General features: G+C 40.2%; 3 protein-coding genes and 1 long non-coding RNA gene across 9 annotated transcripts; all 4 read left to right on the top strand.

Moving 5' to 3' along the window:
- Positions 1-10,406: 10,406 nt before the first annotated feature.
- LOC125691459 (uncharacterized) lies at positions 10,407-48,120 on the top strand. Of its 3 annotated transcripts, XR_007376141.1 has the most exons (4): positions 10,409-10,443; positions 46,521-46,621; positions 47,134-47,270; positions 47,503-48,120. It is a non-coding gene; the product is annotated as an uncharacterized LOC125691459 (long non-coding RNA). The 3 variants fall into 3 exon arrangements; XR_007376140.1 differs by lacking the exons at positions 46,521-46,621; positions 47,134-47,270; positions 47,503-48,120 and adding exons at positions 33,832-33,976; positions 35,529-36,472 and having other exon boundaries at positions 10,407-10,443; XR_007376139.1 differs by lacking the exon at positions 47,503-48,120 and having other exon boundaries at positions 47,134-47,480.
- A 10,298-nt stretch (positions 48,121-58,418) lies between these two features.
- MYO10 (myosin X) lies at positions 58,419-209,381 on the top strand. 2 transcript variants are annotated; one of them, XM_048940859.1, is made up of 41 exons: positions 58,419-58,615; positions 87,537-87,635; positions 120,653-120,811; positions 136,408-136,595; positions 141,463-141,597; positions 143,046-143,170; positions 144,040-144,053; positions 144,169-144,253; positions 144,910-145,013; positions 147,300-147,429; positions 148,156-148,274; positions 148,977-149,123; positions 149,295-149,395; positions 149,610-149,676; positions 150,862-150,954; positions 151,694-151,762; positions 151,939-152,021; positions 153,345-153,453; positions 156,550-156,630; positions 179,973-180,097; positions 180,250-180,364; positions 182,719-182,825; positions 183,817-184,026; positions 184,302-184,341; positions 184,743-185,645; positions 186,437-186,560; positions 187,802-188,045; positions 189,822-189,917; positions 193,266-193,359; positions 194,091-194,146; positions 197,029-197,171; positions 197,616-197,810; positions 198,873-199,030; positions 200,197-200,320; positions 202,024-202,321; positions 203,975-204,182; positions 204,799-204,935; positions 205,873-205,993; positions 206,637-207,089; positions 207,475-207,666; positions 207,951-209,381. In XM_048940859.1, the coding sequence occupies exons 1-41, from the start codon at positions 58,541-58,543 to the stop codon at positions 208,059-208,061; spliced, it is 6,237 nt and encodes a 2,078-aa protein (XP_048796816.1). In that variant the 5' UTR covers positions 58,419-58,540; the 3' UTR covers positions 208,062-209,381. The 2 variants fall into 2 exon arrangements, with proteins under 2 accessions (XP_048796816.1, XP_048796817.1); XM_048940860.1 differs by lacking the exon at positions 58,419-58,615 and adding an exon at positions 72,338-72,358.
- Positions 209,382-219,804: 10,423 nt separating this feature from the next.
- Positions 219,805-280,837, top strand: RETREG1 (reticulophagy regulator 1). 2 transcript variants are annotated; one of them, XM_048940861.1, is made up of 9 exons: positions 219,805-220,089; positions 229,408-229,514; positions 231,203-231,233; positions 268,368-268,494; positions 270,458-270,542; positions 271,082-271,219; positions 273,120-273,184; positions 274,089-274,215; positions 276,674-280,837. In XM_048940861.1, exons 1-9 carry the CDS (start codon positions 219,845-219,847, stop codon positions 277,183-277,185), a joined length of 1,437 nt encoding a protein of 478 aa, XP_048796818.1. In that variant the 5' UTR covers positions 219,805-219,844; the 3' UTR covers positions 277,186-280,837. The 2 variants fall into 2 exon arrangements, with proteins under 2 accessions (XP_048796818.1, XP_048796819.1); XM_048940862.1 differs by lacking the exons at positions 219,805-220,089; positions 229,408-229,514; positions 231,203-231,233 and adding an exon at positions 256,625-256,968.
- Positions 280,838-280,929: 92 nt separating this feature from the next.
- ZNF622 (zinc finger protein 622) lies at positions 280,930-287,866 on the top strand. 2 transcript variants are annotated; one of them, XM_048940865.1, is made up of 7 exons: positions 280,930-281,037; positions 282,619-283,235; positions 284,707-284,958; positions 285,591-285,753; positions 286,471-286,583; positions 286,693-286,836; positions 286,994-287,866. In XM_048940865.1, exons 1-7 carry the CDS (start codon positions 281,021-281,023, stop codon positions 287,119-287,121), a joined length of 1,434 nt encoding a protein of 477 aa, XP_048796822.1. In that variant the 5' UTR covers positions 280,930-281,020; the 3' UTR covers positions 287,122-287,866. The 2 variants fall into 2 exon arrangements, with proteins under 2 accessions (XP_048796822.1, XP_048796820.1); XM_048940863.1 differs by having other exon boundaries at positions 280,958-280,992.
- Positions 287,867-288,358: the final 492 nt, after the last annotated feature.

The following is a 288,358-nucleotide window of genomic DNA, read 5'->3' as shown; positions in this document are numbered from 1 at the left end:
CACTTGTTTGTTTGAAGAATGGTCATTTGGAGATTCTTTGTATAAATTAAATACACAAATTAGAATGTTAGTTCTTGCCACTGACAAACCGGAAATACAGCAACGCACAGTGTTAAACATTACAGTTCTTTGATCTATAGAAAAGCAAACATGAAACATATGTCTTCTAGCACTCCAAATAAAAAATTGAATAACAGGCATTCTTGGTAAATAACTTTGGGGGGAAAAAATGCCCAAGACAATATTCTGTGATACATCGTTCATTTTTTTGATCACAGAAGACAGAAGGAGTCTGGTCTTGGCTACAGTGAATTAATGAATGCAGAGGGTATGCTCCTGGTGTACTTATTGTAACACACCGGATGTTTGTGGGAACTTTAAAGATATCTTAATATTTCTGTGATTGAGCAAGCAGTTTAAATTATTTCCATTGCAATCCTCCCTGCAAATATACTCCTGTGTCTCTTGGGTACTGTGAAGTTTGCTTCATTAATATTTGTAAAGCACACGTGCATTTCTTGACAAAAACTGTACATACTATTTTATCTTCATTCTTTAGTATTGGGCACAACTACATAACACTAAGAGATTAAGACCTCGATTGCTGAACTCTTTCCCTTCCTTATTTGAAAGTGATGATACAATTATAATTTATTTTTAGTAATAAGATTGTATTTGGTTTAGCCTTGTTGGTTAGCCTTCTTTGTTCTAACAGCATAGTCTCATGAATTCATCCCCTTTTTGGGAAGTATGTGTATGAATTTATATAGCAGCACTGTCGGAAACAAGAATATGTTGCATCGTGAGAAGTCTACCAAATATGGAATAGGATTAGCTCAGTTGGAAGGAGCCTTCATAGATCAAGTCCAACTGACTGACCACTTCAGCACTAACCAAAAGTTAAGAAATATTAATTATAACCAGTTAGATATTGCTATATTATAACTTGTCCACACTTTCATTCCAGGTAGGCAGTTGTTAAGAGACAGCCACAACAACATCTGCTTTGCAATCCATCCCCTTAGTCCTCAGCTAGAGGCTTTCTACCACAGTTACCCTTAACAGCAATGGCCATAGTCTGGCCGCTCTCATACATACATGACAATACATTCACACACCCCTGCCCCATCCTGAACAGCAAACAGCCCTTCTTCCCAGCAATCAGCTGTGAGACTCATCCCACCAAGTCTCACTGATACTGATGGTATCAGAGCACTTGGAAAGAACAAAAGCTTCCACTTCATCCCATTTGTTCCCCATACTGTATGTATGTGTATGCTTGTAGGTTTGTTTGTATACAAGCATTTCTGATGTGCTCCTGAACCCTCAACACTCCCTGGGGCTGCACAGATACTCCCACTAGCCTTGCCATCCTCAAAGAGTACTGCATCATCCCTTGGCATAACTTCAGTGTTCCTCAGGTTAACTCCTTTTCCCTCTGACTCTAGAATAAAACTCTCTCTAGTGTTTCTCACCAGGCTATGAAATGCTTCCCCCACCAAATCAGGTGATTAGGCCCCAGCAGATTTTGTGATTATAAAACCCAAAATTCTAGTGGAGGCACCAGTCTTGCTGATTTTGATACTGCACCTGCTGTAAAGCCTCAGTTGATCTGACCTTGAAGTGGGAACTCTCATAGATGTCTCTCCTTCCAAATTTTCACATCCCTCATCTGTCACCCCCAGGGCCTCATATCTGTTTGACAGTGGAAGCTGAGAGGCAGATGGGTACTCCTTTAGGAGCTCTATGAAGTAACTGTGCCTCCTCATTGCTGTATATCTCCCAGAACATTGTTTAATGCACACTTTAGTAGTGGAGGCTGTTTTGGCTGCAGAGCCTTCCTGGAGAACAGAGCAGACCACAGCACATTCCCTTTGCACAGCACCATGGCAATAACTGGGAGTGATCACCCACAACCTTTTTATTGTTTGCATTTGCTTTTCTACCCCTCTATCCTTCTAAGGGGAGTGAAAGAACAGTGTGTTCTACCTGCAGATGTTAACTCGTTGTGCATGGAAGAGGTTTTAGATCCACTTAGATTCAAGCAATGGCATTAATTTCTTCTTGAGCACATTGATGAGAAATGCTTTGAGCTGGTTGGCTAAAGTTCAATCATTGTATAGACCACTATATTTTAAACTAATATAATTCTGCTGGTAGGCTGAAAAGAACAGCTCAAGTGATATTTCTTCCCCAACATTAGCAAAGTGGACGTTCTATAAAAATGACATAAAATAGAGAGGAATTCAAGTTAAGTTTGAGTCAGAGTCACTGCAGATGCTGCAAATGTTGGGAGTTCAGCATCCAAAGTTGGCATCATCTGTTTTCTCTGAGCCTGGGTGTATGGGTTAATGCCTGCATCTGAGAACTACACCAGCTTGGAGATCATTCCTCAACTTTTCCCTAAATCATTCATTTTTCTGACTTTGGATTCTGTGCATTTTACCACAGCTATGTTTTATCTCTCACTTGGTAGGTGTAGCGAAAATGCTGTCAGGGCTTCAGTCAGCGATTGAGCACCTGATGGGAAGGCAGAGCCAACTAAGAGGAGCTCAGCTGCATGCAGTGTGCCTGATGATCAGAAGTGGTGGAGCCAGGATCCACCCCTTCCCAGACCTCATTTAAGGGTTGGCAGAGAAGCAATGGCTTCTTGCTGGAGGTAAGCAGATTCTCTCTTTTGTTTCTGTGCCTACAGATGTTGCAATTGAGCAAGTCCTTACTTGCTGCAGCCTAGGACTTTGGCTCTCTGTTGTCGTTGCTGTGCTTTCCATTGTGTCACAATAGTCCAGCTCTTGCAGTCCTTATCCAGAATGCAGAAGAACAAATGTGTGAGATGGAAACTGCTGCAGGCACTGCACCATATGATCGTTCTCAGCAAGTGGCTCATACGCACTCACTTTCCTTCTCCCTTCAGATAAGGAGTGCTTTGTTAGTAATGCAGAATCACAGGCCACATATAAGCAGCTCCCATGGTATAGTGAGTCTACGGTGGTTTGGCAGGAGTGGGAGTTAGTGCCAAAGATGCTATGTGGCTCCAACCAATCTGTACCTTGGTCTGTGTCCAACAACCAACTGCTGTTGGAGAACATGAAGATTAGTGACTTTTTTCTTTCAAAGCTGTGGGTCATGGAAAGGAGGTCAGAGCCACCAGCTGCTTTGTGAGGTCCTAATCAGCAGAAAAGGAGCAACTGAAAGTAAGAGCTCAAGAAAGTTAGGGAGGGGTCTGAGTGGCAGCGGTGCCTCTCAGACGTGTTGGGAAAGCTGCCTGAGTCCCTCTGAGTCAGGAAATGTATTTTATGTTTGCTAGCAAAGTGAAGAAAGAGGCCTGATGCAGACTGTGTTTTTCTTTGTCCAGAGTCCTTTCACCTTACAGTAGTGGCAAGGGGTAAAAGCAGATATTTTGTTTTTATTTTCCCTTAGAAAAAATCAGATGCTTTTGTACAAACACTTGGTTTGGGCTGCTTTAACTCTCTACAGATGGGTGGTTGTGTCTTATGCCCCAAGAGAGCCATCCTGCCTTGCTTGGGCTCTGCAGTAGAACTGCATGGCTGAACTGCATTCCTCTGCCTGTTGTACTGTCCCAGCTTCACACCTCGTTTTGTCTTCCCAGCTTGCCTCCATTTCTCATCGCTGACAGGGAGGAATTAAGATCTCTTTTTCTGGCTGGTATCTGACATGCACTGTTGCCAAGAGAGAACAGCCTCTTTCAAACGGCGCTCATTCTTTACTCTATGAAACACAATGCTTAACTGATTTTGTAAACTCTGCTGCCCGCTGCTCCAAGTGTTATAGCAAACTGGAAAGCTTATAGTTCGCACTAAAAATTGGCAGGAAGAAAAATAAAACAGAGGTGTCGTTATTCTGAAGTTTTGAGCAGCTGGATGGTAAGAGCTGCCTGTGCTGACAGTATAGGCTCCAGCTCAGTAAAGAATGTTGCCAGCTATGTGAGGTGAAAGATGAGATGTCCTGCAAGGCAAAACAGGGAGACCTTCTCATCACAAGGATGTGCTTACATTTTAGCAAGTAGCAGATTCTATTAGAAGAAAGCTGAGATTGTAACTGGGAACAGGGTCTGATAAGAATCCCCCCTAAATATAGCAGCACTGCTAGGTGCAGACACAAACTGCTGTACCTGCATGAGGTACATGAAGTGCATGTACCTGGTTCATGCATGTACCTGCATGAAGGCTCTACAATCTGAAATCATGAACACTTCTTTTAAAATAGAAGTTGGTGGGGAGTTTTTAGCTAACTAAAGGCAAGATATTCATTAGTCTTGAGAGCAGGTGAAATACCCTTACCCCAAACCTTACTTTTTTTCCTGATCCTCTTCTCTAAGAGAAGTTGCATTCCAACTCTCATTTTCATTCTCAATGCAGTGACTGCATCCAGAGTTGAATCTCTTGACAATGGGTTTCTGTTACTGGTCTTTGAATGAGAATTTGTTAGAAAAAATTAGCTGCGTGGGTTGTTTCAAACAGAAAAATACAAAGATTATAAACCCCTGAAAAGGTTAACACACTTTGTTCCTTTATAGCAAATGCCCTGGTACTTTGAATTGATGATGGACCCCTCAGCATAGCACAGGCAGGTGAAAGATGCTGTTTGGCAGCAAGGTTAGGAAGCGACAACTACATGGATGTCATTATACTATTACATGGTATGTAAGCCTGTATAGCTATCTCAGTTTTTTCCTCTAGACTATTTCATTAAAACTGAATGAACAGAGAGGGAGAACTGACAGCAAGTTGTCAGTATTAGGAAGCACTGAAGAAATAATTGCATGAAGTGTTTCCCCTTTGATGAAAGCTTTAAAAAATGAATGGAGTTAAAAGACAAAGAGGGCATTAGTGTTCATAATTATCTTTTCTTGCTGTACTTGGCCCAAGTTGGGCATATTATTCAGTGTTGCATAGAAGTGAAATCGTTTGTCGTTTGCAGAAGATTTGTCCTTGTTCCTTAAATCTGTATCAATCTTGTTTGTACATTTGCAGTTATACACATTTATTTTAAAAGTAAATTCAATAAACCTTCATCCAGAGGGCTTACAGTGCTGCCAGGTTCTTTGTCCTTTCCTTTCAGATTTGAATCTATATTCCCTATGTTTGCTTGTATGTTTGCTTGGAGTCAACAGGATGCTGCATCATTACCCTTCCTGATGGCGGCTTCCTTTATTTTTCTGAAGGAGCCGTGATTGCTTCATGTCAGTTAGCTGCTGTGCCCATCTCCTAATATGTACCCTTTCTTTAACAATAAACTTAATGCCTCATATGACATCTTTTTCTATTTTAAAGTTGATAGAGACAGTGAAGTTACCAGCACAATATCTGTGTGAGGCTACAAAAACACTGGGAGCCATTAGCAGGATGGGAAGGGCACAGAGCTGCTCCATGTGAGGGTGAGAGTGGGCGTTAGGTAACGTTTATTTCATGTGAGGGTGGTCAGAATAGAAGCCTATGGAATAGGCTTCCTAGAGAAGTGGTTGATGCCCTGTGCCTGTCAGCATTCAAGAGACATTTGGACAGTGTCCTCAATAACATGCTTTAACTTTTGGTCTGCCCTGAAGTGGCCAGATCTGGGATCAGGGTTTATGAAGATCACTCACAACTAAACTAAACCATTCCATTCCTGAAAGAGAAAATACATATGGTGTTTTCTTACAATACTAATAAAGATAATAATTATTCTTGGCAAACATTCTTAATAGGACCATAAATACATCCCAAAAGTATACCATCAATATTTATGAATATACACAACAAAGTACAGAAATATTTTATTTCCCGATTTCATGCTGATTCAATACATTGCACTGGGATGACACAATATATTTTCTACTGCGTTTTGCTAGGGATGTAGTAATTAACATTTGGCTTGTCTTTTTTATTACAAAAAAAGTGGTTAAGTGCATGATAGTGCATGAGATTATTAATGACTACTGAGCTTTAAAACTGCGCACAGCACTGTTCACATTTGAAACACACACCAAATTCTTTATTTGTTCTGGTATTGTATGTATTCAGGTGCTGCTAGTTTTCCATACAGCTCTTACTTCAGCGAAGCTGTGTTCTCTTTCAGCTCTGTCCATGTAACCAAGTAGTCTAGCTTACCTTCCATAGGGGCTTGCTGAGAGGTGGTGACTCACTGCTCAGTCGGAGTCTCTAGAAATTGGGTCTGCTTCCACTTGCTCCTGTGCAGTGCAGAGTGAGAAGGTACGTCCTCATTTCTTCTCTTGAGTTTAAACAAAGGGCTTTTAAGTTAAATTTTTGACGTGTTTTTATTGCTTATTGAAAACAAAGAATTTCTTTAAAATAAGTGGTTAGACCATCAGGAGTTTGAAAATATATCTGAACAGCCAGCACACAGAGCAGGTGTTAAGATCCAGTACAGATGGCTTTGGCCTGCCATTTCTAACTGTTTTTAGATACTTAAATTTTGGTCTTGCTGTGTGAGCATGCACAAGAAGCAAGTTAGTGGCCACTGTAATGGAATGTGAGCGGAAAAGCGAAAACCTGCTTTCACCTGCCCTCATCCATACAGAACCTTTTCTGGGAGAGTGAACTAAAGTAATAACGTAATAAAACAGAGCAAATACCTGGAGCATAATGTCATTTCCCACATAATAAATGACTGCACCGTCTTCCAGTAGTTGAGACTGTGACTTCATGGCCACAGCAGAATAGAATTTGGATGCACAGAAATGAAGTGGGATTGAGAAATGGTTCTCTCTGCTTTCTGGGGAGGAACTCTCCCTGTGGTTTGCCACTTCCTATCTGGGAGAGATCCTCTGCTCCTTTCCTGCTGATTCAGTTGTTGTGAAGAAAATGTGACCTTCTTCTTGATGTTACTCTGTGTTGAAGAAATCCTAATAGCTTCCATTTTCTCCCTCCATTCCCTTGGGTGAATCAGATGGGAAAGAATAGCCAACACCCTTAAACTGGTTGTTATAATCAAATTTGCTGTGGTAAATGCTGTGAAATGCTTGGGCAGATCATCCTGGAAAACAACAATTTTCAGAATGCACTGGGAAAGTTGGACTTAATATATATTAATGAAAATAATTGTATAGAAACAGGAACACTTTCCAAATTCTTTCAAAAGGGAATGCAAATGTTTTGCTCTTTGGTTATTGGATTTTGAGCCCTCAGACTTAGGGAAGATATTCTTAGGCAGAAGCAACTCAGTGCTGTGGTCCTAAGAGCTTCACCAACACTGAATGTCTCTATACATCTTACCCTGTATCCTCCTGCTCCTGGCCCAGGACCCCTTTTCATTGCGGGCAGACCAGGCTGGAGCTATATCAGAGCAAGCATCAGTCTCTAGCCCTGCCTGTTAACTCCTCCATTCTGGAGTTCCGTTGCTCTTGCTGCTTCCTAGCACTTTCAAGTCAGGTCCTAAGGCTAAACAGCTTAGGGATGATATAGAAGTCATCCAGAAATCTAAAATACCAATAAAATGTGCAAACAAGCCTCACAGCCATGACCTTACTTGCTTAATAGAAAGTGATCTTTGTTCTGAAAGGACTCATGTTGTGTCCTTTACAAACAAATTCCTCATCTGAAGAATTTTGCTTAAGTCTTTCATTTTTAGCTATTTCTGTCTGACTAAAGGATTTTCCCAGTAGATTTGTGCACGCAATAATAATGTTCCAGGGGCTGTATCTTTTGCTCTGAGACAAACAAAATCATTCTGGATCAGGCTGGCTCTGTCCAGTAATACAATAATTCAGTACTCGCTGAACCAAGCAAGTAGTCTGGATGTTTGTTATGAACTGTTTGGATACTTCCTTTTGTTGTTTTGTTTTTTTTTTCCTAATGCTTGAAACTCCGCATTGAAATTCTCAAGTGTGACTTAATAGGAGAGATGATTTCTATCGAGTTTCCAGGCACAGAAGAGGCAGAGAGATTAATAATTCAAAGATTTCTGCTGCTTTTGGAATTTCAGAAGCCAGGTGCACTGTCCGATATTTTCCAAGAGGTCAAATGCATGTAGTTACTACCAATGAAAGATTTCAGATTTGGTTATTATGACAGCACTTTATACCAAGCGGGCAATAAAAACCTGACAGCTAATGAATATTTACAGTGTTGCGTTCAACTGGATTGTACTGCAGTATCTCTAGAATAGCTAGTTGTATACCCTAATAGTATGATCAAGGGCAGTTTTTCTCCACATTGTGGAACTACTCAGGAAAAGGAGCAGTCTAAGTTTGAGGTTCCATGGTGTCTGTCAAAGTCTTGCAAACTGTGTTGCTCCCAAATAAAAGAAAATTTTCATCACGTTTTCAGAGTAACTCTAAGGAAAGGTGGATGGATTGTTCTGGTAGGATGGGAATTCTTGCTCAGAAAAAAGAAGAATCTATTTTTCTTGGTTGTTGAGTCCTACAAGCTTACCTACAGCTGATTAGCTGAAACCAGATTTTTCTACTGAGGCTGAAAATTAGTACAGCAAATAGTATGCTTTCTCACAATCTGAAGCTTTTTCTTTTTTTTTAATAATGGTAACAGCGCAATTCTCCAACTTCAACGTAGTAGATAGAAAAAAAAATCATCTTAAGCTCACTTCATAATTGAAGATTTTAAATGGTATAAGATTCAGAATCCCAGAAACTGCCCAATGTTCTAATAAATATTAATCTGTTCTCTTCCTATAAGTAGGTGATGACTGTGGTTCTTGATCTCTTGCAGCAGGCACTGAGTTTTTCAGTGCGTTATCTATCTATCTATCTATATAAATGTCTCTTTTGTGGTGAGAGAGCTGGACTTGGTGACCTCGATAGTCCTGTATACATGTTGTGCTGAATTCCACAAATAAGTTACAGTGGAGAAGCTTCATGCATTTGGTTACAGTGTCTGAAAGCAGAGATTGGAATGTGAGAGAAAACAACCAAAAACAACGAAAAGCTTCTTCATAGAAGAAAGTGAAAAAGATGTTAAAGAAAATAACACTAAGTAGATAAAATGGTAGATAAACAGCAAGAATGCAAACAAAGGAAAAAAAAAAAAAAAAAAAAAAAGAAAATTGTCTTCTCTAGTTTTAGACTATGAAATTATGTACTCTCACTGCATTTTCTATTTCCTTGGCAGGCATTATGCAAATCTGTAACATATGGCAGGGGACTTATCGGATAACCAGCACTACCTGAACCCTGATGCTTCAGTGTGTAGTAGCATACAGATGTTCAAAACTCAAGATTTCCTGGAGCCTTCTGATTTATTATGCTATCCATTTCACTATAGTATATCGAAGGTGTCAGAAGCTAATCTAATTCTATTTTCTGTCACAAAAGAAAATTTCGAAGTGATGGAGAGCATTTTTGAGATTCTTTCTGTTTCTTTGAACATATTGGACCTCTTAAGGCTTAGAAGACCACTTAGGATCTTCTAAGCACTTAAATTTATTTGCATGTTTCTTCTTCCTCTTCTCTAAGACATGTAACCAAATCTGGAAACCGGGTTAGGGTTAGCCCAATGCCATGCCTAAACACATAAGCTCTGCTCTTAGCTGCGAATTTTGGTTAATGATAGGGCAAGGAACATTAAATTTTTGCAGCCATGGCTACAGCTGTGTTTAAAAAATTAATCTCTATATAACAAAGAGAATGAAGAATATAAATTTGAACTGTACGGTTGGTTTAGCTGTGGATGTACCTAAAGGGACAAAGTATGGAAGTGAAGATTATCAGTTTGGTCTGTTTTTTTAATCCGAGTCTAATTAAGCTAGATTTCTTGGAAGATTGGGGATTCTTGCAAGATTTCCAGTAATATGTGGGTTTTGGCTCAGGAGAACAGTCTTTCTATGGAAGTTTGAGAAGTAAATTTTAGTTGGAGCCAGAAGCATAGAATGCGATGAGATGTTTGCCAAAAGGGAATCAGAAAAGACTAAAATCTTTAAAATGTTTTTATGCAGAAAAATGATGATGGGACTTAAGCCACGAAGAAAATTTAAACTGGTTCTTATATTATCTAAACAAGTTTCCTTCCCTCTTGAAGAAGATGGTAGTGTCACTACTGCCTGTGTTGTGTTTTGAATTGGATCATTAAGTACTATTATAGTTCCAGTACAGCTGTTCAGTGTGAGTATTTTAAGTGAAGATTTTGAGAATAAATTTTTCTCTTCCATAACATAATTATATCTTCACTTCCTTGATATGCTTGCTTTTCTCTTGAGCTGTCTTGTATGTTCATTCATGAACACAACCATATCCTTACAGGTGTTAATAGGCCTTTGTATGGGAACTGCTGAATCACAGCCTGATTGATCACCTGAGGTGAGCAATGAGTCAGCCCTGGGAGCACAGGTGAAGACAATTCAGCTGTGCTGCTGGAAGGGGTGGAGCCTGGCTGCACCTCTCCTACACCCATTTAAGAGCTGGCTGCCAGGGGTGAAGGATCTCTTCTGGAGGTCCCTCCTCTGGAGTTTCACAGGGAGCCCAAGATACAGGTAAGCATTCTGTCTATTCTGTTTTGATATAATAACTGCTTAGCCAAACTCTCTGGTATATTTCATAATTATAGCATCTGTACATTCATTGATTATACAGCCTTCTTTTGGCTTTCTTGCACTATTCTTCCGGAAAAGGTCATGGCTTGTATCTTAGCTTATAATGCTCACTTTGGAAGGGAACTAATTCTCTGTAGAGTGGGACTCTATTGGTGTCATATTGTGGAGAACTTTCTTTGAGATTGCATCAAGGCCTCAGAAGTACTAACTTTTACAGTATTATTATTGAATGTTAGAAGTCTTCTGCTTTACTTGAAGTGATGGGGAGAAAAGTGTTCCTTCTCAGAACTTGGGGCACATCAACAGTACGGAGTGACTAAATCAGTTCAGTAGAAATACGGCACAGGGAGTCTTGGTCTTTCAAGGTAGCATTTTGCATAACTGATGGTTGTTGGGATTTTCAGCTTGAAATTTATCTTGGAAGGAAAACTTAGGCAAAAAAAAAATATTCTAAGCTGTATCAGTTTATTTAGTATCTTGGTTTTTAAGCTAAGGATAAGTATTTTCTTCTCTTGGTTATATGATATGTTATGCTCTGCTCTTCTGTATTTCTTTGACCACTAAATTAGAGTACTTTCAACTGTAAGATGAAATACATTTCTATCTGCTCTATCCAGTACGAGAGAAAGCATAAAATGTTCATTACAGCAAAGTTGTATCACTGGAAAATATTTTCCTGGTTTGGAATGGTGTTATAGCACATTGGCTGTGACTGATTGTGTAGTTTTCTTTTAAAAGTAAATATATGGTAAATCTATTTTGGCAAGGCCAAGTAGGTTTTAGCTACCTTTATTATCTATTAACTAGATAATTCTAGGTTTTGATTGTTTTATGAAAATAAAACAAAGGCCTAATGAAGTAGGGGCTTTCATTAAGCCAGTATTTGGGAGTTTTCCTTTAGTTACTAATGTTAGATAAAGGCAGGTAGATTAAATCAAATGACCGCTGACATCACAGATCACATGGAGTCATGCAGTTCCTTCTGTTGTTCTACCAGTTCAGGTCTACCATGACTTTTTCACTCCATAGTGACAAACTGTACTTCAATGTATTGTCTGCTAAAAGTGTGCTTTGTCTAGTTCCCTGAAAGAATAAGCCACAGATAATTACACTGTTCCCAGCCAACTGTGTCCCTGTTCTCTTTTCATTCTTTGTCAGGCTTCAACCAAACTTACTAGAGATGACCAAGATTATAACAACAATCAGAAAAGTGACTCGGGAGATTCTTCGTGGATACTTGCTTTATGTTTTTTGTTTCACTGTAGAAGATTAGAAACCTAATTCAAAAGAAAAGCTCAGAGCTAGGAGCTCAAGGAGCACACCTGTAAGAAATTAAACTTCTTTAGTGCTGGTTCTCACACCACTGGTTCTTAAGAAAGAACAAGCCAAGGGCTGATATTTGTTTTTGTTTTCTTCTTGAGTAAGATCAGAACTATTGAGAAACAAGCAACACAGCTAAGAGAAGTTTCTTGTCTTGCTAAGGAGAGCTAAGACCATCGTACTACTCACATTTATATTTTTAAATTCTTAATGAATAAAGATGTCTGGATTTTCATGAATTTGCACGTTACCTCAAAATTATGCATCCAGAGAGGTGAATTGTACATGCTTTGAGACTGAGACGTTTTCCTTCTCACAAAAACTATTTTCCTTCATTTTGTGACACGTTAATTTATGTATTCATGTAGTAGCAGAATTGCCAGGACAAAAGACTCTGCAGCCCTCCCCCAGGTTTTTTTTTTTTTTTTTCCCCATGCTATGCAAATTTTTTAATACTGGATTTAGCATGATAAATTCCCCTAATGGCTTTGACACAATCCTAACACAAAAATAGCTTTCATTACTGTGCAGTCCAATATAAACAGCCCTGGAAAACACCTTCCAGACTTCCAGCAGTCACTTGATATTCCCTTTGGACAACATTCTTGCTTTACTGGAGTTGCAGAGAATCTACGAATTCATCATTTACTTGTTTGAATCTTGCACTGTACCTTTAACCCTGCAAGTAATAATATTCCCTCTGCAAAGTGTGGTTACTGCTATAAACATGACTTAAGCATGCAAGATTTTCACTCCCCTCCTTCCCCCAGCACTATATAGTTTCTTACCCAGGCTATCCTGGATTTTTGTACAGTCTTGTCCTTATCTCTCTTAAATTAACAGGCCCTTCATTGATGTTGTAGTCCTAAACTAAGTGCGTATGCAAGCATTCTTGAACTGCATGTAAATTCAAGTTTTGATTCTGAAACAAAACAAGATCTTTTATGGAAATTTCATTCTTGGGAATAAATTTAAAAGTGGTTAGAGATCAAACATACAGATTGTTAGTCTCCTTTGTACAAGCTCTTTGCATGTTATGAATATTAAGACTTCCTCCCTTTCCATTTATTTCCTTTCTCCTGATGTCTTTCGTGGTGTTGAAGACCTACTGGAATTAATAAAAGAAAAGAAATAATGGTGAGAGAATCTGAAAATTTAAACTTTCATACCTTTTAAATGAAATATCTTCTGCTGCCACAAACTGGTCAGGTACCTTTTTCTTGTCTATGACTCAATCTGGAATTTATGTTTTAAGTATTTTTTTGTTGCAGTCTTGTTTCTGATCTGGCATTCTTTCTGTACGAGGGCTTTAAAAAGATGTAAAATTAACACAGTAAAATGAAGTGCTGAACTCGTACCGTTGAAAAACTGAGCTGTTACACAACCACATAAATCATATCTCAAGATGAAGACCAAAAATTACATTAGTCGAATTTACAATTTCTTGTTCATTATTATTTCACTGCTAAAAAGATTTGGATGAAGGTGTTGGAGTTGTTACTATCTTCTGAGGAAAATTATATTTTAACACAAAACCAGACAGAAATCGTCACAAGGTAATGATGTTGCATTTGAAATGATTTTTCCATAATGGAGGGACTATCTTTTAGTATATACCTTGTCTTAGGTACTGTGGCAAAGAACACCCATCTCCCTTTTGACTGTGTCTGATAGCATATGAGTAAAGTACTTCCTATCATGTTTGGTCTCAGTGCTGCCTAATTATCTGGAAACGCAGCTAGATAATTGCATTCTACAACTGCATAGGAGAATTTTCAATCCCATTTTAGGTGTATAGAAAGAGTGGATTATTTAACATCCTGAGTTTGTTGTTGGTTCCTATCACCACTCCTCAACAAAAAAGTAAACAAGCAAAAAAGCCACAAAGAGAGGTTGAAGAGGTGTTGGGTGGGGATATACAGGATTTTAGAAAACTGGGCATGTAGTGGGAAAAATTGCATGGCTGCTAGCTAGCTCTCGTTATAATTTCTGATAGGCTGGCTGCTATAAGGCTTGTTTAAATTCTAGAGTCTGTCACCTGTCCCCAGTTTAATAGTTAATATTTTACCTGCTGAAACATTAAGTCTAGGCTCTTGTGCTTTTAACTGCCCTTTCACTCCCTACTAGTCACTCCTGATTAAAAAAAATAAAAAAAAAAAGAAGCAAAACAAACAAACAAAAAACAGAACTAGGAGTCCCTGTTATAATTCAAAGCTAAAACCATCAACTGCAAACATTTTCTGCTGTGTCATTTTATTTGCTTGTTTTTAACATACAGTAGGAGCTGGTGAAGGAGTAATCACCAAAATACTTATCTAGATCTTAGGATATCTGAGAGAAATTTTTCTTTTTTTACTGCCTAGAAAGGCATTTTTGGAAGCCTGGTGAAGCCTTGGTAATTGATGGCCAGCAGAGATAAGAACTGTCCTTGCCCCAGATCTTCAGCTACATGGAGCCCCATTTAACCCCAAATCTATTGATAGAGGAATGACTTGTGAACAGCTATGGAGAATAAAGGAAAGTAATTGCAGTAGCCCAAGCTTTGACAGGCTGGACAAATATTTATTTGCACAATGCAGCCAACAAGCTGCAAATTGAGAACTAAATAGTTTAGCATTATGGAATAAAAGATAACTTCTTCAGTATCAAGATGAGTTTTGGTTTTGCTAACTATCTACATTTGTGTTTCTGTGAAACTGGTCAGTGCTTTTAAGAGATCACAAGGTAGCAGGGTCTTAATTCTCAGTGCTTTGATTTGGTAGCTGAAGTTAGTAAAAAGGTATAGGTAAAATTGGGACCTGATGGCAATTATGTACAGACAGGTTTGGATAAGCAGAAATATACTCTAAAAATGTAAGGGTTATGCAATTTCCAGCTTTGGCAGCTTTTTTTTTTTTTTTTGCTTAATTAGCAATGGTGGAAGGCTGAACATGAACTGTAGTTGTTACTGTGTTGTTTCCTCCTTGATGCGTTGAGATACCTTCATTCTTTGAGGAATGCTTTGTTCCTGTGTTTCTGTGGACTGAGAATTTCTCAAGGAAGAACAGGTCCTGTACTATCATATCTTTGGCATAAACTGTGTTGCTGTCTGTCATAGAGCAGCAAGACCATTTATGGCCAAAATCTTTATTGAGATAAAACCTTCAGAGGTAGCCAAGGCAAATCAATAGGGATGACAAATGTCATAGTGCGGGGCTTGATTGGACTGATAATCACTGTGTAGCTATAAAACGGCAAATACAGTGTAACAGTTTTTTTTCCCCTTCACCTTCTTCAGTTCCCTTCCCTGAAGCTGTCTTTTGATAAGAGTATTATATAAGTCTTATTCTTCTTTGTGAGCTGGGTCTCTGTGTTTCAGAAGCTCAGTTCCATGAGTCACTGCCAAATAGAGGGCTGCAAAGAGAACCTCATATTCCTGTATCGTGGTATGGCAGTCATTCTCAAACTGCACAAGTTAGAGCAGAAGTTACTCGGGAAAATATCTTCTTCTAAAACTTATAAAGTAAAATACAGGCCAACTAAGAAATATCAAATATAATTTATATTAAGTTGGTTGTGGGAGGGCTTTAAAGCTGCAGAAACCATGCTATCTATTTCTTATGGATTGAGTTGGAATGAGACTAGAGACTGTCACCCTTGATTGAACCTAACTGTGTGAACCTTTCCACCAACAGTGTTCAAATACTTGTTTTTTTTTTTCTTCAGCAATAATTAAAGTAACAGAGTAGGTCTGGGCTGTGGGAGCTCAGGAAGCCTCAGCTGCATCGTTTGTCAGTTCCCATTGCAGAAATTCTCACACAATCAGAGAAGTATTGGCTGGAACGGGCATCTGGAGGTAATTTACTCCAGCACTCTATTTAAAACAAGAGTTATCACTTTCACTGAATCACTACATCCATCACCAGCTATCACTGATTATCACCAAGAGTGGAGCTATGGCCTTGCTTAATTCAGTGTTGTAAGCATCCAGGGTAGGAGAGTCCAACCACTGTCTGCCTAGCTGATTTCAGCACTGCACTATTCTCTAGTGAAGAAATTCTTCCTAATTTTCAAGCTGAACCTTCCAAATCAAACCACATGTCCTTTGCCCCTTGTTATGAATGTTATCCAGAGAATTCTGACTTAGTTATCTTTGTACCTTACCTTCACATAGTCATAAATTGTTATTTGATCACCCTTTATTCTCCCCTTCATTATACAACAGCTCCCTTTGTTTTTTCTCAGAGTTCTTGAGCTCTGTGACTCTGGCCAATTTTATAGAACCCTGATAAACTCATCATATACACTTTTAAAAGGGATGTTAAAATGAAAAATCCCACACTAACTTGAAGTCAAGACTATGGATGGAACACTGGATAATATTAGTTCCCATTGACTCCTTGATCTACTTAAATTCTGCTTGCATTTGAAGCAAAGAGAGATCCTTCCCAAAAATGGACTGTTTTCTTGAGAATTCACACATAAACCTGTGGAAAGGGTATGTTGAATAGTAGCATCAGAGTAATGCTAGAATTGTTTATTGGAGGAAATACAGAAGTATATTATATTGCTATTATTTCCTTGTTGTAGAAACTGCGCATATGTGAATGGAACATAAGATGCTGTGTTTGCATGCTTCATAGAAAGTTTTTTAGTATCTTTAGCTGTTTCTGCTATCCTGCAGCTTGCCTGGGAAATGAAACCTTGTCCATGTGACTTTTTTGGTTGCTTCAAGAGATGTGCTACATCTGAATTCTGAGAGTTGATCCTAAGTTCTACTCCTGTGCATTGCAGATCATCTCTCCAATATGGACTGGATTCTGTGAACGTTGCAGGGAGGAAAAGGTGACTTATAATACTCAACAGATGGCTTCAGCCCACACTATACTCTTAGTAGAGGCATTTTCTCTGATGCTTTCTTACAGGCTGATCTACTTTAGCTACTCAGAAAACAGCTGTGATAGTTCTTAAACACTATTTACTGATTGAAACCATGTAATATTATTAGAAACCTTTGTAAGTACTATAAAAATAACAAAGTTGAATGATCTAGCATCTTTGTGTAACAGCTGGTATTCTAGTACAATTCACTGACCTATGTTTTTCAGCTGTAAATTGGGATTAAAAGAGGAAAAAAAAAATGAGTACAACAGTGGGAACTATTCCAAGAGTAGCGATAAAGATCTCCTTCCTTGTCTGGAATTGCCCTTTAAGCCCTAGACTCTTAATCAGCAGCAAAAGGAAGCAAAAGCTTCCTTCCCTGACTGGACCTGATTCCAACTAAGGTGTGAGAGTGTCTTTCACAAAATACTCCCATCACAATCTGTGTAAGAGCTGCCTTAAGGAAAAAAATACTGCCTTGGTCTTTGGCTTCCTTCAGTTGTTAGACCAAATAATAAGAGAGCAGCACCCTTTCTGATGGTCATTTCACTGAGATAAAGCAGCTTCAGCAGTGTGTGTTCTGCTTTGCCAGATATAGTTTTCTTCTTAAGATGATGACATTCATGCAGGTAATCTAGATTTAAAAAGTGAAATCTATTCATTTTTATAGGAAAATAGTCCAAGTGAAGTTTGGTTGGTTAATTTCTTGAAGCATCTGATTCATTGGGAAGTTTTCCAATATCAAATTTGCTAGAGAATTAGAAAAATTGCCCTACAATAGATTTCATATCATGTCATGAGATACACCAGAGTTTAATTTGATGAAAATCATATAAAAGACACAAACTTATAATTTCTTTGCTAAGGGCAAAGAATGAACAAAGAATGAGCTGAAAACTGAGGTATAACCATACCTCTCTAATGAGAAATAACCTTTGGCCTTCCCGATGCTAATGTAGCCCAAAGACAGAGAAGCATAATGAAGATGATGATGGTGTGAGGAACGATGTGTGTGGAATTGGTCTTCATGAAGGAAGTAGAGGAAGAATGACAAGAACTGAGATCAGATACAGCAGCAGAAGTTAGTCAGCTGTTAAGTTAGGACAGAAGATGTTATGTTTTGAGCGTGTAGGGTAGGAGGTTGCTTAAATACTCTTCTGAAAACAAAACAATTGAGTTAAAATGTATATAAGTGATCCAGGCTAAATGAATAAAGACTAGATGTTATCTGCTATGGCTTCTGCATATTAATATTCAGGGGAACTTTGCAGTGTCAGTGGAAAAAATTTGGAGGCTTTCAAAAAGTCTCTTTAACCACTTCTGTGAATCCTGCCTAGTGCTGACAACAGGTTTAGGTTAGCACTTGAGAAGTTTCATGAAGTCTCATATGGAGAATGTTTTAGTGGCTTATATAGGACAATCATTACTTGGGATATAATGAGATGGTCTGTAGATCTACATGAAGAGCTTTAAACACATAGCAAAAAGCTGTAATATTTAGCAGTTGCATTTTGAAAAATTTATTTAGGACTGTACATTGACCAAACAATTGCACAGAATAAGAGGTGCCCATATATCTGGTAAGACTGTAGTAAGTATTGATCCTGCTTTTTTTTTTTTCATCATTCACTCAGCTCAGAACTAGAGTCATGAATAGGTTTCCCTGGAGGAAAAATGCAGTTTTGTTTTGTTTGCTGTCTTTGCTACTTGTATGACCTTCTTTGGATTCTAATATCTGTCATGTGGAAGACAAAAGAGCTATAGTCTCTGATGTATGACCAGTGAGATAAGAACCGTAGTCATATCCATAAGAGCTGGAGAATGGAGTTATATCCTACTTCAAGTACTTCTATCTGGGGCACACTTGAATATTACACTGAATTCATTTGGCTGCTGAGTACCTCAGCCCTGCCTGTGAAGCCTCTTTTCCTGTTCAAGTTTGCTAGCTTTGATGTTCTTATCTATGGAACTTCTAAAAGGTAAAGTCTGCCCAGGAAAGTTCAACATCCGAGATTAAGTGTGAATGTAAGAACAGTAAAAATACCCTCTTTTTCATGGAACAGTTCCAGCGGTCTTCAGAGTAGCTATTTTTGTCTTGCAAATATGGGTGAAAGTGGTGGACTTGTTTGCACAGTCTGCGTTTTTGTTCCTGACAAATTCTTTTAGCTTGCAGTTGTTATTCAGGTTAAGTGCTGGTAAAAACACTTTATTTAAATATTAATTGGGTAGAGTCCAAAGAATACATTTCAAGCAGAAGAAGCTGACACTTTAAGATCCTGACCCAAATAAAATATTTAAATTGTGTTTGTCAGTGTAATATGGAAAGATTTTTAACTTTGCAGTGAAAACTCAGACAGAAAATGTATTCACATGATGGGAACAAATTTGGTATAACTGAGATGCTGATGTTCATTATTCAGGCCATGCCATGTACGATACTTTAGGCAGACTGCACTGTTCAGCATAAACAGAGTGCAGAAGTAAACCTTTTCACATCTGCTTGTGTTTGTCCTTCAGCTTTAAACCAATGGCCAAATTACAGAAATGGGGTGTTTGAAAGCTCTTTGGAGTCAATGAAGAAAATGCAATGAAATAATGAGTGAGCAGGGCAGTTTTCAGCAAGAAACAGAAGGTTTTATAGGTGGCTGTGGGATAGTTCTTATTTTTGGTTGTGCTTTTTGGGTCAGTAGGAAGGAGCCAAGATTAGAGTTCCAGTGGGCAACGAGTTCTGGTGAGTGCAGGAGAAATGCTGACAGTGAGGTTTACTTACACAAGTGGAATGTTTTGGTGTTAAAATCAAGGTTGGGCATATGGATACAGACATCACTAGGAAGGAATGTGAAATATTCAGATTGCTAGAGGTTATGAGAGAAATTAATAAAGGGCAATAATGTGATTGGTCATGTGTTTGCTCTCAAAGTATGTTTTCCCAAGACAGCGTTAGTCTGCATTATTCCTCCTTCCCATGGTGATGAGTGCCCATGATTATTTTGACTCTGCAATGTTCAGTGTGATGCAGGGCTTGATTCATAGCAAAAATAATCCACTGAGGGTTCTCGTGCCCATGTGTTCAGCTTTCATTCATTAGTTTTGGATTTGCAAGGCTTTTCAGGGGAGCAGAACAACATACAACAAAATGAAATGGAGGCTCCTCTGTTTGTCCATGCTTTTTGAAATTACCTTTCAGAACAAAACACCTATTTGCCACTTTCTGCATGGAAAATAATGGATCACACAGACATCACTGGATGTGATGGAGGGAGCTGGGAGAGATGGTTTATAGAGGTGGCAATGCAGCTCCTTGAATTCATTTTTAGTGACTTGATCCCAGGCTAAATAAAGAGGGTGTTCTTTATTATAGGCTTTTCTGGCACTGGAAAAGGGTTAGTTGGGTTCTACTGACAGTTCAGTAGGGTTTTATATAAGCTCCTATTTAGCAAATGCTCATCTTTGCTAAGTGCTACTGAGATTGAATTTCTTTTGAGTATATAAGAAAAGTTCTTTAAGTGTTAGCTTAATTAATGCTGTTGTTTCTATGTCTGATACCAGAGAAAAATACATCTGTTTCCATAAAAAATAAAGCAAATTAGATAAAAATAGAGGAGAAAATGAGAAAAAAAAAAAAAAAAAAAAAAAAAGAGGGAAGAATTGGGGAGTGACAGGGATCAGAGTGGGGTGAAAGAACAATAAAGGAAGGGACAAGAGAAGATGTGGATATGAGCAAGCATGCAAGAGTAGCTGCAAGGTAGTGCAGGAGAAAGAAGGCAGTAGGGAATGTGAGGAACTAGCAACAGAATTATGCTGCTGCTCTTTGTGAAATGTTTTGGCAACAGCCAAGTGTGTCTCCTCTGATGATCTGCCTGAACAGAGAAGAGCATTTGGCTGTGAAAGTCACTGAGGTCTGTGTGATGATATGAAAATTCCAGATCTGCTTATAGGTACTGCTAGGATTTTCATTTATAAGATTTGGAAAATGCTATTAAGAATACTGCACATAAATACTACTAAATCTGTAAAATCAAGCTGTCTTCAACCAATCCCAGAAATATTATTGTATCTACTATTTTAACATGATAATCTAATTTGGATACGTGATCATATTTTCTAAATAGAACATAACATAATTTTTTTCCCCCTTCCATGACTCCACAGGTTTTCTTAATGCAAGTTATACGTCAGTGACTTTCAGAGGTTTTCAATATATTGAGAACTATTAGTAGAACCTAATGTAGACATTCTAGGCATTTTTAGAAGGCTAACAATTTCTCCAACCATCATGTAAATCTGAGCCGAATTTTTCAATTTTTTTGTTTTTTGTACTAAAGACAAAGCTCTATTTTAATCACAAGACCAATGTTCTCTGTGTGAAATAAACTAGAATTCCTTCATTTTCCTCACAGGGTTCAACTTTGAAAAAGAGAAGTCTTAAATAAATCTCTCTTGTTAAAAAATGGTTCTTACAAAAGTTATTTTGATCTTTTCAAACTACCATGTCTTGCAGACACACCACAAGATCTGGACAGCTTGTAGGGATTTAGTAAAGTCCCAGCTTAAATAAGAGGTAAAGAATGCTTAATGTCTCAGCTTTCTGACAAATTACTGTATATTTTTAGTGGCTCCCTTTATTTTTACTAACTAAAATTGTGGTTGACGTGCTTCAAATAACATGTATAATATTAATAGAATTGTTTGTGTAGTTTAAAAATGACACCATAGTGTAAATGGCAAAAGGATATTGTTCTTAATTACATAAACTATTCTTTAGCTTGAAGGCTTACAATAGTTCTAATATTAGTCCACTGTGGAAATCACTTCTATAAATTTTCAGTACCTCTGACTTTCATCAGGCCAAAGTCCTTGAGTGGATCTTAATCGCATCACCCATTTTTAAGTGGTCTTGAGATACCTTTAGAAATTACTCCTTTAAAACCCACTGAGTCCTAACCTGTAATTCTTAATTCATTCCTGTGTAGACACAGACAATGTTGATCCTTAATGGCAACCTAAATATAAATTCATCATCCTTATAGATGTAGAAAGTCCATCCTCACCCTGCACCATCACCACTCATTTAGTGCAGAACTTCAGAAATGGGAAATATATGATAACTTGGTTAAACATAAAGGAAGGCACAGGTTGGTTACTGAAGGACAGCACACTGGAAGCCAGGCAGTTGTGCGTATCACCTTGTTGAATAAGGGTAAATAAGAAGCAGGTATAATTAATCAGCACCATCGGGAGATTGCAATGAAATGTCTTCTCATTTCAATAATTGTATCTGAATGAGGAAAAGAGAAATGTAATTAAACTGAGAGAATTTATTATCCTAAATGCAATTGTGCATGTCAACATAGATTTCAAGAAACAATGAGCAAAAAAATTCGAATGAATGCTAAATATTTCTTATTTAGAAATAAGAGAGGGAAACGTACCACAGAGGCTGTGGGACCAAATGGTGCTCATAGCGTTAAAAGAACACTGAGATGACAAGACCATTCCTGTGAAGCTAGATGACTTATTTACACAAGCTTCACCTATATTCTAAATTGTAGATTTGTGTTAGATTCCTTTAGATAGGGAGGGTATTTCTCAGAGAGTATATCTGATTTTGTGGTAGATATGGGCTTATGGATGTTGCCAATACAAATATTAACAGATTACCAGTGATGGACAGTAGCATGACATTTGTACCCCTATTTTTTTTTTTCTTACGAAGAAAACATTAAGCATGTGAATATTTGGGAATCTATGTGTGAAGATGCAGTGTGTCTGGTTGATACAGCCAGGTTTGTTTCCTTTGAAGATTCTTGGGAGTCCAAACAGCTTTGGATGACTATATGACAGGAAGTAAGTGACAGAAATAAAAGGCCAGTTGCAGCAATGGGGAGAGGTCACAGAAATCTAGGGGTGTTCATGCTCAAAATTGTGCTGCTGAAATAACTGGGAAGGGAAACAAGAGAGGATGAGCAGTCAAGTAAGATGATTTACTGAGGATATGATGTTCACTTTGTAAGGATGAAGACATACAAAAGATACTGTGAATACTAAAATCAATGTAAGTTAAAAGGGACTGTGTATTCTAAAGAAAAAATTATTCAGGGCTGATAATCGGACGAATCACTTTAAATCCCAGACCCTGACCTGTATGTGCAAGCTTGGAATATTTGAAGTAACAATCCTTTATGCTTGCCTGTTCTCACTCTTCACTGGCTTCTGTTGATTGCCACTACTGAAGAGAAATTATAAAGGAGTTTTGGCCTGAATAGGGTTTGCCCTGAGTATACTTTATTGTATGCTTTCCATTGTTCCTATTCTTGAAGGAGAAAATATACTGTTGTGATTAACCTCTCTTGTCTGGAGACTTAATTTAATAACCTGCACTGAATCAAATTTATCCTGTGGTTATAAAGGATATTCTTAAAATTACAAAATCATTCAGACAACTCTCTTTATTGTGGTCATGTTTGCCTGGGGCTTGAAACTGTGTCTAATGCTCTAAAATTCAAATTACATTCATTATTTAACTGTTGCATAATGATAATTGTTGCAAAAAATGTAATTCTTTAATCACAGATGAAATTAGATTGACCACATGGAGTCAGACTCTTCTATCTGATTCAGGATCTGCTTAAGAATATAAGCACGCATGCTGATTCATGCTAAAGGTCCATCTAACTTTTTGGCTGCGACGAAAAATAGCAGTGGATACCTGGGTAAAATTATACTAAGGCATAAGTGATGCTACCCTGAAGTAAACGCGTCTGTTCTATGCTAAAATTGTGATTATAAATTTGTCTGGGTCTTCCTGAATCTGTTTACAATTTTAGATAATATGCTGGTATGGAAATGTCTATACTATGCTTTCTAAGCTTGTATGTGGGGACAAGTGATCAGTAGGTGGGTTGACAACTGTCTGACTGGCAGAGCTCAGAGAGTTGTGATCAGGAGGAGAGTCTGGTTGAAGGTGCCTAACTATCAGAGTTCCTCAGGGGTTGGTACTAGTTCCAGTCTTTTTCATTATCTGCATCAGTGATATAGATGAAAGGATAGAGTCTACCCTCAGCAAGTTTGCTGATGATACAAAGCTGGGAGAAGTGGCTGACGCACTGGAAGGCTGTGCTACCATTCAACAAGACCTGAACCGACTGTATAGTTGGGGAGAGAGGAACCTGGTGAGGTTCAACAAGGGCAAATACAGAGTGCTACACCTGGGGAGAAATAACTGCATACATCAGTACAGGTTAGGGGCTGACCTGCTGGAGAGGAGCTCTGTAGAAAAGGACCTGGGTGTCCTGGTGGACAACAGGTTGGCCATGAGCCAGAAGTGTCCTTGTGGCCAAGAAATCAATGGTATCCTGCAGTGTATTAGAAAGAGTGTGGCCAACAGGTCAAAGGAGGTTATTTTTTCCTTTCTACTGTGTCCTGGTGAGGCCACATCTAGAGTACTGCGTCCTGTTCTGGGCTCCTCAGTTCAAGAGTGGTAGGGAGCTTGTAGAGAGAGTCTAGTGGAGGGCCACAAAGATGATGAGGGGCACGGAGTATCTCCTTTATGAGGAAAGGCTGAATGACTGACCTGGGCTGTTCAGTCTGGAGAAGAGAAGACTGAGAGGGGATCTCACCAATACTTTTAAATATCTAATGGGTAGGAATCAACTGGGTGGGGCCTGGGTCAGTGGTACCCAGCAAGAGAAAAGGGGATAATGGGCACAAAGTGGTACATAAGAAATTTCATACAAACATGTGGAAACTTCTTTATGATAAGGGTGATAGGCTATAGGAACAGGTTGCCCAGAGAGCTTGAGGAGTCTCTGTCTCTAGAAATATTTAAAACCTATCTGGACACTTTCCTGTGCAACTGTGTTTGTTGCTGATCACCAGACAAGATTTTCAGAAAGCTGTAATGCCTGATCTTGTTACTGAAATAGAAATAGTAGAAATTTTGAGTTCAGATCCTATAAAGTTGTGAATATGAATTTCTCTACATTTATCTGGAAGGTACTTCATCTACTCTATCATCACCCACTAAAGCTTGTAACATCTTTCAGTTCCTTTATTGTGCTGAACAACTTGCTTTATAAGGTAATGCTTTGTTTTATACTTCTTGTGGCCTTTCACAGTGACCTTTCCAAGAAGATCATGCATGTTGCGTTTAGAGCTCTGCTTTGTGTAAGTCTGCCATGACTCTGCTACTAACGCTATGTTTTCTTAGGGCACTCTGCCAGAGGTATTTCCTCTTTGAACATTGTGCTATCATACAATAAGTACACATGTAGTGTAAAACAGTGCCATTTATCACTGGTTTCATACTTTGTTTTTCTATAGCAGACCAGCAAATGCTCTGAAATACTTTCTTTGTGGGAACTTAGGGACTACATTGCTTATAGCTATGAAGCTTCTGATTGTTTTATTATGGAAGGAAAGCCTCCAATGGGAGTCTGTGATACTTCCCTCTGAAGTTAAATACTTTGAATAGCATTGCTGGGCAGATCCCTTCAGGATCACAATGTACTGAACTAGGTGCTGCTCAGTAGTGTACTTCTCATTGCTTTCCAACATGTCTTAGTGCGCCACAGTGAACTTCGCAAAGAAAGCAGTATGCAACATGTTCATTATTCCCCTTCAAGAACTCTTACGGTAGGTTAGTTTTTCCATCAGATGAAAATCAATGCTGGTGCAACTGTGGAATCAAATGGAGATTGGCAGCTAAGTTTGCATACAGTGGAAATATTGCTGTCTGTGGCTGGGACATCAGCCACTGTGTTGTTTTTGAAGTTAGCCTAAGTTTATCTAAACCAACACTACTACGGTCCTCATTTGCAACAATAGCACTCAGGTGATTTCTTGGTGTCAAATCAATCAAAAAAAATCTGGCTGAAAAAAGAGAAAATATCATTTTTATTCTACTGTGTTTTAACTTACTGCTAGATGAAAACATGCTACCGCAAAATGGTAGTAGAAGAGGTCTGGGAACACGTGGCTAGAAAACAAGGCATGTCTAGTAGTTCACAGTTTGTATATTCCTTTCTCAACACGCTTTTGACTATGATATCTGAGTGTTTTTACACTGGTACTTTTCTATCTCCTGCAATTAATTTTTAAATCAACAAAAGAATATTTCTTATTTTGTATATAGGTCATAGAACTAAGTCCTGCTAAATATTACTTTTCTAATCAAGTCATTTCTAAAATTTGCACATAAACAACTGGCAAATACTGTAGTCTCCCACCTGGAAAACTTATAATACATCATCAGCCTTGAAGGATTTTCCTCTGTACTACTCATGTTTGTGAGTAGTATGCAACATTCAATTTAATTACAAGGTGACTAGCCTTGCCATTTTGATGGTTGTGTCTTGTGAGAGGTATAGCTTGTAGGTAGAGGGAAAACAATTACACCTGTAGATACAGTATTTCCTTATCAGTGCTGATTTTTAAGGGAGAACAAAACAGGTCCACTTTGATTGTAAGGTGAGTTTGGTAGTGCCCAGAGTTGAAACATAGCGCCATCTGTTTGCTCTGTTTTTGTCTTTGTTGAACTTACTGAATTTGTCATAAGTAAGTCTGGAAAGTGTGGTTAGAAGAGCATTTAGATGATTCATGTTATGGTCACATTGTTTAGCCGCTTATTTTTAGAACTGAAGAACTTAAAAATTGCGCTCTTCTATACCTATAGCTTGGCCTTAATTTCCTTTGCTTTTCTAAACCCATCTGCTTCCTGTAAAGGATGGTGAATTTTCCACTTCGTAAGAATGTTGTTGATAACATGCTTTAACTGAATGCAAGGTACGAGATGCCACATGGACCCTCAACATGTGGGTTTCCTTGATAGGTCATGGTAAGGCGCAGCAGTAGGGCTCTTTCCCCCTTCTCATCTGGGAAGAGTGAATGAATGGCTGTATGGTGCTGAGCTGCTGCCAGGATTAAACAACAGCACCTGGAAAATGTATTCTTCTGCATGTTTTCCCAGTTCTAGCATTACTTCAGCTCCATGACATTTCTGACTGAAAGTAATTAGTGTCTCATGAAGTGTGCCTAGCACCACCACTTTTGAGTCATGGGTGTGTAAAGTTATACCACTTCCCTGCATAGTGGGGATGCCACTGTACTAGGCACTGTGCTAGAACTGCTGATGGTCTGATAAGAAGAAAATGAAGTTAGGAATGTTATCTCTCCTCTGAAGAGTCTGTACAGCCGCTTAACTTGATATCTAACATTTTTTTCATTTGCCATATGTGGTTTTAGAGTGAGGAATGTGAGGGGTGGTTAGGAAATCAAACAAGCCTGTATGGATTACAGATGCATTCATCCCTGGTGGTGACTGCAGGACCAGAACTTCTAGTCCTGAGCTTTGAAAACAGAATGAACAAAAATCAGTTACAGTAAAATCTGGGCAAACTCCAATTTTGTTTACTTTTTTCTTTAGTATCTGTTTAACAGAGGCCTTGCAGTGTCATCAAGAAATTTCAAGTATGCTTCAAGAATGCTAATTTGTGTAGGCTGTAATATACTGTAAAAACACAACATTCTGAAATTAAAATACAACATTTCTGTGTAAATAACATGAACAATTGAACTCACTTTGAAACTTGCCTCTGATTTGTGCTGTGAATTTCATCTCTGTGAGCTTCACCTCTGGGCACTGAACCATGGAAGCCTTTGTATGATAATGAACACTCTCTATCCAGTCTCTCCATCCCAGCATTTCTGAATAGGATCAAGATTCCTCTTGACCATACTGTTAACATCACTATAAGATGGGCCTTTTTTCCATGAGCCTCTACTTCCAAGATTCCTCAACTGTGTTTTTTTCCATCAACAGCAGCTTTTCCCAGCACTCATGAATTTTAGGTCAAATTTAGCACACAAACTTTGGTTAGGAGCACTTTTCTTCAAGATGCCGTGTATTAACGCTTCTAGCTAGTGTCAAAGTTTAGCTATTAAAGTACACAGCATTAAGTAACCCAGTAAAGGGTTTTTAATATTAGTGTTCTGTTATTCACATAAATATGTATGTTGTGGGTGTGATTTTTTTTTCAAGCTTGCCACAACAATTTTGGCTTTTGTTTTTTAGTAATGTTGTTTGATTTTTAGCCATGAAGTACAGGTCTTTTTTTACAACTTTCATAATGCCAGAATAAATATCCATATGAACTTTATCTCCAAATCTGAGGTCAGAAGAGTGGATGATGATTAGATTTATTTACACAGTACTCAGGACTTTCAAGGCTGAGCAAAGTACAATTATGTCTTTGTATGTCACTGGGTGCTTTGCAAAAATTCTGATGTATATTTGGTCAGGTCTTATATTGGAAATACTAACTCTGGCAAATTGTTGAAGACTTCCCAGTGAAATCTTTTAGAAGTTAAAGGGGTTAGAGTCTTAGAGGTTAAAGTTCATGGGGGAGAATGTGTACTTAACCATGTATATTGTGAAGTCAGAAAATTCTGTCAAGCACTTATCTATAATTTTTCTTGCCTTAAGAAGTTAAGGTTGAAATTACTCATTAGAGAACTTGTTTTACTAAAACTGACAGGATCAATTTTGTATATGGCATCGCTTGTGTCAGTCTTCACAACAACATACTCCATTTTTTTTCTCACTGAGTTATTGGATAATAGCCCTTACAAAAAGGACCTGGGGTGCTAGTGAATGGCAGGCTGGACATAAGCCATCAGTGTGCCCTCATAGCCTAGCAGGCCAACCATACCCTGGACTGCATCAAAAGATGCATGGCCAGCAGATCATGGGATGTGATCCTGCCCATCTGCTCTGTGCTGGTGAGACCTCACTTGGACTACTGCATCCAGATGCAGAGTCCTCAGTACAGGAGAGACATGGACCTGCAGGAGCACAGTCACAAAAGTGATCTGCAGAGTGGAACACTTGTATGTCTGACTCAGAGTGGAGCATAGAGGACACACAGAGTGTCCTCTTCTATGAAGACAGACTGAGAGAGCTAGGGCTGTTCAGATTGGAGAAGAGAAGGCTCTGGGGTGACCTGGTAGCAGCCTTTCAGTACCTAAAGGAGGACTACAGGAAAGAAGTTTACTGACTCATTAACATGGGCTGTTATAATGATAAGGGGAAATGGTCTCAAACTTAGAGAAGATTAAGGAAGAAATTTTTTACAGTGAGGATGATGAGGTGCTTGTACAGGTTGCCCACAGATGGTGGATTCATCATCCCTGGAGATATTCGAGTTCAGTCTGGGTAGGCCTCTGAGCAACATGATCTAGTTGTAGATGCCCCTGTTCATTGCAGGGGAGTTGAATTAGATGACCTTTAAGGGTGCTTTCCAATTAAAATGATTCTACAATGAAGGTACTATCAGTAATTTGCCACCTATTGACAGTATACTTGAGCTTACTTTTCATTAGGGAAGTTTATTCAAACTTCGTTAATATTACAGAGTTATTGTGAAAGCCATAAACCACTTTTTTAGATGCTAAGGAAGCATGAACTTTCTTGCTCTATTCTACTGTTCACTGAATGAGGATGGCACAGCAGGTTGAAGCAGTGCTCTCTTTTATCTTTCTCATTGAAGAAGTCTAAAAGAGAATGAGACGAATGTCTGCATTGTATCAAACAGTGGCTTAATGTCTTCATCATGAAATGGAGTATGGTGTAAGGAGTGCTGAGAGCTCAGTACATCAGCTTTGGTAGCGGTGTGATTCCTTTGAAATGACACTGATTGGAAGCAAAACAAGCACATTTCTTGGATATAAAGTTCCCTGGCTTTGAGCACAGAAATTCTCCAACACATCAGTACGATTGTACTGATGAATACAGTAGAGTACATAGGCACTATTCCATTGTATTCTTATATGCCCTAGTAGAACTTTTCTACAAAATACTAGGCACCTCAGTCCTAAGGAAAGGCAATTCCATTTGACTAAAGGCAAGGAAGTCAAAGATTGAATTTAATGCAGTTCCTTGCCAACTATAATAGAAGAACGACTTAACAGACATTTCCCATCTCTTTCACAGTAGAAGAAACCTGAGAAAATGCAAACTCCTTATCTGTGTTCTATAAAACTGCTTTAAATTGCTTACCATCATGTCCCACTAACAGATTTAAAGAGTCTCTAACTATTCACTCCTTTGAGAGTTTTGAGCCCTTCCATTGTGTAACACTTTTGGAGACGGGATGATCAGGTGAGGTTGCATCTCTGGTTTATGGGCAGCTGTATCTCTCTGGCACCATTTGCCCACTGCCTTTTACACAGGGTGTCCTGCCAGTAGCTTAGCATCTGGCACAGAATGTTGCTGTGTTGTCCTCAAAGGCCAACTGGTAGCCAGCTCCTCTTCCTGCAGTAATTTACAGAGCTGTAGGCAGGGGTACATCTGTAGAAATACCACATTATTCCTTGCAAAGAAGCGAAGTGGAGCCTTTCTTCCCAGCAGGTTTTCAGCTTGAGTTTCAGTGGAGAAAGCTCTGATGTTGCCTGCGATCAGCTCAGGCAGAAGTTTCTGAAGGAAAGAGGGAAGAAAGAGCAGAGGGGACGAACACAGGCCTGATGTAGTGATTGAAAAATAGCTCTGCTGTATCTTGCCTTTACACAACCAAGAAAGATGTGAATGTTCTAAACTTTATCTACCACTCAGTACAAAATTATATTTATCAACATGTTGTCTCTTTACTGATGTCATCCTAAATTTTCTGACATCCTTCTTTATTCTTTACTGTCACCTGAAAATGTCACTATCTCAGTTTCATTTTCTTCTTCGCCACATGCACAATGATAGTAACTATTATGACACTAAGTGTGGTGTTTGAGACTTTTGTTAGTTCTTTGTCATGATAGAAATTAACCATTTTTCATAATTTCACTTCTCTCCTAGGAACTTAGACCAAAAGCAATACTCTGATTTTCCTTTAATGATTGCTCAACTTCTCACTTGGCATTCATAGCGTTACACTGATAAGTTTAAAAGCTGTAGAGCTTGCGTATCTACTGCTTAACTCATTTCTCTGTTAGAAATGCACTGGAGTGAACAGTAGAAAGAGATGGCTTTCAAAATAGCTGAAGTTGAGAGAAAATTTTTGAAATAGTATTCAATTTTGCTGCACAAGATAAGGCACAGATTTCAAAAAATATTTTGAGTCAAAACATTTTCTTACAGCTTTCAAATCAGGGAGGAAGGAATTTAAATTACTGGGGAAAATAGTAGTGAAATATATGGTCATATTGGCTCTTCTCTGAGTATTACTTTTTGCCCACTGAATGTGTGAGCAAAACCCAATTCTTTGAAATTTTTCTCCCATAATATGGAAGCAGCTGACTTTTGGAAAGCTTACTATCTTTCTGAGCTGGCCCTATCACAGAAATGAACCATGGTTTGTATTTTTTTTTTAATGCCTGAAGACATAGTAGTCTTTAAGGAAGACTATTTGAGAACTGTGACATGAGTTATACGTAAGACTTGACCATTTGTCAATTTAGGTTTATCTTTGTTCTAAGTTTACTTTAAAAGCTCTCCTATAAGGTTAAAATATGAGTTTCTGTTGCTAAATTTAGAGATACTCTCTGATAGAAATATCAAACACTACACAGCATGAAGGAAGACTTAAGATTTCTTTGTACAGTATTCTTAGTATACAAGGAAAATAAGATGAAAGGGAGACAAAAAGAAGAAATGGAAGGAGGGAGAAACCTTAAATCATTTAGAGAATCACTGTATATTTGTTCCACAGGAAATTCATCTTAAGTGCTACCTAGAGTGGCTAGAGGTGAACATCCATGCTCACAGGAGCTTGGAGGAAGAAGCATGGAGAAACAGAGCTTGCCACAGTCCCAGTATTCCCTGGGCATGCCTTTTGCATCTCTGCTGGCCCTGCAGGTCTGGGCTTCCTCACTCTCTGAACCCTACCTGTAATGACAGAGGTGGATGCAAATTGGGCATTGCTGTTTTGGAGAAGGATGTGTTGAAAGAAATCTTGCAGTATGCCAGAGCTTCGCTTGGCTTTTTTTTTTTTTTTTCCAGACTCCCTGAAACTCATTGGGCAAGTCAGAGGATGGCAGAGCCTGGTGCTCCTGGGGCCCATGAACATCCCTGACACGTGCTGGAAGGGAACATGGCAGGACAAGCAGTCCTGGGGATTTCTGGAGAGCATAAGGGACAGTGTGACAGGGCCTGGCTGGGCCAACCAGAGTGTTGTGCTGAGAGATCTGCTGTCCCTGCCAAGGTGACACTGGTGAGCAAGATAGTGATCCATGTCAGCTGTGGCTGTAGTGATGATCCAAAGAGGAGAGAGGAAGGGAGCGGAGGGGAAAGAATAGCAGAACCCAGATATAGGCATCAGGAAAGCAGCTTGAGGACTGCTCGGGGAGCAGGTACTAGGATCATCCAGAGGCAGCTCTGAAAGGCAAAGGAAAGGAGGTGGACAACAGGTTGGCCGTGAGCCAGCAGTGTGCCCTTGTGGCCAAAAAGACCGACGGCATTCTGGGGCACATTAAAAAGAGCGTGTCCAGCAGGTCGAGGGAGGTGATCCTCCCATTTTAGTCTGCCCTGGTAAGCCCTCATCTGGAGTACTGTGTTCAGTTCTGGGCTCCCCAGTACAAAAAAGTCAGGGATCTCTTGGAAGGAGTCCAGCGGAGGGCCACAAAGATGGTGAAGGGCCTGGAGCATCTCTCCTATGAGGAAAGGCTGAGTGAACTGGGTCTGTTCAGCCTTGAGAAAAGAAGGCTGAGAGGGAGCCTGATCCAGGTCTATAAATATCTAAGGTGTAGGGGACAGAGTGGCAAGGCCAGACTCTTTTCAGCAGTGTATGGAGACAGGACAAGGGGAAACAGCCAGAAACTGGAGCATAGGCAGTTCTACACAAATGTGCACAAGAACTTCTTTATGGTGAGGGTGACAGAGCACTGGAACAGGCTGCCCAGGGAGGCTGTGGAGTCTCCTTCTCTGGGGATACATAGGACCTGACTGGACACCTACTTGTGTGACCTGATGTAGGGAACCTGCTTTGGCAGGGGGTTGGACTCGATGATCTCTGGAGGTCCCTTCCAACCCCTATGATCCTGTGATTCTGCAAGACAAGCATTTAGGTCTTTATGGACCATGTCCTGCAGGTGCAAGAAAGAGCCATCCCAGTACCCAGAAAAGCAAGCAGATGGGTCAGGAATCTGGATTGACTAAGCTGAGAATTACTGCCAAGGCATGCAGGAACGGGATTAGGAAACCCAAAGCCTTTGAATTTTAAAAATTGTTTGTATATCCCACATTCTAAAGACAGAACTTAACATGTTAAATATCAATAATATGTTGTCTGACGCTTTCTCACCTACATATCAATATGTAGTCCAAAATAAACATTTATGTAAGGGCAGATTTCACATGTATGTTTATCATGTGGCTGTTCTCTGGCTGAAACTTTTAATTCTTAAGGTCATGCAGGTCTTAGAGCTAATACTGTGTTAATCTTGTGATATTATCCAGGACAGGTGAAGCAACAGGTACAATCTAAAGATGTAACACTAGAACTAAAAAAAAATATTTTCAAATGAAATGTTATGTGTCTGTAAATACAGAGGAAGAACTTGAAAACATTAAAAAATATCTCTGGTAGAGTAGGAGGCTAAAAGAAAAAGGAGTCCAAAATGATCACTCAAGTCTTGAAAGATAATCTTATCACCTGGATTTTTAAGGATGAAAGTTTATGATGAATGGTTTGAGTTGTCTGGTACAAAGCTGGATTATATCAATGCACAAGCTCTCATTACTTGAAGGGGCATCTGCAGTAAAAGGAAAATTGCAAAGCTGAGGTATCCTTTTTAAAGGACCATTAAGAACTCTTGTTGAAACACCTTCCAGTTCTCTTGCTATTAAGCAACATATCATGTTTGTGGCTATGACTTAAATATAAAGAAGTTTCAAATATTTTTATGTTTTGCAACAGAAAGAAATCATTCCTTTCATCATAATTAAATAAACTTAAAAGTCCTACGGAATGCAGGGAAGCTTAGGATTCTTTTAAATACAAGGAAACTGACTCATGACACCATGTCCCAAGCCAAAGTCAGATGGGAATTCAACCGTATTACTGGGAATAGGAGATTGATAACTTAACTCCCAGTTCTGCACTGAAAATAAAGTTATCACTTGCTTCAAGAAAAGAATATATGAAAGAGTGCTTTGACACACAGGATGCTAATGATGTTAGACGATGATCTAAAAGAAGATGGCAGCGATTTGTTCAAGTGGTCCTCTGAACTGATGAAGTTGTGATGTGTCAGAGATTGAGAAAGCTAGACTTCGTCATCCTCCCCACTTCAGGCAGCGTTGCAGGAGGTAAACATTCCCCATCTTTTCGTCATTTATAACCACAGTTCTTGTAGAATTCAGTGACTAGTAGTACTGAGCTGATTCCGACTCAGCAGACATGATACATATTTTCTTCCCCCCTGCAGTTCCTTGCTGGCAAGCTTCACTCATATTTTGCATTGCAAGTTCTGTCTTTCATGTCTCCTAAATAAAACAGTGCCATGTCTGACATGTGCACAAGGGCTGGAAATGGAGCCCCTGATTTTTTTATGTTAATGATATGATGACCCTTGTTTTTCCAGCGAAATAAGGCTGCAATGTTTCTCCTGACTCACCTGTTTTGTACAATGTGTATCCCATCTTAAGTACTTCCTCTGCATTCCCTTTTTAAACGCCATCTGTTCTAAATGAAAACTGATTCGGGATGTTGTTTTTATAATCAGGTTCTCCAATAGTGGGTGTAGATCCTATCGTATATTTTTCTTTCACTTCTAAAAGGAAATTTCTTCAGGGTCCACCTGGAGAACAGCTGAATAGCAAACCGTTTTCCAAATACATTACTTCCTGCCCAGATTTCCCCACAGAAGTCCTTCAGACCTGCAGGACCCGTGTTCAAAAGCACAGTCCTTGTTTGCCCTGTCTCCCTGCTTGTCTTCCTCAAAAAGCAAGGCTAAACTAAAACCCACCACCTGAATGATGTAATAAATATTGCAGGATGTAGGCGAGAGAGGAAGTTCTTCAGACTTCTTTTCATGGCACCAGTGTGCTCACTGTAGGCAGTAGGACCTTGAGTAACATCAATCCATGATGATATTGCCCTACAAATGTTCCTGTGCCCACAGGTACAGTGAGAGCCATGTTTGAAATTCTGAGATCACACAGAGGTGGGCTGGGCAAACTAGAATTAAGTCACGTGTAAACTTTCAGCTCTTCCCTGCATTGTTTCTTCTGCAGGTGTCCAAAAAGACACAACCAAATTAATAGCAGTCACAATGCAGGAAACAAAATACAATTTTAAGCTAATTTTGTATTTGCCTAGATTTGAAGGCCTGGGAGCCAGATGAGCTTTTGGTGTGACTCCATATAGCCACAGGGCTGGAACTTTTGTTTTACCACAAAAATTTGTGTTTTAGAAGATATTTCCAATCCATGAAGCTGGTGAGGGAAGTTGTCCGAGAATAGCTAACCTGCCTTGGGTGGTCTGGGTGACTTAGAGTCCTTGCTCTCATGTCTTCATTGTCATGGGAACCTGTTACCCTCTGAGCTGGCTAATCTTGGAAGGAATAGAAATGGGAAGGATGATTCAGTTTCTCCCTTTGAAGCTTTTCTGTGTTAGAATTAAATATTTGCGCAAGCCCAGTTGTGAGGACTGTAACTTAGGATGGTGGAAGCTAAAATTCCACTCCTTTCTTCACAGAAGATTGTGAAAACAGTAGAAGTGAAACATTTCAACATAAGAGCCCAGGGAATTTCCCTCAGCATGGCCTGCAGTGTTGTAGTTAGGTGGCAGAGGTAAGATGAAGGAATAATATGTAACTGAGCCTACCTTACTGACTGATTCACTGTTATTTTCCATCAGTTTGAACAGAAAAATCCCATTCATCTCTATTGGATGTTAACTGCGTTGCTGTATAAAGATGATAGCCAGAGACTGATAGGACCAACCGAGATTAATAAGAGCTGGAGAAAAGGAGGTGTGCTGCTAAGAACAACTAGCAGAAGGCCATCCTGGCAGCTTTGCACCATCTACAGCAGCTATATTACTGTAAGGCGTTCCCTAAGAAGCCTGTAACTTCCCACCACTTCCAATAGTCTGTTAACATTGATTTGTTTATGTTGAAGGTTACTTGGAATTAACAGCAGCATAAATTTCCTTAAAATACAAATCTAAGACGGATTGGACCTAGCTCCTAATTTTAACAGAGATTTGCCACAGAACAGGAAGATATACATTATTCTATGCCTGGTAGTGAACAAATGCTGCTGGGCTAGCATTAGTCACAATGCTAGCCCAGCAGACTCAATCCAGGCAAACCTAGATAAAGAAAATCGACCTTGAAGTTCCTTATGAGCCATTTAAGTCTTCACGCAGACAGTATTCAAGTTTGACTATACGGTCACTTGTGTTGAAAGATGTTTGGCAGTCAGAGCATTCCAAGACATGCAAATACATCTGGGATATCTGGATCCAGGATAAATTGAAACACTTCATGACTTTTTACCTTTGTGTAGACCTGCTTACTCTTCAGTCCTTTATGCTTGACTGTACTTCGCATAAGGAAATGTGGGCACTAGTATAGGATAATCTTGAGAAACAGAATATGATAATGTGGAGAGCAACTTAGTAATTGAAAAGTAGTCATAATAAGACTACGTTCAGTTTAATTTCGCTTATGCCAAAAGAAAACAAGGTGATTGTGAGTCATTACCAGTGTGAACAGAGAAAAGAGAGGCTTTTGAGGTTCACAAGTCAGAGCCATTTTGGTTGCTAATTCTAACTTCCCTTGTAACTTAATTAAACTGTCTTGCATAAAACCATAATATCAGTAAATATGTTTATTTATCTGATCATAAGAGTAATATTTTATGTAGGTTTGGATAATTTTATGTTGTTAACAATACAATAAAAGAAGAGATTGTTAAGCTGTGTTTTGGCCTACCGTTACTTCCAAATCTCTGAAAATTAGTCTTTGAACTTAGGAAACACATAATGAGTCATAACACATAATAAGTCAGCTTCCTGCTGGCTTTGGAAATCTGGCTGGTTTTCGAAATAACATTCTACATTTTATATTTCAGCTCAGTTAATAACTAACTTTATGTATTCAGCATTGCTGTCATTATCTGTTGCTAAAACCTGTCAAGAAGCATCTTTTTTAAAAAATTATTCTTTATTTACCCAACATATCATGCATGTTTGAAAATTCACTTAAAAAACAAACAAACAAAAAAACATGTGTTTCTATAAGAGCTTACATTACAGGAGATGGATCCACCTGCAGTAGTTCCCTGATTAATGTTTCTGATTTTTCTCTTGTATGTATGGTTCACATGTTCACATTTTGCTAAAACAAATTACTCCTTTTTTTTCTTTTTTTTCTTTTTTTTTTTTTTTTGTGGTGAATGGTAATCTATTGGTGAATTGGTGAGTGGTGAATGTTTTTTTTTTCTTCATAGGCATCACAATCCAGGCACACTTTCAAGTGTTATAAACAATATTCATCTTACAGGTCTTACCGAAGCATTAAGTCTCTCACTTTGTAATCTTATTAATTAGCTAATTTTAGTAGGGTAGACTGAATGCCTATTCCCACTAGAGTTGTCCTCTGACTAAGGCATGAGTCCAGGATGCCTGCGTTACGTGTCCCTTTTTGCCAAATTACCCAACCTCTTTGTGTGTCACTTTTTCCTTAAAATGGGAACAACACATGGAGTACCGAAGCACATTTAATAATAGGAAAAGGCTTTGAGATCTTCTCATAAAAGATTCCCTGCATCCCTTCAGAAAATTATAAAGGTGAGACTTTATAGGATCTTCTCTGTGAGTAGTTTAGTTCCAAAAACAATGAAGAACTCCAGTCTCCTGCATAATGTGAATCAACTTCATTATGCTTTACAAACAGGGAAAAAATCCAACCCTGAAACTACTTAAATACGTTATTAGTTCTCATCAGGCTTATTATTATTAAAAGCTTTTTCTCTGTCTACAGAGATACAGCTGGAGATATAGAGATAACTGCCAGAGAATGGGAAAAGCAAAAAATTAGCCCAGACAGCCCCAGTGATGTGGTTGGGCTGTTTCCCACAGCTCAGAGTGCATCTTCACAATGGCACTGCAGCGTTCCTGCAGTTTTACCGCAAGCTGCTCACACATCTCCACACTGGTTCCTTCTGTCCTGCTGCTTGCGTGGGGCTTGCGGAAGTGGGAAAGAGCACTGGCTCCTTCTGCACCTGCCCTCAGTCCAGTCCATCGGGTTACGTTTAACATAAAATCCTAGCTAATTTGGGGGAGAATTTGTATTGAAGTTGCTGTACAAAATGCTTTGATGTGCTGTTTAGCCTGTGTTAGCTGAGAAAGTCAGCTTGACTTGTATACCACACCACTGAAAACTGTCTCATTATTCAAAGCAACGTTCTGATGTGTCAGTTCTAAACTGATATAAGTGTTTTAGAGTACCATTAAGCTTCAACAGAAGTTTTGAAGTCTTGAAGAAATAGAAGAAGCAGGAGGATACCAGCAAGTGTGTGTAATACCAAGATTAATGAGGAATGCAAAGTGTTGGTGAGTTTGATTGCTGACCTGGAGAATGAGAAGCAGAGCAAAAAAGCTGAATGAACAGTGGGGATGGAAGCTCCAAATCCAATATATTTGTCAAGATATGTTAATCATACCCTGCACAGAATACCCAAAGCATTTCTACATTTTAATTTCCCTCTGGGCCAAATCCCGCTGCTATTTTCATAGTAAAGAAAAAAAACTCTATTTCCCTGAATGGGAATATTACAATTGCTGCATTCTCATGGGGGAATAGGGAGAAGAATGCAGAAAGACAAATAGTGGTTATGCAAAGGGATGTAAATTTGGTGGTAATTCACTTTCCCATGTTTGGTGGGTTTTTTGTCTGTTTTTGTGTTTTTGCTTTTTTTTTTTTTTTTTTTTTTGTGGCCATTTGGTATCTAGTGAATATGATTCATACACTTACAGCTTTGGAAAAAATGGGAATATAATTATTAATTGTTAGAAAAACATTTTTTATTGTTTCTGAATTGATCTGTTCCCAAAACCAGAACTGCTTATTTAATATAATCATAGATTTTCAGTAAGAGGAAAAAAATTGATTTGAGAATTTTATCTTTTTAATAACATTATGCATGATGAATAATTCAGTCCATTTGCAAGAACTTTAAATGAATTTTGACCTCCCAAAAGTAAATTTAAATTTGCTCCTGGCGTGAATAAGAAAACAATTAAATTAATATCAAGAAAATCACATTCTGTAATTTAGAGTGGGATCTGGACTTTATTATCCCACACAGCAGATGGATGAGCTTCCTTAACCACCAAACTCTTGGCTTTTTTGGCACACCTTCATCATTTCCACTGACTTTATTCTGCTCAGAAATTTTAATTAAATACATTCCACTGTTCTTCTTTAGTGGATGTCTTACAAAAATCATTTTGTCCAAAGGAGAAAAAAAAAAAAAAAAAAGCACAGTGCCATTTTAAAGCTTCTGGCAGGCTTGTAATCATATGACTAGAACTATTGAAGTGAATCTCTGTTTTAATAACCTGGCGGGTACACCTTCCCTGGATTTTGCCTTTGACTGACTTGCATGGTATTCCTCATATCCCCATAGGAGGTCCTGTGCTGCTCAGCAGTGTTTCGAAAAGCAGCTCGAGGGATAGAAGGAACCTCCCACTGCTGGATCCAAAAATCTGCACTTTCCTGAGCAGACCTCAGAAGTAGAATAGCAATGCCATTAGGTATCTCTGGGCAAAATCTTGTTGTGTGTTTGTTTTTAGTGCAAAGCTCCTAGCAGTTCCTTGCACTTAACAGGAGCAACAAGAAGAATTAATACAATACTTGATCTTTTTGTTTAAGTGCTTAGCTATGGGGGTGACATCTGTATTCTAGAGGGATACTGGTAAGGGGTTCTTCCAAGAATTTTACATTAAATTTCAGAGTTACTTATGATTACTTCATGGACTTGGAAGAGCATGCGAATGTCCATGCTGAGCAAAGGCAGTCAGTGGTGGCCTGCTCAGAGTAGTCACATTGGGGATCTGAAAGAACCCTGCTCCTGACACCATAGAGCAGGATATAATTTTTGGAGACCAGGACCTCTGGGTCCAGAGGAGGGCCACAAAGATGATCAAAGGGTTGGAGCACCTCTTCTACAAAAGCAGGCTGAGGGACATGGGCTTGTTCAGCCCTCAACAGAGAATGCTTCATGGAAGCTTCGCTGCAGCTTGCAGTACATAACGGGAGTCATAAACAGGTAGGGAGTGATAGGACCAGGGGCAATGATTTTAAACTAAAAGAAGGGAAATTTATGTTAGATGTCAGGGAGAAGTTTTTTACTGAGAGGGCAGTGAGACGCTGGCACAGCTGCCCATAGAAGTTGTGGTGCCTCATCCTTGGAGGTGCTCAAGGCCAGGTTGTATGGGGCCCTGGGCAGCTGAGCTGGTGAGCGGCAGCCCTGCCCATGGCACGGGGTTGGGTCTGGCTGGGCTTTGAGCTCCCTTCAAATTCGAGCAAACCACCCTGTGATTCTATTGTATCCCTGTGAATGGTGGAAGCCCCAGCCTAGGGAAGCAGTAAGACAAAACTGCCCAGTGCCACCCCCTTCCCATTCATGAATACTTCACTCCAGCCCATATTATGATTTTAAGGGAGCAAAAGTAAAGGCAGAGTGTTGGAAGAGAACTTTTTCTTCCCCTTCTTAGTGGAAAACTTAGAAACAAACATTGCAAATATGCAAACAACCACTCCCACATTTCAGCCTCAGGTGGCTTGTAACCCCTATCCTTTTGTTTTAATTAAATGGACAGAATATATTTGGGCTGTACTGATGCATTCAGTTGATTTTAAACTCCGCATTGAAATTCTTATTTCAAAGTAGCAAGAATGCATTTGCCCTTGGGTATGAAAGCTGTTGCATCCTGTTGTAGTGGGAGATAAAATAGAGCAAAGAGATTGTCTTAAATACTTCTGAAACCCTTTGATTAATAACCTGATTTAGTTTTAAGGCTGACATGCCAAATTCTAACTTAAGGTCTGTTGCGAGGGATAGCTGACTGCAAAGGAGATTAATGGATGCCTGTGATCTGCTTGCTTCATTCTTCAGAGTCTTTAAGTTGAGAAATTGAAATTTGGAGGAATTTTCCAGATGTGGGCAGAAGGAAAGCAGACTCCTGCTTTCCCTGCAGTACTTTCACAGTGGCTTGAAAGGTTCTTACAGACTTCTGTGTTTGATTTATTATTTCATCTTCTGTATTTCACTTATTACTCTTGCTTGTGTACTTACCCAACTCTGTTTTCTTGCTTCGACAGTGACGGATCGTTGCCTGTCTTCTGAGTTAAACAACAGTTTTATTGCTTTAGAACTTGCAAGTGAAAAATAGTAAGTTTGACACATACAGAATCCTTGTATCAACAAATAAATAACAAGGTTGCTAGTTATTCAGAGAGCATCTGATGAATGCTTCAGTTTAGACAGCACAGGTGAACAATTTTTCCTCTGTACCATCTTTAGTACTTTAGTAATTGTATGTGGGAGAATTTATCTGGGATAGTTTAGAAGTTGACTGACTCTTTACTTCTTGATATTTCATAAATGCTGACACAGATACTCCTCAACTGCTCCAGAATCTCTTCTTAGGCTGATCACTAGCTCTGTTGGTTAGGGGGAAGGCAAGATGACTCCAAGTTTAATCCTGGAGAACGCTACAGTTGGTAGCCTCCTCAAAAACAACAAAAAAACAAAGCAGTGTAACTAATGCCAGGGGAGTGGGGAGAAAAATCTTACTGCATTTCCAACTGTAGTCTTATTATAAAGCCAAAAAACCAGCAATTGTGTTTGCTGATAATAGCAACAAGCTAAGTAATGTTAACAGATGCTGTTGTTCTGTTGCCTCTGCCTTTGTGAGAGCTCAGGGGGGGTGACTTCTCTCAAAAGGCTCTTGATAAAGAAGTTTGATTTATGTTTGAAATTTTTAAATATCCAAAAAATAAGTTGTGTATTGAAAATCAATACTTAGTGTAATTAAAATGGTTGGGCTCTTTTTTTCAGTGAGGTGAGCTGGCTCTTGTTTGAAAAGTGAATGTGATAGCTGGAAAATCTTGACAGATGGAGCTTGGCAGTGGTCAGCAGAGGGCTTTTAGCAACTTAGCAGCTTTATAGGTGTATTGAGGAGTTGGATAAACTCTTTTCAATATCTTATAAGCATTGTTTGTATGTAAGATGGACTGTTTATGTATTTTTCTGTGCTTCTTTCCCTTCTTTTTCCCCTGCCTTACAGGAAGTGCAGGGTTCTTGTCAGAATTCATACATCAGTAAACTTTAATGCAGGCTTTACCCCCTTTTGGGCTTCCCACCACAGACCTCCTAGATACCTTAAACCTGGTGGTTGCTTGCACTGCCATAAACATCTGGCAGAGCAGTCTGCTGAAGGCGAGCCTTTGCTATGTGATGACAAAATTAAGGGCTGCACAAATGGATAAAATTAAGGTTGCCTGGGTTACCTTCAGGCATTTCCTGCCTGTTCCTTGCTTAGCTCTGCAAACTTGTTGCTTGTTCATTTTGGTACAGTATCTGTATGTGTGTAAGCTTCAGGACTTTAACACCGCAAACAGAGCTGTGTGCTGAAGTGAGAGATCTTGTCACAGCCCCAAGGGTAATTCTCTTACCATTCTTCATGTGACAGCTTCCCAGCTGCTCTCACCAGGGATGAGAAGCTGGTGTGGTGTACTTGGGAGGCTCAGCATACTGTGACGCTTCAGATGTGTTTTGGAGCCTGACAGTTGTTTCTCCCTGTCTTTGCTTAGGTTGAGCTGAAGGAAAAGATTCTAGCTCTTAAACACTTGTTAGAGACACCTTTACAAAGGTAATCTTTACTCTGAGGATCCAGCAATGGATGTAGAGACACAGCACAGAAGGCCTGATCCTCCCACACATCCTTCTAAATCCTGTGGGATTCAAGCAGGTTGGGCAGCAGGCCAGGATAGCTTCTTAGTGAGTTGTCTAAGGTCAAGATGGAAATCACTGGGAAAATCAGAAGGAGAACTCAGGTACCCACAGCTCATGTTACACAGAAATTCTGCAAGATGCTGAGGCCTTCTTAAGGTCAAGCAGTTCACAAAGTGCAGTGTCTCTCTGCACCATGCATGTGTCATGCCAAATTTGACGAGTTGATGAGAATATTATGAACACCATATTGCATTAAAGAAAGGCTTAAATTTCTGCAGTCTCATGGAAAACAGTGTTATGAACCACACAAAAAGATCAAATTAATAGCTTTCATTCAAGACTTTCCTGATCTAGAGATCATATTTGTTATTTGTGTATATTTTTACACATATTTACAGTGTTTGAAATTGAAGATGACACGCAGGAAGAGGGCTGACAGATTTTTTCTAACATGCACATTTATAAAGGTGACTGTAATTCCTCTTTCATAGGCACTCCTGACACCGTCGCCACTTAGGGACTGTGATTTTGCCTTGTCTGTGTCAGTGTACAGTGCTTTTTAATAGATATGGCTTCCACATATTTATCAATTTCTTCTATTGGAAAGGTAGAGTTGATACTACAGTCAAGAAAAAATGAAGACATTATAGCACATGGCCATCTTAGGAGGAGTTTTACTATTGCATTTGGTGACTTGACTTTAGTTGGCTATGTAAATAGTTAGTTTAGGTTTTATATACTATACATCGAGAAAATCCTTTCCAAAAACCTAAATCATAATAATAATTTAAAAAAAAAAAAGGCAACAACTGTTTGTGTAAATGCAGGATACAAGTTAGACCGTGACTTTATATTCCTGTGACCAGTCATACACTGGAGGAAATAATTCACTGGAATTAGGTTACTCTCTTACGCCAGTTCGTCTTCTTCCTACTAAAAAAAAATCATCTGCAGATAAGCTGGTGGTGAAAAGAGAATGCCATCAGTACAGGGAAATTGCCTGAGCTGTGCTAATCCGCTTTGGCTAAGGGGGAATGTCCAGCAGGCTGTTTGTTATGTGGATGTTTACAGTCTCAACAAGTGCTTTCTATGAAAGGTTACTACTGCAAATCCAATGGATGTGGCTTCCACCTTAAAACGATGGTCTGCATGTTCTTTGAAGTGCTTTTCCACATCAGATTTCAAAATGAGGCCGAAGGTCTTCTGCTCTGCACAGGCCTTCTCTGCCGTTTAATCACTGCTAATCACACTGAAACATAGCTCGTGTCACGAGCATTCATTTCACTTTGTGAAATCCTGGACATGTGAGCACAGACTTTGATGGTGTGCAGTGTCTCTGCACTAATTGCGAGGGAATTCCAGGAGTAAATTTAATTTGTTCCCTGGCTATGATCATACACAGCTGTCATAGTTCTGCACCTGTATAATCTGCTTTCAAGAGCCAAATTCTACAAGTTTCAGCTTTTTGCAGCTCTGGATTTGGGGGCTTCATTGCTAGCCATTAGATTTATTTAACCCTTAGTAGCTATTAAATTTACTCAACCTTGTCAGCGTGGAAATGTGCAACATTTTCAGAAAGAAACACAAATTTTAAGTTGTGAGCACTGGGGAGGACAGACCAAGAAGCAGTTCACCCAGGTAAAAAGTATCTAAACGGTATCCTTTCATTTGTGGACATTTCATCAAAGTGCATGAGGGTGTTAAGTGATATGGTTGAGTCACACTGATATGACATGCAGAGTGCATTGTGTTTTGAGTCTGTTTGGCTGGCTAGCAGTGGGAGTCTTGGAGGAGCAATGGCTTGCTGGCACTGGGCTACACTTAGGAGCATACTGACAGGTGACACGTCCCTCTTGCACAGAGATTTTGGGCAGGAAAATACAAAATATATCATTCAAAAGGGCTGAACTTCAGAATGACTTGGCTTGTTTCCTCCTTTGAATAAGGCACAAATCTTCTGTCGCAGGGCTGTGGGTAACCAGAGTAGGACAGACAGTCAGTGCCTCCTAGGAATTTGCATCAGTATGAAAAAGAAGTGGCAGGGCACGAGATTTACCATGCCCCAGATATACCATTCCTGCACCCAGAAGGAAGCACAGCCTCATTCTCTGATAGGTTAAGCCAATCCTCTGACCTGTAAACTGGTCTGTGTCATGAGTTGTCATGAGTTGTCCTGTGTTTACTTTTCCTGATGTTTCTGCAAGGTGCAGTTCAAATAGTGATAAAATAAAATAAAGAATTGGATTCATGAGCCTTAGAAGTACAGCTCAGCCAGTGATTATAGCTGCCACTCAAAGCAAAGTTGCTCAGTATGACAGGATCTGAAGAAACATGAAAAGGAGAGAATGATGGGGCAGGATGAGTTGAGAGAAGGGAATCGAGGCAAGGAGGTGTAAAGGTATTAATGTTTCCTCACATACAGCTTGCATGTAAAATTACAAGTGAGGTGGAAGTTACAGATCTATAATTCCACTGGGATTTTAGTGGATCAGACTCCTGTGGTTTATGACATTACCTGAATCTTTTGATAGAAATGCAGCCCTATAATTCACAGCTGGTTGTAATTCATTCATAATATAAACCTGTCAAGAGCTTTCAGTGATACCATAAACTATAACAGCACTGTTCAAAATTTGAAATAAAGATTTTGACATTGTTTATAATTGGACAAGGAACTGACTTCTACTTATTTTTATAATTTATGAGGAAAATGAAAAGCTGTACTTACATGTTATGTGCATATGTCCAGTATATTCCTTTGATTGTGACTGTCATTTATTAAGAGATCATCCTGTGCTAATTGAGAAACTTCCTTTTTTTTTTTTTTTTTCTGGCATAGATTTGTGTGTTTCATACCATAGACTGTTGCATCTCAACTGTGCATCATGGTGTTTTGAAGCATCACATATATACATAGTCCAGCATGCTATGGTACTTATATATAACAAACATTAAAGATATCGGTCACGCTAGCTGTCATCCAGCAATAAGTAAAAGCAGTAAACAACTGCTCTGGGAATAGGCCAGTGGGTATTTTGTTTTCCCTGAGCTAAATCAATAACAGCTTGTTTGCTGTATGTCTTGTCATCTTCCCCAGAGTCAGTAGTGTGCTTTATTGACCTTAATAACTACTGTAATAAATCCAGTAGAAATGAAAAAAGCTCTGTTTTGTAATGAAAATCTGTAGCTTATCTGTCATGCTGTCCCATGTAAAGAGCTGTGTTCAGTCTGCCCTATTCCCCAGGACTCTGACATTAGATATACTGCAAGATTATTAACTACCACAGAGCTTTACGTGAAATTCATCTTAACAGTTTTTCTATGCAGTGGTATTTCCTCTAATCTCAGCTTTGATCTTTAATTGATTGAATTTTGTTCGCATCTGTCCAATATTTTTATGACTTCTTTAACTGAGTAGACATGATTACAGGAGTCAGCTTTCTGTGTAAGTAAAATTAATTGATTACAAATTATTGTGATCCGAGACCAGTTTCTCCATTCCTGTTGTGTAAGTTTTAGCCCAGGAATCAGCTCTAAAGTGTACGTTTTCCCTCACTGGCTAACAAAAGTACCTAAAGCCATTGATTTTCAGAGATCTTTTAAAGCCTAGTTTAAGTTCAGAAATATTTGGACTCTGAATCATTGGTGATAAGTATGGCAGTACTAGTATTATAAGGAGAACACTTAAGGGCTCTTTCAGAATTTATTGATTTATTGTCAGCATTTTCCCTATTTCATCCTGGTTTAGTAGAAACAGAGACCATCTGCTGAATTTATATAAGCTCTGTACTTAAACACATAGTAAAAATCCAGTGGTGTTTGACAGTCACTACTTGAGTCACCTATTCATGGCTTTAGACCTTGTTCTCTTTACCCTCAGTGTGGACTGTGATGTTCCTGACAAAGCATAGCTCTCTCAGGAAATACCAGATGCTTCCCAAGCTACGTGTGCTCATAAGCTACTGTCAAGACTACTGTCAGGTACTGACTCTTCGTGGCAGGATTCCAAGTCTAAAAAATGGATTATATTTGTGATTTGGATTGTACCTTTTTCAGTGAAAATGCCTTAAAAAATGCTTTATTTGGAAAGATCTTGATAACTAAACAAATGCTAGATTCTGAGTTAAGAAACAGTTTGCAGATATGAATTTCTCCATTGCATAATGTCAAGCTAAAGTCAGGGTAATTAGACATAATGTGCCCTTTTTGGTTCCTGTTTTATCATGGTAAGCATAAAGACTGACTGCAAAAGGTCCTGTGAGATTGCTGTGAGTTCTAATGCTGTTCTGTCAGCATTTCAAATTTTGTTACAGAGCAACGTATAGATAAGTCTAATGCTCAAGTCAAAGCAATTTGACAAAAAACTTTTACAAAATGAAGACAACAGTCCTTTTGTTGGCCTGTTTCTCAAGATGAGAATGCTTTAGTCTGCATGCTGTTTCCTGCTGCCAATATTTGTTGGAATATCAATTATGCCTTTGTGAATTTTTTAGGAGTAGTGTAAGACTGGAAGAAGGAAACCTCATGAATGGATCTGATGTAGTTTGGACAAAAGATGCTGGGGGAGGACTACAGAGGAAGAAGTGGTCAGTGTGAGCGTCCTGATCATGCCATCCATTGTATAGTCTGGGTAAATTAAGGTCACTCTGAAAGCATCTCCCATTCCTCCAAAACCAAAAAGAAACCCATTCTGAGTAAGAGTTTTAAAGCAGTGGAGAAGCTTTTTAGCTACAAGACTCCCTCAATTTGTACAGGCTATTAAGCCTTGTGTTGAAGATATGCTCTTACAGACTAATCCATTCCCTTGGTGTGCCAAGATAGCATTTCACTTTGCACTGAAACTGCACTGTTACGCTGCACAGGTAAAAACGCTGCTTGAAGAGCTGAAATGGGTGCAGAAGGATAGCAGAGTACATCCAGCATCCCACAGCGCAGTTCAAAACCTTTCCCTGCAAGGGTTCTGTAAGCTGCAGCCCAGAAAACGGGTGAAGTGAAGGACGGGGAAGTGAAATGAAAAACTTTTCCACATCTATGGAGCAGAGTGCACCAACTAGCAGTTACAGTGCGAGACTCAAGCAGCAGTTCCTGGGTTCCTTGGTTTTATCACTAACAGTAATTAGATGTTTCAGGCAAGGCCACTGGCACCCAATTCAGTTCAGTGAAGAGTGAGCACAAGCTCATCTTCATGCACCCGAGGGAACATGGCAAATAAGACACGTAATGTGGTGTGTGTGTCTGTGAGCCACTGCTCTGATTGCTCACTGAAGCATGTGCACAGGGCTCCCCAGCTTAGCCAGGTGACTCCAAACATCCAGCAGTAGTTTGGAAACCAGCAGCAACAAAAAGATAGAGGTGAACATGGGAGGAAAAAGAAGTAAACCATATGAGGGCCCATACAGTTTCCTAGCTAGTGAGCATCTTGAGGGAACATTTTACTGCATACATTACTAATTTGCTCTATAGAACCCTGCTCTTTTCAAACTGAGATAACATATTACAATACTGAAACATTTTTGTTTTCAAAGTTCAATTGTGTCCTTTTAGAATCACTTAGACTGTTGAAGAATGATTAACTGTTGCTTTACAGCCATGTGTAAAATTAAAAATACATATTTTCTGCATGGAAAAATGTATTTGAAGCTGGTTTGCTCTCTTACTGAGGTCAGGGCAAGTATTGGGAAAACAGAAAAGGAATACTTACTGGGGAATTCTGACAAGGAAAGTCCTTTATTGCCTTGTCATTCGCATTCACCAGGTATATAGCACAGCATGAGGGCAGAAGATGGCTCACAAATGCTGGTTCATTTCAAGAGTGTCACACAGTGGAAAGTTAGGAAGGTTCTGGCTGCTAGAAGTTCCCAGTAAACACCAAGCATAGTGGTATAAGGTGACTTTCAGTAGTAAATTTGAATTATTTATCTCTGTTCCCTAAGGGCATGTGCTTTCAAAACAGTAATCCTGCTACATGAGTACTAGGAAAACCTGGGTTTCTAATCAACCTAAAAAGCACAAGCATGAACACAGCATGAGGCAGGAGATGTGCAGCCATTTAATGTATCACTTCCTAGGAATTAAAAAATGATAGCTTGTTCTGCTTTTACAGAGCACCAGCTTAGGTTCTTTGCTACCCATCCTTCATGGGGTCATAGAATCATAGAATCCCTTGAATTAGAAGGGATCTTTAAAGGTCATCTAGTCCAGCTCCCCTGCAGTAAACAGAGACATCCACAGCTTTATCAGGTGCTCAGAGCCTGGTCTAGCCTGGCCTTGAGTATCTCCAGGGACAGGCCTTCCACATCTCTGGGCAACCTGTTCCAGTGCCTCACTACCTTTGTTGTTAAAGTCAGCTTGATCTGGAAGCTTCCTTATGTAAGGAAAACTTCCCTGATTCCAAAATTATTGGCTCAGAATGGGTCCCAAACCACAAGCACTTCAGTCATCGAATGAGTCAGTATCCTCTGAGGATGTTATTAATAGCAGGAAAGACAAAACACACAGCTTTAATTTAGCCCACATTTCAGGACACAACAACACCCAGCTTAGTCTTTTGATGTTGTTTTTCTTTTCATGTTTACTTTTTCCTGAGAAGGGGTTCACCTACTTTTCTGAAAACAAGAGGAAACCTTCTCCCATCACATGTAGCAAACATCTAGACAAAAGCAGATTCATTTAACCTTCAAAGCGAAACTGCTTATCTGTTTTCAACTCATAAAGTTTAGTTTTAGCCATGCATTTTTATTTTTAGTCCAGACAAAAAAATCCTTCAGGTTTGTTATCTTTTCCTTCAGAAAGGAAACTGAAGTTTGTTGCTGTGTTACCAACTTCAACTTTATAACTTAGCCTTGATCGGGCTTCAGAAACTGCCTCACTTTGACAAGGCAGAGCCATTCTGCCAAGTTACTGTTCACAAGCTGAATGGCTGCAGTACTTTACCTGTACACTGAGCAAGGGCTTGATTGACTTCCTGAAGGTTTTACTCTGGTAACGGGAAGAAGCAACACTGTTATCCTGTTCATCTTCAAGATGTCAGTGGGTTATTCTGCCAGGTCTTCCTTTAGATGATTTCCCTCCATCTCACCTGATTCAACTAGGATTGTCATGTGAGTATGTTGGCCATTGCTTCCTCTCTAAAAAGGTTTCCATTTGGTTTTGAAGCCCTTAAACTTGAAATTTTCAAGGTGGTGACGCACTGGAACAGGTTGCCCAAGGAGGCTGTGGATGCCCCATCCCTGGAAGCATTCAAGGCTAGACTGGATGTGGCTCTGGGCAGCCTGGCCTGGTGGTTGGCAACCCTGAACATAGCAGAGGGGTTGAAACCATTGTGGTCCTTTTCAACCCAGGCCATTCTAGGATTCCATGTTTCTATAAAACACAGTTTGTGCTGTGTAGAAGAAATAAGCTGTGTTGTAGAGCTTCTAGGAGACTTTGGGAAGCTTTTGAGTAAAAGTCTCTTCTAAAGACATAGGAATTTTCTAGCAGAAAAACTTACTGCTATAATAACTGAAGCAGAAAACCCACATACACCAACGTGCTGTGTTCAAACTTCTGCCCATAAGCACAACAAAATTTTCCATTTGTGGTTAGAAATAGACAAAATGAGGCCATTAGTCAGTATATTCCACTGTAACTGTAATTCCACCTATTTGTAGCAACTGGACAGGAGAGCCTGGTAGTCCACTTGACTGGATGTGCCATCACTGGTGTCACTGTTTTGAAAAAGAATTTGCAGAGTTCAAAATGCAAGTTATTTCCCTGTTTCCCTTTGAAAGCCCATTGGAATTAAGAGACTCAATACCACAAAATCATTTAAAAATATAGACTTTGCTACCTTGTTTGGCAGTGTAATGTTAGCAATTGTATCTGTAGAAATGTTTTCTACTTTATTTTTTTCTATTTCCAGTTTGCTACTGCATCCTGTGCAAATCCTGTAATTCATAGAGTAAGAAAAGAATGAGCCTTGCCACAGTTTTATGGGTGTTAGGGGAATGGTTCACAGTTGAGCAATCCAGATAAGGTTCAAGGGAAATAGAAGATACGCTGTCGTATATGTTTTAACGAGCCTGAAGCTAAACATCATGACAATGTCTTTCAGTCTATTAATTGTCATGTGTTGCAAGTAAACACAAACATCAAATACTGCTTCAGACAGACTGCATGCCAAGAATGTAGGTAGTGCTGTGCTTGCTTCCCAGCTTCTCTAACGTCTCAGGCTGAAGTGCGTAGTATCTCTGTACACAAAACAAAGGTTTTCCTATTTCTAAGTAGGGACATAAACTACCTCAACAGCCTTTGATTCTATTCTGGGGCAGCAAACTGATGTAAGCCAGGAATTTTGCTTTTGTTTGCACTAAAGGAATTGCGGGTTTATTTGATTGAATGCATCCAATAAATAAGCAAACCTGTAAAGTTACAATTCCACAGAAACACTTCCTAAAATTATCCATGGATAATATGCTAGAGCAAAACAAAAGTATTTGGGCAAAGAAAATAAGCTACCAAAAATGAATGTATCACATTAATGTAATGACAGAGGTTTTGAGAGGATTTCAAGCAAAATTTAGGTTATAAATGTAGCTAGAAAAAGATACAATGAGCAAATTTTATTTTATTATTAAATTCAAATCTCTTTTTAAGAACACCCCCTTCTACAATGTGTAGATCTGCAGCATTTTTAGTGTACTAGTAAGTCTGAATTGCTGTGATTTTAGCTTTGTCAAGGTTTGTGAGAAATAATGTCTGCTTTAAAATGAACATTGTTTTCTCTTGTGCTATGATAAGATTTCTTGATTTCAAATGCAGGAAGCAATCTGGGGTCAAGGGAGAGTATTCTACTTAGCATGGCAGATGCACAGAAAGAACTTCTGGCAGAAGAATATTGATGGATAGTATTAATTATCCTGCAGGCTGATCATGACTAAATATTTGAAAGGCATAAACATTCCCTAAAGCACAAGGGAAAGTGAAGGCTGTTCCTCAGGGCTCTCTGAAGCTGTGATCAGGTATGGAAAATAAACGTGAAGAGCAGTGCAGAGCACCCTTGTCTTTGTATCTCTCTTAGTTGCAACATTTGCTTGCAAAGTACACTTCTAAACCTACTCAGGGAGTACTTCATAATTAAAACTTTTTTCTGTCAAAGCTCTTCCAAGAAATCAAAACTAGAACCCAAGCCAAAATAAAATGCTTGAATCAGTTTCCCTGTCCCACTTGCTGCACTGACCCATGGTGGCACAATGGCCAAGCTGTACAAGCAAATAGTGCAGAGGAATAGGAGCGTATCCACAGGGTGAAATCATGCTGAGGACCCATTGTCTACACTAAGTGCATTCCAGGAGTCTGCATTTCACACTGGCTCTAATCTGGCCCTCTGTTCTGAATACCTTTTTTGTTGCTAGAAGAGTGTTTCTGGAGCATATCTTTTAGCTTAATTTCAGAGGGAAGCTGGCGTGCATGTTTTGGGACTGCTCCCCACCATGAATCTAAGCAGGAAAAGTGGGAGGGATCTGGTGTCAACCTACAGCGCTAAGGTAGGCTTACTCTTTGCACTTACTATGGCAGAGGGAGTAATAAGAAGTGGAGATAACGAATGGACACTATTTAAACGAACCTGACACCACAAGTGCAAAGGAAACCTCAGATTTATATTTGCTGATTGGACAACTGCAGTAGTGTATGTTATGATTGGCATTTGCTGCAGTTTGCTGCCTTTGCACCGAAGATTTTTCCTTCCATTGCACTTCCAGTAACAAGAAAAGTGTGGGTGTTCCTTGTTTGTCTCAGGAGAAATGTGGATGACCTACATTAAATTGCTAGAGGGAGTGTTTTAAAGCAACCTAGCTTGCTCAGCCCTGAAACAGCAAAAGGTGCCCTCATATTTCCCATGTCTGGGCTCTGCTTGGATGGAGGTAACCTTCAGAGAGGGGCAACAATATTTCACGCAGGTTTAGCTACTTGGTAAATAAACAGCTGCATAAGCTGTGACTGAGGCTTTTGAATCACAAGTTGCCATTAAACATATGGCTTTAAACAAGTTTCTTAGGAGAAGGCAAGGGAAATATACTTGTAAGCTGATTCTTAAGGAGATAAGAAAAACTTTGATTTTTTTTTTAAAACATTTTTCTTGTGTCTTCTTTGCATCTTTATCTCCTACCTGATTCCAACAGCTTTTGTCTTTCAATCCTCTCTTTTTCTTTCAGTAGATGCCTTTTTGGGATAAACAAATGCAAATGTACAATACACAGTGATATCTTCTGTAAAAACTGTATACCAAGCTGATGCACAGAATCAAAATGAATAGGTTGCAAGAAAGACTGTAAGGCAAGAAGTGCTGAACTGAGAGATGTTGGTGAGGAAGAAATACAGCAGTGACCTTAAATGGGACGAGTGAGATGAGGTCCATGAGGCTAGAACAGCAAAGAGGGACAGAAGCTGAATCTGGGGAATAGCCAGCCTCCGTGAATAGTAATACTGCCAGAAGTTCCCCAAGGGAAGCAACGTCTAGGAGAATTGTAGAGTTCAGGATCATAGAGGTCTAGAAAACTGTCCATCTCGTTATGTCTGTTACTAATGCACGATCTCTAAAGTAGAGATGGTGGAAAACTGTGTAAAACAATCCAAGCATGTTGTGGAGTGACAACACTAAACAAGCAAGCCAACAGAAGGGAGATAAAATCACTGGCAGGTCAACATGCACTTAATGCCTTTTGCCAGGCCCCAAACTGACAGTGTTAAATGGTTAAATGCATTGTTATATGGAAATCCAGCTCCAGGAAAACAAGGAATGAGCTTGTGATTTTGGCTATGTGTTCAGCTCAGAAGCACAGAAGGTACTGCATCCACGGTGTCTGTGACTGCTGCGGGACGTTTCCAGAGTTGTTATTTTTTTCTGATCCAGGACTTCCCCCAAATACTTGTGCTGAAACTACAGCCAGGGGAATTATGGTGTAAAAAAGGTCAAAGTGATGGAAGAAGCTGATGGAAGATCCGTAAAAAGGAGGGAGGCTGAAGCCAGGAAAATTTCTTCCAGCTTTTTTTGCTCATTCCTGTTGGAAGCTTGTTTACATAAAAAGGAAATGTTTAAATGACTCACTGTCACAGTAGCTATAAACGAAGCTGTTACAAAAATCTGCCAGCTTTTCACTTCTTATTTATTACTTCTAGATATTAATAACTGAAGTTCTTATATGAGCATGAATAATTAGTTTGATCCATTGCTTGGCACACCTAAGGGCTAGGTTTGTCCTGGCATGATATAGCTCCACATAACAGGACCTAACGCTTAAATTTTGAACAATCATAGAATTCTTAGAATTGGAAGGGACCTTTAAAGGTCATCTAATTCAGCTTCTCTGCAATGAACAGAGATATCCACAGGTAGATCAGGTCATTCAGTGCCAGGTCCAGCCTGGCCTTGAATGTCTTTAGGGATGGGGCATTCACCACATCTCAGGTCAACCTGTTCACCCTCGAGCCGCCCCCTGGGGCAGCCTCATCACCCTCACTGTAAAATACTTTTGCCTCTTATCTAACAAAAATCTCTGCTTTTTAAGTTTGAAAGCATTTTTCCATATCCTATCACTACAGACTCTGCTAGTTAGTCTGTCCCCTTCTTTCCTGTAGCCTCTCTTTAGGTACTGAAAGGCCGCTATCAGGTCACCTCACAGCCTTCTCTTCTCCAGGCTGAACAGCCTCAGCTTTTTCAAGCTGTCCTCATAGGAGAGGTGTTCCATCCCTTGGATCATTTTTGTGGCCCCTTTCTAGATGTGTCTAACAGATCCATGTTTCTCCTGTACTGAGTACTCCACATCTGGACATAGTAGTCCAGGTGAGGTCTCACCAACACAGAGCAGAGGGGCAGGATCACCTCCCTCACCCTGCTGGCCATACCTGTTTTGATGCAGCTCAGGATACAGTTGACTTTCTGGGCTGTGATGGCACATTGCTGGCTCATGTCCAGCTTGCTACCCACCAGAACCCCAGGTCCTTTTCAGCAGGGCTGTGCTCAATCCATTCATCCTCCAGCTTGTATTGGTAGTAGATGTTTCCTGAACCCGGGTCCACTTCAATTTGTTGAACATTGTGAGGTAGCATATCATGCTCCATGCTAGCAACTTGCATGTGCTTTGTCACCCACTACAGAAATATTGTCAAGACTAGACACTCCACTAGTGTCTTGCCTTTGAACTTTGAGATTTTTTTGGATAAGGTCAATGCCAAATATCTTGTATACCACAAGTCAGCTGAAATTTGACAGAAGCTCACAAGGGCAATAGCAGCCCTTGTGAAATAGTAAACAATAGTTAAAAGGCCTCCGTTATTTGGGTTAACCTTAAAGAATACGGGATTTGTATCAGCAATACAGACTATATGCAAAGCCACTCTGAGTATGCCATAAACAAAGACTCCAAAGGGAAAAATATGAGAGAACATTTTGGAGATAGGATTGAATAAAATGAGACCTTGAACTGGGAGCAAAGGAATGCAGTGGCTCTCTCTGGTGAGAAAACTTTAATTTAGGCTCCTTTTAATTAAGAAGACTGAATTAACAGACTCTATCACCATTTAATTATTCAACTGAAAACAATCTGCATGTCCCACTGAAGAGGGGCAGTGCTGTGGGGTAAGGTAGACAACCAAGCAAACAAGTGCCAATATAGGGAAAGGCAAGCTTCTCCAAAGAGCAGTGCAGAGGGAAAGCTTTTGTGCAATAAACCTGCCAGGCATGCTAAAGCTAAAATTCACTCTGTTCAGTTATACTACTGTGGAAAAAACAGCAGCTGCAAAACTAAAGTAAGCCAAGCAAGAACAAACTATCACATACATACAAAGAAAATACATCATCTTTTTTTTTTTTCTTTTTCTTTTTTTTTTTTTTTCTTTTTTTCTTTTAAGAAAAGGGAGGTTTATAAAGCTTTTTAGTATAAAGATGGCTCACGTGGTTTTTGCGGTAAGGTTTGGGCAGCTGAATGAGTATTTTCTTATTGAACCAGGGGCAGGATTTGCCAAATGCACAGAAACCATAAGTGCACATAAAGAGCTGAAAAAATAGCTGAAAGCTGTGGTAGTACACCAGGCTGGCAACAGAACGACCTAACTGGTTTCATATATAGAGAGTTACTGGCTGCACCAATGCCTCTGCTGCCCTGCTCCTGGCAAGCCACCGGCAAGGCCCTGCCTGCCCTGCCTGGGGACACTCTACAGTCTCAGCCCTGGGGTGCTGCTGCCCCTGAGGAGCCGTGAAATCTAGCATAGATGAGAACAGGGGAAAATGTTTCTTTTGGGAAATGGATGTCTAAAATTCAACTGAGTGTGTTTGAGGTAGTGAATGAGTTAACGGTTTACTGGGATGCAATTGTATCTATGAACTGTGTAATAAATGCAGGTGTAATAAACCTTTTTAAAAAATTCTACAGATTTGATCTGTGGAAATTCCCAGTGAAGAAACAGGGCTCAGGTGAACCCTCTGATTTACAGGTAACTGAGCTGCAGTCAGTACTTTGTTTTTGCCTCTAGGGCAGAACAGAGCTGCCTGCTATGGGAGATTTTTTACTAGTTGATAGCGATGAGTGGTTGAAATCTGTTCTAAATGTCCAGTCTTACAAAAATTGCAGCTGCTAAGATAGCCCAAGATCTTTGGGAGGAAGAAATGCCTGTCTTTTGTGGGACATTTTGGTAGAACATGGGGACTTAAGCTACTATTGGTAGAGGGAAATCTGGTCACAAAAGCTGTGTGAAGATGCAAGCCGATCCAAACAGGGCAGCAAATCTCACTGTGTACTACAACAGGCTGGTGGGCTGGCTGAGCATGAAGTGGCCCAGCACATGCCCAGGTTGTAGTGCATGGAGCCAGCGGGCTACTGGGGGCAGGACCTGCTGAGCAGCCACCCCACCACCAAGAACCACACCAAGCAGAGACCTTTGGGGTCAGCGAGGAGGTGGAGCTGAGCGTCTGTCCCTTCCTGACTGAAAACTGAGCCTGCATGTATGTGAGCAGCTTCAAAAGGAAGTAATTTACCTTAGGCACACAATCAGTGAAGGAATTTCCACCGATTAAACAAAAACTGGAGCTGTGCAGCATGGCCAAGTCCCCAGATGTTCATAGATGTATGGAGCTGTGTGAAGCATATCTGTGGGGGTTTCCAAATTCCAAAACAATTGCATAAAATGAGTAGGAAACCAGTTTGGGGTCATTTTCAGAGCTAAGAAAAGTGCTTCAAAACCTCCTTCCTATGAAATACAGATGCTGGAGCTAACGAACCCCGAGCAGGGCTGATTCAAAGAATGGGAGAGGAAGTGGCTCGGTGGAGCAACAACATGAACTGCTCTTCCCCTTTCCCTCTGCTCCCCAAATCCCTCTTCCGAATCCCCTCCTGCTGACAGCTCTTTGCAATTGTTCTAAGAAAAATCTTAAGCATTTTGCAGCCTTTTATAATGCATTCACATCTCAAGAGAATGCCCGCTCTTTCTGTGATACATTTTTAGGCAGCAAAAATCTGGTCTTCTGTAATGTACTGTGATATTTATTTTTAAAAAAGCACAGGCTGCTCTTATTGGATGGTAGATTCAGAATTCTCTTGAATTTCTGTGGCGCTGTGCTTTGTAGACCTCCATACACAGCAGCTAGATATTGCAGTGCATTCCAATAGCATGGTGTCAAACAAAGTACTCAATGAGAAGTCAAAGTAACTTCATAAATACCCCAGATCTGACTCAGCCCTCCCCAAATTAGGTCTTGTCTGAGTGGGAAAGCTTTCTAGAGCAGTGGTTGTGGAAAAAAACTATTCCCTTGGAGCAACTTTGGAAGCACGGTAGTTTGGATGAGAGCTGCAGAGCTTCCACGTAGGGATTTTCACAGTATTAATGGAGTAATCTAGGCTAACTTCACAGTGAGCTGGCACATTCAAGTGGAATCCTCTGCAAAACTTGAACTGTGGAGTGATGCAGGGAGGTGTGCACTGCACACTTGGGTGGAGAGAACCCGGGAGGCTGCAGGGCATCCTTTGGGTTGCCTCATGGCCGGGACAGAAACAAAGAGAACGTTTTTCGCTTAAGCTCGCTTTTATAGCAGCTCTTGTAGCTGCAGCTGTGACACCTTGACAAGCTGAGCTGCACACTCGCGCTTACTTCTGGTATCCAGGGCATCTGCATTAGCACTCCCATGCTGGAGCTCCCAAAGCAGAGCCGGGACCTGCCTGAGAACAAAAGACTGTAATACTGCCTTTTCTTTCTTCGTGGCTTAACCTTTTCTGCACGGTACTTCCTGTAAATAAAAATAGGTGTTTTCATAAATGAATATTTCCCACCGGCTTTGCAGAGACGTGCAAAAGGTGTCCCCAAGCGGAACCCATTGTGCTCCTAGGTAAGTGGCCCGAAGGCTGTTTGAGCCGCACTTCTCGGCCGGGACGCACCAGGGCTGCTGCGAGATGCGTTCAATACAGAGCACACCCGCCTCAGAGCCCGTGCACAAAATCGCAACAAACTTAAATAAGATCCTGCTGCATACAACGAAAGCCTGCAGGTACACATTCTTTAAAGAGGCTCTAACTTTGTCAGGAACTCCTGCCTGACGCCTGCTTTGCGTTTCAAACCGAGCGATCGAACAGAGCGATTCGTGACTCCGCGCCGGCCCGGGGCTGCGCTCTGGGGGTCGCTGCCCGAGTTGCGGGCGGGGCTCGGCCCCGGCCCCGCCTCTGCCCGTTTCCCTGCCCCGTCGGTTTGGGACGAGGCGGCCCCGGGCGCGGGGCTGGAGCGCGTTGTTGGAGCTGCTGCTTCCTCCTCCTCCTCCAGGCGCGAAGGGGTGGGCGGACAAAGGCTGCGGGCTGCCGCCGGGCTCGGACGCGATGGAGCGGCGCAGCGGCTGAGGCGGCGGAGGGCGGCTCGGTGGCGCCGGGCCGGGCCCGGCACATGGTGCGCGACGGAGTCCCGGCGCTGCGCTCCGCGGGCGGCCCGGGGGGCACCATGGACAACTTCTTGGCGGAGGTGAGCGTGGGGCGGGCGGTGCGCCTCCCGCACGGAGCGGGGCGGCTCGGCGGGACGGGATGTCCTGCGGGGTGCCCTCGGCCGGGGCGCTCCGCTCCCGGGGCTCGGCGCTGAGAGGCCCCGCGACCCCGCTTTGTGAGCCCCGGGGCCGGGGGGCAGCGCAGAGGAGCGCGCGGCGCTACGTGGGAACGTGGGGAGCCGGCGGGCACGGCTGCAAGCTGCGGGCAGCTGTGGCCCCAGGGGTGGGGGAGTTTGAGCAGCAAGTTTTAGTGGGCTCTGACCGAAAATGAAATGCTTTTGGAGAATATAATCCGGTGGCGGGCTGCCTGAGCCACGCCGGAACGGAGGCGGTGGAGGAGCGGTGGGAGCGCCCGGGCGGCCCAGCGCCGCCTCCCGGTCCGGCACCGGGGGATCGTCGTGCCTCGACTCGGTGCCCAACGAGAGGTGGGCAGAGCGCTGCTTCTACTCGACGCTGGGCGTGGGAGCCCTGAGGTGGCGGAGCTGCAGGAGAGGGCTGGTGTCAAGCTGCCTGTGCTTGAGGGCCGTTTGTTGGGTGCGTGGTATTAAGTAGATGTAAAATCTTCCGATACAAAGCACAAAGGAGTGGCAGTTCGGTCTTGGAAGTAGCTGGAACTTTGCAGTTACCTCGTGCAACTTTAATGGCTTTAAATTAAAAGAGGGGAGATTTAGGTTAGATTTTAGGCAGAAATTCTTTACTCAGAGGACAGTGAGGTGCTGGCACAGCTGCCCATAAAAGCTGTGGGGCCCCATCCCTGGGGATGCTCACAACCAGGTTGGACAGTTGTGCCCTGTGACCTAGTGGGTTGCAGCCCTGCCCACGGCACAGGGTTGGGGCTGGCTGGGTTAGAGGTCCCTTCCAACTGAAGCTATTCTGTGATTCTGTAATTCTGTAATCTTCACAATTTCGTTATGCCAGGTGAGGAAACGGAATCAAAGGCACACTGCTGCTTGCTCTTAGCAAACACTGCAAGCAGAAGCTTGGCTCTTCGCTGCCTGAGCTGGCTGTTTTATGTGGTAGTGCTTAACTAACTGCAGCAGCCTGCCTTGTAAGTGTAAGGCATTGGGTACAAGTGTGGCTGCGTCCACACGCGTGCAGTGCTTGTGGATCACTGGCACAGCCTGCAGCCGAGCTGGGACTGCCGGTGGATGGTGTGCAGGTGTTTTAATGACATCCCTCAACGAAGCAATCCTGCTGTCAACATTTTAAATGCATGCTAGGCATCTGCTCACCGGGATAGCGATTAAGCTGCAGAACTCTCCTTTGCCCTCGTGGAGCAGCTGCCTAGTGCTCTCTGCACTTCTATAGTCCCACAAGAAAAATAAAACTAAAGAGAAGCGATCTGTTTACCAGAATGGCAATTAGTCACATAAAAGCAACCCGTACACCTTGCTGCTTGTTAGCTCTTCATTTGTCTGACAACAAAAGTTCTGTCAGGTGCAATAAGAGGGAAGAAATGCAGGATTAACTTTCAAGAAGCTGGAGTTAAGCAATAATGGCTTTTTAACCCGTGGAGGATGCAGCCCTCACCTTTCAAAGCTTGCAAGCCATGAGCAGTGTGCCGGCATTAGCTGAGCCCTGCAGAATTAATCTGGGGAGTCATTCGCTCTGACACAAGGTATGGTAGCATGCCCTACATAAAGATGAAGAAGGGAGCTAATGGCTTTGCCTCCCCTGTGAGCCAAAATTACTTGCCCGCAGCAAAAAGCAAGTAAATTTTGCTGGGCTGTGTTGGTATTTCAGCATATATTTATGTTAATCTGTGGCTGCCGCATGCAAACTTTGATCTTTCTTAAGAACTTTTGCTCCCTTTCAAGGTGTTGATATTACTTTAAAATATCAGTAAATATAGCACCTTGACTTTAATCTGCATCCAGAGCCCCACCTAGGAGTATAAACATTTTCCTTCCCTCGCATATGGAAATTGCACATGGAGAATATAACGCACAGTGGCAGAAATGCACTGGGCCTGACCCAGCTACCACAGAACAACTGGTGTTGGAGAGGCTAGGCTGAGCTGCTGGCTGCTGGTTGAGTTTGTGCGAGGCTGACATCCTGCAGCTGCTCTTTATGAAAATATTTACTGACTTATCTGAGAGAATTATTGTCCTAATTAAAATAGGTTCTGGTGCTCGCAAGGAAGAGGAAACTGAATGAGAGGAGCAGGTATTGGGGCTGGTCTGCTCTTGCTTGACAGTGACATATGTCTGCTGATACAATTGCCTGTTTGGTGAGAAGCTGCCAAGTGAAAAGGTCTTAAAGAGAATTAACCCGACACTTAGCAGGGAGTGTTGCTTGGTGTTACCAGGGAGCTCTGCTCAGTGCACTGGAGATAGGAGTTGAGTGTGGCTGTTGCAAGCAAACAACTAGCAGGTGTTCCAGGGAAAAACCTGCACGTATCTTTTTTTTTTTTTTTTCCTCTGTATTTTTCCATAGCTAAGTGCTGGTTGTACCTACTTATTGTGTGTTATGATGCTCACTGGAACAAAGTTGGAAGATTGCATAAGACCTTGCTTGAGCATATATATGTGTGAGTTGTAGAGAAAGCATTCCTGTTGGTACTTGCTGCAGTAAATAAGTGGTAAGGCAGCTCCCAGCTCGTGCTGCTCAGCTGACACCATCCACGGCACAGCAACCTTTGCTTATGAATCTTGCTATCCCATTTCTACCCATTGCTAGTTCCTATCTCTGGCTTTTAGTCTTACTGGGTGACAAGTGGTGCTCTATCTCCAGGTGAACCTTGATGTACATCTCCACACCAGTTCTCTAACTCAGCCGGCCAAACAAGCAAAAATGTAAAAGTTAAAAATTGCTCTCAGTAAAGATTAGGGCTCAGTAAGTCAGCCTTGGAATGTACCTTCCAAAATGCTTTTATTGCTGGAAGATATAAAATGACTTCATAAAATTGCATTTTAAATTCAGAAGAGAAGTTTTTTGAGAGATTACTTAAAAATATCTTGGGCTGCTGACTGATCTGTGCAAGCTTTTGGTGTTTGAAAGGAGATGCATGTTGGAATCTGAACTTTTTCAGTGTATTTAGAGTCTTATTTTCATGTCTGAAGTGTTAAAAATGAGATCCCTAGTGAATGACAATACTGAAAATGTGGATGTGTGCAGTAGAGCCATTTGGATGCATTGCTCAAAACAGCCTGAGCAAACAGATCTTGTATGTTTGATAAACAACCAGGTTGCTGTCTTAAAGTAGAAGTTGGGCTTCTGTCTTCATTGGAAAGTGTATCCCTGCTAATAGGGGATGTGTGGCATAAAGGAAGGAGGAAATGCATCACAAGATGAGAAGCAACACAAGGAAATTTCATACAGAAAAGATGGAAGTTCAAACTGCCTTTTCAGCAGCTGAAGTTCCCACGCCGGGAAAGTGGATGGAGAAGTTGAGCAGGCCCTCTTCTCATGGGGGAGCCACTTTGCTCTGCGTGTACAGCATGTCCCACTGAGCTGTGGTCACTGGCCTGGTTATGGGGATTGACTCCTTAGGGCTGCCAGCACCAGTGTGCAGACTGCAGGAATTGGTTCCTGTCATTGCTGCTGAGCTTAGAAAGCAGGTTTTTTTCCTGTTATTTATCAAAGCTGAAAGAGTGTGGGGGGAGAAAAGTTCTGTGTCCTGCCTTCTGTCTGCCTTCTTTCTGGATCCTAGAAGTACAAGGTTTTAAAAGCATCATCATCGTAGAGATCCTGCTGATGTTTCTCTCATGTTGTGCACAGGTTTGTTTTTATTTCTAATGATACTGCTGGATCCTTGAGTTCATAAAATCTTAGAATCACAGAACGGTTTTGGTTGGAAGGGACCTCAAGCCCAGCCAGCCTCGTCTGTGCCGTGGGCAGGACTGCCACTCATCCGGTCAGGCTGCCCAGGGCCCCATCCAGCCTGGCCTTGAGCATCTCCATGGATGGGGTACCACAGCTTCTATGGGCATCCTAACATCTAACCTAAATCTCTCCTCTTTCAGTTTAAAACTGTTTCTCCTTGTCCTATCATTGTCCTATTACAATTAGATTATGTAAAAAGTTGTTCCCCTTTCTGTTTAAAAGCTCCCTTCAAGTACTGGAAGACCACTGTGAGGCCTCCCTGGAGCCTTCTCCAGGCTGAACAACCCAGCTCCTTCAGTCTCTCTGTGGGATAGATGCTTCGGCACTCTCCCCATCTTTGTGGCCTCCTTTGGACTCAAGCCTTTTCAGAGTGGCTTCCTTAAGGTGTGCTTTCCACAGCTGAAAGTGTCTGATAAATACCCTCTTTTGGTGGGGAGGGGTGTTCCCAGCGTATGTCCTGAAGGAGCAAGCGTTAGACCTCCCCCAGTGGGAAGGATATGGGATAGAAATACCTTCTGAGGCTTTGAGCTTAACTTCAGGAGGCTGTCAGGTAGTACCTGCTAGGGCTGAAAGCTCTCACTCTAGATAAGCACCCTGAAGGGAACTTTTCCTGGGTCCAATGGGGAAGAGCCACCATCCTTGATGCGATGACATAAAGCTTAGGTTTCTGAAGGGCTTGAGTGCCATAGCCTCGCCAAAGAGTTGTGCTTTTTTTTGGCTGTTATGTTGGCCACTTTTCAGAAGTTTCTGAGGCGTAAGTACTTCTTTTATTTATTTGTTGTTTCTTAAAGTTTAAAGCTGATAATTGTTTAGCCAGCAATTATTTTTATGTTGATTGGAGAACATTCTGTTTTGAGCAGAATTCATCATTTCAAGAGGGCTCAGGGCTACTTTGGGTTAGAAAAAAAACAAAACAAAACAATTTTTTGGTGGGTTTGTTCCTGTAAGTCAGGAAATCATGTTCAGTGTATTGGTAGCCCGTCATTTCCACTGCTTGCTACATAATTTCACATGTGCCTTTCATAAGATGTATTTGTACAACTGAAGTATAATCATAACTGGGCTGGAGCCTAGCAGCCCCGCTGGCACCATGAACATTGTAAAATGACACAAGAATTCTCTTAAAGCTATAAAGCATAGCTGTTGGAATTAGCAATATAGAGGCTTTATGTTGTGCAGAAATAGCTCAGTTTTTTTTTTTTTTTTTTTTTTTTTTTTTTTTTTTTTTCTTTTATGTTCAGTCTGACCTCAGCTACAGGAGGGCTGTGAAAACCTCACCACTACAAAAATTATGCTTGCTTCTGTGTACAGTTTTTTACCTTCTGGTGATACCTAATGAAAACAGTTGCATTTTTTTTTTTTTTTCTTTTCCAGAATTATTCTTAATATAGTCTGTATTCTCGATAGTATGTCATGTGTGAACAGTTTTGCTCAGATTTTCCTTCTTAAATATTTTTTCGCTTAGGATTTCTGTTGTTGTTTTTAAGCAGGGAAAACACTACAGCTGCAGTTGCTTTGCACCTGGATGCAATTTTCAGGTTTTCATTTTGCTGTGTAGAAGCAGGCAGGCTGTGTACTTCTTCAAAAGCTGCCCTTGGTCATAAGGGACCAACTCCATCAGTGTCTACCTCTGGGCCAGTCAGCCTGCTCCCAGTAAGGGCTGCTGGAGGTTTTCTGGGGTCCTCCAGTCTCCAGGCAGCCGCAGGAGGCCAAATATGGCCAAGGCTCTGGTGAAGATCTGGCATGTGTACTCCTGGCTGTGTGTGTATGAAATCCAGGCAAGGTTTGCTTCTCTGAGTGAAATCCTTATGATCACAGGTGTGTGCCATGGGATTGTCTTACCAGTAAATACCAAGGTTATTTTATCATCTGGAAGACCAACATGCTCTTCTTTTGACGCCCAGAGGAAGAGCTTCCTTCAGTGCATGGTTGAAGAGCTATAGCTCATTGTCTGGGTTTGCTCTGTGTTGTGCTGATGGAGTTCGTGCAGATTCTATGTGGTTTAAATGCTCCCTTGAATAACCTGAGAAATCTTGCTTTCTCCCAGTACTTTCTTTGTCGCAGCGTACTGCAAAGGATAAAAGGAAAAAATTGTGGCCTTTCATCAATAATTATACTGTAATCTGATTTAGTTGTACCACTGGGATGATTTTAGCCGAATCTTGGCTTTCAGCTTGGTGTGAGTCTCTCATGATTCTATTTTTGAGCTTTTACTCATGGAAAATTAGTAGGTCCTCAATGCTGTGTGCCTATGTGTAGATATGCATTTCTGTGTGTATTGATGTGGTGTCACTTTATCAGGCTAGCCTCTGGTAAGTGAACAGCATGCCTTTATTTTTTATTTTTTATTTTTTATTTCTTTTAATATCAGAAATGAATATGGGGTATCAACTGAAAGTACCGTCCAGTAACAGAAATGTTTTTAGGTATCTCTTGGGTCAGTGCAGGTCCAGTGCAGATGCTGGGTTAGGAAGATAATGGTATTATCTCCTACAGTGCACTCTGGCAGGAACAGCAGTTCCATGCTTTGCATGCACAGTGCAGTAAATACAAGCTGTCTGATTCCATGTATCCTTCTGCAGAGAGCTGGGAAATGTGTCCTCTGGCCAGTTTGATCTCACAAACCCCTTCAGCCACAAGACTGGTATTTCCCCTGGTGAATCATATCTCCCAGCTGAGGTCTGAGTTAGATGTAGCTTTGGGTGGAGCTCTGGTGAAGTGCAAGCAGTGAAAAGTCACTGGGAATTAAGGCTTATGCTGAGGGGGAAAAAAGAGAATTACCACCCTTAAGTCACTAATTGTGGCTACAAGCTTGGGGATGTGACCTCAGAACCGGCTAGACTGATTATAACTTCAGGCTTGTGTGAGAGGGTCATGACTTATACATTCCTTCTTCTCTTGATCTTCCTGCTGTTTGTTATTGCATGGCATCTTAATTTACTAGTGAGCCTTGAAAAAGAATGGCTAGGTGTTGGGGAAACAGTTCTGGACAAGTTTTCTTTTGGGGTATTTTGGGTTTTGCTTTATTTCTTTCATTTATTTTTTCATTACTTATGATTTCCTAAGATAGCCTGTGAGGGTCTGAAACTTGAGCATTATCCACTGGTAATATTAATTGTAATGCAGCAATGCAACTCTGTTTTGGACAGCCAACCTGCTAAGAAAAGTTAATTGGATTATCCTTTTGGCTGGAAGACTACTAAGTAGCTCAAACACTCTGTACTTTTAAAGATGTGTCCTTTTAAAAATTTGAATGCAGAACAAGAACTGGTATTCGCTGTTTTCCAGGTCAGTCTTACAAAGTAAACTGTATCCATGCTGAAGAAGAAATGACTGCTTTGTCATTGGAACACTGTATGTTGGAAAAGTATCTACAGAAAAAGATGAAATGGTGGAGTGAAGAGATTGGAGAAGCAGTAGGGTGTTGAGACAGAATGTCCTGTCCAGTCCTAGATTGATTTCTGCAAAGTCCATAATCAGGATGGTACTTCAGGTATAGCTTATGCTGCTTTTTGGTGCCTTATGCTGGATAGAATCATAGAATTGCTCAGGTTGGGAAAAAAGCCTTAAAGATCAGGTAGATGTTGCATGTCCTGCAGCTGCTCTATAGGGTGTTACTCCAGGGACTAACCACCTGATGTGGCGTACTCTCTGATCAGGTGTTATTTTCCTTTGTGACCAAGTGACAAGTTTTTCAGTTTAACCCATGGAATCCTTTCCATTTGACAGAAAAGTTAGATTTATTTTTTATTTTTTTTTATTTTTTTGCATTGAAATCTCAAATACGAATGGTGCTGGATGAACTTGCTAATACATGTTTTTCCTTGTTGAACAGCTTACTGGTAACAGACTTATTTTGGTTTGGATTTGAAACCTGGCAGAAATCAGTATGTGGTTTGACTGACCAATATTGTTAACATCTCCATTTTGAGTAAACTCTTCTATGGAGTGGCTTAACACAGTTTCTGTATGAGATCTTGTTATTACTCTTAGCCAATGGTGCTGTGCTTAATTATTGTGTGCGAAGAAGAAGCAACCATGTTCAACAATTGGAAAAAAAAAAAACAAAACAGAGAACACTCCAGCCCTTTTAAGACTTTGAGGGAAACTTGGCAATTTACTCTTCTGGATGGAAGGAAGTATTTAAAATTGAAAGGTGATGGTCATTTTTATAATTTTGTGAACTTGCAGTGAAAATTTGGATTACGAGCAATACATCTTAGGTTGGATTTCTCATGCATCTCAGGGGCCTTTCCTCCAGTGGCTAAATTGAAATATCTTGGAGTAGAGCTCAAATCTGGGCATCCATATGTCTATTAATCTTTCTGGGATTAGTGACATTGACAAGTGCCAAGTGACAATTAGTGACAAGGAAGCGCCCAGGAGGACGAACTTTGTCGATATCCTGTGCCATTCTGTATCCTGCTGGACTTCAGAATTGAATAAGCTTCCTGTAGCTGTATGTCAATGCATTTTTCTGCAAATAATGCACATACGTACATATGCTGCATATACTTCCTCTGCTTTACTGAGAAATTTTGCCAGGCTTGTAGTGTCAGGCTGTATTTTTGAAAGTATGTAATCCTGACCTTTTGGAGAGCCTTGCTAGAGATTTTTTAGTAAATACTGAGCAAAGGTGAATATTGAAGAGTTCTCTTAAATTCAATTGTTCTGTGAAATTATTTGGGTTTTGGTTCTGTTTTATCCCAAACGGAAGGAAGAAGAAGAGGGGAAAGCTTAGCAGCAGGCCTCAGGAGCTGAGCTGTGTCTTCACAGGTGATCCTGGTAATGGCACGCAAAGGGTAAATCATTGTGTTGGATGGCTCAGGAAATAAAAGGCTACATGCACTTTGATGTGTTAGTGTTGATTCTTCCTATATGTTCCTGGAAACTGTTAATAATCCTTTATTATAGGTGATAGGACAGTGTGTTAATATAAGGCTCTCTCTGTTTTGTTTTGGAGAATGTCCTTGCAGGGGATGCCGCGTGCCTCAGCAGAAACACTTGGTTGTTGGCTTTCCCTTGGGGGCATAGAGCATTCCCACCCTAAACAAGTTTACCCAAGGGCTTTTTCTTATGGCTTGTCTGCCTTTATGCTGGGATTGAGTTGAAGCTGTCATTAACTTCAGCTGGAATTACAAAGCTGAGTGTTTTTGAAAGTTGTAATTGATGTGAGTACTGGAAGTCCCTAGGTCTTCTTCCTTCAGAGCCTTGCACACCTTCAGAAGGCTGTGAAGAACTCCATCAGTTCTGCAGCACTTGGAGAAAACATTCTTTTAGCTGTTGATGCAGTGCTGGATTCTGAAAATGGTACTGTTGTCGATATTGCATTTTTTGTGTTGTGCAATATATAGGTAAATGCTCTTTCTTCCTGAACTCAATATCAGAAATTCAGAATTTATCTGGAAGGATTCTCATGCCTTCCCTTTGTCTTCAGAGAAATTGGCCCTTGTCTTGGCACTAGGAGATATGAGAAGTTTATTCCTTGTTTTCAAAACATATTAATGTTTACAGTGTTAAAAGAAACAGGTGATTTAGTCCTATTTTAGTTGCTGCTGTTTAGCACGTCATCAGAATGTTTACCCAGGTGAAGCTAAATGCATTTGTTGAGAGGTAGGGGATTGTTTTCCTTACAGACTTGTTTATCCTGAGGAAAAGCCAAACTCCTTTGTTCTACAAAGCTGTGCAGTTTGCAGTAGCAGAGGACTACATAAAGAGATCACTTCAGTTTGACCACTTCAGTGGCTCAGAAAAGAACTGTGTATCTTGGTTAGGCTATATTTTTATTTGCTTCAGGAAGAAGCCAAGTTGGCAGGGCTGTGGGGTTCACGCCAGGACAAGAAATAGACGGGGATTCTGTAGGTCAGACTTCTTGTCTTGTTGGTCTTTTTTGGATCTCTTCCCCTTATTAAATATAGATGTGGCTGCGGGAATTCAGTTTATCTCCTTATTACAGCTTTCTGGTGATAAGTACAATGAATAGGTTTGTTTACTCTGTGTAATGATTGAGTCTCGTATATTCCTCAGAAGAAAGTCAGCGTGGCTTTTACAGTGGGGCTTTGAAGGATGGCATTTCCTGTTTCTTTTCAAAGAGTATACCAGAACGAATATCTGATAAAGTGAGCTCTTTGTTGTTTAAGCACTGAGAGTCGCCTTCTGCCATGTGATATTTAGTAATCTATTTTCAGGAATAAACAAATTATTCAGCGCAGCAAATCTATGCTATGAAATATAATGTGTGCAGCAGCCCTCTTTCAACCCTTGCAGTTAGATTTCCAATAGTTTTCACGCCAAATCTGAAAAGTTGGAGCAGATGGCAGATGGGATTTTGACTTAGAGCTGCATAGCATTTGCAGCAAAAGGGCAATTCTCTTGCAGTTTTGAGAGCCTCTCTTCCTAATTTCGGTGTTAATGTGTACCATTTTGCCTGGGTGATTCAGTACCTTAAATGACTCCAGCCTGGGTGCAGTAGTGAACTCCCTGAGTCTTTTATACAAAGCCTGTGAATAAGCATAATTGCAGTGTATTTAAATGCTTGTGTTAAACTTTTACTTTGTAGTCACAGCCTTGTCAGAAGGAAGCATTCCTAAGAAGCAGTTAAGGTGATGCTGTCCATAGCTGGTGGAAGACAGAAAGTGATGCCCAGATCTATGTATTTTTCCCAGGCCTGGGGCACCCAGCACAAGAAAGAGGTGGAACTCTTGGAATAGGTCCAGAAGAGGGCCACTGAGATGATCAGAGAGCTGGAGCACCTCTCCTATGAAGAAGAATTGAGAAAGCTGGGCTAGTTTAGCCCAGAAGAAGAGAAGGCTCTGGGGAGACCTCATTGTGGCCTTCCAGTAACACCCATGAAGTGGGCATGTAAACAAAAGGGGGTACAGCTGTTTGCGATGGTGGATAGTGATAGGACAAGGGGAATGGTTTTAAACTGAGACAGGGAGGTTTAGGTTACGTATCAGGAGGAAGTTTTTCACTCAGAGGGTGGTGACACACTGGAACAGGTTGCCCAAGGAGGTTGTGGATGCCCCATCCCTGGAGGCATTCAAGGCCAGGCTGGATGTGGCTCTGGGCAGCCTGGTCTGGTGGTTGGTGACCCTGCACATAGCAGGGGGTTGAAACTAAATGATCATTGTGGTTCTTTTCAATCCAGGACAGTCTATGATTCTATTATTCCTTTTGGGCTTGGTCCTTTGTCAACCGCCCGTTTCTTAGAGCTCTTCATGTGGTGTTCAATGAAGAATGTTAGTCAGGGGATCCTTTTTATTCAGATAGTAACTGGAGACTTACTGTGTTCCAGCTGCTTCTGGAACTGACAAATACAAGCTGTAATAACGAATTCCAAATTCTTGAGCTTATGTGCTACCTGTTGAAATTCTTATCTATCAAGCTTATCTATCAAGCTTGCTAATGCTTGATTTTGAAAAGTGTTCAGTTCCTTTACGTAGTCTGAGTGGCCATAGTGGGTCAAAGTCACTGCAGAGCTGGTTCCAATGGTATAAATTTTTTTTTGAGAAGTTGTGCTTCTTAGGATTGTCCTTTAGAGTCTTTTTCTTCTATTTGTGGTGTTGAATGATGGCATGCTTTTGGATAGCTTTTGGATAGCTTTACAGAGGCTTATTGGAGAAATGTGAGGTTATCCTCAAGAAAGTGCTGAAATGAGACCTATGTCCTAAGTGCTCTAAAAATTGCAACTTTAGCGTGCTAGTACTGCTGTATTAGTGATAACAGTACTGGAGCAAGAAATTACTCCTTTTAGTTTTATTGGCACTGAAAGTTTTACTGTTCTCATGCAATTGTATTTTCCCTTAACTTTGTTCTAGATGCTGTAACAGAGTTACTTGTAAGCAGTGAGTTTAATCCTTGCTTACTCTCTTCAGAAGAGCGGTTGTTATTGGTGTTTTTTTTTTTGTTTTGTTTGATTTTTCAATCAAATTTTTGCAATTGTTAGAAGAGGGAGAAATTTTGAGAGTTCTTTGCAGCATGGTGAGTGTTTTGCCAGAGGCCTTTGATCACTGGGAACCTTCTTGTTTGCATCTTCACCTATGGAAAGGTCTCACGATATCTGAAAGCTAGGATGGTCCTTTTGTGTGCTTTAAAAAAGTCTACATTAATAAGGTCAAAGCTGTGGCTTTATAAATGGTCTCTTCTTTTATGGATGTGTGTATTTATTTGGCTTGTTGATTTTATTGAAATCCTGCTGCAATGCTTTGTGCTGTTGGTTCTTTTCTTGTACCAGTGTAGAGGAGAGGTATGCAGAAAAATAGAACCTTTTACTCATTGCCCGAACAGATCTAAAATATGATGTTTATGCTCTTGTTCCTTGCTAATGCTGATGTTAGTCAGCTAACATGTTTGTATTTTGCATGTATTTGCTTTCATCTATTATGTTTATGTTAATGATTTGACACAGTTGCGGAAATGACCGCATAACTTGGAGAAACTATGTAACAATGACTTATGTCAGGATTGTTTAAAAACAAAAAAGCAATTGCTTTGCTTAAGTGCTCCTTTTTTCTGACTTTTTGTAGTTGGAATTGACTGAAACAATTAAGAAGCCTTACTTTTATTTGTTTTGTTTATTTTTTGAAGCCCTGGAAGTTTGCTGACATCTCAAAGCGTACTGAGCAAAAATAACCGAAGAACCTTAGTGGCTGACAGCTTAGTTTCCCTACTGAAAATGTGACTCATTGGGAAGGAAAAAATAAGTTCAGAAGTGGTAACCATTAGTAGCTATAAATAAGTAAAAACAAGTTACTTGTTAGGCTTTCAAATGGATGAGAGGTTGTTCTATTTTTTCATCTGCAGCATGTAGTGAAAACAGGTACGCTATGTCACACCATTTTTCTAGATAGCTTTAAAAATAGCTTCTCTTTTTTTCTGCACAAAGAAAACTGGTCCTCTTCAAGAATACCTGCTTAAGTGGCTATTTTGTTCCACTATGAAATAGATGAAGGAATTTTATGTATCAGTTCATTTCTAGTGGCTTGCATTCCCAGCAGAAATACCACCAGCTTTGCAACCTCTTGTCTTGCGGCTGGTTTTCTTCCTGCCTGCCTTCAGCTCTCTGGGGATGTGCGCCAAAGCACTGGGGTGGAGGATCGCCATGTGTTAGGCAGTGATCCCCCTGATGGCTGTTCTTGGACCCCAGCAGTTTGGAAATTGCTTTCAAGGAGATGCAGGTTTTGTCCTTGGGATTTAGTGTTGAACTCCTCCTGAGGATGTCTCAGGGCACCTTACACAGTACAGATATCTTGATTTCTTCCCCTGCCCTACATACAGTGCTGCTCCCACAAGTCATGTTCTCAGTTTAAAGTCTTCATTCAACGAATCAGCTGCCTTGTGCCCTAAGTTGTGTTTCAGCATAATTAAGTGAGGAACTTCCGGGCTTGCATGAAGAGCTAAATAATAATTAACCAGTCTTTGATTTCTCTGGTGCAGAGTTAGGGCTTTCATCTTCAGACTTAGGCTTCTTGTCTGTTGACTGACCAAGCATTGATGCTTTTTCAGTCATATCTTCTTCCTCCTTTAGCATTGAGTAGGTCTGTGGGTTTGTCACGCTTCTCATTACATACATGTTACCTGTTCTTGTTTTGGAATATAATAGTAAAAGTGCTTGTGAAGATGCAGTGGCACTTAGGGATATCCTGAGTCAAATGAAGTTCAGCTTGGCATGTCTTGCTTGCTTCAGCTCCACCTTACAGAAGAGCTCTCATGCAACTTCCTGCAGCATGGGCTGCTACAAAGGTCTCTTCTGAATTGCAGTCATGTGAACTGCTCCCTGCCCTGAGCCTCACATCTCTTATCAGCAGCCGTTGGCAGTGCCCGAACAAGCTGCTGCTATAGTGCTGCTGGCTGTGCAGGAGGAGGAAGTAGTTGAAGAACTGCAGGCGTGTATGTTGGTAGGTTTAAAGGGGCAGCAGATTTCTAGGGTTTCAGTGCTCCAAAGCTAAGTTATGAGATCATGGCTACAGCTAATGAACCCAAAATAAGCAGTAACAGAAAATGCTGGAGTTTAGTTTTATAAAATGTGATGTCTGGACTTGTATAGTATCGGAATGTGTATGTAGTATTTTCTCTGAAGATTTAGCTTCAATAGTTGCTCTGTTTAAGTGAAGTAAGGAGATCTCAATTCAGCATAGCTGATAGTGTCTGGGTGAATGTGTGACTTTTCTCTAATTCAGAGATGGAATTATGTGTCTCAATGTACTTAATATTCAGCATGGTCTCAAATCCCTTTTGTTGTGGTTTCTAGCTGGATACAAGTTACTTGGCTTCTTACACAGTCCAGGCTTGCTTTGGGTGACTCAGGGAACCCTCAAAACTTTACCAAAGAGTAGTTGATTAAAATGACTAAGGTTCAGTAGGTAATTACTGCTGATCTTGGGACAAATTACATTTAAGTAGTAATGCCCACAATTCAAGAACTCATAACTTTTATAGAGCTACTCTTACACTTGCAGCTAAATGCATACCAAAGTACTCTTCTGCATTACTGCTGTAATTTGTAAGCTGATAATGGAATGTGTAGTCCCACATAGTGCCTGCTGCTTTGACTCTTCTAATCAGGAGAACTGATGTGGTTCTGCTGCCATGTTCATACCATCAAGAATTAGGACAGGAAGTCCCCATCACAATTGGCTCTCTGTTTTCCCTGTACAGATGTGGCTTTGTTAGCAAATGACTTGTCTAACTTACTGCCATTTTTTAACCCATGTCAATATTGTTGATTTGTATGCTGACTGTAGAACTTCTCTTATTGCAGGCATATTCCTGGAAAGCTAGAATGAGGGTTTTGTTTTTTGATGGCTTTTTTTTCCTCGAACTCATTTTCTTTTGACAAAATTATTAAGCCACCTCCTTACTGGTGTTCTGCAAGGTGCATATTGAGGGAAGAATGGCTACTACTCCACTGTAGTGGAGATTGTCAGCATTTTTTTTTTTTTTTTTTTTTTTTTTTTTAAGCATTTTAGGAAGCTAGCCTTAAGAAATGATCGGCTTTAAAGCAGTGAAAAATGTTGATACCGTATTGGCTCATGGAAGACTTAGTTTCAATAATGCTTTTTTTAATTTAGCAGAAAGGAAGTGGAGCAGTATACAGAGTCAGGAGTAGAGGGAGAGGTGTCTTCTGTATTTTGTAACTCGGTTGAAGAAATTGATTTGTTAGTTGTGGGTAAGGGTAATTACATGCCATCCTGTGTATTTCAGGCACCAGATGGTATCATGAAAGCTGCTGTTAGTAGAAAAAGAGTAACCTTAACTTAGAGACATTGTGTAGAAAACTTGTTTGAAGAGGAAGAGGATGTTGGATGTTGCCCTCTCCTTGAAATGAGTAGGGAGAAGTGATGTTATGTTTATTATACATTGTTCATTGTTGTGTACAGTAGAAGTAATAATTAAGTTTTATAGGGCATGTTCAACGTCTGTGGTGTAGTATTGGCTGTGTTATTCACACATCTGTCTCAAGAATAGAGGGTGTGAATGTGTATGCTGTTAGAATGAATCATTAGCTGTTTGTGCTCTTTATTGAATATTAGAGACTGAGTTTGCTGGGGAAAAAAAAACAAAAACAGTTTCTAAAAATTTCATTTTGTGGCAGAAGGCCAGTGGATGTAATCACATATTTAGTTTATGGACACATTAATAGAAATAATCTTAAAAAAAAAAAAAAAAAAAAAAAAAAAGATAAGTACAGTATTATCTGAGGGATAGACCTGGACAATATATGTGTTAAGGAACCAGACAAACAAAAAGTTGGCTGAATTTGCGTATTACCTCTGAAAATCAGGTGCATTTATGGAATGAGTCCCAATGTGATCTTAAGGAATTAAAACTAAGCATGTATGTCTGCATGCTTTTATATATAGGTACAGATTCTGTCTACAAATAGGAGCTTTCTTATGTGAATGTGTGTGGAAATTTAACTCCTAGAAGAAAACTTCAGATACACACATACTGTCATGATAATATAGACAGAAGTTCTGATGGTCATATTTGTGCATGAACATGCTGTTGGCTATCCAGAGATGAAAGGGAGCTTAAAATGTGACCCAAACAATATTTTATAGGCACTTTAACAGATCTCAACTAAATGATAAACGCTCTGTCAAAGTTTAGCTGTGTTTGTCATGTGCATGAGTAGGTAGAATGATGAAAATACAGTCAACTTCTTGAAAAGAGGGACAAGTTGATACCTGAAATGACAGGGAAGCTGTAGGAAGAGCAGTCAGCCTGTGAGTAAGAGGGAAGGTGATGTCATGTGAATGCTATCATGGGATTTGGGTAGTTTCACTGCAGGCTCTCTCCAAGACTTACAGCCTTCAACAAGTTAATGAATCTGTTTTCACCGTGGTTCCCTTGTTGCATAAGACAGCTGCAGGATTTTCCATTTCCAGCCTCTGGTTTTAAGCTCCTTTGGGACGGAGATGTGGTGCATGAGGTGCTGGCCCTCATGCTGCTGTGGGAGTAAGTAGCAGTACTGCGAACGTGACCAGCACCATTGCTCTTTGAAGAAACAGTAGCTCTTAGAAATTTCTAATATGAATGGTTTTACTGTTTCTGACAAATGCAGTACTGAGTATCTGCTCTTCGGCTTTGCAAATAAAGCCTGATCTACCTCCTGAAGTGGCCAAGTGCTTGTTATCTTCCTTGGTGAAGGAGCAAGCGTATAGACCTTGTTTGTATTGTAATATTTTCTGATGCCGTGTGTGAAACTTGTGTAGAACTCCAAAGTCTCAAAATTTATTTCCTTATAGATGAGGAAATCTTCCTCCCTGTAGAACAGTGTATTTCATATGCTGATTATGGGGCTAAAGGCAGCATGTGCTGTAAGCATAAAGTTCTTTCATTTCATATTACTTATGACTTCTTTGTAAAGCAAAGTGGTTGTGTTTGAAGCCAAATATTTCTGATTGGCCACTGAAAGAAGGTAATATGGATCTGGCAGGGGAGGAACAACACTGCTACTGCAACATTAGTTTGCAGTAAAGTGGAAGTAGCTTTTCATGATTCCTGTTGTCAAAGCATTAAGCAACACTGCAGGGGCTTCAGATTGAGCAGAACTGCCATGCGGGGTTGGATTTTCTGGTAATAATGAACAAGATGGTTCTCAGATGTTCTGCTCTGAGATTAATAACAACAGGCTGTTTTGTTGTTTTTTTGCTTTTTAAGAATAAAAATACACTTTTGGCTAAAGCAATCTGAGTAATTAATTAGTATCATGTTTCAAGAGGTTTTATTTTTTTTTTTTAATGGCACTGCTGTCCATTATGGACAGGCATCCCACCGGGTAACCAGGCTGGAGCATTTTTCCAAAATGAGGTCTGGGTTTAAGAAGCACTTACTTGCAGGTGTGCGTCCCAATCACATCAGCTGAAATTCTGCACGTGCTCATCAGATGAAAGAGAATTTCTTCAATCCTATTCTATTCTACAGTGATTTACCCACACACTTTTCCTCCTTTCACAGTTGCACACTTAATCATTTATGGAAAAGTTGTTTTTCATACTTAGATAATTTCATTTTACATAACTTTACCCAATCTATTGAAAAAAAAAAAAAAAGGCTATTCTGTTGACTTATAGTTGTAATAACTGTAAGCAATGAGAATGAATTTATCACTAGTATGAAAAATAGCAAAAGATATTGGCAGTGTTTATGCAAAGGCAGAAATTTATATTTGTTTTAGACTTGTATTCTTTAGTGCCATAAAAATCTGATTGTAAGTATGTAAGGTGAAATATGTTCTAATAGCACTGTGTCAGGCAGCTGTGGAAATTTCCCAGTTTGAGCTTGTGCAGGCATTTCGGTACTATAAGGTCCATACACCTTAGAGTGCCTTTTTTTAAGAGAAGGCACTTATGTGGGCTGTTGAGAATCACCAATACTGCATTTTGAGTATTACACTTGCATTTTAATTTAGGTAACCAGCTAATTTGGCTGAAGTTTACTGTGCGGTCACCTTATTTATAAATAACTTTAAGCAACATCCCTGTTGCGGCAAGTTTATAAAGTCCTCCCAGGTTTCACAAGCCAGGGAACTGCAGCCTGCTGTCGGAGCTGGATGTTTGTGGAATCGTCTGGGTTGACTCTTACGAAGGAATTGACAGGCTTAATTCATCGCCAACTAAAATACATTGCTATGTGAAAAGTTGACACTCTGGACTACGTAGACTTTCAGTGGTAGCTAGTGGAAAAATCACAGTTCTCCGGGCTCCAGGGACAACCAGTGTGATTTGTGAAAGTCTGCTGTGAGGGTTGTTGCATTGTGGATTCCAACTGGTCTTTTGGGCAGTGTGTGAGGAACTGAGCTGTGTAAGCCTACTGGGGCACTTCCCTAACAGGACAAAAGCTTGTCTTTGTCAGACTTGAAGTTGTTGCATGTTGTATGTATGTTGCCCTCATGGAAAGGGATCTGGGGATTCTAGTTGGCAGCAAATTGATTCTGAGGCAGCAGCGTGCCCTGGCAGCCCAGAGAGCCAACTGTACCTGGGGTGCACCAAGCCCAGCACTGCCAGCAGGGTGGGGGCAGCGGCTGTCCACTCTGCAATGTGCTGTGCAGCCTCACCTCCAGCACTGTGTGCAGGTTGGGTGCACAGTGTAGGAAGCACATAAAGCTGTAGAGAGTGTCCAAAGGAGGGCTGTGAGGATGGGGAAGAGTCCTAGAGAGCAAGGTGTGTGAGGAGCAGCTGAGTCTTCTGATTTGCTCAGCACAGAGCAGAGGAGCTGAGGGGAGTCCTGATGACAGCTGTAGCTCCTCACGGGGAGCGGAGCGGCAAGGCTGAGCTCTGCTCTGTGTGACAGCAACAGGGCTGAGGGAATGGCACAGAGGGGGCAGCTGGGTGTCAAGGAGAAATTCTTCACCAGAGAGCAGTGGGCGCAGCACCAAGTGCTGTGGAGGAGCATTTGGATAGTGCTCTCAGGTATAGGGTTTGAATTTTGTGTGGTGCTGTTTGGGGCTGGGAGTTGGACTCAGTGATCCTTATGGGTCCCTTCTAATTCAGGATATGCTTTGATTCTGTGGTTGCCTGTCTGTTGCCTAATAGGGGCCTGTGGTAGTCCAAGGCATTAGATACTCTTCTAAAATAGAGTGTCTAGAAGGTGAGGTGGCCATAGTGGAAAGAAATGCCTGCTTCTGGGCACGTTCTCCCCAGGAGCACAACCTCTGCATGTCAGTGCATACTCAGCTCTCCACAAAGATCTTTGGACTTCGTATGCAAGTACATTTCACATCCTGAGGTCTCAGCTGTCACTGCTTTATTTTCACCAGCCTTGACATCTGTTGGAGTTTGCTTTTGAATATTTCTGTCTAAAAGCAGCTGCACTCTTGCCATGTCTTTCTCTGGTCTCATGTCTATCCCTCTAATCCAGGCAGTGCAGCTCTGCAGTGCAGCTTTGCTCTGTGGGCACTGCCAGACTGGGGGTGGTGTGAATGCCTGTCCGCAGTGGTAGGTCCTCATGTGAAAGAAACAGGATCTTCTCCCTGGAACTAGACCAAAACAGTGAGGTTAGTGTCAAGGCCTAAGTTGGTCGCATAGGAGACAATGTGCTCTGTTTTTTAGCCTGATCCAGAAGCAGGGAAAAATCTCTACTGCAGGGATGTTCCATTTCTTGTTGAGCTCCAGGGACAGCTTTGGTGTGAGGAGTCTGGATGATGCAGCTCTGGAACAAGTAAAATGTAATTAGTCATTTGGCCAAGAAAGTCCTTTTCAGTCTATGAGGGGCTCAGCTGTTCAGCCCAATTTCTGTTATACATTTGCACTTAAGAAATAGCAGTCTAGCAGTCTCAGCCCAGATACATTTGCTTGACTCATTGTTCATCTCAGGATAAAGGCTCATTTTGCCAGGTGTTAATGCTTCAAACTGCTTCTGTTTGGTTAATATCTCCTAATTGCTTTGTAGTTTAGTTTCAGATTAAATCTTCCATCAGCCTGCAAAATGAAGCAACACATACATGTTAAACTGTAGAAACAACTGGTCTTTGTTGATGTTTTTTATACTAGGTTGGAGTAGATGTTTTTTTCTTTTAACAGCTACCAGCTTGTGTAAACATGCATAAAAAAATTACGATCAGCACCAGAGTGATACAGGAAACATTCATTCCTGCTTTTAAAAATAAAATAAAATAGAAAAGGATGAGGAACGTGAATGCGTCAAATCTCTAGGTGTGCCTGCAAGTGAGGAAATGAAAGCTGAAGTGCAGATTTGTAGCTGCTTTGAAAAGATGCTCTGAGCCAAAAGGGAAGGTGTGGTGGTGTACATCCCAGGAAATCTGTGGGCTGCTTTCAGATATATCCTGCCTTGGGGGTTTCTCTATAGATGCGAGATGGGAAGTGCTATGGCATTACGAAGTTCATGCCAACATGCAGTGTGAAAGTATCAATGACAGCAGAAGGGTTGTGGAATTTCTGTGCATTGATACAAATACCTGCTCCTTTTCTGTTTGGTGCTTTTTGTTGTTGCTGTGGTTTGTTATTTTTTTAGCTTACTAGTGAAAAAACTAAAAAGGAGTAAATTTTTCTTAAATGTAATTTCTGCGAAAATTGAAGAAGGAAAAAATGCCTTGCTCTGTAGATGCTTCATTTTGTACTGTCACAACTGCAGAAAAATCAAAGCACATGCTAATAACAGTAGGATTACTGGAAGGAAACATATCTGGTCAGAGTGAATGAGTGGACTAAGCAAAAGCTGGAGATTGCTTTTCAGGGGGCTGTGACCTTGAGGGGCTGGATATAATGAATGCAGTGTTTCAGGCTGCCTTTTTACCTTGCAACTACTGCATGCCATTGGTATTCATCAGCATGGGTGAGGCACTGCAGTGGAAAGCTTCCCAAAGCATCATCTCACTTCTGAGAGGAGCTGATAAAATGCGAAACTTCAACGCTCTTGCAGGATCAGTATATTTATTTGAACTTAATGGCTAACTTTATCTAAAATATACATGTTGTTGCTGAATGTTCCTTTAGTATAGAATCCCAGGGTTTCTGCTAAACATCACTTTCTATGTTTGTTCACGCATATGAAGTATTAACAGCACGCTTTGGTGCCACATAACCTCTAACGATGCTGGGGTTAGCTCTGGTTTTTGGGCTTAAACCATTGAATAACTGAACAGGAGAATGTACTTGGGTTTGGTTTCTTCTCCTCTTCTGCATCCTAATCCTCCCCGTCCCCAGAGGTCCCTATTTTGCTTCTTTATTGGATGTTTTCACCTATCACCGAAATAGTTGTTTTCAAATGCCTCTTGTGATTGATTTTTTTTTTTTTTTAATAAGGACATTCAGGTAGTTTGAGAAGTAACTTGTGAGTGGCTAGTTCATATTTAGTGACATCTTGCTCTTTGTTTCAGGGTTGGTAGATGAGGGCATATTTCTATCCTAGTTAAAAGTTATTTGGAATTTGAATTAGAATATAGGTTTTTATCCTCTACAATTTAAGATTGTCTTTATGTTTCAGAGGAGTGAGGGGTTCTTGCACACTGAAGTGCAATCAAGCCGTATATAACTCACATCTCACTTCATGGTTGAGTCTCTCCTTGAGTTTCTCACTTGGGAAAAAAGGAAGAGTCTTAGTAATCACTGGAGAGGGAGGCCATGGTCAGAGCTACCGACAGATAGTTCTTCTGCCTGATCTGGGTAAGTCTATAACACCATATCCCAAGGATGTCAGTGAGGAAAAGTTGAGAGGCATGGAGCTGTTTAGCCTGCAGAATGCTAAGAGGGGATCTTAACAGTGCTTATAAAGAGTCAAGTGAGTGGGGCCAGGTTCTTTTTGGTGGTGCCAAAGAAGAGTACAGGGAGCAATGGGCACAAACTAGAACACAGAAAAGAAAGTTCTGTCTGAACTTGAGGAAAAACTTCTTTACTTTGAGAGTGGCAAAGTGCTGTAACAGGCTGCCCAAAGCGCTTGTGGAGTATCCTCTGGAGAGCCCACCTGGATGCTTTCTTGTATAACTTACTCTAGGGAACCTGCTTTAATAGGAGATTGGGATCTCCAGAAGTCCCTTCTAACCTCTGTGATTCTGTGATGCTATGATAATGTATACCCTGACTGCTGTGACAGGTGCTTGCTTCTGTCCTGTTACTTGAAGTTCCCATAGCACTCCAGCAAACACTCTTGTACCTTTGTTTGTAGAACTATCGTAGCACATGCTACTTAGGAGGATTTAATTAGCTGTTGTCTGTAATTAGAAAACATCTTTTTTGCTGTACAGCAATGAACTTCTAGAAGTTGGAGGGCAAAAGGTGCTCAGTATCATGTGCCATAAAAAGCACAAGCATCTTCCTGAGTTACCTCTGAAGAAAGAAGAGACGTACTGCTTTGATTGTCCTTCAGCAAAGTGTTGTGAGGTGTCTTCCATGAAGCTTCCTGCATGTGAGAAGCCAACTTGGTATGGCTGATGCTCACTGGTACAGCACTGACCCTCAACACTGTGAGCTCCCTGATGGGCACCCTCCGCACATGGCTTCATCCCCAAAGCCTGAGTAGCTGGCTGCTATATGCATGTTTCTGTTTTGATGCTTGGGAATATGCCTGTGCTCTGCCTTTTAATAATAACATATGCCATTATTTTTTGCTTAATTGGTTGTGTTTTCATCAGGTGATTTCCAGACAGGTGATTTGCAGTTGCTCAGTGATTGTTGTGGTTTGCAGCATACAAATTAGTGTGGGAAGCAGCTAACATGAGCCTTGCAGCTGTAGGCTTCAGGGGCAGGATCTGCTTTTTCTATGCTTGCCTGGAGTGCAGAGGATGAGGAGGAAGAACATGGAGGAGTGCAGGGCTGCCCTTCCTTGAGATGTTCATGTGTTGCTCTAATGAGGGATCATCCTGTGTTCTAAGCCTGCTCGTGAAAGCCTGGCACAACTGTTGGGCTCTGTATGTAGAGATGTGCACAGATTTTAAGATTCCTTTTTAATTAATTATTTTTTAAGAATTTTAAGGGTGCTTACATCCGGAATTTGTAGCACTGGTTCCCAGTCACCTCCAGGTGTTTCATAAACCATGCTGGACTTGTCGTTGTCTTGGTTTGATAACATCCACCTGGGTTTCCAAAATCAGCCTCAGCTCTGCTGCTGCCAAATCACTGAAGCCAGTTGATGCAGTCCAGAAAACTCATTTTCCTAGCTGGGTGTAGACAGAGCAAATGCTTATTTTTCACTCATCACATGTACATGGAGTCAACTAGGCTGTAGGGTGATCTAAGCTGTTTGACTCGATGTGGTGAAAAGATATTTTTCCTAGATTCAGAACATTGCCTCTGATATATTATAGCGAGTACAGGTAGGGTCGAGTGAGTGGTGAGCTCAGGTGAATGTTACTGGGGGAGTCATTGCAGCCAGGGGGTGGAGGACCTGAGTTCTGTCTACAGAGCTTGGGGCAGCCCAGATCTGCCAACCACTGATAGCTGAGGCCTTGCTGGGATTTTCTCCCAAGCCTGAGTTCAGCCAGCTGGGTGGGACTCTGAAAGGCAAGGGTGACATGGTGCTTAGGAGGTGTGGCTGAACAGACCCAGCAGCACAGTCTCATTTACCAGCTGTTGTCCAGACTTCTTAAGATTAATTTTAATGTTATTGTGAGGATATTATATATTTCATGTTTAGGAACCAAATAATGGAAAGCAAATTACATATACTACTTCTTCTTAAGACAGTGATGTGTATCCTGGGAAGTCTGTCATTTGCCTGGCTGTTACTGCCCCCTGTTCCACTGTGAATGGTGATAGAAAAATTTAGGATGGCCCCAAGCTCTTTTCTTCTATGTTGCTTGCATCTCCCCTCTGGTCACCAACAACTGCCTCCTCTTCTAGTTCATTTCTCATCCTTCTGAATGACTTATCTTCCTTATTGAGTTTTAACAGCTCACTTTCTCCCCTCTCCCAAGCTAAGATGCAGTGCAGAGTACTGGAGGCACTGTTGTGTTCAGGGCCATCTGTTCTGCTGAGGATTTACAGAGGGACTTAAAACTGCATGTCTGCTAGACAAAAGTTGCTGTACGTGTTCCCCTCTTCCCAAAATCTCGATGCTGGATTTTCTTCTGCTGTGATAACGCTACTGTTTCCTACTTGTCATCCTCGGGAGCTGACAACCACATCTTCAGAGCTTTGTGAATGAACTTAGTTGCTATTTGGCTTTTCATCTAGTGGTGTTGCTTATTCAAGCTAAGCAGCAGAAGGTGGGATGAAGCATGCCCGTCCACCTGCATCTATGAAGGTTCATCTCTGCTCTGTCTGTGTGGAGAATAGCTGGAAACTGTATGTTGTTGTGTTTTGTTTGTTTGTTTAAAGCTTTTTTGTCTAAAGTGGTCATCATGCAGGAAGTGATGGCGATTTGAAGGCCTGGGGATGGTAACAATGTATTTCAGTTTGCTGTCAAGTCAGTAACAGTAATAATATCTGTTTTAATCCAGTTACTTTTAAAGTGGCAGTCTATTGCTGGTGTTGCACTGTCTCCAGTTACTGCAACAGAAGGAGATGGATTCTGTTCAAGGTTAATCAACAGCTGCTGCCCAGACCTCAGGAGCTGAAGAGCTGCTGCTTTGATCTGTTGTGGGGGATGGAGAGGCAACAGAAACACCAAGCTTTCAGGAGATTTTGTTCTGCACGAAACTGTCCTACACTGACCTTATATCCCCTGGAAACTTCTTTGTGGCTTTGTTCTGCTTTAAAACAGTAAAGCACAGCAGTATGGCCTAGGAGGCAGAGCCAAATTCATTGACAGGAAGGTGTTGGTAGCTTATTCCTCTTCTCTCTGAGGAAATTACACTTACTGCCTTCTAAAAATGAATTTTATTGCATTCAGCCAGATTCAGTATTTACTAAGATTTTAGTGTGTAGTCATTTTGGGTAGTTGAGACACGGGATTGGATTAAATGCTCAAATACATTCCAGAAGTGTGCTTTCACTCACTCTCTGCAGAGACAGGATTTCAGTAGTCCTTCTCCATCACTTCTTCTGCCTTTCCTGAGGAAAAATGATGGTTTTACTGCACTCCATAGTGGGACGCAGAATGTTTGGAGAGAGAGAGAACTCATTAGTTAACTTAAAGTAACTTTTGAAATATTCATTTATTTCTGTCTCTCAGGGTGTGTGGCAGCAGAGTGCACAGACTTTAGTACTAATTCTGGTACTTCAGCCACTCCTGAAATGCAGTGCTGGGGGATCTTTTTTTTTTTTTTTTGGTGAGCCTGAAAAGCCTGAACTGGGAAACATGGGCACTGCAGAGAAGGGGACCTAGATCCAGAGCAGTATTCTGAATTACACATTAATATGCTGGACAAAAGGTCATGTTTGTTTCTCTGGGTTTTCTGTTTGGGAGGCTGAATGCCTCATGAGTTGAGGTCAGTAAGAGAGATCCTACTTACAGTGAACTTTGAGTTTGCCAGTGAATAGTCTAGCCGGGCATGCACTGAGCATATTAGGATTTTTGGGTGCAATGAAGGGCAAATTTTCAGAAGCAACAGAGTTCATTAATACCAAATTAGTAAGGTTATATTTTTGTCAAGATAGCTTTTTTTTTCTTCTTGCTGTGGCCCTCCTAGTGATTGGTTTATGTATTTGTAAACAGGAAGAATGAAGATAAATGTCTAGCTTGTGGAAGATAACCAAGACCACATTAAAAAGCAATGTCTAGCTTGCCCTAGTTAATAACATCTTTTCCTCCTTAGAATTTAGGTTTGGAGCCAACCTACTGTAGTGCATAAATGAAGGGTTCTCTAAATAGGTATTGACTGTTGTTCCCTTTGCTTTGTCACAGCTTAATAGCAAATACTTTCTGAATGGAGATGTGACAACTTATATTCGTTCTTCTTATTTTAAGGCAGTTTTGGCTACTTTGAATTGATTTGATGGGAGAACTGAATTTTACAATATAATATGTGAGTGAGTAGCATTTTGTCTTGGATGAGAACAGTTATTAGGCAATATATCCTTGTTCATCCGTATGTATATACACACTGTACCTATGCACTTACAGCAGTTTTGTGGCTGTTGTTAATTTGTTGTTCATAGTTTTGGGCTATTGCACGGCTCATTGGCTGCATCTCCAGTGGGTTCAGAAGAAGTTCTGGCTCAGAAGTCATTCCTCGCTTCCAGGCCTCTGGTTCTGAGAAGTCTCAGAACTTTATTTCACTGAATCCTTTTTTATTACTTGCTTTTTTGAAGTAAAGTCAAAGTGAAGATGCAGACATGTTTCAGAGGCGTTGACACCTTCCTAGAAGACGCTGCAGGAGATAGCAGGCATTTCAAGCCACTTATCTCTTGCACTTGGTCAGGAATTGTGAAATGAAAGTGCATCTGAATTCTGTGATCAAAGTTGGAGGATTTTTTTTAGATCTGAAGACTGTTGTATGCTAAGTCTTGTCTGTAAATTAACAAGTAATGAGGATTTTGTTCTCAAGATTGTCACTTGCCTGTAGCAAACATGCTTCTGAGGGACTGTAGTGCAGTTGCGGAGCTAACTGGGCATGGAAGGCGACTGTAACTTCCTGCTAGATCTTTTGCCAAGACCTTAATTTTCCGTCTCCCAGACTGGGAGGTCCCACAATCCATCCTGAAACGCATAGACATTTTATTGTTGAGCTACCTCACCACAGCACAGGTTGTATTTGCATTTCAGATGCCCCAGGCTCCACAAACTGCATTGTTCCAGCCTCTCTGAATAGTGGCCATTGACCCCAAACAATGTACATTTGTTTAAATCAAACTGTTCCATGCTTGCTTATTTTAGGGATAGACCAGCCAACTGAATGCTTCTGTTCAGGCCTCCCTGTTGGCTTCAGAGCCAGAAAATTGCAGAATTCATTATTTAATTTCACTATAGAAAACACTGTCCTCCTTATGAGGGGCTATTTTGAATACTGAGGTTTTGGCAAATATTGTTGTGGTTTAATGTTTATAAGCTTTTTCATTGCCCTTGAAAGCATAAACTTCATGTTACTTGAGCTCAGAGAATTTGGCAAATAATAAACCAGCTGAAAAATGGAATATTGGTTGTCCTGAAGCACTTTTGGACAAATAGGATTGTTGTGGCATATTTGTGTATTTAGATGGGTCAAACTCAGAGATGAAGACAGACTGGTAGGGATGCTGGAAGCCCTGCAGCAGGCTGCTGAAACTTTCCTCTGGGAGGTGGGAGGCCAGGGCCAAGTCCCCTTGGCTGTGCTGCCTCAGGAGTGTTACTGTGAGTGTTACTGATGTATGTGCGGGTGAAACAATGGGGCTGAGGACATGGAGATGGCACTGCTAGGGATGCTTTGGTGGTTTAGCCAAGTTAGCATGAGAGAAGAACCTTTTGCTCTCTGCCCTGGCGGGCTGTGGTAGATGCTGCTTGGTGCTGAAGATCACACAATCATTTAGGTTGGAAAAGACCTGGAAGATCAGAGGGTCCAACCATCACCTCATGCTACAAGGCCACCACTAAAACATGTCCCTAAGTACCACATCCACGTATCTCTGAAATACCTTTACAGACAGTGACTCCACCACCTCCCTGGTTAGCCTGTTCACCACTCCTGAGGTACACGTAGGACATTTCTGTTCATTGGCTTTGCCAGGGAGGCCAGAGAGCAAACCCTCCCTACAGAGCAAGATGCTTGCTGGCCTTCGGGCTCCTGTGCCTGACTGAGCGTACACTGAGGGCACTGGGGAAGGTGCCCTTGAGTGCCTCAGTCTTGCTATAAACCTGCAAACCATCTGGCTCAAAGTTTTGGAAGTAAAATGGCAAACAAACACAGTTTGACAAAAGATGGAGTGGGAGGAGATATCACAGATGCTCTTATTTGATTTTCTGTGTGACTGAGCTCTTGCCGTTCAGAGAAACCCAGCAGCAAAAGTTTTTGTATTCTTTGTGATCATTACTGTTTCTCAGTGCTGATGTTCTCCCAGCATGGAAACAAGAATGATATTTATTCAACGTTATTTTAAGTGTATACAGCTTGTAATGTGGCTGAACTCTGTGGTATGAGTTACATGAGCCATGTAACAGAAATAAACTATACTTGTCTTAATTGTTCATTAAGAATTTGCACCCATAACAGCTTTTAAAAGGCTTAAATCTAATTCTAATTCAAATCTAAATCAAATTCAGGTAAAGATGATCTTTGGAGGTTGACATGCAAGATTAATTACTTGAATTGTTGTTTGTTTTTTGATAATGATCATACAGACTAAGTCTCAACCTTCTTATTATCAGGGTACATCCTAGCCCACCTCTATCACACCTTTGCCCCTTTTCTTCAAATTCTCTGGGGAGAATTTGTCTGTTCTGATGGGGAGGAGACACAAAACCTTCTCTCTACATATAAACCCTAAAATACTGTGTTTCTGATACGGAGCCTGCTATGTCTGTGCAGAGAACAGGTGTACAGTTTGGATTTGAGGTTCATACCACTGGGGTGTTGCAGCTGAATAGCTTTGGGTGTTTCTTCTTGAGGGTTGTAGATAGCTGGTTTAAAAACTAAAGTAGTTTGTGCCTGCCCTGTCTTGACTTTAGTGACTTGCTGATTGTATCTGTGTTGCCTCTTTGGATCTAAAAACCAAATACTATTTCTCTGTAGCTTTACTTGTTGGTGATTTTATGAAATCCTGAGTTCTTGTGCAGCCATCAGAGCAGGGCAGGATAAAGGGCAAAGAGTTGAGAGACAATATGAAAGGTGATAGAGGTGAAGTGCTGTGATCCTAACAGAGGTTGAAAATAAGCAGGTAGCGAGCTTGCTGGCTTAGAGGAGCATCTTTTAAACACTGCGTGTGAATTCAAACCCTGCTTTGTCATTTTACGTGTGCTAACATGAAGCACGTGGCCGTAACTCACTGAATGAGCTCCTGCTGTTCATGCTGGCATTTAGGCACTTCTATTTGAAGAAGCAAACAAACAAAAGTACTTCAGTGTAGTTCTCCTGTGCTTACTGTTTCAGCAGAAGATGACAAGTACTTACTGAAAGATTACTTTCTCTCACTTGCTTATTTAGATTTTATTCTTACATGTTCTCCTTTTATTTGGGAAGTGTTTCCGAAGAAAAAATGCTGAGTGAAATTCTTTCTTTGGTTTTCAGTTATGTCATTGTAACTTTATTTTGTTTTATTTTAGGGGTCTCGAGTCTGGTTGCGAGAAAATAATCAGCATTATCCAAGTACTGTTCATTCCTGTGCGGAAGGAGTCATCGTGTTCAGGACAGACTATGGCCAGGTATGGGCATTGTTCATGTTTGCTTTTACCACTTTTTGGAAGAGAAACTGTTCTCCTTAATGGGGAGGACATAGGGGAACGTGAAGTTTAAGGTTTGTGAATGACTTGAACTTGGAACTTTGGTTTTAAGAGCTCTTTCCATTGTATATCTGGTTCGCTAGTGTAAGCGTGTCTAACGAAACTGAAGGAGGGCTGCCAGGTTTGTGAGCCTTTCTCAGCACAGATCATTGGTTTCTTAATGTGCTGGCCTTGGGTGGTCTTTCCAGGGCTGTGCATCTTCACAGAGAGAAGCATCATCGTGCCAAGTGGGAAAAGTGAGGCAGACCTCCTGCAGTAACATCAGGGCAGCACGTTTCGTGCAACTCTGCCAGTCCTTACCAAGTGAGAATTGTGAGGGAAGGAGACCATTCCTCTGCTCAGTATCTTTTGTTTTGTTTTAACTGCTTTCTGCCTGCCAAGTACTCATGCCTCCTGTCTTTCTAGAGAAATGGGAATGGATCCAGCAGCTCCATCCTGTTTGCTCAGGTTACCTCAGCAATTGCAGGTGGTGTGTGCCTGCTAGGTGAGCACATCACTGGTAGGGCCTGACTGCCAGCTGCAGAAGGAGGTCAATGGACAACTCGTATTTTTTTTTTGTCTTTTTTTTTTTTTCTTCATCTCTTCAGCCTGAAGAAGGCAGAACCAGCCCTACTGGTTGCTGACAGCATGGAAGTGCTCCGCTTCATCACTTGCTGTCTTCATATATCTATTTATTCTACTCCACAAGGCTGCAGTGTATCAGACTTCCCTTCTTGGGGCTTTCTTGAAGAAATTTCAGTAGAATTTAAGTTTTACATTAAGACTTAGTTATAAACATTAACACTGACACGAACATCAGCATCAGGAGAATACTGTCTTTGACTTTTGGGGGATGTGTTTTTTTCACCCTCCTCAGTTTGGCTTCCATATTTATTTGCACTGGATGGAGGTAGCTTCAGGTAACAAATGAGGCTGATAGAAGTTTAATAGGATGGAAAACATTGCCTTTTCTTGCTGTCTTCATGTAATGTTTTTTCTGAGTGAACAAGGTGGAAAAGCATGTCTGTCAAGGTATCCTTTCTATTTTTTTTTCTTTTTTTCAAGTTTTTCTGCAAGCAGGAAAGGAACCAGACAGAATTGCTGAATGCTTTTTGATGGGCAAGATATAGGCTAAATTGCTTCTACCCTGGCAGTGTAGGACAGTAAGAAACATGAGACTAATGGGGTCTGAAACAGAGAAAATGGAAGTGCAGAGTAGCAGAGACAAGGTTGTAATCATGCACCCGTGTCTTGTCATGTCTTCAGTGGCTCTACAGCTCCCCATGCTCTACAGCTATGGGGAGGCAGAGAGGTGAAGAGACTGGCTCGCAGGGGGTGAGTGAAGAAGACAGGATTGTTAGTCACATTAAACATCTGAAGGGTGTTTTGACTGAGGCAGGAGGGCGGATGAAGAAGAAGGTAATTCACAATGCTATCAAGTGAACAAAAGATGGATGTTGATAGAGGCATTCCTGACTGGTAGCAATACTGGAAAGTGTTGAATTAAGATGCTCATTTTTGTGTGAGTGGGATGGACAAGTAGTGAAAGCCACACTGTAGGAAACTGAAAGATCAGCGCAGCCTACTTCAGGTCACCAGGTGTCCTGGACTGGTGACTCAAAGGTGTGTGGTACAGGAGAGGTTGCACGCAAAACTAGGCTAAGATGAGTGACTAGGTGCAAAGCTTCCTTAGAAGAAAACAAGAAGACCCTGTTTGTACTGGTGTATTTTCAGCGGGATGCACGTTAAATTGTATGTTTGTTTTTTCAGATTTGGGGATTTGTGTATTCATAATTTACCCTTGACTTGGTCTGCTGAAGTTTGAGGCCCAGTGAAGTGCAGATGCTGAGACCATCTCCTCTGTTATTTGTTTAAAGCGGAATAAAGAAGGGTCTGTCATGTTAAAGCATCACAGTTGTATGTTGTTTGCAGAGTAGGAAGATTGCCATCTGTGTTGTTACAATAGCATATGCTCCAAGCCATGTGTAGCACTGAGCATTTCATTTAAGGGTAAATCCTATCCAGCCTCTAATAAGAGTGGCACACAAGCTCAGGAGAGGCTACCTGGAATTTTTCAGAGTTTTGTAGTCTCAGCTGACTGCGATGAACCTGGCTTTTAGAAGTGTTTTCAGCTTGGCAGACCTACTTACAGGATCTGCAGGTTCAGTTCTAAAATGAACAGCTTACTCTGGTGCCCTAACATGCAATGGCAGAGCTAGAATTGGCATCAGAGAGTGGAAAAGTTGCTTGCTGGCAGCCTTGTATATATGTATTACGTGTATTGTTTGTAATGCAGGCTGAAAATTCAGGTAATTTGGAAAGACATAAACCACCACTGTTACATAATCCAACTGATTCCATTTCCTCAGAAAAGCCTAATGCTGTAAACATCACATGAAAGAAACCCAACATTTTCAGTTTGTCCCGCTTGTTTTAAGAGCAGGTGTTACACTGTGCTGAGGAACAGCTGGGATGTAGAGAACAGCTGTCAGAATCAGTGCGTAACACCTCTGTCACCAGTGGGTCTGAGCTTACTGTGCTCCAGCAAAGGGCAGATCAGCAGTTCACTGCATTTATTATTTGAATCTTTTTCAAGACTTATGTTTTCAGAAGTGCACTCTAAGGAGATGTGTTGGTTGGTGTCAGTGCCAATTCATGTTGTTTATCCAGCTGCTTTCTGGCATCCTTTGGAATGTCTTGCCTGTGCTGCTTAGCTAACTGCGTACTGCGAAAGGTAGAAAATAAGAGGAATACTTTAGGTAATGCCTGACAATACCTCTAATGGCTTGATGACGTTCTGCAAAACTGTATTTCATTTTGAAGAAGGAGGCAGGGTGGGTAAGGGAAGAGACATCAATGGGGCGGATGGTGGTTTTTCAAGTGTGGTCAGTGCCTTGATTCCCAGACTGTTCTGAGAACTGCAGCTGTTGTAGCCAAGTCTAATGACAAACTGATGAAAGTGTTGCGACCTTATCAAAGCACAGCACTGTAGTTAATCTTCTCCTACTGAGTAACTTCTGTTAGGATTTGCAGTACTCACCTTTCAGCTGAGTATGTTGCATGAATTCTCAAGGCAGACTTGGCGGGGCAATGAGGCTTGGAAGGCAAGTTTACCAGTTGTGCTCAGTTTCAGGTGTTTGCTCACATTAGTTTGAAAAATAATGTGAAAAAACATAGTAATATGCATTACTGATTAATTTCTTCTATCCATTTTACTCTGAATGATGGAAATAATGTTGCAGCAAAAAAACCTGTGGCATTCAGTCGCATTGTGCAGGAGTGCTGGTTGTAAGTAATGCTGCTGAATGTGAATACTGATGTGTAGATTATGCCATACTCTTCAGAGCTGTAACAAGTTGCATATCAGGTTTTGGATCTCTTCTTGATAATCACATGCTAATAAAATTATTCATTGAGCAAGACTAATTATTCTAGTGGTATCTGCATGTTCACATTAAGTGGTTCATTTGTTAATTATTGTTAAAGACTGCTGTGATTCTGTTTTCTGCTGCCATCATCCTCTGTGATTTGACGGGGCTGGTGGAATAGCATGAATATCTTTCACTTTGTAAGCATCTCTTGCTTTCTGTAAGAGAAGACTACTGCAATAATTTGCTGTTTGGCAGGATGGTTGTTTTGCCTTTTAAATTTTTTGTTCCGCTCACGGTGTATGAAGGTGAGAAAAGTGCCACAAGTTTTGGAAATGCCATGCCAGCGAATGCCTCGAGTATGTTAGTGCAGTCTATGAATACCCAGATAAAAAATAAAAACAACAGCCAAAGACAACCCTATCTTTCCTTGTGTGTGTGTATATATTTTTAAGATGGCATTACAGATCTTGTTTAATCTTGTAAATCTCTCAAGCAAAGGGAATCCACCATTCCCTTTGCTTGAGGAATAATTGTGGTTTGTGTAAGGAGTGCTGCGTCAAAGATAGTGAATTTTTGGACTTCTCAGAGTAGCACCTCACTGCACACATTCTAAATAACACCACTTTCCTTCAGTGGAAATTTACTGTAAATCTGCAACATCGTGTGTGTAGAAAAAATCTGCTATGAAGAAATTCATACATGGGAAGTGAAAGTTCAACTAATTGCTGCAAACCATGTAGAGCCTGACATTGAAATTTAGGAACTCTTAATTGCATACTTGCTTAGTTGACTGAGAGGAACTTTTAAATCAAACATGTTATAAATAGAAGCAGCTGAGCTGTAGTATCCTAAAAGTGTAGGTTCTTTAGAAACAGATGTCAGATTTCACTGCTAGAGATTTTGTCAGTTCAAACAGCTTTCTGTGAACTTGCTTTACATAGAAGCCCTTCACGGGGTGGTGTTATGTCAGCAAAGGCAGCACTGCTCAGTGTCCTCCACTTCAAATAACAGGCACCTGTAAATGGTTTGATCAGTAACAAAGGTATTTTTTTCCTTTGTGTTTAACTTAATATGGCTCTTCTTGGGCATTTGTGCATTGCAGGAAATGGAGAGTCTACAGATGTTTCTTGTTAAACATGACTTGGGTATGTTTTCTATGGTTTTCACCTTTTTTTTTTTTTTTTTTTTTCCTTTTGGTTTTAGGGCTAGGACAGTTTCTCCTCAGAGGAGTTAAGATTTGGGAATTACTTAGGAATTGTTTGAGCTTTTTTTTTTTTTTTTTGATGGTTCAGTGAAGGGTAAATAGAGTTCTGTTAAATTTACCTGGTGATTATATGAAAAGGGGAAAAAAAAAAAAAAAAGCAACAAAAAAAAAACAACCAAACAAACAAAAACCACCCCAGAAACCTGCAGGAAAATGATTAAGCACTTCTCACAAGTACTCTTTTCTTTGCCTTGTGTCCTTTCTCACCCCTACTTGGGACCCTTGAGCTAGTTTTTAGGACTGTGAGTAGTCCTTTCAAACAAGAGTCTTCCGTTCATATTCATGGGGCATGAATGACACCACTGAAGTTACTTGGCTTAAGCTGCTGAAGTCAGTGGGAGTGTGTATCAGTAAGCGCTGTGTTTGGATGCGTAGGTTCATGGGATCAGGCATCTGACAAGTAAATCCTTTTGGACAAGGATTTTCTTAGTTATCACTGAAAGACGCTGTACTTGCTTCTAGCTCTTCCTTGTGAAGACTTGACTACATTTCCAAACAGGATTGTCTTTTCTATTTATTTATTCATTTTTTTTACCTTTCTCTGAATTCAATGTCTATTGCCCTTGAAATACACTCTTACAAGAGCCCATTTTAAATAAGTCTTTTGTGCTTTTCCTTGTGTTTACAGCCTTTTAATTAAAATACACAAATACATATAGTGGTCTCGGCTGTGTTTGGTGTTAAATGAATTCATCTCTTTCTGAAACTTATGAAAAATGTTGTGCTTTTTAATTAAATGGCACTCAGAGTTGCAGCTACTGTTACTGTGCGCATTTGGGAAGCAGGTCCCCTGTCTCTAAGCGTGGGGTGAATTCCAAATTCAGCAGCTTTAAATCAGGAAATCAGATTCCATCTGTCTAAACATCATAAAGTTCATATTATTCTGTAGTTAGCTATATTTGGCTCAGCTGTAATAATTCTCTTGATTATTTCTGATATACTTAAAGAGCTTGGTGCTCTGGCTATCTGCATGCTGGCTTTCTAGGTTATTTGTGGGCAGGAGCGGTGTAGTTGCTGTTTCTTAAGGGGCTGTGCATGGGAATTAGGGGTGGTATGGGGTTAACCATACTGTCTCTTGATTCTTTGGGTTTACCTTCTATGGGTGTTTACATCTTCATGCAGGACGTCAAGGTTAAGCCTCTCCTGCTGCAAGCATCTGTCAACACACGTGTAAACATGGCTCATGGCAGATGTGAGGCTTGGCCTTGTGGAGGCCAACTGCCTCACATGACTCCTTCCATCCGTTTGTCCTCCCAATATCCCCACTGATCCAGCAGTGGGGCCTGCCTGACCGCTGAGCAGTGTCCCTCCCACATCTCCTTTCCTACCAGGAGCATCCTGGGCTGCAGCTGAAGCCCACAGAGGCAACTCTGCTTCCAGGAAGGATTCAGTGTCACTGTAGGGCCTCACAGTCCTGTTTCTGTCAAAAGAAATGCTGCCTTGAAGCCCTAAATGTTACTTAGAAATATTTCATCAGTGACTCAAACTAAATCACTCATAAATCGAACAGTTGTTTTTCTGATGTTTCTCAATTTTTTTTGTTACAGTTTTTAAGTACCGGCTAATTGGAGAAATCGCTACTTTGAGTCTCTTAAATTCTCCAAATTATAGGAGAATCTCTTTTCTACTGTAGCACACAAACATTAAAACAACACTTCATTCAGCTGGAGGAAAAAAAAAAAAGCAATATCTTTAGTAGGAAAGCTTTTTTCCAATGTCAGGAGTTAATTCAACTTGCCTTTTTATCTGCTTTCTATCAAAAGCAACATCTTTAGACAGCAGTTATTCTCACAGTATTTTTTAAAGGGTAATGGGGAAGTCTCTTTCTGTGTGTGTTTTTGTCTGAACTACTGTGTATTTATTGCATGAAAATACAGACCTGGTTATGAAATGTCTTCTGAGATGTGTTGCACATGTGCTGTCCTTACGTTTTTCCTGTTACTGCCCTTTCTGCCAAAACCACTATCAGTCTGATTAATTCCAGGAAAGGGAAAGTTTTAATCCTGCAATGAGATACTTTATTTTAAAGGTTGAATTAAAAAAAACCTGGCTGCCAGATCAAGCTGATTGTAGGGTTTTTTTTCCAGAATTAACATTCAAGTTACCAGTGCACAGCCACTTTTTGTCAGAACTTAGGGAGTTTGAAAGAAAGCAGCTTAGAGATTTTTAATGCGCACATGATGAGGGCAGGAAGGCTAAGCAGTGGCCATAAATAACTTGTTTAATGTTGGGTTTTCAAGGGTTTTGTTCAGTGTTTCCTAAACATAATGGGACTGCTTGTTTTAACTAAACTGAAATTAATTTGTTTGGCATTAGTAAGGCTGCTGTTAAGTGCTTTACTAACAATGTAAATTAAATCTCTATGAACAAAAGCATTTATCTCTGCACAGAGTTGCTTTCTGCTTTTATAAGATCTGATTCAAGGCAGTTAATATCCAAGCTGCTGACAAAGGGTTATGTCTTGTGTCCCCATCGCTTGCTGTGGCCACGTCATCAGCTGTGGCTACACATACAGTTAAGATGTCAGTCTTCTCTCTTGCTTTCTGCATAGAAAATCCAAACCATCTGTGCCTTGTTGGGCTGTTATTGTGCTCCCATTAAAGATAAAAAAAGCTGCTTTTGTTTTAAGATTAAAGCAGATGTACACAAGCTGCCATATTAATTTCTTTCGTAAGAGAACACAATTCAGCTGTTCACAAAGCGTGGAAAGAAGTTCAGGCTGCCATGTGCCAAAAAGCAACAACAACACCAAATCCAGTGCCGTGATAATAAGCTTGTCACTTCCATTTTTTTTGTTGTTATTGAATTCCCATGGATTGGAACAGATTTTGTCACTCACTGCTGCTGGTGCTTCAGGAACATGTGGTCTGAGTTAAGCAAACACTGGGGTGCAGTACTCAGTTTTGTGAGAGTGACATTTTGTACCTCAAGGTGCAGATGAATGGTGGCTGAACACTGAGAATTGTACATGGAAAAGGCTTTCATCAACATGGCCATGAACTTACCTGCGTGAACTGCTGAACAAAATCATCAAGTATTTGGGTACTCTATCCTACTTATTTAAAACAAGTTTGTTTGTTTGTTGTTTTTTTTTTTTTTTTTTTTTTTTTTTTCTTTAAAAAAAAGTCAGAATGACTGGGTAATTTTGAAAGGGATTTCAGTCACTGAGTGCTTGTGGAAAAAAATTGTAGTGTGTGAGCAACCATTTTCAAGCATAATGACAGACCTGAGAAGAGATTGTCCTTGCGTGCTCCCAAAGCTGCTGGCTAGGGAAGCAAACACAATCAGTAATCTTGACATGTGGCTGTCTGGTGCTGCAGGCTAGTGAAATCATTGACCTGTTAGCTACTATCCTGTGAGCAGAATAAATCAAGTGCTGTTGGCAGTGCTTGTTTCTCCAGTAACTGGCCTCAAAAAAAAAAAAAAAAAGAATCTAGAAGAAAGTAGAAGCCAAAGGGTCCTTTGTATGTGCTGTGTCCACTTTATGTGTGGATCTACTCTGTATTAGCTTTGGCATAGCATCCAGTTCTTTATATCATCATCTTGTGGAACATCACTAAAAAGCCATCATTCAGTGGCATCAGTGAGTCAATTTAGGGGAAGAAAAATCTTGTATTATGGAATTTTGAAAAAGCAACAAAGCAAAATAAACCATCAGGCAGATGCTTGGAGTACTGTGTTGGTTGCGTTGGTGCTCTTGGTGCATGTAGTACTCAGCACGTATCATGAAGTGGTGGTATTTACTTGGTAGGGAGGCAGCCCATGGCCTCTAGCAGGAGATCTGGGGAAGGTTGCAATGCCATTTTTGTAGGTGAAAAGTTCATTTGATCTTTCCCCTGTAGTCCCTTGAGTAGAACTTGAGATATTCATTACCTTTTTACATCAAATAAATCCTTAGAAGTCTGTATGTCCAGATATCATTTTCTGCACAAGTTAACTTTAAAGCAAACTAAACCTGTGCAATCAAGTTGTGGTTCTGATGTTGGATCAGTTTCAAGGTTTGATGCCCAAAACATGCTTCATTTAAAGATGAAATAGTTTTTGGAGAACTCCACATTCTGTTTTGACCATGTCCAGAACTCTCTGTTTTCAGGGCAGCTAGCAGAAATGCAGGAACATGTAAGAGAGATGGAGCATGTTTTGCATTCAGGAGTTTCAAAATGTATTCTTAAAAATTTCAAAGCAACTTTTTTGAAAGGACCAAGCTTTCTCACGAGAAGGATATCTGAGCAAGATTTCCCCTAAAGCATTTTTGCAATGCAGTAATAAACTCCTTCAGTATTAGTTGCAAAAGGAACTTAAAGTACCCTTTATAGTGGTGCTTTTATGTTCGCTGAAGGAAGGGGGAGGGGGAAATGTTAGCATAGGTCATGTGCTTCTGCCTCATATGGCACGCTCTATTTTGTAAAACAAGTAAGTTCCTGTTGAGTATGAGCTTGAGTATGGAATTGAGAGATGATTTAAGGAGGTTTATCTATTCAAGCTGTCTTAACTAAGGAGAATTAAAAAATATATATATCATGGGGTAAGTATTGTATTGTGTCGTGAAGTGAAGCACTGGAGAGATAGCCAGGGAGTGCTGTAGTGCCTCTTTGCACCATAAGTTATGCGGAGTGCAACCTGTGGCAGAGAGGTGACTGGGGCACACAGATGGGGAGAGGTGTGTGCAAGGGAAGGGGAGGAGCTGGAGATGTTGTGGTCAGGCTTCTTCTAGCTCCTCGAGGAGCTACAGCACTTGGCCCAGGCTGACCATGATGAAGGGTGCTCAATAAATGTCAGCAGAGCAGAAAACCTCAGTAAATCTTCTCCGAGTAACAAAGAATACAAGGCAGACGGACTTTTCATCCTCCTTTCACATACTGGGATTTGCGCTACCGTAGCTCGCGGTGGGGAAGCAAGGGGAGGTTCTGCCCAGCAGCAGCTGGGGCTCACCGTGAGCAGGCAGGCTGTCCCGAGGTGTTTGGCTGCCAAATATCTGAGGTGCTACTGAGCGCTCACTGTGGGATTTTTCTGCAGTGATTTATAGCTTTGTCTAACTGATGGCTTTTACAGCAAAGATAACATCTTGCCTCTTGAGGAGGTCATTCACTTTCTAAATGAAACATACCTTCTCCAAAGAAAAGGCTGGTGGAACGTTCAGGTATTGAATCGCCGCAATTAGTGTAGCTGGAGCGAGGCAAAAATGCTAATTTACCTGTGATGATAGACTTAAAATAAGCTAAACTGAAAGTATATCCATCGTTTGTAAGGTATGTGCCTGCCATTGAATGCTTCATCTGAAGTTGTCCAAATGCAGCAGAACTGTAAGCCACTGAAAGCAGATTTAGGAAAGGAATATTTAGCAATGTTAATAACCAGAAATGCCACGTAAACCTGTAATGAAAATAATGATATGTCTTTTACTGCTGATTACTTCTTTTGAAAGTGCGCTTTTCACTAGCATCAGCAAGGAGTTCTAATTAAAGGTAAATAATAAAATCTGTTCCATTATTAATGCTGCTTTCAAGAGGCGTTTAATATACACTGAAATTTGATGGCCAGACTTCGTTGCCATTATCTTTGCATCATCACTGGCTTAAATGCAATTAGAGAAGGTATCTGTCACTGCAAGATTTGCCCAGGAAATACAAAGTTCTGACAAGGATAATTCAAGGTCTGCTAGGCATTTGTGATACGGTAATGGTTTTCACATGTGCTCTGGGAAAGGAAGAATAAAGAAAGGAGAAAAACCCTATATTTTTGCATGATTGGGAAAGCAAAGGAAGCGTGACAAAGACTTGGTAAGTTCAGAATATGAACACGTACATTTAAGAGTTAGAACGTTACTGCTGCATAGAGCCTGCATGTGACTGGAAAACTGATACAGGAGGTAAGGGCTGCATCCAGCCCAGGCAGAATGCAAAGTGGGGGGAAGGAGGAGGACTGCTGTGGGCCCAGATTTTCTTAATATTGCCTTCTGTTTTCTTCTGATTGCTTCTCTGGGTGTTTTTTTACTTTGGATTTCAGATGTGTGACAGTGTTAACAGATCAGACCAGAGAGGCACATTCAATTACTCCAAATGGAGTTGTTAATCCCACGATGCCTACAAAGTGTGCATCAAATAGATTTGTTCAAATGCTTTCTAAAAGTAGCAGAGCTATTCCAATGCAGTGCAATATCTCAGTGCCTCTATAGTAGGTTGATGGTGCTCTTCTGAAAAGCAGTACATCATCTGTATGTGTGCTGTGTAGGTGAGATGAGGAGATGTCCATGTGCACACACAGGTGCACTCATGTACGATTAGTCTGCCACATCCCAAATACGTGGGATTTGAAATGTCTGCATCGTATGCACATCCATTTCTGCAGAAGAAATCCCAGACAGCAATGTAGAGGTCTACAAAATTTTCTAAATGAAGTCTTGTTTTTTTTCCAGCCAATTCACACTAAAGTTGTCTTAAACCCCTGGACCTCAGCTAAAGAAAACATGATTGGGGAGAACAGCATTCGCCTTTGATATTGATAAGCTCTGCAATCAATCAGGGTTTGAAAAGTCCTTGAGCATCGCTACCTGAATCAATGCTGTTTGAGTATGAAATCCCTCCATCTGACTCTCTACAAGCTGAACAAACTGTTTACTGTACCCAATCTCCTCAGCTGATGAGGCAGCTTGGAGTAGGCAAAGATTTAGACACCACAAATGTTCAGAGTTACCGAGGCTGCTCTCTAGCTGTGCATTTTTGCTTGACTTTTAACCTATGCACAGTGTGATGTGGTCATCAGTTACAGTGTGGACATTATGTAAATATTAGGTAGCCTATCAGATGTGGTTCAGGGCTGCAGTTAGAAGCAGTGCTTCCTCCATTTGTGCATTAAAGTGGAAAGAAATGGTTGATTAGCAGTGGGTAACTGATTAGGGAACTGTGGGCAAACATTACCACACTTAGGTTTGCAAAACATGTTTGCCTTTGAAGTGATATCAACTGAAAACAGTAGCTACAAAAGCTGCTTTTCTTGAGAAGTTTCTGAATGGAGAGTGGATTTATTCTTTATAGTGGAAGATGAATTAGCTTTACATTTGGTACTCGGTTCTAGATTTTTTTTTCTCAAGTTGCAATCTTAAGCTCTTACCATGAGCTTTTAATGATGAGGCTTTTTCACATGAAAGAGTCTCATCAGCATCATTTCCTTGCGTGGCATCGATCTTAAATTTCTTTCTAATTTGCATTTAGGCTTAACATCCAGGACTGTGCTGTTACTTCTGCAGGAGTTCGGGTACACAGTGATGCTGAGTAGCAGGCCCTCCATTTGCACTAGGACACAACCGAAGCAGTCTAGTTTCTGGCCTCCTTTTTCATGCCATTCTTTGCATAAACTTTCCTTTCTGGTAGGCATATGGGCAGATAATATATAAGTTGCATAAGGGAAAAAAGCTATCCTCTGAATATCCAGGCTTGCTAACCAATCCAAAACACATCTGCTTTTTGGAAAGGTTTGTGAGATGATCAAAAGCAGAAAAAAGTCTGGTTACTAACCTAGTAGTTTCACCTACTGCTATAATTAAGCTCTGGGGCACTTGTGGCAGCATTGAATCTCAGTTTTGCATGAAGCCAGTTTGCAGCCTGGCAGGAACTGTCCCTTGACATGAGTTTTTCTGAGCCTTCTCAGCGCAGCGCCTGCTTTCAGTATATGGGCTCACTCCTTCTGCCTGCCAGCAACCCCCCCAGCATCCCCATCTGGTTCTTGAATTACACAGGCACCGGCTTAACACCTCTCTGAGTAACAGTTCTTTACAGTACATGGGTAAATATTTACATGTCTTTCCCTCCCACTTGGTGGAATACTCTGGTTTTGTACAGTACAAAGTGCTTTGTATGGAAGGGGGAAAAAAAAAAAAAAACAACATTGTTCTCCAGTTTAGTTTTGTGGGGGTGTTATGTTTATTTAACAAAGGCCAAACACGACGCTGCATATGTTAAGCAGCAAAGCCCTGCTTTCATTCAGGGCTAGTGGATTTATGGAGAGGTGATGGACTGCAAGGTCACACAGGGAGTTGGTGTTGAACCTCAGTCTTGGGTCCTGCTGACTCCAGTGCTTTATGTCATAGTCAGGCCATACGGCTTTGTCTTTGCAAATGACTGCAGCAAATAAAGCATACTTACTCCTGGCTCTTCTACTCCACAGTTAATTTAAATAAACAAATGTTGTGGGGGCTGTTCTGCTCATTTATCTTGGTATTGGTAGGCTGAGACTTGTCCTGGCAGTTAGTGAGGAATTCTGGAAAGGATTGTGGTAGTTTGTTTTGATGCTTCAGAAAGATTTGGGTGCATAAAGGTACATATTAAATCCAAATAAATTTGAGTGTTGGCTATTGCTGCTTATATTCACTGCAGAACGGTGGTGTGTGCAGATGCCAATTTGCTTTGCTGCTCCACCGTGCCATTGGCCATTTGCCTTTATGCAACAGATTGAGGGAATTGTAGTGCTGAATCAATTGAAAACTCACGGCAGGACTGGGCCAGTGTCCTCTTCTATTGTAGGTGACACTGTGAGCAGAGGAACTGGAGCCATCAGTGGCTTGATCTGTGCTCACGCAGGAGCAAGATCCTCCTTGGCATACAGCAGCAACTACAGAGAAAAATTGGTCTGGGTAAAACTTCTTGATGCTTTCCTTTATGTGACTGTAATGTCTGCTGGGTGGGATACATGCTGCTAGAAAAGCTGGCTGTTGGTCCTGTGGGTTCGCAGAAGAGAGGGGTTCCTCGGCTTTTCAGAGCATGCCAGGTTTTTCATGCTTGAAACTTGAACTTTTACCAGAGTTTTTGGCCATGGCTTTCAGCCAGGAGCACTGCAGGAAACTTGGTGGCAGAGACAGAAACAAGCTCACAGATGCTATCCACTAATTGCCAGTTCAGAAATTTAAAAAGTAATCTGCATTTCTGTATAGGGAAAAAAAAAAAAATAGTGGTCCAGCACCTGAAAAGCATTTAGTGTCTGTGTTAGCACGGATTTGGCCATGGCAGAACATGCAGTTATGCTGCCCTGGCACGTTAGTTGGGGCCGCAGCCACCCGGTGGTGTCACTTGAATGATTTGTTAGCACTGCATCTGGCTGCCATCCGCATTTCCCTTTGTGCAGCTTCACCTGACTTTATAGCTAGCTCTCTTTGTTCAAATGTTCACAGTCCTGTGAGTATAACATGGAAAACTTAGCAATGAAGTTAGTTTTTAATGATTTTATTTTTTAATATTACTTCTTACATTTTCTGCAATCTGCATTTTGAGCAGGCATTGGTTTTAATTTAATTTCCTCATTAAACTATGCTATTGCTAATTTCAAGTATTAAAAGTTTCTTTTGTTATGCATTAAGTGTAGTGTTCCAAAGGCTTTATTTTCCAAGTTACTTTTTGTTTTGTTCTCTACAAACAGGTGAAAATAGATATATTCTGTTCATTTCTTTTATGACAGCTACATTTTGGTGTTGGTTTAAATCTCTCCTATCAGCATCTGTCTGCAGAATTTATGCCATGTCAAAGTACGCTCTCAATGTCAGTTGCAAGGTAGAAATAAAATCTCTAGCTTTATGCATTTAGTAGTAAAACAACAGAGATCTTATCACTTGTAAGAGATGCATATTGCTAGGCTCAGCTGAAAACTTGATGTGTGGTAGGAAATCAAGCTAATACTTGCTCCATCCATTAAAAGGAGCAAACACAGCAAGAGGCCAGGATAATGAGAAGAATATAAACGGAACAATGAATTTTACTGTTAGGCTGTAGTTTTGAAAGCTCATTATTGAACAACAGGTTTGTGAAGAGGCATGAAAGAGAAGCCAGTTCGTACCGTTAGAGTACAAATGATGTTTGAACTGTATTTTAAAAGGTCTTGAATCTCTTTTGATCTACGTGATAGAAGTAAAATTCTGAGTTTTGGTCTTTGAGCTCATGGAAAACTCAGTTTCTGGGAGTAGAAATTTGATATCTTAAGGCCTGTCTTTCACTACTTGCTTTCAGACTCAAAATTGTTATACGGATAAAAAACTCCAACGACACCATGTTGTTGAGATGAAAAGAAACCAAACAAAACAACAACCCCGAAGTGTCATCTTTATTTTTTCATTCTGCTTGAGAAGTGTTGCAACTTTTCTTACCGTAAATGAAAACAAGACTATAGTCATGAGAGATTTTCCATAATAGCAAATATTAATGAGTATAACACTTTATAGCTTGTAAGGAGCTTTTCTTCACCAGAAGAACTGTTTTCAGAAGTCTCCCAGCAGAACTGCTAGCCACCACTGTAACAATGCTGAGCACCTGAATGCGCAGCAATGCTCTGGGCAGTGTATGCTCTGTGTTTGAATGAGGAATGCGCTTACACATGCACGTTGAGAGCTTGGTTTGGTCAGAGACTGCCGTGGGCTTCTGTGAAGTTGGGATTGTCCAGCCAGGGTGGAAGTTGTGTAACTGTTAAAGATGACAATCCATTGGATGTTGTTGCTTCAGTAGCCAGAATATACATTCATCACAGCCCCTTCCCATTGGAAAGAAATATTTGGTGGCCGCTGATCTGGATGTGCTTCTTTGCCCTGTGATCCAGCAGCAGTTGTGGGAGTGCTTGTTTGAGCTTGTATCAGCAACACATCTTTGGTGATATTGAATTTGAGGTGGCATCAATGTCTTGTCAACATGTGAAATTCCCTTGTGTTTTTGAAGACTGTTCTGTGCCGTTCCTCCGTGGGAGGTTGCTCTGAGTGCATGTGCATTCCTGGTTTGAACTATGAAATGTTCATTCACTGCATTCAGTATTGGGCTTGTGAAGTTCTGTGCTGTAAGTGGCTGTCTCTCCAGCAGTTCAAACCTCCTTCAGATTGCCTGGTTGGTTAGACTTTGTTACCTCACAGTTTGACAAAATACTTCAGAGGAAAGCTCCTTCTCACCAGGTCAGATACATAAACAGGTGCTTGTGTTCTTGACCTGTGTGAAGAATCCTCATGTTTGGGGAAAACAAAACAAAAGAGTACCTTTTATATTGATTTTATGCTGAAGTTACAGTTGCAACCCAATGTATCTCCTTGCATGACCTGAAGAAAGCTACAGCCAAATTGTGATTGAAACTGTTTTAGCTACAGCAATACGAATTCTGACATTAGCATTTTGTTTTGATACAAAAAGTCGTTCTTTCCCTTCCCTGCAATATCTTCCCAACATTTTTCTTTGACTTTCTGGGAGTACTTTACAAAGTCAAAATAAAAATATCTTTGTGGGCACTGACTCCATCTGATGTAGCACAGTGGTTTGACTGCAGTGGTGCGACTGTATCAGCAGAAGGACACCCTCGTAGTTAGTTACTGGATTTTGCTGAGGCAAAGCTGTTCTGAGTTGCACTGCAACTGTGAAAAAAAAAGTCCTGTGGGATCCAAGGTCTCAGGGCCTGCCAGCATGGTTTTGGTCGCACATGGGAAAGGGTCAAGTGATTTCGGTAACAGCTGAGGCAATGCAGTTGGATAGGGTTCGACCACTCAGTTGCTGGCAGTACAGTAAAGCAAAGGACCACTGGGCTGTTGGAGCCTACAGCACCAAGGGAATCGTTTCTGAGTTTTATTACATCTGTGTGAGTTTTATAAGGATTGAATTGTGCCCCAAAGGGCCTCAAAGAAGATTTTGGCAGACGTGCTAGCACTTCTCAGTTGAGGGGACAGGCGGCTAACCCGGGAACAAGTAACCCTAGAAGCCCTGTGAGGAAAAGAAAATTCACCCAAAAAGCATGCTTTGTGCTGAGGTTGAGGCCTCAGCTAGGAAAATTTGTGTTGTGAATCAGAGCTACCTCAGCAGGATCCAGTGCAGACCTGCCCTGGCAGCAGAGCCTCTAATGCCGACAAGTCAGTGCCTTCAGAGACCAGTGCCTGCTCATGTTCTGTCCACATCAGAGCGTGTCTGAGGTGCCTCAGTGGCCTTGCTGTGAGTTCAACAAATGGAGGGGTCCAAGAAAAGTGTGTGTTCAGCTTTGTTATCTGATCCCATCTATTAGAAGGACTGTACACCCTGCACGTGTGTTCTTCGACTTGTCCTCTACAGAAGGGCTTTTGGTAGGCCAGCTACATCCATCCGGGTGACAACAACTTCCCTTGCTGGTGCTGGAGCTACACAAGTGTGTTGTGTGTGTCCCTGCCTGGCGAGGTGAAGCTCTCTGTGGTAGACGTGGCCTGGTGGTGTGGTGAGAACATTCCGTTTCTGTGCAACCTCTTGATAAAGGTGCCTATTTTGGTCCTAGGAAATCAGTTAAATCAAAACCTGTAAATAGTGGTAACTGAAATCAGGCACTCTAATTTAAATAACAATGAGCCTAGATAGCTTGTTTTTAAGGATGATAAGTCTTGTTTTTGCCGTGTACAGTTCAGTGTTTCATGCTAAGATTTTTGCGTCTAAATTCTAAGCATTGAGCTTGAGCCATACATCTCCTTTTAGATCCTCTTCTTCCTCTGAAAATTTCAGCTGCAGTGAAATCCAAGTAATGTAAAACCACGGGGAATGTGTTGTAACGTTGCACATTGGAAAATTCTATTAACATCTGTAAATGTGCTGCAAGTGGATATTCCACAGGTATGTTCCTGTGGGGTGTTTTTTCCTTCCCATACTGTATTGTGAATTCCAGAATTGAACATTTCCAAACAGCAACAGTTATTTTCTGATAATACAGGAGTCTTTTGAGAATGACTTAATATAGATTAATTTTCAAACCATGCAAGAAACAAGCATGGTTTTCTTGCACCAACATGTCTTCTGAACTAAATGAGATGGTTATTTGTCACTGGTACTGAACTTTTGTTGATAAAGTTGACTGCAGAGGTCTTTGCCTGCTTTGCTTGCTCGTCCACAGCTTGTTTATCTGTGTGAATGTTAATGGAAAAATGCAGAAAGAGATTGGCACAGAGAATTTTGTTTCAGGCTATTGTAATGCAGAGTGACAGATAAATAGTTTGTCTTATACATGAATAGTTGATAATATTTTGCTGTGCTGACCTAAAGGAATATATACACACATACATGTTTATAGGTATATTTACATATGTATGTGCTTATACATACATCAATTGATTCTTTTAGAAATTCATCTCTTTCGAAGGTTAAATAGTTGTATATGCACTTGCGTTAGCATATAAGAAACTTGCTTTTAGTGCTGTATCTGATTCATGTTTTGATGGTGAAAGAACTTGCTGTACAGATCCTAAGGCTTTTTTGTATCATGACATTTTCCGTATTTTGCGGTTGATTTAGAGTCAATCTTTAGTTACAAGTCACCTGGTGGAGAGTCAGCTCAATACTACAACTACTTTGTCATGTCTCCTCACCAGGCCTTTAAAGAAAAAGTACAGAGGTAATTGGAACTGCAGATCTAAAGTCCCTTTCTTGCTAACCAGGAGCATGAGCCTCTGTTGAATTGGCTTCTGTTTGCCTGTTTCGTAGCTTCAGGCAGTATTTGGGGCAATAAAATACTTCCAAATGAAATACTTAGTGGAGATGAATATTTTTCCTCTCATTTGGAATTACTTTCATGTTTGTATCCTGGCTGTAGCCAGCTTAACCGCTTACTTGGAGGCAAGAGTCTGGCCTTCAAGTAAGACCATTTGAGTTTTGAGAAGGCTTTTCTTAGAGTGCACCCATGCTATACATGTTGGTGTAGTGGGAACCAGTCTTGCACTGCTGTATCCACAGATATGCTTTCTGAATTTCGGTTTTGTGAGACACTGTTCCTTGCTGGTGAGGATGTGTTTGCACTAATGCCTTGATATTAAGCAGGATTGCAGTCCTGGGGCCATGCTGCAGTATGGTTATTGGGCAGTACCTCTGTGCTCTGAATGTGACGGTCTAGGAGTGTCCTCCTGCAGTCCTTATCTCCACACACACCATTCCCTGTATGCTGAATACTCTTCAGCATCACTGATGCTGGGGACCCTAGGCTTTGGGCAGGTGAGGCGGAGAACCACTCACAACATTGATCAACTCAGGTTTTGGAAAATCAGTGGGACAAGGATTGAGGGCCATTAATAGTATACAAAAGAAAAAAGAAAAAAAAAATGTTTGCCAGGGAAAAGGCTTCTAGGTCATAAATGAAAGCTCCTTTAAGGAGGAAGAAAAGAATTTTGTAATATTTCAGGGCTGAAGCTTTACTAAATGGGGATTGAATATAGATATGTCTGTTTTCTCAGTTATATGGCTGCTCAATTGAAAATAATATAATGGTCTCTCTAGCTTCGTATTCTTTGACTGTAAGATTGAAACATGCCCTTGTAAATGTTTCTAGAAACTTCTGCTTTAATCCCAGAGACTAAAGCTACTTGTAACAAATCCTTGCCTTGTCAGAAGAGTAGAGAGTTGGTGCATGGAGCTGAGTGATTGTGTTGTGACAATGTGTCTTTTGTAAATCATTGTCTTGGTTCTGAAACATGCATAGGTCAGGCAGGAATAGGGAGAAACAGCTTTAATTAGCTGAGGTAAATACTCTCAGGGTAGCATGACATTAGGTAGTGCTCTGTGTAGCTAAGCTAAGTGATTCTTTAATGCATTCTTTTTCCTTGAATCTGACTTTCAAAAAATCCTCCTACAGAACAAATAAAGTTACAGTTCTTTGCATTACTTCAGTGGGCAAATACACCCATCAGCTTTTAACTTATGTAGATAGAAACATTCAGAGCAACTCTGTTATTTTTTTTCTTCTACATCCTTTGCAGCACAAATTGTTTCTCTTTTTTCTTGCCTTAAAATGAGTTTAAAAAAAAAAAAAAAAAAGAATCTTTGCTGGCTTTGCATTCCACCAGAATTTTGAACAACAGTGTATTGAATTTTGCTGATTGCTTGCAATTTTCAGTGAGCTCTAGCTGTTAGAGGAGTAGAGCCAGGGTGTGCTCTCTTCAGTGCAGGGACTTGCTGTTGCCTGGAGTTCAACAGGGTTTTCCAGAGGTTATTTATTACCAGCTCACCTTGGTCCCCTGTGGACGCATTACTATATTCCCCACTCTCTGAGCCTCTCTCACGTAAAGGACTGCGCACTCTAAGTGTCTATAATAAGAGTAAATAGCTTGTATGCTAGCAGGAAGACTGCACCCTTGACAAGATTGTGCATGTAATAAGCCAAGCCTGTTCTGGAAGGTAAGAGGGGTGGTGTCTTTAGGGGAAGAGAACACTGATCTTACTATGGGGAAAAAAGCAGCCCTACCTCACTTGCAGCTTTTTCCCATTAATCTCTGTAGCTGTGTTTTAAAACGTGACATTTATCAGAAAACGTTGTAAAATAAACCTGTTTGGATAGGCGAGTGTATCATGGGAGTGTGTGTAGAAGGCATTACTACTCACTAATAGGAAAGTTTGCATTACCCATGAATCTCCCAACCCTTTGTTCCCAAGCAAGTAATTAGAAAAGGTGGTCTGATTTTCATCCGCTTCTCCTTTCTTTAAAAAATTCTTAGTAGCACACTGGGCTAATCTCAATATATTTCCTGTTACTGTGTAGCTAGCCTTTTTACCTAGACTTGAGCTTTTAGAGGGTGCTTGAGGCTTGTCAAGACAAATTCAAAACCAAATTGTATCCTTACAAACAAAGAAGAATGCTTGGTGTATTTTTCTTTGCAGCAAAAGGTTGTTTTTTTTTTTTCTTCTTTCTAGAACTACAAAGACCATGGTTAAATACAAAGATATCAAGTAACCTTCTAAATATAAGGCATCTTCCTTGTCTGTCTCCTTCATCGTTATGACACAACTATGGAAGTACTACCCTGGGAGCTATGAATTGCTCTTTGCTTGTTTCATTTTGAACCAGTTGTAACTGAGCTTGTCCAACATACACATACATGCTATCTGATATGTAATTTTCTTTTCAAACGCAAAGACAGGTTAGCTGTGAGAAATCAAATTGTGCACGTTTTAGTTAGTGGGCAACCTTCCTGTGTTAAATTTGTCCTTTTGTTTCTTGCAAGCCAAAGGTTCGTAGTTCAAATGTAAGCCAACCAGTTTGTACGCTGATTTTTATGGGAGTGACTTGGAGAACAGTCTGTCAAACTTTTACAGCCACAAGCAACTACTTTTCCTTATCTGCATATAATGCATGTTCTCACGCAATATCCATGTCACAAAGTAAAACTTATGACACTACTTTGGAATCTGTTACATCTTTTGACCACTCCATCTGCTGTACTTGTTGATTCATGCCCTGGAATGACTGAGTTCTAGCAGTGCCGCTTACTTAGTCCTCTCTCATTGTTTTTTTTTTTTGTTTGTTTTTTGTTTTGTTTTGTTTTTGTTTTTTTAAATTATCTGAAGGTTTTGTGTTTAACAAGCACAAGCTCTTCACAGGTGCAAAGGTGCAATGAAATGAGATTCTTACCTGCGTAGTAACAGGAAATGAAGAGAAATACATGCAGTTTTCTCAAAGGATGTAAAAAAGGGGAAGTTGTAGTGAGTCTAAGAAAGACAAAAGAAAAGCTCTTTACACCATGCATCTCTTATTCCTCTTTGAGTCTGGTTTGTTCTTCATACTTATAATGGAACCAAGCTTTATAGACAAAATAATACTTTTCACCAAAGCAGACAGTGAAAGCACTACTGCATTTTAATTATTTGTACCTCAGTATCTCCAGAAGATCTTTCCTTCTTTGTACCAGAAATTTTATAGCAAAAAAAAGTAGCTTTTTTTTTTTTTTTTTTTTTTTTTTTTTTAGTCTTCTTATTTCATTGTCTCCCTCTCATTTTGCTGTGGTTTCATGATGATTGGATGCTGTGAAACATTGAGCTGTGTTTGTTGATCTGAAGCCAGAGCTGTCCTTAGGCAGAGGAGGGCTGGAAGACTTCAGCTGTATTGTATGTGTGTGTGGTGTGTATGTGTGTGTGGTTTGTATGTGTGTGTGGTTTGTGTGTGTCCATCCCAACACACACACACACACACACACTTAAAAATAAACAAACATCTGAGGAAAAAATAGAGTCACAAGAGGAAAATGTGCAGAGCTGGCAGCTGAGCTGTTGGTAGCAGCCCCCTGAGAGGCGTGGGGCAATGCAATCCCACTCGGCCTCTCAGCGTGTGGGTGGTGGTTTTACACTTGTATGGAAAGGCCCTTGGCCGGCCGGCTGGCTGCTGTTGGAAGATGCACACAGCTTTGTTTCACGCTTGTCCAGACCTGTTCAGGCCTCTTCTGCAGCAGGCTTTCTTCCTGCCACAGCTAGCTGTCTTTTGGGGATGGTGGTTCAGCCCTCATTGTGCTGATTGAATGTGGTCTTGCTGTTTCACAATTACTCCTGCTTCTGGCCCCCTTTCCCCACCTTATCCCAGTCTCTGTGATTCCTGCTGGGTCTGGGGAGCAGCTGATGGACCCCTGTCCCTGGGAGCACTGGGTACCACAAAGAGGTTGTTGTGATCCATAGTGTCCCAGCATCCAGGAAGACTGTTCTACTGTGGTGCAGAGCTGAAGCAGAACTGCTTCTCTCCATTTCATCTGTGCTGTGGCAAAGTCAGTTTCCACTGTGCTACACATCATAGAATCACCAAGGTTGGAAAAGACCTCCAAGATCATCCTAGTCAAACTGTCCACCTATCACCAATATTTCCATATTAAACCATGTCCCTTAGTACAGCATATAAACGTTTCTTGAATGCCTCTAGGGATGGTGACTTCACTACCTCCTTGGCCAGAGCCTTCTTCTGTCACTGCCTCCTAGTCCCCTTGTGTCACTGATGCTGGCCTTAATGCTGGACCATGCGAGGCAAGCAGTGAAGTCACCAGTGATCTCTTATTATATCCAAGCTAGTTCCAGACAGGAACTTCAGTGTCCTTGTACCATGCATACCAGTGTCCTGCTTCATGTACCATGCTTAGAAGGCACTCTACTGGCAGTGTATGGAGCCAGGTGAGATTTAGCCGCAGTGCAATATGTCTTAAACTTCTTTTGGCCCAAGGCTGTGCTGTTCTCACCAATGCTTATACAGCCTTTGTTGGCTATGTCAGTGACGTTAGTTAATTTTGACTTTGAGTGAGCTGCCTGCACCTGTTTTTTGACGTGACAGTATTTTCGTTCATGGACTTCATAGGCATTGATACACAACCAAGTAAAGGTCGTATTGCTAACACTGCTAACAAGAAAAAAACAAGTTTCTGATAGCTGGGGCACATGCTTGGGTGGAAGAAACTGTACTGTTGTGAGACCCAGAGCTAATTTGAACAGGTTGAAAGGCAGCTTTGAAGACCCACTGAGGGGTGATCTGTTGCTTCCTACCCTGTAATTAATTGCCTCTGTGTCAGAATGGAGCACACAGAAAAAAAGGGGTCACCCCTTCCCCGTGTCATCTGAGGACATCTTCCCGTTGTCTTCAGCCAGAGCTGGAAAGATTCCTGATTGCTGTTTAATTGGATTAATGAATATAGTAATGGAAGGACTGGCCTTGCTGTGTTCTCCTCAGGCAGCACTTTCCTGAAAGGCTGACAAATTCTTTTGAGATGGGTATTCATGATAAAAGTTAACTTTGAAATAGAGTAGCCTTGTGAACAAAGCTACTGTAAAAACTGCACTGTATGCTGAGGGAACATGCCACGTGTTACATTCACCTACTTGTAATTCTGCTTTGAACATTCTCCATTATGCATTATGTGTCATCATGTACGTGTTTGCTTTCATATAGATGTGCTTAGAAGCTCCTTGCATTCAGGGCTTGAATTCCTCCCCTTTACACTCCCACATCTTCACATATTAGTTAGCATTATATACTTTGCTCTTTGGAGAAAGAGAATTGAATAGAGAGCTAACGGTCTTAAAAGAAGTCCTTCAATGAAGAGGCTTTGGGCTGTGAATAAAATATGCTCTTGGCTCTGTAGTTAGCAGTTATAACCGTGTCAAAACCTCTCACCACAGATGACCTGCAGGAACAACAGGTAAACAGTGGCACAGTGAAAAGACTGTTCTTTTAGAAAATGAGGGTGACAGGGACTAGCATGGGAGCCAGGATTTGTGTGTCATTTGAATCACTTATCACCCAGTCCCTGCTTTCAGGAATAACAGCAGTAACCACTGGCAGGGGCATAGGACATGGAAAGGAGAGCAGAGAATCTGTTGCCAGTAAGATGGAGATTCTGGCTTGTCTTTGCAAAACAGTTGGCTATATAATATAAAAAGTTCAAAAGTTAGTTTTAAAAAAAGAGTAGAAGGGATCTGTGGATTTCGTTGTCTGTTAAAATGAGTAGCTCATGCATTTGGATTTACCATTTCAGAATCTCTATGAACTTATACAGAGCTTTGTACCAATCCTTCATATTCTTTTTTTTTTTCCTCATAGCACAAAAATAAAACAAAACAAAACCTCACAATTCTTTTATTTGAACAAGCAAAAGTAATGCTAGGCTCTTATCTACATTTCACCGGAGTGGGATCAAATGATCTTGGAAATTAGTCCCTCAAAGAGGATTTCAGAGCTCTACAAACTTACTGCCGTGTTAACCTTTTGACTATTCTGCTTCTTTGGAAAGCTGTCAGTACAGAAGAACCTAAAAGGCAGCTTTTAAATTAAGAAGGAAAGGTAACACTGAAACGGACCTATTCTTGTTGTGAACAAAAAGTCATTTGATTTTAAGTTATTTGATTATAAGTAAATATTATTGCTGTGAAGTGAAAGGTATTTATAATAGGAGAAACCAAGCCAAGTTTTGGAGAAACTTAAATAAAATGGCAACATACTTCAATTACAAGAGTTTTATAATTAATGTTGTCTGGAGATCTGAAAGCTAAAATTGTGTATGAGTCTCTGTGCTTGTGCAAGTTGCAAAGTCTTTAAATCATAAAAATTCACATAAAAATGTCTACTGAGTTACGTATTTTGACTACAACACTGGATTCAGGAAAAATATCAGTGTTTTATTTCTTTGTATTGTTTTATTTGACTGATGGTTTAGGACACCTCACTTAACATTTATTTTTTCTGTTTTATTAAGAACTGTACTTCATTACTTGGCAGCACTGGTGTTGCCATTTTTTCACAATCCTTAATGCTACGTCCTTGTTTAGGTGTTGGCTGTGCTGAAGAGCAGTCAGTTAACTGAAAGCTTGACTGCTGCAACAGTCTCAGTGGGAGTACCTGAGCCCATCAGGTATTGTCTTTTTTCTGCAGGAGGAACAAAAGAGATGCCTCCAGCATCAGATGCTACAAGAACATCTTTGTTTTTATAGCTGATGCAGTAGCAGGGTTTCCTTTGCTTATCCTTTTTTTGGATGTCAGGGAGAAGTCTTCGCAGAGTGGTGAGGTGCTGGAACAGGCTGCCCAGAGAGGTTGTGGATTCCCCATCCCTGGAGGTGTTCAAGGCCAGGTTGGATGGGGCCCTGGGTAGCCTGGTCTTATATTAGATCTGGAGGTTGGTGGCCCTGCCTGCAGCAGAGGGGCTGGAACTTGATGATCCTCAGGGTTCCTTCCAACCCAAGCTATTCTATGATTCTCCTTCATTAGTTTTGTCCCAGGTGTGCTGGCTCTGCTTCTTTGCTACTTGGGGTGGCAGAGCCAGGTTAGTGTTTGTGAGTGGAAGTTGGATGGTAGTGGTTGGGGTGCCCTGATAGCCTTGTTCCCAGAGAATTTCTCCACACACACTCCACCTGTCATCCTCCTTTGCTGTACTGCCTTCACCAGCTTTAGTGGCATTATCAAAGGACATGGGACATGGTGAACAGAAGGCAAGGTCTCTGCAGGGTTTGGAGGCTGTCTGCATACAGGTCAGTTCATATGAGCACGGTGCAAAGAGGAACAGAGAGGAATGAGGCTGAAAGGTTTGTGCAGACATTGCTCTGGTTTTGTTCTCCCTCCCAGAGGACCTTGTCAGGGTGTAACCTTCTCCAGCAAGCCTTCGTCCAGGGCAAGGCTGACTTTGCATGAATGGCCCCTTCGAACTCAAGCTGCCAAATAAATGTTGCCTCTGATTTTATTACTGCAACGTTACACAAAGACTGTTCATATTCCAGACTCAGAGGCAGTCTAATCAGCTGCCTGCAGGTTTTTTCTTATTTTTTGGAAGAAAAATGGCCTATTGAGATGAATTGCTGTGTGACTCAAAAAAGCTGGTGGAATTTGCAGGCTGCTTTTTGAATAGAGTTGTTTCAATTCTTGATAGCAGGGCATTTTATTCAAATTCTGTCTTGTTCATTCAATTGCAAATAATCATTGTTTATCTCGTCTAAATCATTGAATAAATATGAATTTAAAATTGGGAGTTTCACTCCATCTCTAAATGGTGTTGACAGTCAAGATAATGCTTTCAGTGCCTTCCATTGTCTGGAAATGCACTTTCTGTTGCGTGGCAAATGATGGGTAAGGGGTGACAGAGGGATTTCCTTTGTTGCTGGGTTTTTGGTGTTTGGATGTTCTTAGGTTTTCTGAGAGGGAACATTTTGGTCTTCTCCTCTGAGAAGGAAATAGCAGTTTTCATCTACTTTTCCTTGGAGCTAGTTCAGGTGGTTCATGCTGGAAGCAAGGGGAGAATCATTGCTACCTCTTTTTTGTGGGTGCTGCTTCCAGTGGGATGCTTTTGTAGTGCTGATTCAGAGCATTTTAATACCCCCCCAAACCATACCCCAAACCGTAGCAGAGTTTGGTCTGGACCTTTCTTTGTTCCTCTAGTAGGTGCTTGGATCTTGTTGACCTGCTGTCCAGCGAGGATCCTAAGTCATATCTTATTGTCTGTCTTCTGCCTATTTTTTTTGGTTACATGCTCTCTAACGCCTGGGAAGTTGCAATCCTTTCAGTTCTCGGTTTGCAGGCAGAAAGGGGTACTTTTCCATACTGAAGCACGGTGTGGTGATGTGCCAGGAATGCTTCAGGTTTTCTGCAGCACTATGGTATTTATAGGTGGGTGGACTTTTTAAAAATGAAGCTTTGTGGTGTCTTCATATGTAGAGAACTGTAGGTCACACAAGGTCATTTGTGAAGAAATTAAAGATGCGCTTTTTGTCTCGTCAGAATTAGCATGGACAGCCTAGAAGCTTACTGTAGTATAATCTGGGTAAAATCAATGTGTTTAATTTGAATTAAATTTCTTCATTGTCTGTATAGGCAAGCTCAATTAAAGGGTCATGAGCACTGAACCTGTAATTGGGAGCTTGTTTGTACTCGATAGTAGAGCTTGTCTGCAAAAGGAAATAGGCCATGTGTGGAATAAATGGTCTTGAAATAGTGCTTGCAGAATAGGCATTAGGTGAGAAGTCTTGACCAGACAAGCTTACTGATCTCAGTGAACATGTAGGGAAAGAGCAAAGAAGAGCTCTACCACAGTGACAGCAGTGCTCACTGGCCCGGCAGCATGCTTCTCCACACTCTGGAGTTCAGAAGCAGAAAGGGATGATTCTGTGTGAGAAAAAGGTTTAGAAGAGGAGGAACTAAGGCTAAAAATTGGGTGGACCTGAAGTGAGCGAAGAGTGAAAGCAAAACAGGTAATTATGCAGAACTGTGTGTTACTCATCTGATGTGATAGATCCAATAATGGGCAGAGTGGGTATCCAGGCATAGAATCACAGAATTGCTCAGATTGGAAAAGACCTTAAAGATCATCAGGTCCAACTGCAGCCTATCCATCTACCCTAACAACCATCTGCTAAATCATGTCCCTGAGCACCACATCCAAATGGGTTTTAAACACATCCAAGGATGCTGACTCAACCACCTCCCTGGCATCTCACTTGGAAAGGAAGATGGGGAATGGAGTGATTCCTAGGGTAGGCAGGGAGGAATTCTGTAAATTGGAAACAAAAAGAAACTGATTCTCAGTAACGTGTGTACAGGATATTTGCCTGAAGGAAAGGCTGTTGGTGTTACAGTATCAGTTTAGTTGGTAATATTCTTTTTCTTGATATAAGAGACCTATTTAATTTTTCTCCATTGTATAATAGATAATAAACTTCATGACTTTCTCTTGTTTTGAGAAAGATTAAATTATATTGTATCAAAGCAAGCCTTGTGCACTAGTACATCTTGTTGCTTGATAGATTGTTTTGGGACAACAGGATCAATGTCTAAGGTCAGCTATTACAGAGAAACATTAAGTTATTGGATAGTAGCATTACTTGGGTTGCACTGTTATCTTGCTGATAGTAGAACGACCATGTTAATTTGCTTTACATTTGGTATTAAGCTGCTGTATTATTTGTCCTGTATCTAAAGCATACACTTAGCCAGTAGCTCTCATCACAAAAAAAATGTAAACCACTAGATTTTTATTTTTGTTTTCAATCTCTGGGTCCTTGAGCTTTTAATGATTTATTTTTCTCGTTGGAATGCTGCATTCCGCAATTTATTATGTGAGCTGAAGTCCTCTTGTTTCTGCTTGGAGTCATGTATAAAGAGATCTTGCAAGATTTATTGCATTCTTCTAACTTCTAAACACAAGGGAAATACTGGTGGTCCTCAATACAGACTAACAGCAGAGCATGAACAAAGCCAGTATTTTTAACTGACTGTTTCTGTGTACAGAAGGTGTAGGTAGGCTCATTTCTGCCTTCAAATAAAAATCTTACTGAAATCTCTCTAAAATGATGAAGATTCTGTCATAACTCAAATACTTACTTGTAGAGTAGGAACATTTTAGCATACTTTTGGCTGTCTTCCCATCCAGTATTCTTCATCAGCATCAAACTAAGCACACAGCTGTCACGTGCAAAATACCCTGAGAGACTTGATGGTGTGCTGGCTGTGTACAGGCTGGGAAACCATGAGTGTGACTTGTTGCTTTTGCAAGAAATGAGGATTGTGCGCTTTTTGATATGCTTTAACTAAGCACTTAATTCAGCATTATCATAAATTCACTTGACTCAGCTGTTGCAAAGTCCCCTGATACTGATTAATGCCCTTATTCAAGCAGGTATTTTTGTCACTTGGCATCATGTCATGAAATAAAACAGTGAGAGAGAAAGCTTGTGTGCTCCTGTCATTGAGTGTCTGCTCTAGCTTTCTTTCCTGGTGTTAATAAATTGCATTTACAAATTAAATCTTTTCTCCAAATGTGATTTTCATTAGATTTTGAGCTAAGGACTGGTTTCTAGATATTGTTTTATGGTATTCCCCAAGGGAATACTGGAAAGACTTATTTTTTCTCACACCATATTGCTTGCACAGGATAAAAATGTCATTTTCAGTGCAAAGAAGTGAGAAATTGTAAGGTTTATTTCATGTTGATTTTATTGCTTTTCTAAAAACATAAATGAAATAAATTTAATTGCAGTCATATGCCTCAAACTCTTGATTTGTTGATTGCTTGTTTTCTTGATGTATTTCTCCAGTAAGTTCATGGGTAGATTTAAGAGTATATTCATGTAAAATAATTGAATATAAAGACACAGGTTTACCTAATAAATACTTGCACATTGTGGATTACAGTATGGCATTGCTGATGCAACAGTATTTATGAATATATGCAATATGTAATGCAGAAAATGTACAGTAAAATGATATTTTTATTTAATAAAGCCACTATTTTCATTGTCTGCCTGTGTCTTAAAATGATCTAAGAGCTGTTGGCTTTCTAGATAGGGTCCCATATGAAATGGTTTATTCTAAGACATTCTGCCTCTTTGGAACAAGACCCTTTGCAAAACCTCAGCCACCAAAAACCCCTTTGCTCAGTGTTTACCTACAGTCTCATCCTCAATCCTGCTATGCTCTTGGAAGTTCTGCAGCTTTCTGCCGTGCATCAGAGAGTGTCTTACTGGTCTTCAGCAAAGAAAAGGCACTGTCAGATGTCCAGTGTGCACAATGCAGGTCATGCTCACGTCCTGGAAGTTCTTGTGTGCTGCCAAGGGTTCCTTCTAACTTTTTTCTGCTTGTCATCCTTTCTCATCTGGGTAATATTTTTGGAAGCATGAGTGCAGTTCTCACTCTAGGGCCTGTCATTTTGTCTTCTTAGATCTTATGAATGCTGCAGGAAGCATGGTTATGGAGCAGGTGGATCTTGACACTGCTCTGAGTATGGCCCTGTCACAGCAAGGCTGATAAAATATACCATGTTTTGGAGGAAAGTGAATTGAGTGAATAATTCTGCTGAGTTCTAAATAAGCATGAATTGGAGCATGGGGATGTCTCATCAGAGTTTGAAAACGGCTTTCAAAACCATGCCAGTGTGTCTTCTTTTCACATTTTCTGCATGTGACCCTATTTCTAACGTTCATTCATGTATTTCTGTACTCAGTTACTGTCTGTTCAATTTATCTTTGTTATTACTAGAGGAAGTAATCTGGTTCAACAGCACAATTGCTGTCTTTCAATCTTCAATACTGTTAGTAAAGACTGTGCTTCTAGCCTGCAGGTATGGTTGCTCTTTCAGCAAGCTGTTGATATTTGGGCATTTGATAGTTCCTGTCTACCTTATTTTAGAATCCTACAGCAGCTGTGAGAGCCTTTCTTTTTGTCACCTGGGGCCCATTCATTATCTGGGCTTTCAGGTGGGTAATTGATAGCGGTTGAGTCTGTTTTTGGTGTGTTCATCACAGTGGTAAGGTAAGGCACGGTAAGGATACTCAAGCAGATTAGACATGTTCTTTCCTCATGAAGTACTGTTTCTTGGAGTTCAGCTAGATTTGCTGTTTAGTCTTATGTTTCTTGAGTTTGTTCCTTCTGTTGTTGCTGTTTGCATTGCTCCTTCCTATCTCAACCTCTAATTTTCATTTCCACAGTAACTTTGACAGTTCTTATTTTGCATCCTCTCTTAGGGTTTAATTTATAGTTTTCCATATATTCAGCATGTTTGTTATCTTGGACCATTTATATCTTGAAAGGAAAGCAGTTTTTGCTGAATTCTTATTTGTTTTAGATTTTGTTCCAAGTTTCCTGCATGCTTTTCTTGACCTTCCCCAAATGCTGGCAATATCCTTGAGGGTGGACACTCCTATGCTCTGCCAGCATGGTCTTTGTAAAGTTCAGGAGCCAACTTGGTTATCTTCCTTTTCTGCACACTGACCCCATTGAATGGCTCTCAGCTTTCATTTCCTGGGGATTTCATCTGCTGTAATATTTCATAGTGTGACCTTCTAATTAGTAACATTAAAGTTCAAGGCAGCCTTTTCACGTATGTGTCCTAACAAAGGCATGAGTCAAGATGAAAAAAACAAGGCAAGCTTTTCAGGGCTCGAGCAGCGGGGCTACCAAGAGCCCATTTGAAGGACATGAGATCTATCATATGATTTTGCTGCCCTTATCTAATGGCTTTGATGGTAGATGACTTTGCTGAAGTTTTACAGTGGAATTAGGGAATCTGAAGGTTACATGGTTCTGGTGAAAATAAAACATGGGGAAGGGACCGTTGTTCTTTCTGGTCTTGGCGACAGCCACTGACCCCAGTTAGTGTCTTTTCTAGATGGTTGATAAGGAATCATAAAGGAACGTTTAAGAGTCAGCTCCCAGAGACATTTCCACATCTAAACAGGAATGCAATGTGTGAAAGAGCTGGAAGTATGAGAAAGATGTGCCTAAGCAAGAGAAAACTGTGGTTTTGAATACAAAGGATGAATCTATGAAGATCATGTTAAGTCATCCTACCATGTGCAGGTCAATTGTCCTGTTATTTTCCTTGGAGAATTTTCTGTCAGTAAATTAGCTTAGTGATGTGCAGAATGCTCTGCATACCCTATTAACCTCTGTGTTGTTTGTCAAAGACTAGATATCACAAACATGAAAATCCTTCTCCTAGAAATAATGTTTTGTTTCCTTTCTCTGTTCATGTGACCTGTGTGTCCCATTGATGTTTGCACAGCCTTTTAGCATTTGTTAGAAATTTGTTCCCTGTATCTTCTTTTTACCCCGGTATACTTTCTTGTGGAATGAATGGCAGCTCTAACTGTTCAAATGTCTGTGCTAACATTTGATATATTCAGTCTGGGATAGGATCTCAGTGAACAGATTTCATCAGGCAATTCTCCTCAGTCAGCTGGTGGGTTATCCTACCCAAAGCTTCAGTGTTAGGTCTGTTCTGCATTCTGCCTGTTGCTCCTTCTCATTTGTTTCTTCTTCTCATTTGTCTCAGCAAGACAGGCAAAATCATGCAGCAGTAAGTGTTAAGAATCTGTTTGCCTGAATGTTGGTCTTTGATTAGGCTGCTGCCCTTGTTCAGTCTTTCATTAGCAGCAGCATACATATGTTTTTGTTTGGAAAAACATTTGATGGGTTTTCTTTTCCTGAGCAGAACTGTTCCTTTCCATTCTGCTGCGTAATCCCTTGCCTGCATGGGCAGTCCTGCAGTGCTCATAAACAGCTGGGCTGCTGCTTATTGCACTCCTTCAGTTGGTTTTATAAATATTATTTCAAAGGATTTGGGAAGGTTTGTTTTCTTGGTGTTCCTCCTTATTAAAATATTTGCATTAACACCCTGACCTAATTTTTAGTTTGCAGTGATGACCTTTGAAGGGACTAGTGTTGTCAAAGTAGCATTGCCTGTGAGATGCAGACATATGTCTATAAGGATGAGTTGTCAAGATGTAAATTAACAGGAAATGGGAAGCTGAGCAATTGTCTTATAAACTTCAGCGATGTCAGTGTTCCTGAAAGTTTGTTTAAGTAGTAGTAGTGGTAGTCTGGGGATATGTACAACTCTTGAGTGTACTTTCCATGGCTTTACAAAAGATATATAAAAGTGTTCTATGACAGAGTATTTGAATTATGGCTTTTAAAGGGCTTTCACTGTTCATTTGTAGCATGCCTCTGAAATTTATCTTAGAAGTACATTAATTAGAAATTAACGCAGCCATTTGCTTTGAAATACTTGCTGTATGGTGAACTTGATGTGCTAATTACATTAAGAAGCATGACCTAACCTGGTGGCGGTCCTTATCAGAGGCCTGGGTGGAAACATTTAACATTTAGGCTGTTTTCAGATGAAGTACTAACACTGGTAGCCTGTTTGATCCATACATTTTTTTTTCCTGTTTGCAGCTTAAAACATTCTTCTTCAAAGAAGTTTAAGTGAGGTGTACAGTAAGGAGTGGAAGACTACCTTGTGTTGGTTGGCCTTAGATTTTTGGACGATGATTATTTGCTTGTTTTATTTTTCATCTAATAAGGTATTACTGTAGTCCATTGTAAAACTAGATTTCTTTTGCCTAGAAAAAAACCTCAGACCTCAGTGTATTGTCAGTATGTGATAATTTCATACGACCCCTTTACATGTATTTGGGGCTTTAATTATTGTGAAAGAAGTGCAAGAAGAAGGTATGAATGGCAAGCTGTATCATTTTGCAAGTCTGATCACTGATGAACTGTATAGGGAATAGGAGTTTATATAAAAGCTCCTTCCTCAGATAAGAGTTTTTGAGAATGTTCTCTAATAATTATTTATTTTTTAACTCTTTCAGGTATTCACCTATAAACAGAGCACCATCACTCATCAAAAAGTAACGCCTATGCATCAGACAAGTGTGGAGAGTGTGGAAGACATGGCAGCACTAGTAGATCTCCATGAAGGCTCCATTATGCATAACTTATTCCAACGATATCAGCAAGATAAAATCTATGTAAGTTTCTTCTAAATTTAAGAAAAATATCTAGAGGCAATGTTTTCGTTTGTCTAACTGCTGTGTGTTTTGCAGTTCTGTAATATCTTCCTTCTTAATGTTCTCCTGTTCTTTGTGCATTTTTAGAGAGTTGAAGCATGCCTTGTCCTAGGGACTTCTTACCAACAGTAGTAGAAGGAGGAGGTAGCTTGGGGATGTCAAGGTACTCCCTGGCAAGCCGCAGAAAACCACTATACTACATATGCTTTTTTACACTTACATTGACAAGGTTGTGTGTAGGAGTCTTGTTTTTCCTCACCTCCTTTAGCCTCCCTCTTCCAACGTTGTATGCTATGTACATGACTGGAAATAATGCAGTGGGGTTTAATCTGCAACTGTCATTTGGAGGTCCAAGGTCCAGTTGTGGCCAACATCATAGTTATAATAGAAAGGGAATGGTATTATGCTCATTCAAGCTGAGAACCTATGCCTTTAAATACAGATAGAGTTTTGGGCATGTGAAAGCAGGCAGCTATTTAGGAATTTCAGAAACTAAGAATTAGTCAATACAGAACTCTTTTTCTCAGATCTATAATGAAGGTTAGATTGTGATTAGGTTAACCTGCTCTTTAAATAATTTATTAGTCTTGGTTGGATTAGGTACTAACCTTCCTTGAATCTAGAAGCCCGCTTAATGTGAGAGAAATAAAGGAAATAGAAGTAGCTGTTCCGGGTTGTGAAATCTCACTTTTCAGTTCTTCAGTGGTTGCTTTTTTGATGTTGTTTGTTTGTTTTTAATAATACTTCACAGAAAAAGAAAAAAAAAAGAAAAAAAAAAGTTTGGATAGTCTTCTTGGATCCTTGCTTTGGCCATATACATGCTTTATTTTAAACTTCATCTATTAAATTCAGCTTGTTTATTTTTAAGCATAAGCAAATCTTAATGTAAAATGTTTTCTTTATTTACAAATTTATTTATGACAAAAAGAAAGGGCATAAGGAAGCTCTCTTCCTTTTTAAGTTACCTCTAAAGGGACTTGTACTGGGAGCCCTACATTTGGAGGTAGTTCTCTTTATAAAAGTCTTTATAATTTTTTCTTCTGAAAATAAATTGTCTATTTTCACTTTGAGAAGAAAAAGTAGACAAAAAATGAACAGCATATGTGAGCAACCCTGCGGGAAGAAAGGAGAACATTTGAGAAAAGTTTGCTCTTCTACTAGCATTGTTAGATTAGACCATAACACTTAGTATGAGTGAAAATTTAATTTAGAAAGAAAAGTCTTCTGAGCAATTGGATGTACTGAGGTGTGGGATGTGGATGTTAGCCTTTCCTCTTCAATCAAGTGTGAGTATAGAAGGGTGATGTTCTGAAAAAGTGAAAAATATCCTTGTTCTGAAGAGACATGTCTTAGTTTATTTCCCAGCTTGTCACAAGTTTAGGATATTCTGACACTTGGTGCTCAATGTGGTGTATGTTTCTAGACAAACAGGTTTATTTGCTATTAGTGATGGCAGGTCTTCAGTTGCCACTGAATATTTATTGTCCTTTCAGTTTTGCAAATTTTACTTCTTTTTGGTATAACTAACCTGAAAATTGATTGAGTAAAGGTGATTGGTGAAAAACAGGTGTATTTTGAACTGCATATGAAAGAGTCTCTGTTGTCCTGTATATGTAACCAGGAAAGGTATAAAAAGCATCTTCTCTTTCCTAGTTGGTACCTCCAGTCTTGCTTTTCCAATAGCAGTAAATTAGTGAGACAGAACTCCAGGAACAGAAACCCTGAGAAAAGCAGATTAAATAGTTGACATAATTTTATGAGAACTTTATCAGTTTATCAGCATATGTTTTAGGAAGAAGCATTCTGGGACTGGAAGGTGCATTAGCTTTACCTCTGTTAAACACACATTTGCAGCCAGCTGAAGAAATGATTTTCCTCATCTTTCTTCATTGGGACTAGACTAATTCTTATACAGGACAGTGGAACCCATTGCATGCCAGAAGCAAAACATTCCAGATTGAACTTTGTCTCCTGTGGCCAGTAATTGCTGTATCACTGAAGTGCACACACTGTGTCTTGTATCCACATAAACACCTTACTTGTATCTGTCCCTTGTACAGTAAATTAGGAACACCCTACTGTACTTTGAGCAGAGGAGCTAGTCATCCCTGTGGGAAGATTTCTCTCCGTCACTCAATAAAACCAACCTATAAATGTCACATGCTGCTTTTACAGATGCTTATCATTGTCTCTCTGTGTGCTTCAGCCCTGTTCACCTCCTTGCCCACCTCACGACCGAGGGAAAAAGTATACTTTGTGGCTTTTAATTTACTAGTAGTAATACAAACATATTTGTTTAATTCTTGAGTTTAGCAATGAAGAATGCATTGTTTAGGGTATAAGTTTGGAGGTTTGTTTTTCCAAACAAGTACAAAAAATGGTATGAAGTGCAATACATTAACTTGTAGTGTAAACCATTTCTTTGAACTTTTTTAGAAATACAAAAGAAACAATTTAAAAGAAATTTAAACAGTTGCTTTTCCAGGAAGACATTATTTATTCAAGTCTTCCCCTGTTGTGTATTTGATGAGCTGTTTATCCAGCAATGAGCATCTCAGTAAATATCTTCAGATGTTAGAGTTCAAGTTTACTTTTCTTTACTTAATAGCATTTTTCCCTCTTCATCTCACATAATCATACCCATACTCCTAAACTCCTTGCTATTTCCTAATTAATAGTATAAAATATATTTGCTATAGATGTCAAAGATTGTCAAACTAGTCAGTGACTTTCTTTCCTGCCGCCAACAGCTCCAGCTATAAAGGTCAACACAGACTTTTCTTCCCTTTTTTTGTGGGATGTTGGGCTTGGCTTATTGATTTGGTCTACAGACTGTTCATAGCATAAATGATGCCTGGCTTTGTACTTAACAAGCTGAGATAAGTAGCTGAATCTGTGTTGTTAGTAAGAAGGTAAATGACAAAATTTGTTCTAATCTGCAGTCATCTTTTTGTATCAGCATCAAGTCTGTCAACTAATTGTGATATTTTCTGCCTGTTTTTCTGTTTAAAAACAAAATAAAAGTGCATGCTATCTCCTTTTGGTCTGTGAGACACACAGGCTGTATATGCTCCTCCTAGATAGAATCAGAGAATCTTTAAGGTTGGAAAGACCAGTAAGACCATCTAGTCCAACCATCAACCCATTCACTGCCATACTGCTAAATCATGTCTCTCAGTTCCACATCTACACATTTCTTGAACACCTGCAGAGACAGTTGCTCTGTCTCCTCCCTGGGCAGACTGTTCCAATGCCTTACAACTCTTTTTGTAAAGAATTTTTTCTTGATATCCAGCCCAAACCTTCTACGGCACAACTTAAAGCCATTACTTCTAATCCTATCAGCATAACCTGGGAGAAGAGGCTGACCTCTGCCTTGCTACAACCTTCTTTCAGGGAGTTGTAGAGAGCGATAAGATCTCCTCAAAGCAGGTTCCTGTCTGGAATTTTTTTTCTTAGATTTCTTGATTAATACTGCTTTTATCTAAGAGCTTGCTTCTGGGTCACCCCTGGAAAAGAACAAATTTAGTATGCCAGTAATGGGATCCTGGAGGGGTTCTGTTGCTACTCCTTCTCCCATTTCATTTAAAGGAACAGCTTGAGTGGGGACGTCCAGCTTTTAGATTTTAATTCCTGTATTTGAATGCTCAGATTAGCTTGTGTGCTAGGCTGATGTGTGGAGAAATATAGAAAGATAAATATCAGTGCTAAAAGTGGAAGGTGCCCAAATTGGAAAATGGAGCCTTTTGTGAAGGCGAGCAAGATATTTCCTTGCCTCTGAAGCCAAGCCAGCACTGGGCACATGGTGTGGAGAGGGGAAGTGCTGCGGCAGCTGTTCTTGTCGCCATTCAAAGGAGACTTGTTCCTAAGCTGTTGATTCAAGTTTACTTTTAGTTAAATACACATCGTGAGAGAGACTGACTTTGTCTTGGAGATGATGCCATGAACCACATCGTGTGTGGATTGTACTACAGGACACATAAATTATAGTGTCCGAGCTGGCTGCGGGAGGAGCTGCAGTTCTCTTGTCTCTGTGGCCAGTGGTTAGGAGCTGGTGTAGGCAAGTGAATTAAAGAAGAGCAGATCAGAGAGCTGGAGTTTTTGCTGAGGCAAAAGTAGGCCTGAAAATAACTGCAGCTACTTCACGGACTGCCCTACAGATATTTCCAGTGCCAAATCAGCCCTCATTTGCCCATGTTCAGGCAACAAACAAGTTCCAAAGCACTTCACAGAATCACAGAATTGTAGGGGCTGAAAGAGGCCTCCAGGGATCATCGAGTCCAACTCCCCTGCCAAAGAAGGTTCCCTATTCCAGGTTGCACAGGAGTGTGTCCAGGCAGATCTTGAACGTCTCCAAAGAAGGAGAATCCACAGCCTCCCTGGGCAGCCTGTTCCAGTGCTCTGTCACCCTCACCGTGAAGAAGTTCTTTCATGTATTGGTGCAGAACTTCCTATGCTCACATTTGTGGCCATTTCCCATTGTTCTTTCCCCACAGATCACTGGAAAGAGGTTGGTGTACCTTTGACTCCCACACTTACGATATTTATAAACATTAATAAGATCCCCTCTCATTTTTCTTTTCTCAAGGCTGAACAGACTCAGGTCGCTCAGCCTTTCCTCATGGGAGAGAAGCTCCTGGCCTTTATCATCTTTGTGGTCCTCTGCTGGACTCTTTCCAGGAGATCTATGGGTTTTTTTTGTACTCGGTAGCCCAGAACTGGACACAGCACTTCAGGTGAGGCCTGACCAGGGTAAAGTAGAGGAGGATCACTTTCCTTGACCTGCTGGCCTTGCTCCTTTTAATGCACCCCAGGATCCCACTGGCCTTCTTGGCCACCAGGGCACACTGCTGTCTCATGGCGCTTCACATCCTTTTTCCTGCTGAGTTAAGCTCTAAAGTACCAGGTGGACCCATTTCCCTTAGAAGTGGTGTTTGTTCGACAAGAGCCATTTTATTTAGAGTGGAAAAGTGCCCTCCTCCCAGAGGGATGTGCTGGGTCTGGCAGCCTCCGATGGGCTGGGGCAGAGCCTCTTGGAGCAAGAGAAGCATGTGGTGGCCAAGAAGGGTGAGGGAACGTAGCCTATTTTTGCTCTGTTTCAAATTAGGATTGCAGTTTGCCCACCAATAATCACAACCATCTGTTCAGTATATGTATTTGTATAAAAACTTCTGTACCAGCCACGTAGGCATGTAGTGCTGTAGAAGCCATGTGTGCATCAGAGGAGGATGGTGGTAGCTAGGAGCTCAGGGGCTGGCTCTCTTTGTCTCTTCAGATGATGCAGCAAACATGATGTAACTTGTATGAGAAAAGAAAATCTCTCTAATTCTTAAAACAAACAAAAAACATGGTGTTAAACTGGAAGAGTTGCCTTCTGACAAAGTGGCTTGCAGAATTTCTGTCTACTTTATTACCCCGAGTGCTCATTTATCTGTACTTAAAAGGTATATTAATTTATTTATACATCAATTTTTAAAATCTATTTGTGTTAATTTGCCTTAGCAGCATGTAGTTTGTTAAATCATCTAATTATTACATGTTTATCTCCCTTGCAATCATGAGAATGCCCTGAGGGGATCCAGTTGTTGTTTGTGCAGTGTTTATCAATAGTCACTGTCGGGTTTTTTGTGTGTGTGTTTTTTTGTGTTTTTTTTTTTAAATTCTGTTTGCAGATCGAGACACTTTAGCATCCAGGTCAGTTGCTGCCCTGTGACTTGTTTGTCTAGGGTTTGGCATACTCATTTGTTTTTCAGTAAAGTAAAAGTATTTCAGATGCAGTGCAGTTGCTCTGTCAGAAGTGCCATGTCAACAGGAAGCGGATGCTGGTACTTACACTGGGAAAATCTTAGGCATGCTGAGGTACAGGATAATTAAATAAAGCAAGACAGATGTAATTTGTGGAATTTGAAAGCACTGCTGTATGGATGTCCTCTACTGTGGGTACAGGTTTTAGGTGGAGGCAGACAGACAAAAGACTAGTAAAAGATAGTAGCCCAAATGTGTTTTATTAAAAAGATGAAAACTGCTCTGATTGTTTTCTTAAGGAGAAGAACTATGATGCACTTCCTGCAGAAAATAGACCTTAAACAAAAGTGTATCAAGTGCCTATACACTGGGCAGCTGAATAACTCTGTAGCATGGGCCATTGACTAAGGAAGAGAAATGGCAGTTTAAGCCACCTAGTAAGCAGTACTTCTGTCTCATTTTTAGTAATGTTGTTAATTAACAAGAGTAATTTTTGTGAAGAAGCCAAAGCGTTTCCTTGCTTTCACACAAACTGTGTTAGTAGTAGTAGCTCGTTCACTTTGAAGCAGGTTTATATTAGTAGTCATACAGTTATAGAATTATAGAATGGCTTAGGTTGGACAGGACCTTAAAGACCATCCAGTTCCAATCCCCTGATGGGAGCAGAGTTGCAACCCAGCAGATCAGGCTGCCCAGGGCCTCATTCAGTCTGGCTTTGAATGCCTCCAGGAATGGGGCTCCCACAGCTTCTCTAGGCAGCTGTGCCAGTGCCTCAACACATCCCTGAGTGAAAAATTTTCCAATAACATCTGATCTAAATCTCCCCTTTAATGTACATTTGAGCCAAATGCATTGTTATTTCACTGCCTTTTAGAACTCACTTTATTTTAGTTTTGTCTACAAGCTTGCAGTAGTTGCACAGTTCAAAGTATTTGGTACGCCAAACAGTTCCGAGTAATAATTTTACAGGATCTACTGTTTGGTCACTGAGGAAACTACTGATTATTTAATTGCTATACTTTTACAGTAGAGGAATTTAGAAGTCATGTTGATGAATTTCAGTGGGTTCTGTTAGGTTGTATCCTGTACTACCGCAGAAATGGGGTAATTGTCTCAACCAGCTCCTTCAGTGAAGGTGCACAAAACAGAGTTCAGTTGCGAAGACTGCATGAAAAATGCCTGTAGATAGCTGCTTAACTTCCATAATTAACATGTTATGCTTACAGCAGATAATGTTTTGAAAATGTAGTTCAAAGTGAGTTCCTGTCTCCAAGCATTAATTACAACTTCCATTTCACATCTGTTGTTGGAGAGCAGTAGACAAAATCTATATAAACGCAGCAGGGTTTTAATTGGAAATCTAGTGGAATCTATTTCTGGTGATCGTTATTTCTAAAAATGGTCATTTAAGTAGATCAAACAACTTTCTGCCCAAATACCATTATTTTGTTATTTTTTTTTCTTTTGTGTACATACTGGAGGAAGAACATAGCTGTAATGACAGGAGTAGAAGTAAACAAATCCCATCAGTTGGTTAACCAAGTTTTCTTCTTCTTTTTGGATTACTTCTTTCTGCTGACTTGCTACATTGCTGCTAATAATAATAATAATAATAATAATAATAAATGATGTTTGCCTGACCTCATTAGTGAAAATACTGAGGATTTTTAAGGCGCGTGTATTCAGGTCTTAGCAAATGTTTTAGTCTGGGATGTTTTGGTGAACATGATATTACTTAAAAGGGAAGTACTCAGAAAGATCTGTGCAATTGCAGATGCTATCATGTATGCAAGCACTACACGAGTGATTTGCTGTTAGGTTGATTTTTGTTATGGTTTGTAGCCAATCAGGTACTTGTTGGTAACTTGCTGTATGTGTGTGCTGCTGTAAGGATCTTATCAGCTGTCATCACTGAGCTGTTTCAGTGAGGGGTGAGGAGGAGGAAGTCAGAATTCTGTTAAAACATCAAAAAGCCTTGCTCTTTGTGTCTGCTGTATGCCACTATTTTTATTTTATTTTTTTTTACATTTGGTCAGCTGATAGAAGAATAAGTAATACATGCATAGTCAGCAGCGTAAATTCCTGTTGAATTCTGTGGCTTTTGAACCTGCTTACTGATAACCACTGAAAATGGTGAAGTAGAAATCTATAATCTTGTACAGGCTTTAGCATTGGTAATTGCACTGCTGTTGTTTTCTTAGATGTGAAAGATAGCTTTTTGCATTAGTTTTTTCACATCTTCATTGAATGTCACTGGTAACTGTACGAGCTGAGAAGAACAGAAAGTAGACCAATTTTTTTAATTCTTATTTTTTAGCAATCGGAACTTTTGTAAATGATGCATGCAAAACTGCCCGGTACATTTGTATTGCTGGCAGATAAATTTGGTCTCCTTTCTTCAAGGTCTGTTGCCCTCAAACATGTACAAAGGAGGGCAGGAATTTGAATTCCGAAACTTAAGCCACTTGTCTGTCACCAGCACATGTTTTCTTAGCATGAATTGGGCTTTGACTGTAAAGTGAGCTGCACAAAATTTACTGCTTATGTTTCACAGACCAACCGCCTCATTCACATATTCCAGTAGTTTAAAAATAGAAAGTCTATGAACAACCAATTTAAGTTCAGACTGAATTAATTTTATAGCCGTTGTCTACCTGTGTAAGTGGACTGTTGATCTGTAGTCAGACCGTTGCTTTCATTTGAAAGGATGTAATCCCTTTTTCACAGTTTCAACTGTTTCCTTTTGGTGTCTGTCAGCATTTCCATTCAAATACCAGTGGGGTCCAGAAGTTCCCTGTAGCAGATTTTTGGCTGCTACTACTGTTTGCTATCTTAGTGCTGATTTCTAGGCCCCTGGCTATTTGACAGCAGTTCAGTAGCATCCAACAAATTACCTGGAATTCAGTTATTCTCATTTTAATTTCTCTTTTCATGCTCTATTATGGCATAATTTGTGCTCTTCCTGCTTGCTGCCATAAAGAGCTCTTTCTATACAAAAGGTTTAAAAACATGAAAGGATCATGGAAGTTTTGAAAATCTAGATAGGTACCAGTATGGAATATATTTACAGGCAGAATGACATAGGTCTCCAAATTTATATCTTAAAAATATTTCTCCTGTCTTCGAGAGATACTAATTATCATTGACCAGAGTTTTTATTTTCATTTGCATGTGTTTTATCTGAAAAGCCTCTTTATCTTGCTGAGATTTTTGATGGGGAAGAACATTTCTGTCCCTTGCTTGAGGGTTAATTAGACCTTCAGACAGCTTTGAAAAAATCATTTGAGCATTGTACAATAACAAAGCAGGAAGAACCAATTTGTGGCCACGGGCCATTTGAAATGAAAAGCCATGGGGTCTCCACTCTGTATGGAGCCTTTTCTCATTTGAACTAGAGATCTCTTCATTAGAGCTAAGCTGTTCACTTGTGCACACAGATTGTATCTCAGGCTGAGGCAAACCTACAGTCACATTCTGTATTGAAGCACATGAAAATGGCAAAAATCAATGTCTCATCCTGATCGATCACATTATTGTATTCAGGAGGTCACCTCTTCACTTGGCCGTGGTGAAGAAAGATTCTTGCATAGGCAGTAGATGTTTTATGTAAAGTCTATGCATTATATCACTAAAAATGATTATCCTGACACCCAGTAGATAGGTAGTAGAGATTCTCTTCTATTAGTCCCTAGAAAATGTGATAAAAACAAGGAGACTCCATCCATTTGAAACTGAGACACAAAACTACTGGTAAAGCTGGTGACGTTTTTAAGTCGGGAAAGGTGTCTGTCTGATATCAGTATTATGTTCTTGTACATCAGAGTACTATTATTTTTTACCTTTGGATACCTCTTGTATCAGTTTTTCTTTACAGTAGTTTCACATTCTCCAGTTGGCTTTTGTCTTTTTTGGCTTTGAGGTGAGTTTTTTTCTTCTTTGACACTTTGAATATACTTGGGCATTTCTTCAAAGCCAATTCAATTCTCGTACCCTCCAGTAAAAGTCTTTGGAGATTCTGTAGTTCTGTACAGATTCTGAATAAAATTTGAGAAGTTACTCGAGTATCTCTGTCATCACAGAATTGTCTGTTTCACGGAAGAAATTTAATGGAAAAGCAAGGGGAGATTAAGTTAGGAATGGGTCTTTTAGTCTGTGGAGGGCTCGCAGTGTCCTTCACCTTCCCTGAGACTTTCCTTGAGTAAAGCTGAACGATACAGTTGCCTCTGCACACTGTTCCACTATTTTCGTTGATCACTAAGGTGAACAAAACCTTCTTGTTACCTTTAAGAAATAAAAAGATTTGTAAGCTTTAATTAGCTGTCTATAAAACAAGGACACTATAAATGCGCAAGGTAAAAACTTAGGGGAGCGTAGCATTCGCTTAACATAGTTTAGAATTGAAACGTAACTGGACTGTAAAGCACCACTGTGTTCCTGAAGTGATAACATAGCCTTAGTGCTTGGAGTGGGTTGGAAACAGGGCAGCATTGCTTAAAGCTCAGTACTAAGGGAAGCTTAAGATCATATCAGTTGAATCGAAGGGTGAACACAATGGAAAAGATTCATCTAAATGAGGATTCTGTTGCCCAACAGATGATCTCTCATAATTTGAAATCATGTACAAATGTTCTGAAGCTATCCAAAATCTTGCTGCAAGCTGTGCCAATGAAAACGAGCATAAAGCCTGACTTTGAAAATGCTGAAATGGCTGATATTCCACAAATCTGATCCATTCTTAGCACAGGAAGTAAAGAAACTGTAAGGAAAGTGGCTGGTAGGAGAGGTTGAGGGGTTGTGTAGTGAAGCCTGAGAGTGCAGTTAAAGAATGTGATTGTGTGTGAGAAAAGGCTTGCAGGAAACTGTGAGAGGGAGAACATCTAGCACATGGGTTCTGAATGTAGGCAGCTGCCTGTTGGCACTTGAACTTAGTGATATTCTCTTTCTTGTTCTGGTTCCCTTCAAAAGGTTTTCTCCTCAGGATGCTGAGTCTCATATTTGTAGCATGTCCTTTGTGTTTACAAACATGTCATTTTGCAGTCAGTTCCATAGCTGACTTTGAGAAGAAGAAAGAAAAACTTTTGACATGATGATGTGTGCATTGACAAGGAGTGCAACGATAGGGGAAAGAAAAGCTGTTGTAAATTTGGGCTGTTGGAAACCCACCATGAGTCACCAGACATGGTGAGGGTTGCAGAAGCCTAAGTATGTAGGGATGATTACAGAGTATGACATTTCCCTCACAGAAATGGCTTGATTGGTTGGAAATATCTAAACTTGTAGTCTAGTCATTCAGCTTGATTATGGCTTTTAAGAAAAAAATTTGGCTTCAGACATTTTAACTTATAATTTAAGAAGAAAACTGGATTCCATCCCAGTGAAATGAACACGACACCAGCTGAAATATGAGGCATTCTCACCACAGAGAGTATAAATCAAGATCCTACCATGAATAAGAGCATTAATTATCATCCTTCTTATGACATGCTTGTGCCCCTTCTACTCCCTCCCCCAAAAAGCACACCAAAATGTGGTCCAGTTTTCTTTCTTCTTTCTATGCTGACATGTATATGGTGGCTGATCTAGTTAACTTAGCTTCAGCATATGTGCAGCCATCAGTACAATTAATCCTTTTACCTAGGAGAACTGGAAGCAATGGAGACAGTGTCTACAGCATTGGGAAATGCTTCCATTTGCAGAGTTGGCACCCTGAAACCTTGAAATTCAGTGCTGAAAAGCTACAGAAGTGTGACAGCTGTGTTGTGGTCTTTCAAGAACTGTCTGGATTTTGCACGTGCTGTGAAAGCACAAGCATTGTAATTGGGTGTTGTTACTGTAACCTTGATGATTTAAAGGTATGAGACTAGTGTGGAACAGAGATAATCTTTCAACATATGCTATTGAATAAATTGTCAGGTTGATACTCCAGCAACAACCAAACATGACACAACCAATCAGTCTTGTCAGAGAGAGGATCCATTCCTTCAGTGACTCCAGCTGACAGGAGTTGCTCAAAAACAATCCAGAAACATAATTTTTGATGTGTCTGTAAATGTAATTTTGTTTTTGTAATAAGCATAGATGTTTTTTTTTGTTCCCAAAGGAGAAAGTATGAAAGTACAGTGAAAAGAGAGTTGGTCCGGACAAAGTGGTAGCATAGTGTTAATGTGTATATCTGTTACAAAACATCTTAATTCTGTATTTGATCAGTTCCAGCATTTCTAGTATCAAAAAAAGAAAAATAGTAAAGAATGTATTTATATTTGGTGTTAGTGAAGGAGCACAGTGATAGAAATTGAGGAGCGTAGTCTTCTTGTGCCTGTTTCAATGGTGCAGCCAGTTTTAGCTTCAGATGAGCTTCAAATTGTTGATCAAAGACTTTGGGAGCAGCATGTAATGCCCTTCAGCAGAGTCTTCCTACTGTCTTGTCCACCCTTCCTGTAGCACCACATGCAAAACTTGAAATAAATCCTTTTCTTTTTATTTATTTATTTAAGAATAAAAAAAATAGGATGCTAAAAGTCTGGGAATTACAGAGAGGTACCTTGATGCAGAGGGGGAGCAGAGGTCATGAGAAAAACTGCATGTGATAAAACTGATGACCTTAGATGGGAAAAGCATGCCTGGGTAAGACACGGAGATCATTAAAGAACCCTTGGGAATAGGAAAGCTATTGTGGTGTAGTCCTGGTCTTGGCATAATGGTGAAGGAGTGGAAGGTGGATGGTTGCTGGGCATGGAGCAAAAGGCTGATAAGATATACACGAAAGAGATCATGTGAAGGGGAAAATGGTCCCAAAATGGTGGTCCTGATCTATAGAGTGTGTTAGATTTGTAGGATTAATGAAGTGATTGGGTAGTAGGGCAGCTTTCTTATCTGTTGTTTTTGTGTGTAGAGATCCTGAAAAAAACTTTTAAGGGAAATTTCTTACTTTTTCCTTTTACTTAGAAGGCCTGAATCCTGTGATGCCACCGTCTTACTGAAAGTGTGGCTGAGAAGACAGGGTTTGAATTTCTAATTTTGAAAGTTTTCTTAGAGGACCAGCAAACAATCTCATTTCCTCTTTTTGTGTTAAAATGCAGAGCAGAAGTGTTCTGGGAAATCATAGAATCATAAAATCATAAGATGTCTGGATTGAAAGGGACGACAATGATCATCTAGTGTAAAATTTGTAAAATTTCAGTAAAAAATTTGAATGCAGAAAAGGAGGACAACATTTAATCGCTTAATTAATTAAAGCATGATTCAGACTAAATTGCTCAATTTTAATTATTTTTGGATACAAATTTATTTATTACTGGTAATCATTATTATAATGAGTTGTTACCGGTTTAGTCTATAACAGAAGAAAGCAGGCTTGTGATATAAGCCCTACACAGGGCTTTGAAATTCCCCTCAGACTTTTTCAACAGAAAAACTTCAGAAATTCTGTCTGCTTCCTTGTGCTCTGGCAGACACCTGAATATTTCTCCTATTCATAACTGCTTTGGAGTTTGAACTGCTTTCGTTAAAATAAGCAATTATTGACTGCAAGAATTAGATTAGAAACTGCAAGGAGCAAAGAGCAAAAAAAAAACCCAAAAAAAATTCACTCCCTTTTAAGCAAAGTGAAAGTGAAAATACCTTCTCTGCAATTTCATCTGAACAGCTGCTTTATGATGTTAGCATAATAAAGTAATTCTGACTTCCTGTTTCTGAGTGAACTGCTCTAATTTGCAGTATGGATGATGCCTGGTGCAGGAATAGCTCAGGAGATAACTTGGCAGCCCTGCCTATTTTTTTGTGTCTTAGCACCAGTTTAAGTTGCTGCTAAAATGCTTGCACTTAAAAAACTGGAAAGCCTAACCTGAAAACAAGCAGTCAAACTGGGAGGCTGATCAGGGCTTCCAGGGGGACAGGAGGCAGAGCCCTGTGCAGGGACAAGTGAGGTGAGCAGCCAGCAGCTGTGCTGTGTGTAGGTGACCATCTGACCATGTGTCAATCCCTGACTGCAGGGCTTGTAGAGATGCCAGAGGGAAGCTGGTAGGTGGAGGATCAACTTAAAATAAAAATTTAATATGCAGGTTGCTCCGAAATTAATGCTGCTTCCTTATTTTCATGGACATATTATCAGTGTTCATATGTTTGGAGGGGGGTTATTTCCTTGTTTGCCATGGCATCTCTTACCATGGTGTGCATCAAGTTATTATGCTTACTTTTTAATAAGGCTTCAGTCAAACATCTAAATAAGGCAAAGATGTGTAGTGGCCTGTTGCATTGGTTGTACTTGCACTATATTCATGTAAATAAATTTTTAAAAACACAACAAAGAAAACAAACAAAACTTCTTAAAAATTTTCCCATGCAATCTGTGCTGAAATATTTATTGAACTGAGGAAGTTTGTTCAAGAGGGGATGATCCCAAGAAATTAAGTGGTTGTCTTAGTGCTGCAATTGCCCTGTGATACGATCTTGTGTTGAAATGGTATCTTTCCTCTAGCTGAAACCTTATGAGCTATTGCACAGCATAGCAGTTTTTATAAAGCACATGGACTGAAGGCTCTTAGTTCAGTAAAATGTACTGGAGTGAGGAGGATTATTCCCATTTCATCTAATAAAATCGTTGTAATTTCAAGGACATTTCTGTATTCCCTTAGCAAAAGCTCTACTGCTGCTCAGCTGCTTGTGTTGGGCTTGGCAGAAGATGAGCAGATGGATAATGGGAAATAAAACAGCAGGGTAATGGTGAGATAGGAGAGCTGATACACCGTGATAATTACATATTAATTAAGGGGAAGAGGAGGGAGGGGGCAGGTAGGTGGAAAATGTAAATGCTCTGGGGACATGGAATAGCTTGAAAGAGAGGAGAGGAAGATGTGAGGGAGCTGATAGCCAGAGCCTTGGCAAGTGTACCCATGGAGACTTTGCTGGAGAAGGTGCTGAAGTGGAGGCTGGAGCCCTGTCTGGGTGAGGTGAATGAAGAGAGCGCCACCAGTCCTGCTGTGAACTTCATAGCTGATTCCTGGTGGTGATGACAGGGTTATCTGTTGACAAAGCATCTGTCTGTGTATGGGGACCATGTTATGGAGCAGCAGCCCAGATCTTTGCAAGTGCACAGTAGGGTTGTTGGAGCCGGGTGTTAGCTTCTGGCATGTAACCCCAGAATGAGTACTTAACAAAATGACATTGTTGTCACAGTGGGAACCCCCCCACACACACCTTATGATAGATCAGTCCATTTTACATGCCCCATAAATGCACTGGAAATTCTGTAGATAATGTGCTTAATGTTATCTCCTGCCTCACTTAATAGGATTTTATTTGAAAAATGTGGTCAATTGGCTAGAGAATAACTGTGAAGCAGGTGGAAAAGATAGAAAACAAACAGCAGTGCAAATAGACTGTTACACGTGATTACGTGTTACCTCAGCTCAATTAGTTATTGCAGTAGACACAAGCTATTACCTGGGTGGCTTTAACTGATGTGCTTTATAATTGCAATGGGATAGAAATGAATGCCTCCTCAATTGCCATTGTGCTTCAAAGCAGTAGTCAATTTTTGTGTACGTCCAGGGTTTTGTCAACATCTGCCAATTCACATGTTTTCCTTAGGGCCTATTACCCTGTAATTGGGCTGGTGTCTGCCATGCTGTCTGATGCTTATTTTCACCCTTCTGCTGCTCTTATTCAAAGGGGAAAATTACTTTCTGCCCTTATCCAAACTCCATGAAGAGTGATACACTTTTAGAAACATGTGTTTGTTTTCCTTGATTTTTGAGGTTTATGATTCTGTTCTACCTCACATCTAGTAACAGCTCTGGTTTGTGTGCTTTCAGACATACATTGGTTCCATAGTGGCTTCTGTGAACCCTTACAAGACCATCCCAGGCCTGTATGACTGTGCTGCCATGGAGAAATACAGCAAGCACCACATGGGAGAGATTGCACCTCACATCTTTGCTGTGGCAAACGAGTGCTACCGCTGCCTCTGGAAGCGTCATGACAACCAGTGTATCCTCATCAGGTAAATGGCTGCTGCTGTGATTATACCTTGTTATCCCTGACACTGAACCTCCCAGGAGTTAGAAACAAATATTTGGACTGAACGGAGAGGAAAATTCTACAAGAAAGCAGGCTTTCAATCATCAGAGTTTTGGAAGAGAGCTTTGAAGTATGTATCATGTTAGACTTTTAAAACACATCCATGTGCAGTTCAATAATTTGTCTCCACTAGATGCCTGGTCTTGTATCTAGAGGGGAAAAAAAAAACAAAAGACCTACACCAGTCTCAAGAAATGCTGTAAATAACAGCAGCAAAAGAAGAAACCATCCCCATTTCAGCTGCATGATTGTGCCTGATTATTTTTCCTTTCTTAATCTTGTCCTGCTTTAATGTAATGACAGTTTAATAGCTTCCCATTTGATCCACTACATCACTGGTATTCAGGATCTTGCTGCTGCTGAATGTGCACTAAGAACAGTTGGCATTTCATTAGCTTTTAGCAGCTTTCAGCTCCTCTTGAAGAGCAGTGAACAGAGCTCTTTGCCTGGTGTGGCTCATTGTTCCCAGCCTGTCAGCTCTGCTGCATTGGTGCACACATGCATGGAGACACCGAAGTCTTGCTTGCCAGGTAAGCAGGACCAGCTTGGAGGCAATCGCAGCATGGCACCTTCAGGCTCAATAAAGGAGCTGATGCACAATGCAGGGAGAGCTTTTTGTTTTTCCTCCTTCTTCCCTTTAAAGTATTTCTGTGCCTGTTTGCTCTTTGTGTCCAACAGCCTACAGCACAAGTAAATGTGATCAGTGTGGGAGCTGAACACAAGGTGACATAATATTAATCCTCCCTGGGAGCCCATGCAACAGTAGTAGGATCAAAGCACTAATGGCCATCAGGACAGAGAGAGGATGAGGCAAAGTGGGAGCAGCACATTTTGTAATAGGCAGTTTCCATCACCATTTAAAATTACAGAAAGAAATCACAAGGTTTCCTAAGAAGAGGATTTGATGCATGTAGTTCAGCACACAAGCCATTGTTAGAAATGTGGATGAGGTGCATGCAACACAGCTAGCTCTCTTTTTGACTAGCTGAAAGCTCTTGGCTCATAGACCCTGCATGCCCTCTCCTCTGGGGAGGTCCTGCCTGGTGATGACAAAGACACGGGTGAACTGAGCTGTGTGTGCTTTTCTAGCTTTTTTTCAATTGTATTTTTTTTTAATTTTACTTTAATTTTTAAATTTCATATGTAGTTCTATACATACAAAGTTTTAATCTTGATCATGTGAAAAAAGCTAGCGTGGAGTCATGATTCCATGGTGTAATGTCATGTTGTTACCTGTGAGCAATTCGCATACTCAAATCTGGGGGTCTGAAATCATGTCCGGTGCCTAGCAGGTAGCCATTGTTATCTTTATTAATTTCATTCTGTTCTAGCCCACATATTTACCTTTCCTTCCAGTTCCCCACAAGCTGCCAAGAGAAAAGCAGGTTGTGTCCTAAAAAGGAAACAAGCAGAAGTCTCTAATGTTCCAGAGGAGTCTCAAACAGTCTCTGTAAACCTTGATACAGATAAACCATAATATGGAGGAGTTTTGCCTTAGCAGACTCTTTTAAAATAGCTTACTGTAGCCTGAGTTAAAGCAGTGATTTGTAAAAGTTCAGTGTTTCAGGCAAGTGCCATAATACAAGGCTGTTTTCATATTACAAGGTTGCTTTTAGTTTCTACAAAATATGAAGGAAGATACAATTCAAAACAAGCAATTAAAAGTAAAATCTACTTTTCTAAAACAGCGATATCTGCTCTATCTTTAAATGACTCTGGGCAGTTTGATTGTTTGTTTGTTTGGTTTGGTTTTTAAATGACTAATGGTTTTCAGTGGCTCTGCTGAGGTTAAGGAAAACTCCCATGCTTGCATTCTTAGTCTGGGGCTTCAGGAGTGAAGACACAGCAACTTGGTAGTCATCTTCCACATTCCGTTCGTGCCTGTATAATTTACTGGTTTAGATTAAGGTGTTCAAACAAGTCACTCTCAGGTGTTCCTGCTTATTTCTGGCGTTTGAAATAGTGGTGCTGTGAAGCTCTTCGATGTCTGAAATTGGGTAAATGTCTTCGTCTTATATTTCACGTAACAGATAGAACAGTTCATTAAGTCAAACTGCCTGAACACTGCAGGGAAAACCAAAACTTATTAAGGGCATTGTTTCAAAGGGAGAATTTTGTTCCGCCACAAAAACACATTAAACAGTAATATCAGTTAAAATGAATCGATTATTAGAGTAACTTTCACATTCTGATATCTACCTGCTGCTGTTACTGGGATCTGAAGACCCAGTAACTCATCTAGCAGCCCAATTGAGTGAAGCTCAGAATGCTTTTTTTGTGATCCTCTGGACTTGAAGTGCCCCCTGCTGGCAGTCAGATTAAATTCCCTTTTGTTTTGGAGCTTCTTAGAGATGCAGCACTGAGTTTAAAAAAAGAACAAAAAAACTGTGACAAAGGTTCTAGACTGTTAAAACACCTGGAATATTTTTCTGTATGAATAAGATGAGAGGGATAATAAGAAAAGAATCTGAATCAACAGCTTGTTTCAGGGAAAAAAGACATAATATGGTTTGAGTCAGCAGTAGTGACTCAATACATTTTTTGGTATATTGAGCAAAGGTTAAAAAGGAGGAGATTACAGAAGAGATAATATTAAATGGAGCCATCTGTAGGTGCTTATTTATTATTCTGTGTTACACAGGCTTATTCCAATTCGTGATAATGCTGCATAAAAAAGACATTGCAGCCTAAATGTCAACAGAATGGCATATTGAAGAAACTGAAGGAAGTGTGCACAGCCTGGGCATTGTAATATTAACACAGATGTGGAATGGTGTTTTCACTCTCCAAGACATAAGATGTTGTGTTTCAGTAAAGAAAATGAAAAAAATGTCTATATTGAATGACGTTTAATTTCACATTGATCTCAATTTCATTTAAAACAAAAACAAAAGCCTGCCACAGTTAACTTTGGCACTACGACAGACACATTAAAAAACTGTTATGTCTTTTGATTTTTTCAGCTGACATGGTTGCTATTCATGGACAGTGAAATGTCATGCCCATCAGCTGGGCTGAAGGGCTGGTAGGAAGCCTGGGTGCCTTGGTAGGAGCAGAAGGAGTCTCTCTTGTTTAAAGAATAGCTAAGCAGCTTGTCCTGATCAAAAGCAGGGGCTGAGTTCACCTGTGATTAGCTGGCATTTTCACAAGTTGGGACTAAATTCAAGCCCCCATACCCCATTGTTGTAAGAACAGAAAAATAGGTTGTATTTTTAATACCACTTTATTTAAGATGGCTTAATCCATACAGAAACGAGCAAAAATCTTCTCTCTGATACAATAGTGCTTCCACTTAAAAGCACTCAGAAGAATTGCAGAACAATACAAGGAACAGCAAGAGTCACCCTGAATTACATTCAGCTTGATGCCACGAGTGGGAAATCACAGTGTGACAGCAGTTTGTTCTCTCTGTTATCATTTGATGGCCTGACATTTTTCTTGTTGTTCTTCAGCTTGAAGATAAACATAAAACAAACTGTTCTTTGGATGAGACCCAGGCTTGTGAAGGGAAGGCTCTCTTATGAGACTGACACACCAAAATTCACATGTGCGTTTGAAGAACAGTATTTGCTGAGGGGGGCTATTCTGTCTGTGTCCATCTGTCTCTGGAGATTTAAAGCTGAAGGACAGAAATGAGAAGTGATTTAGAGTTATGTGGATACAGCCACACTTGCATTATGTTCTTCAGAACGAGAAGTCCCTCCTTGTGACGCCTTTTCCATTGTGGCAGTCCGAAGTTCAGACTATTGCGCCCTTGGTGAGATTCTCAGTGTAGAACAAATCATGGAGGAAGGTTAAAAATCTCTTTAGTGAGGGCCTTGTGGGTTCCTGTCACACAATATATTCAGAATACTGAGTGCAGTGATGTGAAACAAGCTAGACATTAAATTCATGAGATAAAAAGCTGCTGTAAAGATTTGACTGTGTACTAAAAAAAGCGCCTTCTTTTACAGTCCTTGACAGCATCTTTTTAGGCATAGATCTTCTAAGGAACCTGAAAGACTGATCCAACTTAATCTGCTGTTAGTCTAGTGCTGTAGGATTGTATAAGCAGCTTCAGAGTTTAGTGTGCTTGTTCTTGATCTTCATTTCATTAAGAATGTGTTTTATAAACCATTTTACAAAGAAGGCTGCAGAGACAATTTGATGAACATAAAATAATGATCCCAAGCTGAAAAGCACCATGCCAGAGAGCTAAATGTGTCGAAGAACACATCCACTTAATGCTCAGTAGTGGTCATAAAACTAAATAGAATCAAATACTTACTAAAAAATGGAGGACAAAATAGAGATCATTGAGTAAATGTATTCTTTGCTCATGTATCGAGTACTGTGTACAAGCCCTTTTCCTTTTGATTTAGATATATGTCCAATTTTGTGGAACTAGATGTAGTTTCCAGGAGAGAAAAAAAAAAGTTGTAATCAAAAGTATTGCATGACTGCATATGGAAATGGCTAGAAACCAATGAAATAAAAATCCGTTGTGGTTAAAAGACACACAGAAACCATGTCTAGATCTGGAACCTTCTTCTAGATCTGGAACCTTCTGAGCAGCAAATGTCTGGAAGATGGAGGAACATAGAGGGGAAATTCTGGGCATCTGTGTAATGGTGGCTAGCAGAGGTCTAGAGTGGGCAGGTAGATCGTTGTCCTGACTCAGTGCTGAGCCTGGTACATTCTAAGCACAAAACCAAAAGCACGTAATCATGCAGATACCCAACTGCACTAGAAGTGTTTCCCATCACCTTTGGATGTAGCTGTCAAAACACTTTCTGCCACTTCTCTTTCAGTGGTGAAAGTGGTGCTGGTAAGACAGAAAGCACTAAGCTGATTCTCAAGTTCTTGTCTGCAATGAGCCAACATTCGCTGGAGATGTCTTGCAGAGAGAAGACCTCCTGTGTGGAGCAAGCCATTCTTGAGAGCAGGTAAGCAGGTACTCCCTTTGTACCAGGGCACATTGCCCTGGGTGGTGAATGAAGGTCTTATTAACAGAGGTGTGACAGTTTTAGAAGATGAAAAAAACTAAAGCTTGGTTTAATGGAAAAACATGATTTTATTCTTTATTTGTACCAAGGGCCCTATTGCTGTTTTACATACACGTATTAAGGTGTGGTGAGGTTAAGAAAAAGTTGGTTGGATCAAAATCCTGTGAAGATCTCTAAGTGCTTCAAGCAGCTGTGAAAGACTGGAGAAATTTCTGCCCCTTCAAACTGCTCCCCCCCACCCAACCCCCAGCCATATATGCCTTTTAATGCCCTTAAAATCACCTCATGAATGTGGTAACCTTCCTTTCTTCCTATGTAGATTTGTGCAAATTATTACTAGTGTTGTCTGAAAAGACTGAATAGCTGAGAAGTGATTTAAAGACAGTCTCTCTGTATGTGCAGTACAATATATATGTTCACTGCTTTTATAGTGGTCAGTACTGCTGACATAAAAATATTTTTTCCAACAGACAAAGTTTTGTCATTGAAATAAAAGAGCTTACAATATAATTAAAGATGTAGGTGCATGTAGTAGACAATAAGATGACTATTGGAAGATGGGAAAAATTCCATTAAACAAAAGTACCCAGATGCTCTAGAGAGACATGATCACACTGGGATGAAGCAGAAAGATTCATGGTCTGGAGATGGATGATTTAGTAGCAGTTTTCATTTTTGTTCAGAGCTGAATTCAGGTAATCAGAAAGGGAAATGGGTGATGGGAGGAAGAAATGATTGGTTTATATAGCCTGAGGATATGGTAGAGCAAGATACAGCATGGTGAGGATAAACTATGTGAGCAGTAAAGGGAAGATAAGGAGGACTGATAAGACAGATGAGTAAATGCATCAGATAAGTTGGACACTGCACAAGCATAAAGAAGTTCTCTGTGTTCAAATGCAATACCACATGGTTCTAAGCTATTTAAAAACAAAGACAATTTGAGATGCTGTTACTTTTGTTTATCATGCTTCATCTCATCTTTATCTTTTTACTGACTGTATCTTTGTGTACGTTTTTTAATTTCCTTATTACAAGCCCTATTTTTCCTACACCTGTATAATAATTTGCATGAATTGAGATTTCGTATTTCTATGATTTGAGTACTATAATGAAAGCCATGTGCATCTTTTGCACAATTACTGATTAAGCTGACGAGTAGTTTAGGACTGTCAGTCTTCTTGTTCTTGAATAATTGCATCTCTTGATAGAAAATTGAGATACCCATTGCTAATGAATTACGGATAGTACTGAGGATGTTGTCTGTGGCTGAGGAGGGTGTTAGAAGTAGGCTTTACAGAGTGCTGTTCTGTTCGCCAGCCTCCTGTGAAACTTATGTCATTCTGGTCACACATTAACACTTTTGTCATTCTTCTGTATTTTCACAGTCCAATTATGGAAGCTTTTGGCAATGCGAAGACTGTTTACAACAGCAACTCAAGTCGCTTTGGAAAGTTTATTCAGCTGAACATCTGTCAGAAAGGAAACATTCAGGGAGGAAGAATTATAGATTGTATCCTTGTTTGGTGATTTGCCTCCGTTTGCAATCTCCTCTGTGTAGGGCTGAGAGAGAAGTGACTTACACTTTTCTGTCTTTTTACCCTATTTTGAAATACACACAATTAAATTGACCTGATCTAGGTTGGGAAAAGGAAGTAGTAACACAAAATTCGGTATGAGTTTGTGCAAACACACCCATGTGCTTGTGTCAGGGTGGGATGTGTAGACTCTTGGAGGATCAGGATTTTATGTTGCTGCTGCTAGTATGATTCATGCACACGCTTCTACGTAGTGAGCTAATAGAGCCTTAGGCCTTAGTTCTTGGGATAAGTTGAGTTATCCCAAGCTCTTTCCTTCATTCATTATATCTGAACATACATTTCTGAGTTCTGGAAAAGTACTTAAAAGAGCAGAGCTGCTGAATTTCTACATTGTGAGTGTGGGTGGGTCAGGTGCTTGGGTTTGCCTTGCAACTGGCAAAACTGAGCTATGAGCCAGTTCCAGAAGCGTGTGAAGATGAGAACATACCCAAGGATGTTCCACCCAGGGACCAAATTTCATCCTTAAAGGTGCTCCAAAACTTTACATAAAAGATAAAGTAAGGGAAAGCAGATGCTGTTTAAAATGTAAGAAGTTGCAAGTCCAGTTCTGATGGGATGGAGGACAAGAGGTGATTACACTGGGAATACACTGACATTATAACTGTTGTAACATTACTGTTGTTGCTACTTCGTTCATCTATTGTAGCAATAGACATGTAATAAGAAGAGACCGTGATGATCTTCCTATCATCCCAGATGAAAGAATTAAATTTATACATAGCTTGTGCATTAATTTCTTTTTGTTTTATTCCTTGACCACAGTTTTTGTTCTTGGCTGCAGATTTATTGGAAAAAGTAAGTTGACATTTGCTTACTCTCAGTTAATTTTGTTTGATATGTTCTTTGAAACTGTAGATTAAAAATGTTCATCTTAAAATACTGAAATATAAACTATTTTTTACTTTGACAGAATCGTGTAGTAAGACAAAATCCTGGGGAAAGAAATTATCATATATTCTATGCTCTGCTGGCAGGGATTGAAGAGAGGGAGAAAGGTGAGTGGCAAAGCTCAAATCCCACAACTGTAGTGGCTCTATATTAGCAGTCAGCCACAGCAACAGCAGCAGAAACCTAATAAGCTAAGAGAGGAAACAGATTATTTATCCAGCTGGAATTTATGGGGTGTGAATCTGAGCTCTACTTAATAAAGTCACCTGCTTAGTTGAGAAATGTCACCGAGCTGTGGGTAGTTTTTCTCTCAGCTTCTGCTGTGGCCCCGGGAAAACTACCTGGGGACAAACATGCTTCACTCTGTTCAAGCTGAATATTTTTGCCAGTACTGAATAACTCCACAGCAACAAAGAGGAGAATCCTGGTTCCTCTAATCTTCTCTCATAAAGAATAAATCCACTGAACAAAAGAAATGACATTTGTGTATGTGCAAATTTGCCTAAAGCTGTTTCAGTATCTCCCTTTGGGCCTGATGCCTTTGCATGCTAAAAAGTAGAATTATCTCCATCGTACAGCTAAATAAAACGAAACGCAGCAAAATAAAACACCGTGTTTGATTTTAATTTAGAATTTTGATTCATACATTGTCATAATTCTGAGCAAATAAATTGTGAACTGTGTAGTTCTGACATACTAATCTGCAGAGAGCTTTTGCTTGGAGGTATTTTTTTTCACTCTTCCTCTTTTCTCCCCTCATCAGATGCTTTTTACTTATCTGTACCGGAGAACTACCACTACCTGAATCAGTCTGGGTGCATAGTGGATAAGACAATCAGTGACAAGGATTCTTTCAAAGAAGTCATTGTGAGTTGTTTCACTAATTCTTTAAAAAACGTTAGAGGTGCAGACACCTGGGGCCAACTGATGGAGCAGAGAACAAAGGCTTCCTGTACTTACCTGTGTTCTCTCTGACATTCTGCTTCTGTCTGAAGCTCTCCCATTGAGGACTATGCTGAGAGGACTTAAGTTTTCTGATAACACATTACTGTCACTTTGAGCCCATCTCTACCTTTCCTCCAGTATTTGATTTTTAATTCTACCATTTCCAAATAGATTATGATTAAGTAACATGATTATGTTTGGGAAATAAAATACTATCAGTTGAGAAGACTGTAGGGCTTTTACATATCTTCGCAACTCTGTACCTGCCCAACTGTGGGACATTTACAGGAGTTTGGAATAATGAACTTACTGTCTAAATTTGTACCAAAATTATCCATATGCCTTGCTGGAGGAGCATGTCACGAGGTAAACATGAACTGCGATCCCTTTGTCAGAGCAGCCCGTGTCTTCCATGAAACAAAGCATCACGAGCAGAGGTTTTGAGCAGACAGCAGAGTTCTGGATTCTGCCTTTAAACCTGACTCATTCCAAACATCCTCTGACAACAGAGTCGCCCTTTGTTCTTCATTATAAAAGCTCACAAAATAAAGTAGTAGATTTCCTGTCCCTCCTTTGCCTTCCTCCAGTATAAATAGAACTGCTATATCTACAGTGAAATGGACAGTTATGTTTATAAAAAGGCTTATTTTATGTCTGCTACTTACGTGAAATTGTTCACATAAAACTGTCAGAACAGACAGCAACTGGGGAGTAGCCAGCCTATTCTGTAGAAAAGGATTTGTTTTATTAGATTGTTTTATATTACAGGTATGTCTGTTTCCACTGTTTTTTCACTCCAAAGCTTTATATGGATCTTGTGGAAAATGCAATCATATGGAGTAATTTACAGGATAGAAATGAGAAAGATGTAAATTCAGATTGAAAGACAAATGCTGATGAAGGCTTCCTCTGAACGGCTTTATGCCTTATACCCATGCTAATGTCAGCAATTAGCCACAGCAATTAAAGTGTACTGACAGTATATTTGCTAATTGCTTGCCAAATCACTGAGGTTATGTGTAGTAGGTTTTAAAAATCAATACGAATGAATGCTTTTATGCCCTTCCTGAATGATATTTGCTTAGCTACTTCACCTTTTTTGCCAAATTGAAAAATTAACGTGTATTGGAAGCAGTAGCTGTGTTTACTATGAGACTTCCTGATTTGGAGGGTAGCTGTAGGAACTGTTCCCTACACTATAATCACATAGCTTAAGTAGATTAGCTTAACATTTAGTTTGTGCTAATCACACAAGGCTGGGTGGAGTATGAAATTAAGTTGGCAGGTGGAGTTTTTGTGCTGTCTGAAACATGGACACGCTTTGAGCACAGCATGATGCTGCTCAGCTGCTTTCCTGGAGCAGGAGGTGGGCAGAAACCTTGTCATTCTCACTTGCCTATTGTTTCCAATTCCATTCATCCACTTTGTTACAATTTAGGTCCTGGAAACATTACTTAGTATAAACTTCTTTTGCCCCCCTCTGCTTTCTTTATTGACACTTTCCTGGAGACAAGACGATTCTCAAGTCCCCACACATCAGACATTCTTTCCTTTGTATGTCTTTTGGTAGGAGACAGGAAGGAGCTGCACAGTGGGCATGGGGATGAATTCAAAGTGCTGCTGCCTTTCTTAGAGCTCTGTTGTGAAAGGTCTTCTATACAAAGTACATCTTCAGCCTCTGCACTTTTACTTGCAGCATGAATCAGGTTTTCCATTTGTAACCAATCGTTTATGAAAAATGAAGTTATCACATCATCTGTCTATCTGCAGTGACCATAACTTGATGTGCCTTAACTGTAAGGGTGAAAAGCCATGATCTGGTCTCAGAGAGAATCCTAGAGTAACCAAGGTTGGAAAAGACCTGCAAGATCATCCAGTCCTACTGCCCACCTATCATCAATATTTCTCACTAAACCATGTTCTTCAACACAACGTTTAAACATTCCTTGAACATCTCCAGGGTCGGTGAATCCACCACCTCCCTGGGCAGCCCATTCCAGTGCCTGATCACTGTTTCAGAGGAGCATATTAGACCCAAGTTTGGGAATTTCTGGTAGTTAATTTTTGGCTGAAGGCAAAGGAATCAACTCCTGCTAGTCTACTATCAGTACTGACTGGGCCTGGCAGCACCGTTGGTGGGTTTGTCTTTCTCCCCATTATTCAGTCAGTGTGCATTCTTTTTTTTAAGAACTCCTCATGTCATTCCAGACTGCAATGGAAGTGATGCAGTTCAGCAAGGAGGAAGTGCGAGAAGTTTTGAGGCTGCTGGCTGGCATTTTGCATCTAGGAAACATTGAGTTTATCACTGCTGGTGGGGCGCAGGTGTCCTTTAAAACAGGTGAGAAGGCTGCACTTCCTTGTAGTATGTCAGTACTTCTTGAGGTTATGAAACTTATATTCATTGCTAGTATATCAGACCATATCAAAGACATTGAAAGGGTCTTATGGCATTTTAGCATCTGTAAATGTCAATTGAAGTGTTGGTTTTGCTTTTTAACAGATGAATCAGATAACTGAGATCTAGCATCCAACAATGAAGGTTAGGAAATACCTTCAGTGTATATATTATTCCATTAATACCAGTGAAATTCCACTTCAGTTGCTTGCTTGAAATTATATTTTTGCATTAGAAAAATACTAAAAACTTGAGTGTAAAAATGTGTTCCTCAACTAGAAACATTTAAGGAAATACTGGGCTTATGAACATTTCAAATATTTGTTCATATATAGCAATGAAAAATAATATTTTGTGCTGTTTTACATATCACAGAAAAACTGCAAATTAAAATATAAATGTGAGGAAAAAAAATTCATTGGTCTTTTTTATTCTCATCATCCCAAAGAAAGCAGAAACACATTCGTGTGGAAACTGATTTACTTTTTGTATATGGAAAAGTACATTGATGTAAGAAGATTGTTGGAATTCTTGTTACGTAGCAGTTAGAGGAAAAATATGTGACTTAATTGTGATGAATTTCTACTACTAAATTCCTTCAGCTGTTCGATCTGTAATACTGTGCCTTACATATTCAAGAGCATGCTTGTATTTGTCTCCTTTTGGCAGCTCTGGGTAGATCTGCAGAACTGCTGGGGTTGGACTCCACACAGTTAACTGAAGCATTGACGCAGAGGTCAATGATACTCAGGGGAGAAGAAATCCTAACACCTCTTAGTATACAACAGGTAAAAGCACCTGTGTTTTGATGTGTTTCTATGGCCTTTTAAATATATGGATCTATTTTCTATCAGAGTTAAATCTTTGTTTGCTCAGGAACAGCAGCTTAGCTCATACATTAACGTTGCTATCAAAAATTCTGTTCAGGTTTTTGGGAAAGGTTTAATTGGACTTCTAGAAATGTCAATGGATCCTATTCTATCATTCTTGCCTAGGCTTTTAGCTTGGCTCTTGTAACTGTTATTGTCTGGTTGCTTAACATTTTTTCCAAATGGTAATCACATAGACTAACATCCATTATGGATGTTTGTATTTGGTGTTTAGAACATTTTTATTAAAAATACTTTTGTTATTTATAAGAAATGAATTAGACACATATATGTCCAAATATGCTTGCTAGTGGAAGGGGGCAAAATAATGTGTTATTTCCTACCCTTCTCTTTTCTTCAACCCCAGTTTAAGCCTATAGTTTTCTAATTTTTGTCTGCTTTAGTTTTGAAATGCCATTTTAGAGCCATGTAGATTAAATATGCTACAACTTACCCTGTTAAAGCTTAATTGAGGAATCTTGGTGTCTATTAAGGCAATTACTGTCAAGGTACTCAGGAATATAAAACCGCTTGCATTATAGCTTGTGCTGTGCTGTGCAGAGGACGCTGGCTGGCTGTCTGCTAAGTGACGAATGAGGTATTGTGTTGTTTTTATTGCAGGCAATAGATAGCAGAGATTCTATGGCTATGGCACTTTATTCTCAGTGTTTTGCTTGGGTCATTAAGAAAATCAACAGCAGAATCAGAAGCAAGGAGGACTTCAAGTCCATTGGAATTTTGGACATATTTGGATTTGAAAACTTCGAGGTACACTTCAGAAGTTTCTTCATATGGATTGTCTGATACTGATGCTTCGTTGTTCTGTATATGTTTGTCATTTTCACTGGAATTTGTTCATTAAATGTGTTATGACTTAGTTCATTGTTTGCAAGTAAAACACTTAGTATGTGCATCTCTTAAAATTGCTTGTCTTTTTAGGTAAACCGTTTTGAACAGTTCAATATTAACTATGCAAATGAAAAGCTCCAGGAGTATTTCAATAAGCACATTTTTTCTTTGGAGCAACTGGAATACAGCAGGTAAGAGTTGCAGGTAAAATTTGAAAGAGTTTTGGAAACAAAAATATTCACCTGAAATTTGGGTTACCTATCTTGTTCTGTGGCTGTGTGTTTTTTTAAAAGCAAGCTGATATCACATTAGTTTGCAAGACAAACCCATAATCTCCTCCCATTTGTATATTTAAAATCTTTTCCCTGTAGTTATCAATAAAAAGGCTCTCCTTATTTTCCGTAGGGAAGGGCTAGTTTGGGAGGATATTGACTGGACAGACAATGGTGAATGCTTGGATCTTATTGAAAAGGTAATAAAGTGTTTGATATCAGTACCTAATTCTAGGTTGTGCTCTTAAGTAATGTTTTTAAAACACTTCTTGACAACAAAAAACAATTTAGATGATAGCAGCTCTTGTATGTTTAAGCAGTGAACTTTTGATGTGATTTTTTTTTAATTTTTTTATTTTTTTTGCTTCGTCTGTAATTTGACTTGTGTTAGTACTAAAAAAACACATAGAAGAGAAAGGGTTTCTGCATGATTATTAATAGGAATATTGGCAACAAAGGGCATCTGAGATCTAAGATCACTGCCAAGAAATGGCTGAATTCCATCTGATGTCCAAGCCTAAGTTACATATAGTTTGTTTGTGTTCACTTCTGGCAGCAGTACAAGAAAGCAGCATGAATTTATCTCTGTAGTGGAGTGAATGGCTTTTTGAGTTCAAGTGATCACAGAACTGTGGTGGTGGGCAGAAAATGCATCTGTCCAGATGTGACAGCCATTAGGACAGTGGAGTTTGGCAGAGCCCCTTCTGGTGTGATGGGACGTAACTTATTAAAATGTGCACCTGAAGAACTGTATTTTTCTGAGAGGCTGTATCAACCTAAAACTTGCTGGACATATAATTAACTGCAAAGTAGCTTGCTTTGCTTACTGCCTATGCTAGTACAAGAAGTAGGGAACATCAAAGGAAATTATGCAGAGACATATGCAAAACAAAGGGAGGGTCTGATTTGCATGGTGCATAGTTAAGCTGGGCATCTCTTGCTATGCCCTTGGCACTGTGGGTGCTAGAAATTCTCATTGGTTCAAGTAAGTAGATAAACTCTTGAAAGAAAGAATGTTGAACAACTCAGACTTGGGGAGCTCCTACGTTACCGATCACCAGAGATCCTGGAGGCTAGAGCTGCATTCTGGGCCAATGTCACTGTATATACCTAAACACTCCCTACATCAAGAAGACTGTGGCTTCTTCCAGTACCTTCTTTTTTCTTTATTTTGCCTGCATATCTTATACTATCTGCTTCAAAAGGAAAGTTGCCAGGAGAATAGAATTGTAGTCTTCTAGGGACTGGGTTTTTAGTCATGTAGTTTCGGTTTTGTGTTTCTCTGTGAACAGTAACTTCAAGAACGTTGTAATTTTTCCAAACTGAGGACAAGGTCTGTATCCGTGTAACTCATCTTATGCCTGTTTTGTTTTTTGCTGTTCTAGAAACTTGGCCTGCTGGCACTCATCAATGAAGAGAGCCATTTCCCTCAAGCTACTGACTCCACTTTACTGGAGAAGTTGAATGCCCAGCACGCTGTATGTGATGTTTTGCTGATGTGTCCTGTGTGCAGTATGGAGGCTCCTTCTGCTTTTGTAGAAGTCTGTGGTTTAAATATGGTTCATAGTTGTAGAAGATATCTTGGACAGGATCCTACTTGCATGGCAGGCCACATTGTTTGCTTTGAGGACTGAGTCAGTTATCTTTTTAATGTCCAGTCCCATCTTGCTACTGTCCAGTTAGAGCTCCATATTGGTGAACAGGTCAAATTCTGCTCCTAGGTCAATGACAGCCTGCAGTAACCCAATTTTCCTAGATTTTCTATTTCCCTTGATTTAATGAAATAACCACACTGATGTCATTTACCAAAGGGTTGCTGTTCTCTCCGTACAGATCAGTATTACCTTTAGTTGTAATCCTGGAAATATTTTCAAGAATTTTGGTGGTTCAGGCATATGTCTACTGATCTTTGTAACTGCTGGTTTAAGGCAGAGCCTTCCTTCTCAAAATGCCTTTAATAGGTGGGTTTGCCAGATGGTTTCAGCTTTAGTATAATGCCTTTGTAGATGCTATAAATCTGTTGTTTTTATTGCATTTGGAGCATCCCAGATTAACAGATCCTATTATTATAAGATGGTTGTTTACTTTTGCAGTACAAATCTTCTGGGAAGTTTGCAGAAAGACAATGTTTTGTTTAAATCTGGGTTTAGAAGATAATATTATTCTATTCCCTGACTCTCTCAAAATATTTTTCTCTTTTCTTTTTCCTCCAATTAGAACAATCCTTTTTATGTAAAACCACGAGTTGCTGTTCACAACTTTGGAGTGAAGCACTATGCTGGGGAGGTAATTTTATTTGCTGAAATTACTCCAAACAGAGCTTTCATTAACTTAATTTTACCCTGAGGCTGCTGAAAATTAACTAAAGCAGTCTGTTCCCTCAGTGCTTTTTACAGTAGCACCATTGTGAGAGCTGCTCGACTGCTTGGCTTGTTGTTTGAATCAGCTCTGTTTCCTGCTAGGTCCAGTATGATGTCCGGGGGATCTTGGAGAAGAACAGAGATACATTCAGAGATGATCTCCTGAACTTGCTTCGTGAAAGCAGGTACATTTCTGTGATTATTATTATTTTTTTTTTAGGATATCATGTTAAAAGGCATCATATCAGCTAGCTGTGCTCGGAGTTGACTATGCTAAATGTTGCATAATACTGCGGAGTTGAAATCTCTCACTGAGTCAGGCTTTCCCACATTGTGCAGTACTTTGTTCCTGTTCAGTACAGAGGGGTGCTAGACAGCCAACTTGCTACTAGATAAGTAAGGATACTGAAAGTAGCTGATCATTTTTGACTGTTTCAGGATGCCTCGCAGGCAGGTGATTGCATGATTTTTGTTTCACATATAGCTCAATTTCCTCGTATTTCTGGCATTTCCTAGTTTGGTTGAAAGCTTAGTGTTCAGGACCTACCACATTGCAAATTAATTGCAATAGTTTAAAAGGAAAGATTTCCAAAACTAGTTTATATTACTGGAATTTTACTCTTGGATGTCTTTGCTACTCGTGTGCCTCCTGTCATTTTGTTGTGTTAGGTCTCAAGATCCTTGCACTACTTTGTGAGCTGGAGCAGGACCACATGCCTTTCTGTAAGGATTTGGTTTAGATTCCAGGACACACAGAGGGCTCCCAGGAGAAGAGGGATTGGAGCCCAGGTTGTTTCTGTTCTCAGCTGCTACCTTAGTCCATCCAGTTGTCCTGCTTTGCTCTGGGAATTGTTTGTAAATCCCTCAGCTCTTCTGTGCAGGAGAAACAGTGAGAATTTTTTCACTGCGTTCCTTGTTCTGCTTTTGTGATGTGTCTGACATGAAAGCCATTGACTGAAGTATGTAGGTAGAAGTAGCAAATGAGTTGAAGATACACAACCCGGTTTTGCTCTTGCACCAATGTCTGTCTGGAGTTAAAGGATCTGTGTTTCTGTAGTAGTGGTAGGAGGGGGATACCAAACTGATAGTGTGAAGAATAGCATTTACAGCTAGCATCTGAAAGTGAAGCTCATGTGGGTATCTATTTTGTGTTGTGGTCCATAACAGGAATTCTTGGATTTTAGTCCTTAGGTACTTGTTACGGTCATTTGGAGTTTTGTTTGAGTGAACGGAGTAAAATGCAGCAAAGACTCTTCACTCTTCATTTCCCTAATTGTGTGCTGGGAAAGAAGAAGGAAGAACCTCTTTGTTATGCTTTGGTTTAGGTTGTTGGTTGTTTTGTTTTTTTGGCTCCCCTGAATAAATTCTGCAAAGGTAGTGTCTAAGTTTTGGAGAAAATTGATAAGCATTGTTTGCATGGAAGATCTCCTTTCAGAGAGACAGAGCTTACTCCGCATTTTATAGTTGTAAATCTTATACACTTATTTTATTTTTCCTTCCTGTTTCAGTCTTGATTTCATCTATGATCTATTTGAACACGTTTCAAGTCGCAACAATCAAGACACTCTTAAATGCGGAAGCAAGCACAGAAAACCCACTGTCAGTCTACAGTTCAAGGTTAGTTATTGTGTCATCTCTGCTCTGTATCTAATCAGTGACAGATAAACCCCATTCAGTAAAGAACAATTGCGGATCAAAATAGGTGAAAATTCAGCATCAAAGCGCTGCTATCTCTTTTATGACGCTGTACTTAGTAATCAACTGAAGGGGCATACTAGCTAGCTTCATGCAGAAGTCAACGTTCTCATCCCCCCGTCCACATGAAACTCCAGTTGCTTTCCACTTGCTTGCCTGTCCTTATTGTAAAGCTCTCCTGTGAAGTTCGTCACTGGTCTTGTTTTTTTCTAATTCAAAACCAACCACAGAGTGGCACGAAGCCTTGCAGCAGTGCCTGTGTGCAACGGAAAATAAGCTCTGAGTAAATATCTTATTAAGGTGTTGCACTTCTTTTTAACTTAGTTTGAAAAACATTTTTATTAAAAACTTTTTTTGAGTCTTTATAGCTTTGCCATCAAGAATGGCACGAAATTGAAATCCAGCATAAGGTCTATCTGCAAAGAATTTAAAAGATTGGCACAAACCCCTCCTTAAATTACATGAGTACAAGTCTGGATTAGTTGTCTTTCATTCTGCTTAAATTAATATACATTTGTACTCTTCATTCACTCTTTTTTTTAAAGAGTGCAGACTCAATCCCCTTGAGGGCAGATTTTATCCTAAAAGATTATTGCTGACTGTTGGACAGAACAGCAAGTAATGCATGCTGAGATGCACATGGTGTATTTTATTAAAAACACTGATGTTGTATATCCCGCACATATCTCTGTGCTATCATCGCTTGTCTCACAGAGTACTCATTTCTTGTGATGGGGAGGTATTTTTTGATATCTCTTCAGGATAAGGGAAGATACTGTTTCCACATAGTTTTTTGGTTCTGTACAAAGTAGATTTACAGACAGTACTACATAGAAATTGATCATATTTTTGCTTTGTCTTTACAAGGAGTAGTATACAGCATTCCATTTCACCTTCATCAGGATCCATGGACAGCATAAAGCATGATAAAATATGATGTGAAAACATGATTGTCTCTTATCCAAAGCTACTCTAATTGACCATTAACTGGTCAACATGCTTTACAAGAAGTTGACTTTCATACTTTCCCCAAAGGATTTGTTTGGGCATTTTTCCGTGTTTTAAAGCTTTCTAGGGGTTAGTACATCTTATTTCAGTTGAATGAAACTGAATAAAAGTGTGAAGGCAAAGTTCTTACTACAAGCCGATTACCATGCTGTTCTTCATTTGACAGCCTTGATGGGGAGTGGTGCCACAGGGTGCATGTAGAATAGCTGAAGTTGGCTATCACCTGTTTCAGTCTATTGCTTAAAGCAGAGGTTACTTCAGATTGGTACATCATCTGACACTGACTTAAAGGTGTGCAGAACTTTGTAAAATCTGGCTACCTGTATGAAAGACAGCTGTGAAAACATAGCAACTCATTTTTGTTTAGACTGACCAAGTTTCTAATCTGTGCAAGTCGTAGCCACTGTTGCTAGAAGTCTAAGAATTGACTTAGTTGTCCATAGATACAGTAATGTTCATGCAGGCTTGTACATGAGAAGCCTTTACTTTTTAAAGCTGTAAATATTTGTCCTTGCACTAGAATATTTGCCTTTGTATCTTCTTGCTGTTTAATATTTGCTGCCCTTGAGTCCTGGTCTGGAGGCCAGCAAAGGCAAACAAGGCAGACAACTATCATTTGTGTCTCCATTCACTTCACCATTTGCTCCCTTGACTCTGTAGCAGATCCTTTGCACATCCACAACTTTGCCTGTTGCTTTTATCACTTCACATTTAATTATCAAGAAAGCCCTTGGTTTGCAGATTAAAGCAAGAATTTGTTGCAACACACTGCCCTTGGCAGTTTCGCTCAAGAACATATGGTAGGATACACAGTTGCTCCTTTAAAAAATGAATTTTCTGCCTCCGTGGCAGCTTGCTCTGTATTCTCTCTGCTGCCTGGCACACAGCACTACCTTTGAGGGATAAAGCATTATCATTGCTACTTTTCAGGTCCATTTAGAGCCTGGGCTCTGTTCAGTCATTTGTATTTCTGCAAAGTAAATATAAAACTTCAGTTTTAAATGGTATGTGTATTTAATAATACAGAGTGGGGCAAGTTGGAATAAGATATGGAATGATGGCTCAGGAGGGAAAGGAGTGGATGTGTAATTAAAATAATAATCATAAAAGGACTGAGGGATTTTTGATTTTTATCTTCCATTTGAGGTTAAGATAACTGAGAGCCTAATGTGTGTTGGGTCATACAGAGTTCCAAAACTCGGAGTATTTTATTTTTCCTGAACCTTGTAATCTATCTTTCTATTACTAAACTCAGTTAACTATCAAATGAAGTAACTGTGGAACTGCTTAATGCTGCAAGTCTTTCATTAAGAGATGTTTTCTTTGCCACCGTATTCTTTACTCAAGTTTTGTAAACTTAGGGCATTTATTTGAAAAATAAGCACTGATAAAACAATGACTACTGTATCCTAAAGTCTTTTTTCAAAAATGTTTTGGATTCTTGTTAGATTACATTTACTGCCAGTGTCCTTTTAGCAATAGTGACGCTGTATAGGAGAGGGGAACTCTGTGTGCGCAAAATGATTGAAGGCAAAATGGAAAATGAATGGCTATGGGGTGGCTGGAAGGAAAAGAGGAATCCTGCTTTTTGTAGCTATTTCATTCCACCTTAAACCCCCTTGTCCTGCTTTGTGACCTGCTTGAGTATTGCAGATTGGGAGTACAGATCCTAAGTCTTAAACACTCATTCAAAGTTAATTGGAACAGCAATTTTCCAGCTTGATGTTTCCCTATGAACAGCTTCCTTCATATCCATCTGTGCATCTTGTTCACTGTAGGGCACTGATGACGGCTTTAATCAGAAGGGCCAGTAAAAAAAAACAAGCATGCACGTATTTGTTCTGTGTGTTCGTTGTCTAATGACTTGGCTTACATAATAGTGCAATTTCTGGTGAGAACCACTAGGTGTAGCAGTAGATACTCTCTGCTCAGCTAAGCTATAAGAGCTTCTGCCGGGGTATTTCACTTGTACAAAAAGCCCACTCGTGAAGTACTGTCTTTGTGTTTTAGGAATCACTTCATTCCTTAATGGCAACGCTGAGTTCTTCAAATCCTTTCTTTGTTCGGTGCATCAAACCCAATGTGCAGAAGGTAAGATTTAAAATTTCTCCCATCTTTTCTTTGTGTCCCAGGCCAAATCTTTTACTAAGTGTGTGGTTATGTATGGCTGTATGAAGCAGACAGTAGCATTCCTCACTAACTTTGTAAAAGAATCTTCCAAGTAAAGACATTGGAAGAAAGTTTTTGAATTTTGCAGCCTCTGTTTCTGGGCACCATTTTAATAGTCATTGTTTAAAACTCTCTGATGTGTCTTAAAAAGTTACAAAATGCTGCACGTTTGACAACTTTGTGAGAGCTTACTTAGGAAAAAAAATGTCAAAAATACAACCTCAGTTTTAAGTCTGATCCATTAAATCCATTAGAGGAAGCAAATTATTGTACTAATAGAAAAACAGGTATCACTGACTTGCTGTTATCAAAGTTAGTCTTTCAATGTATGGACAATTCTAGGCATTCTATGCTATGTTCTCTTATAGAATTATGTTTTAAAGGGACACTTGGAAACTGAATCGTACTATATCAATTTGCAGATAATGAAAGACAATGTCAAGGCTTGGATGTGCTGGAGGTCTCTGCAGGAAATAAAGAGATAATAGTATAGCAATTCTGGCTTTATTGGCTGTTGTTCAGCATAGTCTGCATGTGTCAAAAATGCAACAAGTTCTATGGTTTTCGTATTGTAACTTAGAAATAGGTGACTTTGCTATAAATCTAGTTTATATTCTACATTCCTTGGGATATCTGGTTAATTAGCACACACACACACACACACAAAAACACACCTCAAATCAGATAAATATCATTCCAGCTGTTTTGGATTATCTGGATGGTACATCCCTGACTCTACATTCTGTTTTTAACTCTGCTTTTGCACTGTTCCTTGTAGTGTGTCAAATAACATACAGGTTGTTCGCGTCTTAGCAAGTGGGAGCAGCCAGGAGGTCAACAGAACCTATTTTATGTGTTTGGAAGTATTTGATGCTCTGAGTACACTTTGCTTTGCAGTCTCTAGACACCATGGATGACAGAGCCTCTGCTGGCAGCTGGGGTCAGTGAGCACCTGTCATAGAATTATTTGAGTTGGAAATAACTTTTAAAGATCATCCAGTCCAACTCCCCTGCAATGAACAGGGACACATGCAGCTAGATCAGGTTGCTCAGAGCCTCATCCAGCCTGACCTTGAATGTCTCCAGGAGTGGGGCACCCAGTTTCAATGCCTTTTCACCCTTATTGTAAAAAAATTCTTTCCTTATATCCATTCTAAGTCTTCCCTCTTTTAGTTTGAAACCATTTCCCCGTGTGCTATCACAACAGGGCCTGCTATAGAGTCTGTCCCCTTCTTTCGTACAGCCCCTCTTTAGATACTGAAAGGCCACTCTCAGATCTCCCCTGGAGCCTTCTCTTCTCCAGGCTGAACAGCCTCAGCTCTCTCACGTTGTCCTTACAGGAGAGGTGTTCCATTCCTTAGATCCTTTTTGTAGCCCTCCTCTGGACACGCACTAACAAGTCCACATCTCTCCTGTACTGAGGACTCCACCTGTGGACACAGTACTCCACATGAGGTCTTGCCAGTGCAGAGCAGAGGGGCAGGGTCAGCTCCCTCTGCCAACCACACATCTTTTGATGCAGCCCAGCATACAGTTGGCTTTCTGGGCTGCTAGGGCACATTGTTGGCTCATGTCCAGCTTGCCATCCACCACTACCCCCAAGGGATGTGTGCAACAACATCTCTGATCACCGAGGGAATGCACTTTTGAAAAGCCTGTTCTCCCTTCTCCCATTTCTTTCTGCAAGCCCCACAACCCTTATAAAGCCCTCCTGCTGCCATTGGAGTATAAGAATTAGTACAGTAATTTGCATTCTTTTTCTTGTTTGTCCATTTGCATCCAAGATAGACTGATCTCCACAGTGCCAAAGTCACAAGGATTTGCCATGGTTGATGCAAGTTGTGTTTCTATAGCAAGAAAGTAGCTTCTCAGTCCCATACTCCTTGTTCTCACACTCTTTTCCCACTGAAATGCTCCATCCCCAATGAATTTGGCATACACTACTGTATTTACACATACTTTTCACTAGCATTAAAACAAAGTTTTCACACAGTTAGCAGCTGTGAAAATGGAAGCTTTAAAGAAGTCTGAGACTGCTTCAATCTCAGAAACCACGTGTAAGTGTAGGATTCTGTGCAGGAAAATATTGTAAAGCACCATCTACAGGAATTTCTCCAAGTATGTACAAGCATATCAATGAAATCTTATGCAAAAATGGTTGTCCTTGTTCTCAATTAATTTGCAGATTAATTGGATTTGATGGCTTTAACAAATAAATAAAAGGCTGTTTGAATAACTAGATGGATGCCAGAGTAGGGAAACGGTCATGCATTTTACTTGTTGGAGCTGGTGCAGTACCAACTCCATTTCCATTTGGTGGGAAATTAGAAGGAAAGCCATACATAATACTTGTGAATGGTATTTTTTACTCAAGGAATTGTTCTCAAAATGCATTTTCGTGATTTGCCATTTTGTCTGCTGGGCACTGCTGTCTGTTCCTTCTGTCTACCAACATGGAGATTTTTAATGCCATCTGGTGAATTAGTTGGTATTAGTCGGTAGTATTCAGCTCCTGCTGAACAGTTCTGCTGTAGAAGCAGGGCTGTGAACAGCATTTGTCTCTTCTGTAGCTTGGCTGGATTCCGTGGATACACATCACATTAGAGTTAAAACTGTAACAGTTTCTCCTGTCATATGACTAATTGCTTTTTTTTATTCAAGCTGTACAAAGGAAAACAAGGTGGATCAGTCTGCATAGCTCTGAGCTGGCACAGCTCAGAGAGATGTTAGCAGTATAAGAGGTATCAGGGATTATCACATATGTGACTCACTGAGCAAGGTTGGATAGAAATATACTGCTTGAAATATCCAGATGAGGCCCTGAAAGAGAGAAGTTAGGACTGAAAAAGACTAGAATCTTTACTGAGCATTTTTCAGCATGCTTTCTGTCCACTGCAGTAGCAGTCACATGAAATGCTAAAATGTCATCCTTCAAGAAGTATTTAAATAAAATAAATGCTCGAGAATTAGCAAATGATGTGAAAGAAAAGTCCACCATAGCTGCTTTTTTTGAAAAATGTGGCATTAAAAGAGAGCTGGACAAGAAAAACTCTAAAAGGAGACAGATTGAGTTGTGTCATGAAGAGCCTGTCAAGCTACTTGTTGCGCTCTTGATTGGATATTAATAGGTGACACCCATCAGTGAGCGTCCCTTATAATTCTGGAGAGGAGGTGGAGGTGCCCAAGAGCTGTTTCACTCTGGAAGTATGTTTGAATTCTGTAGGTGAATGAGGATAAGCAAATGGAAGGTGTTCAAAGCTTTGAAAAGCAAAATATGCAGCTGACAGTTCTTCCTCTGCTCTTCTACTCATTAAAGTTTATTCATGTTAAATAAGAGATGTGATAATTTACAGTAATTATTTGATTTTTAGTTGATCAAAAGTTTAATTTTCAAATATGTTACACTGGCAAGCAAAAGCAATTCAGCATATGCAGTAGACTACTAAATATTTACATATCAAAGCAGGATCTACACTCATTAGAGCAATTTCCTAAAGAGAGCGCATAGAGTCCATGACCTTTTGTCACAAGACATTTCTGCAGTTAGGCCTCAGACAGAAGAACAGAGGACCCATTAATCTTTGGGAGACCCCTAAACAATCAATCTGTGTGTTTTCGCAGTTTCCAGTCTCTTCTGAACTAGCCATAACTTGGAAACTTTTCCACTTGGAATGGTTAACGAGTGTTTTCTGCTAATGAAGCCCCTTCTTCATTTCCCTGAACTTCAGTGCACCATTCAGAACTATGTATCATTTCATCCTTCTGAACTTTGACACAACTTTCTCTGCTGTTTTTTTCCTCGTGTTTCTTTTCATGCCTCCTTTTCTATCTGATGATTCATCCCTGCAACCTTGTCTTTCTGTTCTCCATCTGTCTTTTTGGGGCATATTAAATAATTTTTTAAAAAGTCTTTCTAAAACAAGCTGCATCCATGTTTCTTCCAAGTTTGCTGCTATTAAATAAAAAATTGTTAACCCTTGGGGCTACTTAGAAGTCTGTTCAGGATAAATTTAAGATCTTCATTTTCTTTGCAAGCTCTTCCAGAGGCAAAAATTCTCCTATTGGTCAGAAGGAGCCAATCTTTGCAGTTGGCTTAATTGTCTTCTCGAGTTCTCTTCTCCATTCAGAATTTTTCATCTGACTCTTAACATTCTACCCCCCTACCCCCATTTCTCCCTCCTTTCCATGCCCCCCTCCCCATTTTTACCGCCTACCTCCATTGCTGCCATTTAGTGGGAGCTACTGGGAATAGGTGAACGGTTGGACTGGATGATCTTGAAGGTCTTTTCCAACCTTGGTGATTCTATGATTCTATGATTCTATGATTGGTATAATCACTGTAAGTGGCCCCTACTTCCAACATCTGCATTTTTCTCTTGGACAGCCCTATCTGGGCTAATCTTTTTTAAAACTTTGATTATTACAGCTCGCGTCTGTAATTTCCTGGCCTTGAGAATTCAACACATTCAGAAGCTGTTGTTTTCTCACGCACTTAGACAGGCATATTCACTTCTCTTTGGTTAAAGAAACAGACCCAGCTCTTAGTCCAGTCCAGTTTGGTCCTAGTGGACAAACTCCTGGCTTCATTAGAATTGGTATGAAATTTCTGATGTAGGTAAGAATTTCATTTTTTTGTGTTTTGGAAACCTGCGTTGGAGTGGGTTGCTTGAACTTTTGAATTGCTGGGCTTCTATTCATCTCACTTTCTGCTCATGTATTGTTGCTCTTGTTCCTCTGTTGCAGTGATAGTCTGGCCACTGGCAAGATGCAAGCCTTCTTTGAAGCATGTGATCTCTGAAAGGACAATTATTTTTCTTTGCAATTATTTTACATATACATTTTTATATATATTTATATATATATATATAATCTTAAAATGTAATTAGATAAGGTAAAGAAATGAGACAAAATTAAGGCTGTTTTGTAAACCTACTGCAAAAGTAGGTACAATAAGTTTGTAATGGATTCTGTGAAGATTCATTTCACTTAGGAAGTCCTATCATCATAGTGTCTATTCATTCTGAAAAAGTCAGTGTCCAGGTGCTAAGATTGCTAACAGTGCTTCTGAGGCCAGAGCCATTTAAAAGGATCAAGGTAAGGCTGTTGGCACCTGCAATGCACTTTGAGATATAGGTCATTAAAGAGCCATGAGACACTGGAATAGCAAGCAGCATGTCCTCTAGTACGAAGTAAGATATAAACATATTCACTTGGCGTCTGAATGAAAATTGTTGCTCTTAAAATAGCTCTGAATCATTACAAATGTAAGTATAGCATGATAACAGCCTAAACTCCAATTAGAAGTACAGCTCAGATACAGAGAAACAGTGAGAGAACAGCTTGGTCCTATCTGCACGGATAATTGTACATGGGGTGTGGAGCCTGTAGAAGTTCAGTGAATGCAGTGTGTGAACTGGTTGTCAAGCTGGAATTAGAATATTGTCCTACATACAGCCGTGACTGTGTGAGTTACTGAGTTTACTTTGTAAGGAGGGTTTTGCAGAAATAAGCGTGAGGACAGAACTAATACAGTGCCACTGCAGCAACAGCAGCTTCAAGATGTAGGGAGAACTCTGAGCTTTAAGGCCATTCTACTGAACTTTCAGCACAGAACTGCTAGCTAGCTATCTTTGTTTTTACAAGTCTTTATTTAAACAAAAATATATCCTTAATACAGTGACCCAGCGTCAGATTTTTGTGCACATCCCACTGCAGTTGTGCCCAAACACATGCTCTATATACCAGCCTTGGTCAGTCAGCAGACTCTGGGTCTCTTTTCTGGAGCGTAGGTGCCTTTGTGGCTTTTCTAAGGAGGCTGAGCCCAGCACTTAAAAGCTAAAATGTATTAGACCATAAATGGAGGTATCTTTATGGTTTACTGACTCAGCTGAAGAGCCCTGGGGTAGGCTTCTGCAGGATAGCTACAGTGTTCTCTGGTGCTGGGAGCAGGCACATTGCAGGGTACATCCATTAAAAAGGGAGAAGAAATCCTGATCATCATCTGTACAGCTTCTCTGTAATTCTTTGAAAATAAAGGCAATAAGTTGTGTGGCCCAGGTACAACTAAAGGGTGTGTGCGGCGCTGTCTGTAGAAAGTTAAGGTCTGGTATTATTCATTTGCAGGTGTGGAAGCAGCTCGTGTATTAGAGATCCTTGCTGCCTAATTTAAAAATCTGTCTTTAATCACAGTTGTTCTCAATAAATATTTGTCTTAAGTAGGCTTTCTGACTGCCAATTACTGCTGTCATTGGTGCTCAAGGAAGCAGAGCCGCGGGCTCTGAGCGTGGATCTGACTTGCTGAGGCAGTCTGGTATGGCTCCCAGCACTGCTGTGCAGGCTCATCCTGCTGAGGAGCACAGCCATTTCCCAAATCAGAGCATGTTCCCTGCTTTTACATCGCTTGCCACAAGCGCACGGGGCCAAACACGAGCTATCCTTGGTGCTTTAACTAGCTCATAAGGCTTTATTCTTCCCCAGGAAGGCACAGTCATAAGGTATGGCATCACGCCCAGCTGACGCTGCTTAATTCAGCTACCTGGATCTTGTCGCCTTGGGTTTTATAGAATTACATAGCTTCAAATCAAGACTTGTGGAATATGTCCCAGCTGCATCATTTCCTGGCATATCACTTGAGTAATTAGGCCAGGCACTAGAAGAGTCCTGAGGTGAAAGTGTTATCAGAGAGTGGGTGTAAGGAAAGCTCACAAAGCGCCAGCAGTAATGTTACGTGTAGTTCTGAATCCACAGAACAAGACAGTTCCTGCAAGGAGTTTTGTGCTGTACAGGCATAGCCCAGCCTTTCTGTTGTCTCCGAGCTGTGTGCCAGCAGTGCTGCCTGGGGTGTCCTTTGTCCCTGTCCTACCGCACAGCTGCTTGCTAGCCTCAAGTAGGTCATTCCTCTTATGAGGCTACATCTGACAGGTGTGTCTTCTTCAGCAAGGTTTGCTGTCGGTTAAGCAGGGCTGACTAGCATCCCTTTGCAAAGTGCATTGGAGTTTATCTTTCAGTCAGTATGGTAAGGATAGAAAACTAGGATGGCGTTGCCTGGGAGGAAGCAGCTGCTGTGTTGCAAAGATTGCATCAAATCCCAGGCAAACAGATTTTGGCATGTTTTGCAGCACGTATCTGCACAAGTCATCAGGTTTCATTTAAAGACGGTTTGGTAGGAGTCTGTCTACAAGCAGTGGGAGACGTTTTCAGATTTCAGACGGTAACCCTGGTGGTGTGCTCCCATGAGTGGTGCGGGGGCCTGCAGGTGAGCAAGCACTGCTTTGGGGAAGCAACGTCCAGAACAGTTCAATAGACAAGTGAAATGGCATTTTTCAAGTGCATTTCTTGCTGTGTTGTTAATTCTTTCTGAACTGCTACTTGTGAAGTGAGAAGAACTTAGACTGCTGCAGTAACAGACAGTCTCACCTATCTTATTCTGTATTTTACACTACCTAGTGGGTGTTTGCTTTATTAATTTTTTCCTATGTGATTTGTACACAGATCAGCATTTGCAGAACTGCAGCTGCTGACCACAAGTCTGGAGTAGTTGTTTTTTCATATATACCAAGCAAAGAGCTTGGCTTTTCTTCCTTCTTGTGCACTGCAGCAAGCCTTTGAATTGTAAGCATTGTCATGCAAATACGTGCATGCAGAAACTGTGTACTTCATCGGGCTTTGGGAGTTCTCTTTTTTAACTGCAACAACAACAAAAATCCCCCCACATCTCCAGGTTGCAATTTACATTCAAATCCTGTGCGGTGTGTTCTCATGGTAACTTCTACAAGGGAATATGTACAGCCAATGATAAATAGCCACCGTTAAAGCTCCAGAAGTGAAGCTGGGGTAGAGACTATTGTTCTCTAGTAAAAACTTTAACTCCCTTGCTGAACTGTGTCTTAGGGCATTTTGTCATTTTATCTCTTAAGGTTTAGGAATTTGGCTGTGAAATGTATTTACATTCTTGATGCTTATAAAGTGAGATTAGCCCCGCTGTCCTGTTAGTCAGGAATATCTACAGCGGTTGCTGCAGAGCCAACCCTCGCCAGGCTTGACTTCCTTTGAGTGCAGCAGGAATGAATTAAGCAAGTACAGCCAAAGATATCACATGAAAGACTTGAAATACGAGTGAGCTGAAGAAAGCCCTGGTCTCTGTGTGTGTGTGCATAGCTGCAGCTGCTAAAGATTCAGTTTTTCACAATGGGGGAACGCTGAAGGGTGAAAAAGTCTTAAAAGGTAAGGAGTTTAATTTGTGCATTTATTTGTGTTCTGATTTTGTTGTATTTTTGTTTTTAATTTCAATCTTGCATGCTTGAAGCTGTGGTGGACTTGCAGAAAGGGAAAAGGAAGCTGAGTTTGGCAGAGCAAGTTGTATGGAAAATGTTTCTGGTCTTGTATTTTCTTTTAAGGAGGCTGAGTGCTTGCAGAATTGGATTTATGAACAGATGACTAAACTACTGGTCTAATCATAATTTCAAACACCAGAAGAGCTTTCCTTCCAAGCAGTCTGCTTTAATAAAACATGCTCTGTCTTTAAGTTAAAGGAGTTATTGTTAGCAGAGCAAGAAAAAAGTCATCAGAGCTAGAGCTGAGTGTGTATGCAGTGGGGGGATGATGTGAGCTGTACTGGTGGTCTGCTTTGGGGCAGAAAGATCTTTTCTGCTGTTCAGCAATTTGTGATGTAGATTCAGGAGAACTAGCTATGTAAAGCTGAGGAAAGTAGTACTCCTGCAATTCATTAAGGTGTAAGGCAAGGCTGTAGTTTGGCTTTGATTACACTATGGAAAGTGGCAGTGTGCATTTGAGTGTGAGGAAGTCCAGCAAGAGACCAGCAGCATCCAGAAGTCTAAATTAATGTTTTCATGCTTCCAATGAAACTTGATGGAACACTTTTGAGACAGTAATTCTTTCACTGTAGAAACACAAGAAACAGAGTATGATTAAAATATGTATAACTATAGTAATGGGAAAGATATAACAGCAGTATACTTTGTGTTTGCTTTGTGTTAGTTGCCCCCTTCTGCCCCTTGTGAGACAAATGCCCCAGCCCAGCAGGGAAAATAGCTCTGTTCTGGGATCTGCATTTTACTCTTTCTTTCTCACTTAAAGAACTCGCCTCTGCAAACATTAGAATTCAGCCACAGGGTTGAAAATTAGAATAAAGCTGCTTGAGAGAACCTGTTAGGAAGGGAATGGGTTGGATCCTGCATCGTTGAAGACTATGGGAGTTTTATTCTGGTCTCGAGCAACCCTGGATTTGCCTTGCAAATCTAGATGGAGGTGATACGATCTGATAAAGTGCATGTGGAACTGGGAAAAGGGATTCTCATTAGTCCTGATGGTTCTTCTCTCTCTGATGTGAAGATACGTCCTTTCAAACCTCAGGTTGTAACAGCGGTGGTTGATCAAAAAATAGGTATTTTTGTTGTGTGGAACATGAATTAAATGGACTTAATAATTTTTTCTTCTAAAACTGCATAGCTTCAAAAAGGTAACGCTGATTTCGTTTCTTAGTAGCTTATTCAAAAACTTGTATTTACAACCTGTGCACCTTGTGACATAAATAGAAGCATAAAAATCTTTTTTTTCTAACGCAGCAGGATTGCTGATAGAAAGCAGCTGAAAGCTGCAGCACTGTCTCAGCTATTCAAATCATTGTCAGAGGCATCCTCAGAGCACAAAATTTATGTTAAGAGCAGAATGTAATGCCGTTTAATAGTGGATTTGGGTTAGTTCTTAAATTTTTTTTTTCTATTTAACTGTATCTGTGTGCACGTGTATATGTGAAACTTCTTAATTTAATCAAAGATGCTGCAAACTGAGACTTCATGGGAGAAAAGCTCTTTGTGATAGATTTGTGAGTACTACCTACACTCCAGAACATTTGCAATCACCTCACAACATAATTTAAGCGGGAAATATTTCCTAAGAGGGCATCAAATCTGCTTTTTTTTGTTGCCTACTTTACACTCAGTATGTCTTATTTAGTGGTTTTAGGCACTTCATAAGCCTAAACAATAAGACGTGTCCATTCCTTGCACTGTTGCTATGTTGCAGGATGTCTGCTGAGTTGTGTCTGTATGATGGCAATCAGCCTAATCTACCGGAAGCTTGGGGTGAAGGCATGATGACATTTGAGGTTGCTTCTGTTGGTCTTTCTCCTCCAAGCTCCTGATGAGCTGCCCGTTCCAGCAGTAGTGAGCTGGACAGCAGGCCAGGGCTCCTTGGAGCTTGGCTGTGGAGGTGGTAGGAAGCTAAACTCTATTGCTTCCCTGGACGCTATTCATTTTGTTGTTCAGTCCCGTGCATGGGGTAAGTATACACTTCATTTAGGCATTCAGTTCTGTGAAGTTCCAGGTTTTCTGCGCACAAGCCAAGAAATGCTTGGCACTGTGTAAATCATACAGGCCACTGAGAAGTTTCCAGTTTTGGCTGCCATCTTGGAGTGTCTCACGCACCTGTGAGCATTGCACAATGTTCAGCGTAGCAAAGGCAAGTTTGTTGCCAAACTCTCAGTGCTGTGCTGTATTTTCAGAGTTAACAGGATGAGATATATCACGGCGTTTTTGAAACTTACTCTCTGTAAACCTTAAATTTTAGGTATCTATTTTGTAGGGTTGTTGGAGCACTCAAACGTCTTATGGTCAAGCAAAGATAAAGTAGATTAAGAGAAGGAACCCGCTTTCAGAAAGACAGATGAATGCCAAAGCCTCAGTGCCATTGGCTTTCTCACATGAGGGGCTGCCCCAGATTCAGCACAAAAAGAACATTTGCCAGTCAAACAATTTGTGTGTCTTTAGCCAAAAAGAGATCGTGTCCAGCATTTGAGTTATGTTACCATTAACTGAGTAGTCTTTCAAAGGCAGAAATCTTGATTTTTGTTTAAAGCGGCCCAGCACTTAAATTTGTTACAGAAGCTGTTCATGTAATCAGACAATTCACATGGCAAACAAAATCCAGTTTAGAAAAGCTCATTCTACCCTCATGATTCCTTTCTGACTCAAACATGTAGGCGTTATGCTTTGTTGTATACTTAATGTCAGCCTAGGAATTTATCAGAGGAGAAAATGCTGTGTAGACATCGAAAATTGCTGTTTCTCTGTGACCACTGCCATGTACAACCTAGAGCACCTCAGATCAGCCAAGTCCTTAAAGGGCATGTGCATCTCATTGGCTTCAATGAGCTCTAAGTGCATGCCAGAAGCTTTGCTTTAGTTATTTATGCTGCTCTGGATGTGCAGTCCTGCACGTAATAGAGTCCCTATAACCACAGCGCCTCTTGTCACACCGCTTTGGAGAAGAGTGAGGTGGATGTGCAGCTCTCTTACACTTGTCTACCCAGACTGAAGTTGCTAGTCATCTGCACAGAGGCAGAAGGAATTTTTTTTACATCTCTTGTTCCACTGATGTGCAGTCTGCAATGCTACCCTGGAAAACATAGTTTGGGTATGCCAGCAATGAAAATGCATCTTAGCAGTTAGGGAGTCTCAATATTGTATTTTCCAGATTTTCCAGAGAGAAGATGGATAGAGGAAATTTCAGTTCTAAATGACAGAAAGAGCCATGTTCTTAATTAAATGTAACACAGCAGATTGTAAAATTCTAAGTTAGTGCAGAGCTTTTCTCCACAGGATTGTTAAAAAATAGATGGAGTCAACAAAACATGTGCTTCATGTAAGAAGAAGCACTAATAAAAGTGCTTAGCAAAACAAAAGGCCATTGATAAGCATCCCTGAATTTAAAATTTGCATGCTTACTGGAGATGAACAGTGGCATCTCAGTGAAATCACTGAAGTGGTTGAAGGTTAAATTAATTAGGTACACATGTCATTTTTACCATATATTGCACCTCAATCTGTGTGTACGTGTACACACACAGATCACTTGATTTTATTTCATGTGGCGTATTGGTGTTAAGAGAGATGATTGCCATCAGACTGGGGGAACTCTGGAACATGCTAGTAAAGCAAAGCCAGTTTAGTCTGTAGTTAACACTTGTTTCACAAGTACGTGGGAAGTGGCACAAACAGTTAAGTTGGTGCCATTTTTTTGTGAGAGGAAAATATACAGTGTCTTTGATTGCAAGTGTTAGTGCTTGCCAATGTATAATCTATGGCAATGAAATCAAACTGGTTGGTTGCTTTTTTGGGTGTTTTTTCTTTGGCTGCCAACTGACATTATTAGCAGTGGTTGAAGGGAGTATGGGTAGCTTCTATCCGATCTCCTGCTGCTGAAGTTGAGTTATTTGTGCCTTCAGCCTGGCCATGGTGGCAGCAGAAGTGGCTATGAACTGCAAGGAGATGTGGGGGAAAGAGCTCCATCTTCTGTTTAGGTAACATACAAAGAAATCAGTAAAGGGCTTTTTGTTTGTTCTAGGGGAAAAAAAAATCTGAATTATTAGATAAATCTAATTTGATTTTGATGTTGTTTTCCAAAACATCAAAGAACTCATGTAGGAGAGTTTCCAACTCTTAATTAAAGAGGGGGCATCTGTTGCATTATAACAAAGGAGTCCAAGAAGAACGTATTTGTTGCCTTTTTCTGTGATACGCACATATGGAAGAACAAACAACTGCCTTTGTTTTCTGTCCTTTCTTTCAAACATACACCATTCTCTTGGCCTTGGTATCTTGTTGTCTAGCTGGTTGTAGATCCACGGGGCAAGTCCTGAATTTATAGTATAAGAAAGCATGAGGATAGAAGAGAAGCATGAAGGACCAAATTCTAAGAAAAATACCAAAGTTAGACTGATGCTATCTGAGACGCGCTGAGATGAAAGTGGGAGTAATTAGCATAGTGACTATATGGGATTAAGCTGGGTCATTTATCTGAGCCATCACACAGCTCTTGATGTCAGCCAGACAGATGTCTCTGCTAATCTTAGGGATCTTCACGACTTTCTGTAAACTTTGATTTCCCTTCTGTAGACTTAAAAAATATCAGAACTGCAGTCTCACAAGTTTCTTCCTGCTTTTAAAGCTTTAAGTGGGTCTTCAGACCTCTGCAAGTCTACAGGACCATTGCGAATCTGCTTAAGCGTAGCCCTGTAAGCCCCTGGATGTCCCAGGCATTCCAGATGGAAGTGTGCCCTTGATGATGATGCAAAACAGCAATTGCCACAGAGAGATGAAGGAGTTCTTTGGTGCAGAGTGGTGCACAGTGGTCCTGGGGCAGCTGGGTGGTGCTTGTCCCTCAGGCTGCTGGGTCGCACGCCACTGCAGCCTGTAGCGAGAGCCAGGGCTGCACACTGAATGGAGCCCTGTGCCTTTGCCGAGATGGGAATAATCTGCCCTTTCAGTGCTGCCTGACCTCTGGTTTCCCAGCAACTCGAAGCTGCTCAGTAGAATATTCTGCGGTGTTCCTAATTTACTCATGTAAGGTATTGGCTATGATTGAAGCCTAGCTAATTTCTCATAATGACTTTCACACAGAAGACTTGATACATGAGGAAGTGAACGGACTCCTCAGGAGATATTTTTTTAATTCCTGTCTTTTCTTCAAAGTAGGAAGTGTGCTCTAAAGTTTACTTGCTTGAGAAAGCAGCACAGCTGTGCATTACGTCAGCTCTGTTTTATAGCTGCCTTCTATGGTCTACTGAGGGAATAAACTGCATTCAGGCACAAAACACATCAGAGAAAGAGAAACTGCTTGTGGCCATAGTACTGAAAAAGGATGTGATCAAGTGCTTAACTTTGCTTGTGTCCGGTTTTTGGTACTGAACTAGGAAGTTGCTAACTGTCATGGCACTCCATGCTTAATTAAAGATAACTCAAACTTTTTTTTATTAAATCTTGAAGTTTTTGGAGTTATAATTTATTATTGCTGCAGGGTTTTTTCTTTTTTTAACACTGGAGTTGATAATGTGAAGGATTTTTTTGTTAATTTGTGACATTTATGTAAAGGCTTTGTAATGACTTAATCTAAGCTAGTGCACAATTCTACAGCCTGCCTCTTTGTAGACAGTCAGCCACAGTAAAAGCTCAGCCAAACTTCCCTTGCTGGCTTGTCAAATACTTGCATAAGAAATGGACTTGTTTCTGCCCCATGAAACTTTTGTGTGGGAAGCACAGCTCTGGATGATAACGTGCGCTGCAGGTCAGTAGCTGTGTCTCCTTCCTATCTTTGATGCAAAGTCAATCTTTGGGAGTTCCAGTACCAAAGGTTAAAGCAGCCAGCACTAAGCTTTCCCAAATAAATAAATCATTGTTTTATCCACAAATGAAAGGGAGCTGCTGAGATCATTTAGTCTAACCAGCTGCATGGCAAGCAGTCAGGAAAACCACCTGCTGGAAGAAGGAAGACACCCAGTACTCCCTTTGTGCTTGGTGGTTTTAGAGGGTCCAGCAGCAGAAATGAGCTGCTCCAATGAATGCAGACAGTGAAAAAAAATGTTGTGCCTTTCTCATTTGAATGTCTTCCCTTGATTTTCATGCTCATGATATGTTTATCTGCTATGTTTTAGAAACTGCTGTTGAAGGTATGCTCTTGGTTTAGGTACTTGCAGAGTACCATCAAGGGCTCACAGTCCTCTCACTGGTAAGCTCCTCAAGCTCCTCGAGACTCTTACTGCTTTTTTTCAGTCTGGTCTTTACTCTCATGGCCCTTCCCTAAATGCTTTCCAGTTACACATCCTCCTTTATTGTACTTCAGGTTTAGATGCGGTATTTCAGTAGCAGTTACACAGATGAAAAACAAAGGTTAGCCCACGCACAGAAGGCTTTCATGTCCTAAATGGAATTCAGGCATGCGGTCCTGAGGGAATAGTGCGTGACCAGACCAAGAGAAAGTGGCAGGTCAGCGCCTGAGGACTGAAACACAGAGCAGTGCCATTTGGACTGATGGTTCCTCTTCTGCTCGCCTTGTGCTTTATGAGCTGGCATCTTTTGTCCTTCAGATGAGTGCCATGTCAGCTCCTATGTCTTTTTCTCTTGTGTGGCGTTGCAGTCCGAGAAAGGGCTGCTTGATTTTCTGTCATTGAGGGTAAGCAAGGAGAAATGCAACCGTGGCAACAAGTTATCCGTAGTACTATTTCAGAATGTACTGCTGAAGTGATACCATATTGGCATTTCAGCCAGAACTGGCCACTTGAAGGGCTTCAGGTATTGAAGCACCTGATGGCTTGTGGTAATACTGCAGTGGACATTAGAAGTAGACAGCGTGAGGTTCTTAAAATGGTAGTTCCAAGACAATGTTTTACAACTATGTCAGGTTTCGGCCATGCAAGATGAAATTCATCTCAAGTATTTTTGTCCTAATTTCCTACTTCCTGGTAAATCTTTGGGTCTTTCAGCAATAAAAGCAAGATACTAAGAAATAGCCAATCACGGGATCATAGGGGTTGGAAGGGACCTCTGGAGATCATTTAGTTCGACTCCCATTATCTGTGTCATGCAAACAAGAAGAAATCACGTTACAGAAAGCATCCTAAAATGTGTTTTACTGCTTTTAGATACAGAAAGGAACTTATTTGACCAGCCTACCAATATGGTGGCGAATGAAAAAAAAAAGCAAAAAACCTGTAGGTCATAGTTGAAAAGTCTGGTGTGGAGGAATAGTAGTATGATGAAAGTGCTAAAAAAAAGAACATGGGTGTAGTTTTAGTCTGTGCTGGTTGTGTGGAGTCCCTGCTGACCTGGAGGGTCAGGATTTCACCTTGTGCAATTGGCTTGTATGCAGCCGCAGCAGATGTGGAGCAGTGTGTGACACAGGCGGGTGGCTTTGTTCTCTTGACCATTGTAACAAACTGGTGTTGACTGCCTTGACATAGGGTTGGTAAGGCAGGACAGCTGTCTTTGTAATTAGTACATCTCAGTATGTCCCTCCATGGTGTGTAGCTATCAGGCAGTCTGATTGATTCTCTTCAGGAGAAGCCTGCTGACCGATCACAATGTGAGGAGAATGAAGCCAGATTGGGGTTTAGTCTGCAGGGATTGGAGGCTTTAATTAGGCAGACCTCAGATGAAATGGCAATGGATTATTCACAGGTGGGGAAGGAGGGCCCGTGAAGAATTCCAGCTGAGTCTCTGCTGTGAGTTGTACCTTCTGTCAGTGCCCTGAGACGCTGCCAGAGCTGCTCCAAATCTTAAATCCCTCTTTTCCCAAATGCTCTTAATCGTCTGTTTCACATGGATGGTCCTGTAGGCAAACGGCCTGTGTGACCTGCTGTGCATTTCAATGGACTCTAAATAATGTATTCAAGCAACAAAGGCTCACTTCAGCTAAAAACTTAGCCCCTGCATATATAGTTCTAAACCTACTCAGATAACTTAGATGTCTCCAGTATTTAAGTGTGTGCCTTTAACGATCTTTTCCTATTCCACGAGGTTTTAATTATTGTACAAGAAATTATACACCGTAATCATGAGAAATTAGCTTTCCTCTAGGATTTTAAATTGCCACTGTTGAGAGAAGTGGACTAATCCTGTCTTCAGATACTTTCAGAAAGGAAGGTTTGCAGGGAGGCTGCAGTGTGTTTACTCAGGGTAGAGTTCGGTTCATACAAACCAATCAGAAAGAAAATTACTCTGAAATACAAGACAACAGTGACACAGGCTAGTTTAAATAGCTCCAGGATTGCAAGGGCATTGAGTACTGCTGGTGAAAGCATGAAATCACAGCAAGCAAATCAGAAGCATTTGAGCAGCTTTCCTCCAATTATCAAGCTAGATCCAGTTCTTACCTTTGCTACAGACTGGCAAGACCTGAAATATGACATCTTTGTCAGTGGTCCTGACTCAGTCAAGTCTTGACCCGGTTGAAATCCTAAACACTGTTGCCAAAGGGTCACTTTGGTAACATACTGCTACATAGCAATGATTGCTTTCATTAAAATATCCCTGAGATGCCCCCGCTTGTACTGTAAAGCTGGATGACAGGCAGAAGATAGATACTTCAATTTATTTAGGAATTTATTAATTCTCCACCTTTGGCTGTTTTGAAATGATGGACAAACTCTAAAATTGCTGTGTTCCATCCACACAGCAGCGTTTTTTAACACCTGCATCTCTAACCTATAGCGTTAGAGTTCAGTTTGTCACTTAAACTGAGCTGTTCTGGGCTGGAAGGTGAAGCGTGCAGGCCAGATGCAGTAGCTGGAATTGAAGAGAAGATCAACTGATCATGTAAACACTTGCTGTTGGTAAATGCAGCACTTGCATGTTCAGACCTGCAGAGATTATATAAATGAAGCAGTATATCGTTATTGAGTGAGCAGTGAAATCTGGCCTGGAGTCTGCAGGGGAGTGTTTGAGGTGTAAGGATTGATTTAACAATGCCCGTGCTCTTTACAAGCTGCCACCAGCATTGTTGGTGCTTTTTATAGGATTTTCATGCTTTTTGTCGATATCCAGAGAATTTCAGAATGCAAAATATTCACTGTTATTTAATGTTTATCCAAATATTCCTACTGCCATGCGCTGGAAATAGGAAGAAAACTTTTTAGCTGTGACATGTTCTTAGTTTTTATTCTCCTGTACTCTTACAGCACTTGTCTATATAGCCACAAATGCTCTGGGATAGGAAGGGAACATTTTCAAAAATAGAGCCATCATCAAATGTGCTGCTGTTTGACCTGAATCTTTTCTGGTTACAGCTGTATGCACACTTGAGAAGACCACAGAGGGTTTATTTTCTTTATCTTCCTTTGAAATGCACCTGCTCTCAGATGACTGAGACTGACACTCCAGACACACGGAGGTTTTCATGATCATTGTGCTGTCACTGTAGTGGTTATGGCGTTGAAACACTGTTGTGTAAGAGGATGCCATCAAAGTTGATGGAGCAAGCACCTGAACAACGTGTGGCTGGAGAAACTGGGGGTAGAGAGGTGGTTTGTTCAAGGCAGGACAGTGACCAACATAGCACTGCAGCTCAAGTCTCTTGAATTAACAGGGAGAATGCCCTAGCCACTGCCCATCCTGCCTTTGCAATGTGTTTTCCTATTGAGACCACAGGCATTTTGTTTCCTCTTCTTCAGGTTGTTTGAGTCCTCGGCACAAGTAGAGGCTGCCGGGTTGCATGGACGGTTAAGAACCACTAAGGGTCATGTGGTTTAAAAAGCCAAACGATGGGCATGAAGAAATGTTCTTATCAGTTCAGAGAGACCGTGAATTGTAATTCACACATTTCACATTCATCTGGGAGAGAAGCTTAACATTAGCTTTCACCTGTAGAGTTGGTGATTGAGATCGGAGAAATATGGGGGACTGTTTCAGAAAGATCTGGTTGAATGGGTCCCCTTGTGCAGACAGGATAATTTTATTTCTGAAAAAGACATGAGTGCAATTTGGGATGCAGAAGGCAACTGCAAAGCAGGGGAAGACTTCATTCTAGAAGTGAAGGAGAACAGAATTGAAGAAAAGTGAGAATAGTTACAGGTTTTCAAATAAAAAATTACTTTTCATATCCTTGTATTAATTGTTCATCTTTACCAACTCTGTATCTGTCTTCCACACTTGCGTAAGCACAGAAAATCATAACTTATAAGATACGGCATTGAACTGATGCCATCCTACACACATTGTCAAAGAGAAATCTGTAAACAAGAGCCTGTGAGGGCTTTTTGTTTGTTTGTTTGCTTTTCCTATTCTTTTTTTTTTTTTTTTTTGCCTTCTGATCTCTCTTTCTCTGTGAAGTTCCTCCTACCTAAACAAAATCCATCATTACTGTGGCTGTACTGAGGCAGCCAGTAGTTCTGGGATGGAAAAGGATGTCTGACTGGTGAAAGCCAGGTGTGCTCTTTGTTTGAATGGAGAAAACAACCTGCAGAACAACAAAAGCTATATACATCTTATTCACTTTCAGCCTCCACTGATGGCGCTGCCCAGGGTAAGGGGATGCTTTTTTATTTTTTCTGACCTCCATCAGACTTTAATCTAAGGAACTATTTTATAGTTAAAATCATGCATAGAAATCAGATGTCTGTCCTAATGGTTTCTTCTAATTGTGACATTAGACAGCAGCTTTGCCCTTCAGGAGGCTCACAGGTTATCAGAGCAGTTACTTAGCCATATATGGAGCCAGTCTCACCTGCACAGGTTCCAGGTCCCATTAAAGCCTTGATTCTAGTGCCATACAGTGCAAATTAATGGAAGACTTTGGGATGTTCAATGGGTTGGAGCACTTCCACTGTGAGGACAAGCTCTGAGGGACCTTATAGCAGCCTTCCAGTACCTGAAGGGGCCTACAGGAAAGCTGGGAAGGGACCTTTTATAAGGGCATATAGTGACACAATGAGGGGAAATGGCTTTAAACTAGAAGAGTGTAGATTTAGACTAGATATTAAGAAGAAATTCTTTCCTGTGAGGGTGGTGAGACACTGGAACAGGCTGCCCAGTGAGGCTGTGGATGCCCCATCCCTGGAAGCACTCAAGGCCAGGCTGGATGGGGCTTTGAGCAACCTGGTGCAGAGGGAGGTGTCCCTGCCTATAGCAGGGGGTTGGAACTAGATGATCTTAAAAGTCCTTTCCAACCGAAACCATCCTAGGGTTCTTTGATTCTGGAAATGAGAAATTACCATTTGTGCTATAAAACAGTGTACCACTCTTTAAAAAAAATAATTTTAAAGACACTTTTATCATGTTGAACAGTCTTAAATCGTAGGTATCAAAAGCCTAAGACATTCTACGTACATGTTGGTCAGTGCCCAAATGTGGCTGTGACCCACGAGAGTGGCCTTTGCCTTTTGATTTTGTGTGTCAGAGTTGTTTAGTGCTGCCATTTCTTGGTTAAAGGGAAATATGTATGAAAACAAAATTGACTTGAAGCTTTCTGCCTCTGTCAAAAATTTTGAAAGCAATCGGTCAAGTTCCTTATCTTTTATAAGACTTTCTCTTTTATAAGGTTGATCTGCACAGCAAACAATTCTAATTTTTACTATGAAGAACTGTGAATTTGATAGTGCTTTATGATCAGATAGGATTTTGCTTTATGGTATCTGGATTTTTTCTACAAAATACAATTTCTTCCAAAGTGTTTGTCTGTGAAACAAATCCTCTTTGCAACAACACTGATAAATGCTTATCAGACCTCCATGTTACCTGAGTACAAACCTGAAAATTAATGTAATTATCCCAGGAATTCTGAGGATACAAGACTGCCCCTCAGCTCCTTGGGTAAATACCCTTTGCATAGCTATTTAATGCTGCTCCAGGCTTTGTGGCTGTTACGAATGTAGTTGCAGCCCATTTTAGTGTGTTGTGTTATGGTTCCCTCCCTGACCTGCTGTAGCTCTGCTTATTGCTGAAGTTTTGGCTCAGCCAAAACCCTCCAGGTGATGGGAGATCTGTATCTTCTGGTAACTCCAGAATGAGAATTGTAGGAGTCCAGCATATTGCTTACCCCTGCCTCCAGGTTTTTGCACAGCAGCCAAATTTATTGGGGATGTAATTCCAGTGATACACCAGGGCAAGATTTGACCCTCCCATTTAATACCACCATGTCTGTCAGTACTTAAAAATAATTACTTAGGAAAGTGAAGGGGCATGCTTATGTAATTAAAATTGCAATGGTCCCTATGTTGCCCTGCTGATACCATGTTAATATCTCTTGCAGTGTATCACGCTTTTCTTAAAAAAGTGCAGGCTTCTGATATCTCAGCTGTTGGTGACCAAGCAGTGCTGTGCCTTACTTTTGTATTCACAAGAAAAAAGTCTTGAAAATGTTTCTTCTTCCCTTGTGAATCAGAATGTGGGTGGAAATGAGTTTAAAACAAAAAAAGAAAAAAAAAAAGAAAAACCCAAGAAGGAAACAAGAACATTCAAACCAGCAGTGTGGCTGACTTTTGACTAGTGAGGTGCCAGGGGCTGGTGATAAAAGGATTATGTAGTGGAGCAGCCAGCTGGCTCTCTGAGCTCCTTGGGCAGGAACAGACATCTGCAGTGTCACTGAAATTCTCCCTGACTCTGATGTATCCACTCCATTCACACATCTGCCTTGCCACACTGAGAATATGAATTTGTTTGCAAGTCTGGTGGGTAGTGTTACCCTTTGAGCCAACAAGAGTACAGGTAGAAGAATCAAAAGCAGATACTGAAAAAGATGTATTGACATGTGTCAGTCTGTGACACAAATCAGACGTGACTTGTACAATCAATATCCTGTTCTGATGGTTACTGTGTGCATCTGTGCTCAGTCCTTTCCCTTTGGAAACCATCGGTGACCTGTGCAGAGGCAGGCTGTGTGTTCCTGCAGTTGGATGGTGGGTTTGCAAGGCTGGTTCCCTCGCACAACCTGTGCCATGGGGAGGGCAGTTACAGAAAGCATTGCCAATTCCAGTCGTGACAATATCAGGGCTTTCAATGTAAGAATCCATGCGTGTGTGCAGTACAATGCAAAGGTTTGACTTGCATATCTGACTGTTGTTGGCAAAATCCAGATTAAACACAGTATCAAGAAAAAAAGTGTGTGTTTTCATCACTCACAAAGGCATTTCCTCCCCTAGAACATTAATGTATATATGTGCAGGCACAGAAATAAAACGATAAATCACATTACAGAGGCAGGCTGATGGAGCTGGGGTTGTCTCTGGAGAAGGCTAGATCCAGAGAGACCTTGTTGTGACCTTCCTGTACTTAAAGGAGGATTATAACCAAGAGGAGGTCCAACTTTTTACACAGCCTGATAGAAATGGCAAAGAGGAAACTTAAAGAGGGGAGATTTAAGTTAGATGTTAGGAAGAAATTCTTTCTCAGAGCATGGTGAAGCTCTGACTGCTCAGAGAAGCTGTGAGTGCCCCTTCCATGGGTTGAAGGCCGTGTTGGATGGGGCCCTGAGCAGCCTCGTCTAGTGGGTGGCAGCCCTGCCCATGGCAAAGGTCTGGGGCTGGAGGGTCTCTAAGAAAGTCTTTTTCAGCCCAAGCAATTCTGTGATTTGCAGCAGAACCCTAAACCTAGTGGCAGCCAGTGTGGTAAAGAGTTGACACCTCTCCAGGACTTCCTTGGATGCCATGCACGTAACTCAGAAGTGGGCAGCAGCAGCTTTTGATGGCAGAATTTCTCCATGTCCTCATCCACCTGGGTCAGGTTGCATCAGGTCCTGCAGCACCAACTGCCCCGGGCAGGGCAGGACTCACCACTGGAACCGGCTGCTTTTTCAAAACCACAAATTATGTGCATTTTTGTTCAGTGCTTTGGACTGCAGAGGAAGGGTCAGAACACAGTAATTTTCCATATGACTTTCAGCTCCTGTTCCAAAGGAAGAGGCTGGAGAATTCTGCTGCAAAAGGAGTGGTGAGGGCTGGGGACATGTTTGTCACTGCAGCTCAATACTGGAGAAGTAGTTCGTCTCTCACTGCTCAATGAAAAAAAGATCAATGACAGGAAGAATCACAGTGCCTTGTTTTAGATGTTCTGACTCTTAAAGGAGGGGGTTAGAAGCAGATGCATCAATATTTTAGAAGCTACTTAGCTAGAAAATGAGAGTTAACATCACTAGCATCACTAGCATTCTGTTTTATGTCTAAGCAGATGAAAAAATTTGGAATATTTTTAATTAACTTTTGAGTCTGTCTTCTCATGAAATTACTTCCGATAAGTTCGGATTTCAGGGAGTCACTTATTTGCCAGGTTGAAAAAAAGCATGATGAAAGCCAGTTTATAAGTAATAGGAGAGTCCTCTGATTTAGAGTTGCTCAGGGCTTGATCTTGCTCTCATTTCTGTCAGCTGAAGCTCTTGCGCTGGCTGCGGTGGGAACCTCTTCACTTTTACATAAGCCAGTGACTGTGAGATCCTGCCTTCCAAACTTTCACTTGCAAAGTACTAAAGGCTGCCCTCTAATCCTGCAAATGGCTGTCCAGGAGGGTAAACCCGTGTACTCGAGTGGACCTTTGGGCTTGTGAATCACAGCACATTTACATGAGGTGTTACTTCAGTGTCGGGACTGTCAGCATTTTGCAGGTGGTGATTAGCACTGTCTTGAGCTGCTTTGTGTGGTGGTGGCTGGCGCTGCCTTATCTCAAGACATGGCTGAAGCACGGGGCAACCTGAGGGCTTTGGAGATGAGACTGGAAGGCTCCAGAGAGCAGGAGCAGAGCTGGTCTGCACTTGAAGGTTTCCCTGACAGAGTGGCTTGGGCTGTCTTTTTTTCTCAATTAAAAATGATCCCAGAAGAATGACGTGCAAACCAAGGGAAACTTAGAGAAGCAGATTTTTTTCGTTTGGATGGGTTTTTTTCTTGTTGTTTCGGGGGCTCTCTTGTTTGGTTGGTTGTTTTTTTGGTTATTTAGAGATGAAAACATTTCTGATGCTTAGAAGTTTTTTCAAATACTTGCTTGTTTCAGATGCCAGATCAGTTTGATCAGACAGTGGTGCTCAACCAACTGCGCTACTCTGGGATGCTGGAGACTGTGAGGATCCGGAGGGCTGGCTTCCCAGTCCGAAGGCCCTTCCAAGACTTTTATAAAAGGTAAAAGCAGCGACGTGTGCACTTCAGGTGTGAGTTGTGGCTATCAATCAATGTTCTCATGCAGAGGAATACTGTAAAAATCTAATATTAAAAAAATAGAGTAAAAATAGAATGTTTCTTGAATGAAGCAATAAATACTTTTTGATTGCCAGGTATAAAGTTCTCATGAGAAACTTAACTCTGCCCGAAGACTTAAATGAGAGATGTGCCGTCCTTCTTCGTCTGTATGACAACACAAGTACTGAATGGCAGCTTGGAAAAAATAAGGTAAAGTAATCCAACCACACATGTTGTGGCTACTGCTTATACAAGGTTGAAGGGATTTTGACTGCACAGCTGCAGAAGAGTAGCTGTAATGGTGATTACATTTGGCTTTAAAGGAAGCTGAGCATGTTTGTTGATGCTCTAGAGACTCCTGTAAGTAATTTGTAGTTGTGCTAAGGAATTCGCTGTCTGAGGCATTTGAACCTACATGCCACTTATAGAGGAAGAGCCCACTCGGGTGGACTCACAGGCAGGAGCAGTGGTGAGGATCAGAACGTACAACATGGTTGCTGAATGTTGGAATTCCCAGAAGTCCGCAGCCCTTGAGGCAGTGCTCTGTTCTACCAGGAGCTGCATTCATTGCAGTGAACTCACCTACCTGGCTCCTGCTCCACAGGGGAAGTCACACAGAGAGGGACTGTAGCCAGTGTTGGTGCAGCAGAGCTGAGCTCCACATGTGCTTGCTTGTCCTAGTCTAGGAGTTCTCAGAGGTACATTCGACCTCCATATGTGTCCTGCCAGACAACCTGAACTTTGCTGCCACTGTTTTTTTTTAAAGAATTTCACATTGTTTTTATTAGAAGAATGTAACTGTGAGTAATGAAACAATCCAGGTGTTTCAGCATGCTCGTTTGGTAAGTTAGAAGGTTCTCCAGTGCAGGATCTGAGATTTCCTGACTATTAACACATGGTACAAAGGCCTGAGAGTGGATTACAAACAGCATTCCTTGGCATGTGTAAGGTGTCTCAGGGATTATACTGGGAGATATGATTTGATCATTTTAAAGTTATTTTGGGACATGAAATCTGAGATATTCTGATTGTAACTGAAGTCATTTTTCAACCCATTTTTATAGACTGTGGCTTGCAAATCATACAGTGATAGCAGACAAAGCTAGATGTTGGTTCCTCTTATTGCAGATGTAGCAATCCTTATGCACAGACCCTGGACAAGGCTTTAGCATGTTAGCATAGTAACATCTATGAGGACCCCAAATTGTTTTAAGCAACTGCTTGGCAGGATGTCAGCAGGAACCAGAGCTCTCTTGTAACCTCCCATACTGAGGACTGGGATAATTGCCCCCAGAGCTCTGTGTGCATTTTTAAGAGTCTTCATAAATAGCTTATTGTTGGAGAGAACAAGGGAGCATTGGTTTCAGACTGAGCATACTATGGGGCACTTTGTGATTTAAGAGGAGTAGTAACAACATTGCTGTGATTCAGCTTGAGTGTGAAATTTTCTTGTTTTCACATCACAGGCTGCATTGCACCTGCTCAGGAAAATGTGTTAGCCGGTGCATAGTATGTGCTTAACATCTTAACATTTTGGTTCAGGAAGTAACTGAATGCCTTTCTGAATCAGAATTTTGGGACGTTTTTAAAGCCAGTGTGTGGAGAGCAAAGGAAGATTGCCCAGTGAGAGAAAGAAAAGGCTTCTTCCTTCACAGCCTATTTTATACGTGAATAAAAGCGATGTATTTAAAGAGCTGCTCAGTGCAACTCAGGTAGCAGAACTTTGGGACTCTCTGTGGAACTGTATGTGTTCATTAGCGTTTGATAATTAGTTGCAAAATCAAGTCCCTTTCTACATTTAAAACTCAGAACTGTGCCTTTTATCAGTTTTGTGATAGGCCTTTGTACTCCTAAACTACTCAAACCAACCAAACAAACAAGAGCCAAAACAGAAATAGTTGATGAATGTGTCCATCGCCCTGTGAGCTCAGAAGCAGTCTGTCTGCAGGATGCTGGTTAGCTGTGAGGGATACCTGGCCCTTGTGTGTACCAGCACAGCAGTTCTGCACCTGTAAGTACAAGAGCAGGCAGCCTGAATATGGAACCAGTCTCATTTCAGTGTACTTCTGCAGGTTTATACCAGTGACATTGGAAGGAATGACGATAGCAAGAGGTTGAAGAAGCTCTATTCGTAATGTAAAACAGCTGAATTCTCAGGGCAGTCTTTCTGCTCCCCAAATTCCCTGCTCTGAGTGTCCCTGCTGCAGCAGGGCTTGGACTGCATGGATCCAAGAGGTCCCCTCCAGCCTCTGCTATGCTGTGATTCTATGAAATCAGGAAGTTCATGCTAAGCCCTACAGCTTTTTGGCCCATGTTACTCTTTGATGGCAAAGCCTGGTAATGAATCTGTTAATTATATTTAGTGTACTCAATCTTTTCCAACTGAAATCCAAAGTCAGAAGATCATCTGCAGGTATTTTCCTTCAAAATAAATACGTTTTCTGTTAAGGAAATGCTGTGCTTGACACTGAATTCAGGCTTACTGCTGAGAATGGCTCTGTGAGCATGGCTGTCCTTGATCTACGTCACTATCCACAAGTTAAGCCAGAATTTTTCTTGTGTAGGTTTTCCTCCGGGAGTCCTTGGAACACAAGTTAGAGAAACAGCGAGAGGTGGAAGTCACCAAGGCAGCAATGATTATCCGAGCACACATCTTAGGTTACGCAGCCCGGTGAGTGACTGGATGGGAACGACACTAATTAAGCTTTTGTACAAACGGGTGGTAAAATTCCTTGGACACAATTCTTCACTTTTTGTAGGAACCAGGCATCCGAATCCTGTAAGTGGCTTTTGAAGATAACATTTGATATCCTTAGCAGACTCATGAATTTAAAAAAAAGATGGAATTAGAGTTATTTTGATATAATGAATAGGACAGTATGGAAGACTGGAGGTCAGCCATCCTTGTAATGGTATCTTGGTATGAAATAAGTGGTAGAAAATCTAGCACGATGATACCTAATGGGGCTGCCCCCAAATTATGCATATTTATCTTTGCTTTTTCATGATAGAGAGCAAATACAACTAGTCAGTTTGGTTCTTTAAGAACTAAACATTAGGTAAGTGATTAATGTTTCATTTGTTTACTCAGCTTCCTGCATTATGTATTAGGTGGAGTTTCTCATCCCATCTGTTTATTTCTCTGCTTTTTCTACAAATCAGCTGAGGACAGTTTGAGGAAACTTGTTTGCATAATGTAGTCTTCTCCTTATATTCTGACTAATATGTTGCTCAAGAACTATATTCATTTTTAATGACAGAGCTACCTGTGCATGATCTTTCTTTTCAGAGATGTTGGACAGATACCTATGAGTATCTTCTCTGCATGCATACACGCATGTACAAGCTGTACTTGGTAGCATTTTCTTGTCAAGGGCACAAGAACATGTAAGACAGGTAGTGTGCATTTCCTTAACGAAAATACAGATTGCTCTGTCATGGAAATGAGGGAATCTCTTCCCTTTCCTGGGGAAGAGAATGTGAATTAGAATGGAGAAGCCACCAGAGAGGCAGAAAAAATAAACCTGCTTCACTACCGTGCCTCATTATTGCAGGTCACTATGATAGGACTTCTCATAACTGCTCATTAATCCTTTGTTTCCTTATAAATTTACTCTATTTTGTGATGTTTTTGTCCTTTTTTGTTTTGTTTTGTTTTCCAGAAAGAGGTATAGAAAGGTTCTGTACTATGTGGTTGTGATACAGAAGAACTACAGAGCATTCTCTGCTAGGAGAAGGTTCCTTTGCCTGAAGAAGGCAGCCATTGTTCTTCAGAAGCAGCGGCGAGGCCAGATTGCTCGACGTGTTTTCAGGGAAAGGCTAGAGGAGAAGCGGAGACAAGAGGAAGAAAGAAGAAAAGAGGAAGAGGAAAGGTGCAGTATGCTCCCTTGCATCACACTCCATTCCATGTTAGGTTTTACTCTGAATAGACTTTCTTGCAGGTAAAGCCAATTGATTTTGGAATTCTGTGCTTCTTTTAATTTAAAAAAAAAAGTAGTTACATATTCACAGACATATTCTTTGTGACCTTATTTTTGGCTGTCTTTCCTATGGCAGATGATTGAAAACTGAGCTATTGCCCTAGCACAGGATTTGATTATCGTGTGTTAAGATTGATTTGCTAACTATTTTCTTCCCTCACTTTTAGGGAAAGACAAAGGCAAGAAGCAGAGCGTCTTGCTCAGCAGGTAAATGATATTCTTAATACTTGCAGCCATCCTGTTTATTTGAGTATCTCAACCCGACCATTAAAAAAAAATAAAAGACATCTGTGGTGTTTAAACAGAACTTTTTGTTAGCAGGTAAAACCAAAGGAAACTTGATACAGTTGTTTGCATGGGAATTTCTTTCACCTCATGCTTCATTTAATTTCTGGCAAAGACAGAACTTTCTTCACATTCCTGAGCTTTTCAGTATTTCTGAGTAAATGCAATCACTCTTTTATTTTTCTTTTTCTTTCGTTTTCTTTCTGATGTAGGGACAAGGGTTCTTTTAAATAAATAGCATGATCAGAGTATAATGCTTACAAACTACAAAATAATCTTGCATTGAGGAGACACTATTATATTTTCTTCTGTTTTGAATGCAGGCTGAAGAGGAGAGAAAGAAACAGGAACTGGCTGCCATTCAGAAAGCCCAGAAGGAAGTGGAGCTGAAGCAAGAGGTGGAGAGGCAGAAAGAAAGCAGGCAGGTAGAAGAAATCTTGCGTTTGGAAAAAGAAATTGAAGACCTGCAGCGTGTGAAGAAGCAGCAGGAGCTGTCTTTGACCGAGGCTTCGTTACAGAGGCTGCAGCAACTCCGAGATGAGGAACTCAGGCGGCTCGAGGACGAAGCTTGTCGAGCAGCCCAGGAGTTCCTGGAATCTCTGAACTTTGCTGAGATCGATGAATGTGTCCGAAACATTGAGAGGTCGCTCTCTGTGGGCAGTGGATATCCTGCTGAGCTCACTGAGCAAACTGGAAATGCCTGCAGTGAAAAGCCCAATTTTAACTTCAGCCAGCCATATCCCGAGGAGGAGGTAGATGAGGGCTTTGAAGCTGATGATGATGCATTTAAGGATTCGCCCAATCCAAGTGAGCACGGCCATTCTGATCAGAGGACCAGTGGCATCAGAACAAGCGATGATTCCTCAGAAGAGGATCCGTATATGAATGATACTGTGGTGCCAACAATTCCTGCTGCTAGCAACACCATGCTTATACCTCCTACCCATGATACAGTCAGTCTCCACAACTCTTCAAGTGGTGAATCTACATACTGCATGCCAGAAAATGTATCGTGCAGACCACCGGACTCTGTGGAACTTATTTCTCCAGATGGAGATTATGATTACGACCAAGATGATTACGAAGATGGTGCTATTACTTCTGGTAGCAGTGTGACCTTTTCTAATTCGCACAGTAGCCAGTGGTCACCGGACTATCGGTGCTCAGTGGGGACATACAATAGCTCCGGAGCATACCGGTTTAGTTCTGAAGGAGCTCAGTCTTCTGTAAGTATCATTCCTTGTATTATCTAATAATTGATTTATGCTTTCTGATTTTTTTCCACTGTACAACCATGCAGTCACTGTAGCTGTTGTTAGAAATGCTTGTATTACATAATTCAACTTATTTACGCTGCATATGGGCATAGTTAAGTGTTGACTGCAATTCTAGCATTATGCAAGGGTATGGTTCTATGTAGTTTAATGCAGAACTGCGTATTATTGTATGAAGATCTCAGTGCCTGGCCGTGGATGCAGTTCATAAGCAAAATTTTGTGTGTCCATTGGAGTGGGAGGATTGGGTAGCATTGTGGGGAACTGATTTTGGAAAAGGCAGATTCAGTTCTGCATGTGAGTAAGAACGGTTGAATAAACTGCTTGCAGAAATCCCCAAGATGTCAGATGTATTTGAGATTAGTTCAGGGGTAAATTTCAGATGATGGCAAACAGTAGAATTACTGAAGCAGTTAATTGAAGGGCTCTTTTTTCAGTGCTGTTCACTGAATTGACAGTTTGCTCTCATGAATATTTTTGGAAGAATATGATTTCTTCCGCCACTCACGAAATACTTCAGTGAAACTGGGTGTCTGGGAAAGTGAAAACATATTTCAGCAACACTGACTTCTTTAGAAGGAAGATGTTAGCACTAAAATATCTGCTACAGCTCAGGTAATAAAAGCCAAAGAAATTGTGTCCATTCAATACATCATAAAATGTTTTCGCTGAAGACTTCTAAACCTGTTTTCTCTAAGCTCTTTCCTGAGAAATCATTTTACTTTTGTTCCTTTCTTTCATAGTTTGAAGACAGCGAAGAAGATTTTGACTCCAGGTTTGACACAGATGATGAACTTTCCTACCGGAGGGATTCTGTCTATAGCTGTGTTAGCCTGCCCTACTTTCACAGCTTTCTGTACATGAAAGGTACTGGGTGAACAAGAATTTGTTAAACACACAAACTAATCAGAAATATTTAATAAACCTTGTATGCTAATTCCGGTAGACTTCATCTATTTTCAAAATTTTGGAAGGCTGATGGAAAAGTCAGGAGAGAGCTGCTCTCAAATGAAGTTCCTTGCAGTGCCTTACATCTGGCAATGTTTTTCCTCTCTGCAAAGAAACATCAAAATTTTTTGGCTGCCTCTGTTTCGTTTTATATCCTTGCCAGCTTGTAAACAATGGAATATCCAATACAAAATTAGCAAAATATCTCGCAAAGTCAAATTGTAACAAATTTTGAAGAAAGCTTATTCCTGCTATCAAAACCTTGTACCAGGGACAGTGTTCTCTGCTGCAAACCAGTTTACTGAGTTCAGTAAACTTTCCTTTGGGTTCTAAAAGAAAGAAAGGAAGTGTATGCATAGCAAAGGGACATAAGAGACTCTACAACAATATGCTGAGGAGTTTTCTGGTTAAGATTCTTGGACTTGTAATGGTCAACGCAAAATTATAATGTAGGTGAAATCTCGTATCGTTCTCATCACTAGCATAACTTAATTTGTTGGAGTAGGAGTAGGGATGAACAGGTGCATGGGTACACTGATGTGAAAAGTAATGTATGCTGTCATTGCTAGCATGGTTCTTACCCTCTGACACAGTTAGCAGTAAGGAATGACAAGAATATACTGGTTTGGTTGAGTTTTTTTGTAGCTCAAGTAACAACAATGCAAGCTGTATTGTGTAATTAAACAAAATCACAGAAAGTTTATGCACAGCATTGCTACACTTTGGTATGACCAAGCTCACACTGGCATATGTCCCTCTTAAAGTGTGGTTCTTGTAGGTTTTTCCAAATTTTCTGGTTTTGAGTTGAACATTTACCTCCTAATAACCATAGATACTGAAGAAAACTTTATTGTAAGTTATTATATATAGGTACTGTATATGTGTGTATCAATATACACTGTATATTTGTATACATTTGTTACATTATTTTCGTAGTATATATATATTATTATAATTTGTAATTTAAGATTCTTTAGATTATCAACTATATGGTAGCTTTAAGGATATGCAAGAATTAGATCTTTCATTTCATGTCTTGCAGCAGAGACTTAACTGCAGTACGTTGGCAAGCATCTCCTAGTCTTGGTTGGTCACAACTTCTGTTTTATAATGTAATTGTCTTAACTATGCATGAACCCATGTCTATCCCTTGTTCCCAGGTGGCTTAATAAACACATGGAAACGACGCTGGTGTGTCCTGAAAGATGAGACCTTCCTGTGGTTTCGCTCCAAGCAGGAAGCACTCAAGCAGGGTTGGCTTCACAAAAAGGGGGGCGGATCATCTACTCTTTCCAGAAGGAACTGGAAGAAACGATGGTTTGTTCTCAGGCAGTCCAGGTTGATGTACTTCGAAAATGACAGTGAAGAAAAGTTAAAGGGTTCTATTGATGTCAGAACAGCAAAGTAGGTTTATATATGTTTATATACTACATGATATCCTACTAAATACTTCTTGGGAGTTATCTGGGAATACACTGAGTGCTCTGCCTTCTAACTGTAGAAATGGAAGCATGAGTGTGTTTGATGAAGATCTTGAAAGCAAGTGTTGTCCTTACTTGGCTCTCTTTTAAGTCATGGAGTGCTGCAGTTAAGGCAGTGCCAAGTACTTCAGAAAGCTGCTGTTGTAGTGAACTCGTCTGTGCCTTCTCCCAGACAAGAAGCCCTACTTAGTCTGTAATGATTCTCAGGGCAACTCAGAGCACGTTGCCAAGTCTGTAGCTGGAGGCAAACACAAATGGAGAGGGTGGAATTAATAGGCAATGAATATATATTTAAGTTAGCATGAGTCAAAGCTATATGTTTGGTAGATATTTATGATTTTTTACTTTTGAAATAATTAGGGTAGTTCTACATGAAGGTCTTCAAGATGCATATATGCATTTCAAAAATTTAGAATTGCTGAATCAAACTTAACAATTTCTGTCTTGCTAACAGAAGTTTCTTATGCCTTAAAATTCTATGCTTTATGTAGCATGCATCAAAAAGGTTTTTTAAGGGATAATATTTTTACTTTCAAACAGTCAACATGTTTTATGATTCAGTGGATCTAATTTAAAAATTAGAGCTTGCTAATATTGATAGTCTTGTTTCTGTATAAGGATACATAAGCTTTCCTCCTTGGTACAGAAAATAGAAATGGCTGTAATGCTTGATTCCAGTCAGCATCTTGTAAACTGCAGCCGTGCATTTTATTTTTGTCTACCAGAAATAAATTGAAAGTGAGTTTAATCTTTTATTTGGAAGTCTTGGTTGAGCCTGATTCAGGCAGGACAACGCAAATAGTTTCAACAGGCATCCTGACTTGCTCTTGTAAAAACAGTGCGCTACTGGCTCTCAAGAAACTCTGAATAGAGAGTAAATTTCCTACCGCTATTGTTTTTGGTTGAAACTGAATTATTTCTGTCCCATATGCCATAACGTGTATTTAGTCCTTTTTCTAATGTGCTCAAACCAAATTTTGTTGTCACTGCATGGTTTCATCAGCTGTTCCCTGGGGAAGCTCTCTGCTGAATGTTCCTTTAAAAGAGTCGGATAACGGTTGTTGATCCTTACTTGAACTGAAAGTTGAGTCAAAGATTTGTACATAAAACAGCTGGAAGAAAGGGCACTTGTATTTAAGGTTATGTATGTTAGCACAAATAGGCGGTAGCTTTTCTATGTAATTTGAATACTGATTATATTCCTAACGTACCATGTGAGATACATTTCAGCATTCCGTATTAGCCTCCCATTCCAATTTTATTAATATGGTGCTGCTTCACTTAAAATACACAACGCGGAAGTACTGGAGGAAGGAAGACAAATTAAGGAAAACAATACAGAAAAATAACATTTTGTTTCTTTTTAATCCTCAGGAGCTTTCCCTTAAGCACTCCAAAAATCACCTGAATTCAGTTATTTTTGCCTGGTTTGATAATGCTTTTTCTTTAGCTTGTGTTACAACAATAGAGTAGCCAACTTTGTATAGTGGCACTCATAATAGCTTCATTATTTGAGTATAGGCTGAAAACATGGCAGTTGTAGTTTGGGGTATAAATACTGCCTGATATCTCAAGTTAATCAGGTGCAACAATTCTGATTGCTGTTGTTTCCAATGTCTGTGAGCCTCTCAGCCCAATAGCATTTCCAAAATGTGTTGGCAGTGTCTAATGCGCAGTCTTGTCATTTGCTTCTTTTCAGAGAGATTGTTGATAATACAGGCAAAGAAAATGGTATTGATCTAATAATGGGTGACAGGACCTATCACTTGATTGCTGAGTCTCCTGAGGATGCAAGGTATGGAAATCATCAGGCTTTTTTTGTTCTGCTTTTTAGCTTCCATGCCATTCTGACTTGTGCTTATCGTTTTATTAGCCTGCTATCACCAAATAGCCAGAGTGTGTTAAACACATTGCATTGAACACTTTTTCCAAGGGCCTGCTGATATGAGAAAATCTCATGGCAGAATATGGCAGACTCAGACTCTCAGTGAGTCAGACTCAGTGAAAATTTCCCTAGAAGCTGGCTGTGTGCTTTCCCTGTTTTTAGACACTTAATGAAATACAATATGTGTGTAGAGAAGTAATAGCTGGCTTTTAATGATTTTCTTTTGCATTATCCTGCTGCATTTAGCTGCATAGATTAAATCAATATTTAAGATTCCTCTCAGTTACCTGAAATAAAGAACCATTTAGAGGTGAGATCTGTCTACCTAAGCAGAGCCTAAGTATTTTTCAGATAAAAGTTGCAGTGGGATCATTAGATTTTAGGATGAATGCATATTCAGGAACAAGGGGAGCATACAACAGTTTTGGCTTTTCTACCAATTCAAAAAAAGATCTTACTTTTGCTGCTACCATATCAAATGGTAGGGGAGGGCTGCTAGGTGAGGAGCAGGCTTAACTTGTCAGATCAGTTCTAGTGTATATCTAATAAATACATAAAGTAATCCCCACACTATTTGTTTTGAGATAATAACATGCTTGCCTATAAAATCAAACATTTGAATGAAGTTAACTTAGTAATCAAATCTTATTACCCATTGTGTTGCTGCCCGAAGGCCTGAGCACAGAATGCCTATGCCAACATTACTTGAGCTAGTTTTGTTCTGAAGCCTTGGAAGTTGCTTCGTTTTTCATCTTTTTTTTTTTTTTTTTTTTTTTAATTAGAATACCTTCAGGTATCATATTGCCCTGAATAAAAATTCAGCAATGCTTACAAGGCAGTCATTGATTCATTTTTCAGCATCCTTAAATCACACTTCAAAAAGTAATTCAGCACTCATTATGATTCTTGTGTGATGTGAGTAAATTTTAAAGGGAAAGATTAGCTAAAGTCTTACCTATTAGACACGTGTACATAACCCAGTAACTGCTTTGTAGGGATCAGTAAGGAATTGCCAGAATGAAGACTTGTGTCTGCTGTCATGAATCTCTTTTTTCCTAAGTGTGGAGGAGACACTGTATGCTATTTTTGTGTACAGTACACATAATACACCATCTAGATTAAATTATGTTTTAGCAATGTGTTCCATGTTTTCTTTTTTTCATATTGATCTTAGAAAACTTTAATGTGAGAGACGTGCAAGGATTTCCAGATGGGCTCAACTCAAAGCCTTGTTAATGTTTGGCAGTGTTAAAAGTACAAAATTATTGGACTGTGTTAGTTCTGGATCTGCTATGGAAAAAAATTATTTTGCACATGGGCTGGATGATCATCTGAGGTTGCTTTTTGTTCATATGAAAGGAAGGGAAAAGAAAAAAACCTGAACCTTCCCAAAAGGGAATTACTTTTTCAATCATGATCATGGCGTACTTGAGAAGTAATGTTTCAGGGGTTAGCCACTGTTTCAAAACCCTCGTCTGTCTTTGTCCTTATAACTGAGTTCTGCTACTCAGCTGAAAGCCAAGGGATGTCCCAGGGGGAAGAAAGTAAAAGGAGAGTAAAATCTGCCTTTGTCTTTTTGCCAAGAGCTGTGATGGATTTATTTTTCATTGCTTAGACAAAGATTACACAATGACATTAGGAAACCTCCAAATTGTTCTTTAAAATTGAATAATAAATTATTACTAATTGTGCATACAGTGCTATGAAGGCCTTTTTGTCATTTATATCAAGACTGACATTTAAATACATTTGCAGTTCCTGAGCCTAATGGAAAAGCTGAATTTAATTTGTGGGAATCTTCAGGTAGATGAGTCTTTAGTTTCTTTGACTGATAGCTCTTTCTCTTCAGATAACTTTCTCCTCATTTTGAGGGGTCTTCAGTAACCTTGTCTCACATAAGTAAGTAAATGTAAAGCCTTTCTGTGCATATCTCCAAGTCTTAACAAATGAATCAAAACTAAAAACATTCTCATTTTTTCTCCTACAGTCAGGCACTCCGAATCTTCCTTTTTCTTTCCTTTTCTTTATACTTTGTGTTATTCCTAATGAAAACATATTCTGTTGGAAAGGACTTGGGATGATAATGGCAGTGATGGAACCTTTTGACAGACTACACATTTTCTCAAACAATTTTGGCAGTTCAGTTTCGAGATGTCTACATTATGGAAAGCAGTTGCTTCTGAATGCTGGAGTTAAGGAGGCAGCATTTCAGTTTCATAGGCATAATTCTTTGACTACAATGGCAGGTAGTTTTACATTTAAGGCCATTAGTTTTGCATTTGTTTTCTCAACCTGGTGATGGTGAACCCTCTGCACAGAAGTGAGTACTGAGTTTTAAAGGTTGGGCTTTTGAGTCCTTTGAAAACTCAGCCTCAGGTAGTTTTCATTGGAATGGCAAATTCGTATCTCAAACAGTGGCATTCAGGAACCTGCTGAACAAGTCAAGCTCTGCCCTCAAATTTCTTTCAGTGGAATTGCTTAGAGCAGTTGAGCTTTATCGTATTTAAATGCCAGAATGGTAGAGATTTCCCAGAAGCAGAAGGTGTGGTTGGAATTAAATCCCTCTGCAACTGCTGCTCAGCACCGAGGCCAGAGTACTGGGAATCTCTCTCCCAGTTTTCCTGTTGTGGAAATGTAAGGCTACTGGAGTGGTGCAAATTGGTTCTGGTTCAACCGCATGGGTCCTTCCAGCTGCTGGATTTTCCGACGCTCCATTGGGAACAAGAACTGTAGAGGTAGTTCCTTGGGGTTTCTGTTCTTTTTCCTCTCTGGACTGTAAGGACATGCTGTCCTCTTGGCCTTTGCAGAGGTATTGTAAGTATTGTGTAAGTTGTCACGCTATCAGAGTAGCAGAATTTATAATCTGAAGGTTGGATTTTCCATTGAAGGCTCTGTATGTAGCTAGCAGTGGTTGGGTTTTTTTCCAGATGAAATGTGTATAATGTGTTACTAATACTTGCTTAACCCTCAGATGTTTCAGTGTGCTCAGTGCCACTTTTCTGCCACATCTTATGCAAGGTATTTCTCTTCAGGAGGAAGGGTATGACATGAATTTGGATAGGAGATCTGGAGGGGCTTGTTTGTATCCAGTAGTACCTGAACTGACATAAAGCCTTGCTGCTTGTATGCATGTTGACAAAAGGAATCTTAAGCAATTTCAAAAACCAGCAGAACCTGCTAGATCTCTGCAGAACAATGGTGACAAAAGGCATGTGCACAAGGGATGTGTTTCTTACACTACTGCCTTTCTCTCCACAGCCAGTGGTTTAGCGTTCTGAGTCAAGTCCATGCATCCACTGAGCAAGAGATCCGAGAGATGCATGATGAGCAGGCAAACCCACAAAACGCAGTGGTAAGTCAACATCTGACGAAATTTTCAGAGCAAATATTTTCAGAAAACAAGGGACACTGGTGGCTGCAGCTTCTGACAGTCACCACCTAATTTCCTTAAATGCAATGATAGCCCGGACACTGGCTAGAGGCTATGTGCCGTAGGCCCTGTGCCTGTACACCAGGACAGGCTCATTTTCCTTCCCATCCATGTCATTCACCTCAATGAAAAATGAGCATTGGTTTCTTTTTTTTCCTTTGGTCGAGTAATTTTGCCACACCATAGTGTACAGTTGAGTTTGGAGCCTTGCAAAGATCCAGTTAATGAGCAAATTAAAAAACAAAGAGTAAAAGATTTGAGATTACTTTGGTCTTGCATTTGTCATTCTTTACAACTTCACGATTTAGGTGATAAATTTGGAAGCTACTCTTGGGCAAAGGAAACTAAAACTTCTTCAAAAGAATGCCATTTATATTGGGTGGCGCTTTTTGGACAAAACTTCAGGTAGATTTGGGAACGTAGTAGAGGAAGAGCAGTTTCTGAGCTGCCTCTGGCTTAACTGGAGGTAATCTTTTACTGAATGAGTCTCTGAGTCTTCTCTCTTAAATGGTTAGGAGAAATTGATGCCCAAATCTGCAGCTCATTTTGCTTGATCAAGGCTGCTGTTTCTTTCACATGTCTCTGAATAAAGTACTGTGAGTAATGTAATAGTAAATGTCTTCCTCCTTTTCTGCTTGGATATTTGTTTATAGGGTACGCTCGATGTAGGACTAATTGATTCAGTCTGTGCTGCTGACAATCCAGATAGGTAAGTCAGAATCATGCCTAGTGACTTTCTTCTTCTCCTTCTTCTCCTTTCACTAGTCAAAATCAGGTGCTTTATACTCTAATCTATATATTCTGCTGACCAACCGTACATTCAAATGATTCATTATTTTGTCTACCTTTTGACAGTATCAAACACTGTGTTGAAACAGGAAAGGTAAGAGTGGTGTTCTACGTGGGGGCTTCACTAGCTTCACTGGCATTGCTCCGTATATTCAGCAGTTTTGTTACCAAGGTAGTCCAAAAGCAGAGTATTTCTTTCACTTACACAAAGTAACACAGCTGAAAGGCGTATTTTTGAGTCCTTTTGTAGAATTATGGAATCATAGAACCACAAGGTTGGAAAGAACCTACAAGATCATCTAGTCCAATCATCCTCCCATTACCACTGCTACCACAGCTACTAAACCATATCTCACAGCTCCTCATCCAGACACCTCTTCAACACTGCCAGGGTCAGCAGCTCCACCACCTCCCTGGGCAGCCATCCCAGGGCCTGACCACTCTCTGAGAGAAAAAGTTCTTCCTTATGTCTAACCTAAACCTCCTCTGGTACAACTTGTGGCCATTTCCTCGGGTTCTGCTGTTGCCTGGGAGAAGAGGCCAAACCCCTCCTCATCACAACCAAGTTGTAGAGTGCAGTGAGGTTTCCCCTGAGCCTTCTCTTCTCCAGACTAAACAATAGCAATGAGGTAGGCAGAAAATTCTTTTTAACATTTTGCATTTTATCTTCCTTTGCAAGAATGTTGTATTCCACATGGAATAACAATTTCCTAGAATTAAATTGTATTTTACAACAAGCAAGATAATGCAGCATTAGAAAACAAACAAACTGAAAAAAAAAACAAACGGTATTCTTAATTCCCAAACTAGCAATAGTGTATTGAGAGATAAAATTAATCTGAGTTCAGGTTCTGGCTTGGGTTATAGGATTACTGGCTATGAGGTATATTATTTGCACTGTAAACATTCATTCCAGTCCTCTCATTGCAAATGTGTGAAACAGCTGTCTTTAAGTTACTGGTTTCTCCTTGGCTTACCATAATCCAGATACTACAAGTAACTGTGATACAATCACAGCCCAAGCTTCCTAAATAATAGAACACAGATGTCCAAAGCTTTCAAAATGTTGTTAGTGAGGCATGTCCCACGGTTTTGTTTTTTTCTTGTAATTTTTTTTTTTTTTTTTTCTGTAGAAATGTAAATCAGGGATGGAAAGGTTTTCAATTAGGAAATTAATTTGACTGATGTAGGCAATAAAGTATTTCTATCTTGACTAATGTGAAACCACTGGTGCAGCTAAGAAGAGAGAAGCTGAACAGGGAGCTCTTTGAATCCATGCTCAGAAAGATAGATGGGGCTTCTCTCATTTGCCTAAACTGGGGAAAAGGGGACCTGGAAGGTTGGAGACTGTTGGTTGTAACCTCCTTTGATAGCTTAATCTGCTTTAGTTTATACCTTAACTCTATCATTTTTCATGTCTCTTGCTATTGCTTTTCTTTTGGAATCACATTACGCCGCTTTCTAGAGCGTGCTTCACACAGCTTAGTCTAAAGCTGACTTCTCCTCAATGATCAGCAAAATTACTCTGTTCAGTTCACATCTCTGTGTGTTTCCTCATCCGCCACTTCTGAATAATTTACTACTACAGCACCAAAGTGACTGTGACCAAAACACTAAGTTCTGATCTCTCCTTACCCACTTCTGTCACACTGCTGAGTTTTATTAAAGTATATTAAATATTAAATGCTACTGAAATATTCAAAGATATTCTTTCTTTCTATTTTTCTGTATTTGCATAGTTATAACTTATTTACACACATTTCACATTACTTGATTTACTGTAATCTCTCTTCAACCAGTATTCTAATTTTACCTCCTAGTTATTTTGTTTACTTTATATTGACCTCCATCTGTCTTTTAAACAGCACACACTGGTTTTGGACAGTGCCTTCATACTTGGCTGAACCAATCCCACAAACAATTCTAATTGGTTCTAAATTCTACCCAATTACCTTCTCACCAGGACAGTAAAATGGAGATCTATGACTTTCTTGTGCATGGAGCAGCCCAGGTTGCATCATTCCCATTCTTTACATCTGATACAGCTCTTTGGAAGTGGATGGATGTGGTCCTGGGCAACCTGCTCTGGGTGTCCCTGCCCGAGCACAGGAGTTGGACCGAGTGACCTCCAAAGGTCTCTTCCAACCTCTGTGATTTTGTGCATTCCGAGATGAAAAGAATTGATGGTAAAGGGTTAAAGCAAGTGTTTGTAGGCTGAAAAACCTGCCCCTCTAATCCAGAGAGCCGTCAGCACAGTTTACTTGGACTAGTTCTTCATGCTTCACTGAATCCCGTGTAGGATTGAATAAAAGCCAAACTCTCATTAAAAATAGATTGTACTGTCTGCAAATTGGGTTGCACTGCATTAAAAATAAAAGAGTCCGTGTTCACATGCTGTTTCACTACAGAGCTTTATAAACTGCAATTGGTTTTGGCTAATGGAACCACTGAAGCAGACACTCTAAATAAATCTGACCCTGAAATAAAGTTCTGATTATGATCAAAAGCTGATTAAAGATTGGGGGTTTTGTCACAATGGATTTGAGATATGACAAGTTGCAATTTAAGTTAAACTCTTCCACCACGCAGAGCCCTGGCACTCTGGTGCGAATCTAAAGTAATTGTGTCTTTTTAAATGCACAATATTTTTAGCTGTAGTGCTGTTGAAATAAATGTTACAGAGATGGACAGTATTTATCCGAATACAGAATGCAAACAACGAGTAGTGTTTGTGCTGATAGCAAGTGAGTTAAACAGTGCATTGATTGTAAAGGCTTCATCAATCTTCATTTGTTTTTGTAGACCCAACTCCTTTGTGATTATTACCGCTAATCGTGTTCTTCACTGTAATGCTGACACACCTGAAGAGATGCATCACTGGATAACGCTGCTTCAGAGGTCAAAGGGGGACACGAGAGTGGAAGGACAAGAATTCATTGTGAGGGGTAAGAACCAAGTTGAATAAAGTGAACAAAGGCCATTAACCAAAAAGGAGATTGTTCCCCCTGTATGGTCTTTGTAGCACGCCAGCACACCATAGTAGTGCTGGAGCCTCATCTTTGTACATGGGCTTCACTCACAAATTAATAGTTATGGTCCTGATGAGCCAAGTAAGAAATCACTGTAATGAGGACAAAATCAGTTTTGTGAGTTGACAAAAGAATTATTCTATCTGTATGCCAAAGTTGAAACATTTTCATATGGATATAATACAGTATTTTCATCATTAAACTGTTTGGTAATTTTAATTGAAGTTGTTTAATGTGTTAGCTAAACAATTCACACAATGTTTTTGTTGTTAAAAGTATGTCACTAACTTTTAGCAACTTAATTTGGTCTGACTTTGTTTTTTTAAAAAAAAAGTTTGATTCAGATTGTGTTTTTCACAGGATGGCTGCACAAAGAAGTGAAAAACAACCCGAAGATGTCTTCATTAAAACTAAAAAAGCGTTGGTTTGTTTTGACACACAACTCTTTGGACTACTATAAGAGTTCTGAAAAAAATGCTTTGAAATTGGGTACACTGGTCCTAAACAGCCTCTGTTCAGTGGTCCCACCTGATGAAAAAATCTTCAAAGAGACAGGTAATTGTATGCTCTGGTTCAAATGTGCTTTGTTGCCTTCTGTCCTACCTACCATATAATAAACAAACACTGTCCAAGATTATTACAGTTGCAGTTTGATAAATCAAGTTCCTAGGCCACTAAGGGATTTTATAAGGACTTAATGGGCAAAAGACCAAAGTAATAGTATACACAGCACTAAAAGTTGCTCTCACCAACATTCAAGTTATCATAGATGAGCACTGTTGCTAAGTTAGCTTGAACTTTTACACGTCAAGTACCTGGAGAAAGACAAATGGGGAGCACTCTCCTCATACGTTATTCTGTATGCTGAGGAGCATTGGTGGAGCAAGTATAAGGATGTGCTAACCTATGTGCTACACCTGAGTCAGCTCCCCACTGCATTTTCAGAACTGGTTTTCAGCTCAGATGTGGCTGTTTGCAAATGAGAAGCGACTGTTGACAGCCCTATGTAATCTCACTGGGGTCACCAACACTTCAAAGAGGATTTTGCTAGTGAAAGATGAAATGGATTTTCTTTAATTGAATCTGCTTCATTAAAAAAAAAAAAAGCCTATACAATGATACAGAGAGGCAACTGGATTTGAAATGCTCTTCTTGTCATAGTTGCCACTTCATTTGTGTAAAATCAATGACTTTTTAATAGAAGTGGTAGCTCATGCATTACACCTGTTAGTGTGTGTGCCATAGATAATGAAGGACCCATATACAAAATAATCCATTTACAGACAGGACTGGAGAAGCAGGGCCCATCAGCTGTGTCACGGTAGGCCACTATCTTGTCCTGTGATCACTTTTACTGTGATTACTGGGTGAAGTGGAAGGCCGCACAGCGGTGACTGTGTTCTTATTCTTGTGCCTTTTTAAGAAGAAACTCCTTAACAAAACCACATGTCTGTATTACGGCACTTACTTACAAGTTCTTTGCCTCTTGAAAAGCTGCCAACACGATCCAGAATTCAGCACTCGATGTCCGATGGGACTACACGTGTTTTCAAATAGAAGTTGTGGTATTTTTGCAGATGTAGCTTCTGTGATTAATAGCTTGTATTGCTGTCCTAGGCTACTGGAATGTGACTGTATATGGACGCAAACATTGCTACCGCCTCTATACCAAATTACTTAATGAAGCGACCCGCTGGTCAAGTGCCATCCAGAATGTGATTGACACTAAAGCACCAATCGATACCCCGACTCAGCAGCTAATTCAGGATATTAAGGTAGGAACAAACAGGTGGGGGTGAGAAAAAAAGGCTCTTAGTTGTGGAATCAGCAATATTCACTCACTTGCTGAAGGAATTTCTATTTAAACAGTGTAACAACAAAGTATAAAGTGCAACTTGGACAGGAAAAGAGTTGTTTGGGGGTTGTTTTCTTTTTTTACACGAAAACAGTAAGAAGCTGTACTGGTTTGTGTAGCTTACCAGGTGTTGCTGTACCAGGCAGTAGTGTACAGGGGTTCATGGGTTGGCAGACCTCTTCTGCTGTGTCCCCTCTAAGATGCACACCAGGATGTGTGGGATTGTGTTTAGCTCCTGCGATTGTATTTTTTTCCTTGTATTTCATTTCTTGATATGTGGTAGCTTGGGCTAAGCATGGATCTGTATGATGAGAAACATATTCAGTTAATGCCTACTGCTTTATGTTGGGGACATTGCATGTTAGCCAGAAGAATCTTCCTGAAGATTTCTGCTTTCAGGAGAGGGGATGATGGTCTTCAGAAGACAAACAGAGAATTAAAAAAAAGGCAAGGAGGAGAACTACTAACCTTTTCCTTTCGTGAGAGCCTCCCCCATGGAGAAGAATTATCAGGTCTAAATTTCAGGTCTGCGAAGGCTATTCTTCAGAGCTGTAGAAATATGTGGAAGTTCAGGATTGACAGAAGACGGTGGTTACCCACTTGTCAGACCTGGGCTAAGAAAGTACAGTATTTAGCTGACAAAATGGGTGCATCAGGTTTACAGCAGCTGGTTTTCTGGACTGTCTGGTTTATGATAGTTCCTGTAGATTACAGCTGATCGGTTTTGCTGTATAAATAATTCTAAAATCAAATTGACATCAAGACAAACATCTTGATATAACTCCAGTCATGGAATACTGGAATAAGACAGTTATAAAATGAAAACTTCTGGAAACTGATGAAACTTTATTTTTCTCTCCTGCAGCTCTACTGTGGTTAGTTTTTAATGGCATAGATAAAGTAGGCTTTTGCAAGTACTGAGGTTAGGAGGCAGTGAGCATCCAGAGTGCCGCAGCAGCCACATCTAGAGTTACTACCAGCTGACACTGGTTACACAGATAACTAATCTTTTCACAGGGAACCTAAGGGCACAAAGCATTGCACTGCTGCTAATGCTAGACCCAAACTCCTTTTCTTACCCAATAGGAAAACTGCCTGAATGCTGACGTGGTTGAGCAGATCTATAAGAGAAACCCTATTCTCCGTTACACTCATCATCCACTGCACTCGCCATTACTGCCACTGCCATATGGGGACATCAATCTAAACTGTAAGTTTTTCAGTCATACTTTTCCTTATGAAAGACTAAACTGTAGGACATGAGTTTTCAGTCTGTGGCAATATTACAGTAATGGTTTATATATATTTTCCAATGAAAAAAGTTTCCTTGTTTTCTTACAGAAGGTAGAGAACATCAGTTTATCTAGCAGAGAACCATGGGCTTGTGATGCTCCTACAGGGGTGTTACAGAAAGGAGGATTGCTGTTGCTGCTGTAATGCTGATTTGTTATTCTCACCTATGCAACTGAGAAGACAGTATGAAAGCCTGGCACTGAAATGCAGAACTAAACCCAGTTCATTCAGTCTCCCTGAATCCCTCTCAAAACATTTTTGTTTCATACCCTGTGAAGGGAATTGTACAGCTTCCAATTCCAAACAAGTGTAAGATTCATCAGTGGTGATGGGAAGTATTGCTTACGTGACAAAAGATGTGAGTGGAAATGATTTGAAAAAGTAGTGGTTTGTTTACTCCTGAAACAGGTGTAACCATGTCTTTAAATATCCCTTGTTCAGTCACTAACTTAGAAGTCTGCTTTAAATGAATTGTTCACAGCTATTGATGATGGTGAATTTAATGTCCTTAAGTGGATTTACTTATGTTGCAATTGTGTATTAAACAAGGTATGACTCAGATCAGAAGCTTCATCTCTGGGAGGTGGGTGGGATGTTGACAGCTGATTAAAAGCTAAGGTTATTCCTGATAACTCAAATGATATCTTGCTGCTCAAATGACAAGGAGAATTAAAACCTTAGAAGCTTTTCTCTTCTCTTTCCCTTCCTCCTCCTGTCCAGTGGCAAGGCACTATTCTGTTCTTGTCTCTCTAGCTGCTAGTCCCATGTACAAGTTCCTTGTTCCCCATGGACAGAGAAGGCGAGCTTCCTTTGAGGTAGAAGTCTTTCCAAAGTCTTCCATATCGTAAATGGAGCTCCACAGATAGACTGATGCTTGGTTTGTTGCCTTGACTTGCAGTTGAGTTCCATTTACATTCTGTAACAGAGTACTGGCTGGTTCAAAGCTTAATATTTGTAACATATGTCTGTACAGTTTTGTGCTTTGAATTCCAGTAGGCCTAATTGATTCAGATCATCCACCCCTTAAGCCCAAGTACTGCATGGTGCTTTAAAGTATGTTGTGAAAGTTGTGAGCCCATGCTGAATAATCTGCAGTACGAGAACCAATCGCTGCCATTTCCAGCACTTGAAAAGAAAGTTGCAGTTTCACGGCAGAGATCTTGTCTTATCAGTATTGTTTGGATTTAACTGAACTTCTACTGCAGTAGACAAAAATGATGTTGTGTATCTTTGTCACTTTGCATAAGGCACTTCTGCTTTACCTCACTTACTATCTGATTAGCTTATCACTTTCTTGTGACAGTGGCAAAGCAACACACTCTCGCAGTGTGGATTGCTCTGGAAGGAAGTTTCTCCAAAGAAAACCAACAATCTGATCAAGCAAGACATATATTTTAAGCTAAATTCTCAGAAATTTCAAAATGGTCGTTCATGCAATTCAGAATAAATCTTATTAGCAGAATATCTCATAGAATGAGTTAGCACCATACATTTGAAATGGAAATCATCCTGCATAATAAGGGCTGTAAAGCATCACTGAACAATTCCCATGCTGATTCTGAGTGCTCTCCCTTTCATTTCTCAGTCTAAACACTGTTCTCCCCATTTTTTTGTTCGTAGTGCTGAAAGACAAAGGATACACAACTCTGCAAGATGAAGCAATCAAGATATTTAACTCTTTACAACAGCTGGAATCTATGTCTGATCCCATCCCTATAATTCAAGGTATTCTCCAAACAGGACATGATTTACGACCTCTTCGAGATGAGCTCTACTGTCAGCTCATTAAGCAGACCAATAAAGTGCCTAACCCTGGGAGCATGGGGAACCTGTATAGCTGGCAAATACTCACCTGCATGAGTTGCACATTTCTGCCAAGTCGCAGCATCCTCAAATATCTCAAGTTCCATCTCAAAAGGTGAGGAGATTTCAGCTAAAGACCAAGAAAAAAGTGTGACTGTTTTTTCCCCACAACACATAGCCGTGCTCAGACGTCTCATAGTAAGACTACAACGTGCAGTCTTGTGGTGAACTGGCTACACTAAAGAATAAATCTGAAGAAACAATTGTAAGATAACTATTGGAGTTGATCTCAGTGGAATTATTCTCATTTGAAGAAGCAACCAAAGTGCACTAAACTGAATGCATTATTTATAATGTTGAGAAAAGGTGGGGGGAAGCTTTCTATAATTGTGTAGAGTTGCTCAGATGATCCACAGGCAGTATGCCCAGGTCTCATTTCTAGCTGTCCAAATCAACCTGCTATAATGTTATTCATCCTTCTTACCTTAGTTTTGTGAGGAATGCATTATGAATGTAAAAGACAGCAGCGCTGAAAGATGTACTTCAGGTAAAAGGTCCATTTGCAAATCTCCTTTAAGACATTAACAAGTGTTCAGAAAAAAGAAACAAGAAACATTTTTGTGAGCCCAGCACGACCCAGAATGTGGAGTTCCTTCTGCTCCAAAGCAGTGGAAGAATGCAAGGAGCGTGTCATTAGGAAAGGCAGTTCGTTGGCAACAAACTGTTTTCAGTAATTTCAAGTAGTATCTGTATTTGTGCTAGAACATGGACTAGTGTAAAACACTTTGCTAAACGTAATTATTTTATAAATATCTGTGAAAACCTTGAGTTCAAAACGTGTTTCAAACAAAGTAAGATCAGCGAAATACGTCAATTGCTTTACATAAATATGAGAGTTGAAAAAAGAATCAATCTTGATTCACTTTTGTAATTTAACTTAGCTCATAAAATAGTCTTCTCATTAAAAAAAATTCCAGCTATCTGATACAATACTTGTAGGTCTCAACACTATCACTGCACAGTCATTGTAAAGCATTGCTGTAAGTCTGCAAGAATCTTTTTATGCTGTTTGTATAATGAATCTCTGTAATTTTTCATGTACTTACCAGCTTCTCCCAGCTAATAGGGTTTAATTTGTGTTTTATCATTGGAAATATTCAATAATCAGGACTTCATTAAAGTTCATTGTGAATAAATGATATATAATATTATAGAATATATAATAATCACAAATGAGTTCATTGAAGTTGTTGCTGAATATTCAGTAATATTTGGAGAGAATCCTCAAGAATGTCAGGAATGGAAATCAAGTATCCTGAGGGACACTACTGCAAAACTGAGCTGTCAAAATTCTATTTGCTTTTTTTCTGCTGTACCTCAGTGTAGTTTTGTCTTCATTCAGCCACTGTTAATGACAGAAGGGGCATTGATTACAAGATAATTACTATTATCTTGCTGTCAGATCTGAGCCATTACGATGTTCCTGTAGTTACTGATACAAAGGCAGCTGAGTTTTTGCTTTCCATTGGGTTTGTAGAACAAAATGACCATATATGTTTTCCCACAGTGTAAACCACATCAGAACACTTTGCTTGACAGTGAGATGAAGCTTTGAGTGTGTCAGTTAACTAGCATACAGAATACAGAGGTCATAGAATCATAGGGGGGTATCTTGTCACTTTCAGGAAAAAAAAAAATTCTCAAGTAAGTAAGCAAGTAAGTTTTCTATGTCACAGACTGGCAGCTTAAAGCAATCTTTGTCTTGCAGGGTTCGTGACCAGTTTCCAGGAACTGAAATGGAGAAATATGCACTTTTTACTTACGAATCTCTGAAGAAAACCAAATGCAGAGAGTTTGTGCCGTCACGGGATGAAATAGAAGCTCTGATCAGCAGACAGGAAATGACATCTACAGTTTATTGCCATGGTGGTGGCTCCTGTAAGATTACAATCAACTCGCACACTACAGCCGGAGAGGTGAGGTGACAGAACAGCTATGGCACACAACCAGTTCCTCTTCACATGACAGTTCCAGCCAGTAGCACCAGTAAACTTCAGAAGCTCGGGGGCTGTCTCCTGCAGTTGAGAGGGCACAGTTGTTCCAGTCAGGGAAGGGGAGGGAAGACTTACAGGTCTTTGTACCCCACCCTGTACATATACATATATATATATGCATATATATATAGTGTATATGAACTGTACTTACTCTGCAGAGAAGTATCCAACTGCAGCTCTCTCCTGTAGCTCAAACTAAAGGAAAGACTTACAACTCAGCTGAGGCCTTACTGGAATAACTTCAGTAGATACCGGTGTGTGTGAGAGCCACGCTGCTTGCTGAAGGTGGACAACTGTATCTGAGTTGTTGAAATACAGTGGTTATATCTGGCCAGGTGACAGCACATACATGTTCTAAAATAATCATCTTTACTCAGGATAAAAGTGGAATTGGAATTATTAATAGTGACAGTGAGAATATCTGAGGAGCATTTTTAGACCAACAGAAAACTGAACTCTGAATTTTGTCCTATGATTTGTTTTGCCTCTGTGGTCCCACCTTTCCATGCTATGTTCTTCACGTACTGTTTTTCATTAGGTGGTTGAAAAGTTAATTCGTGGTTTGGCCATGGAGGACAGCAGAAATATGTTTGCTTTGTTTGAATACAATGGAACTACTGATAAAGCAATTGAAAGCAGAACCATTGTGGCTGACATCTTGGCAAAGTTTGAAAAGTGAGTGTGCTTCCCTTTCTCTTGCTGCTCTAATAAGTGGCAGTTAATACATTTACAATGGCAGTAATGCTGAATTCTCTCTTTCCTTGCTTGTTTGTGATGACACAGCTGAATTATGCACTTGCCTATTTGTGGAAGGAACAAAAGCATTTCTGTTTTGTTTTGTTTTGTTTTTAAACAAATTAATGAGCTGCTCATTTCCTTGGGTTTGACTTTTCTCAATCTTGACACCAGTAGAGTAATATTTATTACTATTATTTCCACATTTTCCTTTCCAGTACCACAAATTTTTCTACCATTACTAAAATTGCAGCTGTCTCAGTTTTGGGAGAACTGAATTCCATGCAGTCGTTGCCATTCTGAGTGCCACTGTCTAACTGCACATGGAAGTCACTACAGAATGGATCATAACATTTTTCTTACCAATGAAATTTAAACTACCGTAGTGTTGCAGTAAGAAAATGTAATGCAAGCCTACATTCCTGTTTGTCATCCTTACACTATATGCATGGCAGTCAGCTTCCTTTACCTATATAATAATGGGGAAAAAAGGATTGCTAATGACCAATCACATTTTTAACAGAACTTAATAATGTTGCTTTTGTCAACAGTTGACTGAGTCACAAATGAAAGATTGTCAAAAGAATTTGTGTTACAGTCAGTTGTCTGAGAAGTTGATCGAGAAACTGAATCAACATTTGTAATTCCTTGATTAGGGATTCCTTAGTTTCTAAATAATATATAGATAAATAGATCCCCAGATCACAAGAGTGAGGTACACTGATGAAAAGAACTAAGTGCTGTCAACAATACCAGATTGATACAAGGTGCGAGGAAGTAAAATTCAGCTAGTGCTTAGATTGTTCAGGTGTCAGCTTAGAAAGGAGTTTAATTACAAAGATCTGATCTCTCTTTCCCTTTTCGCACACACGAGTAGGCTTTCTGCCACTGCTGAAGCTGGGGAGATGCACTGGAAATTCTACTTCAAGCTCTATTGCTTCCTGGACACAGAAAACGTCCCCAAAGATAGCGTGGAATTTGCCTTCATGTTTGAGCAGGTAAGGAGATAGGTTTTATTGTGAAGCACTTTTAAGAGAAGAAAGAAGCAAGAGGTCTAGTCACCACAGGGAATGTTCTGACTGAGCATCTTGTTTAACTAAGTGTGCTTCTCAAGCAGCATCAGCTTATGCTGATTTAACTGATGGACCTTGAATTTCCAAAAGATTAAATCGGTTGTGCAGAGATCCAGGATTTGAGACTTGGTTCACAATCACAATCTATGCTACAGACCACAATAAAATATAAACATTTTATTAATTTTACTAAAACTAGATAGCCGTTTCTTCCTAATGTATAGTTGCATTGATGACATCCCAAATAAGCACTTTGATCCAGATTTTCTCCCCTTTACATCTTTTTCTTCCTTCTTAGTAATCCAGTTGTTCCTCACATTTGGGTTCTCAAAGAGCTGTACTAGTAACTGCAAATTCCCCTTGAGCAAGATCATCAGTTGCCTTGCTGTTCTTCTGGTAAACCCTGCCTTATCCAGCTGAACAAATCTGGCATGAGAATGTACCACACCTGATTGATGTGATGGATTATTTATTTCAGATCCAGTGTTTGCTTTGCACAAAGTCCTGTTTCTCAGTCTTTTTAGACACTTTGTTTGTACATGACAAGCTATCTTTGTCCCCTCTTTAGGCTCACGAAGCAGTGATTAGAGGACACTATCCTGCTCCTGAAGAAACCCTCCAGGTCCTTGCAGCTTTGCGTCTCCAGTACCTTCAGGGAGATTACACTCTGCATACCACCGTACCGGACCTGGAGGAAGTCTATCCCTTGCAGAAGCTGAAGTCTCGGATTACTCAGTCTACCAAAACATTCACTGCAACAGAGAAGGCTGAGAAGAAACGAGCCAGCTTCCTCGAAGGAACGCTGCGGAGGAGTTTTCGCAGCGGCTCTGTCAGCAAACAGAAGGTTGAGGAGGATCAGATGTTAGACATGTGGGTCAAAGAGGAGATCTCAGCTTCCAGGACTAGCATTATTGACAAATGGAAAAAACTGCAGAGGATGAATCAGGAGCAGGCTATGGCAAAGTATATGGCTTTGATTAAGGAATGGCCTGGCTATGGGTCAACACTGTTTGATGTAGAGGTGAGTAAAATCTTCAGAACGCTCAAAATACAGCTTATACTGTATGGATCGTGATTTCATGACGGTGGTGAAATCATAAATACCATATCACAACACTCAGACAGCTGATACAATAAAATGTTATGTATTAAAAGCATACTGCAGTTAGCATGCATTGTAGCCATTTAAATCCACTACTTACCGTAAAATGAGTATTTTATGAGACAGAGGCTGTATAGGTTGGGTACAGGCTTAGGAGAAGCATAGAACACTGCATTCAAAGATGGACCAGCAGTACACTTTTCTTTTGTTTTTTTCCAAAACAGTTACAGACGAGAACCTCAGCAGTAAGTGTGGCGTGGGTCCCTCTGTTACCTTCACTTTTAATTTACATTCTTTCCTCTAGTGCAAAGAAGGGGGATTCCCACAAGAGCTGTGGCTCGGAGTCAGCGCTGATGCGGTTTCTGTCTACAAACGTGGGGAAGGGAGGCCTCTGGAAGTGTTTCAGTATGAACACATCTTGTCATTCGGAGCACCGCTTGCCAACACCTACAAGATCGTGGTGGATGAGAGAGAGCTGCTTTTTGAGACTAGTGAGGTAAGAGCAAGAAGGCATTTTCTTCTACTACTCTAGTCTGCCTATTCAGATAGTCAGACTACTTCGTAATTAAAGAATTTGCTGCAGATGGTACCAGGTTTTTTAAAGATTCCTGTAAAGCTAAAAGGAAGACATAGTGAGACGGATAGAAATATTCAGCGTTTCTGTTTAGCTGCAAGAGACTTTTGTTGAAAGCTCAACGGTTTTATATTAGTGTATAAAGGAATTCATTCACATAGGATTGCCTCGCTCAGGACTCGATGCTCTTTCTATTCTCTTGGCAGGTTGTTGACATTGCAAAGCTGATGAAAGCTTACATCAGTATGATTGTGAAAAAACGCTACAGCACCTCTCGATCAGTGAGTAGCCATGGAAGTCAGGGCAGCTCCAGGTGAAAACGAAACCAGTTCTGCTGTGCTCTAAACAGAACAGATTGCTGCTTGGCCTCAAGATGACCTGGCGATACTGATCACGTCTGTTGACAAGCTAACCAAGTACCTGAATTTCCAAGGAAAATACCTTCCAGCCTTCTTTTTAGAAAGACCACAGGGTGAGGAGGGAAAAGTCAGCTGAAATACTCACTGGCAGTTCCACGTACTGGAACTGCTGGCTCGTTGAAAGCTCCCAGCGCATTATTACCTTCAGTTGATGTAACAGATGCCTTAAGACTTGATCCACTGCAACACAAGCAGTATTAAGTGCCTTATGACATTAAACCTGCCTTGTATTGACCTAAAATTGCTGGTAAAAATCAAGGGGAATTTTTTTGCCCTTACAGAACACTGAAAACAAAGTTGTATTCATCCATTCTGCACTAACTTACTGGTCTGCATATATGTGGGAAGAGGGAGGGGAGAAGAGCAAGGTATATTTTTTTTGGAGAGCTGCTGGCAGCCTTCCTGAGAGATGCCAACACTTAGTTTCCCCTTGCCTCCACTGATGTGCACGTTGCACATGCCTATTTGAGCTGTTGGTAAATTTGACTAATTTTATTCTGTATTTCGTAAGTCCTTCAGAGCAAAGGGAATAAGTATGTGCAATGGTGTAAACAGTCTTTCTGTACATTTTAATAGTTCAGAGCTATAGTTGTTACAATTGTATGGTTACTTTATAAGCAGTTTTATTAACAGGTAAATTCCAAAATTTTCTTACATTGATTTTACTGTTGCAAATATATGTTACCATATGAGTAGCAGAAGCCTGCATTCTGTATCTGCTGTATTATAGAGATGTAGCTGAGAATATTTATAGACTACCCTAATACAGAAATACAGTTATCAGTTCCAGTACTCCATCATGTCAGCTTAAGTTTTTAATATTCTCTTTTAAAGGCACCGCTCACTTACAATCGTGGCTGGACTCTCAGAGGTCGGAGCCATTCAGAGTTGAGTAGAGAATGCAAAGATGTACAACGCAACTGCTTTAATGTGGAGTTCTCTATTTTTACCTGGTTGCCTAATGAAGGTTCTTGACAGTGCCCTGTAAATACTTTGGGGAATATCAGCTAATAGTACGCTGATTTTGGACTTCTATTTTTGTACAGAAATACTGTAATATAAAGCAAAACTTTGATCAAAGGTATCTTTTAATTCACAGGGAAAAAAAAAAAAAACCTGAAAAATTGTACTGTTATTAAAAAAACTCAGCCTTTAAGGAATTACGCCTACTTACTCAAAAACAGAAAGTCCAGCAATAAAGAAAATGTATGTATTGTCTTTTGTTTTCACTCTGTACCACGTTGGATTTGCAGCAAACCTTTAATTTTGCCAAGCCAAGAACACAGTGTGACTCCATATGTGCTTTTCTTGAAAAACGTGTTTGCGCTGTGTTGAGAAGTTCCCATCTGCTCAAAAAGACCTACTTGATCAAGATACATGTCAGTTACACAAAAGCAACAAAAAGGAAGGACTGCTGAGCAATCCCACTCCACAGGCAATATGCAAGTAAAGCTTTTGCTATTTGCATAGCCACAATGTAAGCTAGCTGTTTTTTATTAGCCACCTACAGTACGTGCACATAACATTGGAGGCTACAGGGCTTGCTGCTCTTAGCAAGGCACCCTTGGAGTAACACAAAATATAGTTTTCAGCCAGCACAGCAAGAGGATTTAGTTTTGTCCAAGTGCTGTTTATGAACGCTCAGGTAAGTTCCTGCCACAACAATATTATTGATGGGAGTTTTTATGTTTGTTTGTTTATAAAAGAAAAAGGAGGGGGACATCAGAAGCTGTTCAGTCAAGCCTCAGCATCCACCCAGGTAAATGGCAGGATGAAGTGGCAGCTGGAAAGTAAATGCAATCATGCATCAGCCTATTAGCACACCAGTATCCCAACGCCTTGGAGCTGGCTGTGCCTCAGTCCCACTCATGTCCTCAGGCTTCAGTCTAAGATGCACTTTCCCTCCTAATACATATACATTCCATTTGTAAGGGTGCCAGAATTCTTAATAATCTTAATTATACAAGTTATGCACAGGAAATTGCTACACCCAAGAAGTGTTGCATCAGAAACCTAGGTGCCAAGCCCCACATTTCTGAGACGTACAGCTCTAACAGCAGGTACGTGCAGGTTTGTGCCAGTACAAACACCTAACAGACATGCTGCCCAGCGGGAAGAGACCTTACAGCGACTCAGGCAGAGCAGTGGGAATTTCTTGGATGCAGACAACTTCTAGTTCTCATAGGACATGCACTCCAGATCACCATTTACAGCTCTGCCAATGAAGTATGGAAGAATACCAAGCAAATAATGAATATAAGTAATTCTGTACATCGTTCAGCCCTAGAAGTGTGTTTCATTGTCTGCAGATACAAACGAGCTGGAACACAGCGGCTGCAAGGTGGGGGAGGTTGCAGAGACAGGTATTTGGAGTATGTCAACAAGACTTTACATCCATCCTTATTTCTTTCAAACTACAGTTTTTCATTCCAGTTAAATTCACATTGCAAGCAAACACCTACAAAGCTTTTATCTTGAAGGAATCCATGTAGAAAATCTCCTACAACACATTGCAGTGGACACCAGGCCTTTGGTATGACACATTGAGACTGCAAATACTATGGCAGCCATGGGAACCAAGCAGAAGCAGCAGTGATCCAAAGGAATCAACCACTGGAGTGGTTCCAACTGTAGTACAAGCTTATCTGTATCAGAACAGGAAGGTGGAGTCCCTTCTTCATTGCTGCTGTCCAACAGACATTTGCTTAGGACAAGCAACATCTACTCAGGCTGTTTCTTAGACATACCAACATCTTCATTCATCGTGGGCAGCCATGAAATGAAAAATGCATGAAATATGAATGGGTTTGGAGAAAGGGGATACCAATAAAATAAACCCACTCCTCCTTCCTAGTATATAGTGATAATTAGCAGTTGCATCATCTTCCAGCCTTCATTTACAAGACTACCCAAGCTGAAACTTTAAACCAACTTCTCTCAAAAGCATGTTCTTTGTTCCCCTTCATCAGCCTTACAGCATTTTCCAACATCTGATAAAGATCATAGAGAAATGGACCTGTGCAGTGTCCTAAACTCCTTACGGTTGCTTTGTAACAACAGTATTCTTATCTACTGCAATTACTTTACCTACCTTACTTGCCTTTTTGATAGTGACATGTCTTTAGTTCTTCATTGGAATTTTATATGCATAAAGATGAAAGGGGAACAAAGTGCCACATGCAGTCAACTGACAACCCTTCAACTTACTCCATAAATTCTTAAAATTAGTTCATAAGTAATATTTTTTCATTGTTTTTCACATCTCATTTCTCTTACTCCGTCCATAAGATCATCTGGTCCTCTCCGCAGAAAGCCACAGTGAATGACAAGCACTTTTCCAGGCCTCCAACTATCTATTCCCAAGTGAAATTCCCTGGTCCTTCCCCAGAGCACACTGACAGTCCCCAGCCTCAGGAAGCCTTAGCAGAGCAGACTTGGCAGCATGCTGCCTGACAGCAGTGGGCACTGCAGTTCTGGCTATTCACACATTCAGTGCATGAAGTCATTACTGACTCTCTCATACACATTCAAACAGCAAATCCATATAAGGTGTTACAGTAATTTGGTCCAGAATTAGATAGATGAAAATCAATTAATGTTATTAAACTTCTACATCATGATTAAACAGGCAAGACATTTTGGAGCTGAACAACATCTATGAATTGTTGCATAATTATTTCATGAGGTGGCTGAAAAGTATGATTTCTAGGCTAAAAACATCTGTTTTAAGTGGTTTCTTAACAGGTTTCAACTGTAGCCTGTGAACATACATTTTCTTCCAGAAAATCCTTTGTCTCGGATCCTAGACAGTTACATCAAAGTATTTTCTTTGATCCAATTGTATTATCCAAGCAATGGTGCAACCCCACATCAACAACTCAGAAAGTGGAAATGTGCATTGTTATGTTAGCTCAGTTCTGTAAAACCAGAATACTGCATTTGAGAAAGGAGCATTTACTATTGCTGTCACACATATTAGCCATGCGGAAAGAAGTACTTCATGCAGGGGTGTGAGAGCATCCTGACAGAAGAAAAAACTAAAACTGCCCAATAAGCATACGTGCATCCTTTACTTCATAGTGGGTTACAGCTGGGAGTTCATTGGCATTGAGAAGCAGCATAACCTAGTGGAGAAGGAAAAAACTACCAAGCCTAACAGTTCTGCGTAAGAAACAGCATCAACGTTAACACAGATGTGTCAATTCTTTGCTCTTATTTTTTCTATTGTACTACCTTGCTTTAGCTTACAGGGCCAATGGGTCCAATGAATTCAAGCTGCCCAATGAACATTTCATTGTTACAAGAGAAAAGATGGAGAAGTCTGGACTGGGAAGCTCCAATTTCACTTACTATGCTATGCATATAAATTTTTCCCATAAATGTACATCTGTGCACACATAATGTTAAAAATACCAAGTATTCATTTCATCCTACCAACAAATATTGTCTACCACAACCCAGCGTAATTACATGTACTCTAAGCTGTCTCATAACCTCAGACAACAAATCATTTCATTTTAAGGTCGCACACAAGCTTTTGCAAGCACAGACTTCTCTTAAGATTTGTTTTAGAAATCAGCCACGGCTTTGATTTGTAAATTACAAGTTTTTGTGCTTTTCATTATTTATATTGGGAAAGTACCTGGGAAATCTGATTGAGATTGCACCCTGTTTATTATTCTTGGCACCGTACAAACACACATTATGAGGTCAGTGAAGACTTTAATCTGCAAAAACTTCAATCAAATAGAGAAGACTAAGAGCAGGTCAGGAAGACACAAGGAAGCAATGCAATTTTCCCCTCAGCAGGACAACAGGGATGCTGAAGTTAGAAGGAAGTGAAGCCATCCAGAGGCACCTTGACAAACTTGAAAAGTGAACCCATGTGAACCTAATGAGGTTCAACGTAACGAAGTGCAAGGTTTTGCACTTGGGTCAGTGGCCACAGATATCTATACAGACTGGGAGATGAACTCTTTGAGAGTAGCCCTGCAGAGAAGGACCTGGGGGTCCTGGTGGATGAAAAACAGAACGTGAGCCAGCAGTGTGTGCCTGCCTGTCAGAAGGTATCCTGGGTTCTGTAAGAAGAGGGGTGCCCAGCAGGGACAGGAAGGTGATTGTTCCTCTCTACACTGCCCTCATGAGGCCCCATCTGGGGTACTGCATCCAGGTGTGGGGCCCCCAATACGGGAAAGATGTGGAGTTGTCGGAGGGAGTCCAGAGAAGGGTCACAAAGATGATCAGAGGGCTGGAGCACCTCCCCTACGAAGACAGGCTGAGGGAGCTGGGCTTGTTCAGCCTGGAAAAGAGAATGCTGCAAGGAAACCACCACCACTGCTGATAACAAAGTGTTAGACTTTGTTTCTTTAAATTATTTTCTTCCATAAATTGTCCTTTTTTAGATAAAGAAGGATGAGCAAATTTATTAGCACGACAGAAGTAAAAATTAGTAGGCACTAAGCAGAATACGGTCCTCCTCAATAAGAAGGCCTCACTGACTAATGCTCTTGAAAAACATAACTTCAGACGAGATATACTATACTGCATTTGACACACAACAGTGCTTCAAAAACAAAGAAGCCAGATGCAAAGCTGATGGCTGAAAGAAACAGCAGAGGGCAGCCTCTGAAAGCATTTCTGGGAGGTGACAGACATTCTCTCAATTGTGGCTCTGAATTTCCCTGCATTTCCTTCAGCTACTGTCAGTTACAACAACTGAAATATAACTGTAGTGAAGCCCAAGACCTGGAATATTAGCTGAATCCTGTGTTTCAGAAGCACATGGCAGGGGATGAAAGTGGAATAGGACATTTAGTGCCTGCCTTTTTAATAGATACACACACTTACATGTAAAATCCTTCAGTAGATACAACACAGACCTAACTGCGTGGTGCAGTAACGTAGGACAGCAATGAACACATTCCTGCTATCTGTTTTAAGATTATGGTATATTCCATTTAAATAAAAGAATAAATGTTTTGCAATAGAGAGACCTCTTAGATGCTGAAAAGCTCAGAGGGTGGGCATCGAAGGTGAAAAACTCTCCTTACAGGAGAGGCTGAAAGAGTTGGGTTTGTTCACTCTTGAAGACAGAAGGTTCATAGAATCATAGAATGGTTTGGGTTGGAAGGGACCTTTAAGATCACGTAGTTCCAAATGCTCTGCTATAGGCATGGATACCTCACTCTAGACCAGGTTGCTCAAAGCCCCATCCAGGCTGGCCTTAAGTGCTTCCAGGCATTCCAGGAGTGCTTCCACAGCCTCTCTAGGCTATCTGTTCCAGTGTATCACAGAATCATAGAATCATAGAATTGCTCAGGTTGGAAAAGACGTTAAAGATCATCAAGTCCAACCGAAACCTAACCATACTACCCTAACTCTAACAACCCTCCGCTAAATCATGCCTTTGAGCACTACATCTGAACAGTTTTTTAACAAATTCAGGGATGGTGACTCAACCACCTCCCTGGGGAGCCTATTCCAGTGCTTAACAATCCTCACAGTAAAGGATTTCTTCCTGATAGATCTAGTCTAAATCTACCCTCTTCCACTTTAAAGCCATTTCTCCTCATCCTGTTGCTACATGGCCTTATAAGCCTCTTCCCAGCTTTCCTGCAGGCCTCTTCAGGTACTGGAATGCCATCAGAAGATCTTCCCAGCACCTTCCCTTCTCCAGGCTGAAAAGCCCCAGCTCTCTCAGCCTATCCTCGCAGGGGAGGTGCTCCAGCCCTCTGATCATCTTGATGGCCCTCCTCCGGATCTGCCCCAACAGCTCCATGCCCTTCTTGTGTTGGCGGCCCCAGAACTGGAAGCATTACTCCAGATGGGGTCTCACCAGAGCTGAGAAGCAGAATCACCTCGTTTCTCTTGATGCAACCCAGGATATAGTTGACCTTCTGGGCTGTAAGCACACATTGCCGGCTCTTGTTGAATCTTCCTTCAACTGACTCTCCCAAATCCTTCTCCTCAGGGCCGCAGTCAAGCCAGTCTCTGCCTAATTTGAGACTGCATCAAGCCAGATGCAAGACCTTGCACTTGGTTCGTGGGGATCTACTTGTCAAGTATCTTGTGTATGGTTATAGAGCAGACAGTCAGTCCTTCTCTTGGAGGGTGCACAGAAGACAAAAGAGAGGTAATTAACAAAAATTACAGAATTAGAAATTTTGAATAGGTAATAAAAGATTCTTCACAATGAAGGGGCCAAACACTGGAGCAGGCAGCCCAGAGCACTGTGCAGTACCTACAGCCCTTGGAGATATTCAGAAAAAACATGGGCATGACATGAAGCAACCTGACATGGACAACTACAAAGGTGTTTTGAGTAATTATCCATGTGGGGAGAAAGGTCAGGCCAAACGTCTTCCAGATGTTCCTTCTAAGCTAACTTACTGTTCGAGTCTGTGATGAAACAAAGCAAACAGAAAGCAAGCTTAAAAGGAGACATAGATCTAGACAACAGGTGGCAGACCTATGGAACTCCTTGACACTGTTGCATTCAAGAACATAAATTCAAGGAGCACTTGGAAGAGAAGTGCAGTAAGGAATTACTAAACAGACAAGCTGTGTTTGGCTCAAAGCACTGTCAGAACAGAAGACAGGCTGAGAGAGAGTGAAAGAGATGAACAAAATGTTGTGCTCTGTTGTTCTGTAGTTCGATTTTTGTTGTCTTCATTTCTGAGAAGTGCCTGCTCTTAATAGCTATTAAAAAGAAACAAACTGGAGAATACAGACTTTTTAAAAGTCATTTTTTAACTATGTTAAACAATATGCGTAGCGTATCAAGGCTCTTGTTTACCTCTCGAGATCTGTCCTTGTCATTTGGATTAGATTCCGAATTTTTAATAGATCTCAGGAGGTAAACAAGAACCTCAGTCATTCATGTTTTGTCAGATTGTATGCTTAATATACTTTCACTCGTTAATAAATGTTCTTTTTTAATTAAAGACGTGTCTTGCTTTTGTCCTTAACCTGATTTTCATTGGTTTTAAAATCATCAATATAACTGGTTGTGACAAACATTTGTAATTACCTAATGGGGCAGCAATTTAGGCTGGAAAGAGATTTTTGACCCTGACATCAGACCAGAAACAGTCCTTAGTTCCACACAATATCTTTTTCCGGATGTGTGATTCGACAACATACTGACACCTCATACAATGGGGAGACAGTGAAAAAGATAGATAGCCATCAAAGCTTTTAAAGTATCAGATTCATTGAGTATGGAATTCAACTGTGACAGCAAGAATTGAGACTCTTCTTTGGATTCAGTTTATTGTCAGTGGTGAAAGACTAACTACGTTAGTTACAAAGAAAGATTACTCTGTGTATAATTTTTCATAGAAAAAAAAGATCATTTTCAATACATCAGGTCTAAAGGCAGCTCCTAGGAGGTCAGCATCCAGACCAATTCACTGCACTGCACAAGAACTTATTCAGGGGCTAAACTTCAAACTTTTCAGAAAATGTTGTCAGTTTGTCTATAAATATCAAGCTATGCATTTTCCACTGAAGATATTTTTGATTATTGCACATCATTTTGAGCTGGAATCCTGAAATCAACATTGTTACTCCATGCTGACATGAGAATTTTCAGACGTATTTCAGAAGCATTAGAAGGCTTTGATAACTGTAAGCTCCTTCCATGCAACCATTTAGAAATCTTTCTCCTCAGGCTTCATCCATCATTTACATCACAGTCCTTGACACCAGAACTGCACTCCCTATTCTAATTCTGCATGCAGCTGTGCACTGGGTACCAATCCTAGATCTTTCCTGCACAGATAGCACACAAACCTTTTAAACTCAAGCAGTCAAAACATCAAACTACAGACAGATCAAGGCCAGAGAGCATATTTACTGCCACATTTAACATCTAAAATGCAGTGCTTCACAAATGAATGAGCCATCTTTTCTCTCACACTGATGTTTATACCAGAGTGCTTTCAGTAAGTTCAGTCACATAAATCAGACCAAGCTCAGTCGTATAAATCACACCACTAACTATCAACAGTGGAAAAGAAAAGCTGTCATCCATCAGTACACAAGGCATGTTTTCCATTAGCTAAATAACAGAAACTATTCTGGAAGATTTTTTCACTAATTTCCATTCATAACCTTTATGGCATAGGTCAGGAAAGCAGAGGCCTGTAGTGCAGAACGGAAGCAATTTTAATCAAGATATGGAAGAGTTGTGTACCTATAGCCTGCCCTGTCCTTTGAAACCACCCTTCATCATTCCTGTTTCCTGGGGAGCAGGGGATCCTTGAACTCCTTGTGTATCATTTAATCAAAGGGACAGTGATGTGATGTCTAAGTGCAGGGGCATTCAATCATATTCCAATCTTTTTAAAAAGCATGGAATATCGGACAGGGTTACTTACCTAAAATCTGCCACGGCTGTAATCCGTAGGGCCATAGGACTATAATGCCTTTATCAGCTTTTCACAAGTTCAATACAAACTAAGAGCTAATGTTGGTTAAACTCAAATTTAAATACTTTAACCCAAGGGTGCTTTCTGTGGCTACCTATCCCACACTCACTTTACAGTGCATGAGGAACACCTGACTTCTATCCCAGCTTATCTCGTAGCTGTTTGGAGTCAGTTAGACTTAGATCCTGAATAGGTCAGCCCACAATACCAAAATAACTGAATGCTGGCAAGGGAAAGATAGCTGCTACTGGTTAAGCTGGGGAAGGTTTGATAGTATATTATAGACAGTACTAACCACAACAAGCAGCTTGGCACACACAACAAATCATCCTAAAATGGCTTTAAAGAAGAACTGCTTTTCCTCCTTGACAGAGGTCCCTGTTCTTACTCCCACATACTCATAAAATTGCCTCTAGTCCCACTCCCCAAAAGAGGCATCCACTGCACCCTACAAACCAGCAGAGGTGCTGGAGCAGCATTAGAGAGCTCAGCAGCTAAACAGCAGCCTGCATCCCTATGAGACAGCTGCCTATTTGTCAGCACTGGAAGGACACGCTGTCTTGATGAAGCCTTTTTAGGGCAAAGTTCCATCCATCAGCAAAGGGTTGAAGCAAAACAACAACGTATTTGTTGCTCCAGCCTTGCTGAAGCTCCTTCCCAGGCCTTACTTTTCCATCCATGTGTTGTTGGGTTACAAGGAAAGCCTGTCTCTTTCCTTTTACTCTCTCAGACCTTCATAAACAATACCTAATCACTTTCATACACTCACAGGCATGTGGAATCATAAGCAACAGAACTCCCTCCCAAGGTCATCTGCTTAAACCTCACAGAAAATCTGGAAACCCGCATTCAATCACAGCTGAACCTACTGTTCAATCTTTCTTTACCTCAGAGAAATAAAACGTATGTTCACCTCTAAGTGAACAGGGCTACTTTTGCTGCACTGGTCAAGTGAAGGAGGGTGTGTACCCAATTAAGCTTGAAATAGATGTTAATCTACAAACCAAAATTACTGTATTTCTGTGAGTTTTCACTTCAGGAGCCAAGTATTGAATGAGTTACCAGATTTCATGCAGCTTACACTGACAGACACGTTCTTTGAATCCCATGCATGCACTGGTACAGGTTGGGGGATGACTTGTTGGAGAGGAGCTCTGCAAAGAAGGACCTGGGTGTCCTGGTGGATGACAGGTTGGCCATGAGCCAGCAGTGTGCCTTTGTGGCCAAAAAGGCCAACGGCGTCCTGGGATGCATTAAAAAGAGCGTGGCCAGCAGGTCGAGGGAGGTGATCCTCCCCCTCTACTCTGCCCTGGTGAGGCCTCATCTGGAGTACTGCGTCCAGTTCTGGGCTCCCCAGTACAAAAAAAGAGGAAAAACTACTACTTGGAAAGAGTCCAGCAGAGGGCCACGAAGATGGTGAAGAGCCTGGAGCATCTCCCCTATGAGGAAAGGCTGAGTGAACTGGGTCTGTTCAGCCTTGAGAAAAGAAGACTGAGAGGGGACCTGATCCAGGTCTATAAATATCTAAGGTGTGGGGGGCAGAGTGGCGAGGCCAGACTATTTTCAGCAGCGTGTGGAGACAGGATAAGGGGAAACAGCCAGAAACTGGAGCATAGGAAGGAGCATCTGGAGGTCCCTTCCAACCCCTATGAGATTTTGCCTGTTCAGCAATTGATGCTTAAGGGATGTATCTCAGCAGTTATGCTTTCTGGCGTTTGAAGCTGGCCTCGTCCTGTGTAACAAGATGGAATCACCTCAAGTTGCGCCAGGCGAGGTTCAGCTTGGATATTAGGAAAAACTTCTTCTCAGTGAGCGGTGAGAGCAGGGAACGGCTGCACAGGGAGGCGGTGGTGTCACCACCCCTGGGCGTGTCCAAGAAACACGGCGATATGACACTGACAGACGTGGTTTAGCGGGCATGGTGGGGATGATTTAATGGTTGGACTGGATATTTTAAGTCTTTTCCAACCTAAACGGCTGTATGACCCGGAGGGCAGCAGAGACCGCGCGTCAGGCTGGCGACTGGCGACTGGAGGCCGGCGGCTAGCGGCCACCCGCCACCCTCAGCCCCGCCCTCCCCACGCACCTGTCACGCGCACGCGCAGCCCCTCGTGACACCTGCCGCGGTGACGTCAGCGCCTCCGATCGGGGTGGGGGCTACGGGGAGGGAACGGTTGTCCCGCTCCGCCCCGCCTCCGGCCCGGCTCGGCCCAGCCCAGCCCGGCCCAGCCCGGCCGCCGCCACCCAGCCATGGAGAGCGCGGCGCCCGCGCGGCCGCGGCAGCCGGATACGGGTGGGGAGAGCGGCGGCGGGAGGGAGCGGCCGGAGAGCCCGCGGGATGCAGCCCCGGCAGAGGTGTCGGGCGGGGCCGGGGCGGCGGCGGCTCTGCTCGGGGAGACGGGTCTGGCGGTGGGCTGCTGCATCGCCGCGGCGCTGAGCTGGGAGCGGCCCCTCCACAGCCTGGGCGGCTTCGTCTGCGCCAACCTGCTCTTCTGGTGAGCGCGCAGGGCGCGGGGGGACGCCCTGCCGGGGGACAGCACGGCCCTCATCCCCGCCCCGGGAGGAGCCTGGGCCGCTCCCGCAGCCCTCGGGTCTCCGAGGGTCCGTCCGCGCCGTCCCCGTCCGCGATCGCGGAGCAGGTGCGGCTGAGCTGTGGGCCTCCGCTGCCGTGCGGTTGTGACGGCTGGCGGTGTGGGGCCCGCGGCCGGCGCCGTGCTGCTGCGGGGTGCCTTCCCTCAGGGCTGGGTTTGATGCGTGTGCTGCTCCCCGTCGGCGGCCCTGATGGAGGGGTGGCGGTGGGAATGTTGCTGCAGAGAACCAAGCTTGCCTTTCCGGCTAAAGTTTTTTTTTAGTAGGGCGTAGTTTGGTTGACAGAACTCTGGAATTCACAGGCATGGCTTCGTTGTTACATTTGCAGCACATCTTCTGATTATTTTTATAGAGGAAAAAAAAAAAGCTTGCTTTTCTTTGTGAAATTTCTTCAGAAGTTCCCCATGGCCTTAGAGAGGTTTATGTGTTAGGACTCCGTGTAATGGTACAGCTGAGACCCTGAGACTGACTCCTGTAAGGACAGACTGAAGAAGTCGGGGGTGATAGCTTAGAGAAGAGACCTCGTCACAGCCCTCCAGTACTTGAAGGGAGCTGATAAACAGGAGGGAGACTGGCATGGGCAGATAGTGACAGTGTAAGGGGGAGCAGTTTAGAAGTAAAAGAGGAGAAACTTAGATTAGATGTCAGGGAGGTTTTTCTCTGAAAGGGCAGTGAGGCACTGGCACAGGTGCCCATAGAAGCTGTGGTGCCCCATCCCTGGAGGCACTCAAGGCCAGGTTGGATAGGGCCCTGGGCAGGCTGACCCAGTGGCTGGCAGCCCTGCCCATGGCACGGAGTTGGGGGCCGAGCAGGCTTTGAGGTCCCTTCAGACTTGAATCCTAATTCTGTGAACTTGAACTGTGTTTCCAGTGCTTGAGCTTCCTCCTTTCCTCTCCAATGAACAAGAGGCAAACAAGCAAATAAGTGGATTAACTGCAAACTCCACCTAGTGCCCCATAACTCTAGTGATGATCCAGGTCACACAGAATTTTCTGAAGCTTCACACTGCACGAGAAAATATCTGTGCAGATATTTCCAAAACCACTTCATCTCAAATCCTGGGAGCAGTGTGTGTGTGATGTGTAATCTAAGTTGACTTTTGTTATCAGTCTTGCTCTTAAGTGTCCTTGGTAAGTCCTTTCACTGGGAAATTTATGTGGTTCAGCTCTCAGAGCTCACCTGTTCTGACAGCAATTTGGAGGATTATAATGCTTTGTGTTTCTTTGAAATTGGCTCTCATAAAAACCAAGGGCAGTGTTTAAGTGGTTTCATTTCTGTGCCTCAGTGAGCAATAGCTGCTGGACAATGTTTGCTGTTCTTTTGTCTACGTGTATAGTGCATGCAGTGTATAACGTGTACAGAAACTCTCACTGGTCCTACTGCAACCTGTGGAGTGACTTGTGATTGAAGTTATTTTGTCAGGATTTGTAGCTCACTCTTCTTTCTTAGTGTCAAAATGAGTCAGGATGAAACAAAGTCAGTGGAAGGATTGCTTTTATTTTGGTGATATCTCTGTCCCTCCTTGAAAACCTCATTCCTCATGCCAGGGAACCTGAGAGACAAAGTGGGGAGTTATGCAGTGAAATTCTTTGGTTTGAGACTGAAGAACATCAGGAATGATCTCATCAGCAAGCCTCTGAAAGCTGACACTGAAAATTAAACACGGGTTTAAATCTGGTCTTGCATTTCTCTCCCTTGTTATGTTGGCATCATGTATCTGCAGCACAGTGTGCTTGCTGCCTCTGCTTCCCTGTGGAGCTCCAGTCCAGCTGGTCAGCCTGGTTGCTGTGACTCAGCTCCAGCCAGAACACAGTGCTGGGTGTGAGTGGAGCCCAGCTGCCTGCAGAGCCTGTCTTCACAGCGCTCAGAGCTGACAGCACTCTGGGCTGGAGGAGCACTGCCAGTTAGTGCCTCAGCACTGCTCTCCTGTGCCTGGAATACCCCCCATCCCTCTGCAGAGGTGCTTGTGATCTCAGGGCATAGGGCCTCGGTGCTCCTCAAGATTGAGAGAAGTGCAGAAGGATGGCTGGGGGCTTCTTTTGTTGTATCAGCAGTATTGGTAGTGGAAGGAGGAGGAACAGGTGGTGAAGTTTAATTTCAGTGCTTTGCAACTGTTGGAAGGATAATGATGGTTCCTTCCTCCCACCCATTTAATTCTGGGGGGACAGTGTTTTTCCTCTGTTACTCTAGTTCTTGGATATATGTTTGTCATTCAGAGCCCTTTGTGCACCAGCTGTTGCAGTATGAGCTGCTGAGGGTTAGCAATTTCTCTATCTCATCACAAAACCTTGGTTATATTTGATGGTAACATCTTCCCTCTGAGAAATCTTTCATCCAGATGCTCTATATGAATGCATTTTTTATATTTACTACTGAAATAGCATTCTTGTGGTACAAGAAATTTGCTAATTTAATTTCACCATGTTTTCCAAAGCTCCTTTATTTTGAATATCACAAATAAATCGTCGTGGACTGTTTAACGAGGCATAAAGCGCGTCGTTCTTGTTAGCGACTGATGGATGTTCTTGGACTGCAAATTACTCTGACATTTTTTTTGTTTCCTGGGATTTCTCATGCAAAGACTGCACTGAACTTCAGACCCAGCTTATGCAGTTTGCTTTGCTTCTGCTGCAGGTAGTTTGTAAAGTCAAAATGCCACATAAGAAAATAAGGGTGGGGTTTTTTTTCCATTTTATACAAATAGCATACATAGAGCAGGCATGCTCTGTGCTGGTGCCACAAGTTTAGTGCAGGCATCTGAAGCCCCAGCTGATAACTTTCAGTCTCAGGACTGATCTTAGACAAACATTAACTGTTGATCTTAGGTTTTGGTCTAGAATCTTAGCTAAATTATTACCTTCTGTGTGTATTGGGAAGGGTGGATAGTGCCATTTTTCTGTTTTATTCTCCCAGTGTGTCGTTTTCTTGAAGTGTTTTAGTACTTACCCAACTTGCTTTGAGACTTGCTGTTGAATTGTTTCTTACTTGAAATCTCTGCTTGGTAATGACAGTGGTTACTGTGGAAAGATCTCAACTTTTTCATTCCTTAATTTATTCTTGTGAAGTAGAAAAAGCATTCTGGCTCGGCGTGTATTTCAATTGTTGGCCTGCAAACTGTAAACATTGTCACTGCTTCATCTTGATGGATAACTTACCTTTAAAGCAAGGTGGAGTTGGTGGACTTGGGAATCTCACTTTTATTCTCAGGTAGACTTTAGGGAGCTCACTGCTTACAAAATTACAACTTTCCTCTTGGTCTTGTTTGTATCAGGAAGCATTTCTATGCTGGTGATGTTATTCCTAGGAGGCTGATGAGGTGATGGCTGGTGTTGTTCAGTTGGTGTAGTGGTACTGCCTGGGGGTTGTTTGCCCCCACCTGTTTGTGTGGAGCTTTTCTTAACGATGATTCGCTTGGAACTTCTTGTACAAGGAGTACAAGAGGATGTAGCTTTTGCCCATCCAAGCTGTATTACCAACTCTGTATTATCAATGTGCCACCAGAGCATAGAATAACAGAACGGTTTGGGTTGGAAGGGATCTTTAAGATCATCCAGTTCCAGCCCCCCTGTTATAGGGAACCTCCCTCTACACCAGGTTGTTCAAAGCCCCATCCAGCCTGGCCTTGAGTGCTTCCAGGGATGGGGCATCCACAACCTCTCTGGGCAACCTGTTCCAGCGTCTCACCACCCTCACAGTAAAGAATTTCTCCGTGACATCTAGTCTAAATCCACCCTCTTCCGGTTTAAAGCCATTTCCTCTCATCCTGTCACTGCCTGTCCTTATAAAAAGTCCCTCTCCAGCCTTCTGTAGGCCTCCTGCAGGTACTGAAAGACTGCCATTAGTAAGAAATTCAGAGACTGTATCAATTATATTGGCTATCTAAATTTGACTTTTGTTTTCACTTAAATATCTCTGGATTTTTGATGAGTCCAGGTCATGAAAGTACAGGTAGTGATGGTAGACTCCTCGTGCCTTGAATTCAGCTTATACTCTTTCAGAGCAGTTTCAGCTGTTTTCATATCCTTTTCTTGTCGAATGGATGCTTTCCCAAAAGCTTCCCATGCTTTCTGAAGTCAAGTTAATGTTCTGATAGCAGTGTAAGCTGGGATTGAATTGTAGGGGCTACTTGTTTTCAGTTGGGCGCCTTTAAGCTTATATTTACTTTTCCAACACACGTTATTAAAATTTTAGAAGGCTTCAAAGGTAAAGTGGAGTGGAAGGCTAAATCAGTGTAATTAAGGAAAAAAGCACCACTATCTCAACAGCTTTTTCATGACAACTTGCATAGTTTTGGCTGAGAGATTGGTTTACTGGAATAAAAATTGACATTGTTTAAGAGCCAGGCTGCGTTACATAAAAAGCCTGGCCACTTGACAGTATTTTTTGAACCACTCAGCAGAAAACAGGATCAATCAGAAAATAAATCAAGGAGGATAATTGAGGAGCTGAGGGAAAGCAAGCATTACTGAATAATTAAGGACCAAATCCAGGATGAGGACTTTACAGAAGATGGAAATCCTAAAGCAAGCAGAATTGCAACACGGCTTGGGTTTGTAGTTCCCTCATGACACAAAGGCATTCTGTGTGTAACAGTAGTTGTGTCGAGAGAGAAATTATATATATATAAATATATATATATATATATATATGTTGTAGTTCAAGATGACAAGACCCTTAAAATAGCAAGCATAATCCTGAGAACAATAGAAGTTCTGCAGGGATATGCTGTGCTCCATGGGAGATGTTACAGGACTAATGAGAGCATTAGAGAAAAGGAGATTTAGGGCAGTATGGTGGAGGTGGATTTTTTAACATCAAACTGCTGCTACTGCATGAGAAAATGGGATTAAGAGTTCTTCTGGACTTTCCCAGAGTACAGGTTAATTGAGGTCATCTGGGCATGTTTGTACAAGAATAAAGGAAGCCAGGATCTTTGATTTTTGTGTTTAATTCAGCATACTTTTAACTCATGGAAACATCTCCTGTTTTCACTAAAGTAATGGTAGCATTTGATGTCATGATAGACTCAGAAGATGTTTAGGTCACTTAAACATCCTCCGTTTGAATGCTTTTATGTTAAATGCCTGTCTGAATGGAATTGGTTATAGTAAATGTGATGTATAAGCCACAAATATAGTTCTAACTACTGCTTTCCCCCAGGAGGTTTTCCTGCAGACAGTGTGAGATAACATTGCAGTGGAGCATTTTGTTATTCATCCTATTTCCCAAATCACCATTCTGCTTGCATATTTACCTCTTATAATTAAGTTTCTCTGTGATGATTGAATGCAGACAGTTTGAAAGGGGTTTCTAAATCATATTTTTGCTTAGAGAATCATGTTCTTTTTTTTTTTTTTTTTTTTTTTTTTTTCTGACCTATATATAAGATGAAAATCTTGTTTCCTGTAGTTGGGGTAGAGAGAATAAGCTATTTGAATTCTTATCCTTTGCCTTAGTGACTTTTAGCTAATAGTCGTAATTCTGTAGAAGCGTTCAGCAGTCATTGCCTTTTGTGCTGCTTCTGCAGGTGGCTGCCAAGTGACAACAGCTTGAGTTGGTGGGAATCTTTCTTACAATGAGAGTTACTTTATTGCTCCTATGAGGAGTTGGGGGAACTGGGCTTGCTTAGCTTGGAGAAGGCTCTGGAGGGCTCTCATTGTGGCCTTCCAGTACTTGAAGGGAGCATATAAACAGGAGGGGCAATGACTGTTTACAAGGGTGGTTAGTGATAGGACAAGGGGGAATGGTTATAAACTGAGACAGGAGGTCAGGTTAGATATCAGGAGGAAGTTTTTCACACAGAGGGTGGTGACACACTGGAACAGGTTGCCCAAGGAGGTTGTGGATGCCCCATCCCTGGAGGCATTTAAGGCCAGGCTGGATGTGGCTCTGGGCAGCCTGGTCTGGTGGTTGGCAACCCTGCACATAGCAGGGGGTTGAAAATAGATGATCATTGTGGTCCTTTTCAACCCAGGCCATTCAATGATTCTATAATAAGAGACTGAGAAACTTCAGCTTCTTCAGCCTGGAAAAAATGAAGGCTTTGGGGTAATATATCAGCAGTTTTCCAGTATCTGCAAGAGGCTGTAAAGAAGATAGATCCAAGGCTGCTACTGAACTATTGTGGGAAGCTGAGACACCATGCTCATAAAATGACACAGGAGGGAGATCAGCTGTTGCTTCTACAAGATACTGTGTAAATCACCTGTTTGTAGCATCATAGAAGGTTGTAGGTTGGGAAGACAACAGGATTCTTTCTGGAAATAGGTCCAGTTAGGTCAAGTTACTCAGATGGTTTCTTAATCAAATATTAGAGTGCACACTCCCCAGTGATTTGCCCTCTGCTTACTATCTCATTAGCTCTTCCATTTGGTTGCTCTAAATGTCAGCCAGAGGACGTCTCACAGGTGAGACCACTGTTGCCCAGGTGAGAGGTCTGAGGCATTTCTAGCTGCCCTAAAACAAAATGACTGCATGTGAATTTTTGTCGTAGTGAAGGCCTTAAATATACTGTATAGAGTATATGATGTTTTGTCAGGTTGGTATGTGTTTTAGAAGTATTCAAACCCTGTTAATTAAAAAAAGAGGAGGAAAAAAACCAAAACAACTAATTCCTAATCATAAGCAAAAGTTCTGCTGTGCCACTGTGACTTTTTGTTAATCTGGTTGCTATGCCTCCTGGTAATTCCTTGAAGAATTTTGAATCCCTACACCATTAGCATAATACGTGGTTTTCAGATCCCAGCATGTTGGACTAACCTTTCAATAAGCTGGAGGTAGACATGTGCCAAAAAACGAGGGAGAACGTTGTCACGTTGTCAGCCAGTGACCCCTAAGGGACTTAAGGGCACAGAATTGTCTGACATATGGCTCCTAGTTTTTCTGATCTGTGTTGCTGGAGCACCTGAGGGCTGACACACAGTGGCTGGGAGTTTGTATGAGATGGCTTTTGTTGCAAACAGTGCGATCTTGTTATTACAAGTACTGAAAGAATGGAGGAAAGATTGACAATGGCATTAAGACACCAGAAATCCTTACACATTTGAAGTTCTCCAAGTATGTCAAGGGACCTCATTTGACTGCTGTGTTAACTGCTCCATACAGATCGCATATTTTTTTTCCCCAAAAAGTTATGGAGCAGAAAGGCTGTAGTATCAAGAATGTAGAATGAGATGACTTGGAAACATCTTTTAGACAGGAAGCTACCTTGCTAATTCTTGTTTGCTAATCCTTGTCCATGTTAGTGCAACCGTTTTTAACAGCAGGTGACAGCTGTGATTGCAGTGAAACTATGAGTATGGCTTAATTGTGACTGTAAAGTAGGTCAAATGCTCTCTGTATACTTTGGAAGGTAGTAAGCATCTTCTCTTACCTTTGAGAACTAGTAAAATGTGTGTGTGTATCAATGTGCACATGCATGAACTCCAGTATTGGTGTGTTTCAACCACTGAGGGCTGCCCAGGGTTAACAGTTAAGTTAGAACATGTTATTCAATCCTATAAAATGCTAATCAACAAGCACCGTGAAGATCATATAGGATAGTTGTAGTATTAATTCTGTACAACTTAAAGGTCTGCAATTGTTACAAATGAAGAAATCACATTAAAAATTATTCATTTTTCTCTACAGTGTCACAAGCTCCCTTCTCCTTCATTGTCAGCAAGTTTAGAAAAAAGAAGTAGGTTAGACAAAGTCTTCAGTGCAGTTGAACTTCACCCTTCAACAGAATCAAGGATATTTAAGGATGAAGATTATTATTTGATTTAATGAGAGCTATGTGTGGGCTGTTACAAAAGAGCCTGTAAAGATTTTTCTCTAAACATCTTTACTGGTTTTCTTGAGCTAACTGAAATTGTAGAGTAACTGATTTGAGACTTTTTTTTCCCCCATAGAATATTCTTATTTTTTCGAGTATTTTTATGGTTCAATTCAGAACATAACTATCAGAATGAGCTTATCTGTTGGTATAGGAGATCATATCCTGATCTGGTGAAGGTGCTTGGGCTTTCTGAGTTTCTGTGAACAGTTAAATAAGGAAAGTAGTTTCATGGAGATTTGATGCAATCCAGTTTTCTCAGGCCTGCAAGGAATATGAAAGCAGTTTTCCACAACTATGTGTCTTTAGCTTAGTAGAAACTCCTAGAAGGTAGCTTTCTTTGTATAAAAACCAAGTGTTCAGAGGGTTTTCCTTGGGATCCTCCAGTGCCCCATACTTGCTACTTCAATTCTTTTCCCCCTCATTCCTGCAGAAAAGCTGTCATAGCAACTAATTTTGTGTCCGGTTGTCCTGTTTACAAACCATTTTCATTCTTTGTATGATCCTATTTGTTGTTACTCTTATTTGATCCACTGCCCTGGACAGTAGCTTCTTATTATTTTTTGGCTATCCTCAGCTTTCATCATTTATTTGTCTTGAAGTTAATCATTTTTGGTCTTACCTTGTAAAAGATTGTGATGCGCTCAAAAATAATTACTGTTCTCAGATCTCTGTAAGGTTCTTGAAGCTGTTAATATGCTTTTCTCATATAACTGAGTGCTAACTATTTTATACATCAGATCTTTTTTTTCCTGCAAGCTATGCCATTTGTCAGTAAAACAGAAGTGCTAATGTGGACACCTGTGGCAGCAGTGCATGAGATTATCGATGATCTCTTGTGAGTCTGGGTCTCTTTGACTCAACTGGGCGTGTTGTAAAAACTTTCTGTAATGAAGAACAAAAATCACAAAAGCTCATTCTGAGGACAAGTTGAGCTATTGTGCTATGAATGACATGGTTTTACTTCATCTTCCCATTTGAAAGAATCATTTGTATAAGAATCTGCTGTGAAGTTAGGTCCTGTAAGAAACACAAGGAAATGTTTAACTTCTGCTGTGTGTGAATTAAAAAAAAAAAAAATTATGTTAATAAAACCTAAATTGATTTTAAAAGTACTGCTTCTTATGCAGTAATGAAAATATTCTGTTTTGTATATTTCAGCTGTGCTTAGATAAAAGTGCGGACAAAAATTTACTAAAAACTCAATGTATGGTTAAATGAGCCTGTTGTACTTGGAGCTTTTAGTGTTTGCTTCCTGGGAAAGCACTGCAGGAAGAAACTGAATTTGATTCATGTCTGATTAGTCAATTTTCTCTTTTTATTCTCAATACTAACAACACCTGTAGGCTTTTATATAATTCCAGTCAGTTCACAAGAATTCAGTGTTTATTTTTTCTTAACATTCCAGGTTTGTTGCATTGACCCCTTGGAGATTGTATCATCTGACCTCTCTCATAATACTTGGACTGCTGGTTCTACAGATAATAAAGGATTTGGTGTTATCTAGGATAAAAGGTAAGGCAGTATAGAGATGTAACTCCTTGCTTTAACACTTGTGTTTCATAGCATATTAGTACATTATTAAACCTACTTTAATATTATGATACTAGGATTATTGCAGAAATACTAGATGTAATCTATGATGATCTGTTACCATTTTCCATGAAGTTCTTCTATGTTTTATAAGCAGGGTGCTGTGAGACTTGTTTCAGCTTGAGTATATCAATCATTCTTGCCTCTCAGCTGCTTGATCTGAAATTACATTGTTTCCCTAAAAGTTCCTGTTTCTTCTGACTATACACTAGATCACTATTGGAAGGTTTGGGAGACCAGATAGGAATCAGTCAACTTTGGAAATAGGTTGCAAAGTGACCTATTTTTTTCACAGTTGAAATAAGTGAAAGTTTTTTGTTTTTTTTTTCCAGTTTCCACTGCAGTTTCCAGTGCATAAAAACTCTTATGTAAATAGTACCAAGTTTGAAAGAGATTAATAGTTATTGGCTGATTGTCAGTTCTTTATGTTGTTGTTTGTTTGTTTTTAATTTATTTTGTCTCATACTTCATTACCATCTTGAAAATTCTTTGGCAAAATGATTGGCATCTCTTGTACTTCATGTTATAGGAACATTTTTTGAAGTGACATATTGTTTTTTCTTTGATGTTGAATCCCATGCAAGGTGTTTGAAAAATCATTAGGGAATGCAGGAAATAACATCAGAGATGCACAGTATTCCTCTGCAATATGCTGTGTTTTCATTTTTGACTTCCCCAGCCTGTTGTTCCCTGCTAAGTTACAGCAGTTATTCAGAAACTTTTTTGAAATATTGTTCGTTGTCACTGCCTTCTCCAGAATCTTAATTGCTGTTCTGCTGCCTGCTTGCTTAGTGGACAGCTTAAGAAACTTATCTTAATTAGATTTTTAGACTCAGTGTTGTATAAGTTACCTCTAACATTGAGTAACCCACCAGTCAGAAGGTGGTGATTTACACAAGTTGTCTTTTAGCTGTTACTGCTAACTAATGTTTTTATATTGGCCAAATGCAAGATGTACCAATATTTACCAAGCTGGCAGAGTGGGAAGACCAGCCTGCCTTCATCTGGCGTTCACTTCAATTTCAATGGGATTATTCAACCGTTCATCGGAGAGGTGAAAGCAGGAAGACCTCTGTTTCCCAGCTTTGTGCTCACAGAATGATTATTTTATGCCACTTACGTACATTGCCGTCAGTGTTTTTTGTTTATTTTTTTGAACACAAATTTCGTGGGTAGTTATTGAATGAATAGAGTAGAATTATTTCTTCTTGTAGTGATTTGAAAATAATTGTCACTCCAAACAGCAGAAGCAGTTCTTCCCAGGATAACAGTTCCAGCTAGCCACTAGATGGCAAGATTAGTACAGGATTGTAAGGAATGTAGACAGTGATTGTCAGTTTGTAGTTGTAAAGCAAGAGCCGTGTTGATTATCTCCTCCTCCTGTGTGGAAATGTAGCTAAAAACTATTCATTAATATTTAAACTGGTATGTTAAGTTTACGGAAAAAAATAAGTTTTCTCACAATTGTTACTCTGGTTTTAACTGTTGTGAAGACTTCCTTAGTCATTTTGTCCCAAATTTGCACATTTCTACAAATAAAAAAGAAAAAAAACTATGTGTGATTTCTGTTTTACTGCATTGTAAATCATCTTATGTTCTCATTGTTGCAGGTGCACAGCTTTGGAGGAGCATCACTGACAAGTAGGTACATTATTTTTAATATGCTGCTTATTTGATATCATCTTTTCTTATAGTTAATCTTTTAATCTTGAATTTAAGAGTGTACTTTTCCTGTAATTAAAATAGAAACTGGATTATTTTAGTATTTTTTCTAAGTTTGTTATTGTTTGTTCCAGTTCTAATAACTCTCCACGTTATTTTTTCTGATTTTAATTGTATTAAAGAATACATCAGTGTGTCAAGTACTTCTAGAAATGCTTTTTCTCAACAGGATTATCTCATGCTTTGTGGTTTCTGGGAATCGGTATTTGCTTCTGGTATTCACAACATCATCTAGTGTGGAGGCCCATGGCTGAATTTCATGGTTTGTGAGGAATACACATAGCCTTGTGCTTGTTCACTACTACATAATTATAGCATCTTAATCCCAGTCTACCTTTTCTTTTTTGGTTGGAAGAATTTGTAAACAATCACGCTTTGTTAATACTCTGTATCAATCTGCATCTTCATAAACTTTAATCCTGTTCTGCGAAGTCCACAAATTTAATTATTATGAGAACAGAGGCTCTTTGTAGCTTTGGTGTCTTCATTATGCCTTTTGTGACTTTTCTTCCATTTCTGTCATGCTGATGATATGGGGACAGAGTTCACAGTTGTTTAGCTTGAAGACCTTGGGCTATGCATTAGAATAAAAATGCCCTCATGATAAATCCTAATGTTAGATTGGCTTTTTTAACCTCTACTGAGCACCGAATTGATGTTTACCTGGACATATAACAACGGGCACCTTAATGTCTGTGTAGTATTTAAGGTTCCTTTTTCAGGATGAGTCTCTTTGCATTTACCACTATTTCATGGGAATACTTCTATGTTTACTTCTATTTTCCTGGGCAACCTGGTCTAGTATTAAATGGGGAGGTTGGTGGCCCTGTCTGTGGCAGGGAGGTTGGACGTTCATGATCCTTGAGGTCCCTTTCAGCCTTGGCCATTCTGTGATTCAGTGATTTGTGTCTTTTGGCAAATATATCGTTGAAGTTCTGTGATTCTTTGCAGTTGATCTTCCTCTTCACTAGAATCATTTAGCATAGTAAGGAGATCCATCATACTGCTTACCTCTTGCCCCAGAATTTTACCCAGACAGTTCAAAATTGTATTTTAGTTTTATGTAGGTTGGTCTGAAAGTAATGCCTTCCTTTTATTGCCATGGAAAGTACAAGTGTGAAAAGAGCGCAATGCTATTTGATAGAGCAAATTCTCAGCTACAATACACTGTTTTCAGCATAGTCATCACCCTTAGCTATGCACTGTCACTAGTTATCAACAAGAACTCTTCATTTCCTGGTATGGCAGTTGTGCATGGCTGTCCAAAATACGGCTTGTCTTTCAAGTCATTGTTGCCACTGCAGAAACATACCAGTCTCCACCTCACTGTGCTTGCTTCCACTTCTTGGTCTCCATAAACATTCAGCGAGTGTCAGTGAATGTCAATAGGTGTGCTTTTTTGTTTGTTTGTTTTTTGTTTTGGATGGAGGAATTCAGTGATGTACCTTTGCTTCACATGCGCTTTCATGTCAGGCGCCATTTTGTCCAGCTGCCCCTCTGCTGCCATTTGTCACACAGCAACAAAACCTAATGGAATTTTGGTGGGAATGTTCAGCCTCTACTGCCGTTCCACCAACATCTGCCTCTAACCTTGTGGGCCAACATCATAAAATAGAAGGATTTACTTTTGAAACAGCCCTTGTAAGCTAACATGAAAATGGTCTTTCATGTCCAAGCCCAAAGAAAACAAAGAGCAGTGATGCCCCAGGCCCCAGTGTTTAAAAACAGTTAATTTCAACCCAGTAACAGGCATTCAGCAAAAAAATAAAGCAAAAAAAAAAAAAAAAAAGACCCCATACTGCACCCACACTGCAAACAAATGCAGTCTTTATGTGAGCACATAACTTAAAGTTAGGGTGCAGCAGTTGAAATTTCACTTCTGGTGATAAGCTCTCAAAGCCACCTTAACACCAGAGGATTGTGAAGTGTCTAAAGAAGCATCTATTTTTAGAGAATGTATGACAGAGTAATACAAAATGTCAGTAAAGACAAATCTGTTCTGTGCAAATGGTCATAAAATTTAGTGAAGGACATGTATGTGTGCTGTACTGTGCACTGGGGGACAGCAAGCAGAATTTCTTAATCACATCACAAATCTTCTGTACTTTCAAAGAGTCAACAATACTGCAGATGAACGCGGATATTCATGAAAATTAACATGGATTTCCTATTAGGCTTTCAGCAAGGTCTCATAAAATGCTCTTATTGAGACTAAGAAGTCATGCAGCGTGAGAAGAAGCCCTTGCAAGTACGAGGGCTGCTCTGAAAGTCATGCCTCCTTTGTAAGGCATTGCTTTTGAAACTTAGTCTCAGTTTTAGGATATAGTTTTTGTTTATGTAAGTTTTACAGTAGATGCTCAGAGATTTTTCACAATCCTAAATATGCTGCTTTTTGTAACACAGTGTAATATGATCTTATTTAATTCCTTTTTACCTTTCATTAATTCCTTTTTTTTTTTTTTTTTTTTTACCTTTACATTCCTGATTTTTTTTCTCTCTTGACATGATTCTGTGTGATACTCAGTACCATTACAGCGTGATCTCAGGTGCCACCGTGTCCTAAAGGTGTTGGTTTTTAAGTAGTGACCATGTTCGCTGTTTCTGAGCGCAGTCATGTGTTCTTACAACGGAAAAAATAGTGCTTGGTGTTATGCAATTCTGTTTTTAAAACCTAGTATCATTGTGATGTTTCACAAATGGTGGCACAGCTTTATGAGGATTTTAGGAGTAAAATGGCATGCTTTAAGGCTTTATGTTTGCAGTTAACCGTTGTGATCATTTGAAATTGGATGATTAATTATCTTTGTTCTGATACTTGCATTTTTTTTCAACGTTCATCTATATTGCATATCCCTTCTGCTGCAGGTACACTCTAAGCACTGAACTAAGCATTAAGAGTCCTTCAGCAGAGTTACTGTTGATTTGCTGCATTTGCTTTCAGTTCTGCTTTATCTGTATTGAGCACTGCTGACTAGGTAGAGTGACATGGCCTTTCTTCTTTAACATTGCCCTGCTTCCAATGGGAATGCTAGCAGTCTCCCAGTTACAACGTGTCTGTGTAAGGAGACATGGGACTTTTGTTTGTAATAGAGTCTTTTTAATATCATATGGAGTTAAAAATCTTCAAACCAAATAAGGATAAGATCTCATTCTGAACTTTTCTCAGTGCATTCTATATCTGAACCTACTTCCAGTTGTCTAGTAGGGTTCTCCTGGCTCTGATTTCAAATGAGAAGACACTTTCTTCCCTGAGTGGTGCTTGCCTGTCAGATGGACCTGCACATTCCCATGTGCTCCCAAGGGAAGGGAAAACTAAGAATACACAGCATTCTGAACAGTATCCATTGCTGTTCTGTTTTATCAGACCAATCAAGATTTAGACTTCTGTAAGGAAACAAAGGAATGCTGCAAGCGAAAAGGCACGTCTTGGTTGGTTACTAACTAGTTACTGAAGCAGCTTAGTGCTCCATGCTGAAAAACGTGAGCTTATTGTGAGACTCTGCTCGGTAGTTAGCCATCCTGGATTTTTCTTAGACAGTACCCCTGCTGGCAGAAGCATACAGACATATGGAGGCTCTTGTCCAGAACTCTCCTGTCTTGCCACCCCTGCAGTCCCTCATTCAGACACTTCTTTCCTAAGAGTTTGCTGTGGTGATAGATGTGACCTCCCAAAGTGTCAAGATTGCTATTCACTTGCAGGCGGACAAGTGTCATTACTTGATAGGCAACTGTATCCATTTCTGGGCCAGCAGATGCTGCATCCCTTCCTTGGTAAAGCAACTTCAAATTCAGAATGTACCTATCTAAGCCTTGGGTTCATCTGTTGACCTGCATAAATTTTACACTTGTGTTAGCCCAGTTTGTAGAAGTTTGTCTGTATTATAAGGGTTAGAGCACATGTGAAGGTCTATTCTTTACACTGAGAATGTGCTTCATTTATTGTGTCTGAGGCATTACGTACCTCTCATTATCATATGCTTTGCCTGCTGCATTGGTTTAAGATAGCCTGAGATTAATTCAGTAAATGTTTTTGTATCTAGTCTACCTAGTTTTCTATGATCAATTGAGAAGAGTGGAAATACTTTGTGAGGCACATAACATGATTTGTCTTATCCTAAATGAGATACCTAATCAGCCTACAGGCATGTTATGCCTTAATGGTAACTTTTGTTTCCCTTCAATATGCTGTACACCTAGGTGAGATGACAAGGAGCATAAGGTTTTGTGTCAGTATTTCCTGTTGTTCTAAAGGCTTGTTGATCTTAAGGATGTCATGTTAGAACGATGCATTGATGTATCTCTTGCAGTAATGTGCTGGAATGCTATACACAGACATAAAAGCTGTAGGGGCTGACAAGCAAGCCCAGGGACTGGATTTACTTCTACCTCTATGTATGCAGACAGTTTCTCTGAAATGATTATCCCGCACAGTATGATTCTGTCTTCAGATCACTCTTGAGACTTTGAGGATATACTTAATCATATATCAAGATGAGTGTTCTTTCCTTCAGGGTGTTTGTAAAAGATCCATCTGAAGATTAGCAGATTAGGAAATAAGAGGAAATAAGAGATTTCCATTAGGAAATCTAAACAGAATCAAGGTTGTTACAGAAATGCTTTTGTTTTATGCGTGTTAATTAATCTCCTTGATGCTGAAGGTAATAACAAAGCTAAAGTAAACCAAGGCCAGTCACCTCTGTGTCAGTACTGAAACCGGACTAAGAGTATCAGTTTCTGTTGCTAAAACCTTTGGTCTTGGTTTGATCATCTGGACTAAATCTGTTCTTCACATGGCAGTACTCAGCTGTATTAAGTCTGTTAACAGATTTAAAAAACAAACCAAGAAAACCAACCAAACCAAACAAAAACAGACCCACAAATTAAGGGCACACAGGCTATAGTCTAAGAAATAAAATTAGGCTTCAGAATGCAAATATTGCCTTTTTTGTTTCAGTGTATTCTGAACAAATCAGGTGTAATCACAGGCTTCCACTCCTAATATTTTATGAAGTGTTCTTTTCTCTTAGCTCGTATGTTTGTAACATTTTATGTTGAAAAGTATGCATAGCTGAATAAAAGCTAGTCATTATACCTCAAAAAGTTCTGCTTACAAGTGTGACTTTCCCAGATGTTCTTCATGTAAGAAGTGGTTTGCATCCTACAGAGAATGGATACATACCTGTGGAACTACAGTCTTAGCAAATGGAAATAGTGTTTTATTTGCATTTCAAACAGATGTTATTTATACAGTAACTGCTGTTCTGTTTAAATATAAAAAGGTAATTATCTTCTCTATTAAATAATGCATTGTCAAAATTCAGATAGTAGCTTGCATGTTTTTTTTTCCCAAATCACAGAAATTCATTATATGTAAATGGTCAAGCACCTGCAGATTGTATAAAAAAGATAGACGTTATAAAAACTGCTTGACACTTGAATTTTTGTTTTTATACTGCATGTTCTTTTTCCTACTTCCTAGCTGGATGTTTCCAAATTGTTCCTTTTGTTCTCAGGTAGAGTGTTCTCCAGAGTTTATTTCTACACTTGGTAAACTACAAAATCAGCTTTTCCTAATATTTTGTGTGTTAAGTTTTCCTACAGGAATGAAAAGTAATACAGATAGGAAGGTTATAACTTTGGCAGAAGAGTCGCTCTTGAAGTCTGGAAAACATTGAATACATTTTCCTACACGTGTCCCTGTTTTTTAGTTGATAGGTTCTTCTTTAAGGGGAGGGGAAACGGAGATGTTGCAACCTTTGCAAATGTTCTCTATCTCTTTGGCAGTAGTTAGGTTATTTGGCTGAGTTTGTTCCTTTGGTTAGTTTTTGCGTGTGTTTTCCAGAAGTAATGCTTGTATCCAACTGATCTCTTCTCACAGCGAAAGTAACTTGAGAACTTTTGAAGTCAGATCCGCATCCTGTGGTTCTCTAGTGCTTTGTCTGCAGTGTGATTCTGCCTTAGCCACAACAGACATTTTCCTCTCTCTCATCTCCAGGAGCAAAACACTTTTCATTATACAGAATGCACGGAATAAATAAGAATAAAAATGCTGGAATTGCCTGGCCACCAAACAAACGTGGTGTACTTCCTTAAGTAAGCCTAACTTGCCTTCTGTCTCTATCAGCTAAAAAATAAAGCTGATGCATTCTTGTGGTGGCAAGAAAGGGAGTAACTTCTGAGGAAGTACTGGCTGAAACGAGGGACCAGGGGAATTTTACTGGAGTTTCTTTAACTTTTTTTTTTTTGCTAGGATATATTCCATTACCCCAATTTGATACTTCCTGATTTATGAGTTAGGCTTTCAGAAACTGATGGTTCATATTGCTTTTCTCATAGCATCCATATATTTCCTACCATGATGCCCCAAACCAAGGCCTTGTCATTGTCAGTTATAAGAGATCAGTTATGCTGTATCTTGCAAATACATTCCAGGCATAGATTTATTTTCTCTAAAACTATTGCAAAGAACTCGAGTAGCTTAGATTCTGTTGTGAACATTCTCCTTTTCCTCTATACTGCTTGTTTTGTATTCCTGTTTTTGCATTCATCCATTTGTCTTATCATACTTCCTTGATGAGTTTGACTGGTTGACTGGTTTCCTGGCATATTCCAATCCAAGCACTTCCTTGAACCCTCATTCTGTCCTCTGTATTTTCTGCCACTCCTCCCAGGATATTTCCTCTCAGACATTTGAAAGATTAGAACATATATTGCAGGAAAATACTAAGGACACGTCAGTCTCATATAACGGGGCGTTTCTGATACCTGCCCTTTGGTATGGCTTTTCAATAGAATGTGTTACCTTGTGGAGATTGCATATGGGCAACACAGTTCTTGGATAAACACTTTACTCCTTCCTTTCCTCTGATAATATTTCTGAACATATTGCCTACTTGTAGTCAAAATTATCAAGGGTTATCTAGAGACTATTGCAAGCTATTTAGAGAGCTCTGACAGATCTACATGTTTACATATCGTTTGATTTTGCAGGACTGAGATACAAAGGAGGAGGTTACCTTTGCTTACTTCAGATTTTTTTTTCCCTGTTCTTCTGATAGCGAAAGCGTTTTTGGACAGATCTTTAAATAAAATATAAAGATGAAGAGGAGTAGTTTGCATAATCTGGTTTGACAGTTGTTTCTTGGTCTCACAACTCCTGTTGACAGGACATTTCATTAATTGTTTCTAATTGTTGAAACATTCTTTTTTATATCGAATAACGAATGTTATTTTCTGAGTAAATCAGGAGAAATAGTGTGGAACAGGAAATTTCACATGGAAGCTTCCAAAAATCCTTATACCTATCATTTTGTCAGTCTGCCTTGTGTTGAAAAATAGGTCATCTGAGCACCAGCACCGTAAGACATGTATGTATTCTTACTGTGCTTAAATAAACTAGATTTTAAATACTTTTATTCATGTGAAGTCACTGCATCAGTGATTGAATGTGTGAAATGAGTACCTAACATAAATACAGTCTTTGCAGACTGCAGGGTATGCTACATCCTGTGCAAATGTGACTCAGTAATTAATTTCCTTTGTTACTCATTGATAGAAATGAACTATTGCACTCAGTTGAAAAAATGTTTGCTTTGTAATGATGAGAGAGTAGAAATACAGCCTTTATTCATCACTTTACATAAGCCTAAGTCAGCCTTTCTTCAGCAATTTATAACATACAGTAAAGTCAGCTCTACTTCATATTTAATTTTTTGAGTAAGTGTGGTGCTATAGTCACCTTTCAATTATTTGTAGGAATGTTTATGGATCTACTGTGACAAAAAAGCAGTTCTGTTAAAGGTGTCTATGAGTGCAGCCAGGAGACCTTGTACATTGTGAACCTAAGAAGTGCTAATTCTGAGCTGACCCAATTCTGAGATTGCTGTTTCATTCTTGCTGGCACGTCTCATAAAACCCATATTATCACCAGTGAGGAAAAAATGCAACCTCCCAAGTTGTTTTGATTTTTGTATTTTTTACATCAGCTTAATTCCAGAATTAAGAAAACAGAACAGCTTCTAGAAATGGATGAGTTGAAGGAACAGCGATAAAATGAACACAGTCAATTACAGGGAAGAGGTGGGTGAAGAGATGAACCAGAGATTCAGACAGATAAAACTGTTAGAATGGCTAGTTGCTGTGGAGCTCTCCTGTGCCACTTGTCCCTTTCTCCACTTGCACTAGCTCAAAAGCAGATGCCTACATCTACTCTTCTGTCTTAGGCAAGAGCAAGTATGGTGATCCTGCAGTTGAATTTGCTCTCTTGTATAGTGCAAGAACATCCAGTTGCCTGTATTTTACCAAGTTTTCAGCAAGGGAGTTTGGAGGTGTCTTTCACTTTTTAGTACTTTCATGTTACACACTGACACGGCAATATTATCGGCAGTATTTCTCAGCACGAGAGTAAGCTTTAGAAATCTCACTATAGGGTAAATAAAATGTGCTCTCTCTTGTGCTGGCTTTGTAGGAAGAACTTTAGTCATAGGTGAAAACTGCAGACTTCTCTTAAAATATTGATCTGTCCCATCTTCACGGAATGATTTCTTAAGATTGTGAACATCGCAGTAGGAAAACTGTATCTTGAAAACTGTAGAGAACTGCTGGTGCTGTGTCTTTTTGTATGTTTTGAAGGATCTTTGAAATAGTTATTTACTTTACTTGTTCTGGGGTGCAAGAGCCACTCAAAGAGTGTCAGATGAGTAGAAGAAAGGGAAAATAGTTCCTGAATTGAAGCCAGTGTTGTTCACAGACCATTTTTGAGTAGAACGGCTTTCTGAGAAATACTGAATTCTGTTTGCTAAGTATAGCATCTCTTGCACTTTTCCTACTTATCAAAATTCCTTGGAAATTATCAGCTTCAAGCACACACTTACATACGTTGCTGTCAAATTTGAGTATTACTGCACTTGTAGTATATAGCCCTTTGCTTTATTACTTTTTTTTTTTTTTTACTCTTTTCTGTTGACAGAGTTTATTATGGTGTGCTTCAGAGGCAGGGTAGAGAAGAGCAACTTGTTTTGGCCGCTGGCCTAAATAGTATTATAGAAAAACACGCCCGGAGTCGTGAATGAGATGCATTTCCTCTATAAGAAAATGAAACTTGAAGTGTACTTGGGGGAAGTGACAAAGGCCCCTCATATCTTAGATAAAGATCCTTCCAGCTGAAAGATCCAGAAGGTTTAAACATACTTTTGTAAAAACATCAGCCAAAAAGTAGTATTCTTTCTTAGACAAATGGACTTCTAGTCAAGTGTTGAACTCAGCCTCAAGTTATAAACTGTCTTTTGAAGGGTTGTAATGTACTTCCTACCAGACCCAGACAGGGGAATAGATGGATACAACTGCAGCATTCCGTAAGGAAGTGCTTGCAATTCCCTGCTTCAGCTCTCACCCAGAGTATTTATTCTTAATCCAAAAAGATATTTGAATGAATATTTGGTCTGCTAGGATTTTCTAATTTATGGTGGAGATCCATTTTGAATGTATTGCAATTTGTAGGTGTGTGTATGCAGAAGTAGCTGTATATTGATATACAAAAATTAGGTTACTAGTTGGAGCACAATCTTTTAATTGTTTTGAAGTTGATGGATTGTATTCCAAAGCATTGCAGATGCTGTAAATTAGAAGTCAATTTCTGCTGAAGAATATCCTTTTTCAGGGCAGCTTCAAACTCCCAGAGTCAGTAAGGCTATTTCTATTTTAAAGAATCGAAGAGAGCTCAGGCAGATTTAGTAAAACATATCATCCATTTTTCTAGAAAGATGAACCTTAATTGCATGTTGTTGTGTTCTTGAAATGGTTAACAAGCAGCGGTGTTGTGTTAGGAATACAAGGTACCACACCTCATTAAACACGACAGAAAACTGAATTAGCCAAAATATCACTTTTGTGACTCTTTGCAGTTACACCATATATTCTATTTGGACTGTTGTCCAGACACAGGAACAGCCTTTGTGATCGCTAATCAGTTATTGAGCATGCTTGCTTGCCTCAGGGATTTGTTCTGTTTGCAAAAGAAATGCTCTTCTTTTTTTTCTTTTTTTTCTTTTTTTTTGCCTCGTGTATATTTTTAAGAGGTTCTTTATAATTAGGAAGGGTTGCATGGAATGATTAATACCTGATCTAGAGAATATCATTGCAGTAAGTGTGAGACAGCTCATGAGGGGGAGACTGCATTTCTGATCACCGTGGAGCTTTGAACAGAGTGATGTATTGCTCATCAGCAGGGTTCACAATACTGACCTTTTTAAAGGGTAGAGAGTAAATGTAAGTGAAAAGATTAATGGCAGTGTTCATGTGCCCTATTCTCTATGTTTATTCCATTGCACATGTAACATTTTCACCATGGATATTTTTATTCTATTCTTACCACTTTCCATTTTAACAGTTGAACAACTGTGAGAGATAACTTGCAATCCTGAAGTCATTTGACTTGTCATCTTAAAGGGTATTTATAAACTATAACATTCAGGGAGCCCCCAGTGTTACTCTAAATAGAGATGCTACTTTTAGGATTCAGAAAAATGGACTGTTTAGTTTTGGAGTTGCTTTTCAGAAACAAGTCACATATTGGAATAAAATCCCATAAGAACAGTTAGCAAGCTTAGCGATATTATATATATTTTGATATAATAATATCAAGACTGCTTGAAAAGCAAATGGTATGGGTTATGCTAAACAAAAATGTGAAAGATGCTTTTCTGCTACAAGTGCAATTAGCTTTTTTCTTCATTCAATATTGTTCTAAATTACCCGTTTCCCATAGGAAGAACTGTTGCCTTTGTTATTTTATTATTTTCAGAAAAAAATAAGGTTTGTTCCCTGTATAAGAAGGCTACCAAATCAAAGCCCTAACTCTGACGTAAGTTTATTTATCATAGGCATTTGCTTGTGACAGTTGATACCAAACATAATTTTACTTGCCATGCGGATCAGCAAAAGTGATTATGAGAATGTATGTATATAAATGTTTCTGTGCATAAATTGTTCTGTGGGCTGACCCTGAGCATTGATTTCAGCAGTCTTCAGGTTAATCTGCAGACAGTGCACAGTTTTAGCAAACTTTGAGACACAAATCATTGAATCTGTGCCTCATTTTTCTGCTTAGGAAGTTTGCTTTTCTGTACTATTGTATGTGATTTGATAAACTGGATTATTTAAGTAATATTTTGTACTGCTTTATAATTCAACAGCAAAAACACAGGTTGTAAAGAGTGTAGAATTACAGAGTTTTCCATTAGCAGTAGGCTTCCTAAATGCTGCAAGAATATTTTACACAAAGAGAAAATAGGCAGGTCCCCAACAGCCCTTCTGGGTGAACTACTGCCAAATATCCAAATTCTAAATAATTTGAAAGGTGGATGGAAAATTGAGGGTAGGAAGGGGGGGGGAAGTCAACTTTGGTTAATTTGAGAACTCAATAAATGTTTCTTACAACTCTTCTGAATATTGAAACTAGGCATTTATAAATACATACTGGATGTGGCTGTGGAAGGAAAGAGGGCTTCATTGCACAGAACCTTTAGAACGATGGCAACCAGAAGTAAGACCAGCATAAGTGTAGTTGAGTTTATATAGCAATAAGGTTTTGACCTTTAATTGCATCTGGTTTGCCAAATACAGGCATTAGATTTCAAACGCATGATGGAAATTATTTACCGAGGACATAAGAACTTATAGTCATTGGCTCTTCTATTTTTTTGATGTTGCAGACGTGTTTGTTGTAACACGTGAGGATGTGTTTCCCAGCGCAACATCTGATTAGTCACTAATTTAGTAAGGAATGTCCTGGCACGCAGTTTTGTCGAAGCATGTGAGCCTATCAGCGGAGTAACGTATTCTTTTAGCTGTTTCAACACACAGTTGAGTAAAACAGCTCAGCTGTTTTGAAACGAGCCTTATGATATTTCTTCCTTGACTCTGCTTTTTTTTTTTTCTTACTAGCAGGAGAGTTGTTTCACGTTAACCGACCAAAATACATTTGCTGCCTAAATTTTTTTTTTTGCTTCTATTCCTAAATGCTTTAGTCAGAGTCTAAGTATCAATGGAAATCAGCTCTCAAGCTGCACGTCTGTCTTTTTTACACTAAGGAAAATAGAGGGTGGCACATGTTCATTGTTTCCATTCTCAGGGCAGGTATCTCCTCTCCTGAATACGGGTGGTCAGACTTGCTCAGGAGAACAGCTAACAAAAATTTTCAGAGATAGATGTTTACTATAGTGCAAAAACATGAAAGTTCTCTGAAGTCCAATTGTGTGTTGTATTCAAAGCACTGTATGACACACACTTCCTTTTCCCATCTAAGATTTTATATAAGGAGAACGGTACTCTTTAAATTTTTAAGCCTTTTCTTATTAAGAGCTTTGATTAGTAGTACAGTTAAGACATAAGCGACATAGCTGTGGCCATTGACATTACTGTACGCCAGTTCCTAGTGTCAATAATTCTTAAGAAAATTTCACAATAAATACAAAAATGTCCAGTATTAAAGTAGTAGAAATATTTTAAAATGACAGAAGTATTTAAAAATCTGTTAAAAATTGCAGATGAAAAGTGACTGAATGCTGGGTAGAATTTGAAGTAGACCAGCTTATTTTCCAATAGGCATTAGCTGTGTTTCACTCTAAAAGCAAATAAGCAACTCTGCAGTTTGAGAGAGGACTCTGCCGTGTATTAAAAAACAAAAACAAAAGAATAATCATATGGAATATAGGAAGTAGAGATGAGAATGTGTAGTGTTTGAGCTACTGAATGGTCAGATGCATCCTTCAGCAGTGTGGGGTGGTAGCATTCTGTTAAACGTATTTGTAAGCCATCCCAAAAAGGCAGATAGCCAGGCGTAAGCAAGTTGTTCAAGGAAATAAGGACAAGAATTTACTTTGAAGAATTTCTGAAGGTCTCTCAATGTTTCTTACACAGCAAAATGGCAAACAAATCTAATGTGCTGCCTCCTTTAAAAAAAAAAAAAAAAAAAAAAATATGTGAGAAGTGCAAAAATTCCTGGATAGAGCAACAACATTGAGCAGAGACAGGAGCTAGCTCCATCCAAAGAACAATTAAATGAGGTGGGACTTGTTGGAAAAGGAATAATTAAGGAGAAAGATTAATTAAGGAGAAAAAGGGTTCTCTAAGATATCCTAAGAAACATGTCTTTTCTCTCCCAGTATTGGAATGAGGGAACATAAAATAGCAAGCAGGAGGTTAAGAAAATAAATGCAAGAAAGCTTTGGAAATCCTTGACACGGGATCGTTGTGAAAAGTAGATCTATATATGAACTAAAAATACAAATTACAGGGCAGTTCTGTGAAGGCTTTTTAAATACAAATTCACCACCTCTGGCTTTGGAAGTCCCTGACCTACAGATTAATGAAGGCTGTGTTTCCTTTTATTGGTGTGTCGTTGCGTATTATCCTGCATCTTATTCTGTTCTTTGGGCATCCTCAGGTATTCAATTTTGGCAACTCTTAAAGACAGAGTACAGGGCTAGACAGACCACAAGCTGACCCAACTTACCTGTTGGGAAACCTTGTTAAGCATGTTATAACCTTTGACTTTTCATTGACAAAATAAGCAGCTACCTAAATGTCACCAAAAACTTAAATAAATACATCTATTTATTTCTGTATTTAATTTTTGAATGAATTGTAAATAACTGTTGAAGTCTCACAAATGCCAAAAGGGTGTGTGAGATAGCTACTGCCCAGTTTTTGGCTGTGTTCTTACCAACAAATCCGTACAAGGTGCGTGGTCAAGATGTATCTAAGAATTTGCTTTTATGCATTTGAGTATAAATGTATATAAATACAAGCATGTGTGTGTAACTTCTAAGTTTAAAGCCTAATTCTTTAGTATTCTGACAGGAAAACATACAATTGAAAAGATTTTCTACAGCTTAATGAATTATTTCCTTTGAAATCTATAGACTTCCATGAGAAATGAGGTAGAAATGGGGATAGAAACCGCTATCTTGCCTTGCAAAGCAAGGTGTTCTTTACATGCCTTTTAAGAGCCCTTATGGTATGGATTTAAATAAAAATGAATGGGAAAGGAACGGGGAAGTTTTCATTCTTTTATGCTTTGGGAGAAAAGTCTTGATAACTGACTTAATTTGGCTTCCTGATAACATTGTCAGCCTCTCAGCAGAATGTCATCCTCATTATGATCTTTTTAAGGCAGGGCTAAGGGTTATCATTTCAGCACTTGTGGCTGAGTGCTCTGGCAGCATTCACACAACTAGCTTGGTATTCTGCTCAACTGCAGATCTGCCTGTGTGCTTGGTTACAAAAAAGCCAGGCTGCAGCTCTGTATTTATCATTGCTCCTGGGCTGAATGTTTCTTGACTTTCATCATCCCCAAAATGGTGTAAGTCTAGGTTTTTGAGGGAGGGTGTCATTGCAGAAGGGGTTGATTTCTCTTGCAATCTTGGCTGTATTTTTTGTATGAAAGCTTTATTGGCCTTCAAAGATGTAAATTTTGCAGTTATTTCACTTAAGAGCTGGATACTAAAAGAGCAGAAGTATTGCTGTTTGACAAATATTTGCTTTGGAGAAACTCCACTAAGAAATTAGGCACCAATCAAGCAAGAATAAAGGTAGTTTTGTTTCCATCAGTGAATCTCAGAATTAACCATCCTGTTCAGTCAGCAGTTGTACACATGTGTACATCACATGAAGCATACCATTTCTCTGTCGACTGTATTTCTGATATTATTTCTTATTATTGCCTCTCTTACCCTGAATTACACCTTCTGCAGTGTAATTCAAGAGTATTTTCTTTACGTTTGGTGTTAGCATTTGAAAACTTTACATGTCTTTTTACTTTTCATCTGGCACAGCTCTGCTGTGGTGAGTGAGGAGTTCCCATATTTTTCTGTTGGTTTTTTTTTTTTTTTGATTGCTCTGCAACCACAAGTGTATCCCTTCTGAAACGACAAGTGGTCTCAGATCTGTTTAAAATGGTAAAAACTTTAATGCTATATTATAAACTTACATGTCCTTGTTTTTATTTTAATACAGTAGGTTTGCTAATGTGCTGTTACATATATTGAAGTTGGACAATAGTGATAAGTAGCATACAAATTACTAAATGATCCATCAGATAAAATCTGGCTTTAAACTGAGTCACAATCTTAATAATTTCGTTTTTTTTGTCTCTGTTGCTCAGTTTCATAAGTTTGCCACAGTGAGACTAAATAACTCAAATGAAAAAGCTCTTTATAGGGAGAGAATATTATTATTTTAACTTCACACATATTAAAGAGTCTTTATCTTCTGTCACATAGTAAACCAATAAATAGGTAGTAAATAGATGAGAAAAATTAGCAGAATGATTTGGGAAGCTGTCTCACTTTCTGTCTCACTTTCATGATGTAGATGTTAAAAAAAGGATGCCCTAAAGGGCAACCAGAAGAACCAAGCTAGCTAAGAAAAAAATCTGGCAGAGAATCTTGAATATTAGTCAACAACTTTGGCTCATTGAGCAGAGGCATAAGAATAGGGTTGATGTCAATGGAAATGATCAATATGTAAGTACGTTCTGTGCATCCATTGCAGTGTACATGGAGTTCTGCAGTGATTCATCCTAAAGTTTGTAGTGTCTGATTCAGGGCTTGTGACCTGAACTTTGATCTAGTTATGGCTTGCAATTGCACTAACCACTCTCTGGGGAGATTTTCTTACGTTGTGTCTAAGAATAAATGATATAATTAGATGGACAACTCTTCTTCCTCTTCATTATTGAATGCCAATATCAAAACTTGCTCTTAGCAAACTGCTAGCAAATAAACAAAATCGTTTAGATGTAAGCATTTGTTAGTATATGATTTTGAGTGATTTTTTACTTTCTGAATTTATTTACATAGAAAAATGTCTTCTAAATGTTCTTTTTCTTGGTAGCATACTAGCAGCCTGCTTCTTTCATGTTTTGTGGTGTGTTTAATAGTTACATTATAAGTCAAAAATTCTCAGAGTTGTGCTATCTTTGCATCAACACTTCTAAAAAATACCTAGAAATCTTCATGTGTTCTTAACTATTTTTTAGCCTGTATCGATTGGCCCAGTGCAAGCTGATTTCATTGTTTGGGTATCTTGCTGTTTGGTCTGTGTGCGTACATAGGGTTCGCCTCTTTGCAGGAAGGGAAGAAAACAATTTCTGAGAATAAGCTATTCAGATTGCCAAGAGAAACAGGTGGAGAGGGAGGTCTCAAAATCTTGAGTACTGTATGTGCCTAGAAAAGAATTTGCATTTTAATGCGACTTAACTAAACTACAGATCACGAATGTAGATGAACATAAGTAACTTTGTAGGCCTTTTAGGTTTTAGGGAAATTGGAAATGCGATATATAGTAAAACAGTAATTTCATGAGAGTATGTGAAAAGTCATCTGGGAAAAAAATCAGAAAAGAATATTCAATTGAAAGGTGACGTATGATGATTTTTTTTTCTCCCAAATATGTTTCCTTTATAGTTGTTTAACAGGATCCCACGGTCAAAAAGTCCCAAGGCAGTTGAGATTTTCACCCTTAGTGGTAAGATCTTACACCACTCTGTCTCCAGCTCTTCTCTGTTTGTCACATAAATCTAGCATGACCTATCACATTTGTACAAGAGGAAGATTTGTTACTTTCATGTGACTAAAATGCTTTTTAAATACTGCTGAAGACTTTCTTCTTTTAACTCTCCTTTTTGCCTATGTTAAGAAAAACTTGGAAATAGTCTCATGCACTCTGCTGTGCGCATGCTTTATGATGAGCCACTAATATCTCATGACAATTCATTGTTTCTCATACAAGTCAGGTTTTGGTGTTTGTTAAATAGTCATGTTGCTTTCATATCTCATTTTTTGTAGCTCTTTAAAAATACATATTCATATGCTTTGTTCTGCCGAGTAAATATTTTTTGCGTGTGTAATATGATCTCACGTTTACCTTTGTGAATGTTGTGTCTTTTTTTTTTTTTTCAGTCAAACCTTAACGTTGATTTTTGTTTTGTTATCCTGAATATGCAGTTTATGATTTTAAAAATGCTGTAACAATTTGTTATTTCATTTAGATAAGAAGAAGGAGTCTTGTATAATACACAGGACTCCATAAGGAGGAAAAAAATTCCTGATTACTTAATTTCTTTACTTTTGTAGGTCTTCTATTGAAAGCTCTTTTTCATTTCTAGTCTCATATATAGGGAAGTGCAAAACTCTGCTTTGTGTGTAGATGTCTTTAAGTTTTTTGTTTTTTGTTTTTAAAACTGCTTACCAGATTGAGGTCATACCTGATATAATACTCTAGCAAAGAATTTCATATGTTCAACAGATCTACCTTGATAATTTTTCATTTGTGCTTGTATGAAAGGCTTACAGTCATGCTTGACCAACCTCATCTCCTTCTACGACTGGGTGACCAGACTTGTAGACGAGGGAAAGACTGTTGATGTAATCTACCTAGACTTCAGCAAAGCCTTTGACATGGTATCTCACAGAATTCTCCTGAGGAAACTGGCTGCCCATAGCTTGGACAGGTATATACCCTTCTTTGAGCAAGGAACTGGCTAGAGGGCCGTGCCTAATGGGTACTGATTAATGGAGCTGGCAGCTGGCAACCTGTTACAAGTGGTGTCCCACAAGGGTTGTTACTGGGGCCCATCTTGTTTAATATCTTTATTGATGACCTAGATCAGGGCATTGAGTGCACCCTCAGTAAGTTTGCAGATGACACCAAGTTGAGAGGTGGTGTTGATCTACCTGAAGGTAGGGAGGCCCTTCAGAGGGATCTAGATAAGCTGGTTCACTGGGCTGAGGTGAATGGGAAGAGGTTCAACAAGGCCGAGTGCCAGGTCCTGCACTTTGGCCACAATAACCCCATCCAGCGCTACAGGCTTGAGGCTGAGTGGCTGGATGACTGTGAAAAGGAAAGGGACCTGAGGGTGTTGGTTGATGCTCAGCCGAACATGAGCCGGCAGTGTGCCCAGGTGGTCCAATGGCATCCTGGCCTGCATTAGAAATAGTGTGGCTAGCAGGAGCAGGGAGGTGATCATCCCTCTGTACTCAGCACTGGTGAGGCCACACCTTGAGTACTGTGTTCAGTTTTGGGCCCCTCACTACAAAAAAGACATTAAGGCCATGGAGCATGTCCAGAGAAAGGCAACAAAACTGGTGAGGGGTCTGGAGCACAGATCCTATGAAGAGCAGCTGAGGAGCTGGGATTGCTTAGTCTGGAGAAGAGAAGCCTCAGGGGAGACCTCATTGGACCTCATTGCACTCTACAACTTCCTTAATGGAGGTTGTGATGAGGAGAGGTTTGGCCTCTTCTCCCAGGCAGCGAACAGGACCCAAGGGAATGGCCACAAGTTGCACCAGAGCAGATTTAGATTAGACCTTTTTTTTCTCAGAGAGTGGTCAGGCACTGGAATGGCCTGCCCAGGGAGGTGGTGGAGTTGCTGACCCTGGCAGTGTTGGAGGCATCTGGATGAGGAGCTACGAGATATGGTTTAGTAGCTGTGGTAGTAATGGTGATGGGAGGGTGGTTGGACTAGAGGATCTTGTAGGTCCTTTCCAACCTTCTGATTCTATGATTCTACCAAAACAAAGCTAATTAAATACAATAAACGTGGCTGAACAGTTTGATGGATGAGGAACTGATTGCAATACTGTACCCAGGGAGTGGTGGCCATTGGTTCAGTGCCTGCGTGGAGATCAGTGATAAGTGATTTTTGAGGATGACACCATGCAGTGTGGTGCAGGTAATGTGCCTGAGGGACAGCATGCCGTTGAGAAAGATCTAAGCAGACTGGAGCTGTGAGCCTAGGCAAGCCTCATGAGGTTCAACGAATCCAAGTACATCTCACACCTCAGTCATGGCAAACCCCACTCTCAGTACAAGCTGGGGGATGTAATGATAGAGCCCTGCTCTGTGAAAAAGGACATGGGGTACTTGTGGATGGCAAGCTGAATGTGAGCCAGCAGTGTGCCCTCACAGCCTCACAACTGTATCCTGGGCTGCATCAAAAGTATGGCCAGCAGGGTAAGGGAGGTGATCTTGCCCCTCTGCTCTGCACTGGTGAGGTCTCACCTGTACTACTGTATCCAGATGTGGTACAGGAAAGATGTGGGTTTTTTAGAGCACATCCAGAGAAGGGCCAGAAAAAGGATCCAAGGGATGGAACACCTCTCCTATGAGGACAAGGCAGAGAGAGCTGGAGCTATTCAAACTGGAGAAAAGAAGGCTCCAGGGAGACCTGAGAGTGGCCCTTCAGTATCTAAAGAGGGACTATACGAAAGAAGAGACAGACTTATTGATAGGGTCTGTTGTGATAGGACAAGGGGAAACGGTTTCAAATTGAAGGAGAGGAGATTTAGATTGCAGAGAAAGAAAAAGATTTTTATAATAAGGGTGATGAGGCACTGGAACAAGTTGTCCACAGAAGGAAGCCCTGTCTCTGGAAACATTCAAGGTCAGGCTGCACCAGGATCTGAGCAACCTGATCTAGCTGTAGATCATTGTTCATTGCAGGAGCTGGACTAGATGATCTTTAAGGGTTCCTTCCAACTGAATTCTACAATTCTATATCCAATTTTGAATTGGATTTAGATAGAAAAGATTGGGATTGGTATCATTCAGCGTATTTGGATGTTGAAAATATGTGAAAATTGGGTGTGCATTTCAAATTGATAAAATACTTTCTGGGTTTGTATATAAATGCATAAATGTACAAAAATCTTAAACATGCCTTCAGATTCTTGCTGAAAATAATACCAGCCTGAGCTGTATACGAAAGTGAAAAGCTAGACTTTTCATTTCTTCTGGAAATCTGATCTAAACTGTGTTCTTTTTGTAATTTTATTTTTGCTTTGAGTCAGTTGAGGTGTTGTTTTTTTTTTTTTTTTACGTTTTTAAGGGTACAGTACAATGTTCATTATTTTCCATCAATTTTACTAGAAATGAGACTCATCCGCAGTTGAATAATTAGAGCAGGCTCATACACTAAAAGCACTGTCTCACTGTCCTTACAGATGAGGAGAGACACGGAAAGCATCAGGAGTTGTCTTGTTCTGGAGCTGGTGGGCAGCTGAAGCATACTAAAATATTTGTAGGCTTACAGTCCATGTGAAATACTGCCAGATTATCCCCTTCACATTCCACGTGGATAGTATACTGTCTTTCACTTACGTGCTAAAGTCCTTGAGCATGTCCAGTATGTAAAACAGAGCATCCCACAGCATTTTTGATCCTCTCGGCTACTCAGTAAGGCTGCTTTCTTGTCTCTGACAAAGACATATACTTACTTTTCTTGATGGTAACTTCCTTTGAAATATTCGATTTCTATCTGTAAAAGGTAAATTTCACGATTTGGTGAGGGCATTTACTTGATGATTACAATACATGTTCAGTCCAAGTCAAAGGCAAGAACAAAATGTCTAGGAATCCTTGATCAACTATTATGTCAAACTAGCATCAGAACTATGTTCCAGAACATCTTTGGGATTATCTTAATAGGCATAGGCAAACAGAACAGTTACCAACTATCAAGAAAGTACTGAGGAAGGTCTACATGAAGTTTCTTTACTTAAAAAAAAAAGAAACAACAAGGTCATGTAGATGAACAGAAGTAAGGCTTGATTCTTAAAGTTCTCCAAATAAAATAAAGAAGATTGTGCTCTGGAAAGCTATGTGTAAAAATACATACATATACAATAATTAGTAAAAAATAATACAGTAATCGAGGCTGGCAGAGTTTGAGGATCAACTTGCAAAAAGGGTAAAAATGTGATGATCAGTGTACTCAGCAAATGTAGTAAACTCCGTAGTCCTGTTAACACATCAGGAGCAGGATATCTTTCAGAGACGCTTTTTTGTGTCAGTAGATGATCAAGTAGAAAAGGAAAATTCAGAGATTTGGCTATTACAGAACTTCATGGATTATCTATTTGTGTTCACCACAGAGGTGGTTTCCACAATACTGACCTTCTTTAAGGGGTATATCAAAGGATGTACAGCGAATTGCAGCCTCAGAAGATTGTAATCAAATAGAACAACAACAACAAAAAAAAACAAATACAGTTACAGCTCTGAAGGAATTCCAGTTGAACTACCAGCTTTACTATGTAAATTCTATACTGAGACATTAGTGTGGTTATATGCAATTAAAAAAAAAAAAAAAAAAAAAGGTTTATAGGGGTCACCTGGAGGGAGCTGTGGTCTGTACAAAGCAAATGTGGAACATTGAAAGAAACAAAACAAAAAGATGACTGGTTAAATATAACACCGTTGAGGAAAGACAGCTCTTTTGGAAATCTTGCTTCTCAACTCTGTTCTTTGAAGTATAAAAACAAGGGAATTTATGTGAAGGGATGACTGATAAAGTCAAAAAAGCATCTGTAAGGGAAGAAGTAATTCCGAATTCCTGAAGAAAATTACTTATTCTGTACTGGCTATTCAGAACATTCAGAAATGAGATATTTGCATCATAATGAATTATTCTACAAAAATGTCAAATTAGCAATTGAAAAAAAAAAAAAAAAAAAAAGAAAAAATAGAGTGTTATGAAAGGTACAGAGACCAAGAACAAAAATACACTTTTAGCATGGTGTAAATCAGTGGTATGTATTAACCTGAAATAACAGTGTATGTTTCTGATCTCTACCATCTTACACTGTTTATAGTGTGTATGTGTATATATATATATATATATATATATATATATATATATATATATATATATATGTATGTATGTATGTATAGTATATATATGTATAGTATATATAGGGAAGAACAAGGAAAAGAACAGTGAGGATGTTTGATGGCAGGGTACTGCTTGTATGCTAGAAGCAAATAAGCAAAGTATGTCTTTTCAGTCTGGATAGGCTGACAGAAAGCAGAACACAATCAGTAGTATTTCCTTTTGATTTCAAGTCAAGAGTTTTCTTATCACTTTAAGAAGGAGCACAGTCCGGTAGAAGTGCTCACTAAAGAGTGAAGTTGTTGTTCCTTCTGTTTAGGAACCAGTGGAGCCAAGGATAGAAAAATAAAAAGAAAAAAAATGCTGGATGTGAGAACTAAGACATGGCAAGACCAGGATGGAGACTGCTGAGAGGAGCAGGGATTGATTAGTCACGTTGGGTGAGATCTTGGAGATGGCAAAAAGGAGTAAAAGGATCATGGAGAACTGAGCAAAGTCCTGTGTGTTTCAGAAACTTGTAGCATGAGCTGCAACTAAGCAAGGAAGTAAGAGCCTCCTTGAAAACGCCCATGGATAGGGGAGAACTTTTCTCTCCTCAGTTCTGTTCTCTCCAGTCACTTGAGTTTTCCGTGGAAATGTTTTAAGATGATTTTTAACTATTCTCATACCAGCTCTCTTCTAGGCAATTCCACCTCACAACCTCACCTTAATAGCTGTGAAAAGCTAAAGAGAGATTGCTGTTCTTTACCTGTTCTAGACATATTCCTAGAAATCACTTGAAGCTGGAGCTGGCTAGTTCAGAGCAGACAAAATTGGTGATTTTTTTGAATAGAGTGTAAGTAAAGTGCAGAAGTCCTTGCTGCACAACTTTACGAAATTCTACCTATTGAAACCTACTGAGGAGAGTTAAAAATCCAGTCTTTGCAGCTGGCTCAGGAGTCTCTTGAGCCATGAGGTGAGGTCTAGAAGAATGTATGGAGAACATAGAAATGTGTTTTTTCCCTGAGCTGCAGTTTTGTACTTAGCTGAAAATGCCAGATAGCCTTCGAATAGATTCAGTGCAGTGCTTTTGTTCACCTGCTGCTGTCTCATCCAAGAGTATTGGAAAGTTGTTCTATCTCATACAGTTGTGAAATAGTTTGGAGTCCTATCTGATGGAGGTCTCCAGCTTGGTCAGTACAAGCTCTCATTCCCTTAGGTATGGAAAACTTAAGACTAATCAAAAAAATTGTGGTGAATTTTCTAGATAGTTGTCTTTGTGAAACTTCGTAAAATATTTTAGTGTTATTACACTGGAGCAAATTACATCTTCACATGTTCTAAAGTCTGGCTTGCAAAAGCAATGAGCACTAAACTCGGTAGAAACTAGTCCATGAGTATCAACGTGTCTTATAAATGCTCTGCTTTCGAAGTAACTGACCCTTGACATCTTGGTTAGGTACTTGTTTAGTAGGCACTTCTGAACCTAATATTTCCATCAATAAATAAATGAGGTGATAATATCCTCCTTTCCTCGCTGAGGGCATGTGAAGAGTTCCAAGGAATCATAAAAGTAAATCATGAACCAGCAGCGTGCCCTGGCAGCCCAGAGAGCCAACCATACCTGGGGTGCACCAGGCCCAGCACTGCCAGCAGGGCGGGGGCAGCGGCTGTCCCCTCTGCAATGTGCTGTGCAGCCTCACCTCCAGCACTGCGTGCGGGTTGGGTGCACAGTGTAGGAAGGACATCAAGTGATAGAGGGTGTCCAAAGGAGGGCTGTGAAGATGGGGAAGGGCCTAGGTGGAAAGACGTGTGAGGAGCAACTGAGGCTCCTGGGTGTGCTCAGCGCAGAGGAGCTGAGGGGAGTCCTGATGGCAGCTGCAGCTCCTCACAGGGAGCAGAGGGGCAGAAAAAATGAACAGTCCACAGTAGTACTTTAGCAGCATGGATTGCAGTAAGTTCCAATCCTAAAATACAGTTATGCTATGAACATTGCTTTTTTATGTTTGCAGATTTCATTTATTTGTTTTGATTCTTGTCCTGCTTGGCAGACTTCAGAATTTTGATGTGAAAGTAAAACTGTCACAGATAAGATTTTTGCTGAAGAAGATTTAGAATTGAGTAGTTCTGTTGCTCTGAGTTAATCTAGAAGGAAGTACAGCTGTAATTATCTCAGCTATGCATACAAGTAGGAAAAATAAAAAAGGATGATGGAATAAGTGGGTATAGTTTAGCATGGAACGTCTCTGTTGAGTAGAACAGGACTTCTATTTATAGTTTTATAGAGAACAAATAATTTTAAATATAAAATAAGTTAAATATATATTTATACTTAATGAAATTAAGAAGTAGAAGACTTTATTCCTGTTTTTATTCTCCCTCCTTCCTTAAAGTTCAGTACTATTACACTGTTAAGTACATGTCTTAAAAACACTGAGGAAAGGTGTGGATGGGTTTAGGAAAAGGAGAAAAGAATTAAGGAGAATGCTAGAGAAGAGTAAAGTAAGTTCACAGACACACGGTGTCCCTGAGATCACTTTATTAATTCGAATACTTGCATAGTAAATATAAGTCACACAGTTGAAAGTCGTGGTTTTCTCATTGTGCTGTTTTGGGAATTTTTGAAGTTTTAATCTAGATCTCACAGTTTGTTTTGAAGTCTTTTATACTAAAGTAAGAAGAAAGGACGTAGTCCCTCTGTAGTTTTGAAAGTTAAGCAACTTTCCTCTGAGTGCTACATAACCTGGAGTGCATCAAGTGCAGTGTACCAAACAGAGGATACTGGCTGGTTGATTATTAATCTGGCATAGCTTTTGTTCCAGCTTTGTTTTTTTCACATTTCCACGACAGTTCCTATTGCTTCACACAGGGCAAGCAGGTCTAGTCTTGCTGAGCTTCCTCATAGGACAAAAAAGATTTCTATGTGAAGATCTTTGGATGTAGTAATTGCTTGACATTATATGAAGAACAGGCCAAGCTGTTTAATGGAAGAAGCAAGCCATGTGAAGGAGCAGCGCTGAACAACAAATATGTGATCCTGGAATCTTGGGCTGATGAAGCGCAGATGAGGTGGCTGGATTGTTGAAATTTAATAGAAATATAGCTGGTATAGCTGGAGTGACAGAATCCTTGTCATGCACACAGCCGAAAGCGATATGAACAAAGTGACTTTGTTAGTTCAGCTTAGGTTGTTCACAAGGGATTTTGGAAATATTTGGGCAGAAAACCTCCTCCTATTGGCATACCTCTTTTTATTTGAGGGCTGCGAGTATAGTTTGCTGGTATCCCCATGACAGCCTGCTTGTGACAGGCACAGTTAGAACTTAAAAGTAATGCAATTAATAGTTACTGAAAACTTGTCTTCCTATTCCTTATTTGAAAAGAATGGCTGAGTTTGTATTTCATCTGTGAATAAGTCAGTGGAGAAAAATTGTGGCTTGCACTTTGCAGAGAATAAAATTTGAACTTTTTACAGTTACAGTAAGCTCTTTATACTTTTAAAAATTATTACTTTTTGAAGTTGAGTGCCATCTAGCTTTGTATAATTTCGGTTTATGTTCACTTGATTCTGAGCAAGTGGGAGACACTGAGGAAGGGTGTCAGTGGAAGGAGAAAAATAAGATGCAATAACTGGGTGGTGATTCTCTCTCACATGACCAAAAGAAAAAAATGTTGTGCTCTTGGCTGTGCCTGCTACTAAACACCCTGTCATAGTGTGCGAGGTGAGTCAGGACTTGTTTATTTATAGCATTGGCCAATCAACGCAGAACGCTCTGAAATTCATTCAAGACAAGCAGACACTTAGGATGTGTTGTAAACATTTGCTCTTTGAGCAAGGAGCACTTTTCTCCGCAGCAGACAGAGCAGTTTCCTCGTTTGGTGCTACTAAAACACAAAGCAGACTAGAAGACCCTTACCTGGATTATCTAGATTGGTTGAAAGAGAGACATAATTTCTTCTTACGTCTGAAATGTCAGACAGTGAGGACCTGGGACAAGATGAAAGGTACTGTAAATGATTTTGATGGCTTTCTCATACAGTGCTGCATAAAGCAAAGCTGTCTGCAATTAATCTCTCCGTGAAGTCCTGTGTTTTCATACTAGGTCAAAGATTAGTTTGCTCTGTGTTACAACAGATCATCTAACTCTTTGAGTGTTTTGCCTGTAATGCTAATCTAATGCTTTGTAAAAGAGAAGAATAAAATATTAGTGTCTACATAATGGTTAAATTGTACATCCTTTGTGTAGTTCTTAAACTAAAGCTAAATGGAATGAAATACTGGGTGATTTCTACGTGTCACTTTTCCCAACCCTGGGACAGCTTACAGGTCTCAAAATGTCAGAGAGGCAAATAGTTTATGTGCAGCCACATACTGACAGAACCGTAATTCATTACTGTGAGATAGGGCACTGTGTCCCTTTGAGGTATGTCAGTCGTTTTGAAGTTGAATTTTTATCTGAATTAGTTATAGAAACCACCAACAGGACAAGAAGAAAGTAGATGGCCCAAAAACTTCACAGCAAATTAACTAATATGGTTTTTACAAATGTGTTCTAGCACATTCCTGTGGGAATAAATGTGCTAAATATATTCAGCTTAATAGATTTTTAAAAAGATATTTTAAAAGCAAATATTATTTATGTTTGCCTATGATAGACTTTATGATTTAGATTTCTTCAAGTCCAAACTGTCTTTCTGTAATTATGATTTTCACTTTCTTGATGCTACATAAAATGTTGGCTTCAAAACAGTGCTCATAAATATTTAATACCAAAGAGAAAAAAAGTCATATATTTAGAAGCAGACATTTTTAGAGGTTAGTTTAAAAAAAAAAAATCTAATATAAATAGGCAAATCTGAGAAATTACAGAAATCAGAAGAGCACATTCTGTTCTGGCTTGGGATTCAACCTCTGTTTCTTATATTTAAATTTAATCATTGAGGATGTTTTTGCAATATGTATGTGAATGCATCATTGGAAGATGGGTGAACAACGTTCTGGATGTCTGTTGTAGATGAGTACGTTCAGACATTGTCACCTAACTGGATGAGTGTGGGTGAATGGATGCCCAGTGGCATAATTGGGTCTTTGCAAGGGTGGGGTCACCTACACATTTCCGTTTGCAGGGATCTAGGTTGTGCCCTATATATGGCATGGATTGTAAGTAATTGTAGCACAGGGTAGCACATTCTTTTTCCTTTTTAATGAAATGTTGGCTAAATATGTGACAGCTAGCACGGAAGTGTTAATTGCTATTCATTAAAGACTGTTTAGCTGAATCTTCAGCTTATTAAACTGTATATTTTTCAATACAGGAAAATAGCAACATGCATGACACATTGAAGAAAAAAATGGAGGATTCAAATCATAGTGACTTTATTTTTATTTTTTATTTTTATTTTATTTTGAATCAGTTTTATAAAGGATTTGCATCATCTCCTCCTTTGGAAATATTTAATTGAATACAAGATGGGAGGAAATGGTAGCAGCTGAGAAAAATAATATCGTAATTTTGATATATTTTTTTTTAAATGCAGTGTTTATCAGCATGTAAGAAGATGCAATTTCTGTGCAAAGCATGCACACTCTGTCATGTAGAACTTCTTTTGTTCACAATTCTTTCTCTATGGAGGCTTGGAACAGATTTTGGCACTTAAATAAGGGGTGATGTTAGGCCCAAACCTCTAAGACGTCTTATTCTATGAATCAAAGCTTTTTTATTAATAAAGACAAATTTTCTTAAGCTTGAAAATAATAACTTGAAAAGTACGATAATAGGGCCTGCTCTTCCTGTTTATCGTTTCTGCAAGCACCACTGTATGAGTTGATCTTGATCCTAGTCTCCCATCCTTTTGTGGCTTTGCTGTTCAGCAGCAAGATTTGAGAAAGTAACCTCATCAAAAGATTCTTATTTTCTTGAATTAATCTGCCTTTGGTAACAAATAAGGTACATCTCAAAATCATTTTTACATGGTTGCATCATTTATGTGGTAATGTTTTGTGGAAGTGAGAATATTTTGGTCCAAGTTAAACAGGAAGGAATAAGAGGAAGATCTGTTGGAAGTGTACTAGAATAATACAAGAACTATACTATAGCAGTGCATTTTAGGGTTGCAGAAGAGCTATTAAATACACAGATACAGATAATATAATTTTGAGGGTTCAAAGAATCGAAGCTGTGGGTCTATTTGTTTAAAAAAGGAGGACACTTGTATTTGTGTAGAAGCTGTAGAGTGAGCTTTGTTCACTGATTGGTTTCAGCTTGCTGCAGTTTTTATATTCCTCAGATACAACTGAATACTTCGTATATCTTATCCCCTTTTGAGATCATGTCCTACGTTAGAAAATATTGTGTCACCAGAGAATTTTATTAACATTGTCATTCAAGGTGTGGCATTGGTCAATAGTCTGTTAGTCATACTGTGAATCTAGAAATGTAATAACCAAAGGAATGTATGCACAAATATACTTAATGCTTCTTAGGAAAGATAGTAAAAGGCTTAAGAGTTGTGAAGATCAGGTACCCGCTTCTGCTTTGTTTGTCTATATGATCCCAGGCCAGATGAAAAACAGTGAGCAAGGATGTAGTCAAAGGTCAAGGACTGAAGTAGTTAAGATAACAACAGTATTTTCCCCATTACATGTGAAAGTTGCTGTATTTTTAATTAAAAAAAAAAAAAAAACCAAAAAATGACAACTCATGAGGAGTCTATTGATGGTCAAGAATGTATAAAAGGCACTGAGAATACAGTTCTTCAGGCATGTACTGAAGTGTAACTAACAGTGTTAGAGCAATGTCTTTGCTGTTCTAATTGCTATTATGTGCTTATTATCAAAAAGGATGGTGCACTAAACTGTTAGCCAGGAGTCTTTTCTTACTTGGATTTAAAAAAAGGCTCTGTTATTTTGACCTGTATTTTGAACCAGCTGTTTTTGAGCTATAATCTCAGTGCATGACCTCTTTCACTGTATACTTGGATTTAAGAAAAAGGGAGATCTGGTTTAAAGTCAAATTGACGTGGTATTTAATGACAGATTTGTAATCACGTAAGAGTAGTTGTGTTTTCTGCTAATGTTAGCAAGTAAAATGGAAAATATTTGATATTGCTTTAATTGCTGAACTTGCTGCACAAATGTAGGCAGTGAGCGGTTAGGAGCTCTCAGTAATGCATCAGAGCAAATGGCCGCTGGCCGCTGGTTCCTACTGTCGTTGGAGCCAACTGAAAACACAATGACTTTCTTCATAGGCTTAAAACCACCTTGTGATATCATCTAAAAAAGTCATTATGATGCTTTTGCAAATTTAAAAGTATTCTTTGTTTGGCAGTTGAAAATGTAATTTTTCTTTCTCATGCAGCTGCTCTGCAACTTAAGGAGCGCTCAGCTCATCTTTCCTAGCTGTTTGACTTTGAGAGGCCTTGAACTAGAAGTATCTTAGCTGAAGAATGTGGAATCTGAAGGAAGAAAATGGGTTGAGTTTGTGAAAAGGGTTAAAAGAATTGACTTTGAGGAGAGACAAACAGATGTAAAAGAATTACTTATAAAATTGGGCAGAGTTATTTAAAATTCAGCAAACAGAACTTTATGCTCCTGTTGACAGAAACAAAACTTCCTTACTTTTCGAAACGAAAATAGTGCAATGAAAATACATCTTTTACATCACCAGTTTCTATTACAAATGGGAGGCTGACCTGGAAGATCCCAGCCCTTCTACTCTTTTGCTAAGAATACAGCAGCCTGCAAAGAGTAGTAATAGCATTATAGCTTCTACTAAATAGAAAGCGAGTCTGTAATAGTATTTATGTGACTCTGAAAGAGTCATTTTCATGCAAAAGGCATCTGAAGAGTCTGCTGATTTAGTAAATCATGACTTTGAACTAACAGCACTCGACCGTCAACTTACATTTCACATTCTGGATGACCTCAAACTGGAGTAGCCAGTATTCTTCTCAGGAGAGCAGGGCGAGAGTGTAGCGTAGGCCAAGGGAAGTGTTTCCCATCAGAGCTGACCTGTCACTTTGCTGAGAGTCAGCATAGAGAAGCTGCACAGGGGAATGCCCCACATGTTAGTAGGAGCATATTTACTAACTAGCTGGACATTCAGCAATAAACAACACTTAGGAGGCTGTGCTGTGTTGAAGAATTCTGGGCTTGCCAGTTTGTATCTAATCATTAAGTAAAGAATATAGCTCCTTGACAACACTTTCTAACAGAATCAATGTTACAACTGAATGTAAGAGATAAATGCATCCTCACCAAATAAAATCTTGGTAGTCATCTGGTAGTCATCTTTTTTTTTCCTCAGGCAGCCTCTAGGACAAGATGAATTTCCCTATCCGTTTATAGAGTGTATTTTTATAATGATACTACTGCTTTCTTTTTAAGACAAGTTTTTCTTGATGAGCAATATAGAGGGGAAAAAAGATCTTTATTTATGGGATTGGTATGGCTTAGCAACACAGTGGTGACAAGTTGTTCCCACGTGAGCTAAAGAGAACAAATGCTGTCACGACTTTAGTTTAACACGCTGTGCAGGAAGCTGATAGACACAGGGATGAAAGGTTGCATATATTTTGTTTTGTTGACAGTCACATGTGTTGGCCAGTCTGCTGTGCAGGCCGCTGAGAAAAGCACATCCAGGCTTATCACATGCTGGTCATTTAAACATACTTACTGTACAGCAATATTACCAAAAATAGAAATTAAAAGGAGACATGCTATTACTGAAAGCTGTGAAATAAAGCTTTTATAAAGCTGCTTCCAGTACACCTTCCCTTCAAAAAAAAAAATAATAGCTATGATTAAAAAGCACAAATTTGGGGTGTCAGCAGAAGACTGATAAATGTTCAGAACAGTTTTAAAGTTTGAGCATCAGTGTTGCATACTGTTGAATTAATGTAGGTCTTAGAAATGATGTATTTGAACTACAAGATAGATGGTAATGACCTTTTTTTTTTTATAATTGGGAAGTGTTGGTGTAACTCTTCAGGGCTGATTTTTTTTTTTTTTTTTTTTTTAATGAAAATGTGATTTTCTACATTTTAAAGATTCCACATGTTCATGATTCTTAGTAGTGAAAGGATGTTCGATGTGGTTGCGTAAAGGATGTATCTGCCACGTTATCACATCACACTAAGCCTTTGCAGTATTTATAGATTAGCGGTGAGAAATAAAGCACATACAGACATCTGCAAGCTGGAGAGATTTCTCTAAGAAATACAGACCTTGTAACAAAAAGTTTTAGGATGAAGGTTCTCAGGGAAGTGTGAGCAGCAGTGTATTTCTAGATGCTTGCTGTTTTCCTCATTCTTTCAATTACAGAAGTAATTCTTCCATGGATCTCTTTGAAGAAAGTAGAATTTTACATGGTGTCATGGTTTACATGGTGTACATGACATGGTTTAAATGATTCATTTAAATTGCAAGTTTTGTTGTCTGTGTCATAGCCACATGACACAAAAATAATTATTTTAGTATACTTAACTATTACATAGGATCCAGAAGTGGCACAGGTTAAAACACAACTCTACGTAGTAATCACCTTTGAAACTAGCCATATTGGTCATTAAGATGCTGTGCCATGAGTTCACTGGTATTTGCTATTATGTCTTTCCATGCAGCGCACATAGCATTTACAGATTGGGTATACTGTAGTACACTAAGGCCCATCAATATTGCACTGTTTTCTACCACACACTTCAGTGATAGATCTTAGAGATTTTATCATTGGTTCTTAATTCCACTTGTAAGTTGCATTTTTTCTACTGTTACACATTTTAGAGCTCTTTTCATTTTGAGTATATGGTCAACTGAAATGTAAATTGCAGGGCCAGAGGGGCACGTTTAAGTATTCTTCATAAACATTGTCTAAATACCATTTAATAACCATTATCTCTGTCCCTGAATAACTTAGAAAACAATTTTTAAAATGCATTTTTGGTGTATGCCAGGTATGAAATGTTTCTTTCAAAGAAAGGTAACTGCACCATTATAGTCTTTCCCTTTTGCACGGTGGTGGATTTTTTTCATCCCAGGAGAGAGCTGTGAAAGCCCTGAGAAAGTAAACCTTCCTGATCCAGTTTTGCTCACAGTTTATACACTTGATTTAATTTGCTCAAGTTTTATGCTAAACTCCTGGTTGCCTTTAAGGTTTGTCCTTAAATATCATCTTTATAGCAACAGCATTTTATCAGATGTTTATGCTCTGATATGACACTAAATGCTCCTTAGAATTAGATTTCTATAAGCTCTAGATAGCAAGTTTTAAAAAAATGCTGAATACAGAATAGTCATATTATCTATATTTTGCTTTACGTATCTTTGGGAATTTAACTTTGAGCACTTCCACCCTGACAAACAGATTCCAAGTTCCACTTAAAATTACAGAGTCTGCACAGGTTTGAAGTGTGTGCATTTGCAGCAGGGAAATGAAGCAGGTTTGTAAGCACTATAATTATCGACTTCTCTGTTTATGTAGTTGCAATCCTTCAGTTGCTACATCACGGTCTGCTCTGTGCCCACTGCAGTTCTAAGTCGTGTGTATATGTGGGTATATACAAAACCATGTGCATAATTAAAAAACATCCAGCACATCACGAAGAGATCTTGAAACCAGTAACATGAGAGCTGCTGACCTTTCTGAGAGAAATGTGATGGGGCTTTGCTTGAACAGATGTCTAGATACAAACTGAGAGTATGACACCATCAGTCATATTTAGAGAATGTAATGCCACTGACTCTTCTGGCCAGTGTTTGTGACTGTGATGGGTTGAAGCATCTGGGGAGGGAGGGTGTGTTTTTGTACAGCTACTGGGAAACAGTTTGTTTATTTGCTCCATTTTAGGAATGATGTAGTAGTTAGAAGGATATGAATAATTAGTTTTCTCTCTGGATGTCTTCAGTTTTACTGGCAATTCAGGCACAGAAGTGTAGTATTTTATATAAACTCAATATAAATTAGAAGAGTAAAATTTTCCTCTTTCTAAATGGTACACAAACTGTGAAGCTGTTCAGACACAGCTGGCTACTTACATCCTCAGAGAGACACTTTGGAACCTTGGAATTAGAAAATCTATTTTGGCAGGAAGGACAGGGTTCATGTTTAAGTCATTTATTGAAGTACTGTAACTAACATTATGCTGGAGTACTTTCTTATGTTCTTGGTTGACTGATGTCGTAGTCACACGCTCCACATTTATTATTCACAACACTTTATGGCTCTCTTTTCTTCCATTTTGTTTTTAAACACTAATTTACAGTATGCATTCTTCAGTGCATGTCAGTTTTTCATAGAATCATAAAATGGCTTGGGTTGGAAGGGACCTCAAGGATCATGAATCTCTAACTCCCCTGCCACATGCAGGGCCACCAACTTCCCCATTTAATACTAGACCAGGCTGCCCAGGGCCCCATCCAGTCTGGCCTTGAACATCTCCAGGGACAGGGCATCCACAGCCTCTCTGGGCACCTTATCCAGCACGTCACCACTCTCATAGTAAAGAATTTCCCCCTGATATCCAACCTTCATCTTAAAACCATTTCCTCTTGTCTTGCCTTTACCTACCCTTCTAAAGAGTTTACTCCCTTCCTGTTTGTAGGATCCCTTTAGGTACTGGAAGGCTGCAATTAGGTCACCCCACTGCCTTCTCCAGGCTGAACAAGCCCAGCTCCCTCAGCCTGTCTTCATAGGGGAGGTGCTCCAGCCCTTTGATCATCTTTGTGGCTCTCCTTTGGACCCTCTCCAACAACTCCCTGTGTTTTTTGTACTGGGGGCTCCACACTTGGATTCAGTACTCCAGATGGGGCCTCCCAAGAGCAGAGTAGAGAGGAACAATCACCTCCCTGTCCCTGCTGGCCACCTCTCTTCTGATGGAGCCCAGGATACCATTTGCTTTCTGAGCTGCAAGAGCACACTGCTGTAAGAGCACACTTTTGATCTGATGTAGGTTTAGTCTTTATATTTTTCTGCTAGAGCATTCTGGAAGCTCTGTACTTTTGTGTACATACAAATATACATTGCACCCCTATTTTTCCTTCTCACTCCCTCTGCAGTTATCCCTTAGTTCCATCCTCTGACCTCTGGTGAGCACTGCTACTCACGTGGGCCCAGAGAACAAGGGACCACAGAGTCAGATATTGCTGGGACTGACAACTAATGGAAGATGTGAGTGAAAAGAGGCATCCCATGCATGACTGTAGTTGCCCAAGATCAGTACAAGACCTATAAACAGTCCCCTGGTATTCGTCATAAAAATAAAATGTGTGGACATAGCAGAACAGACAGGTTGCTCATGGCTTCTTGTTGATTAATACTACAAGAAACTGACAAATATTATTCTGTGGAGCAAGCTTACTTAGTAGTGGGTCTGTAATGCTTTGAGGCAAACTTCACAATTGTCTCTCCATGCTTGGTTTCATCTTTGTCAGTGCACCACCAGCTGACCACAGACTGAAGGCATCTGACGGTACGTTGTATTGCACTGCAGCTCACACATTCATTTTCTCAGTCTGGTAAAAGAGAGAAGTGGTAGCAAGCAAGGGAAGGAACTCCAGAGAACTTTTCCCACGTGACACTTTTCTGCATAATTTGTGTATTCTAATTGTTACTGTTCTTCTCTTGGTGCCCTGTAGTATTTCTTCCACAATGATCTGTATTGGTGATCTTTATATTGGTGGTTAGTATATATGAAGATATTCTGCATTATTATTGCAACTAATGCCTTCCTTTTTAAATTTTTTTTTCTGATTTTGCAATTAACTTTTGACATTACTAAACTAACTGCCTACAGTTGGCCTGTGTATTTCAAAGCTCTGTTTTGAGAGCAGACATCAGTCCTACCCATTTCATCTCTTCCATTAAGTTCCATCTTATTTGCCAACAATTTTAAATAAAGGATAGAGCAAAGTGTATGAAAAGATTTTGTAATTCATAATAATGTCACAATAGTAGTTTTCAATACTAGAATAAGCAGGCAAGTCTTAAAATGCATATTAATGCTGTGTTACAAAAGCTGGAAGCATTGTGTCTGTAAGGAGAACAGCCTATCTATGAAATATCATTCTCATAAAACAAAACTCTAGCATGGTACTTAAGTCTGCAACCATCAGTGAGGATGGATGTTGAAAGCAGTACTGTGGATGTGTTGAGTTCTGTGTTACTGTGTTACTAACATTCCTAATTGCTTCTGCTGTGTTTCTGCCGAATCCTCCCTGAGTTATTGAATGCCTTTATATGTCCTCTGTCAGAGGCAAAGACCTGAATGCACTCCTGCATGGCTGGCAAATGTGTGCTCTCAGTCTTGCAGAAGTCACCTCATCTGAGACACAGGACTCTCACCCTATGATCTTCAGATACCCTATTTAAAAACGGTTTGATTTTTCTTAAAAGGGAATATTCTCTCTCCGAATATTCTGTAACATGAGAGGTAATCACACTACTGCAATACAATAGGAAATGCTGTACTGTAATAAGTACTAGAATAGCACCTGGAACGGGACAGCAGTTTGCATTTTAACTGGTTTTACACTGTGGCCAAGAAGTTAGTTCTTCTAAAAGCTGTGTTCTTGGTTTCACTACTCATAGCACAGTTTGAATGTGACTCCTTTAATACTATGTATATTCAGTGTAAAATGGCTCCCGAACCTTACCCTGACACACATGGTGCTGTATCACCACCTCGTGGTGAAGTTGTTTTGCAGTAGTTTTGGATGTCATGTGTAAGCAGGAGGAAGGCTTATTCCTGGCTTACAATGAACTATGTAAAAATTCACAAATTTAAGAGTGGACAGCAGATGGACCAAACTGTACAATTCGCCAGAAGCCTGCAGCTCTCTTATCCTGCATATTTAGGATAATAGATTTTTTAAGAAAAAGTGGCCTTAGACTCATCAAGCACATTGCTAAATTGGATGTCAGATAGGTTTTCCATTCATTTCAGTCATTTTGGCTGAAATGCTAGCAGCTAGTTTCAAGGAGAGCTTAAGAACAGTGTTACTTTTGTGAAACACTGGATTTGAAATTCAGAGTTCAGTTTCTTCTTTTATCACAATTAGTAGAATATGTGGTTTATCCCTGTGGGCTATTCAACTGAAACTGTATTCAACTGAAAATATGTAAATAGGTTTTTTGGTGTTTTTTTTTTTTTTTTTCCATTGGAAAATAAAGTGAAATACATGTTTTGCATATATTTAGCAAGTGTGTGAATGGCTTTGTAATTAATCTATGACCAGGAACCAGAAGCAATCTAAAGCCTTTCTTTACATTTGACAACACAATGTACTAAACCATGTGGGCTGCATTACTTTATGTGCTCTTGTGATTCACAGATCAAGGTTTCTGCCTCATTCAGGCCACTTGACCATTTTAATTACCATCCCCTCAGTGCTGGGTTAGCACCTTGCTTGCTCCCAAAACTGCGTGAAAGTGGCAGCATATAACTTCAGCCCTGCTAGGAGAAGCTTATCTTTTTAGGAAACACCCGCATATCTCTTGTTGTACAGTGCAGTTGTGCATGTAATTCTGAAGCAAATCACACCTTAAATTCCTCTCCCTTTTCTTTCAGCCATTATCTCCTTGGCTTTCTAAGCAAACTAATTTCCCTTGCTAATAACATCTGCATCATCACAGCTTTTTCTTTATAGACTCAAAAAAAAAAAAACAAAAAAAGAAATTAACATGAGGGAGCAATGTTTTTAAGACACTCTTTTTTAACCTTGGGGTTGTGGGTTCATGCAGGTTTGTAAACTCGCTCCAAGGAATATGTGAAATACTTTTGAGGTCAAAGAAGCCTGTGTTGGTAGGGATCCATCTATCTTCTGAAAAATGCTAGGCATTAAGTAAATGAAAATGCCAATAAGTCTGTCATTTTTGGGAACAAAACTCCAAAATAACTGGGCCGTGAGGCTCAGCAGACTACAGATAGCAGTGCTGTTGTATGTGAACTCATTTTGAGAGTGCCTCACAAAAATACAAGCATATGTCCAAATACTTGGAAATCTCCATAACTTCCCTTATACCAAGAAGTGAGCAATATTAACAAGTTCATGTTCCGAAATACAATAAAAGATAAACAAGAATGAACATCAATCACGGCTAATGAAGTATGACACAACAGTAGTAGGCTGTGTGTGCCTCCTGGAGAGGGACTAGGCAAAAGCAACCAATCGAATAACTTCCTACTGAGAAAAGCTAAAGTTCTTATGGACTTTTATAGTTTGTATAATGTATAAAGAAAAAGTGTGTACGAAATACACTTAGCCTGCAGCATCCATTAGATAGCTGAAGGCTATATCTTTTCAGCATGGTTAGTTTGGAAGTCAATATGCTTCACATATTTTCAGGTAACTTCAGTATTCATATGAGCTACAAATAAAGTTGTTGTGTACTTGTGTTCATTTTACTCAGCTGGGAAGTCATCAGTTCCAGGCAAGACTACAGACCCAGAATAAATCAGTGCCTTTCGGAAGCACTGATGAATTTATTTGTATTTCTTCAAGAAATGTCCCACTTCAAGGAACAAAACCCTGGCAAGGTAAGCACTGGCGAGTTAAAAGTGATGATTTGATACAGTTGGATGCAAAGGTGAGGTAGATTTTAAAAAAGGAAAAAACACAGAGAAAGAGATCAAAACGCATATTATGATACATTCAATCATGAGTTTCTTCTAAGTGCTATCTGTGTGCAGAACACAGGTAGATAGATGATCAGTGAGAAAAGGTGTCCATGGTAAAGCTTAGCAATAAAGTTCTACTAATTCCGCTGCTGGAACCTCACCAGTCATTCTGTAGAAGGGAGATTTAAATCATGACTATTTTATAAAACTTATAAAAAGCAATCAATCAATCAATCAATCCAGCACCATTCAAAAACATGTGTGGGGGTTTTTTTTCCAAATAATTGTAGTTTGCAGTAAGGGCTGTATCGTACGTATTATATAATAAAAGAGAATTCTTCATATTTTACTGTGATAATTTTTCTTCTATACAGCTTCAGGCATTTGATGCTTTTTTTTCTGGAAAAAAATGAGCTGTAGAATGCAGTTCATGAAGAAGCAAGCAAGAGCAGGGTTTATTCTCTCCTAATGGGAAGAGGATGATTATGTAGTTCTAGTCCAATGTGAAAAAGCACTCTTTTTCTAAGAAAACAGTAAATAAATGTAACAGCAGATAGTAGCAATAGCACTGTGAAAATGTAGATTTTGCTTTTACATTTTTATTGCTAATCATAAAAATGTAGAAAGAGAAGATTAGGGTATTTGTTTTCTTCTCTTTTGATCACAATTAAAAATGCTACAAAATTCTTCATGAAAGAAATAATAAAGAAATAATAAAGAAATAAAGAAATTGGAAACACGTAGTTTTACACAAAAATACTAGGAGTTCAGACTGAAAATACCAGTGAACAGGAGGATCAAATACATTTGAAAGGTATATAAATTATAAAAACACATGCAAAAAAATTCTGTGGTTAGGATGATGAGGTGATGTTTAAAAGAAGTTGGAGTATACTGAGGTAAGGAAATGCAATATTGGTATACCCAGAACTATAATTTTGCCCTGTATTAATGTGATAGAGTAGCTATATCTTTAAGATAGGTCTAATCCTGATTTTAAAAAGTTGATTTTAACAGCATGTTTTCCTTTCTTTTTCCAGACTTTGTTCTCTGAGCCGTATCACTATTTTGCAGTTTAATTACAAGCACATTAGCTACGTGCAAAATTTCTTTGAATGAGCAATTTTGTTACAGTTCAACTTTAAAGCAAATGAATTTTTACTGTAAACTTTCAACAGATCAGTTCTGTACTCAATATTGTGCTTTGGAAAAAGATGGCTGGATGTGGCTCTGGGCAGCCTGGTCTGGTGGTTGGCGACCCTGCCCATGGCAGCGGGGTTGGAACTAGATGATCACTGCGGTCCTTTTCAACCCAGGCCATTCTATGATTCTATGTATATCTCAGTTACAGGAGAGGCTGAATCTCAAATTTTGTATTTAAAATTCAGCTCTGTCTTGTCATTATGGGATATTAGGGTGACCAGCAAGCATCAGAACATAACAGTTGTATGAAATAATACAGCAGAAATGTACAATTTATAAAAGGATTTCTTGCTTTTTTGGATGCATGCATTGTAAAATTGACCTAGCAATTTGTTTTGTTTCTTGCATATTAAGTGTTAAGCCATTTCTGTGTAATGAAGACAAAATAATTTCTCATAATTTTAGTGGTTACTGAGCTTGTGAATAAAAACACCATGTTTTTTATCATAGAAAAGGAAATACATTCTGACTAGCAAAAAATGCACTGTTTTATGCTTATTTGCACAAGAAGTGTTAATGCATTTCCTAATTAAAAACAAAGAAAAAAAAAAACCTTCTATTTTCCACTGCGTACTAGATTCATTTGGAATGCAACATTCTGGAGAATTTTTCTTTGCAAAATGATGTAAATGTTTATAAAAATGGAAATGCTAATGGCCAATTTTCATGTCTTTGTCAGTTTTGCCTACTAGTCTGCAGTGTATGTACATTTTTCACTGTCTTGGGAAGTTACATTCCTGGAGTTGTCCTCTCCTATGTCTTGTGTAAGTATGGTCTCTTTTCCAATCACAGTTTATGAATGTGATTTGTTCATTGTTTGGTCTCTGTATAGAGACTATGTTTTATTGATAGTTACACATACATGCATATGTACACATGTATATGTGCATACACAGATGTAGATTCTGAGAAATGTCATTTGCTCTTTGGAAGACAGCTTACAGGTTTTTTCAGCTTGTTGATTCTGCCATAATGTTGCATAGCCATGCATCTCAGATAGGGATGTCAAAATCAGACTAAATCAAGATGATGATGAATGTTATAGTGATTGTAAATTGTCCCTTGCTGGAACTAAGAAGGGTGTCATTTGGTGTGAATACCATGGTATTGTTTTGTGGGGTTGGCTCCCAGAAGATGGATTTATTAAGAGTTTGTCAGACACAGGCATTTCAATGTGGGCTATCTTATGCAAAATTAATTATATTGTGTAGAATTAATAATACAAAGCATTGTTGAATCTTTAGTTATTAACTTTTTATAAAGCAATATTTCAGTGCATTTTCTCTTTCTGTCCTTATCACAGTATTGTGTGCCTTTTTATGTCCCTTCCTCAAGTGCAATGAATTTGGACAGAAATTATGCAACAAAGTTAAGTCTGTTCTGATGAAACTAGATTTTGGAATAGTGGAATACATCAACCAGAAGAAAAAAGAGAGATCTGGTGAGTAATTAAGTGCAGTCCCAAATAATGCATTTCTGTATGCAGATGTGCCACCTTGTTCGCTTTGCAAACAGTTTGACTTGTCCTGTGAAGCCAAATGTAAAGGTGTTTCTTACTTTGAACCTGGCTGTCATTAGCTTAATGAATGGTAATATATGTCAAGCATCTCGGTATAGTGACAAAAAAAAAAAAAAAGAAAAAAAAGATCTAATGGAAGGAAGCAAGGCAGGACTGATGGTTCTCTTCATATGTGATTAGCTGTACTGCTTGTAGATTTGCAGAAAAAAAGCCTACTTGATGTAAAGCATGAAATGTCTATTTCTATTCAGATAAGGCAAACTCATCCAGGAGAGAGAATCACTCAAGAGCACAAAACTGTACATCACAGGATTTTCACTAAGAGACTGAGCTCTGTTCTAGCATCTGTATCTGCTTTGTTTTACTCCCAGCAGCAACGAGAAAAATGAGATGTTTTCTTCCCCAAATACCCAGTAAGCATTTAAGAATTATAGTAGGCCATTAGCTTGAAATTATTCAGAGTTTTTAGTCAGACCAGGGAGAAGTCAGCTTAAAATAAAATCTCACCTATCTCACTTGAAATCCTTACAACCTCAGAAACCTTTGGATTTTAAGTTGTAAAGCAATTTCAGGAAAAATATTTTAAGTGGATGAGGTTGTCTTAAGCTTATTTTTGTAAGCACTGGTTCTGATCGTTAAAACTTCATAGTTGTAGTCACTGTTTGCAGGTAGCCTAAACTTTTTAGTCAGCATTATCTCAGTAGATTTCATATCTGCTTTAAAATATATATTTCTTACAGCAGTTAATTGTATAATTTCCTGTTCCTAAACACAGTGAGAGGAACCAGCTGCATTTTTTGTTTCTCTCACAGACAATGGAATAGTTGTTGGAAATAAGGAATAATACATTGAATTGTTTCTTTCATGCATTGTTCCACCTTGTTGTAGTTTTCAGTGAATCTGGCAGAGAGAGCGATTAAGCTGTTGTTTCATAAATTTCATAAGCCAGTGCTGGAAAAATAGGCCAGTTTAGAGTTCTTCTTTCCTGCCTCTCATCCTGGAATTTAATTTAACCCAGGCAAGCTCCCTGCATTGCTTAACCACTTGGCTTCAGTTCATGAGTTCACACATCCTTGTACTGGCACAAGAGAAGAAGCAGCAAGTTGCAAAAACAGTCAAACAACAGTAACATGACTGTGCTTTCCAGTGATGCTGGCTTATATTAGTTCAAAATATTCACCAGATTATTCTCAGACAGAGAGGAAATTAGGTGAAAATTGTGTTTCTGTTCATCTTTTAGGAGCAACATTCTGCCAAACATCACAGGATGCTTTGTATGCATGTTTGCATAGAAATGTTATGAATGCAGAGTAACTGGGTGTAAAAAAATAAATAAATAAAATAAAATAAAAATAAAATAAAAATAAAAAAGGAATGAATACTTCATGCAGTTATCCAGAAAACTGTATGTTTTCAGGTAAAAGTAAAGTAATGTGCTGGCATAACTACACTGCCTGCTTTAACAGTATGTTGCGATTGCAGCTTGTACTGGCAGCATAGTTTAAAAAACAAATGTATATTATTGAGGACACATTATGTTAACGTGACCCAACAGAGGCTTCTGAAGGAAGTATAATACAGGTAAATAAATGTGTTTGAATGCATTTCAGAGCAGCGTTCTCTCTCCTGCCTGCACAATATATTTTAATAGATAGCTGTCCTTTTTCTCAGCCTTTTTTCTCACCTCCATAGCTTGTTACATAAATGATGCCTATATCAATAGGTGAAAGTTTGCTGTGCTACCTAAATTGTGTGATAGAGAGCACACACACAGTCTGGAAGTCCATTGTCATGAGTAGGATAATTTCTTTTTTTCTTTCAGAAACGGCAAAAACAAAAGTCACAGAAGATGACAGTGAATTAGACATATCAGCCCTGTGTCCTAAGGTGACATTTTTCAGTCAGCCATATCTTCTTTTTAAAATCTGTATAGATAATATCTAGACTACTATCTAGATCAGTGTGTTTATTTTGTACTGGCTGTAGAATGATTAAACTAGACTTTCATAGCAAAGGCAAGCTGTTTGTATTTGCAGAAGTGAAATTGCAGCTAATTTTTAAGAATTAAAATATAAAAGGGAAATGCATAGAAACTCTACATAATTTGTCAGATAATTGTTTAATCATTTGTCAGATCGTTTTCAATAATAGTATAAATCAATATATTACCTACAAATATTTTTCCAAGTATGTAAGAGAACAGTCTAATACCTCTTTTTTTCTCTCAATATGTATGGCAGACAACTTTTCCATTATAATCAGAACATCAGTTGTTAAAAAGGCAATTAGATTTCTAGAAATTCTGGCACAGTATTGGATTGATTATGTGTAGAGCCTGACTTTGACAGTGATCACCCTGAAGGAGTTTTAGTATTCTCAGATATATATATAATAGGATTAAAAATTGTAGCAGACATAATTGAACATTGATAAATTTTTACAGGATAAGGAGTTAAGATTTGGCTGTGTTTCAGATATCTTGTGGAAGATGTTTTTGTTTTCATTCAGTGCATTTCTTTATGCATATTTTGTATTTGCAAGCTTACTTTGATTTTATTACAGTAAGATATTACATTAATGAGTAATTGGAATCTCCTGTGCTTTAGCCGAATATATTCATGAATTAAGAAGAGGGATGGTTCATCTCTAAGTCTTCTGTAGTATTATTTTAATATTTCTACCATTAAACTTAAATAAGAGACAATGTATAGTGCTGTGACATGCAGGATACTTCTCTTTCAATATCTAAACATTGGCTTCCTGTAGTGTGAATGTTTGAATTTATATGTAGGTGAGTCCTGCAGTCGTTGCCAAAGAGCTGTCAGTGTCTGACACAGATGTATCAGAAGTATCTTGGACCGATAATGGGACCTTTAACTTATCCGAGGGGTATTCTCCACAGACAGACACATCTGATGGTATGTAACAGCTCCATCTCTTTTATCAGCAAATTACAATCTTATAAGTTACCTGAAAACTATTGGAGAATTTGGGCACAGAAGTGTTCGGCCTTTTTTGGTTTGTTTTCATTTGTTTGCTTATTTGTTTGTTTTTCAATACTGAATTTAAATTTCATTCCAGTGTTTGTTTTGGATACAACTTCTGTAAGAGCTGTCTTCATCTTAAAAATAATGAAGTATATCACTAGGCATCTAAATACATAAGTAGCACTGAGTAAAACAGATGCATCCAAATATGTGCCACATCTCTGCCACCAGACCTATTAAGCAAGTAAACATTTTAAGTTAGTACCAGTTCTTTTAGGAAAGAAGTGTATACTTTGAATGGCTAAACAGCCAGTTAAAGACATCCAGTCATGAGCTTAAATGAGACATTAAGACCAAGACTAGGAAGAGATCCTTAAGCATTTGTCCTGATCTAGTCTGGAACTTGAAGCTCGTGCTTTTTACAGACCAAGCATTCAGTTGTACTAAGCCAGAATAAATGCCAAGAACATCAGTAGTTTGGTGTAAACCTTTGTGCAGATTTGTTGCTCTGCTGATCTTGCACCTTTCTTCTAAGAAGTTCACTGCAAATGGCAAATGGTATTACATAGCCCCATTATAAAGGCCAAATTAATAACGTAAATTATTTTGTTAATATTTCCAGTTGTAAATGGCCTGCATTGCATGATCATAAACTTGTAAATTGGAATGTCTTCAAAGCTGCTGTCTGTCTCATTGCCCCCAGCTAGTACTGCTGCATTGGTTATTCCATCCCAGTTGCAAGACTGCACATTTCCGGACTTCATAACATTCCCTTTCAGCCCATTCATTTCTCCAACCTGATGAGGTTTCTCACCTCCAGAATATTAATTGCATCTGCCCCAGACCAGTTTCTTTCTGTCCATCGATTTGCTCAAGAGTGCACTCCAACCCATCATCCACATCATTAATGAAAACTTTGAACAGTGTTGGCTGCAGTGCCTTTCAGAAGCACTACCACAAATTGGCATCCAGTTGGATTTTGTGTCACTAATCACAGCCCCGTAAGCCTTGCGGTTGAGCCAATTTTCCATGTACCAAGCAGTTCACCTACCCAGTTCACTCACCAATTATGCTGTAAGGAAATGTGGGAGATCATGATAAAGGCCTTGCTAAGCGAAAAATAAAAAACATCCACTCTTCTGCCCTGCGGAGCACTTCAGCAAACTGGACATACACACTTCATGAGACCAGATGGGATGAATCCAAGGACTGGCACATTTCTTCTCAAAGCTCTCTGCATTTGAGCTGCCACTTTACATAGCCCTTCCTCATCACCTTTCCAGCCTCTTTTTCCAAAAGGAGATGAAGAAAATGATGTATCAGAGCTTTAGGATTCGCTTCCTTAGCCCTTATGAAAGCTCATATTGCTTGTTTTCATAGAAAGTAAGTTCAAATTGAATATTTTTTGCTTTCTCATTCAAACACTGCCTAGTAGTACTAGCCCAAAGTATTCCCTTATGCTCATTCAGGTGTATTCCACAAGCCATGCATTGTAGTCAGTATGCTTTACAGATTTCTAAAAACATGCCATTAAAGCAGTCATTAAAATCTAATTTTTTACTAGTTTGCACTCTGCTTTTATCCACTTGAATACATGAAACTATACTGGTCACCTGTAGTTTCCATTTTTCTGTTCCCTACTTAGCACAAGCACTGGACATGAAAGTGAAAAACTGTGAATTAAGTCTTTACTTTGTTTTTTCATCTTTGTTTAAACATTCTATTAAAAGTTTATTACACTTTTAAAAGAATTATTGAAAATCTGTAATTTCTAATTTGTAAATTTGTAATTTACACATATTGTAATTCATATGTATTTGAAGAAGAAGACTTTAAAAACTTGTTACATTATAATAGCGAGGACTTTAGGTGTTTGTTGTATTTAGAACTGGCTGTGATGAACATTTGCATGGGTTCTTTCATATACAGCCAGATATCACTTTAAAATGGTATTTTCTTCAAACAATACTGAAAGGAGTTGTTCTTAAGCAGTTTTCCAAATCTCCGCATAAATATTGCAAAATGACTTTGGGCAGAAAATTTTAATGTTGTGGGCTCACTGAAATGGGAAATGCAATATAGCTAAGTGCTTGGTTTATTTTTTTTGTTCCTTTGCTTTACATTTTAATCATTTTTAATGGGATTAGAATGATTTCCTCACACGGTACAAATTCAGATTCAAAGTCAGGTTGATATCAGGCAGTACAAAGTAGGTTGTTATTTTATTTTAGATGTAAGATAAAGTTCCACTATGTTAACACTACAGAAGATTATGGAGTAATAAATGTATTCAAAGGAAAATTTACAGATTGCATTTTTAAATACGGCTGCATTTGGGGGGAAGCCTTTCTTGTTTGCTAACAGTTTCCCTCTGTTAATCCTGTGATAGATTTTGACCGACCTAGTGATCACGAAGAAGCTTTCGCTAGAGATCTCTCAGAATTCCCTTCTTTAGAAAATGGTGCAGGAACAAATGACGACGATGACTCGAGCATCGGTATGCCCATCCAGCAAAACAGAAAGAAAGAACAAATGTCTGTAAAGGCGGAGCATTCTTCCAGACAGAGTAAAGAGAGACCGTCCACCGCAGGGCTCTCCTTGCCTTTGACCAGTGACCAAACCTTTAATTTAATGAGCGGTATTGCTGGGGATGTCATCGCCGCCGCGGTGTCTGCTGCCATCAAAGACCAGCTGCAGTCTGTGCAGCCAGCTCCCTCACGCGCGGTGCCCAGCCTGAGTGAGGAGACAGACACCGAGGAAGCCGATGATTTTGAACTGCTCGACCAGTCTGAGCTTGAGCAGATTGAGAAAGAACTGGGACTTTCACAAGGCCAAGAAGCAGAATCCCAGGAAAAAAAGAAGTCTTCGGGCTTCCTTTCACATCTGCTTGGAAATCATTAACCTGGGAATTGCAGCTGGTGACATAAAGGAAATGAAACATAAAACACACACAAAATCAAATGCAAAAAAAGGAAAATTCTGAGCTGTAAGCTTTAACTATCACTTTAGATGTGTTGTAATAATTTCCCTTATGCAGAGTGAATTAACTGGATAAATATCAGCTGATACTGATAGTTTAATGTTTCTGGTAGTTATACCTCACTGTAATAGCATGGAAATGAATTATCTATCCACTGTTCGGTCGCAGATGTGTGTCGGAGGTCAGCTATTCGAAAGGATTGGGGGAGAGGTTTTTTTACCTTATGCCAAACATGCATTTTGGGGTCCTGAGCCAAACTTTCAACATCGGCAATTGATTTACTCATAGTTGCCAACCATGTAATACAAGTAATGGTTAACACAGCAAGGATGAGTTATCAGAGGATCGCAGTGAGATTAACTAAATCTCACCTCCTTCAGTCATGGCAGGAAGTACGAATCCCTGCAGTTACTGATATGTATTGTGTATCTCCTACCTAAGAATGCATTAACCAGAAGAAGTCTGGTTTAAATGTGTGTGCAGCACTATTGGAGAACTTGATTTAACACTTAAAAAACTTTGAGTTATATTGGATATGGTGATGCATTTCCACATTCTTTGCTGTTTTAGGCTTGTAGAGTTGTGAAGTGGCACGCTATGTGACTGACCACCTGCTGTGTTCCTTCAGAGTCTGGCCCTTGGCAGTATTGCCTGTGTAAAGTCAGCCAATACATTTTTATAGATGAGTTACTGTGTAATCTGAACAGCCTTTTGGGGAGCAGGTGGGATTGTTATTGTTTGGACTAGGGAAGATAAAAAAGTTAGAGGTGAAGAGAAGGGCTTTTTTAGCTGCCACTTGCATAATTCCAAATGTTGTGGGGTTTGTTTCTGTTTTGTTTGTTCATTTGGATTTGTTTTTCCCTGTAACAACTGCCATCACTTTCAACAAAAGTTGTACAAGCTGGATCTTGTGAGATACTTACTTAGTGATTTGCTATGGAAGACACTCAGAGTCTTTTTCCTGGCATGTAATTTAAAACAAACACTCAAACAAAAATGAACTTGTTTCAGTGATTGACCATTTTAAACTCCACACGTGCTCAGTGAATGGCATGGGATCTTAAGCAGGTTACTCGTTTAACTTTTCCTAGGGCTTCTTCGTTCACCTTTAACAAAATCAAGTTGTAATACCACACAACAGTAATCAAAGAAATAGGAAGAAGTAAAGTTCATTTTTTTACTGTGACATAAACTGTTAGCAAAGTGGAGGGACCATGTCAGCTGCTACTACTGAAGTGATTTTCCATTTGCTGGCATTTTAAGAGGTGAATACTGTCATCTAGGACCCTCAGAAAGTTCAGCAACAGAGTATAACAATTTCTACTAATGTGTATGTGTAGGTAAACCTGTGTTTGAAGTTAACTCCATTCTAATTACTTTTTCTTTTCTTGAGGTGAAAAGGTAGGCAGGTGGCCAAGCAGACTGTAGCTAAAGGAAAGATGCTGAGAATTTTTGACACTAGCTTCATCGTCACTTGTGCTTTTGTGTCAGTAATGCATATTGACCGTGTTTGCTGTCTTTTACCAGTAAAAAAGTGAGCCTGTGCCTTCATTATCAAATGCATTTCGAATTAAGTGGATGCTGGATATAGATCACCCAAGTTGCTGATTTAAAATTATAGCATCTTACCATTAAAAGCGAGTTTCTGAAAATTATTTAAAAAACATGGCCACGTCGCTTTCACACTGTTAATTGTTCAGTTTCCTTTTCAGCTTCCCTCAGCCTGTCCTTCCCATTTGGAAAAATAGAAACAAAGGAAGCTTTTTCTGGAAAATCACAAAGTTTAAAGGCCATTTATGTTTCTTAGACAAGAACATTGTCCTTGCTGCATGTACAGGGCAGTAGGTACAGTGAGAAGCCTACAACTTCCAGGATGCTGATGGAACTTTGCAGAGCTCGTAGACAAGGTGTGCTCTCTGAACAGGGGTGCTGGTGCCCTGGGAAATGACGGGCTGCAGGACAGGGGAGGCTGGGGAGGCAGCAGTCCTTTGTAAGCTTGGCTGGAGTGGGTGGGTGAGAGTGGCTGTCAGTGATGGCATTGCAACAGCGTGCACTTTACTGTCATTTTATGAAGAATACTTGTGGTCATGAAAGTACGTAACGCTGGGCTCTCTTCTAGGAGAATAAATTAGATCAAGGAGGATAAGCCGTTGGAGGAGTTTATTGGACTTTTTGTAAATGATCCATTTTCTGGTTTCAACACAGATCAGTTTTTCTCCACTGAAGTGCGAGTCTCAATTTTCTTACAGAAACTAATAGCAAAACTTTGCAAGCAAATCATTAAAGATTAGGGACATTGTTGCTTATTTGAGTGTCTGGAATTTATCTGTTCTCATGGTAGTTGATTATATAGTATTTTTTATGCAAGCCCCTAAGAACTGTGTAATGGGAAGGAGATCATCTTGTAGCATGTGATATCCCTTCTAAAGTAGAGGAAAGATGTTTGTTTTCTGTGGAATGTCTCTGCTCCCAAACAAGGGCTGTAGGAAACCCTCTGCTCAGTACATTCCACAAGAGTTGGATAGCAGAATGCAAAGGAAATATTTCTCTCTTCCGTAAGCCCTTCCATCCTATTTAGTTGGAAATAACTTCAGAAGCCTTCATTAAGCTGTATTCTAGCAGCAGCCACAACATAGCCATTATGTACAACTCTGGTCACACCAACTGCCCATGGTTCAACTTGTCTCCTTGTTAACCTTTGCCATCGTCTTCTCATCTTCCAAAATGAAATACAAGGGCAGGGAGAAGATCCAGTGAGCACGAGGAGGTGTGTGGCTTTGAAGCCTGTGTTTGTGATGCTAAAGGCCGGCTTTTGGGCGCTTTCCAGGCCAACGCCAGCACAGTCAGGCTGTGGAGCATGGAGGCAAACTCACACTGAGTTCGATGCCGTGGGATTTGCTCACGCGGAGCCCGAACCCCACTTGAAAACCTACCCACGTGTTCCTACACCTCACAGGGCTTAATGCACATGAAGTGCAGGGCGTGAGCACCTCTCTGCACCACGCGCTGTCCTGCTGGCCCCGCTGGGCACTGACCCACGGCTCTCCTGCTGAAAGCAGCACAGGAGGGGAACTCATTTGGCCCAAAGCAACCGGATCACAAATTGCTCTTGTTCTCTGGTTTGGTTTGCGCTTTTCCAGACTCCATCTCAGCACTCTGTGCACACTTCCCCTGCAGTCCCAGTGTGTGTTGGCAGCACTCCGGTGCACGGCACCCTGTGAGCAGCACCTCCATAGTGGGGAACCAGAAACCGGAGCGTTACAAATCGTCTGTATTTACAGTACTTCACAGCACTTTACCTAGCTTGGTTACTATTTTGTAAACATGGAATTATTATATTGATTGTTTGTAAGACCATTTAATAAATACGTGTTAGTTTTTATCTTTCATTATATCTAATTGTATGTCTGTTCTCAAGATAGGAAAAAAGAAAAAAAGATGGTGAGAAAAGCCTTCGGTCGACTTTTTGCCGCACTTTGTTTATTCCTTTCCTTTCCCTGATGTGAACCAGCGCTTGGCGGTGTGTCGGGTCACTCTGAATAAACGTTGATCTCAGCTCTCGGCCACCGATTGCCGATGTGGCGTTATTTCCCCGGGGCGGTGCGCTTGGGGCCGGCCTCCACGCCGGCAGGGGGCGCCAGAGGAGGCGGGGCGGAGCCCTGCCGGACGGAAGCGGCCGGCCCGCAGCTCGGACTTCCGGCGCGGCGGCTGCGGCTCCATGCCTTCAGGTCAGCCGGCACGCTGCGCGGGTCTCTCATGTCTCTGGGCGGCAGGTGCGTGCTCCGGGAGGGGGGTGGCGGGCTGCCGCGGGGCACGGTCCGCCCTGGCTGGGGAGGAGGCGAGACCTGGCACAGCCAAGCGGATCCCGAGCCGGAGTCGGGCTGCTGCGGTCGCTGCTCGCTGCGGGTCGGACCTGAGTCGGCTCCCAGAGCCGCCAAGGCTCTCGGCTCTTTTTTCTTTTTCTTTTTTTTCTTTCTTTTTTTTTTTTTTTCCGTTTCTCTTCCGCGTTTAAGCTGTGCTGACGCTGCTGGTTCGAACGCTGAACCGAATGGCAGCCGGGCCTTATTGCCTCGTACCCGCCTGGCCAGAGCAGGGCCGGGTCCCTCCCCGGCCTTCCGAAGGGAGGCGGTCACCCCGGCAAGCGTGGCTCTGCGTCACCCCGTTTATGGCAGTAAAATACGGGTATACGTGTAGGTGGGGGAGGGAGGTGCTCCGGAGGTTGGGGTCCTTCAGCGGCAGACAATACGTTTGTAAGCAATCAAGTAGGAATCCGCTTCTTGAAAACTGCTGTTTCAGACAGCAGCTCTCCATTCGCTTGTCCGTCACTGAGGAGTCTCCCTTTTGGCAGCTGCTGTTCTTCTCCCTGCTGTCAGACCCCTCTCCTCCTCACACGCCATTTCTTTTGTTTCTCAGATTAACCATGTGGAGTAGCTTTGGCAGTCTCCAATGTGAACACATTGCTTGGCTGTTTGCTTCTTTTACCGTGTTCAAGAGATTCCATCATTTTTTCTCTTATGTGTCACTAAGTACTGAAAAGGAAGGGGGTGCATGGGTTTAGGGAGAAGAACAGAAGTTGTAAGTCTCTGCCCTCGTGGTCTCCAAACTGATGGCTCTGCAGGACAAAGAATGTTGTGAACAGTGCACACACCACTCCAGGATAGCTTGAAAGCTTTTTATTTTTAAAAGTAATAATTTTTTCTTCTGTCAAGCAGAAGTTCTTTACCAAGAGAGTGGTGAGGTGCTGGAACAGGCTGCCCAGAGAGGTTGTGGATGCCCCATCCGTGGAGGTGTTCAGGGCCAGGTTGGAAGGGGCTCTGGGCAGTCTGGTCTAGTATTACATGTGGAGGTTGGTGGCCCTGCATGTGGCAGGGGCGGGAGGGTTGGAGCTTCATGATCCTTGAGGTCCCTTCCAACCGAGACATTCTGTGATTCTGTAGGAAGTGGAAAACCAGTGTCAAAGCAGGATTTCCCTTTTCTGTTTACTATGAAGTAATTGCAAGTCTCTTCAAAAGCCTGTAGGTAATGGATTGCAAGCTCGATAGGAACTTTTCACTTAAAGTAAGAAGGGCTGTCAAAGTACTGCTTTTAGGGCAGAAAGCCCTATTTTTGATCTGTCTAAGCCCTGGCAAGCGCAGCGTGTGCTGAGTCCAGAGCTGGGCTGCTCCAGTGCCGCTGTGGTACCAGAAATCTCTGATAACTACCTGATCCTCCTCATAGGCACAGTTATCACCAATGTTAGCAAATGGCACGATATCTCTTATGCTGCCTTACTTGGGTGCCGTCCAGATGATGTCGGGTTGATTTTGTTGTTGTTGTTTATTGGTGTGATTTTATTTATTTTTTTTCTTTTTTAGCTTTCCAGTAATGGCCACCTACACGTGCATCACTTGCCGTGTGGCTTTCAAGGATGCTGACATCCAGCGTGCCCATTACAAAACCGACTGGCACCGCTACAACCTGAAGCGCAAGGTTGCTGACATGCCTCCTGTCACCGCTGAGAACTTCCAGGAGAGAGTCTTAGCACAAAGGGCTGTGGCTGAGGAGCGGGACAAAGTCACTGCCACCTACTGCACGGTTTGCAGCAAGAGATTCTCCACCTTCAACGCCTATGAGAATCACTTGAAGTCCAAGAAGCACCTGGAGCTGGAGAAGAAAGCTGTTCAAGCCATCAGCAAGAAGGTGAAAATATTGAATGAGAAGAACCTGGAAAAGGGGCTCGCCGTGGAGAGTGTAGACAAAGATGAAATGAATGCAGCTATACAGCAAGCCATCAGAGCTCAGCCATCCTCATCTCCAAAGAAGGCGCCCTTACCTCCTAACCATGCAAGCAGCTCTCCAGTTCCTATGGAAAGCGCCAGTCCATTGCACAGTAAAGAACGAACTGAGAAGCCTCCGCGGCTGCAATGGTTTGAACAGCAAGCAAAGAAGCTGGCAAAACAGGAAGCAGAGGAAGAAGAGGATTCGGAAGAAGGTAAGGCGTTAAGCATGCTGTCAGTGGATAGCATGGGGTAAGCTGTGGAGCTGTTTGTTTTGTGCAAAAGCTGCTTTTCATTTCCTTTAGAGGTGTGGCTGTTTTCATCACAGAAGACCTTCCTGTTAAGTTTTCATTTTAACAGAGCGTTTCAGGTCAGTTCATGTTTGCAGGCAGAGGCTCTTTATTGCAGTGTCTGAAGAACCAGCCACACAAGACACTAATGCATGTAAAGGCTGAATGTAAAGGCTGTTAACAATACGAGCACCATCTTCTGTGTAAAGTTCCAGGAGAATTCCAGGGCTAACACAGGTTACCCTAAAACTATTCCTGAAAAAAAATCTAGTGCTGTTTATTACTTTCGTACCATGGTTCACTTTCCTGCTCTGTTGAAGGGGGCTTGGAGTGCAGGTTTTGTTCTTCACTGCCCATCAAGATCAGAGGAGGAAATTTGCTCCTTAGCCTGTCGCGGGGTGGCACGGCTTCTCAGCACATTGGTATCTATAATAAAAATAGCTGAGGAAATGTCACCCCTACTGCCCCTTCTGCTCCCTCACCCTCCCCACCTGTGTGTACAGCTCTGCTGAGGCCAGCCTGGAAGGCAGGAAACTGAAATAAGCAGAGCTGCAAAACTCCCAGGAAAAAAAGAGGGTAGTTTTAACCTGGACGCTGCCAGTGCTGTAGTTTGCAGTGCAGCTTGCAAATGCATCTATTACAGCATTAGAATGAGATGATTAAACTGTGTCAGTAGTTGTGGACAGGAGTGAATGCAGTGGGAGCATGCTATTCCAGCTTCAGTATTGGAATGTAGCTGAAGCATACTCTTCTCCTGGTGGTTGTAAATATCTGTCATATTTGGCAGTGGCTTTGTGCGTTTACAAAAGGTCAAAATAAAGAAGTTAAGAAATAGTACTACTATGGGGAATTCAAGCCCTTCCTGATGATCTTTGAACCTCTGGGGAATCTGCAGTTGCTTGTAGTCTGTATTGAGCATGGCAGTAGTTCTGCAAGCATGTCAACTTGTTAGTAAATCCTGGGTAACTCTGGTAGCTCTCTTTTTGTTAAGGATGGATGTGTGAATGGGAGGTGTTTGCTGCTAAGTCGCTGCTGGAAATGAACATTTTTATGTTTGTGACAGAGCTGTATTGTTTTTAATGAGGTGTGCACGTGTTCTTGTGCTGTAGCAAATCAAATGTAAGGCTTTGAAACTGCAGTAAAGCATTAATTGTTGAGAAAATGGAGGGGAAAAAAAACTTCTTTATGAGCAGTCCTGAGTTTTGCTGTATGTTTTTACAAAAGGAAATGTTTTACTGGCAGTGATATAATCTTGTGCCTGGAAATAAGCATGTGGCACTTCTTGGAAAGAGTAGAGAACAGTATGTTCAATTACAACTCATTTTTAACTTAATTGGTAACTACCATGCTTGGAAGAAATAAGTAAATAAATACTTCTTAACCTTCCATTTCAAAGGCTGGGAAGACATGGATTCTGATGAAGACTTCGGCTCTGAAGAAGAGATGGAAGGCGTGGGAGAAGAGGAGAAGCAAGCAGAAGCTGAAAGCACCTGTGCCATTGGGGCCATACCGGTTACAGACTGCTTGTTCTGTTCCCACCATTCCAGAACTCTCACGAAGAATGTGGCCCATATGACAAAAGTTCACAGTTTCTTCATTCCAGACATAGAGTACCTTGTGGATCTCAGAGGACTAATAAAGTACTTGGGTATGCCTGTAAATATCCTCTGATTTTAACTGGGGTAATTAAAGACTTAATGCTTATTTTTGCTTGGATGCAGCTTAAAGTGTGTTTGGACATTGCTTGTTTGGGTTTTATTTTTTTTTTCTTGCACATCAAGAGGCTGTCTAGTTTAGCTTTTTGTTATAGGGTTTGCTAGGGAGGGTGAGAGGAAAACTGTACTGTGCAAGCATGTGGTAAGACCCTGTAGGTCTTACATGGTGTTCTAATGCTGAAGATGTTTTTCAGCTAACACAAAACTGAGGATGAAACTCAATTGCTGAAGTGTGCATTTGAACTGTTTTGTACTGGGGGAGGTTCTGAATATCTAGTGAGTTGTAAATGACTCATCCATTGACAGTACCAGTGAGTAAAAGCTAAAAGCTGTGCAGAAAATGTCTTCCTTGAAGTCTTGATGAGAATAAATTAGTTTGGAAGTATTGCATAGAAGGATGTATTGGAGGTATGAAATGTTTTATTGAGAATACATGGTCTCAAGGACTCAAGGCTCTTCCTCTGTCTCCCTGCCTTCAAGCTGGGAAGCTTACATCACAGAGCTGTTAATTACTGAGTAGACAGGCTCTGTTCAGACTGATAAGTGTCACTTTTTTTTTCTGCAGGAGAGAAAATTGGTGTTGGGAAAATCTGCATCTGGTGCAATGAAAAGGGAAAGTCCTTCTACTCTACGGAAGCAGTACAGGCTCACATGAATGATAAAAGCCACTGTAAGCTCTTCACAGATGGAGATGCAGCTTTGGAATTCGCAGACTTCTATGATTTTAGGTAAGGACACTTTTCAGCTGAACTTTTCATCAGAATCTCTTACTAATTTTTAAAATTTAGTCCTGTTCCTGATTTAGATGCTTAGTTTGTGTTGGTGCTTTGCCACCTTTCTAGATTAGTTTAACAACGTGATTGATTCTTCTGTCTGCTGTAGGCATATTAATGCCTACATGAAAATACATTTTCAATTCTGTTCTGTATATTTGCTGTTAGATTTCAAAGATCAAAAAAGATCATAAAAGGATATAAATGCAATTTCTGTTACCTTTTAGGTAGATTTTGGGCTTAAAACATACTCAGGATTTTTTTCTTTTACGCAGTTGGATTTGAACAGGATTGTTATGGTGTAGAGGCCTCTTGTTGAACTTCTTTGGTTATCCTCAGCTGTGATCATTTAGGTCAAAAATGGCCTCTGTTGTGGTGAAGTGCTTCCATTCATTAGTTGTGCAGAACTGATGGCTTTTCAAAATAAAGAGCTGTTAAACGTGTAGTAACAGAGCCGTACTGGACTGTAGAACTTTGTGGAGGAAGGGATGACTGTCATCAGCCTTTGTTCAGGAGATGATATTACTGGGTAGAACACTCAAACCATGGTTGATGAAATATGACAGTACTTGGGACTTGCTGTAGCTGTGGGTGGTGGATCTTTTGTGTATTGGGTGTGGATAACTGTGGCTACTTGCCACATACAAAACGTATACTGCTGCTGCTCCCCAGGAGCAGTTACCCTGATCACAACGAAGGGCAAGACATGGAGGTGCCTGCAGAGCTCCCAGCTGAGAGAGAATTGGAATACGATGATGACACCATGGAGCTGATCCTCCCTTCAGGTAGCACAGCATTTCTCAGCATTTGTCCTTCACACAGTTTTCGTAATATTCTTGATGATCATTTGTCAGAAGCAGCATCATTATGCTTAATCTTTCCTCCTTTCAATAGGTGCGAGAGTGGGTCATCGTTCTTTAATGAGATACTACAAGCAGCGGTTTGGTCTGTCAAGAACGGTGGCTGTTTCTAAAAATAAGAAAGCAGTGGGTCGGGTGTTGCAGCAGTACAGAGCTTTGGGCTGGACAAGCCAGACAGGTAAGTGACGTGTTGAGGTTTTGGCAGAAAAAATGAAAAAAGCCTTGCCAGTATGGGGAGAAAACGTGCTGACTTAATTGCAGAACTCTAATCTGTCTTTGTAAGTAGTAACCCTGCAAATGCTTATCTGTCTTTCTCTTCTCCTTCCTCCCTGAAGGGGCAGTCTTTGCTCAGAAGCGTGATATGCAGTACTTGCAGAGGATGAAGTCCAAGTGGATGCTCAAGATGGGAATGAGTAACAACGCTACAAAGCAGATGCATTTCCGGCCACAAGTTAGATTTTGAGTACCCCGAAGAACTGCCTGCAACAGATTTTGGGAAGGGGGGTTTGGTGTTTCTGACCTGCGGATTCTGTTATTAAACTGGACTCGGTTTGTAACAGGTGTCAGTGTGCTGGCGTGTTTCCCTGTCTATGAGAGGATGTCTTGCAGGATGCCTCTCTTCTGTTGAAATGATGGTTCACCTAACTTAAAGTGTATTTAAAGAAATGTATGGCAAAGTAATCACCACGATGAACGAGGATGTGTGCATCCCATCTTGCTGCCCATCTTTGTGAAATACCTTTCTGCAGGGCAGCTGACATTGTCATTTGTATGAACATCTTGAGTTTCCAGTTCTGTGAAACAATTGAGGCCAGAATAAGATCCTCAAAGAGTCAGTGTATTAAAAGTATGTATTTGTTGTGCTAGACATCGACTAGCTGGGTCTTTGGGACTTCTGTCTGGCACCAGCAAGGTGAAAATTTGAGAGCAGAGATTCTGGGAAGGTTGAGTGATAATTATTTGAAGAAATACACTTATGGAGAACACAATTGCACGATGAATTTTGCGTCTGGAAGTTGACTTTGCTTGCTTAATGCTCCAGCTCAAGGCTTGATTAATAACTTACGGTGCAATTGGTTTACATTGAAGTTCAGGAATTTTTGTTACCTAAAAACTGCTCAGAATTACCATAACGTGCAGGTGAATGTCAATCTGAACTTCTGATGATTTGTTAAAAATTTCCTAATAAAAACTGTTGTTAATACTGATATCAGCTTCTGTTTTTCCCATTGAGTACTTCTGTTTCTTATGATCTTGCTGAAGTGAAGTGACTTGAGGTATATACTGGGTGAAATGGGGCATTCTTCTTGCCAGAACTGTTCTTTGCCACTTGAGCAAATGACCTGTTACAGACTGGCGTAGAGAAAACTTGCTTGTTAAAAAGCTCAGGCTTTGGTGCTAGCACTGATCTCGGTGTTGTAGATATTAAAGGCTTCAGTGACCTTACCAAGTTCTTGTGAAGAGGTAGGCAATTACACACAGACTGTTGGCTAGCTCATGAAGCCCCTAAGTTGTTAAGTGTATGCCACTGGAAAATTGCTGTGTCCGTTCATCATGTTAGCTGCAGCTGTTTACAGTCAGATTGCTTCCACACTTTAAGATTTTTCTGCACTCCCTTGCAGTGGCTTTGATTGACATGATTTCAGCATCAGAGCAGTACTCATGTGTAGCTTATAGAATATCTGAAGCTTGCATTAAGT

Source organism: Lagopus muta, chromosome 3, assembly GCF_023343835.1.
Source record: "Lagopus muta isolate bLagMut1 chromosome 3, bLagMut1 primary, whole genome shotgun sequence".
Taxonomy (NCBI): domain Eukaryota; kingdom Metazoa; phylum Chordata; class Aves; order Galliformes; family Phasianidae; genus Lagopus; species Lagopus muta.
The sequence above is the reverse complement of the archived record's forward strand: the minus strand, read 5'-3'. Positions and strand labels throughout refer to the sequence as shown.

What these genes read in the sequence shown, in the direction of transcription:
- RETREG1 (XM_048940861.1), top strand. Translation starts at nt 219,845, where the DNA reads ATGGAGAGCGCGGCGCCCGCGCGGCCGCGGCAGCCGGATACGGGTGGG. An exon ending in TGCGCCAACCTGCTCTTCTG is followed by an intron (nt 220,090 to 229,407) that starts GTGAGCGCGCAG and finishes TTAACATTCCAG; the next exon opens with GTTTGTTGCATTGACCCCTT. An exon ending in GGTGTTATCTAGGATAAAAG is followed by an intron (nt 229,515 to 231,202) that starts GTAAGGCAGTAT and finishes TCATTGTTGCAG; the next exon opens with GTGCACAGCTTTGGAGGAGC.
- ZNF622 (XM_048940865.1), top strand. An exon ending in AGGACTAATAAAGTACTTGG is followed by an intron (nt 284,959 to 285,590) that starts GTATGCCTGTAA and finishes TTTTTTCTGCAG; the next exon opens with GAGAGAAAATTGGTGTTGGG. An exon ending in GGAGCTGATCCTCCCTTCAG is followed by an intron (nt 286,584 to 286,692) that starts GTAGCACAGCAT and finishes TCCTTTCAATAG; the next exon opens with GTGCGAGAGTGGGTCATCGT.
- MYO10 (XM_048940859.1), top strand. Translation starts at nt 58,541, where the DNA reads ATGGTGCGCGACGGAGTCCCGGCGCTGCGCTCCGCGGGCGGCCCGGGG. An exon ending in ACAAGAATTCATTGTGAGGG is followed by an intron (nt 197,172 to 197,615) that starts GTAAGAACCAAG and finishes TGTTTTTCACAG; the next exon opens with GATGGCTGCACAAAGAAGTG. An exon ending in AGCTAATTCAGGATATTAAG is followed by an intron (nt 199,031 to 200,196) that starts GTAGGAACAAAC and finishes CTTACCCAATAG; the next exon opens with GAAAACTGCCTGAATGCTGA.